General features: G+C 38.1%; 1 protein-coding gene across 1 annotated transcript; it reads left to right on the plus strand.

Moving 5' to 3' along the window:
• Positions 1-73,014: 73,014 nt before the first annotated feature.
• Positions 73,015-234,249, plus strand: MAN2A1 (mannosidase alpha class 2A member 1). Its single transcript, XM_019940811.3, has 22 exons — positions 73,015-73,191; positions 102,360-102,617; positions 104,918-105,062; positions 120,286-120,457; positions 136,140-136,267; positions 143,752-143,925; positions 146,650-146,836; positions 150,931-151,108; positions 156,545-156,747; positions 159,532-159,714; positions 164,236-164,350; positions 165,085-165,152; positions 186,999-187,164; positions 188,498-188,716; positions 189,447-189,569; positions 192,719-192,833; positions 206,726-206,859; positions 210,402-210,543; positions 212,977-213,110; positions 220,081-220,275; positions 229,760-229,870; positions 231,495-234,249. The coding sequence occupies exons 1-22, from the start codon at positions 73,057-73,059 to the stop codon at positions 231,645-231,647; spliced, it is 3,438 nt and encodes a 1,145-aa protein (XP_019796370.2). The 5' UTR covers positions 73,015-73,056; the 3' UTR covers positions 231,648-234,249.
• The last annotated feature ends 54,109 nt before the right edge of the window (positions 234,250-288,358 follow it).

Below are 288,358 nucleotides of genomic sequence, written 5' to 3' on the forward strand. Positions count from 1 at the left end.
TGTTCCTGTATTGCTCATTGATTGGCATGGGGCATCCAGCACTGGAGCTTGCTGGCTGTTGGGTGGAGCTGGGTCTGAGAGTTGAGATGGAGGTCTCTGGGAGAGCTCTCGCTGATTGATATTGCACGGGGCTGGGAGGTCTCTGGTGGTCCAATGTCCTGAACTCGGCTCTCCCCTCTCAGAGGCTCAGGTCTGACACCAGGCCTGAGCACCAAGACCCTGTCAGCCACATGGCAGGTAGGAGACAGGTAAATATGCAAGTATCTCAATGGCTTCTTACGTGATGGGGAAGATGTGATCCATGAAGGACACCAACTCAAGTCTCACAGCTTCTTTTTAGCCAAAATTAGTCTTCCAGTTTCTTCCTTTTACAGTTAATTGAAATTCTTTGCAGTGGGGTAGGCAAAATTTGCTTAAGTCTCTCTTGACTCTTCCTATATCTCACACTTAGTTCTGGGATATTGAATCAGGCAGTGAACTTCTCTGTGCCTCAGATTTCCTTTCGTGCAGCACCTCCTCACCTCAGGGGTCCAGTCAGGTGTGAGGGAAGGGCTGTTGCTCACAGGCTGTGCCCCTCCAGTGTTTTGTGAGCTCCATGTGAGCAGCAACTATACCCATCTGTTCACCCCATTAGTCCCAGTGCCACCAATGCATGGCACAAGTTCAATGCTCTGGTATCTGTTGGATGGATGGATGGATGAACATAGGCAAGGAGCAATACAGGACAGGAGAAGACAAGGAATAGGGCCTTACCAGCCAGTGCCTACTTGCAGGCATCTTGATGCCATGTAGATAGTGAGCACCCTGCTGTATTAAGGAGTGTTGTTGAGTGCCCTTCATACCTGTTTTTCTTCCCTTCTAAATCATAAGCTTATTGGGAGGCTCCAACCACAGTTTATATCCAAACCCCTTTAGAGAACATTTAATGTTTGCTGCCTAGTATTCATCTCCTTTTAACAGTTCCTTTTGGCAAGTACTCCTAGCACCTCATCCAGCTGCTGTCAATGCACTAACCACACTGCCAGCTCCAGGGTGGGTCCTAATTGCTTTAAGCCAATCAGCATATTCTGTTCCCAGCAGCCCACAGTGATTGGCTGGAGAAGAGGCACATAATCCAATTAGAGTCAATGAGCTGTCAGCAGCTTTTAGCTGGGGATTCTGGGAAGAAAGAGCTCAGCAGAGAAGTTATAAGTACAAAACTTAGCTCCAGACTGGGTCGGAGTCCTGCTCACATGGCTGTGTAGCTGAAAAATCTTAAAAGTTAATAGTACTTAATCTCTTTGTGTCTCAATTTCTTCATGTGTAAAATACATATAATGAGATTATATATAGTATATACTCTTCCCACTATATCAATCTCTATCCCTATTGCTTAGAAAGGCACCTGAGATGAATATTAATTATCTTGTTTGTAGTGAATATTTTACAATGTATACATATGTCAAATCATCATATTGTATACCTTAAATATATACAAAGAGGAAAAAAGAAAAGAAACGCACCTAACACACAGATCAATGGATAGTAGATGTCATTGTTTCCACTGTTGTCATTTTTGATATTACTCCACAGGTTATGGCACTGTGTAGATGTGAGGCTTTGGGCTGCAGACATCAAACCAAGTGATCTGCTACCCTGTTAGTCAGTTTTGCTTGTGCCATATCATTTAACCTTCATTATGACCTCTAAGATAGGCATCTATGATAAGTTTATCCCTTTTGTAAGGATGTGGAAACTGATGCTTAGAGGGATTAAGTGATTTGCCCAAGGCCTAGAGCTAATTAGGGGTAGATTTGAACCCTCCACCTTCTGACACAAAGACCTGTGTTCTTTCTACCACATCCTTTACTTCTCTCCAAGGGAGGAAGAATAGATTGAGCTTCAAAGGATTAGTGCTCCATATTTGGGTACTTGAAAAAAACATGGAGTGAAATTCAGCCCTTCCTGATTTTCAAGTCTCCTCAGTACCATGTAGTAAGACTCTATCCAAGGGGCAAGTGCTAGTTAGCAACCAAATGTTTAGAGAATCAATAATCTAATTTTGAAAAGGGAAGCAATTCTATACTTACATTTTAGGCTGTAGATCTCAATTTTTTAGAGCTACTTTAACCTGGCTGAACATTAAAAATAGAAAAGATCATGAAATTGGTGTGCAGATGTTTTTTTCCTTTCTTTTTCCCTTTCCTACTTTTTAACCTCAGGCTCTAGATGGGTGGCAATCCTAATTAGAAATGATTTCCTTTCAATTAATTGTAAGTGGTCACATTCATACTACAGCTATAATCCACAGCTCAATATATGTACCTTGGTGAATCGTGATTGTCCTGTTTTTAATAGCTATTTCCCTCCTGCTCTCTGTAGAATTAACCTTTTGTGAATCCACTTATAAATTGTTAGCAAGAAATTTTAATTGTGAAGAAAATTATATGGATTCTGGTCTACTTCCTGACACCCACTCTGCACATACAGTTCTCTACATGGTGATGTAGGGCCCTCACTTGAGCTGAAAGCTCTCACCCACACAGTGGGTTGAAGGCTGCTAGTGATAAGAAGGGAAGTTTGTGGTAATTCTAACCCTCCTGTGAAAGATCTCCAGGATTTCTGCCACTACTCTTTTGTAATTCATTATTCCTGATGTCACTGTAATGTTTCATTTTTGCAAAAGCAGAAGTTGCAAAACATTCATTCATTGCTAGTATAAATTATTTACCCCATGATATCCCTAGTAAAGATTAAAGTTGCTTTCTGAAATGCAAATATCATAAAAGAAAACATAAAGATAATTTTTACAGTAATAACTTATAAAATGGAGTATTGGGACTTCCCTGGTGGTGCAGGGGTTAAGAATCCGCCTGTCAATGCAGGGGACACAGGTTCGAGCCCTGGTCTGGGAAGATCCCACATGCCGCAGAGCAACTAAGCCCGTGCACCGTAACTACTGAGCCTGGGCTCTACAGCCCGCGAGCTACAACTACTGAAGCCCATGTGCCTAGAGCCCATGCTCTGCAACAAGAGAAGCCACTGCAATAAGAAGCCCACACACCACAACGAAGAGTAGCCCCCGCCTGCCACAACTAGAGAAAGTCTGCGCACAGCAACGAAGACCCAATGCAGCCCAAAAATAACTAAATAAAATAAATAAATTTATTTTAAAAAAATGGAGTACTGATAGGTGCAATTTTTCAAGCATGTCTATATAATTCTCTCAGTACACCCTTTCTAATTACATTTGATCTATGTAATAGATAATTAATTTTATCTATGCTTGCAGTTTGAAAGAATTAGTTTTGTATAAAAAGGCAACAGGAAAGGAAGAACCCTGTCACTGAAGTCACTTTGGTACATTTCTTTGGAGATAAATCGGATAATACTTTTAGCAACTAGTTAACATATACTTTTTTGCCATAATGAGAATTCTTAATTATTCTGCTGCAAGCCAGTGAAGGTTTACCAGGCAGGGTTTGTGGAAATAGAAGCTTCCTAGAGAGGGTTCATGGGATACTTTATACCATTTCCTCACACAGAGTTTAGGACAAAGAATGTCACTTCACGGTGAAGCCTGGGGAAGAGGGAGACCTGAGGAATTGTAGGCCTTCTCCCTTCTCTGACTCTTATGCTTGGGGGGTTTTATACTGGATGAACCATCATGTTTAAGATGAAATTCCAACACAAATAAAAAGTGGTATGGTTTTAGCATAATCTGCTATGTTTGTTCACTGAAAGCCAGCTTGTTGTGCAACCTGTACAGAAAGGTTTTGGGCCATACATCAGAAAAGGCAACCAAAGGTCAATTTGTTAAATCATGTTCCCTGTGCTCCATGAGCATCCCTGATCAGGCCAACTTCTCTCTCTGTCACACACCTTATACTTAACGTATGTCCACATCTCTGTAACCTGGGCCTTCTACCTCATCCAAGGAAGGGAGCAGGAAGGAGAGTCAGGTGGCCTTCTTTACTGGCCAGGGCAAGCCAGTGATCCTTCATGGCTTGCCCTGACTTTCTCCATCTCCCACTCTGGAAGAACTGAGTGTGTCTACAGACCAGGGGTGGGGTGTGGGAAGATAATAGAGTGGCATATCCCTAGGCAAATGTTACCAAGAATCCTTAAATTCAAGTAATATAGTCTTTACCTTAGATTCCAGTAATATAATCTACTGGACAGAATCCAAAGTGTGGTGAGTGTCTCTAGTCTGGCCAGCTTGTTCCCATGCCTCTTCTATAGGCATGGGGACACATTTCTAACCTTTTGGGGAGCTGCACTTGTCTACTCAATCAATAGTTGGCAGATTCTCCATGTAGCCCCTCCTCTACATTCTTTTAACCCCTTCTCCACCCCATCCCAAGCATCTGACTCCTCTCCTATTTCATTTTTTGGCATAGGGTCTAGTCAGTCTCAACACCAGATAGAGTGGCGGGAGATGCCTAGGATCCGATGCCTGGAGAGAGTGTGGTTCATCAAGTGGTCGACCCAAGGCTGAAATATCTTTCTAAAACTCTTACTTTTCACACTGTGAAGGTTATAAAGACTTTTTTCCATCCACTCCCAGGCTGTTTTAGCCCAAATGTATATATCTCTGTACATGTCCAATTAACAGTGACCATTCTTTGCATGTTTCCGCTGCTACCTGTAAGTGTTCCTATCTATTTTCATTTGTAACTGTCTCATTTTCTTGCCTATGTATTTTATTCCTTCCATTAAATTTCACACTCCTAAAAGGAAGGGGGCCATGCCTTCTATTTCATTTTAATTCCCTAAAGTCTCTACAAACAGAGCTTAATGGATGCTCTTGGCTGCCTGATACGTCTTAACAAATAGCTTTGATTCTGCTGGTGCCCTGGGCTTTTCACAGGAAGCTTGTCACATGAAGGTGCCCCTTCTGACCTTGAGCAAAGCTCTAAATCCTTGGCAGCTGCATGTTTTCCTTTCGTCATAAAAGTGCTGCCGAGGAGTTGTGGCCCAACACGGACTTGGGAATCAGACCTCGAGTTTGACCCCACTGTCGATACTGAGGACAAGGGTGAGTGCAAGTCACACACTGGACACTGGTTTTCTAGCTCTAGGGAAATCGTGTGGAATGAATAGTTCTGCTGACATAGATTCAACCACTCTCTTCCTCTGAAAAGAGAACAGTTTGCCTGACAGGCTCGTATTGAAATTCTTTTTGTCCCTTTCTTGTATTCTAAAAAATAAAAACAAGGCCATCCACAGAATAATGATATCAAAATAATACTAGGCTTGTGAATGAGCATAATGAATGCAGAGAAAATTACGGGCAATTAAGGCTGAAACATTGTCTCTGTCTTTCTAGGCACAGCAACGCCTTTCCCAAACTGTTTTCTTCCTCTTCCATCCTGCCCAGGTTTTTTGAGGACATTTAGACATTTGGTCATTTTAGCCTTTGTTATGATTTTTCCTTGTTGCTTGTTGAGGAATTTGTTGTTTGCTCTTTTGGTGTTAAGACTTCTTTCATGTACTGGGATTTTCAAGGAGGATGTGAATGATCCCATGGAGGACAACGTTTCAAAAGCTCCTAAACTGACAGATAATGATGACTTTGGGTGAGCCAGTAAACAAAGAGAACAAAAATTAAGCCCAGGATCTGAGGAAGACTGGCATTTAAAGCTCAGTACAGAAACCAGAGGTCATTCATTCAGGCACTCAGAAACCCAGCATGGGTTATGACCAGTGCCAAATGATGAGGACCTCAGGTCAAGATACAAATGGCGTCATGTTTGATGATGGGGATGTTGGATAGGATGCTTTTATTTTGACTGATTATACTTTGATACCAAAATGGTAAATGATGGACATTATTGGTTATCACATAAGTGCAGTCTAAGAAAGCTGGAGATAGTGTTCCTGTAACTCTGACTTTGTCTTCAGATTAGTCTCTTGAGCTTTATTAGCTGTTAATCTAGTGAAAAGTAATGGATACCCAAAGTTTTAATTTTATTTGTTTAGAAGAGCACTGCTTTCTCTCTACACCTCACTTCCAAATTCTTCTTTTCATTTCATTGTAATTAACTCTCTCTTGCTTATGTACGATCTAAAAAGGAAATTCCACATATATTTATGAGAATCAGCTCTCCCAGTAAGGAGGAAATTCAGTCTTACTCTATGTTATTCCAGGCCAGAGAGAAGGATTCGCTTTAAACACTAACTTTGAATCTACTTTAAACCTCATTGCTCTTTTTTTCAATGTATGCTGATACTCCTCAACCTATCTTGAATTATCTTTTTGTTTCCATGCCTTTACCTGCTTTGGCAATGAAGACCCATGCTTCTGATTTCTTTTGATGCCCCTAATGTTTGAAATCATGCTGAGAATCTTTACAGTTTAATAAACAGTACGATGTATTTACCTTGTACCTGTAGCTACTCAGGTCTGTCTCACAAAGAAAATTAATTCATCTCTAAAGTTCAGGGCTTCCCAACTGCTTCAAAGTCATGCACTCATATGCACTGATGTGAATATATATGTATACATACAGGGCTTAAGAAATGGAGTCCCCTCTGTGCTGCTGCAGCTGGGATCTGGGACTAGTGAAAAAGCAGCTGGGAATTCTTTTCAACTCATAATGGGCACTACTCCAAGTTTCAACCATTACACTGCTTGTTTTAAAACACTTATTCAACTTCCAGGGAACATACAAATTCCTATAGGGGGTAGTGAGGAAAGAAGAAGGCACAATCCTGCCAAGGTCTAGAGGGCATGAGCCACCTTCTCCTGACAGATGAGTAAAGGCAGAGGAAAGGGTCAGGCACTTTCTTCATTTGTCCTGCAATTACCCTCTGGTAGTGGCTGAATTCAGTACCAAAATTTGATTGAAAGTAAAGCAGGGGAAAAAGTACAGTGGCCCTCCATATCTTAAGGCTCCATATCTTTGGGGTCAACCAACCGAGGACTGAAAATACTAAAAAAAAAAGTTCCAGAAAGTTCCAAAAAGCAAAACTTGAATTTGCCGTATGCCAGCAACTATTTACATAGCAGTTACATTGCATTTACAACTATTTACATAGCATTTACATTTTTTTAGGTATTATAAATAATCTAAAGATGATTTAAAGTATACAGGAGGATGTGCATAGGTTATAAGTAAATATTATGTCATTTTATACAAGGGATATCAAAACCATAAGATTTATGTATCTAAGGGGGTCCTGGAACCAATCCCCTATGGATACCGAGGAACCACTGTAAAGATGGTTGAAAGAAAGTTAGTTTTGATTATTTGATATTAATAAAGACATCCTTTATCTTTTTTTTTTTTTTTTTTTTTTGCGGTACGCGGGCCTCTCACTGTCGTGGCCTCTCCCATTGCGGAGCACAGGCTCTGGACTCGCAGGCTCAGCGGCCATGGCTCACAGGCCCAGCCGCTCTGCGGCATGTGGGATCCTCCCGGACCAGGGCACGAACCTGCGTCCCTTGCATCGGCAGGTGGATTCTCAACCACTGCGCCACCAGGGAAGCCCGGCATCCCTTATCTTTTCCACTGCATTCCCATTGCAGAGATGAGTCATCCAAGAAAGGACAATTAAGTTAGTTTGAAAAGTTCCCTTATAAGGAAACAGAAATTTCAAAGACATGAGAGTAAGCAAATCCCATGTTTAAATTGAAGGACCAAATGTAAGGCTTTTGAACTAACTCCTATTCTTAGGAATGCAAGATATTTTCAGTATAGCAAAGGAATCATCCACAAAATATTCTTCCCCTCCCTAATATAGTTGGTTTAATTTTAAAGGTAGATGTCAGGAAGGGTTTATGAATGTTAATTTTTGCTCTGGGTACTACAGCTTTTACCTGCCGAGGTTTCTCTTCTTTTCTGGCCATGCCTAGAGTCACTGGTCAGGCACACACTCACCAGCTTTTTAAGGAAAAGCAGCCAAATTGGGCAGGGTGCATGTGTATATACACATAAAATTCAAGTATTATTGTCAGCACTAAAGTTTGAAAGCATGAGAAACTGGTTCTATGCCCTGTCATGACTTGCATTTGGTCTGCTGATGCATAAGCTTTGGTTGGAGGAAAATAGGTCCTCTGACAATAATTCTAAACATTAATTTTAAGTGCTCTCCCATAGATTTATTTAACTTCCAAAAATACCATGCTTCAAATTAATGGTACATTTGTTTGAAAAGAATGGATGCAAAAATGGTGCGAATGATATTCAAACTATCAGCTCAGAGACACGGCTCCTGATTACCTGTCTAGGTTATCCTGGGAAGGGGAGAAAAGTGTACACCAAAGTCACTGTCAACATTCTTCCCGCAGAAACAGAGAAATGCAAGTGCCTGAATCAAGACACATGATGAGATTTTTTAAAACATAAAGGAAAGATATGTTTAAAGTTACTTTTTTATAAACTTACATTGTAATGGCTTTGCAGGGTTTATATTATTTTTTGAGAAATTCACTGTCTTCCCACCTATTCTCTCTGCTCTCCAAAAATGAATGAGAGCTGAGAGAATGGTTTTCTTATCCTGATTTAGGAGTGAATGTCCCTCATTCTTTCATTGAATAAATATTTATTGAATGCAAATCATTGGGCAAGTTCTATCACAGATGTTAAGGATACAGCAGTGGGCGAGCAAGATCCAGTCCTTGCCCATTAAGGAATTTAGAGTCTTGGGGGAAAAGACAAGTTAACAGATTACTGTCATCCAGAAGGATACAGGTCACTATTATAGTTAATAAGGGGTACTGGGGAGCAAACAGGAAGGAAACCCAACCCAGTATGTTTGCGGAAGAGGTCAGGGAATACTCTCTGGAAGAAGAGATGTGTAGGTTAAGACCAGAAGAATCAGGAGTTAGGGGAAAAGAGTGGTAAGTTGGGGTATGTGGGAGAGCTTTTCAGGAAAGCAATATGTTCAACCCTGCTGGCAGTGATGGAGGGGTGAGTTTCCCATTAACCAGACCAGCCAAACTCCAATCGTTGTCTTTACTCGCATTCTCCAATGTAGGAGTGGTCAATAATGAATATTTCTATAGAGTTGGTAAATATGCAAAACAACCTGGTACTGCACTTGTACTCATGGAGGCAGCAGGCACACCAGTGGGCCATTTTGCCTTAGGATGGGATTTCATGCAGGAATACTACTGCCTATTCCTGTGATTGTTTTTGAAAGTGGAAACCATAGCCTTTTCACTTATTTTTGAATGTTATATACATTTGCATGGTTGAAAATTCAAAAAGAACCAAAGGGCATATGTCTTGCTTTATTTCCTTAACAATGTATTTTGAAAACCATCTTTAATCAGTAGGTTAAACGGCCCCCTATGCTTTTTAATGGGTTCATAGTGTTCTGTTTTATGGATGTACCATATAATGGTACTATTATATAGACATATATATTGATCCAAATTTTGATATTACAGATACTTCTGCAGTAGTGACATTGTACACTCCTGCAGGTTAAATTTCTAGAAGGCACACTGCTGGATTGAATGATATGTGGATTGTAATTTTGTTAGGTACTGACAAATTGTCTTCCAGGGGTATGTCAATTTGCAGTCCCATTGGTAACGTATAAGAGTACCTGTTTCCCCCAAGTCTGTATAATTTTTGGATCTTTACCAATCTGAGAGATTTCTTTTAAAGATATATCAGAATAATTTTAATTTGCATTTTTCTTATAAGTGAAGCTGATCATTTTCCATCTTTTCTAAAGAGCCATTTGTCTATCTTTTGTGAACTGTCTGTGCCTAGCCTTTGACCCCATTTCTAACACGTTTTGAATTTCTTTTATTGGTTTGAAGAAGCTCTTTATATAGACAGATAGTATATGTATGACAAACAGTTTTTTTATATTTTGCTTAGTGTGGACCTAAATACTTTTGGGGTCCAAACTTATTTTAGCTTACTCTCCAGGGTGGAAAATGGGGTCTCAAGCATTGTTTCAAGTGATATAGGGAATTCAGACCACCCTCCTAAGAAATATCTTGATTTGGATTTCAAATACCCCTGACCTGTCACATAGAGGAAATTTTGCTTTAATTTCATCATAAAATATCCTTATCCCCTACTCATCTGCATGGTTTCCAAAGCCAGTAACTTAGTAGTGAAATCCTTTATTTCAGGCCCTCTTTAGGGAGTAGAGTCTTGATGTGCCTAATACCAGCTGCTATGAAGAACTGTTGAAGGTAATGTCCTCAAGGTATGCAGTATGATGAGGTATAGGGATAATGTTACCTGTTTACTCCTCAGGTATCATAGTCTAAGCTCTGTCTATGCATCATTAGAAGACCTCAGGGCTACACATTAAAACCATAGTCCTATGATCTCTTAAACAACTGCCTTCATTGTGGTGATGGTTTTATGGGTGTATACTTAGCTCCAAACCCATCAAGTTGTATATATAAATATATCTCAATAAAGCCTCAACAAAATGGTTTTTATAAAAAAAGACCTTCCTTCACTTTGTCATCAAGCATGAGAATTTCTCTCAAAATTCGTGCCAGGAAAAACTGTTTCCTAAAGCACTAGTTTGTTTCCTCCCTTTATGGAATAAAAGTTTGAATTCTACCAACCCAACCCCTTCTATTTAAATTCCTTTAATTGTTGTTACTGCTATTTTGAGGAACTTACTTTTATGAGGGGAAAGGGTGATCCAGCTAATTAATAACCAACCAATTCAATCAGCATTTCTCAACCCAATCTGCACACTAAAATCACCTGGAGTGGTTGAAAACCTCCCTATGTCCCGGATGATTCAGTCAGAATCTCGGGGGTGGGTCTATTTAGAAGCTGCCCAAGTGATTCTGATGCTCTGTGAGGACTAAGGACTGGTGAGCTAACTAAACAGGTTAAATTGTAGCAGCAGGTAGAAACGGCCCAATGACATCATCATGTCCATTCTCTGTGTGATTAGTAAAAATAATAATAGCAAATAGTTATTGTATTAACAGTCATAAGTTTGAAATGACATTGGGGGTGAAGAGCTTGCCCCCCCCCCCCTCAGTGCTGGAAAAGAAGATTCATGCAGTTCTTTTCTACAAAACAAGAAAATTTCCTAGAAAATTTGACCAAAGAGCTAATATTGTCCTGGGCTTTTCTGAGGTGAAATTTTGTCATTTCCTCACCTTTCCACTCAGTAGAGTTCATTAAAGGCATGGATCATATCTTAGCAGCTTTATATGCTTAGTGTCCTCCATGTTGCCAGGAATGTAGTTGGTACTTAATAAATGTTTGTGAAAGGAAATAAGGATTAAGTTTGTTTCAGTTACCCAGGAATATATTGAACATTCCATTCCAACAGTTATTCCATAACTGTTTTGTCATTTTGCACTGCATTTAATCACCCACCTGGAAAGCCTCTTATGAAAATAAATTACTCTTTAAAAAAAAATCACCTAAATAAATGTCCTATGAAATAGGCATTAAAGTTTACACAGAGCAAAGACAGGACCAGTAACTGTGTTGCATATTCCATCCTGCCCGATACATATTTATCTATTTTATTTCTTTCTCATCTCATTGATGTTCATCTCTGTAGACAGAAAGTGAATCAGTGTGGAGGAAGGGTTTCAGAAAGAGAAAGAGATGGGGGGTGGAAAGAGAGATGGGAAAAGAAGGAACAAAAGGAGAGGGATAAAGAGAAAGGAACAAAAGTACGAAGAAAGGATTAGTTCTACACCATATGCATTTCTAGTTTAAAAGTTGAAAATAACATTCATGAAATTTTTCTATAGGAATTGATCCTACAGATAAGGATGAGGGAAGGGTGAAGGGGGCAAGAGGGTGTAGTAAGGGGTCTTGACCTGTAGAACGTGTGTCCAAACCCGCTATACAGATGGTATATCACATAAAGCAAGCACCCCTTCCATGAGAGCTCCACAGCTCACCCCATTTCCATTAATTCAAGAGAAGTTCACTGAGTACTTAACATTTGCAAGACATGGTGCCTATGAGAATATGAGGAACATATCAAGATGACTTCAATAGGAATCCTGCCTTCAGGAATTCTTGTGTCTGTACCTTCAACTATAATTTTAAATAGAAATTAATATTTGGCATAAAAGGTACAGATATCATGGAACTTTATAAAAGGGATATATCTCACACTGATTCTCATTATCAGCCCTTTTGATGTTTCCTTTCAAAATGGTATTGTATTATCTCTAAATGTCAACTTCCTAGAGTCAATCTATTGTGCCTAAAAAGAGATATTCATTATTCTGAAGTACTGACTCTGAGTTATGACCAAGGTACCTCCTAATTCTTGAATTCCACATCCTTATCAGTAAATAGTAAAGTTCCCAGATACATATGTCATAGCTCTAGACTTTTAAATACACATACATAGCCCTTGTCTTTAAGGAGTGGAAAACCTCAGCAGGACATCAAATATACGAACACAAATATGCATTGTAAGATGGACACCCTCCCCCGATTATTTATAGGAATGAAGTGAGAACGGACACAGACATCTTCAGAGGTTCTTCCATTATTGGGACCAATCAATTGGAGTACAATAAGGAGGAGTTAGAGCCAGGCTCGACACCAAAGAAAATCTTCTGAAAGAGTTGGGGTTTCAGTCAACTCAAAGGGTAGAAGAAAGCTAACTTTAAAGTCCCAGAGTACCCTTGCTAAATGAAACAAGATGTGAAGGCTCATGTTTGGAGGGGATAGAGAGAAGTACCACTTTTTAAATACCTAGATTCAAATAACATCTGATATATTTGTAGAATGTATAATTTTGCTGTCTTATGGTTAATGATGAATTTGGAAAGGGCTTCTCCTGGACACATCTTAGAACTGCACTAAGAGAAACTTGGGAGACAAGTGGAATTGATCGCTACTTTGATGTGTGGTAATCATCTTTTCTCCTAATCTGAGGAAACAGACCTCTGAGGCAAGTCCAATAGGAAACATGGATTCTGAAGTGCAAAAGGCCAGGACAAAGGTCTTAAACTTACCAGGTTCTGTGCATTGGTACTTGTTTGCGCTTCACTTTGTTTTCAAGTGAAAAATTCTTTTTGGAAAAGAAAAGAGGTAATTTGGTTCCAGTGACCCAGTGGCCTAGGCGTTGACTGCTCTCATTTCAGTGCATCAGGGAGCAAGATCGTGCTTGAGGTACATGCAGTGGTGGCAGCAGCAGCTGCCTCAGCTCAGCCCCTCTCCGAGAGCCTTTGGGGCTCCGGTAGAACTACAGGCAAACATGCTGGATGAATGGGAGAGGAGGCTAGGACACTGCCATCACTTCCCCTGGGTCTAGCCTTTGCCAGGTGGCCAACACTGTGCTGACCTGGGCTAAGAGAGTGGGGAAAGGCTTAAGAGATGTAAATAGAGGTGGTTAGAGAATCAGAGCACCATGTCCAGGACTTAATACTGACATGATCAGTGGGGGAAGGGGTCCCCGAGGAGCTGTTGTTAAGGAGAAAAGCAACATGGTCAAGGAGGGGAGAGAAATCCTCTTGGTAGCAGCATGCACCTTTATGAAGTAGACTTCTAAGACAGAGTGTGCAAATCCTATCAACTGCTGCTGTGAATCTGGCTGAGCTGACTCCCAGCACTTCATATTGTCCATGTCGTTGTCAATTTGGTGAACCAGGCAGCGACTGGAGCCACCATTTCAGGAGCCTCATAAAGTGAAACTGCATTATAATTTCAGGAGTGTTAAGAGAAACTGAAGGTTTCAACAAAATGAAACCCTGTAACTATAGATATGAAGCTCTGTCTTCCCTGAAAGTGGCTTTATAGCATATAAAACCAACCTTCCTTTCTGCAATTAAATCAGAACAAGATCAATGTGTCTCCTTCCTTGACGTAATGGCCTTGAAGCATCGTAATGGAAACACTAATAAAAGTTTATCTCAAATACTGACCAAACTTTAGCACTGGCTGCAGTGAGAATGGTGAGCAACAGCCCCAAGCATTTAGCCTGATGGAAAAAGAAACTTCTATGTCAAACCTTGGTGATGAAGAGATCAGGATGAATTGTGAGAATCGGGAGGTTGAGAAAAACACAATTACATCTGAACCGAGCCCCTCACCTCACAATCTCGGAGAAATAATTTCTGATCTCTCTGTCAAAAGGTCTTCTGAAGACCTCCTATACCTCCATCAACCCATCTACAATGGCTGGAAGATGAAAAGAATGTTCTCCAGTCTCTCTTTCCTACGAGAGCTGTGTGAAGGAACAGGGCATCACTGTACTTCTCACTCTGGAACTGAGCTCCTTAAAAATAAAATCCCTTTTTAATCTCTAGAAGAAAGGAAATAAACGTCTTTGAGCAGCCATAAAGAAAATCCTAAGAAGTGTTCAGAGGGAAAAGCACTTCTAAGAAATGCACCTCTCAGCACTAATACACCACCTTCAACATGGATGGAAACGTGAACGGCATTCCCTCACATCGTTTTCCATTTCCACTGGAATCATGACATTTCCAAGATTTGCCTCCCATAACCACTGTGTTCCACAAACTTCAGGCCCAATTCACACATATATTCCACTTCCCAACCCTGTCCCCTCCATGGGGCACTAGGGATTGATTGATCCTCATTTCAGTCGGTGCATTCAGGGGACAAGATGGTGCTTGAGATAAAGAAACAATAATCAAGCCACCTTAATCTTAAAGGAAGATTTAAGATTTTACAAAATTGAGATATACTGGGTAGTCATTTTCATGTCCACAAAGATTACTCAATCTCTTCAGCTTTATTTACAAAGAGGCACAGTTTACACTGAATTTTAGCAGCCAAAAATGGAATTTGATCACTCAATTTGTTTCCTGTTGTTCACCTTGCTTGGACCTACCACCTTGTACTAGTGCTGTGATCTGATCAGAGTGCTGGGAAAAGCCATGTCTATTTAAACGATAGCTGTTTAAACAATATCGTTGTGAAGTCCCAGAATGACAGTCTAGTTAAGTCCCTAGTAAGTCGGTTTGAGTCTATCTCACAAGCTGCTGGCTATGCGACACCTCTCAACAACGCAGTTGTTTCATCTGTAAAAAGGTAGCTACTTCATAAGTGTGTTGGGAGGAGAAATTCAGATAAGGGTTATAGGTGGTGGTGTCTGGCACCTGGTAAGTACTCCATAAATGGTAGGTGTTAGTAGTAGTGGTAGTATTGTTATTCAGTTCCTCTGGCTGAGAATATATAAACCAGGCAGAATAGGCCAGAGCTGAAATAGTCAATGTGTCTCCAGTTTTGTTTTGCTTGTTCCACTTTCTGGCAATGGAAGGGCATCAGTGAGGCTTTGGAGGAAGTGGATCCAATTTTTTTTTTTTTCTGTATTCAACTGGTGCCCTCTTTGTTTGGCCATGAACACACTGCCACAATGAATAATGAAAATTCTATAATGTTTCCACTCGACTTCTGCCTCTTGGCAGCCATGACCAAAACCACCCTGCAGCTGTCATTTACAACAGGGTTCCCCAGCCAGTCACTTGCAGCCACCCTGCTGTGAGGGGCAGCTGCTCAAGAGTATTTCAAGCGGGAAAAGTGACAGAGCCAGATGCTATCACGAATCCCTCCATGAGGTCAGGGCATTAGAAAACAGGAAGCCCTGTCCCCCCGACCCCCAAAAAAAGGATGGGGACTCCTGCTTCCAACCCATGCCAGGCCACTAAACATATGATCTTCCTGAGATCTTATTAATTACACCAAAGGCCCAGATAATTTACAGCGCTTGGAGACCTACATACTTAGGAGGAAACCAGTGAACCACCATGATAAAGTTGCAGGGAAAGGTGATCTGTTAGGACAATCCTTTAAACCTTTCTTGCAGGAGTTCAGTGTTTTTTAATGCAACTATATGGGATAATAATGCATAGTTGGAACTTACATACAACTCTTTCAAATATATAATATACATTATCTCCTTAAAAATTCTGAATTCAGTAATGTATCTGGGAAATCTGAGAATTCTTCCTCCACCAGAATGGGAAAGATGTTCAGAAAAGCATCTCCCGCTGGTTGTTTGAGAAATGCTAGTTTCTTGGACTGTCAATAGGTATAACACAAAAGGTATAACTAAATTTATCTGAATGAAATAAAATTAAATATGATTCTTTATCACCAAACACCCAGAACTTTTAATATGTTGATGCACCCTGTGCATGGCATTTCCCAAATGTGTTTGATCAGAGAGAGAGACCGGGGCAGGGGGGGGTGGTGGGGTGGGGGGGTGGGAAAGAGACTTACAGAGAAAGGGAAGTGAAGCAATTGCAGGAATGTATTCTCTGCAACACAGTTTGGGAAAAGCGCTCTAGATCATAAGCATCTTGAGAACAGGGACATTTTAGTTTTCTTTATTACTCCTAGACCTCTAGCATAATGACTGGAATGGAATAAGTATTCAATAAATCATTCACTGAATGAATTAATGAATGCTAAACCAATTCTTCAAATGTATTGATAAATTCTTATACAGCATGGAGGAGAAAACAATTTTTGGTCACACCAAAAGAATGGTTGCTAAGATGTGTCACTTGATGAAGGGCACAATCCGTTTTATAGTAAAATTTAGAATAATTCAGAAAATAAAACAGAAATTGATATGTCAGGGAACAAAAACGTATTGGGTCACATATCTAGTAAAACAGAAATTATTTTAATACAGGAAATTCAATAAATGATGCTTTTCCAAATAAGTTCTGCAGGATAGTGTCTCCTACCTGCTTATGTGCTGGTGATGGGAAAAAGTGACCTAAAGGCCCACCTCGCCCCAAGGCAGGGCATCTCCTTGTTTGCCTTCTCTTATTTTACCTGCAGCATGCAAAAAAGCTGAAGCGGTTCCGCAGGTGTGATTGCCCTACAATCCCTAGTGAATACATGCTGGCGGAAGCAGAGAAAACTGTAGGAGGGAGGAATATTTCTCCATCTGAACCTCCTTTCTCCAGCCCCGACAAACAACAGATCCCGCACCACACACAGGGCCACTGCTGCCCTGTCTCTAGCCCTTCCCTGATCCATACAGCACTGTGAAGACCACCTGGACCACTGCCTGAAGGCAGTGCGGATAACAAGTGCCCCGTCGAGTAGCTGCAGACATGATAAGGAACCCCACATCAGCTGCCAGGATGCCAGCTGCCAAGCCTAGCACCTGTCTCCTGTGGAGACTTACAGAGATGCCAGAGAGGAGAGCTGAGGACCTGCCCACACCTGGCAGGGTAGTTGATACAAGGAGATACAATATTTCACCTATCAGATAGGAAAAGATCAAACAGTTTGATAGCCACCTACGCTTACTCATTTTCTTAAAACCTTATATTATTTTTTCTGAGAAGACTAGGCTGGTCAAGAATTTTTGGTAGATTGGTAAATTATCAGCATTTTCTATTGAAGGCAAAGAAGGTGCTACTGTCTAAAGTAAGATAATTAAGTTGCAATTCTTCAGTGCACAAAAATACTTTTAAATCTCTAGCAGAATATCTACAATCAAGCATAGTCTCCTCTTCCTATGCCAGCAGCTGCTACATTTCAAGTGCTTTCCTAGGAATTCTATGTTGCCAAAAAATACAATTATTGCACTTTTCAGTTACTTCAGAAAACTTTTAAACAAACTGTTGCAAAATGTCAGAATCTGAAATAAGAATCTGCAAAGAAGCTTGTTTCAATCACATTCATTTTGGCTGTGAGGTGCAGGCTTGGTTATTCCATCTTGATAGATTGTGTTTCATTTGCCTTGTAAGCACCGTGTATTTTATGTCCACGGTTGAATTCTATCAGTGGAAATCTGAGCTCTGCGGGATTTGCTGTCGGGTTGCTTTCTGTGTGTAAGTAAGGCCTAGGATGTGCCTTCTGGTTGAACCTAGTGTTCTGTTAGATCAACTACACACAGGGCAGTGAGGACAGTCAAGTCTCCAAATTGATCTCATATAATTACAAAGTTACAGTTGGCACTGGGGACTTCTAGAAAACCTTTACCATTTCTGAAATGGCTTTAGGCTTCTATTTTCTACGACTATCTTAAAACTAGAAGACCACTGCTCCTAATGAGACAGAGGGCTGTGCTTAAATAACCAGACTCCACCAGGGCCTTAGCTGATGGCTGGAAAGGAGAGAAAAACTCTAATTGACTGCCTACCATATGCTATTAACACTACACTTCAAATGATAATATCTGTGATCTTATTTAATACTCACAAAGCCCTGCTATGTTGGAATTATTCTCCCCAGTTTCCAAGACAGGACACTTGGAAATTCATTCATGTGACTTAAGTCCTATAACCCTCGTATTATGTGGCAGAGTCAGAATTTGAACACTGATCTGTCTAAATCCAAAGTCCAGGCTCTTTCCACTAAATAACCAAGAAAGATTACATTAATTTGGTCAGTCCATTAAGACGGTATCTGAGATGATCTTGAGCTATTCTGTCCAACAGAAAGTTATCAGAACAGTTTAGCGACTTTCTTATTCTGCACACCTCTAATTGCGAACCAGGCAAGGGGAGAAAGTGTGCAGGACTGTTCTTGTGCCCATGACTCTAGTACACTCAGGCACCTTGTAATACAGTGGGCTGGAATTTAGGCAGCCTCCACAGGAGACCACCTTGAAGAAGAGAGTTTCATTGGCATTGGGAAAATGTGGCCCATTCGGGTGAAGGCCATCTTCATGTCCCATGCTATGGCACACTAAAATGGGATGGATTCCAGCCCTGCGGGTCCTCACCATGACCTGCCTCTCCTTTCAACTGTCCTGTTTAGCTACCAAGAGGGTGGACTGCTTAATCTCACTATCAGAGAAAGAAAGAAAACACGAGTTGCAAAGGAAGAAGGTGTCCTTCTTGTCCCTTTCGAGCCGTGAAGGTCAATGGCATGCACAGTCTTCAAAAACAAGTCCAAGGCCACACTGGCAGAACCCAAAGCTCATGTCAGGCCTGAGGCTGGGGCATCCTGCCTAAGGAGAGACTTGAAACATGTGAAAAGGATAGAGTGATTCATCAACTCACACTTTGTCTCACAAGTAACAGCTGCTACTCTGTTCCATCTGGAACCTAAGGGGATCCAATTTAGTATAAAGCATCACATATTCTCCTTTTCGAGAGCATCCAGGCACTTTGACATTTCTGCCATCCTTTATGAAAGTATTTATTTATGACACCTACTATATGCCAGGCACTGTTTTAGGTACTTATTGGATATTCAGTAATGAAAAAAACCCAGCAAATGACAATTAAAAGACTTCAATGAATATAATCAAAGTAATAAAAATTTGAGTATATGCTTTAATGACAACTATGTAAAATGCATATACCTTGGGCTGAAGAATGCAATAGCAAATGTACAACTGAAAGTAATTTTGTTGGCATCCAGGATAACAGCTGAGTTTTAATTTTTTCAAAATTTTCTTTAATATTGGTTTTATATTGATTTTATAATTTAAAGGAAGCAAAAAATAGGAAAATATTTGTTAGGCACTAGAGTTAACTTGTTTGAGCTGTATTTTTTTGTGGGTCTCTGATTCTTCAGGGTAGTTTTTTTATCCTAATTTTAATTAGGAGCTTAGATTCCTTGAGCATTGAAACTCAATGTCATTTGGGATAAGAGTTGGGAATGGTATGGTAATAAATCTATGAAGAAGAGAAAAATCTAGCTTCTAAAAGAAGCACCTACTAAATCTTGAGGTACATTTGTTTTATTGTCAAACTGTAATTCCCAGTGATAGGACGGGGAAAAAGGAAAGAAAATATGTCCTGTAATCAAGAATTAGAAAACAGACAGGGTTATGTATTGAAGTATGTTCGCATATACTTTAATCCAAGTGAATTTATTATTTGAGACATGATTTTAGAAGCCATCACAGTTTGCCCAAAATTTCCTACAATGTATTGTTTCAGCAGTGTCTGTGTATGTTAGTTGTACTATTTACCAGTTGAACATTATGTGGAGGCTATGCGCAAATAGATGTTGATAAACTATTATATGGAAATACTGAAACCATTAATGTCACAGTGAAACTGCACTTTCCTTTCTTTACCACCATCTTTTCAGCATCTGTTATACACATGGGATCATCCTCGAGGAGACCAGGCTGAAATCCAATCACACCCAGGTTGTTGGGGGTTTTTTTGGTTGTTATCTGTCAAGTAAAAATCTTAAAGTACTGAGTCTTGTTTACAGTCTGCATTAAAAAAGAATTAAAGGGCTTCCCTGGTGGCGCAGTGGTTGAGAGTCCGCCTGCTGATGCAGGGGACACGGGTTCAGGCCCCGGTCCGGGAAGATCCCACATGCCGTGGAGCGACTAGGCCCGTGAGCCATGGCCGCTGAGCCTGCGCATCCAGGGCCTGTGCTCCGCAATGGGAGAGGCCACAACAGTGAGAGGCCCGCATACCGCAAAAAAAAAAAAAAAAAAAAAAAGAATTAAATATATTGTCACCACCAACTCATTTGACCAATTTCTCATTACAAATTTGCAACATTTTCCGATTACCAAACACCTTCAAGCATTACATAAATAATTTCCAACTGAGCAGAACTTCAGGTATTTTGATGTAGTACCAAATGTCACTTGTAATGTTTTTTCTTCCTTAGGTGGGCAGAAAGTTTTGTACTGTCACTGAAAAGCAATCTGGAGGCTCACTTTACTGCATCTAGAAAGCATTCAGTTTCATACCATGGTTAAAAATATAATAAATAAATAAAATGCACAAAATGAGAAGCATTTCCATGAGTAATTTCACACATGCTGCTAAGTACTGCAGAGTATTGCCAAGACTAACCTGTAGTCTCTATGGGAGCCATAACAGCTGTAAACTCTTATTTGCTGTCAAATGTCTTTTGCAGGGTTATTAGAAAAGATAGGAGGTAAAAAATCCTTCCAAAATACCTTACTTTATTTTTTGACCTGATTTTATCATCATGGCCACTTTATATCTGCTGATAGCTCAAAATGTGCATATTTCACCAGCCCCAGGAAAAATTATGAAGCAGGATTTATGAGGCGTTGGTGTTTTCCCCACTCTGCTTTCTGAGTTCTCACCTAAATACATTCTCTCCAGCAAGTTTCTCACCCCTTGAACCTAGCTCTCTCCAAAGCACTTTTTAAGAATTTTGAGGATATATCCTCAGCAAAATGCAGACAAGTGTGATCTACTGACCCACCTTCATGGATACATCTCTCAGGTAAAGATCTTATATGAGAAAATGGGCCTGAAAGAGTAAAAGCTGTGGAGAAATCAGACTTGCTGAAGTGGTCCTTCTCTTGCAGTGGGGGTACACTTCTAGATCTTTAGCAGGTTCTGAATGTGCTCCAGCTTTTCTTTCTATAGAGTTCCATAGACATGCTTTGGCAGATTACTTGATTCCCCTGTCCATACTTCTGTCACTCTGGGCAAAAAACTAAACTACCCAATAGTTTCCCAACTTTGATGCTACCCTCCTAGTGCTGTGAACACACTCCTAGCTTTAAAACCCTTTAGAATTTGTAAGGAATAATAATTCCTGCTGTTAATTATGTAAGGGTAAGGTGGGTAAGATGGGAGGTAGTTTTAGTGCCGTGCCAAGCCTGGAGAACTGAACAAATTTTCTGAACAAATTTTCAGGAATTTTGTGAATTAACTGACATCACCTTGGCAACTTACTATCAGCCACAGGTGGGACTACTTACACCATGAATTGGACAAACTTACACCAAGTAGTTGTTCCCCTCACCACCAGCTGCTATGGGGAGAGCCAGGACTGGCATGTGGTTGTATTCCCCCCTACACCTGTGTCCAGCTCTCCTGTATCTATATTGTTCACTCTTGTATCCCCCTCCTTAAGTACTCACTAAGGGACTCACTAAATGTGTGTTGAATGAATGAATGAGTTGGACACACAAGATATTTTTTTATACAGTATGTAAAATTTCTTCTGGTCTTTACTGAAATGTCAGAAAAGTGTAGACCTATTTCCTCCTGGCCCCTCTTTGCCTGCCTATTTAGAAATTCCAATAGTATTTGCATCCTAGCCTACTGTGACTTTAATTCCTGGGACTGGAGTTCACCATCTGCTCTACCTCCTTCCTTACACCCATAACCTTACCCATTTATTTCTGTCACATAGGTTCATGACTATCCTACAGAATATATTCTTAAAAAGTTAGGAAGAAACAATGAAAGAACATTAAGTGTTTTAGTCTATTTGGGCTGCTATTACAAATTACCATAGACTGAGTGCTTACAAACAACAGAAATAGATGTCTCATAGTTCTGGAGACTAAGAAGTACACAATCAAGGCACTAGCAGATACAGTGTCTTAGGAGAGCCCACTTCCTCTTTCATAACCCCATCTTCTCTCTATGTCCTCACATGCTCACATGGCAAAAGAGGCAAGAGAACTCTCTGTGGTCTTTCTTATAAGGGCACTAATTCCATTCATAAGGGTCCCACCATCATGACATCAGCACCTCCCAAAGACTCCATCTTCTAAAACCATTACACTGGGGATTAGGTTTCAACAAAAGAATTTGGACCAAACCAAACATTCACTCCATAACATTAACTTTTCAGAAAACTCAGCTTCCAGGTCATTTCAGCCACATGATACCTGTATCACCTCAGGAGAACATGTAACCTTTAGGTTATTTGGTGTCTTCATATATAAGTGAAAATGTTATTAGTGCTATGCCTACTTCAGTGAGTTCATGAGGATCAAAGAAGGTGATACAAGCATTTTTTCCCAACCACAACAGTATGAAACTAGAAACCAATAATGGGAAGAAAAAAGTGGGAAAAACACAAACACGTGGAAACTAAACAACATTTCACTAAAAAAGTCAAAGGGTCAATGAAGAAATCAAAGAGGAAATCAGAAAATACCTTGAGACAAATGAAAATAAAAACAAAACTTTCCAAAATCTTTGAGACATAACAAAAGCAGTTCCAAGAGGGAAGTTTATAGTGATACAGGCCTTCAAGAAACAAGAAAAATCTCAAATAAACACTTAACCTACCACCTAAAGGAACTAGAAAAAGAAGAATAAACAAAGCCCAAAGTCAGCATCAGGAAGGAAATAATAAAGATCAGAGAGGAAATAAATAAAATAGAGACCAAAAAAATAATAGAAAAGATCAATGAAACCAAGAGCTGGCTTTTTAAAAAGATAAACAAAATTGATAAGCCTTTAGCCAGGCTCATCAAAAAAAAAAAAAAAGGAGAAAGAGGACCCAAATAAACAAAATAAGAAACAAAAGAGAAGAAGTAACAACTGATATCACAGAGATACAAAAACTATTGTAAGAGGATACTATGAACAGTTATATGCAAATAAACTGGACAACCTAGAAGAAATAGACAAATTTCTAGAAACACACAATCTTCCAAGACTGAATCAGGAGGAAATAGACAATCTGAATAAACTAATCACTAGTAGTGAAAATGAATCTGTAATAATAATTAAAAAACCCCTCCCAGCTAATAAGAGTCCAGGACCAGATGTCTTCACAGAGGAATTCTACCAAACATATAAAGAAGAACCAATACCTATACTTCTCAAATTATTCCAAAATACTGCTGAAGAGTAGGGAACACTTCCAAATTCATTCTATAAGGCAAATATTACCCTGATACCAAAACCAAAGACACAACAAAGAAAGAAAATCCAGGCCGATATCTCTGATGAATATAGAAGTGAAAATTCTCAACAAAATATTAGCAAACTGAATTCAACAATGTATAAAAAGGATCATACACCATGATCAGGTGGGATTTAGTTTAGGGATGCTAGGATGGTTCAATATTCACAAATCAAACAATGTGATACACCACATTAACAAAAGGAAGGGTACAAATCATATGATCATCTCAATAGATGCAGAAAAAGCATTAGACAAAATTCAACATGCATTCATGATAAAAACTCTCATTAAAGTGGGTATAGTGGAAACATATCTCAACATAATAAAGGCTGTTTAAGACAAACCCACAGCTAACATCATACTCCACCGTGAAAGCTTTTCCTCCAAAATCAGAAAAAAGACAAGGATGTCCACTCTTACAACTTCTACTTAACATACTATTGGGAATCCTATCCACAGCAATCAGACAAGAAAAAGAAATAAAAGGCATTCAATTGGAAGGGAAGAAGTAAAACTGTCACTATTTGCAGATGACATGAACTATATATAGAAAACCCTCACATCTCTGCCAAAAAACCCCACAAAAAACTATTAGAATAAATGATTTCAGCAAGATTGCAGAATACAACATTATTATACAGAAATCCATTGTGTTTCTATACACAAATAATGAACTATCAGAAAGAGAAAGCAAGAAAACAATACCCTTTATAATTGCATCAAAAAGAATAAAATACCTAGGAATAAACTTAACCAAGAAGATGAAAGACCCATACTATAAAACACTGATGAAGGAAAGTGAAGATGATATAAAGAAATGGAAAGATATGCCATGTTCATGGATTGGAAGAATTAATATTGTTTAAATGGCCATATACACAAAGCAATCTACAAATTTAATTCAATCCCTATCAAAACAACCATGACAGATTTCAAAGACCTAGAACAAATAATCCTAAAATTTATACAGAACCACAAAAGACCCTGAATAGCCAAAGCAATCTTGAGACAAAAGAACAAAGCTGGAGGTATCATATTCCTTGGCTTCAGACTATACTACAAAGCTACAGTAATTAAAACAACATGGTGCTGGCACAAAAACACACACAGATCAATGGAAAAGAATATAGAGCCTAGAAATAACCCCACACACTTATGGTCAATTAATCTACAAATAAGGAGGCAAGAATATATAATGGAGAAAAGACAGTCTCTTCGAAACATGGTGCTAGGGCTTCCCCGGTGGCACAGTGGTTGAGAGTCTGCCTGCCGATGCAGGGGACACGGGTTCGTGCCCCGGTCCGGGAAGATCCCACATGCCGTGGAGCGGCTGAGCCCGTGAGCCATGGCCACTGAGCCTGCACGTCCAGAGCCTGCGCATCCGGAGCCTGTGCTCTGCAACGGGAGAGGCCATGACAGTGAGAGGCCCGCGTATCGCCAAAAGAAAAAGCAAAAAAAAACCATGGTGCTAGAATTAAAAAGGTGATACACATGACAAAGCTTTACAACAGCTACATGTAAAAGAATGAAATTAGAACATTTTCTCACGTCATATACAAAAATAAATTCAAAATGGATTAATAACATAAATGTAAGACCGGGAACCATTAAACTCCTAGAAGAAAACATAGGCAGAACACTCTTTGACATAAATCATAGCAATATTCTTTTGATCTGTCTCCTAAGGCAAAGGAAACAAAAGCAAAAATAAACCAATGGGACGTAATTAAACCTAAAAGCTTTTGCACAGCAAAGAAAACCACTGACAAAATGAAAAGACAACCTACTGAATGGGAGAACATATTTACAAATGATAGACTGATAGGGGATTAATATCCAAATATATAAATAGCTCATACAACCCCAAATCCAAAAAACCCAAAAAACCTGATGAAAAAATGACAGAAGACCTGAATAGACATTTTTCCAAAGAAGATATACAGATGGCCAACAGATACATGAAAAGATGCTCAACATCACTAATCATCAGAGAAATGCAAATTAAAACCACAATGAGATATCACCTCATACCTATTAGAATGTCTATCATTAAAGAGTCTACAAATAACTAATGTTGGGGAGGATGTGGAGAAAAGAGGACCTTAGTACACTGTTGGTGGGAAGGTAAATTGGTGCAACCATTATGGAAGATGGTATGGAGGTTCCTCAAAATATCAAAAATAGAACTGTCACATGATCCAGCAATTCCACTCCTGGTTATACATCCAAAGAAAATGAAAACACAAATTCGAAAAGGTACATGCACCCCAATGTTCACAGCAGCATTATTTACAATAGCCAAGATATGGAAGCAACTAAGTGCCCATCAACAGATGAATGGTTAAAGAAGATGTAGTATATATGTAAGAATATTGTTAAATAGAAGTGGCGAGAGTGGGCATCCTTGTCTTGTTCCTGATTTTATAAGATGTGGTATTTATATATATATATATATCAATATGATATACATAATATATAGTATGATATATATTATATTTTATATATATATAATAAAGTGCTACTCAGCCATGGAAAAATGCAATTTTTTCATTTGCAAAAATGTGGGTGGACCTGGACCTGGAAGGTATTATGTTAGTGAAATAAGTTAGACAGAGAAAGACAAATACTGTATCTTGTCACTTATATGATATATAATAATCATATCATTCAACTTTGTAAATTCTAACATGAAATCTAAAAAATAAAACAAACATATTAATATAATAAGACAGATTCGTAGATTCACAGATACAGAGAATAAACTAGTGGTTACCAGTGGGGAGACGGAATAGGGGAGAGGCAAGACAGAATTAGGGCATTAAGAGGTACAGACTACTATGTATAAAATAAATAAGCTGCAAGGATATATTATACAGCACTGGAAATATAGCTAATATTTTATATTAACTTTAAATGGAGTATAATCTATAAAAATATTGAATCGTTATGTTGTACATCTGAAAATAATATAATATTGTAAATCAACTATACTTCGATAAAAAATTTAAAAGGTGATACCCGTGACGAAGCTTTGTAAACTGTAAAGTGCACATTTGTGTTAGAGCCAGTCAGATGTTATGAAGTAATCATTGACTTCAGAGACAGCAAGAATTAGATTTGAAATCCACTGCTGTGCTTCCTAGCCCTGTAGAGTTAAGCAAAGCTTTTAAGTTTCCTGAGCCTGTGTTTCTTCATTCATAAAATGGGAATAATGATACCTAACTAGGTTGTTGTGAGGGTTAAATGAAATCATTTAACTGAAGGGCCTGACTAGCACAGTGTCCCAATAATGTTTCTTCCCTTTTCCAATTTCCCAGCTCAAATATCTTTGGGATGATATTATTATCATTTTTATTTGTCCATCACTAAGGTTCCCCTGTTCTCAAGAGAGAGCAATTTATATCACTTTTTTTTTGGTGAAATGTTTGTTACAAATTCTTTTAAAGTATAATTGACTTACAATATTATATTAGTTTCATGTGTACAATATAGGGATTTGATATTTTTATACACTAGAAAATAATCACCACTATAAGTCTGATTTATCATCTGTCATCCTACAAAGTTATTACAATACTATTGATTATAGAGAGACCATTTATATCTTAGAAGTTAAGAGTGAGGGCTCTGGAGCCAGACCTCCTGGCTTCAAGTGCTGCCTCTGCCACTTGCTACGTCTTTGATCTTGAGGAAGTCCCTTAACCTCCCTGTGCCTCCCATTGTTTTTTATTTGTAGGACTACCTGCTTGGGTGACCAACCATCCCAGCTTGCCGGGGACTAAGGAGGTTCCTGGGATACAGGTCTTTCACTGCTCAAACTGAGGAACTTCCAAGTAAACGGGAACAAGCTGGTCACCTTGGGACCCACCTCACAGGATTGGAACAAGGATTAAAGGAGCTGTGTACATAAGGTACTTGGACACAGTGGCATGCAGTTAGTAAGAATTATGTACGACTTACTTATCACTATTATTTCTCTGGATACATTCTTTTGGTTCAAAGGTTGAATAGCAGAGTTAAAGGCACAGTGACAAAGATGCTCACGGATAGAGGGGGCTCCTCAGAACCACTTATCTAAGCTCGGACACAGCCGTCTACCTGGGGCCTGGTGCTGACGATGTTCTGAAATGTCCTCCACTTCATGCGGTGACCGGCAGAGGAGACCCCCTGTCTACTGTCCCTATCTGCTACTGTGACTGTTGTTCTTATCACTTTGAATCAGCTGCTTGAAGGGAGGAGAGAGGTCAGAGAAGAAAACTACCTGATTGTCTGATGCTTCTTGTGAGGACTCACCGAAGGGGAGAGGGTAGGTGAAGCAGGAATGGATTTCAGTTCCCCATCTTTCCTATCCTGCCTCTGAACAGGTTCCACTGGGGTCCCTGGACTATATTTTTGGTGCTGTGCACTGAACATAGGCACTTGACTATTAATACTGTGCATATCCCTGAGTCTGAAACAGCCTGCCTGGGTTCTAGTCCTGCCTCTGCCCCTGAGAGGTGGATAAGTTATTTAACTTCTTAATTCCTTCATCTGTGAAATGGGAATAATAATAATAACAGGACCCACACCATGAAAGTGTTGTGAGAATTAAATGAGATAAACCACATAATGAACTTTTCCCAGAGCCTGGCCTGGCATGTGGGAAACTCTTAAAAGTTATTCCCTTCAGTGCCCATTTATATACAGGGCACTGAGGGGAAATGATGACTCAATGATGTTTCATTGCTATGCTTACATTTCGAAATACTAAAATCTTTTTAGCTAACTAAACTTATACATGATTTTTATTCACTCATTTTAAACACATCTCTGAAATGAGAATGTTCAAATTTACTACTAAATATTTTCCTAGGCCTAATGCTAGTTGAAATGGAGATCATGTGTAGTTTCTCTGCCTTCTTACGAATTAGTTTGCGAAAAGATAAAATTGACAAAATTTTAGCTGGACTAACCAAGACAAAAAGATCTAGGACTCAAATAAATAAAGTTATAAATGAAAGCAAAGACTACAGAAATCCAGAGACTATATAAGTAATTATCTGCTAACAAATTGGATGACCCAAAAGAAATGGATAAATTCCTAGAAACATATAATCTACGAAGACTGAGTCTGGAAGAAATAGAAAATCTGAACAAATCAATAATGGGTAAAGATTTTGAATCAGTAATCAAAACCTCCTAACAAAGAAAAGCCCAGGATCAGATGGTTTCACCGATGAATTCTACCAAACACTTAAAGAATTAATGCCAATCTTTCTCAAACGCTTCCAAAAAATTGAAGAGTAGGGAACATTCCCAAACTCATCTTATGAGGTGAGCATTATCCTGATACCAAAGCCAGATAAGGATACAACAAGAAAAGAAAACTACAGGCCAATATCCCTGATGAATATAGATGCAAAAATTCTCAACAAGATACTAGCAAACCAAATTCAACAGCACATTAAAAGACTCATACACCATGATCAAGTGGGATTTATCCCTGGGGTGCAAAGACGGTTCAACACACACAAATCAATAAATGTAATACACTACATTAACAGAATGAAAGGTTAAAACTATGGTATTTTCAGCTCTATCTTGGGGGAACTCTATATCTTAAATATAATTGGGGATGTTGTCCACTCTATATATGCATATCAATTTCAAAATGCTAGTTTGTGTCAGGAGGTGTATCTGGCCAAATGCTTCAAATCTTGTATGACAGTTATAGAAAGCTTAATAAAGAACCAGAGGGAATTACAAAAAAAAGAGTTAGTTTGCTTATTTTCAATAACCAATAAGAATTTGAAATCTGAGCTGCCAAAAACTGGTTCCAGAAATTAGGTTTTAGTGTGTCGTTCTCCCAGAAAGAATGCCAGAAATGAACATCGAACAATAAAGTTACATCTTGCATGTTTAAGTGCTTACATGTTTACCAAATCACTATTTTTCATACTGAAAAAATTCCCGATCCTCCCTCTTATCAGTGTTTCAAAAGCAGTTTTAATCGTGATAAGGAAAATTGAACAATGCCTTAAATTTCTGGTTCTATTTGTCCTTCCTTCGTGCTCCTCTGCATTTGACTTTTTGGTATTCTCTAGTATTTTTCCATGCAGAGGATGTTTCTCTTGGAAGCATGACACCAGACAAGTCTTTTTCCTTTAGACAGGCTGGTGCTGGTAGAATTACCTGTGCTACTCCCTCTCCCACCTTCTCTCTATATAATAACAGGACCAAGTAAGGGTCTCTATTAAAGCTTTGGTGACAAGATCATACCGCCAAGAGCAGCCCCCTGCACTCATTCTTCTCATACAATCCTATTTCTCCATAACAGGACTTAAGGTCATATCAGTGGGGTAAATCACAAGGGAAAAATAACTTCTGGCTTCATGGTCTTCCCAGAATTCATTGATGTGCATCATTAATTTGGTGTTCTAGTGTATATACTCAAAAAAGAAAATTATATATTGTGACTCTGGTCAAACTGTACCTTCTGAGTAAATTTAGCCCAAAATATATTTTAAAGCTAATTTTAATAATCATCTCCATTTCTTCTAAGTCTCTGAATTTCTTCTAGCCTTATAGGTATTCAATGTGCTGCTTGAAGGTCAAAGACTGTGCATCTCTGAATTTTATGGCATCTCAATTTCAAAAACTGGATCCCTCATCAATGGTAGACCAAAAATCTGCATGTGTTATTCTCTGTAAATTAAACTCAATTTTTTTAAAAAAGGAAAAAAAATCTCAGCACGTAATTCAGGACCTCTTGGCAGTAGGGCCTGGATATGAGTATTTTTGTTTCAAAACTCTTGAGGTGATTCTAATGTGCAACCAGGGAGGATAAACATTACTCTCTAATGTAGGACAGTCAAGGTAGTTTAGGTGTAAGGTTTGGGCCCTCCTACAACATCTGGGCATATCTGTGTCTCCTAGTAGTGAACTCCTACCCTCAACCTCTAACCATATGCTACAGAAGCATCGATAATGCCATTCCCTTTTAAGCCCTCCACTCCTCTCCACCTAGACCTTTTAGAACTTTTATTAAGTATGCATTTTTGAAGGGTATTTATGAAGTTGCCATGACCTCAGAATCACTTCTTTCACTCTTCGTTCCTGCCAGAACGAACATTTGCCTTATTGTGAGATAAAAAAATGCGCAAAAAAAGTTGAGCTTAGGGACTTCCCTGGTGGTAAGACTCTGTGCTCCCAATGCAGGGAGCCCAGCTTCAACCCCTGGTTGGGCAACTAGATCCCACATGCATGCCGCAACTAAGAGTTCGAATGCCGCAACTAAGAAGCCTGCATGCTGCAACTAAAGATCCCACATGCCACAACTAAGCATGCTGCAGTGAAGATCCCATGTGCCGCAACCAAGACTTGGCGCAGCCAAAATAAATAAATAAATGTTAAAAAAAAAAAAGTTGAGCTTACTCTTGTCCTTTAATTGGAGAGTACAATCATTATTTTCACTGCACTGAGTAATAATAATGAGTTTAAATAATGAGTTTAAATCTCCCCTTTTTCTTGCCTTGCCCCTCTATTTTTTGTCAGCCACAGAAACACTTCTCCATGACACACTTAGAACTAAGAAGGAACTGTGCATCTCACACAGGAAGGAGTGAACATGTTCACCACAGACCACAAAAAGCATAGTTGGCAGCTTCCTGGGCCAACCCAGAAACCAGAAGTGTGGCTTGCAGTGGGAATGACAGAATAGCTTGCATCTATTCCCTCTGAACACTGCTGGCACATGTCCTTAATCAGAATTTTCCAGTGGTCTTTTGATTGCAGGAGAAAGTGCAGCCTCCACAGTCCACCACTAAATAGCCTTACTCCTCAGACCCACAGCTGCTAGTTCTAGCCTCCTATTCCAGCACTACTTACCAGCACTACTACTTGCAGTTCCCCAAGTGAATCCTTCCTTTTACCCCCTACTCCCTTCCCTGTGCTTTATTCTGGAACATCCTCTATCCCATTCAACCAAATTTTGAAGTGACCTTTTCCTTTCCTGAAAGTGTAAGATTGTGCTCCTACTAGAATAAATGTGGGCTTTGGACTCAGACAGATCCACTTTAAAATTCCATGACTTTCAGCAATTTCTTCATTTTTTTAGCAAAAAAAGCAATGATAATAATACTCCCGGGGGAGGATGGCTGTAAGAATTATATGAGATCATATGTGAGTGCATTTAGATGATCAATACATATTTCCCTTCCTTTACCACTCAAATAGCATTGCTCTGTATTATGGGTTTTTGAAAGCAGGTCTTACTGCCTCTGTAAGAGCATAGGGTCTTTGAAAGCAAGGGCCTTTTCTTAAACTCATTTGAATATTCTCTAACACTAAGAAGAGTGCCTTGCATGTAGAAAGTCCTCCATAAATATATCTGATGGCTGAATAAATAAACAAATTAATTTTCTGACCCTCTGTTGGATAAAAGATAATGGCATAAAGGGAAATGTGAAGCACAGTGCCAACCTACTTAAAACAGAGTGCCCTCACAAAATGTTATAATGATTAGCATTAATGATAATTATGGAAAATGAATTAAATAACTTGTCCAGTCATATCCTAGCCTATCTAGGCTTCCTGGGCATGGACATGAGGATTTAAACTTCACAAAGAATTGTTGAGCTTATGTTCCACAAAAAGGGACCCAGAATCACACAAAAATAAATTCACTGACATTTGATGTCCTTACACTTGCAATGTAAAGAATAAAATAGGCTCTTACAGTTTCCTATTTAAAACTTCTCTTTAATAAACTGCCCACTACTGTGTAGTCCAGATGGCTGTTTGGTATATCAACGTAAAAGAATGCCAAAAATTCCATGAAAATAGGGAGGATGCACACAAAAGGGATGTTTTATGGACAGTCCAGGCAGGGACAGTGTCTCTTTCACAATAGGGACCAAAAAACCCATATTTTTTTAAAGATTCTGTATATAGAAAGATTATTGCTTCATTAGGAGGAGAGCTGTTTGACAAAGAGGTGATGCCAGAGAGTTTCTATTCCTTAGGAGAAGACATCTCCGTCCTCTCTCAAGAGAGAAAGAAAAGAGAACTAGATGTGATGCTTTTGAGTGTTTACTGCTAACACTGCTAAAAAAGCACTCATAGTCTTATTAGATGACGAAAGAACAGACTCAGTTTTATATTGCAAGGTAGGAATGAGCCACTTATTGATGTTTAAGATCCATCAAGACTTGCAGGTAAATTGAGACTCTTGACAGACGACCTTGAAACAAAGCAGGGCAACGTGATTATTTCTCTACCACCAGAAAGAAAAGACTTTTTTTTTTTTTTTTTTTGCCGTACGCGGGCCTCTCACTGTTGTGGCCTCTCCCGCTGCGGAGCACAGGCTCTGGACGCGCAGGCTCAGCGGCCATGGCTCACGGGCCTAGCTGCTCCGCGGCATGTGAGATTTTCCCAGACCAGGGCACGAACCCGTGTCCCCTGCATCGGCAGGCAGACTCCCAACCACTGCGCCACCAGGGAAGCCCAGAAAAGACATTTTTGACAGCTGAGAAATGGTGACCAAATCTTGAGGTCATTGTTTTTCCTCTTAAAGGAATTTGAAATATAAAACTTAGGACAGAGGTCACATCTTTGCTAGGCTCCTCAAGAGCTTAAGGTAATATCAAGATCGCACAGATAAACAATGACTTCTAATCGTTACGTATTTAAGGAAAAATAAGTGATATGATTCAGTGAGAATTAAATTTAGAGCATAGTTTAACAGATGACTCACAATTTCACAAGGAGAGATATTTATTCAGTTGGACCTTCATTGCCATATGTAATATTGATGGAAAAAATATAGGTTAACATGAAAACTCATTGATGTAAATGCATGGTAATAGTAGCACGGTTATTTCTCCAGCTAATTCTCTTTCGGGTAATAAATATGACCAAAATTAAACAATGGTGCATTTTATTAGCACCTTCAAGACTTATTATTCTTTCAGGTCTTATAAAACCAATCACTTTTTATATTAAAGATTATATTATAGCTAGTGGATAATCAATGACACATGATTATTTTTCTAAAAGCCTAGATATAAAGAAGGAAGGAAAACTGAAGGGAAACGCATGAAATTCTAGGATCTATCACTCTCACCAAGATACAAAACATTGAACAAGAATCAAGTTACAAACAGTAATGTTACTGTTATTCTCATTTACCAAATATGACTGTTAATGCTAGAGACTTTTTTCAGTTTCTTTCTAACCTAAATCTGACTATGAAATGTAAGTGAAGAAAAATATCTTACAATTATTTACTGCCTTATTGGAGGCAAGCTTTTGCTGACACCATTTCTAAAATGGATACCCTTTTTGCAGCATAAGCTACGTTTCTAAATTTTACCTTATGATGTGTAAGCATAACAGACAGTGATAAGACAGAATACAAAATGGGAATTCATATTTTAATATATGCCCTTTTTTATAATTTTCTTCAATCACAGAGCTGCCCTAATCAATAAAAGTAGAGGTGGGGAGGGGGAAGGGTAAGCTGGGACAAAGTGAGAGAGTGGCATGGACATATATGCACTACCAAACATAAAATAGAGAGCTAGTGGGAAGCAGCCACATAGCACAGGGAGATCAGCTCAGTGCTTTGTGACCACCTAGAGGGGTGGGATAGGGAGTGTGGGAGGGAGACGCAAGAGGGAGAAGATATGGGGATATATGTATATGTATAGCTGATTTACTTTGTTATAGAGCAGAAACTGACGCACCATTGTAAAGCAATTATACTCCAATAAAGATGTAAAAAAAAAAAAAAAAAGTAGAGGTGGAAGGATTTTCAGAAAAATGTTCTCCCCAGAAGTGATCAAAATGTATTAGTCTTTTTTTAACATCTTTATTAGAGTATAATTGCTTTACAATGGTGTGTCAGTTTCTGCTCTATAACAAAGTGAATCATTTGTACATATACATATGTCCCCATATCTCTTCCCTCTTGCATCTCCCTCCCTCCCACCCTCCCTATCCCACCCCTCTAGGTGGTCACAAAGCACTGAGCTGATCTCCCTGTGCTATGTGGCTGCTTCCCACTAGCTATCTATTTTATATTTGGTAGTGCATATATGTCCATGCCACTCTCTCACTTTGTCCCAGCTTACCCTTCCCCCTCCCCGTATCCTCAAGTCCATTTTCTAGTAGGTCTGCATCTTTATTTCCATCTTGCCCCTAGGTTCTTCTGACCATTTTCTTTTTTTAGATTCCATATATATATGTTAGCATATGGTATTTGTTTTTCTCTTTCTGACTTACTTCACTCTGTATGACAGTCTCTAGGTCCATCCACCTCACTACAAATAACTCAGTTTCGTTCCTTTTTATGGCTCAGTAATATTCCATTGTATATATGCCTTGTCTTCTTTATCCACTCATCTGCTGATGGACACTTAGGTTGCTTCCATGCCCTGGCTATTGTAAATACAGCTGCAATGAACATTTTGGTACATGACTTTTTTGAATTCTGTTTTTTTCAGGGTATATGCCCAGTAGTGGGATTGCTGGGTCGTATGGTAGTTCTATTTTTCGTTTTTTAAGAAACCTCCATACTGTTCTCCATAGTGGCTGTATCAATTTACACTCCCACCAACAGTGCAAGAGGGTTTCCTTTTCTCCACAACCTCTCCAGCACAAAAAGTATTAGTCTTTATTTCACCCTGATTATCCGAAATAAACACCTTTGTCTAGAAGTTTCTTTTTTTTTTCCTTCTAATCTCCCAGGTACTCTCTAATTGCTTCCACATTGTAAAGAATGTGAATATTGTCATGACAACTAAGAGGAAACTATGCCACCAGAAGTTATTCAAAATACAGTGAAACACTGTTGGCCTTTCTAGTGTTGGCTGAAATTATAAGAATGTGCTTCGTACATCCCACCTCAATCTAGATCAAAGTATTTTGGACTAATTTGTCTGCTTACATCAGGAAAAAAGTGTTTGCTTTTAATTTTTGTGTGGGTTTAGTTGAATATGTTTTGGTTATAGTAATGGTACATTGAAGGAAAGAATGTTTAAAACCTAATTACTTTTCATGGATGGGGAAGGTAGAGAAAATTCAATGGAAAAAGCATGTAGCCTGTCTTAAAGGACATGTAGCTTCGAAAAGGTATACCAAATTAAACAAAAATGGGCAAGGTTAAAACTATAGGGTCCAGGTTTGTACTCTTGGGCGACAGAACTATAAAGCAAAGCATGCAGGGGATAATTATAAAGGTAGTGGTTGCTTTTGAGGGACAGACAGCTGATGTTGAGACAATTCATGTGGAGAGGCTTTTGAGGTAACCTTGTAATAGTTCATTAAGCTGTACGTTTATATAGCTTTCTGTATCTGTGTTTCATTTTACAATAAAGAGTTAAAAAAATTTTAAGACTATGTAGCTTTAGATTATGAGCATAACTCTGTAAACTATTTATAAGCTGGGGGTGGTTTCTTGTACTTTAAGCAATGCCTTTGCCTTTTTATGTCTCAATATTGTACAGAAAGGGTTAGAGGTCAAAGAGACAGATCAAGAAGAAATGATAAAAAAAGAAGGAAAAAACCAAATACTTGAAAATAAAGTTTTAATTTAAAATTGCCTTTAAATAATTATTATTCAGGGTAATAATGATAGTTTTTCCAAAGAGCTACATGCTGAAGTATTTATAAATGGAATAATATCTGAGAGTTGCCCCCAAAATAATCCAGTGGGGAATGAGATATGAAAAAAGTGGGGTAATAGGTGAAACCAGAGTGCGCATATGTTGATGACTGTTGAAGCTATGGGATTGGTGTATGGGAGATCATTATATAATGCTCTCTACTTTTGTGTATGTTTGAACATTTCCATAACAAAAAAGTTTTAAAAGTAAAATAAATTCTAAAGTATAGAGTGAGAGTATACATATTTTATAAAATGTCTTTTGGACACTGTAGTCTTTATGAGGTTTGTAGCATTACAATCAGTTTTATGTACCTGAATATGACTATTTGTAAAAATTCTAACAGAACTACCTTAGAGATTAGCCCTTCATTTGGGACTACTTCAATTACAAATTAATGGCTTAAAATAATTACAATCACATGGTCCTGAAACTGAAATAAGACAAATCTAGGTATATAAGCAGGTGGAGAGGTTTGCTGTTCCTGGCATTCAGAGAATCTCTGCATTATCTCTAACTCACAGTGAGGAGAGGAAGGTAGACATGAGCAAAGTAGACTGTGAACAGTCAAAATGAAGCAGAGAACTGAATTTATTCCTTACACAACTTAAAGGAGAAAGTACTAGAGGACAACGATGGTTTCTAAAGAAGCACTGTAAGTTTTCCTTTCGTTTTTTCTCAAAGATATCATACCTATTCTCTGGAAAGTAGTTTGTTTTCTCTCACATGTTGTCATTTATTTAAAGTAAAATGTTAAAGCTATAAGTAAATTTGCTATACTTGCAATTTTATATTCTTCCCATTAGAATTTTATTCATTCTTGAGCTAACAACTTCTCAGTATAAGAAAAAATATCTTTTCTTGGAGCAAAATAGTACTCCTAACCAGCTTCTTTAGCTGCATTCCTAATTACTGCCATCTTCTCTACAGGTCAGTGGTCCTCTAAAAGACAGAAAAACAGTTCACTATGAGAAGACGGATTCTTAAACAGGAAACTCTTCAGATGAAAAAGCCCTTTTCTTAAAAGTGTCTTTCCCAAACATACAAGAAACATAAACAAGTCCCAGCAAACAAACAAAAAAACCCCACCCTTTTAATTTGGAAATAATTTCAAACTTATACAAAGATACAAGAATATTACAGAAAATACCAACATTCGCTTTACCCAGATTCACCTACTGTTAATATTCTACTCCACTGCTTTGTTTTTGCTTGCTTGCTTTCTATTTATCTACCCATCCATCGTGTGTGTATATACATATATATGTATATTTACATATAAAATATTTTCCTGTCAACAATTTGACAGTAAAATGTATATATCATGTTCTTTATCCCTAAATACGTCAGTGTATATTTCATAATATTGGGGATATTCTTTTACATAAGTAACCACAATAAAGTCTTCAACTTCAGTAAACATACAATGAAACAACACTTAGACCTAGTCCACTATCCACATGTCAATTTTACCTATTAATAAAATAACATCTTTATAGCATTTTTTCCCTCCAATATGGGATCCAGCCTAGAATCAGATATTGCATTTACTTATCAGCCTTTCATTGGACTATTTCCACAGGCTTCCACAGTGTTTCATGTTATTGAGTTTTTTGGAAGTAAATAAAAATATACAATAATATCTCTCATTTAGGGTTGTCTGATATTTCCTCTGATTTGATTCAGCTTATACATTACTGGCCAGAATATCACAAAAGCAATGTTGTATCCTTTTCAATGTATCATATCTAGAAGTGAATGATGTATATTTGCCCTTCACTGGTGACGTTAATTTTGATTACATGGCAAAGGTGCTGTACTATTTGTTTACTACATAGTTATTATTTTTTCCCTCATAACTAATAAGCAACCTATGGGGATTTCTTGAAGACCATGCAAATATCCTGCTCCCCATAAAAATTATCCCTATATTCAGCATCTATTGGTGATTCTAACCTGGGCCAATCTTTGTGAATTAATATTTATCCAACTTCAGCTCTCCCTCCACATTTGCCACTCTACACTCAGCACTCTACGGTAAGCAAGAGCCCTCCTCATCCTCTATCGATTTATCTATTATCAGTATGAACACATGGATTCCTATCTTATAATTGGTTTATAATTCATTACTGTATTCAGTTATTTTGGCACTAAAATTGTCCCAGATTTGGCAGATGTCATCTCCTTCAAACTGGCCTCTATTATTTTTTTAATCACTTCCTTTATTTCTGGCACGACAAAATATTATAAGTTCATCTTGTACCTATTCTGCTCCAGTCTTGTAAACAGCCCTTTCTCTGAGAAGCCCTGGATCCTTTACATAAAGGAATGTTAGACAACAAAATAAGCATGCTAAGTATGCTCATTTTGACTGTGGTCTCTTTATTCCTATGTGGCCAGGGCTAGGAAATATATGCATATATGTAGATATAATCATATATACATATATATACATATATGCATATACACATGCACTTAGATATGCCTGTGCACATACATATACATATTTTAGAAATCATGAATTCATATTCATTTCTTCAAGTCTAATTCATCACCGTGGAAATATTTCCTGTCTTTCTCAGCTCTATATATGTGGGTCTCTTCTTTCATAGTGAGAACACTGGCTCTTAACATCATCAGTATATTTATTATCTTGCTTAACTCTGCAATGCATCTAAAATGGCTCCAAAATTGTTTTTTCCATAACATTACAAAACAAATAAATAAACCTACTAAGAAGACCTCAGAATTTACTTAAATTCTCACCCCATCCCATCCCCCAACCAAGACTGAGAGTATATAGTCAAATACTGTGTTTATAAATAACTTTGAGTAGAACTTTTCACCCCCACCCCGTTCAGTGTAGTTATGACATGCATTTGAAATACAATTGTGTTTGTTTATTGCAGGTGGTTTTCCATTGTAGTTTTTTCCCCTTTTCATCTTGGCGAATTAATTTTACTTTCAACTTGTAGAACACTAACATGCTTCCAAAAGTCAAAACTATGCAAAAAGGTATAATGAAAGAAGTGGAACTCCTTCTTGTATCCCTTTCACCCTATTTACTGTCCCCATTGTAAGTAACCAAGTTCATTGTTCTCTGGTTTATCCTTCTGTTTTAGTTTGGTAGAGTTGCCGTTAGCAAAATACCACAGGCTGGTTGGCTTAAATAATGGAAATTTGTTTTCTCACAGTTTTGGAGGCTGGATGTCCAAGATCAAGGTGCCAGCAGTGTTGTTTTCCTTTGAGGCCTCTCTGCTTGGCTGCCCTTTTGCTGCCTCTTCACACGGCCAACCCTCTGTGCATGAAAACTCCAGGTGTCTCTCTGTGTATCCTAATATCTTCCTCTTAAAGACACCAGTCAGATTGGGTTAGGGCCCACCCTAATGGTCTCATTTTAATTTAATTACCTCCTTAAAGGTCCTATCTCTAAATACAGTCACATTCTTAGATACTGGGGGTTAGGACTTCAGCATATGAATTTTAAGGGGACACAATTCAGTCTACAATACCTTCCTATGTTTATTTTTGTAAAGATAAGTAGATAGGTAAATGTTTTCTTATTTCCCTTCTTACACAAGTGGTAGCATAGTATTTATATTCCTTTGCACTTTTCTGGCTCACTTTCTATCAGAGGCATTTTGTTAAACATGGCTTTGAATTTTAGTATCCATTATGTAACATCTGTTGCATATATTCAATAGATTTCCAAGATTTAAGAATTTTTATGCATTTGTAACGACTATGGGTCTTAGCCTCATAGAAATTATGTGTGAATTAGACAGTAAGGAGTCATTTTGGATTTCTGGCCTACCAAGGGGTCCTGAAAAATAATAATTTCTAGGCACAGTGGCTTAATCCATTAAGGTGGATATGAAATAATTAAAAAGCAAAATTTCACATGACTGTAGCCAGGAGGCATTTGATGTGTGAGATAAGAAAAATAACTCTTGTTCAGAAGAAGAATTTTTTTCAAGTATGAATTAATATTTTCTCTCCAAAAGGCAGGGTGGTCTGAATAATCCTTCTCATTATCACAACAAGCAAAAAGAGAAAGCACAGACATATAAAAGAGATCTCTCAAATGCCTCTCTCCCAACCTCAATACCTAAAAGCAATTACACTGCAGATTAAGTTTGGATCCGTACAATAGCAAATTAGGAACTTTGGTGGCTAATGCAATAGACATACAGTTGCTCAAGACGCTATACCTAAAGCCTGAACATACATCATTGAAACAGAGACTAAATTTCTTTGCAGGGAAAGCAACCTGTAATTGTGAAAAGTGCACACAGCTTTTGGAGTCAGATATCTGCATGTTTGTCAAGTGTCTTTCGCTACTCTGCCAAACCACTTTTGCGTGTTTGGAGAATCTGTCACTGCATGTGTAAGTCTAGCGGAAGTCAGGACCTAGACTCCCATGATGGAAGAAAAATAAAGAAGCTGGTTCACTGTTATTGACTGAATTGTGTGTCCACAAAATTCATGTGTTGACATCCTAGCCCCAATGTAACTGTATTTGGAGATAGGGTCTTTAGGAGGTAATTAAGGTTAAATGAAGTCATAGGGTAGGACTCTAATCTAATAAGACTAGTGGCCTTATAAGAAGAGGAAGAGAGGAAGAAAGAGAGTGGGAGGGAGAAAGAGAAAAAGAGAAATCTCTGCTGGCACACAAAGAAGAGGTCATGTGAGGATGCTTTGAGACAGAGGCCATCTGTAAGCCAGGAAGAGAGGTTTCACAGACCTGGACTTGGCCAAACCTTGATCTTGGACTTATAGCCTCCAGAACTATGAGAAGAAAATTTCTGTTTAAGCCACCCAGCCTGTGGTAGTTTGTTATGCACCTGAGCTGACTAATACACTTGCCCAGACCAAGGCAGATGCTCTCCATCCTTAGATGCTCTCCTTCTGGAGCAAAGAATGCAGAGAAGGTACAGATGCAGAGAGCTCGTGTTGATGGTGGCAGCAGCAGTTAGAGAATCCTAACCAGACCCTCCTCTAGCATTTAAAAAATTATTTATTACATGTATTACATAAACACACCTTTACATAAATGTAGAAATATAATCATATACATATGGTGTATCTTCTTAGATTTTTTGCCTTGCCTTTTTTTGCTTGCTTCCATCAACCCTCACCCTGCAACCCCTCCCTCCCATTCCCACCTCAGCCAATCACTTCTGGTATAAGTACTTTTCTTAATCAGCAATTCCTTATGAAAATTTATCCAAGGTACCAGGGAGAGTGTTATTCATCTTAATTAGTGGCTGCATTACATTCAATTAATTCCATCATAATTTATTCAGCCATTCTCCTTCATAGCCTTTCACTGTCTATATTTCTTTTTCTATTATGAACAAGTGGCATAATTTGGGGTGAGCTTCTGACTGCCTAGGCTCTCCTTTGACCCTCTGCTTAGTTCTGAGCCTATTTCTCCAGTGTAATAGTATACTTTTTTTTAAAGGGGAAAAACACATGTATATATAATTTCTGGAAGGATACACATAGATGTTGTGATGTTTCTGATATCCTTTCAATGAATTACTCTTCTGCTTTATGTTAACCAGAATGAGAGCTACTGTTTGCAACCCAGAACCCTAAGCGGTACACTAGGGTTCCCATTTAGCTTTCACAATTATTACCTGTGTGTCCTCTCAGAGCCCTTACTTCCTTATGGAGTTATAAGAAATTGGAAAATACATGCAATGTGGTTGGCACAGTGCTTGACATATGCTAGGTTCACAATATATGGTAACAAGAATCATCATTAATAATAGTACTTACTGATAACAGTAAAAGGACTTGGATGAGGATCAGTGGAAGACATGGAAGAAGGTGAGAATCCAAATGGGACCAGGCTCAAGACTTCACCAATCCTTTAATGAGCATAATCTGGGATTACTGACAGACCATATAGTATTTGTGTGCCTAATTACCTATTTATGATCCCATATATTCATTCCCCAGTGTGGATTCAGGCATTCTTATTTTGCCCCTTCCACTGTCATCATAGAGTTCGGCATTACAAGAATCCCTTGTGATATTAACATGAATCCTGAAAGGAGTGAAGCAGTAGACACATCTGACAACAGGTATGATTTGGCCCAAAATGGGTAAAGCAAGGAGATACCTCCTACTACCCCAAAGCCTATCCTTTCCAAACGCCACATGTTAAGTCACCATTTGACACACTCCAAAATGTATATATTCCTTTGAATTTGTCTTTTCCATGTAAGGATATGGTCACAGCAGTTATTCCAATGAAAGGAATGTCTACATTTAGATGTCAATATTTTAAGTGGGTCATGAAATTAAATTTCCCTTCAGTAGTGAGCATCTGCTGACAGTGATGGCAGAGCTGTGAGTAAGTGTAGTTAGGAAGAAGGGAAGAAGCCTTCTGTCTTTTAGATGCATATTCATGGGGAGACTCAAGTTTCATTTATAAATTTGATTCTTGATAATTAAAGCAACTGACTGAAAGGGAACCATTAGCTTCACAGTTTTGTTGGTAATTTAGTGCTGTTAACACATGGCAACTAATGTGTTTACTGTATTGTTCAGCATTTATTTTCTGGTTGTTTTATTTTAGAACCAAGAGATAAATTTATTTCCACTGAAAATTATTTATCTCACTTTTTGACCAAATAATGATTTCCCTTTGTTAAACTTAGTTTTTTTCTTTGATGTATTTGATATTTGCCATTAACTGTCCTTACAGTTTTTTATTAATTTTTTCTCAGCTTTAAACTAGTTTACTATTATGGTAATTCATGCTCATGTCTAAAAATTTAAAGAATATGAATATATACACACTGAAAAGTATAAATACACCTCTCACCACAGTTTCACTCCTAGAGGTAGTCACCGTTCACAATCTCTTGTGTATCCTTCCAGAAATAATTATATTTATATATGTATTTTCCCTTTAAAAAGGTATATATATGATACCATTATATAACTAGAATTATTTTTTCACTTAATAGCTACCTTGAATATCTTGCTACATCTTGAGTATCTACATCTTATCTATCCATCCTAATTATGTGATTTCTGTAAAATATTTAAATACATTTGGGTGTACATGTTATTTTAATAGCTGATTAGTACTGCATTGCATTGGATGTATTATAATTTTTAGTCTTCAATTTATTAACATTCAAGATATTTTGAGGTATTGTTTGGTAGATTACTTTTTTATTGAAGTATAATTGACTTAAAATGTTGTGTTAGTTTCTGGTGTACCAAAAAGTGATTCAGTTTTATATATATATATATACACACACATACACATACACATATACATATATATGATTTTTTTCAGATTCTTCTCCATTATAGTTTATTACAAGATATTGAATATAGTTCCCTGTGCTATACAGAAGGATCTTGTTGCTTATTTATTTTATATACAGTAGTTTGTATCTGCTAATCCCAAATGCCTAATTTATCCCTCCCCAAACTTTCCCCTTTGGTAACAGTAAGTTTGTTTTCTATGTCTGTGAGTCTATTTCTGTTTTGTAAATAAGCTAATTTGCATCATTTTTTAGATTCCACAAATAAGTGATATCATATGATATTTGTCTTCCTCTGTCTGACTTACTTCACTTAGTAATAATCTCTAGGTCTATCCATGTTGCTGTAAATGGCATTATTTCATTCTCTTTTATTTCTGAGTAATGGTCCATTGTGTGTGTGTGTGTGTATGTATATATATATATATATGTATATCATATCTTCTTTACCCATTCATTTGTTGATGGACATTTAGGTTGCTTCTATATCTTGGCTATTGTCAATAGTGCTGCTATGAAAAATGGGGTGCATGTATCTTTTCGAATTAGAGTTTTCTGTAGATATATGCCCAGGAGTGGGATTGCTAGATCATATGGTATCTCTTTAGTTTTTTAAGGAACCTCCATACTACTTTCCATAGTGGCTACACCAATTTACATTCCCATCAACAGTGTAGGAGGGTTCCCTTTTCTCCACACCCTCTCCAGCATTTATTTATTTTTATTTTTTTCCAGCATTTATTATTTGACTTTTTGATGATGGCCATTTTGACCAGTGTGAGGTGGTACCTCATTACAGTTTTGATTTGCATTTCTCTAATAATTAGAGATGTTGAGTAGCTTTTCATGTGCCTGTTGGCCATCTGGATATCTTCTCTGGAGGAATGTCTCTTTAGGCCTTTTGCCAATTTTTTTGATTGGGTTGTTCGTTTTTTTGTTATTGAGTTGTATGAGATGTTTGTATATTTTGGAAGTTAAGCCCTTGTTGGTTGCATCATTTGCAAATATTTTCTCCTAGTCTGTAGATTTCCTTTACATTCTGTTTATGGTTTCCTTTGCTGTGCAAAAGTTTATAAGTTTGATTAGATTTTATCTGCTTTCTTTTTTCTATTGCCTTGGGAAATTAAGAAAATATTGCTATGATGTATGTCAGAGAATGTTTTGCCTATGTTCTTTTCTGGGAGTTTTATGGTATCACATCTTATAGTTAAGTCTTTAAGCCATTTGAGTTTATTTTTGTGTATGATATGACCGAGTGTTCTAACTTCATTGATTTATATGTGGCTGTCCAGCTTTCCAACAGCGCATGCTGAAGAGATTGTCTTTTCTCCATTGTATATTCTTGCCTTCTTTGTCAAAGATTGACTGACTGTAGCTATGTGGGTTTATTTCTGGGCTCTCCATTCTGTTCCATTGATCCATATGTCTGTTTTTGTTGCCAATACCATGCTGTTTTGATTGCTGTATCTTTGTAGTATTGTCTGAAGTCTGGGAGGATTATGCCTCCAGCTTTGTTCTTTATCCTCAGGATTGCTTTAGCAATTCTGGGTCTTTTGTGGTCCCATATAAATTTGAGGATTATGTGTTCTAGTTCTGTGAAAAATGTAATGGGTAGTTTGATAGGGATCACATAAAATGTCGATTGCTTTGGGTAGTATGTCCATTTTAACAATATTAATTCTTTCAATCCAAGAGTATGGGATATGCTAGATTACTTTTAATAAGATCATGGATTGTCCATCCTATTATTGAGTAACGAATATCAACTGACTAGAGGAAAGACTTGAAATTCACCAATATCCAACCCATGCCAGCCTCTGTCCCATTAATGATTCATACTCTACTTCTCTAGCAGTGTTCCGTAAACCAGTTAACTAAAGCAATAAGCTTCCTAGCATCAGGACTTTTGTCAGTAAAATACACTTATGCTTTCATTTCTGGGTGAGAATTTACTACAATTTAGGAAAATTTATTATTTTGATGGCCAATTATATAATTTTCTTTTTGATGACAATGAATGCTTACCAAAAAGGCCATGGATCAGTAAGATCTCAACTTAGCCTGTGTACATTGCATAATTGTCTGTGTGATTCCCACAAGAAACGGAATAATAGCAGCAAGATAATTCAAAGTGCAAAGGAGGATTCAAAAAATCTCCCATAAAATGTGCCAAATGCCTCCCACTTATTTATTTTTATAGAGATTGTTGTTGTTGTTGCTTTTGAGTGTTATACAATTTTTTAAGTGGAAATTGACTTCTTATCTTTCTATTAATGGATAGGGTTCTCTTTTTTGGTTGACATCCCCCCATTTTGTGGTACCTACCAACATAAAGCTAATAGTAAATACGAACAAGTTTATCTTTAAGTATGAGTTGAGTTTTCATCTCTTTCATTTCCTTAATGGCCTCAATTTCACAAATAGTCCCTTTTCATACTTTTAATTACTCTTTACTTATTTTTATTTATTTCTTAGGTCATGACTATTGCACCTATCCCATGATGCATGTGTCACATGAACTCCTTTCTTTCTTTATTTTTTTTTGTATCACTCCTATTTTTACCTTTTCTGTAACATAAATGATTCCTAATGCAGGATATTCCTATGCCTCTTAGAATGGGCTCAGCTATTATGCACGGATTGGTCAGGCATTCTCCAGTCACTTCTCTATTTTACTACCAGCTCTGAAATATGCATTATCTTCTGTTTCTTGACTCTTCCTCTATTCCTCTCTAGCAACATGTGAAAACCCTTATGCTGTGGAAAAAAAAATACACTACCAAAACAAAACCCAATATTTTATTTAGATTGACTGTCAGTTTTCAAGGTGTTTTCTTCTTTGTGTTCTCAGCACCTTAGAATAGTGCCTGGTACTTAGTAGGCAGTCAATAATTGCTCATTAGGGGATTTATTTGCTTTTTTGAATGAATCCAAACTGCTACACATGCAACTGCAAAATTATGTTTGACGACGGACAAACTTGAAAAAGAACATAAAAAAATAATAATTGATTTGTTAGGGTGAGGAGTAGTAGTAGATACTTTGCTGCTCTTTTTATCATATGGTATGATTTGACTGCTGACTGAACAGTAAAAGTTCTGCTAGAGTTCAACTGTTATGGGTCTGTGGCTAAATTCAGCATTCCCTCTTCTTTGACTAATGGCAGAGCACATTGTGGCCTTCCTCTGACTCACCCCCAGCATTTTTTGATACAGTAAATTGAACTGAAAGGACATTAAGATCAGTGTTAAGGATAATGATCAAAATAAAAGCCCAAATTGCTTATTCACAGTATTTAGCACCTTGTGTGTAGTACCACATTTAATCCTCCTGACATCATTAGGAGGTAGGATTATTATTGTTTCTGTTTTAGACATAAGGAAGCAAAGACTGTGAGAAGTTAAATAACTTATTTGGGAACCCCCACTAGCTTGCGTGTGTCTCCCAAGTCCTTGCTAGTAACTGTAACCGGATAAGCAGTTCAGAACCAACAGCTAGCAGGTACATCTACTTTGCTCCAACAGGATTAATGGGTTGATTGACTGCTGCCTCAGCTTTGTTTACCCAAGACTCAGATAAATCAGAATATAACTGAAGAACAAATAGAGTGGATCCATCAAGGGAGTTATTTGCATAAAAGATAAAGATGTAGGCTGTGGAGGTAAAAATATAAGGAAAACAACAGCAACCAAAACCACATCTCATTCTTCATAATAAGACAGTCGAGACTGCAGGTTTGATCTAAGGCTAATCACTTAGGATCAGAGGAAAGCATCTGTTCAGATCCATAACAGTCCCTGGGTCTGAGGCCAAAGGTATTTCAAGCAAGATTACCAAGGGGCTGTTTCATACCATTTCTCTGAGGCTTTGAGACCACCACTTTCTAAGCCACATAACAGACCACATACAGTACAAGGGGTAGAGTGTGGGGTGAGGGACCCTTTACATTGCAGCCTCAGAGTCCTTGCTGCAGGAAGCCAAAGCAAACAAGAAAGAAAAAAAAAAAAAGAGATGACTCCAGTCATGAGGTCATGTGAAACAGCCTTCCTGTTCATCCTGGGTTCATCAGAACCTTCTTATCCTCCCTGGCCTTCTGACCACTTCCACAAGTCATGCCCCACTGGATAAGGGTCATCTGTACCAGAATTCACTATACCCAAGGGAGAACAACATTTTATTGTTTTTTAAATTAAATATTGTTGCTCTAAGAAGACGGTGAACTCTTCAAGGGCAAAGACAATATTATTTTTTGCCTCACAGGTAGGGCTGAGGACAATGTTGGGCACAGTGCAGTTGATAATTCCTCACTAACCTGATATGACATTATTTGACAAGTTTGCTTCTTACTGTTAGTAACTCAAAACTGTACAAGATTGCTAAAAAGGTATAAATGAAAAGAAAAAAATCCCTCCTTCCTGGCTATCACCAAGGACAACATTGCTTGGAAAGGATTAAAACATTTTCTGTCTCTACCTACCATTTCCCTGGGAAGCAAAGCCAAGCCTGTAATGCTGATTAACAATGTTAATGTTCTTCTGTAGGCGGACAGGCAACTCAGAGGCTTGCTTCTCTCCTTTCCCCTCTTCCTTAGATAGAATGACTTAACTCTTCGAATTTTCAGAGAGAGAGAGAGAGAGAGAGTCGGGGGTGGCGGATGGGGGAGAGAGACTTATCAACAGTTTTGCAGACTCCACCTGGTATACGCACATCCTACAGGAAGTTAGAAAGCAGTGAACTTCAAATTATGACAACAACACAAATACTCTTCGCTTAACCCCGTCTACCGTATCAGAATAAATTAGGAACCAGGAACAGAGAAAAGACTTGACGCTGTAGGCCATTTAAAGGCCTTCTTAGAGAAGCCAGCAAGGTTTCATTATCAGAAATAGCTGCAGCCTTCAGATCTCAGTGACTATGGGAAAAATAAAATACCACAACACACCTGGCAGATTATAGTCTTTCAGCTCAGTTGTTTATTTATACTTCACCACACACTTACTTGACTAAGAGACCCTGTTTCTCTAAAAAATTTTATTGCCAGACTTTAACCCCTGCCAGATTTTTCTGGTGATTACTGGGTGTTTGTTAATTTGTTTGCCCTCTGACAGAAATTAAATGGTGGGATAACTTGTCAAACTTACCAAACTAAGTTTCATAAAGAATACTTACCCAGGAGTCAATAAATTTTAGCCTAATTCCTTCCTGAACTTCAGAGAGAACCTCATCTCTTTGGTCCCCATTTTCTTACTTGTAAATGAGCAGGTTGGATTAGATGATGTAAAGGATCCTTCCCAACTCTCATGTTCTGTGCTATCATCTATGAGAGAATGCCATATGACAGAGATGTCCAACTAAAAACCAGAAGACAGGGCTTACGGCCCCCACCTTGCCATTTAACAACTCATTAAACCTTTCTGAGCCTTAACTTCTTTCATCTATAAGATCCATTCCAGTTCTAAATTCTACGATTTTTTATGACATTGCTTATTGAGTCTGAAAATATCACAAACATAAGGTCTCAGACATTACTTTTAAGACTTTTGTACTACAGGGATTGTATCACATAAACAACTCAATTTGATAATCAACCAACCACCAGCATTTATTGTGCAAGCAAACAGTTTTTCTGAAAAACTGTGCAGGGGTGAGAGGATGCATGTTCTGCAAACATCACTCAGTAGTGATGGTTTTATTTGCCCTATTTTAACTGAATTTTAGATCACTTAATATTTAGCACTAATAACCACCATGATGTCTGGTTTTCATGAGATTAAACACTGTGTCAGGTTGCTAAGTTCTATATTTTTAACAGTCTGGGTTGCCTGCTTTCTACAGAATGGTACCACTGGCAAATAGCCAAACAAGCACAGATTGGTACCTTCATCCAATTGGCCATTGGAAAACTGCACTCTGAGGTGCTTTTGTAGCAAGCCTGCTTCCTGTAGTAGCTCCCACTTTATGGTTTGACCAAGGCATCTCCTTCCTTCCCTAGGTAATAGAGTGCCATTTTTGTACCAGCTTTAGTATGGCTGGGCTGTCGTCTAAGCTATGAGAGTGCACTGAGCAAAGAATGGCTGTTTCCAAAGAGACATCTGTCAGATGCAGAGGGAGCTTGCATTGCTCTAGGGTGCTGACTTTGTGCTCATCATTTTCCAGCCTGTCTGATTGGCTTTCCTCTAAAAGCAAGAAACAGAAGTGCTGGCTGCCAAAGATGGTTTGAATCCTTGTCTGGCAGCTGCCAAAGTCAAAGAGGGAGGAAAAGAGATGGCAAATAACATTTATTGAGCACCTCCTGTGTTACCAGACACTGCTTAACTCATTCAATACTCATGAAGTGACATCAAACATGAAGGAATCCAGGGGCCCAAACAATGTGGTCAGGACTCTGTCTCCATCTCCCAGTTCTGCTTTACCCTGCCTGACTGTTCTCACATAGGTTCTTCTCATTCGGTAGCAAGATGACACCAGCGGCTCCATTCTCACATCCTCCTGTCTTAGCAAGCCCATGGATGGAAGACTTCTCCTTCCCATGTATGCACAACAAGCCCAAGGAAGATTCAGGGTGGGGCATGCTCCATATGTCACATGTTCATGACTGAACCAATTTCCCACCCCCCTACCCAAGCATTGTGAGCATGTGCAGGAGTCAGGGTGGCACAGGGGTGGATAGTCCCAGTGTGAAGTGGGGGGAAGTTTCCTTAAAAAGCCAAAAGAAGAGGGTGGCAACCCTTGCTAGAGAGAGGAAAACTCTGTCTGTCCAAACGGCTACCCTAGTCCAATGCAATGAGCTACTGAAGAATACTGTTGGTTTGAGTTGTCAATTTGAATGTTTTCTCTAGAAGAATGGAATCAAGAACGCAATAGGGAAAGTTAAGGGCGGTTTATCAAACCTCAATGGACATATATATTAACATACATTTATCAGACAAGCTACATAAATCTGTCTTTTTTCATCTTTTGATGACTCTCATGCAGAAATGGCAATTAGCTTTCTCTTGGATACGTATACAGTCATCTAGATTTAAAGGCATATGGTCTATCTTGGATCGTTTACAGATTGCAAGATGGCTCTGAAGCCAAACTTGCTGCTTATTTCATGCCCTGCACATTTAATTACTGCTTGATGTGAATGAAGCGTTTTACCCGAAGATATGCGCTGCTGGAATTTTAGCTGGGTTGAGTCATAAAACAGTTTTCAACAGATTGAGGCAATCTTAGAGGGAAGTTTGTGAAGAAAGTTGGCTTGAACTATCTGACTGTAAGTCATAAATGTTTTGAGTCAGTCTGAATATTGCTGGATAAGATGACAAATACAAGTGTTTCTAGTTTAGTGCTTTTCTGGAAAATTCTAAAAAACAAAATTCTTCTATTGGGCTTAATCACTAGTGGTAAACGGTTAATCATTATAGGAATTAGTTCTGAAAGAGAGATAGGGCATTTTCCCTAGTCATTTGTTTCTTTTTTGGAAATTAATTCTCTGCAGCACAGGTTTTCTTAGTTCTACTCTCTGACTTAGCTTCCATGTCTTCATGTCAGTTAAACCATTCCTCTACCTGGTCATCTCAGGTGGTACTAGCCTGGGACAGGGAAGAAGCAATAACCGGGGAGCCTATACAGCTTGGTATTCAAGCAAATAAATAAGAGTTTGTGAGTTTGGGTTGTTCTATCTCATGGGTTGCTCTACCAATTTCTAATTATGTAAATGTAGGAAAATAGCTTTGCTTATGATGAGGACTGAGTAAAATAATGCTATTGAACTGCCCAGAAGGGTATCTGGTACATGCCCTTCAACTAAAATGGCTGCCATGTTGCTGTTATCATGCCAAGGCTGCTCTCCAAGCACATTCTTCATATTGGAGCACTTGGTGGGGGGCATAGCTACTAGCCACTTCTGGCTCCTGCATACCTGCTCTGAACTACCCTCTGCTTTTTCTTTCTCTACTGCCCTCCCTTTGTGCCAAGTAATTCAGACAATGCAAAAAAAAGTTTTCTTTCTTTTTAATTCAAGCTCTGATCCTAAGAAACAGAATAGAGAAAATAATTTTATTGACTTCTTTAAACTTCTCCAAAACATGGCATGCTCTCTTTCCCTTATGAGTCTTCACACAGGCTGTTCCTTCGATCAGAACACTTTTCCTCTTGTATTTGTTTCTTAAGCTTTCTCAAAGTCAAGGCCTTAGTTTAGACTCCTCTCTCCTCCAGAAAGTCTTAGCTGACCCCTAACCCCACATATTCTAGGTTTTCTATGTCTCCTAGCATGTTAGACCTTCCCTATCACTGCAGTGCTCATTCTGGTGATTGGCTCAGACAGAGACTGTGAGTTCCAGGAAGGGCAGAGATCATGTCTGCCTCATCAATCGGTAGGGATCATTGTACCCTTGGCACCTAGCACAGTGCCTGGCCAAGAGCAGGCACTCAATAAATGTTCTTGCTTGGAAACACACGTCAGTGCCTTTTCTAGAAGGGACTCAAGGATCATTTACTCTTTTGTATCTCCTCAGTTATGTGTCTCCTGGAGCACTGCTGCTATCATGGTGGAAATGTCCCATAGCTGTGCTGACTAGCAGAGTGGACACGAGCTACATGCCGCCATTGAGCATTTGAAATGTGGCTAGTGCAACTGGGGGCCTTACATTAATTTATTTTGAATTTAATTTTAATAGCCAATGTGCTATCATATCAGCCAGCACAGTCCAAGAGCCTGAGGTTTAAAAGTTTGTTTCCAGGAGCTATAACTCTAAGAACTGTCACTTTTTGAGGGGATAAAATTGTCATAAAATTCAGAAGTTTGGCAGTAACACTCAAGTTTAGTTAATGTTTGGAACCAACTTCCCAAAGAAAACACACATTGTGTCACTTTTTGGGCTATGCGGAGCATCTCAATTTTAGGCAAAGGAGTGTAGTGCTTGGGTTAGCGGTCCTGCTCTGATACCCTCTGCTGTGTTACCCTGAGCAAGTCACTTAACATCTCTGTGTCTCAGTTTCCTTACCTAGAAAATGGAGCTAACAGTTTCTACCTCAAATTGTGTTAAATGAGAATGAGTGTGTGTGTGTGTGTGTGTGTGTGTGTGTGTGTGAGAGAGAGAGAGAGAGCAAGCAAGCAAGCAAGAGAGAGAGAACAGTCCCTGGCACATTGTATGTTCTCAAAAATGTTAATTACCATGGTTAATTATTCCATTCTTCTATGTTTCTAAATCAACATGGCATTTGGATATATATGTGTGCATATATACACACACACCCCGCCAACAGATCCACTAAACCTGCTTCGTAAGTTTTGATCAGGCAGAACAAGAATGTGAGTGTAAAGTACTATGAGAAAGTTAGAGGATAGGTATAATAGAATGTTATATGGGATCATTATTAGGGAAGATAACTCATTTTAGAAAGGTAAAGTACCTTGAAATGTCATTTTAAAAGAGCAACAGTATTTGAAGTAGGGATTAGAATTTCTGCTTGCAGGAAGACTTTCAGCAAACATTTCTGTTTTCCTTCTCCATTTTTGTCACCTGTCCAGGTTGCCCTTTTGCCATCCTCTCAATAGGCAAAATGTTCAGGGGATGGCTGCCTTGTGCCATGCACCAAGGGGACTGAAATGAGCTGATGCAATGAGTCTAACATCCACCCTTTGAGTCTTACTATTCAAATTAACATGCTACAAAATGTTTGTGTATCCTCTGTGGCCCCTTAGCTCCATTAGAAAACTGTGTGAGCAAGGACAGGAGACAGGGAGATGCCTCTTGGAATCAGTAGCTGATTTGCAAGCCTGAGGAGTTTGCATGAAAGGCAGCAGTAAAAGTCAGTCATCAGCCTTGATATTTATAGTGAAGGGGGAAAGAAAGGAGAGAAAACCATGAAATGTTACTAGGAAGTCAGGGAAATAGAGCTACTCAGTATAACTCATACCTTACTACCTGTTCTTCATTTAAAAAAAAATTTTTTTTAATGTGTGATATATATGTGGAGTCTTTTCTAAGAAACAGAAAGAGGAAATCTCCTCCCTCTGATCAATGGTATATGATGAGTTACTATAGTATTCTGATACAAAAAATTGAAATGAACTAACCACAAATGCAGGAAGATGAGGTCTAAAAAGCAATACAAAGTTTCCTTTATTTCCCTTGCTTTTTTATGTTAGAAACTGGGGAATCATGCTGAATCTCAAATAATTTGCCTGGTCCCAATACCAAACCATTGCATGCTTTGCAAATTGAGATGCATTTAAAAAAAAATTTATAAAATACATGTCAAATAGTGAGAAAATAGATGAAAAAGTAATTCTCACATTATATTAGAAGACTATCTAGTGGCTTGAAAATAAGGAAGCATTCATTTTATTGTCAATACAAATAAATACATAACAATAATAGTCTCAGATGCTTTGAAAACAGTTGGAACTACTGAAATGGCACAGAATTAGGGAGTTTTAACATGCCCTGATGAACTGTCACTATTTTAAGTGCAGAATTATCTGGACTCATCGCTTGTGTTTGTATCTTTGATTTATTATTATCCTGGAGAGATTAGACCATGGTGTTTGGAATTCTAAATGAACCTCCACACTTGGAAATTATTCCCTTATACTACCTAGCAAATAGAAAGTAGCTAAGCATTTTTGGGGAAAATATGCTCAAATACACAGTAAAGTGAAAAACATATAGGTACCCTGTCTTTAAATGTCTTCTTGGGTCTTTGAAAAGCATTCATTTTAGCACAAAACTGCTCTTTGGATTAGAATTAGGACCCTTTGGGAAGGCTTATAAAAGCATTCACCTTTGGGAAGCTACTGGGTTTCCAGGGCGATGAGTAAACCAAACCAGAAGTAATCACAGAATGTTAGGGTCTGAAGTTAGAGAAGCTCTGTCCACCTCCTATTTTGCATGTGAGAAAACTGGAATCCCAGAGGTTGATGGCCTTGCCCAGGCCACACATGTCAGGGGTAAGGCTGTTTCTATTAGAATGGCACCTCCTGACCTCATCTAGTTGCTCCTTTGACCACAGCATGCTCCCTAGAATTCTACAGTACCCAACGCCTCCTCCAATGCCTGGCACGTAGTAGACTCACAATAAATGTGTATTGACTAACTGAATGGCCTGAGAACCTTAATAATTAAAAACATCATTTTAACTTACTTAAAAACACTGAACAAATGTGCTTCTCAGAGAGGCCTAGCCAATTGTAACAAGACCATTATGAGCAAGAAGGGGGCTGCTGAATAATATAAACAGGAGGAAAGAATTCAACTATAGCCTGTAGTAACAAGGTGAAACACCCCATGACGATGAGGGGCTAGAAAGGCTGGTGACCTGTGACTATATCAGAAGCACTAAAGCATCCTTGGCTACGATGGAGAAAAACATAGTATGAGATTCCTTTGCTTTCTGCTGCTATTCAAACAGCAGGCGTATGTTCAGAATGGTTCTTTTAGAGAAAATAGGGTGAAATTTTGACATCAAAAGGTCTTGAGATAACCACAGTAATGAGAATGACCACTGGAGGAAGAGCATCCCTCTTTTATACTGAGTTAGAATATAGCTATTTTGAGCATTTTTATTCAAAAAAATGGAAATTTTGCTTAATTTCCATTTATCCTGTTCTAAGTCTACCAACCCTGAAAAGCAGAGGCATGATTGATCTTAAAATGTCAATCTCTTACCTAAAGAGAGGAAGAAAAGATTTATTTAAAGAATAAAATGTCACAGGGATTCTTAGGAGAAAAGCTCCTGGGTTTGGATTTTCTTTGACAGCCAGGATTCCAAATGAGTAATTTTCCCCCTCCATGCATTTTATAGTAGCTCCCCAGATAGCTATCAGTGCAGATGTCCAGACTGGCAAATGCTTCCATGTTTTAGGGTCCTTTTTGTCAGTTAATCTACCTGGATGCTGACTTTCAGGAAAGACTTCTTGGTACTGAAAGAAAAACTCCTCAGGCCCTTGGGCGCCTGATAAAATTCTACTCCTGGATACACCCATCCCATTGAAAATGCATCCACTAGGCTGGGGTTGGGGATGAAGGAGCTGGGATTTAATACCTTTGGTTTAGTCCTAGGGGATCAGGGAGGCAAGTGAAACCCAGTTTAGAGAGCTCACCTGACTACAGTTTAAAGTATGAATGGGTACAGAAAATGTGAATGGATTCATCAGAGAGCCTGAAGAATTCTCAGCGTCTGTATGCAGTCTTCACATTGGAGATTTAATGTACACATTATGCTATATTTCCAGCATCTACAACAGTGCCTGCCTGGCACATAATAGGCATTTGATGATTATTTGTTAAAACATTTCAGTGTTAAAATTAGAGGAAATCTCCCACTAGATGCAGAGAGAAATTTATATTATTTATGAAAATTTATCCATTTTTTATGACCTTTTCAGGTAAAAAACAAAACAAACAAAAAATGAGTTTAAAGACACTTTGGGTTTTATCTAAATTGGCCTCTTGTTTCAGAAAGAATCTTCCTCAAATCACCCTAGGTTAATGAATTCTACTTCTAAAGACATTTAGATGGAGAATGGCTATATATAAAGTCCAGTGACTGGCACCTTGGTTTTCTTTGTGTGAGGATAAATAATTCCTGCTCTTCAGGTATTCCGTGTTTTCCAGATGGTGCGCAAGATTAATGGTGCCTGTTGCCATTGCTCTGAACTAGCTGGAAAGACCTCTAGTCATCCTGACAACCTGGAAAACTAGGTCTCTCTTCTCATCCTTGCAGTCACTACAGAGGATCAAAAGGCAGAGAGGAGAACCACTGTCATTGCAGAAAACCAGACTAAGGAAGAGTCAATCTAAAGATAGGAATGTATGGTCTGCTGTCACTCTTAGGGAGCCTGAGGAATGAGTCAGTCTCTCCAAGGACCACCAGGCTGCCAGAACCAAAAAACTTTCATTTGTCCTCTTAAGGATGGGGAGGGACAGAGGGCATAGGTGAGAACACAGCTGCAGCTGGCTATACTGAAACCTTTGGGAGAGCATGGCCCCAAGAAAGAGAAAAAAGGAAAGGGGGCCTGCAATGGCCTGACTATTTCATTTTCAACAAAATTTATATTTTGAAATCCTAACCCCCCAAAGTTGATGGTATAGGAGGTAGGGCCATTGGGAGGTGCTTGGGTCATGAGGGTAGAGCCCTCATGCATGGGATTAGTGCTCTTATGAAGAAAGAGAGTCCACAGAGCTCCCTAGCCCCTTCGGCCACTTAGAGACTCAATGAGAAGCCTGCATCCTGGAAAAGGGCCCTCGCCCGACCGTGCTGGCACCCTGATCTCAGATTTCCAACCTCCAAATTTGTGAGCAATAGATTTCTGCTGTTTGTAAGCTGCCTAGTCTATATTTTTACAGAAGCCTGAAATGCTTAGGACAGGGACAAACTAACAATGTTCCTAGTTAATTCTCTAAAAAATAAATCTACCAGGAAACCACCTATTCCTGGTTTCCAGATAATGCAAAGTTCATTTATGTATTTACTCATTCAATAAATAGAGCAGCTCAGACCAACGCTATGGATTGGCTTGGTAAATATGTCTGCTTCTTGACAGAGAATCAAGGAAGAAACTTACATATGATTTTGGACTATTCTAGTAATTTCTGTAGGTTACATAGTTACATGTGTATGGTCAAATATACCAAGGATAAAGGGAATATTCTCAAAATAAAATCACCCTTCAAAAATTATTTAAAAGGTCTGGAAGATCATAAATTGAAGAGATGGCTTGGCATGAAGTCAGGGTCCGAATGTACCAGAACTGCTATATCTTAGCAGATTTACTCCCTCAGGGGCAACATAATCTATATTAAACTTAAAATGCACAGGCCTTTGGCTCCCCAGCGGCTGTAGGGTAGTACTCTAATTTATTTGGAATCTGCCAAGGAAACAGTTTACCCTTTCATTTATGTCTCATTTTATGTTTTTGAATTTTTAGTAAGTCATTGATTTTTGTTGACCATTTTTCTATGGCACATGGAGAAAAGTAAATTGAGTGTTTGAGAATTTTCTCTCTAAACGCCTTCCATAAAATGTAATGATAGTGCTTTTCCTTTGTATAGTTTTTGGATGCTACTTTACCCTTTGTGTCAATGACTCATCACAGGAACAGAAAAGTTCCCACCAGTTCCTTACTTGGTATCTATATGGCTCTAAGTGAAGACATGGGCTTTATCCACAAACTGCTATAGTCAGATTGTTGCCAAAATATGAATTAATTACTGCAGGACCCAATGTACTGCTGTCACCAGGAACCAGAGAGTTAAATCCAGGACCCAAGGCGATACCTACAAGCAAAAGTGGTGGGGACTTGTATCTGAATCATGGTGGGGTGCTAAGGTTTAAGAGGGAAGGTGAGATGGAGAGACACAGAAAACCTCACCACAGCACGTGGTTGTTTCTCCTTAGGAGAGCCTGTGGCTTGTTGTGCCTGTCAAGTAGGCTAATGTGCCTGTAAATTTCCTCTGACAGAAAACACATCACAGCAGCAGCAGCACTACCAGAAAACGATACAACCAAACTGTGGAAGACCGAAAGCCCAGCGCTTTCAAGGGTGATCAGAATGCAACAGTGTAAAAAAAAATACAAGGCATTGAAAATAAACAAAGGCTAGGAAGAAATGAGATCACTTTCTAAGAAAAAAGCATTTATCATTTATAGGCCAAAAGAAATGCTTCTCCCACAGCCATTTTTTATATATTATTTGGCAGTCTCAGTTCAAGGTCAAAAATATTAGAGGGCAAAAGGAATATGACTCAATATTTAAGATTTGTCATGACTGGCTTTGTAACTACATAAATATTAAATATGTAGAAATAATTGTAAGCACATTATCTCCACATCTCCACACGTTGCTTTAATTTTTAATGTAATCTTTTTCCTGAGCTGGCTGTGGGTCTGTGATTTGCATAGCTAGAATGATCCGGTGCCATCAATTTAGTAATGAAGTTACTCATTGAACAGAAGAGGCTTCTAAAAGATTATACAAAGCTGCAGGAAAGGAGAGTGTAGAAAGAAATTTTATGTTTCAGGTAAATGGGAAGTTTATTTTAGAGCACATTTTCCCATTATAAATTTAATATGGCTACTTTACAATAAATTTGGAAAACAAAAAAGAGGGGTAAAAAGCACCTATATTTTCATCATCCTAACTTAGTGTTTTATATTTTGGTCTTTTTATACTTATGCATATATATACTTAACATAGATGTAATCATAGTTCTGTGTGTGTATAGTTTTGCAACCAGATTTTTTCTCTTATTAATATGGTTTTCATAACTATAACTTTTATAACTATGAAATAATGATAATAAAGGGGTCTATAACTAGACTCAACCACAAAATTTTTGTTGGCTAGCATTAGCAGAGTACTTAAGCACCTGACACTGGGGCCTGATGAATCAAATACCAGCTCTGCTACCTAACTGTGTGGATTTGGACAGATTAGTAAAGGCTATGCCTCAGTTTCCTCATCTATAAAATGGGCATACTAATAGTGCCTCTATTAGCGTGTTCTAGTGAGAGTTAAATGAAATAATCCATGGAAAGCACATAGCCTGGCTCTTTCATACAGTGAGTACTAAGACTAAGTGTTATTAAAGACAAAAAAATCAAATACATTATACTGGGTTAAAAAAATAAGCTTGAGTTTTACAAAACTGAGTTTCCTGAGACATTGCCATCATCCCCAAAATCCCCATGTGCATTTTTCCAGTAACAACTCCCCACTTCCACCACTAATCAGAATTTGATGGTTAACACTTCCTTGTTCTGCTTCATACTTTAACATCTGAGTATGCTTCCCTAAAAGTATAGCTTCATTTTGCATGTTATTGAACTTAATATAAATGGAATCTCTCTCTCTCTCTCTCTTTCTCTCTCTCTCTCTCTCTCACACACACACACACACACACACACACACACACACACACACAATATCACTGTATTTAGGAAGCATACAATCCAAGGCTTGGTTATGTTGTGATGAAAAAAAGCTTTGGACAGGGAGCCAGAGAACTTGGCTTCTAGTCTAGTCTCCATGAGATCTTGGGCAAATCTTTTTACTTCTCTGGGGCCTCCATGTAAGATGTTTGGATGTGCTGTGTCTTTGAAGCTTTAGAGTACTAAATTGTTAAGCCCTTCCTATGTGAGTATTGTGTTGGCATATGAGAAATCAGAGTAAAAAAGAATCCAGAGAAAGGCCTGGAGCCTGCTGGAAATAAGCCTCCTCTTCTGAAAATTCATGCCAATAATAGTGTCAGCAAACAAAAGGCTATGGAAAAATGAAAGTAATGATTCCACATCACAGATAATTTTCTCATTTCTGACATGTGTACATTTTGGCCTTAACATGCATAGGGAACATTTTTCCCAGGATAAGTCATAGCCATTAAGAGTTGCATGTTAGGAGTTTGGAGTTCAAATAAATAATCATATCATATAGGTTTTCCTGGACAGAGTCAGTTTTGAACATTTTAACCCATTCTCTCTGTAGAAGTATTTGTATTTCTCCAAATACTGCCTGGGCTAAGTACTGCAGGTTGGCTCACCCAATGTCCATTCTACCGTCCTCTTATGGCGGCGTTCATAATACAGAGACTGGAAGCTTAAAAAATGTCCTAGACTTCTTTGCACCTAGAGCTATGGATATGAATTTGGTCTGCCAGTTAGGTATACTTGTGCAAGATTTAGAAAACATAAGAGAAGTTGAGGCAACCTTCTGACCACTTCTGACTGTATTTCTCTTATAATTAAGGTCATGGAAACATTTTTCTAGAGCAATGTTCCATAGTTTATTACTCAGCCTCCTGGAAGCAATCAGCAGTTGCGGCAGCTATGAGAGTAGTAGCTTTTTGACTCCACCTTCTATCACAGGGTTATGTTTCTGAACCCAGTGTTCCAGTCATCCTCAGCAATAATAGCTCCACTGATAGGTCAACTCTGTATTATGCTGGAATCGTTCGTTCTTACAGGCCTAGTCTGTTAACGCACTTCTCCAATCCTGACGTGGATTTTTGAAAGTACCCTGTATTAAATACCTTCTTGCTTAAAATACTTAGAATTGTTTCTATTTTTTTTGCACTGAATCCTACTGATCCACATCCTAGATATTATTTTGGAAAATCTATTCACCATAACACAAGATGCAAAGTATTATAACTCTAGAGAATGCTATAGCAAATAGAGGAGGGGTTTTGAAACTAGAAAAAACAAGCTAGTTTAGTAGTTATGTATCCTTAAGCAAGTTATTTAACCTCTTTGTATCTAAGTTCATACACACACACACACACACACACACACACACACATATACATGAAATAGATATCAGTATACTAATCTTGTAGAGTTGTGAGAATTAAATGAGGCAACACAAGCCAAGTATCTATGTACTTAGTATCTAGCATTGAATGGTCACTCACTAAATAGAGTTCATTTCTTTCTGTCCCCATATGGGATGTCCTTTGGTGACTGAGGTGATTAGCAAAATAATTTTGGGGGAAATTCTCTTTAAAGGACTTTAAAAAGACCTTGTAGGAACACAGAGATTTGGCGCTGATTCACAAAGACAAGAGGAATATCTTTAAACTCAGCTCAAGAGCAAACAGACTTCTATTATGAGTACTACCAATTCATCCCAACTGGTGGCTCAGGGCCCAGATAATTTGTTAATTATCTCAACAAATATTTATTAAGCCTCAACATTTCTAGGCACTACTTTACTCATTAAGATACAGTGGTAAATAAAAAGGTCCCTGACTTCCAGGAGCTTGCATTCTACTGGGAGAGACTGACATAAAATAAGTCAGCATATAATTTCAAATAATGAGAAGGATTATGAAAAAAGGCATTCTTCCTTTAGCTCTCTTTCCCTTACCTTCTCAGAAGTTTATTATGTTACTTGACTCATCCCGTCTCTCAGCTTCCTTTCATGGGAGGAAGGGCATACGTTGGTGGAGATTATGCCAATAATGTCAAGATTCTCTTAGGTAGGCGAGTAGTTTCAGGATATGTGAAGAGTCTGGGGCCTGTTACTGTTTCATGGATGCCAGCAGAAAATAGATGATGCCTGGATTAGAGACAAAGGAGCATATGTCAAAGCAGCATTAGCATGATGTTGGCACTTGTTTCTTATGCCCCCAAAATCCCATGGGGTCTAAGGGGAGGGGTCCAGGTGGCTGCCACATACTCAGTGGTTTTCTGTCACAGCCAAGGAATATTGAACTCGGGGAATTTACTGCTTTTATAGTGTTTGGTAAGCAATCCTACTCTTTGGGAGGAAGCTATTACTTGGTTGCTCAAGGTTGCTTGCTACAAATCCAACCCTGAGAAATGACCCAAGTAAAGAGTAGTCTGGGCTCTGCATCCTTGGCATACCCAGAAATAATGTACAGAGATGCTCAGGACCCTTGGCAGATTGCTTTTCCCAACAGGTAGAGGGGAGAAAATAATTGAACCCTCCATCCTTTACAGTTTTGTGCAATCATAACTACAAAATTTTCTAAGGTCTTAGAAGTTAGAACTTTGTTTCTACTCCCTTCGAAACTTTCACCCTAGATGTGATATATTTAGGCAATTGAAGACCTCAGACAGATTACAGAAGAAGTTGATAGGGGAAGAGATAGATTTTCCAGTTATTACCAAATATAACCTGAGGCTTCTGTATGGATATACAGCCTCTCATCTCCAGAAGCATGGTGCTAGACCTCACACCTAGAAACCTCACCCTAGGCTCTTTTCCTATTCAAGCTATCATTGAGTGCTCATTTTAACAAACCTCCACTGCAAACATATATTTATGTGGGAGGGAAAAGGGCAGAATATGATATGTTCTCAGCCCTGAGCTCTCCTTGTATGGCCACTGCTCTTGAATCCTGGTAGAAAGCGCCATTCATGGGTCATCCTCAGAGTCCACTTTCCTTGCGCTTTCAAGCCAGGGAGAGAAAATTGTAGACTTGCTCCATAATAAATCAATGTTGTCCAATTTATCTATGTGGACTCCACTCTCCACTTCCAATGGTGGTAATTTCAAATGTTCTCTACCCTATTCACCCCTTCATGGAACCCATTTTTCCATTTCCCAGAGAAAATGGAAGGCAACTGGGGAATGCTCTCCCAACATGTCATTTGTTACCTCTTGATTCCTACAGCAAATGCTGAAAAATAGTTATTATTATCTCAATGGGATACATTAGAAAATAGTTTTGGAGATTTTATGTAACTCTCCCAAAATGACAAAGGCTGTGTGTCCTGGAGAAGGAATCAGAAGAAATCTTTATGACATGGGACGTCACTCATGTAGGCTTTAGAAATGGGAAAATAAAACTTCCCTGGGTTTTTTTTTTTTTTTTTTTTAGTGTTCCTGTAAGACGCTCTAGCCTCCTAAGCCACAGAAATGTATGCACTACAGAGAATGTTTTCTTTCACTTTTCCTAGATACATTTCTCATACTATAAATATTATATCTGTAGCTGCTTGTTTCCCTAATGACAGAGCTAACTGCTATGATCCAAAGGGTTAATAAAACCTCTCTTATCTTCCCCAAAGCAAAAAATTATATCCTGGGAAAGGCACCTAGGTTAGTTCTGAAGGTGCTGGGGAGACTGGAGTGTTATCTTTCTAGTTATTTAAATTTCAACTAGGAATAAAGACATTCCTAGGCCCTGGAGTTTGAAGACATCTGGAGTAAGGAGGAGACCCTTCCAGGAGAGGAGGGGCCCAGCTGCCTCCTTTATCTTTATAAGCAGAGAAAAATCATTTTCCCTTGTCCTTTGTCCACAGAGTATCTGGCCACTCATATAAGGAAATTTCCATTCTTTTTCATCACTTCGTTGTCCCAGGGGTAAGGCCTGGGGCAAACTGGGAGAGGGGAGCATGCAGTTCTTACTTACTGTGGGATAATAAGAAATTTGCCTCTGATCCAGAACACCTCATGTGCTCATTCAGGATAAAATGAATAAAGATGGATATTAAAAACCCACTACTAGACAATTCAGAGGAGGGATAAGAACCACAAATACTTCTAGACCATGAGATAAGTAGCTATAAAAACTACCTGGCAATATTTGAAGAGATAGAGAGATAGTGTTTGAGTTTCCTTATGTGGAATGAGTAGGAGTTTGCTGGTGGACAAGGCAGCTGAAGGACATTCTAAACATAAAAACTTATACCAAGGATTTGAGGTACATCTTTGTTCAAGTTTTTATAAAACGGACACTTTCTTCAAGGTAGTACTCTATTTCTGTTTGTCACAAATCTGTCATATTAATTTTATTAGAATAGGACAGTCTACTGCCATCTTCCAGAAAATAGTTCTAATAACTATACAAACTGACAATATCAGCAATATGTGTGGCACTTCTTGGAGATGTTCCATGTGCAGTCTGTACAACCATACACAGCAGCCCTGTCTGCCTAGCCCATTAGAGAGAGGTAAGTTGTTCAACATAACTGGAGTGAAGATTGTGTGTGAAAGTGCGATAGGAGATAAGCCTGGATAGAAAGGCAGACGTCAGACTCCCAGGTATATAACCAAAAAAACCCCAAAACACTCATTTGAAAAGATACATACACCCCAATATTCATAGCAGCATTATTTACAATAGTCAAGGTATGGAAGCAACCTAAGTGGTCATCAACAGATGAATGGATAAGGGAGATGTGGTATACATATACAATGGAAAACTACACAACCATGAAAAAGAACGAGATTTTGTCATTTGCAGAAACATGGATGGACTTGGAGGGCATTATGCTAAGTGAAGTAAGTCAGACAGAGAAATTACTGTATGATATCATTCATATGCGTAATCTAAAGAATACAACATACTAGTGAATAAAACATAAAAGAAGCAGACACAGATATAGAGAGCAAACTAATGGTTATCGGGGGAGGGGCAACATAGGGGTGGGAAAGTGGGAGGTACAAACTATTGGGTGTAAGACAGGCTCAAGGATGTATTGTACAACACAACAAATATAGCCAATATTTTGTAATAATTATAAATGGAAAGTAACCTTTAAAAATCATATTTTTTTTAAATTAAAAATAAAATGGCAGAGGTCAGAACTTGAAGGAACTTAGGGTACATACTAATGTGATTAGTATCAAATGTGAAGGTGCTGGGGAACTACTGAAGGATTTTTAGGCAATTGGGAAAGTTGTGACAGTAGGACAAGATAGTCAGGAGACCTGGTAAGAGATAGACCAGAAGAGAATGGGAGCGCCATGATAGAAAAGGATAGGAAGGAGGCTTCTTTGGTCTCAGGGAAGGGAGTGTCTTCCTTTCCAGAGTGGTTCTCTCTACCAAGCTATTGGTCCCCATCACTGTCACTGTATCTTCTTCTCTACTACCTTGATATATTACTAAACTCTTCTTTTTCGTGTGTCTTCAATCTCTCTCCACTTACTTCATCCCTACAGACTTTAGCTGCCCCAATATATCAAATACTTGCTTCTGCTCACTCCTACTTTTTCACATGAATTATACTGGCTTAATTCACTCTTCAGATTGGGAAAATCCTACCCTTCTAAGTAACAAGTGGCTGAGCAGCCCCTAAGCAACAGTGCAGTGGCTAACAGAGCCACAAGGATCACAACAAAAGCTTCTAGGCTGGTTTGCCACACTTAATAGCTGTGGCATCAGCCATTAAGGTGACCACAGGCTCAACTGAATTTAGACAATTTATTACTTGCACAGCAAAAACAATACCAGGATGGTGTCACCTCCCCACATCTCTAGTCCCACTGAAGGACACTGAACTGGAGGGACCCAGTGACAGAGACAGGAGTGATGGTTGATCTACTACTGAGAAGCCATCTCAACTATAGCCAGGCAGTTTCTAGACTTACACAGAAGCTTGCAGCTGTATTTGAAGGAAGATGGAGTTAGATGGAAAGTCCTAGGCTCAGCTGAAATGAGGGAGAGGGATGAGAAATGGTTTTATGGCAGCTCCGCACAAGAAGCTTATCTCCCGCTGGTCGAGAAGGAATTGCAGGGCATTCCAGGAGGACTCTGGTCAGATTTGCCTGACTGGCCTACATAAAGCCATGTAAAGCCATGTGGTAGCAGAGCTGTCTCTCAGTAACTCCATCCCTGACCCTTCATGTATCCAAGAAAGAATTATTTTCAGGAATTCAGGCCACCCATTAGATTACCTAATTAACTCTACTGATTAACTGCAGGGGCTTGAACCAAATAGTTTCTATGTTTCTTAGGCTACCTCAGATGAGAGTGACCATGACTCTGACTCCTAGCAGGATGATCAGACCCATTTGAAGGCTAAATTGCAAACAAGCTCCCAACCAGAGCCAAGCCAGCTAAGTATATCTCAGGTACCACTGATATAGACCTTAGAGAGCCACACAGCTTTCTCTCTAAGGTAGGAGATATATCGCTTCACCTGCTCTGATTTATTAATATCAGTGCAGCAACAGGTGCTGGCATTTGAATATATTTTACCTTCATTGGCCAGCAGGAGGTCCAGAGAAATGTGATTGTCTATAACCACCTCCATTAGAGAGTTCAGACTGGTTTTTGTTAGGCAAGTATAGGCCTGATGTCCACATTAGAGGTAGTACCCTATTGGGGGCATAAACTGTATTAGGAGTGTTTAGTATCATTTATTGCAGCCAGTCAATTTTGTGTCCCTTGTGATGGACAAACCCCGTGGTTAAACCTAAATTATTCCTGCAAAGCAGCCTGCAGTGCTTTTGAGGAGAACAATCTGGCTGTCACAGCCAATCAGCCTAGCCTTTACAGCAAGAACTGCTCCAGGTAAACTAGATTCTGCTAATAGGTTTATAGTGACTTCAGCAACAGCATTTTGCTGACATGGGGGTCAAGGTTTGACTTTTCAGTGACCAAAGGAACATCTGTTAAGTATTTGGCAGTAGGGTCAGGAGGGAGTGATAGATACAGCAATCAGTCAAATTCAGAGCATGAGCAATGGTCTGGGGAAAGCATAGAAGAGATTTTTTTTTTTTTTTTTAAGCTGGTAAATAGAGAACACATGGGACTGAATAATCTCAGGCTAGGTGGAGCCATATTAACGTCCAGAAAATTAATCTTGTTCTGTCATCGTGGGTGGAAGTCATCCATCTGAAAGGTCAACAGTCCTGAGTTTAAGATCTAAGGACTAAGGATCTATGTCCTAAGATCTAAGGATCTAGGATCTAAGTTAAGAATCGGTATTCAGATACCAAAGCATCCTGAGATACCAGGCCAGGTGTCCTACAGGTAAGAGCCAAGAGAGGTTAATGAGTCTTCCCCCGACTCTTAACTTCCTGGGGTTTAGGGTGTTCCTTTTCCACCAGTTGTACTGTTGATTTCCTTCCATAGCCACATGATTGGTATGACTGGTGTCTGCAGCACTCACGTCACTATTTTTCCAATCCTGTAATTTCTAACCAGCACCATTTGCTTGGATTTCTCTCTTAGTGGCTTTTTCCTTGTATAGCTTGTACCATCCTAGAACTTATCCCACCCCTGAGGTGTGGGCCTTGCCAGGACCACTTCAGAGTTGTCATCTCACACTCCTGATTACTATCTGATGCCCTCTAGTTCAAACAAATCTTATTAAGGTGTATAAAATACTTGCTGCTTCCTGCTTATCGTATTCAATCAGCATACTGTTGTCATTATAAACAACCAAGATGAACCTGTGTGGTGTTTTGTGGAATGTCAAGATGATCAATATTTCTGTAGGCTATATTGAGGAGAACTGATGTGTCCCTGAGGCAATACTGTGGAGGTATACTTGTAATAGGGAAGAACAAATATGACTCCACATTTAATCTGTTTCTTTTACTTTAACCTTTGTATTCTATTGCTTTTGCTACAAGTTAAGAATGTTGCCTATAGCCTGAAATATACAGGATAGCCCATTCTCAAGGCTCTGATCTTTAAGGGTATAACACTTTTCCATTCACATAGAGATAAAAAGTTGCAGAACAGAGAATAACATTTCTTGTTGGGGGTTTACAGGAACATGGCCACCTGACCTACCTGGACAGTTGTAAGAACAAAGGATTCTGACACCAAGAAGTTTGCAACAACTAACCACACCCCCTCCCCTTTTGGTATAAAAGAAGCCTGAATTCTAACGAGAAAGATGGTTCTTTGGGACACTAGTCCACCATCTTCTCAGTCTGCTGGCTTTCCAAATAAAGTTCCTATTCCTTGCTCCAATAACTTGTCTCTTGAGTTATTGGCCTGTTGAGCGGTAAGCAGTTCGAGCCAGGATGCAGTAACATACTGTTGGCCCTGTTAGGTAAAAGCCAGCTGCTTCTGGTGGTTTTTATGAGTAAGTATAGAGAAGACAGCATTATCCATGTCAGTAGCTTTATACCAAGTGCCAGGTGCTGTGTTGATTTGTTTCAGTAAAAACACTGCACCTGGGGACAGTGGCCACAATTAGAATTACTGCCTGGTTAAGTTTATAATAGTCCACAGTCATTTTTCAAGATCTACTTTTGCACTGGCCAAACTGGTGAGTTAAATGAGAATGTGATAGGTATCAGCACTCCTGCTTTTTTTCAAGTCTTTTATGATGACATTGTAACAGGGAAGAACAAATGTGACTCCACATTTGATCAGTTTCTTTTACTTTAACATTTGTATTCTATTGCTTTTGCTACAAGTTAATCACTTAAGAGATTTTGCCTATAGCTTAAAGTATGCATAAGGGCCCATCTCTGGGAACCCAGCCTCCCATGCCAGAACTTAAGCTTAAATACTTTCGTTTAGCTCACAGGAAACATCCTGACCAGGCCCACCTGTAAATGGCTGCAGGAAAGAAGAAATTAACACATCCCCTCCAGAGTCTGCTGAAACCCAGAAATATTTGCAAAAACTTATCAGCTTTTTTTACTTTACCTCCTCACCTCTTCCTCTTTGCTCTATAAAAGAAACTAGCATCCAAACGCAGGCAAGATAGTTCATTGGGACACCAGTCCACCATCTTCTTGGTCTGCTGGCTTTCTAAGTAAAGTCACTATTCCTTGTCCCAACATACCGTCTCTTGATTCACTGGCCTGTCATGCGGCGAGCAGCATGAGCTTGTACCCAGTAACAACATTAATTGCTTTACTATCTTGGAAGAGAGTGAGATTTCTAGGCACATCCACTTAGCTCTTCCTATTATAATGGATTTCATCCTATGGATAAGAAAGCCAAAATGGGGATATGCTCAGTTCTAGAACTGAGAAAATAATCACACAGTTGGTGTGTGGATCAAGTGACCTACCAACCAACTGTGAGCTGGATATGAGCTAAGACTTCATCTATCTACTGACCAAGATAAACTCCAGCTTTGGTTGAAGAGTCACAGTGGTGTTTTGAGTCCCTAGGAATTAGCATCAGTTCAGATCTGATGTCTAGAAAACCTCAAAAGATCTCCATATATCCTTTTCTCCAACGTACTGCCACTCTAGTATATAGCCACACATTTTGGGGGGACAAGGTTGAGGGAACATTTACAACGTGTACTGTGGCAGTGGTGCAAGGTAATTCCTAAAGAGTACACAGACTCTCCTTCAATCAAGGGGTTCTGGGTCTGTGAATTGATATAGGTCTAAAAACTGAGTGAGAGTCCACTGTGGTGACTCAGGTCAGATACTGGCTACCTGATTTAGAGCTTTTCTTGTTAATAAATATTAAGTAGTACTCTATTAGGTTGCCTATCTATTTTTTTCCTAGGGCATCTCTGTGGGCCAAGGCACTCTGATTGCCTGTACACAGCTGTTGCCCTTTCATAAGGCAGATGTACCCACATTACCTTTGGTGGTCTGTGCTATTTTGGGATCCTGTCATCCCCATTGTTATCAGTGAGTGCACCTCAATAGTGGCATCCTCTATAGTCATACATGGCCTACAGAGGGAAACATCCACAGAGATTTTCAAAGATGCATGTCTTCCCCTCACTAATGTTATTTCTCAATTCTTCATTGAAGGAGCATCTTCTGGGCCTTTGCATGGAACACAGCTGGGGGATGTGCATGCAGATTACATATGATAAGCCCAGTGTAACATTTCCGTAAACTTTTGTATTCCCTGTTCCACATCATGTCAGGGAAGCTCCGGCATTTCAACCTCACAAACTCTAGGCAGCTGATGAGTCCACGTTTCCACCAGCCAACCAAGTAAGCTCTAGCTGCATGAGCTAACACATATAATAAACACCATAACAATAAATCTGGCTCAGTACAGTATTACATTCCATCCTCCATGGTCTAACACTCTCAGAATCCACTCCCACACGTTCTCCAGGTTTCTGCCTATATATTATCAAAGTCTTGTAGTTACTTTGGTGTGTAAGTTACTACTTCCTCCATCAGAGTGTGCATCTATACCCCAGGAGCATGCTGAAATTTGATCCTAGTTGTGAGTACACTGTAGTAGAGGGTGATTACTGTGGGTTTTGAGGAGAATGTGAATTTCCTCTCAAGGCATCTGCCCCAGGTGAGTTTTCAAGCAGAGGAAGCCTACCTCTTCAGAAACTGGAGGGCAACCTACTTCCACTAGTAAGAGAGGCTCAGAGTGACTTGGGGGTTCAAGACTGTCAGTTTCATTTGGGTCTAACCCACTCCAAGTTTTGGGATCCTATTATTTTACAGCACCCTAACTTTTACATGAGAAACTTGCACATCCATGAATTCAACAGAAGTTGTAATTCAGTAACATGAAAATTTAAATTTTGTGTTTTGATTTTCAGTAATATCATTTTGTTGCTACAATCAATAAGCGCTTCCTTTAGAATTGTATGGAGTCTGTCTCTCTGGTTCTCATACCGTAACTTGGAACTGTGCTTGTCATTTCTCTTTTTAAGCATTCAAGGTGTGGGTGGTGGTGGTGGTGGCGGTGGGATGAATTGGGAGATAGGGATTGACATATATACACTAATACATATAAAACAGATAACTAATAAGAACCTGCTGTATAAAAAAATAAACTACAATTTAAAAAAATACTAGGGATGTGATGTACAACATGATGATGATAGTTTATATTGCTGTATAATATATAGGAAAATTGTTAAGAGGGCAGGTCCTAAAAGTGCTCATTGTAAGAAAAAACTTTTTTTCTTCTTATTGTATCTATATGAGATGATGGATGAGAACTAAACTTATTGTGGTAATCATTTTATAATATATGTAAAGCAAACCATCATGCTGTATACCTTAAACTTATTCAGTGGTGTATGTCAATTATTTCTCAATAAAACTGTAAAAACTTTAAAAAAAAAAGCATTCAAAGGAACTCAAAAGAATACATCTCACACCATAGTCCTTATAGTTACCTTACAGCTGTAACTGTCCAGTGTAGCTGCCACTTGGGGCTCCAAGGAACTTGGTAGTTCACCACAGTCAGCCACAGATGACTGGTTAATTGGGATGCCCCATGTACTATGAATTATTAGCGTCTTAATTCACTTTGGCAAGGATCTCAGCACTGAGCTCAAGCCCAAAGGCCCAATCAAACCAAACTCCTAATCCTATCTTTGCAGGTCTATCTCTTGGGACTACAAATAAAGTTTAATAAAAAGAATTATTAACTATAACAGGGTTTTGGAATAACGAGAGATTCACTAGTAAGAGAACCCTAGAGAATATAGAAAGAGCAGCTTTAAGGAGCTAACCTTATAAGTAACCCTTGGACTAGGAGATAGAGTTCGCAAAGAAGAGCTCCCCCAGCCCTTCCCAGGGCTAAGATCCAAAAATTACTGGAGAGGGCACAGCCTGGCTCACTGAATGGCAGAGAAATCACTGTGGTGCCACACCTTGTGAAAAATCGGCCCTCTGGAACTGGCTACAGATCTTGCCTCCAGGGTGCCCAGAAAGCTATTCTCGAGGTAGTGTCTATCTTTAGCCCCCCTACTACAAAATCACTAGACTTGGGGACGTGGGAAGAAACCGCTGGCCCCTGAGCAGCATAGGAGCTCGGCCCTGGAGCAAGCCAGGTATGCTGCAAGAACCTGCCTACTAATGCACCAAAACCAGGTAGCAAAATACTTTTCTTCCTGTAATGTCTCTTCAACGTCCTCTACGGACAAAGCTTCAGCCCCTGCTGGCAAAGGAAAACTTACTTTAAAAGGCCCAGATCCATTTTCACAGTGCAGTCAAAAAGGGTGAATTTGGAGTTGAGAGGCAATAAATCAATAACCGGCACAAGCAGGCTCCCCTCACAGATTTTTGTAGCCAGACGTCTACACCTGTCTGGAGAGTCCTTCGGCAGGCTCCTTTCCCTCAGGTTTCCCCAGACGTCATCAAAAGCCGCAGAGGAAAAGATGAGTCTGAACAGAATTCGCAGCCCCCTTCTCCTCACCGAGTTTCCGTCCAAGGCACCCCAGGCCTGGGACCTCAAGGACAGGAAACCTGGTCAGTGAAAAGGAAGTGGGGAGAAAGCGCAGCAGAACTGGGCTGCTGGTGCCCCAGGGTCTCTCGGGGCCTCAACTTGAGCAATGCCGCCTCCCAGGTCACGAAAGCAGTCTGAAGTCTTCCCATCGCTGGGGGCTCCGGCAGGCCGACGCGGGGCGGGCCCTGCGAGCGGCGCGTTGTGATTGGGCGCCGGGGAGCCCGCCCCCTCATCCCGGAGCGTCGGGAGGAGGCGGGGCCCGCCGCCTGCTCAGCTCCGTGGCTGCCGGCGCCTATTGACCCAGCGGCCACTGCACCGCTGCTGTCTCCTCCTGCTCGTGGCGGGCGGTGCAGGAGCGCCGAGTGGCGCTGGAGAACCGGCGTTTCTCCGCCGTTGCTGCCGCCATCTCCGCATTTGCGGGGCGGGAGGGAGGGAGGGGACTCGCGGCTGCAGCTGGAGCGGGCTTCTCTCCGGGGAAGGTCCTCTCCTTGCTCTCCTTTTCCTCCTCCGCGCGCCGCCGCCGCCCGCCCCCTGCGCCCTCCGAGCGCAGCCCGGGTCCGAGAGCTGAGCGAAAAGGGCGGTGGGGGGCGGGAGGCGCCGGCGGGCGGACGCGCGCTCGGAGGAAACTCCTGCCGGACCCGTGCGTCCCCGCGCCCAGGGTGCACCCCGGCCCGCCCTCAGCGGCGGCGGCGGCAGCAGGAAGGGGCTCAGTCGGGGGAGGCGGGGGCGGTGCCACGGGGGCGGGCCCGGCTGTCCCGGCGCTAAGTTGTGGGGCCCGGCTCCTCCCAACCTGATTTCTTTCCCCACGGCTCCTCGGACCCAGTTGCGCGCCGCCGACCCTAGAGCCGCCGAGCCGGCACCTCCTGGGTGAAGAGGACACGCCTGCCCTGGTCGAGAAAACTTTTCCTGCCGACTTGGTCGGGCGACGGTGGCAGGAAGTCCAGACAGCGACCTTTCCTCCGCCTGCTCCGCGCGCCCTGCCGGGTGCCGGCGCTGAACTCGAGATCTAGTTTGAGCGGGCCCCTTCCGGGCTGCAGGCGAATCCCGCCTCAGGAGGGACGCCCGGCCCCAGAGAGGGCATTGGGCCGGGGCGAAGGCCAAGGGCGCGTGGTGGCGCCGGAGATAAGGTGCGGAGCGCCGCCCGGACCCGCATCCGCAGCGGAGAGCGCGGAGAGCACAAGCCCGGGAGCAGGGAGCCTCCGGCGGCCGCTTCCAGGAGTCCACAGTCCGCCTCTTCCTCCGGGTGAGGACAGTGCCCTGGCCCCGAGTCTATCGAGGAAAAATGAAGTTAAGCCGCCAGTTCACCGTGTTTGGCAGCGCTATCTTTTGTGTGGTGATCTTTTCGCTCTACCTGATGCTGGACCGGGGTCACTTAGACTACCCCAAGAGCCCGCGCCGCGAGGGCTCCTTTCCCCAGGTAAGGAACGAGGAAGTGGGGACACGGGGCTCCGAGAGTGTAGGGGTGGGGACCCGTAGTTACCCGCTGCTCCACGACCTCTCCCTCCCGCCGAGGCTCCGCGCTCCGGCAGGGCGAGGCCAAACTGGAGGAGGCTTGGATCCTCCTCCAGCCTGGGCTCCGCAGCCACCTCATCCCGGGCGCGCGGAGTTAACAAAGTACCAGGCGACGTGCGGTGGCCGGATCGCGCTCAGGGGGAAGTGGCCGTGTTTCCGCACTTCGCACCCGGGCTTGTTGGGGTGGTCACCTGCTGGCCAGTGAACCGGCGCGGCGTGAGGCGCTCCCTCGCCGGCGCAGCGCCCACTGACAGCTGTTGGTGAGCCCCTAGGCCCACACAGGGTTAAGCTGCACTTACCCCCTGCGCGCACCCAGTCGCGGGAATGGATCAAATAAACCCCATCTGGGTGTTACATTTATTTATTTATTTAAACTGCACTGTCGCTTGAGGAAAAAAAGTTTATTCCGTGTTGCAAACCTCTAAGGTATGAATCTGTGGGGTTGATTTTAGTGTCGTCATTCTTCAGCTATTACATGGGGTTTGTTTGGAGCGGATGAGGGAGCCTAGTGGGGAAGCGCTTGTTATACTGCAGCCTGTAGCTATGGGGCGCTCAGTCCCGAGGCAGCGGTCAAATTGTCAAACGAGTTGGGAAAACGACCCGTCTTAAGTCTTTTATCTCAAGTTACTAAAAATAAGCAAATGGAGACAATCGGTTCTGTTTGGGAGGATATACCGCGTGTGCGATTTGTTTCAAGTTATTTGCCAATGACCTGTACGATCCAGAAATTTTAGTAAAACTGGATATTGGGTAGTATCCCCTGTAATGAATGAACCGAAGAACTCAAAACCCTGACAAGCTGATTTATCAACTACTTCATTCAAGGGTAGAGAAACGTAGGACGTGAACAAGTTGGTGTTTTTTTGTTTGTTTGTTTTTCTTTTGTGTGACAGTGTAAATGACCAAGGAATATTCTTGCCTTTTGTTCTTGTGAAACGCTAGGACAAAAGGCTTGAGTTTAATGAAATTAGACTACTAATTTTACCTGAATTATTGTGAAAGTGAAAAAAAGACCCCTTTGTGGATGGTGTCATCAATACAGAGCATTCACAATGCTTTGCAGATGAGAGATATTAAAAATCTGGTTGTAAACAGATGTATCAAAAAATTTAAAAGCTTCTGCTTTTAGGTAGTATTATAGAGAAAATAGTTTAGAGGTTGTCCAGTGCTTGTTGATGAGATTGAATAAAACAGTTAAAAAAAGGGGCGGAAGGGAGGAAGGGTAAACTCTCTGAAGCCAGAGCAAAAGGAGGAGTTCTAAGCCTTTTTAAAATATGTTGTACAATTTTGGGGCTTAACGTACCGTGATTTTCCCTCCAGCAATCCTATTTTTTCGAATTTTCTCCATTACAGGAAAAACCATAAAAACTGATAGATTTTACTTAAAGTGTTATCTTGAGTAATGTCCTTTGGCTTTGGCTTAATGAACACTTCTCAATGATTTATGCACACATCTGGGGCTGGGGTTCTCTGGCAACCTTGACATTTTACTGTTTCTAAAGAAGTGAGTGAGTCATTTGGTTACTGGGACGTCTTAGGCGAAGTTAATTCCAATATTTTAATATCCAGCCCTAGTCCTTGTCAAGGGGCTGAAGTTCTGCTTACAACATAAAGCATTTAATGGAAAGTGACAGTGGCTGCTGGGAGAGAAGGCCCTGCGTATATTCTGTTTTGTGTGCAAGGGGAGAGGGTTTGGAAGGTGGAACGTTTTATACTTAAGTTTGCCTTTCTCAGATTTTCAGTACTGGCTTTTCGGTGCAAAAGGCACCTTTGCTGATTTAGTTTTGGAGAGCCACTGAATCCCCACGCAGGTGGACTGGATAAATGCTGTATAAGCCTAACTCTTGTATGTCTGATATCAGCCTATGTGTCTTAGTCTTACATGGTAAACTGCATTCACACAATCACCACCCAGTAGGTGAGGAAACTTAGGCACAGAGAGAGTAACTTGCCCAGAATCACACAGCTAAGAGCTGAGATTTCAACAGGCAGCCTTTGGAGTCTGAGCTCTCAGCCACTATGCTGTACTGCCCCCTTTAGTAATGCTTTGCCTACTGTTTAGTCCCCCAACTTGCTTGTGGAAAATAGAGCATAATGCTCTGCAGCTCCTTAGCTTATGACTTTTTTTTTTTAAAGGAGTTTTTATTATGAAGCCCTAATGAATGTGCTGCTTTTTTTTTAAGCCTTTTAAAAAAAAATAAGTGTTTGATTTTGAGATAATTGTAGATTCACATGCACATATAAGTAATAATACAGAGATCACATGTATCCTTTACCAGTTTCCCCCAGTGGTACCATCTTGCAAAACTATAATATAGTATCACACCTTGGATATTTATATCTTGATACAGTCAATATACAGAATATTTCCATCACCACAAGGACCCCTTACATTGCCCTTTTATAGCCACAACCATTTTCCTCCTGTCCCTGTTCCCTTCTAGCCCCTGGCAATTACTCACCTGTTCTCAATTTCTGTAATTTTGTCATTTCAAGAATGACAAGTGAAATCATGTAGTGTGCAACCTTTGGGGATTGGCTTTTTTCACTCAGTCTAAATCTCTGCAGAGGCATCCAGGTTGTTACATGTTTGTTCCTTATTATTTTTTGCTGATGTTATTATCTTTTCATTTTTCTTTTGTTCCTTATTATTGCTGAGTAGTATTCCATAGATAGAGCACAGTTTGTTTAACCATTCACCCATTGAAGGACATCTGGGTAGTTTCCAACTTGGGGCAGTTTATTTCAAATAAAACTGCTATGAACGTTATAAACATTCACATAAGCCCTCATTTCTCTGAAAAATGCCCAGGAGTACAATTGCTGGGTCATAGGGTACAGGCATACCTCAGAGATATTGCAGGTTCAGTTCCAGACCACCGAATGTGCTCCTTTTTATGAAACGTTTAATGGTTGAGATTTATCTCTCTCCCAGAATGTCTTCTAGCTCACTTGAGAGGTAAACATTATAATGAAAACCATTATGCAGCATAGCATCCTAGCATTTGAGTTGATTTTTATTTTTTCACTACGCCTAACTCCTATGTAAATCTTAATCTGATGAGAACACCAAGCATAGCAAAGCTAGGTTGCACTAAATTATATTTCTTTGATGAGTTTGGGTATTGAATTCCTTAGTTTTAATAGAGCCAAGCTAGTCAGTCACTATAAATCATTTTGGGTGTCTAGCAGAATGATTTCTCTAGAAAGGGATTGATTTCCTCCGAATTGTCCATTTTAGTTCCTTCCAGTTAACATGGAACCTTACATGGTCCATCATGTAAACAAGATATGTTTTAAAACCGTCTTCAGTTGAGAGCAGTCTATTTGCTGTAATTCTGGCTTTCTTTCTTTTTGCCTCCTCCCCAAGTGTGTTTTCCCACCACTTGACCAGACTCTGGGGTGGAAGTGGGCCCAACTCTGGGTTCTCTAGGTTCTCCCACCCTGGAGCAGCTGCCTGCCTCTGAGATAGTCCTTGGAAGACTTTCCCCTGTGCTTCTGGGAGGAATTCCTTTGAGGCCTTGAGGCAACAGGTGGCTTTGTCTGTTTTAGCTTGTGTGTATTTTAGGGTTAATAAATCTCAGCTAGAAAAATTAATAAAAATTCCACTGTGAATGAGAGGCTGGCCAGGGCCTAATGCCCTGAAGGTGCTTTGAGGTAATGTAAGAATTCGAGCAGATGGAAAGGAGAAACATTGTTAAGGTCTTCCTGAAATTCTTCATCACTTCCTACAAGCGATTTCACAAGTTGCTTACTATCTACTTTGTGTATAAGAGGATGGCTTATTAATGTCTTATGTTTGAATCTGCAGAATTAATGACTCAGGTTTTGTATAACAAATGATCGATCTTTAAATAAGTAGTATAGCATATGGTAATAGCGATTCATATTAACCCTTGAAAGTTCAGAGATCGGGACTGATGGAAAATGTGAAAGTGAAGTTCAGATTTTATCTTGGTGCCCAGAAAACATTTATCAAGTGAGAAAGTGTGAATGTCTTTAAGTATTTGATTGAAAGACGTTGGTAGGTGGGGACTTTTATGTCTTTTTTTTTTTAACTTTTACTGTAAAAATATAATACACATATAAAAACATGCTTAAACACTTTACATCTCTAGTACTTTCTTAAGCGTTCAACACAGTATATGTTTAATTAAAGTTGACCTCAGTCCCCCAGTTGTTTTTTCTTGCTTTTAGAAATCTGTGAATCTTAAGAATAATAAATAGAAAAATACGATTTTTCCTGCTTCTCCACACTCCAGTGCACTCTATTTATAAACAATAGCTCTTCTTAGGGTTTGTGCAGGTGTGTAGAAGGAAGTTTGTTTCATTCCTTGGGGTACACTGTTTGAGAGCTGTGACTTTTGGGAAGTGATGGAACTTTGACCTTGACCGTGGTGACAACCAGGGATTTAGGAGAAATGAGTGCAAGAACATGAAAGCCCCTGAAAAGGGCTGGTTTCCTCCACCCCCTCCAGAGTGGAGTCCAGCAGTCCTTCAGGACTCCTCCTGCCAGCATGTTTCACTAAGACTCAAGAGTCTTCCTATACACGAACTAGGACAGACAGTCATGACTGCATCTGGTCTGAAGGCTTAAGTTTATTATTTTTTAAATTGAATTGAATGTGTTATTCCCAGAGCAGCACTGCTGTCAGGACCTAAACAAATGCTTTTGCTTGGGAGATGTTGCAGTCCTGTTTATCTGAAGGGGATTTTCTCTGTGACTCATTAATTAGCATTAAAGGATATCTGGGCTGTGGGCAAAACATTGACTAAAATTACCACTTTTATTTGTTGTTTTTTATTTTGAGTCAGCTATTTATTTTGGTGATAGCTGTTAAAACTTTGACTTTTTTTGACAGACTGGACTAAGTGTTGAGATTGTCCTAGAAAGAGTAGTTCAGTAGCTGCTTCTGATTCCCTGTTTTTACTCTTAGTTTTTTGAGTCCAGCAGTCTTAGTTTTCCCTTGTTGTTCCCTCACTTCCATGGAGATCTGTAAGAAAATGGGAGGATATTCAACAGCTGGAATATAATCTCTGGTTGCTGGATTATAAAGGCCTCATTGCGTTTTTGGCCCCTTCCGTCCTGGTGGTCATATTCCTGGTAGATCAGCTTTTATAGTACCTGTGGAAGAGAGGAGGAGGAACTCTAAAGAGCAAATTTTGCTTCTTTTCACAGTTGTGATTAGTAAGTTGATCAGGAGAGGAAGTGTAGACCATTTTAGCTAAAAGGGGTTTCTGTTTCAGTTACAGGTGTTACACCAAAGCTGCTAATTTTAAGGTTGAAACTGTGTTTAGGTTCAAACACGTTTGAGGGACGATTGTTCTGAAATGGAGTTGAGACCTAGTGCTTGAGTATTGCTGAATTTGCCTTGTGATAGGGAGGAAGTAAATGATTTGATTTGAGTACACTCAGTCTCTTGAGGTTACAATGTAGCTTTTCTGTGAGACAGTGTATTTAAGGTAATGCTATTTGTATTGCAATACTTCTGTGCAGACCAGTGCATAGTAGGTATCTAGTAAATATTTCATGTTAAATTTGTAAATTTAACATGTTATATCTAAAGAAAAGATCAACCTTGAAGAAAGCTAGTTTAAACGTGTACATCTCTACCTTTGGCTGCCTCACAAACTCTTTGCTACTGACATTTGGGGCTGGATTCTTTGATGTAGGGGGCTGTCCTGTGCATCACAGGATGTTTAGCAGCATCCCCGGTCTCTACCCAGTATATGCCAGGAACACCTTTCCCCAACTTGTAGCAACCAAAAGTGTCTCCGCACATTGCTGTATGTCCCCCGGGGGAAAAAAATCAACCCTGTTGAAAACCACTTTGGCTGCAGTCTAGCCAAAGGCCTATTCTTTATACCCATAGCACTTTGTTAGCACTTTGCATTTTAGGAAGGAGTGATCAAAAGGCTTAATTCTTTTTTTTTTTAATTGAAGTATAGTAGAGTTACAATGTTGTGTTAGTTTCTGGTGTACAGCAGAGTGATTCAGTTATATATGTGTATGTGTGTGTGTGTATATATATCTTCTTTTACATATGCTTTTCCATTATGGCTTATTATGGGATATTGAATATACTTCCCTGTGCTATATAATAGGACCATGTTGTTTATCCATTCTATATAAAATAGTTTGCATCTGCTCGTCCCAAACTCCCAGTCCAACCCTTCCCCCCTCCCCCTTGGCAACCACAAGTCTGTTCTCTATGTTTGTGAGTCTGTTTCTGTTTTGTAGATAAGTTCATTTGTGTCATATTTTAGATTCCACATATATCGTATGGTATTTGTTTTTCTCTTTGTGACTCACCTTATTTAGTAGGATAATCTCTAGGTCTATCCATGTAGCTGCAAATGGCATTATTTCATTCTTTTTTTTATTTCTGGGTAATAGTCGTGTGTGTGTGTGTGTGTGTGTGTGTGTGTGTGTGTGTGTATGCCATATCCTCTTTGTCCATTTATCTTTAGATGGACATCTAGTTTGTTTCCCTGTGTTGGCTATTGTAAATAGTGCTGCTGTGAGCATAGGGGTGCATGTATCTTTTTGAATTATATTATAGTTTTGTCTGGATAAATGCCCAGGAGTGGGATTGCAGGATCATATGGCAACTCTATTTTTAGTTTTTTGAGGAACGTCCATACTGTTCTCCATAGTGGCTGCACCAATTTGCATTCTCACTAACAGCGTAGGAGGAGGGTTCCCTTTTCTCCACACCCTCTCCAGCATTTGTTATTTGTAGACTTTTTAATGATGGCCATTTTGACTCGTGTGAGGTGGTATCTCATTGTAGTTTTGATTTGCATTTCTCTAAGAATTAGAGATGTCGAGCATCTTTTCATGTGCCTATTGACCATCTGTATGTCTTCTTTGGAGAAATGTCTGTTTATGGCTTCTGCCCATTTTTTGACTGGGTTGTTTGTTTTTTGAGTTGTTTGAGCTGTTTTTATATTTTGGAAGTTAAGCCCTTGTCAGTCACATTGTTTGCAAATAATTTCTCTCAGTCCATAGGTTGTCTTTTTGTTTTGTTTATGGTTTCCTTTGCTGTGCAAAAATTTATAAATTTGATTAGGTCCCATTTGTTTATTTTTGCTTTTATTTCTATTGCTTTGGGAGACTGACCTAAGAAAACGCTGGTACGATTTATGTCAGAGACTGTTTTGCCTATGTTCTCTTCGAGGAGTTTTATGGTGTCATGTCTTGTATTTAAGTCAAAAGGCTTAATTCTAATACTCAAGGATAACTAGCATTTTTTTGATGACTGAAAGTATCCTTTCACTAGATGCCCCAAATTCACTTATATTTTTAGGATTCTGCATTGCAGTATGTTATAGAAAATACAGGGGTAGATTATGTTCATATGGAAATTAAAAATGGAAGATTATTGTAATGAAACTTAATTAAAAAAAAATTGGACCATGCTTATTATTCTGAGAAAAGCATTTGGTCAAGTGATAGTAAATAGACCACGTTTTACTTTCCGCAAGCTTAGTTAGAGTTTAGCAGTAGTCTAGATTTATTCCCCTTGCCTTTTAGGACAGGAAAATAAGATATATTGATTAGTAATAAGGTAGTATGGAAGGCATATGCAAAAATAATTTGAGTTGTCTAAAGCTTTCTCAGGCAAGATATTTACTTTCTTCAGTGTATTACTTGTTTTATTTCTGCTAATTCTGATGATTCTGGTTACTGCATTTTGTATTCCTTTTTGAGATTAGAAAAAGCAGGGAAAGAAACTGGAAAATAAAGTGGATGGAGACTTCCTTCCTGTTCATTTCATTTGGTTCTAAACAGCCTTTTTAAAGAAAGGGGGTGGAGGTAGGGGTAGGAAAAGAATGAAATTCGGGGCAAATATTCTCCTTCCTTCCCTTTTGTCCGAAGGCCTGCGGTCTTGAACTTTGCTGAAGTCAGCTAACTGTGGGCCCAGTCTGGCCTGACACCTGTTTATGTAGGGCCACAAGCTAAGAATGATTCTTACATTTTAAAATGGTTAAATATGTCATGACATGGTTACACTCATTCCCCTGTGAATCGAATCATCTCTGGCTGCTTTTGTGTTACAAGGGCAGAGTTGAGAGGTTGCGACAGAAAGTGTAGCCCACAAAGCCTAAAATATTTACTGTTTGACCCTTTGCAGAAAAAGTTTGCCAACCCTTGGTTTAAACCGTATTTCTCTGTTATTAACATTGGAAGCAAATAGTGTGGTTACATCTGTTGAAGCAGAGGTGGGTTAATTAAAAACAAACAAAGTTCTCGTAAACTGGTTATTAGGTAAGCATTACTCAAACTTAGTTTGTGTTTTGAGAGTGTGGTTTAAAACTTGTGTTGTCTATGTGTTTCATAGATTTCCAAGGGTCCTTGGGGAACTTCTGTGCTAGAGCACGGGCATGCTTGACATGTTTAATTTGTTTCCCTTCTATCACCTGAAGATTTCTCACTCTGGGACCGATCTGGGACAGAGGGTTCTAGGGCATGAACTAAGCAAAATTGATCCATAGTCTTGAGATTGCAAACCATGACTTTATTGTGTCTTGGATTTGCTGTAATTCACAGATGGGCTGAATTCTGAGCCTAATCTGACTGCTTGGGTTGGTTAGTACCGTGGAAGGAGAGCCCAGGTCCTTCTGCAAAAGGTATCTTCTGCAAAAACCATAGATCTAGGCCGGAACTTGGCAGTCATCTCTGGGACCCCGACGACTGCTCAGCTTGAAGGCAAAGAACTGACTACCAGGGTGTCTGCAGGGGCACTGTGCTACTCTGGTTATCCAAGAGTAATTAATTCCTGCTAATTTTGATCCTTCTTTATGCTTCTTAATGATTATGTGTGACTTTCATCATTCCTGTGGCACAGGCCACCATCCGGTTTGTGTGCTCAAAGACTTTACTGTCACCATTAAAATGTAGTGCACTTCCTCTGAACAAAATGAGTGTAATGCGTCTCATTGAGTGCAACTTTTAAGTGTTTTTTTTTTTCTTTCATTTTCAAATATATGCATGTGTGCATTTTTCACATGTAAGTGGATTTCTGCACTGGCTTCCTTTGCAGGTAGTTGCCTTCAGAAGTCCAGCAAAATCAACTGCTTTTTGCAAAGGCAGAGCAGGTCCCAAATGAGACCTGATCCTACCACTGAACATTATTGTCCTGAATCAGGAGTCTGGAGAGCCAGGAAACTTGCCAATTTTTTTTTTTTCTTCTAAATACATGTTTCTTCCAGGTCTGATGGTGTTTAGTTTTGTAATGGGAAGCTCTTCCTCTTCAGGATGAAGCTGTACGTTGGGCCTGAAGGTGTACTTGGCAGCTTTACCCTCTTTTCCCTCCTGCGGGTGTGGAGGAATCTGGAATTTATTGGTCCTGGCCTTTGTGGCAACATTTTTACCTGCGGAGCATTAGAGGATGGAAGCCTGACAGTCTGAATCATTCTCAGAATTATTTTCTACATAAAAGAAGTCCTGAATTTCTGTTTTTAGAATCAGTGAGGTAGTCATTCTCTTAGCAGTCATCAGTTCCCCAGAAAAGTCATAATAGGAAAGAGTCATAGAATTTTTGGAGGGCCCTTCCAAGGTTAGATAATTTAGTCTTTGATTTTTCAGATAAGGACACAGACGTGTAAACTGGACCTCAGCAGTTTTGTTTTGGTTTTTTGGCTTAGGTCCCATAACTAGTCATAGCATACCTGGGACATGCTTGCTGTCCTGTAATTCAATGATCTTTCGTTGTACTACAGCCAGCATATATTTGATGACTCACTATGCGTTAGGTACTATGGAAATTGTGATAGACATGCCAGATATATTATTTGCTTTTTGATAGAGCTTCTTAGTTATTTGAGGAGACACAACTGCCATTTCTGAAACAATTAGAGACAGTTGAGTGTTATTTAGTTATTCTTTAGAAGAGTTAATTTAAAAAAGAACAGTGCCTGGCATGTAGCAAATGCTCAATAAATGCTAACTATTACCAATGAACAGAGGTTTATATAGTATCTATTATGTACAAGGCATTGTTGTAGGTTCTGGGTATAAAGGAACTAAGAATAAAATAAGAGTCCATGATCTTAATTTATATTCTTAATATAAGGGCAAAGGCCTTAAAGAGAATTCAGAACTAAGTTCGTGTAATGGCCTAGCTCCAACTGACCAAAGGACATGGGACAGAAGCTAGGCTTTTCTGATTGGGTAGGACTTTGAAAGGAGAAAAGACATTCCTAGTGTGAAGTACAATGCTTCCGAAGGCTCGGAGCCTGGCCCAATGAGAAGAGGTTAGGAGGTTGGTTTGATTTATAATATTTGGAGCTTATAAAGAGTAATTGGGAAAACACAGCAGGTAGTTTGGGATCAGATTGTGAATTTTCCTGAGAGCCAGTGCGAGGAGTTATGAGTTGGATGGTGGTGAACCATTCGAAGTTATTGAGTATGTCAGGAAGCTGCTTGAGAAAACCAGTGTTGGAGAATTAATTTCATAGAAAATTTTAGACCTGGAAGGGAGCTAAGAGAATATTAAATCTAAATTATTCTGGTAGCAGGTGTGTAGGAAGACTCAGAAGCAGGAAGGCAGCTGAGAATCTGTTTGAGGTAATACAGACATAAGGCAGTAAATCCCTGTACCAGCATTGAATTGGCTGGAATCAAGAGGAAGAGGGAAAATGTGGAGACATTTTGTAAGAAGTGTCGGGCTTTCTAACAGATTTGATAAAGGGTAATGATGGGTGGCTTGAATAAAAAAGGTTCTCCCACCTTTTTCCTTTGGGGCATTTGGAGACTGCTTGTACTGCTTGCAGAAGGGGATAGTTGGAAGGATAAGCTAGTTTGGGAAGCCAAGTTCAGTTTCGTGTATGATGAGGTGGATGTGAGTGGAAATAGCCAAGTGGGCTGGAGTGCCAGAGTGAGAGATCGGGGAAGGGAGATGCTGATCTGGTATCATCAGCACAGTCGAGAATGAATGAGCTCACATGGGGCCTTGTGAGAAGACAGCAGAGAGCCAAGTAACATTTCTTATAGCCAAAAGCTATGCTTCTTAGATTAAGATTACTGTGTAGCAGATGTTAATAAAATGCAGCAGCTTGTATTCAAATTGTCAGAGACCAGTTCATTGGTCAGCATACCTCAGAAAAGGTAAGGCTATCATAAGGAAGGATTACAAAGAAGGATTTCAGTAGGAAATGAAAAAAGGCCCATTTCACCTTTGGCCCAAATTATGGGACTAAATTATTTTTTCTAGGTTATAAGAACAAAAAATAGATTACTCTATGTGTGTGTGCATGTGGGGTGTGTGTATGTTGGGGGGTGGGGGTGGGAGAGGGAGGAAAAGAGAGATTTATTAAAGACCAAAAGGCAGCACTCTAAGCAGGGGCCTCATAGCTCAAGGTTGTTCTGAAGATCAAACAGATTTCTGAGGATACCCCCAAACTGCCTGTTGTTTATAGCAAAGAAGAGCCTGTCCCATTTGAATGGTGGCTAGCCTCATGTCCCTCACCCCAGAACTGAAGAAGAACTCTTTTTGTCCCCAGACCAATTAGTGAAAATTTGTGGGGCCAAATGACAGCACTCAAGATGCAAGATATTGGGCTGGCCAAAAATTTCTTTTGGGTTTTTCCATAAGATGTTACGGAAAAACTCGGACGAACTTTTTGGCCAACCCTGATACTTCTTGTGACTTTCAGGGGAGATCTAACCAATAACTGTTTAAAAGAAAAAAAAATTGAAGAACCCAAGAAATTAATATCTTTAACTCATCTCTGATAGCTGATAGTATGATATTTAGAAGTTTGCTATTTTACATTCTTTTATGTTGCATTGTGCCTTACTATTGCTTTTGTTGTGTCTGTGGTATTTATCATGCTCCTCCTTGCCCTTGTAGATCAATTGGTTCAGACCGATTTTTTTTTAAATTTATTTTATTGAAGTATAGTTAATTTACAGTGTTGTGTTAATTTCTGCTGTACAGCAAAGTGATTTAGTTATACATATATATACACATTCTTTTTCATATTCTTTTCCTTTTCGGCGTATCACAGGACGTTGAATATAGTTCCCTGTGCTATACAGTAGGACCTTGTTGTTTATCCATTCTGTATATAATAGTTTGCATCTGCTAATCCCAAACTCCCAACCCATTCCCCCCTCCTCCCCTTCGGCAACCACAAGCCTGTTCTCCATCAGACTGATTTTTACAAAGTCACTAGGAAAGGATTTGTAAAACTTTAGAATATTTGATGCTTGGAAAGAAAAGTAAGGAAATTCAGAATTTACAATGATTCAGGTGGGACTTGCCTAAACACCTGTCTCTTGTCTGTAAGGAATAGAGGGGCTTATTCAGGAAATGAATAGTATAAGCAAGACTGAAGGTAGGCTGATTATCTACTTAATACAATCCTGCCTTCAGAGATTCCCCAGAACTATTTCTGTATGAAAAACCGTCTTAGACATGCCAATTGCATTTATTTTAATAGGCTAACACTGTTTAGGATATTTGTTTTTTCCATTTTTGACAGTTACTTTCTTTTTACATTAAAATTGTGTTCCTCAAAATTACTTGTGTAAAATTATAATATGTCGATAGAACTTTTATTAGCAGATCCTGAAGTATAATATATGTCATTCCTTCATGGAGAATGAGTTAGGTAGTATAAATGGATTGTGCATAGTAACCCTTGTGTACAAAGACAGGCATATGTCAAAAAATATAAGATAGATTAACAACATAGACCAGAAGTCTTTGATCAGATGAATGCATGACAGTATGATCCTGGTTCCTTGGGAATTGTTGCAGTCTGAAAGTGTGTCCCATGAACTTTTATGCATGTTCTTGGGTGGGATACATTGTTGACATATTATCTCAGAGTACTATGTGTAAGGATAGAAATTCCATTAAAATATAAAATATGTTTTAGAAGAAAAATTAGTATGATTTTTTAAAAAGTTACAAAACTATAAAGAAAAGTAATGTCCCATGGAAGAGTTTGCAAAGTGCTGAATTAAAGAATTCTATTAGTCAACACCTAATTTGCTTAGTGCCACTTAATTGCAGTTATTAACTATATTTGAAAGTAATAAAACTGTACTGTATGAAGATATTTTATAACGTAAACATTTTGTGCTGCCTGCAAGGCCTTGTTCTCATAATCATTTTTAAAAAGATACCTGTTTTGCAGAATTTCACTTTATACAGTGGCTCGGTGCCTAAAATGTGGCCTCAACAGGAGGTGGTTCCTGTGCAGCTGCACTGGGCTGCTGTGGATGGGGATGATAGGGTTCCAATTCCCGTAAACATCTGGAAACCCATAGGGTGGAAGGAGAGCTATGTCCTGGAGCCCACAGAAAGCTGCCGGCAATTGGAATCCTGACCGTACTTTGGAGGTGGTGAGAGAATGGGATTACAAAGATGGGGAGAACCACTGTGGTCTGTTGTTTTTCTGGGTCAGGGCTGGGATCCTCTGTAGTGATTCCAGCAGCTACAGAGTGGTTACCCACATGCAGCCAGGAGGAGTCTTTTGGGTTCCCTGAAGGAAGCAAGGGATGGTGAACTTGGAGTCCCAGCTCTTCCCTTCACAGTCACTTGGCACTCTATTCATATACCTGCATCCAAGTAGCCTTTGTCACTGTCACACCTAGGCAGGTGTGAGATTTATGAATGATGATTTCCAGGGCAAAGAGTGCCTTGGCTCTTGTGTTTTGACAGGGTATTATGTAATTAAGTATTCTTTGTGCTCCCACGGTGAGGGCATTTATTTCTTTGAATGGACAAGTAGAAGCACAAAGACAATACCTTGGAAGAGATTCAGGCATGATCAGCTCCAGGTCTGGGTAAATCACTGAAAGGTCATTTGTAATTGTGGTTTGTGGCTTGTTGATAGAGTAGTAGAGTTACATACATAACTGTGGCCACAGCCTTAGTTCACACTCTTTCTGGCCTCAGCACTGCACATCTTAAGGGGTGGAGTGGTCACTTGGGTGACTTGTCATTTTATCAAACCAAAATGCTTTCCTGTCACGTGCCTGAGATCTGACTAAATAGCAGGATTTTTCTGTGTAGTTGCATAGCAGCTGACTGACGTGGAACTAAGGCAATAACGGTGACACCCCTGCTGGAAATACAGACTCTCTTTTACCAAATCACTGTTCCTATATTTAGCTTTAATGCAGTGGTTCTTAACTGGATATGTGTGAGAATTGCCTGGTGAGCCTTTTACAATGATAAAAGGCAGATCTGTGCACTCTCTCTCTGGGTAATCCCATTCATTCCCACGGCCTTAAATTCATATTTATACTGACCACTCAAGTTTATATATTCTCCTGACTTTCAGACTTGCATGTCAGTGTGACACCACCGTTGAGCTATCTAATAGTTCCAGAATGGAACCTTTGCCCCTCACTCTGTACCTTCCCCAACATTCCTTGTTTTCTTAAAATGCCACCCACTATCCTCCCAGTTCCCCAGCAAAAACCATCATCCTCCCAGTTGTCTCAGCAAAAATAAGGGGCCATTTTTCTTGCTTTCCTGCCCCCCAGACCCCCACCCACACCCCGCCCAGTTCATCTGTCCTGTCAAATCCTTTCACATTCCTCCACCTCTGCTGCCTTGGCTCGGCCCTGGCTACCTTGATGTTTACCTGGCAAACTGCAGTAACCTCTTCCTCCACTGCTTCACTACAGCACCAGGATAGCTTTAAAACACTTTTTGTTCATTGATCCCAAAACTGTCCAGGATGAAGATACGGATGTTTCTTTCCCTGAAAAATATTTTTAACCATAACGTCTTTTTCTGCCTCCTTTATTCAAAGATAGTATATAGTCTTGTTAGATCAAAATATGCCCCTGGGAAACAGCTTATAAAGTCACATGGTCTCACCTTCCTTGCTTCATTGTATGGGCTCTCAGCTCCTTAGGCTCCCAGCTCTCCGCCTCTTCTGATGGACATTTGGGCAGACTTCCACTCACAGGGACTTCAAGTGTAAGGATACTTGCTGAGCTTTATATAGGACAGCTCTCTGCCAGGTGTATTACTTTCCTAATAAATCACAACAAACTTAGTGGCTTAAAACAAGAAAAATGTATTATCTTACAGTTCTACAGGTCAGAAGTTTGGAAAGGGTCTTATTTGACTAAAATCAAGACGTTGGCAGGGCTGATTTCCTCATGGAGACTTTAAGGGAGAATCCATTTCCTCACCTTTTCCAGCCTCTAGAGGCTGCCTGCATTTGCTGCTCAAAGGTCCCCTTCTAGCCTGGCATCACTTTCACCTGCTCTTCTGTCTTCATATCTCCTCTGAGATATGACTGTGACTCTGACTGTGACTGTGACTCTTCCATCACCTTGTTTTCCATTATAAGGCCCCATGTGATTATGTTGGGACTACCTGAATATTCTAGGACAGCCTCCCCATCTCAAAAATCTTAAGTTAATCACATCAGCAAAGTTCCTTTTGCCATGTAAAGTAACAGATTCACAGTTTTCAGGGATTAGGACATGGACATCATTGGGAGGCCATTATTCTGCCTGCCACACCAGGCACTATTTAAACTGATTTGTGTATGCAAACTAATTTAACACTCATAACCATCCTATGAGTTAGGTATTATTAGTGATCCCCATTTTACAGATGAGGAAACTGAGGCACAGAGAAATTATGTAACTTGCCCAAGGTTATACAGCCATTAATAGTGGAACCATAATTCAAATTTGGCTAGGCTTTATTTTTTATCTTATTTTCCAGATTTATTGAGAAATAATTGACGTATAATATTATATAAGTTTAAGGTGTACAAATGATGCTTTGATACATGTATATATTACGAAATGATTACTCTAATAATATTAGTTGACAAATCCATCACCTCACATAATTACCATTTCTTTTTTGTGGTGGGAACACATATTTATATACAGTATCGTTAACTGTAATCATCGTGCTATACATTAGATCCCTAGAATTTATTCATCTTCTAACTGGTAGTTTGTACCCTTTGATTAACATCTCCCCGTTTTCCCCTCCTCCCAGCCCCGAGTAACTATTAATACCATTCTATTCTGTGTTTCTATGATTTTTTAGATTCCACATGTAAATGGTACCATATAGTATATGTATTTTTTTTGACTTATTTCACTTAGCATAATGTCCTCAAGGCTCATCTGTATTATCACAAATAGAGGATTTCCTTTTTTTATGGCTAAGGTGTGTGTGTGTGTACACATGTACCACATTTTCTTTATTCATTTGTTGATGGACACTTAGATTGTTTTGGTATCTTGGCTGTTGTGAGTAATGCTGCAGTGAACATTTCTTTGAGATCCTGTTTTCATTTCCTTTTGATACATACCCAGAAGTGGCATTGCTGGATCCTATAGTAGTTCTATTTTTATTTGTTGAGGAACCTCCATACTGTTTTCCATAATGGATGCACCAGATTACATTCCCACTGACAGTGCTCAAGGGTTCTATTTTCTCTATACCCTCACCAACACTTGTTACCTCCTGTCTTTTTGATGACAGCCATTTTATCCATTGTGAGGTGATAGGTGATATCTCATTGTGGTTTTGATTTGCATTTCCCTGATGATTAGTGCTGTTGAGCACCTTTTCATGTACCTGTTGGCCATCTGTATATCAGCTTTGGAAAAATATCTATTCCTCTGCTCAATTTTTAATCATTTTTTTTTAAACTACTGAGTTGTATGCATTCTTTATATATTGGGTATTAACCCCTTATTAGATACATGTTTGCAAATATTTTCGCTTATTCCATAGGTTCCCTTTTTTTGTTGTTGATTATTTCTTTTGCTGTGCAGAGCTTTTTAGTTTGATGTAGCCCCACGTACTAATTTTTGCTTTTGTTGCTTGTGCTTTTGGGGTCACATCCAAAAAATTGTTGCCCAGACCTATGTCAAACATTTTCCTTATGTTTTTTTCTAGGGGTTTTACAGTTTCAGTTCTTATGTTTAAGTCCTGAATCCATTTCAGTGGTATAAGATTGGGATCTAATTCCATTCTTCTGCTTGTGGTTTTCTAGTATTCTCAACATTGTTTATGGAATAGAATATCCATTCCTCTTTGAGTATTTTTGGCTCCCTTGTCAAATATTAGTTGACCATATATGTGAGGATTTATTTCTGAGCTCCTGATTCTGTTTCATTGGCCTATGTGTCAGTTTTTATGCCAGTACCATACTGTTTTGATTACTATAGCTTTGTAGTACAGTTTAAAATCAGGAAGTGTGATGCCTCCAGCTTTACTCTTCTTTCTCAGTATTGCTTTGGCTTTTTGAGGTCTTTCATCATTTTATACAAATTACACGATTGTTTTTTCCATTTCTGAAAAAATGCCATTGGAATTTTGATAGGGATTGCATTGAATTTTGATAGGGACGGTGTTGGGTAATATGAACATTTTAACAATATTTGTTCTTTTGACTCATGAACAAGGGATATCTTTCCATTTGTTTCTGCTCTAATATTTGTTCATTCCTTCCTCTGCTAACTTTGGGCTTAGTTCGTTCTTCTTTCTCTAGTTCCTTGAGTTGTAAAGTTACGTTGTTTATTTGAGATCTTTTTTCTTTTTTCTTTTTTTTTTTTTTTTTGCGGTACGCGGGCCTCTCACTGCTGTGGCCTCTCCCATTGAGGAGCACAGGCTCCGGACGCACAGGCTCAGCGGCCATGGCTCACGGGCCCAGCCGCTCCGCGGCATGTGGGATCCTCCCGGACCGGGGTACGAACCCGAGTCCCCTGCATCGGCAGGCAGACTCTCAACCACTGCGCCACCAGGGAAGCCCTCTTTTTTCTTAATGTAGGCATTTATCACTATAAACTTCCCTTTTAGAACTGCTTTTGCAGCATTTACTGGGTTTTGGTATGCTGTGTTTCCCTTTTCATTTGTGTAAAGGTATTTTTTGATTTCCCTTTTGGTTTCTTCTTTGACCCATTAGTTATTCAGGAGTGTGTTATGTAATTTCCACATATTCGTGAATTTTCCAGCATTCCTTCTGTTAGTTCATTCCTAGTTAGATTCCATTCTGGTGGGAAAAGATGCTTGATGTGCTTTCAGTCTTCTTAAATTTGCTAAACTTGCTTTGTGATCTATCGTATCATCTGTTCTGGAGAATGTTCCATGTGTGCTTGAAAAGAATATGTATTCTGCTATTGTTGGTTGAAATGTTCTATATATGTCCATTAGGTTCATTCGTTCCAAAGTGTGGCTCAAGTCCAATGTTTCCTTGTTGATTTTCTGTCTGGATGATCTGTCTATTGTCGAATGTGGGGTACTGAAGTCCCCTACTATTATTATATTGCCTATTTTTCCTTCAGGTCTGTTAATAATTACTTAATATATTTAGGTACTCCAATGTTGGGCACATATACATTTAGGAGTGTTATGCCTTGTTGACTAATTGATTGCTTTATCAATATATAATGACCTTTTTGTTTCTTTTTACCATTTTTGTCTTAAAGTCTATTTTGTCTGATAAAATTATATTTACTTCTGTTCAGTTTTGGTTTCCATTTGTACAGAATATCTTTTTTTTTTTAAATTGCTAGTTTGTTTATTTATTTTTTTGGCCGGGTCACACGGCTTGAGGGATCTTAGTTCCCCAACCAGGGATCAGACCTGGGCCCCGGCAGTGAAAGCACTACGTCCTAACCACTAGACCAGGGAACCAGGGAATTCCCCAGAGTATCTTTTTCCACCCCTTCACTTTGAATTTGTGTGTGTCCTTAAAGCTGAAGTGAGTGTTGTGTAGCCAGTATATAGTTAGGTCTTGCTTTTTGTCCATCCAGCCACTCTGTCTTTTTTTTGTTTGTTTGTTTTTTGTTTTTTGTGGTACGCGGGCCTCTCACTGTTGTGGCCTCTCCCGTTGTGGAGCACAGGCTCCGGACGCGCAGGCTCAGCGGCCATGGCTCACGGGCCTAGCCGCTCCGCGGCATGTGGGATCTTCCCGGACCGGGGAACGAACCCGTGTCCCCTGCATCGGCAGGCGGACTCTCAACCACTGCACCACCAGGGAAGCCCCCACTCTGTCTTTTGATTGCAGAATTTAATGCATTTACATTTAGAGTAATTACTGATTGGTAAGAACTTACTAATATCATCTTGTTGTCTGGCTGTTTTGTAGTTCCCTTGTTCTTTATTCCTGTCTTGCTGCCTTCCTTTGTGACTTGATTTTCTGTAGCAGTATGCTTTGATTCTCTTCTCTCTGTCTTTTGTGAATCTGCTGTAGCATTTTGCTTTGTGGCTACCATGAGGCTTACATAAAACATTTCATAGTTTTAACAATGTATTTTACGATGATAACTTAGATCACACACAAAAACTTTACCCTTTTACTCTCCCCTTTGAAGTCACAATTTACTTCTTTTTATATTGTGTATCCATTAACAAATTACTGTAGCTAGTTATTTTAATGCTTTTTCCTTAACTTTTGTTTTTGAATTTTATTTTATTTTTTTATACAGCAGGTTCTTATTAGTCATCAGTTTTATACACATCAGTGTATATATGTCAATGCCAATCTCCCAGTTCATCACACCCCCACCCCCACCCGCCGCTGCTTTCCCCCCTTGGTGTCCATACGTTTGTTCTCTACATCTGTGTCTCAGTTTCTGCCCTGCAAACCGGTTCATCTATACCATTTTTCTAGGTTCCACATATATGCGTTAATATGCGATATGTGTTTTTCTCTGACTTACTTCACTCTGAATGACAGTCTCTAGATTCATCCACGTCTCTACAGATGAACCAATTTCATTCCTTTTTATGGCTGAGTAATATTCCATTGTATATATGTATATATATGTATAACTTTATTTTATTAGAGTTAAATGGTTAGCACTCCACTGTACTTTATTACAGTATTAGAGTATTCTGAATTTGACTATATACTTACCTTTACCAGTGTGTTTTGTATTTTCTGTGTTTTCATGTTACTAATTAGTGTGTTTTCATTTCAGCTGGAAGACTTTTTCCAGCATTTCTTGTAAGGCAGGTGTTGTGATGAGTTCCCTTAGCTTTTGTTTGTCTGGGAGAATCTTTATCCCTTCTTCATTTCTGAATGACAGCGTTGCCAGGTAAAGAAAGTATCCTTGGTTGGCAGTTTTCTTCTTTCAGCCCTTTGAATATATCATCCTGCTCTCTCCTGCCCCGTAAGATTTCTGCTTAGAAATCCACCAATAGCCTATTGGGGGTTCCCTTGAGCGTTACAAGCTTTTTTTCTCTTCCAGCTTTTAAGATTTTTCTTTGTCTTTGATTTCTGTCAATTTTGTTAAACTCTTGGAGAGGATCACTTTAAATTGATTCGGTTTGGTGACCTATTAGCTTCATGAACCTGATATCCAAATCTCTCCTCAGTTTGGGAAAGTTCTCAGCCATTATTTCATTAAATAAGCTTTCTGCACTCTTCTCCTTCCCAAACTCCAATAATTTGCAAACCGGTTCTTTTGTTGGTATCCCACAGAACATGTAGGCTTTTAAAATTCTTTTTCATTCCTTTTTCTTTTTTCTCTTGATTGAATGATTTCAGTTGATCTATCTTTGAGCTCACTTGCTTGGTCAAGTCTGATGTTAGAGCTCTCTACTGATCACTGTATTCCTCAGCTTGAAAATTTCTTGTTTGGTTCTTATATATGTTTTCCATCTCTTCATTGAACTTCTAATATTGTTCTTATATTGTTTTTATGATATTGTTATGTTGCTTATCTGTTTTCTCTTGTAACTCTGAGCATCTTTTGAACAATTGTGAATTATTTGTTGGGCAATTCCAGCCAATGTATCTTCATTTGTTTGAGACCAATTACTAGAGGTTTACTGTATTCCTTTGGTGGAGCCATGCTTCCCTGATTCTTTGTGATCCCTGTAGCCTAGTAAAGGTGTCTGCATTTGAAGAAGCAGTGACCTTCTCCAAACTATGGACTGACTGGTAAGAGAAGCCTTTCACCTGTGGGTGGGGGCATGCTGGAGCATGTTGTGACCCCAGGTCTAGTGGTGCAGAGCTTCAAGTGCAGGGGTGTGTGGCTGCATCAGTTTTGAGGGTCAGTGTGATGTCTCTTTGGCTCAGGCCACTGGATTTCACGACATTGATGTGTGTGGTCTCTGGTGAGTGATGCAGGGTGTTTTCAGTGGCTGCAAGGGCTGTCTGAGTCCTCAGTGGCATCGCTAGGTTCCATGGCTAGGTATCAGAGCAGACAGCAGTGATGGCCAGAGCTGGTGGTGTGCACACATTTGCCCATGGGAGCCAGCTACAGGGGCCAGTGTAGTGGCAGGCAGGGCCGGTTGCAGACGTACATGTATTTGTGGCACTACAAGTCAGGCAGCAAAGCTGGAGCCAACTATGGGTACACTGGTAGTTGCAGGGCCCCGGTGGTTGATGTGTACTACTGTGACTGCTCCGTCTCACCATGAGCACGCCGCAGTGGAGGCTGGTGACAGGAGCAGTCTGGGGGTGTGCAGGTGCACAGCTGGCAGGTCTAGCTGCCGGTGGGCACAGTGTTGCCTGCCGGTGACAGAAGACAGGACCACATCCTGACCCACAAGCAGCTGTGGGGGCCCTTGCGGTAGGCATGCTTTCCCATGGCTGCACAGTCTCTTCCTGGGTGTGTGCAGGTGATGGAGGCTGGTGATAGGCATCAGGTTGGCAGCAGCTTGCAAGTGCACAGCTGGAGGGGCTCCCATGGTAGTGGGGGTCTAGGCTGGAATCTTGCACTTGAGCAGCCACAGAGGCCTGGTTTGGCTGCTGATGTGGTTCCTGGGCTCCAGAGGGGATGGGTGTGGAGGAAGCAGGAAGGGACACGGGGCTGGAGTCAATGAATGTGAACACATGTGAGGTGAAAACTGGTGAAATCTGCAGGGGTTCTGTGACTACTGTGCTGGCTATTGGTTCCTTCTTCAGTGATGGAAGCTGCTGGGTTTCTCTGCAGAGCTGGTCACTGTGACCTCCTGCTGTGTGACTGCTATTGGTAGCCCCTGCTTTTCTTCCTTGTTCCTAGGTGTCTCTATGTGTCTCTTTGTACAGTGCTCCAAAGGGCTGAGGAGGTTGATCACTTACCCACTTTTCTTTCCCAGCAAGGGGAACTCTTTCTAGCTGTGGAGTTCGCTCTTGGCAGTGAACAATGTTGGCTTGGGGGACAGCATGATGCAGGCAAAATGAAGCTGCTTTCCTTCTTTTTTTGTGTGATATTCTCAGTTTGTTGTTCCACTGTGTTGCTGAAATTCTGTAAGTAGACTCCAGAGCTCTCCCAGAACTATTTTGTTTGTGGATAGCTGTTTAATTGTTGATCTTTGTGGGAAGATGGAGGCTGGGGTCTCCTATGCTGCTGTTTTGGTTATGCTACTCTCTTGACTTGGCTTTAGAGTCTGTTCTTAATCACAGTTGTTGTTCCCCTTCAAAGTAATTTTAGAAAGCCAAACTTTTATTATAGCAGTAGCAGCAGTAATATCTTCTTGAGTGCTTACTTGGTGGCAGGTTCTGTGCTAAGTTCATTTACAGCCATTCCAAGCAATGGGTATTAGCACTGCATTTAGCCATAATGAAACTGAGGCTCCCCAAAGTTAAGCTTTGTACTTCCTCAAGGTCACAGTGCTTGTAAGTGCCACATCTAGGATTGGAACCCAAACAGTCTGACCCAGAGCCCGTGTGCTTAACTATTTAGCTAAACTGCCTTAACCTTTATCTGGTAAAAGGAGTCATTAAAAGTAATCATTATTTGCTGTTATTTAAAAATAAAAATGTGGTAAGGTATAATATCCTAGAGCATGAGATGGAGGAGAGTTAATATCTATTTAAACAGATTATCAAAGGGTGCAGGTCTGTGAATTCATGTCACCCTGTGGGGAGTTGAGGGATGACTTGCCAAATGGTTTATTGTCTGCTGCATTCTCTTAGGTATTTCACTAAAATGCATGATGTCAGAGCCATAGGTCCCAAACTTGGCTAATCACCTGAGTCACCTGTGGAACATTAACATTGCAGTTTCTGGGGCCCTACCTGAGATTCCAGGATGAATCCCAGGGATCTGTAATTTTGAGCAACCTTTACAATGAGTCTAATGGTCACTGTTAGAGCCTCGTTCACCCAACCACATTCACTTCATGAAGGACACTTCAGTGACAGAATCCAAGTGCCGAAAAATCTTGATGTGATGGAGTGACATGCTGAATCTAACAAAATTAAATTTAAAGGGGGGAAAAAGCATAAATGAAAGGGGGTATAGATCTAGAGTTGCAGGTATATACACACACACACATATTGGGGTGAAGTTTTGTTTCTTTGGGTGAAGTTTCTTTTGCATTTTGCCATTGGTGGTTATATAATATACATGTAATATTATTTCCTCTAGAGTTCTCTTAATTATGAATTTGATTTGGTTGAATGAAGATTTCATATCACTACCACGGTAAGAAGGATTCTAGAATCATCTCAGAGTTCTTTATCCAAACTCCCTCCACCCTGCCCCCCACACGTCAGTTGAAAATCATAGCCCATTGAGCCATGGTTACTGAAGGTTGTGAAATCTGAAAACATTTGATTGGACTGTACAGAATCCATAATCTTTGCCCTAGAAAAGGAGCCACGTATTTTACTCTACTCACGAGGTCGTGATTGTCACTATGTGACCGAATATGGGTCATTTTTTATTTCATTTCCCAAACAGTCCATGAAGATCACCCTATTATTTAGGACTCCTGATTCTTTTCTTACCTACTTTTTGGGTTACAGTGAAGAGTTTTTCTGGATTTTCTTTCTTTAAAAATTATTAGTTTCATTTTTATTTGTATTATTTTTGGTGTAGGTATATGTGCCAAAAAATGACATTTACTACTTCCTTGTCTTATGAAAAATGTTACACACTGTTTTTCTGTCTTTTTTTTTTTTTAAGTAAATATTTGCATTTCTATTGTGTGCCAGGTGTTGTGCTAGGGATCAGGGTACAATGATGAGTAAAACAACTGTGGTGCTTGTTCTGAATATAGTGATTCATTTAGTGATGAAGATGGGGAAATAGTACATGAATAAAATAGGTAAAAATGCTGTGGAAGAAACAAAAAATAAGCTGACATAGAGTATAACATGAGGAGGCCTATTTTCGAGAGGATGGCTAGAGAAGACTATGCAGAGGGGACATTTGGAGCAGAAGGGAGCTGGAGCATTCTGTAAAGAGAACATGAGCCAAGGTCTTGATGGGGTGGAGAGGAGCAGGTTTAGAACTGGGATAAGATCAGGGTGAAGCTAAGTTGGAGGAGAGAAAGAGAGCAGCGTGGGGAGATGGATATGCAGGTCCTTATTGAGTCTAGTGTGAGGTGTTTTAATTTTTTTTTTAAGTGTGATAAGAAACTAGCACTGGATTGTAATAAAGGTATTACAGCTGAGTAGGGCATGGTTGAAGGATGTGGATATAGGAAATCCGTTAAGAGGCTGCTATACTAGGCTAGGAGAGATTGTTGGTGGCTTGGACCAGTGTGGTAGCAGTTGAGAGGGAGAGAGGTAGATGGATTCGGTAAATATTTTGGAGATAGGATGAATGAACTTGCAGGTGGGTTGGATGTGTGAGCAGGGTGAGGAGGATTTCAGGAGTGGCCAACGAGGTAGACATTGAAGCTACTTAGTAAAGACTGGAGGCCTATAAGATGGCTTTTTGGGGAAAGTAATCTTTCAGACTTAAGTTTGAAACCGAAGTGGAGAAGTCAGGTAATCATTTGGATACATGGGTCTATTTTTCAGAGAAGAGGTTTCATTTGGAGATATAAATATGGGATACATCAGTACAGAAAATGGAATTTAAACCAAGAAGTGGATGAGATCATTTAAGACAGTATAGAGAAGGCAGATTTCTCAGGAGCTAACCTTGAGGGCCTCCATTGTTTAGATACTGGGGAGAGAAAGAGACTGATAAACAGTTGGCAGGAGGAAAACCAAGAGCATGCGGTGCTGCAAGCAAGTGAAGAAAATATTTCAGGGAGGAGGGAGTGGTCCACTGGGCCAAATGCTCCTCGAGATGATGAGTAAGGGAATGGTGGGGCTAAGGGAAGCACCAGAGTTTATTTTATTAGATAGGATATAGTATTAAGTTGAACCATAAGAAATTGGTGACATTGGACTATTTTTGGCTTATGAGAATGGCAATTTCATATAATTTGACCTAATATAATATATTATACTATTGAGGATGAGTTGCTTTTAGAAGGCGAGTTTGATGAAGCAGTGTTGAGGGAGTTTAACCAAAAGAATACAGCCTTTGAGCAATTGGGAGAGATGGGTTTGGAGCTCACCAGTGGAGTGTTGGTCTTTGAAGCGGGGCAGGGAGGCACATATTTTTTCAGTTGTAACAGGAAGGAAGAATGATATGCACATTCAGCCATGCTTGAGTGATTACAGTGATGCCAATGCCAGCAGCTAGTGTCTTATGGGACAAATAATTATATAAGTTTTTGGATTTAGCAGTTAGGTGTATATAGATTGATTTTGTTCATAGGGCGGTGTGGGTACTGATCTTGGTTTGCTTGTAGTAGGCTCTAAATTTTCTCTCGAAAGTCTTTGCTATCAGTGATTTTTTTTTTTTTCTCAGTTTTTCTTTTTCACCAGAAGCAGAGTAAATCAAATATCATGACCTCCTTCCCCACTCCTTGGCAGTGCTACACTGTGGCCTCCCTGTAGAACTGATTAGCAAATCAAAGAATAAAGTGGTTTTCTCACAAGTGATTTTCTTGCCCTACAGAAAATTGTCTTTTTCAATATTACCATCAGCATTCTTTGACTTGTCAGCATAACTGAAACATTATCTATGATTTCTGTTACTTTAATGCAGACTACAAGTGTATCTTTTTAAGGTCATATCATGCTTCTCTGTCCTGTGTACAGAATTTGCTTATGGAAGTATGTATATTTCAAGAATTTTAGCTGTTTGTAGCGAGACTTTATTCCACTGCATAATATAGTTTAAAAAATGATTTTCATTAGACCATTATGCTAGCATATCTCTAGGCCACAATTTTCTCCATGGACTTATTAATTCTGTACAGAATCCCAGGTACTGATCATTAATTGTATCTTTAAAGCTACAATGAGATTGAAAGTCCTCTTTAATGCCTGCAGGATCTTTTTTCATGGAACATCCATCGCCTGTAATGTTTATTTTGTATAATACTCTCATCCATGGGTTTTGGGACTGTGGCCATAGTGAGAATATTCGCAAAAGGAGGCTCTTTTTTCTCAGTGTGTTCTTTTAAGCTATAGGTGGCTTTGCTATGTGCATGCCTCCAAAATTATCTTTTCCCGAAAGTACAGAAAGATCTGGAGAAACATGGGCACCCATGAATTAATTTATACATTATAAGCGTCTGATAAAACACGTAGCATCTTTAAAAGCTCTGCGATGGTGGTATTTTAGACTAAGCTAAGGTTTTATTTTATGGAGGTGTGTAGCTTTACCGCAGGCAAGACAAGGCAACATGTTCTAATTCTGCTTGGATTCAGAGGAACTTAATTTACTGTTGTTACCTGCTGCGGTAGAAATTGCAAGCATCACATGAAGTAGGCTTGTATCTTCAGTATTGGAAATAGTCAACGAAACTCATCAGTGGTAATTTCAAAAAGCCTCAGTCCGGGGTGTTGTGATAATGAGTGAAGAAAAGTTTTTCCCTTATTTCAGACAGCCTTTGATAGTATGTCTGTTTAGGAAATTAAATACGGATTAGTCAGCTGTGTACCTAACTCTCAAATATTTTTAGCTTCTTTGGGTGAACTTTGGGTTAGGCCAAGGGGCCCCCTTTGGTCTTTCCACGAGAGCCAATCGACCAATACGGATGTGTGCCTATAGAGAAAGATTTGTAGTGTAATATTGCTCAGTTGCTGACCGGCAACCTCCATCATTCAGCTAGCTTCTTTGGACCCTGAACTAGTGTGTCAGTGATCCATCAGGTTTCATTTGTTTTGCCATTTCTAGTCAAGGACTGATCCATATTCTCTGTCTTGCTTTTCATGGGGGGAAGTGAGGCTTGTCTTGCAGGATGAGTTCTTTGCTAAGACCTTGCACTTTCTGCTTCTCTATACATAGATGAACAGGCTTGAATTCTTCCTTGTAGGACATGGCACCCCACCCTAGAGGTGACAGTTGCCTTAAAGGACTACAGTTCTGACCTGTAGGGGGCTCTTTCTATCATATGTGTCTAAGTAGAGAGGCCTGTGAGAGTATCTTTCAGGTCTGAGGAGGTCCATGGCCATCTTGTGCTCTTTGTTTCTTCAACGTCTAGGCTTTGGGTATTCATCTCCAGTGTTGTCTCTCCCGCTCACCCTCAAGGTACCTTCCTGCTGGTTTGCTTCTCATCTTGGCTATAGTAAGTCCCCTACATACGAACCTTCAAGCTGCGAACTTTCAAAGATGCGAATGTATTATAAACTTACTACAGTACAGTGCTATCAATATATAGCCGATTGTGTCAGCTGGGTACCTAGGCTAACTTTGTTGGACTCGCAAACAAATTGGACTTACAGACGCGCTCTTGGAATGGAACTCATTCGTATGTAGGGGACTTGCTGTACTTTTTTTCTTATTCCAAAGTATCTCCCTTAGTCCCTTCAGACTTCTGTCACCTCTCTCACAGTTTGCTGAAGTGGTCTTCTCTTGGTAGATAGCACTCTTTTGATTTCTCCCCACCCCTTGCTGAACTGGCCAATACTTGGAACTTGAATCTTTCTTATTCTTGGCCTCCCCATTACAAAATCCACAACCACTCAAAACGGACTAAAGAAGAGTATAAATACCCTTAACCAGTTTTTTCCATCTTGATTATGGCCTTCCTTATGTATTTTTTTATCAAAAGAGGATCAATCATGTCATACATGCTACGTTTTTCATACATACTATTTTAAAACTGGGTTTTCTTCACTGTATCTCCTGAAAGTAACTTCCCAATATTTCTTTGTTTAAAAAATTTGTATTTCTAACTTTTTAGCGACTGAAAACTGTTTCATGATATTAGATGTATCACTTGACCAGTCCTTCACTTTGGGACATGTAGGTGTTTTTTCTACTTCTTTTCCTTCCCCCTTTCTGTCTTCCTGTTATTTACTGGTGAGAGAATTTTTGTTTCTGGGTGTACGGATTTGTTTATTTTCTATGCATATATTTTATTAAACCTTAATGTGGACATTTTTGGGGTCATAGCGCAGGCTATTGCTATTGCTGTGGCACAAATGCAATGTCACCTTGTGTATTCAGACAGGGGCCCATATCTAATGCACATCTGTCTTTCCAGCATGTAGCCTGATGCCTGTACAGTGGGTGTTCACTAAAGAATTATTGTTGAGTTGAAGAAATGTGAGGGCCATGTGATAAACATATAAGTACTATGTATTTGGGACCCAAGATATAGGAGTGAACAAGACAAAGATTGTCATTGCTCTCATAAGTTGAAGGTTTATTCTATATAGCATGGTTTATGTTTAGAGGTGGCAAGCCTCTACATGTGAGGATCAATTAAAAAAACTGAAAGATACACAGTAGTATAGTAGAAGCAATCTAAATGACTTACAGTGCAGTTGCTTGGGGAAGGTTCATGCCAATCTTTTTCATAATATCGCTAATTAAGAATTGACTAGTTGATTTTTCTATTGATGATAGTTCTTCTTTAGGATTGTTCACTAGTGTTACTGATTGAAATGGAATGATCTTTTTTAGGTTCATACATTTTTGCTCTTATAAGTAACTGGAATCAATTATAGTTAAATTTAAAATTTCATAGCTGAGTATAATATGGTGTTATACTTAGTGATTTTAGAGACCTGAAGATCTTTTAGGGCTGGGTTTGGGGTAATAGAAAATATAGCCCCCAATATTTTTGGTCTTTCTGTTGCACATTTTAAAATATGACTAAACAAAGATTGCAGCCATGGAGAAGATTTTCTGCTGTAAATTGGTGTTTTAACAGCCAGCTGTTACGCATTCATGCATTATGTGATCCAACTTATAAAAGTGGATAGTGAAGGGAGAGTAGCTGCCCTCTTGGTCAGGCACATAGTTTAAAGAAAATGTTGTGTGTCTCTGCAGAGCTATATTAGAGTTTCATATACCTGCCTTTTTCTTTTTTATTGCAGGGCCAGCTCTCAATGTTGCAAGAAAAAATAGACCATTTGGAACGTTTGCTAGCTGAGAATAATGAGATCATCTCAAATATTAGAGACTCGGTCATCAATTTGAGTGAGTCTGTGGAAGATGGTTCGAAAAGCTCAAAAGGCAATTTCAGCCAAGGTGCCGGCTCACCTCTTCTGCCATCGAAACAGTTGTCTCTCACAGTTGATCCTGGAGACTGTCTGTTTGCTTCACAAAGTGGAAGTCAGGGTTCAGATGTGCAGGTAATATATGCATTCGTTAATAATCACTGGGCTTTGATTTGTTTTTGTTTTTTTAGATTTGATCTGGTATCTGTTCTTAGTTGCTGAATTCTCTGGATTATCGTTTCTATTTTTGTAAAATCATTTGATTAGTCAAATGATCATTAATGTTCTTTTTAGTGATAAATTACTGTAATTCTGTGTTTCTCCTAATTTTTCTTATTTTATACTTCCTGACTATGGCCTTTTCTGTATGCTTCTTAGGTCTTATTTTCTGTAATAGTTGAAGACCTCCAGAGGTTTAAATCTGGCCAAAGAGATTTTTTTTACCTTCCTTTGGAGAGTACCAGAAAAGCCCTACTCTTAGTATATATCTGTTCTACATTATAGGTTTCACACAGTGTAAGGTTAGATTCTTTTTACTGAATATGTCTTTGTGAGAGGGAAGGGAAATGTTCTAAAGCTGTGCTGTCCAGGATGGAGGCTGCTGTCCACCTGCGGTTAATGAGCACTTCAAGTGTGGCTAATTTGAGTTAAGATGTGCACTAATATCCACACAAAGTGTTGAAGAGTTAATGTGAAAAAAGAATGTAAAATATCTTGCTCATTCATTACATCTTGCGATGGTAAAATTTCGAATATATCAGGTTAAAAAATATATCATCAAAATTAATTTTACCTATTTCATTTTACTAGAAAATTTTAAATTATGTATTTGGCTTGCATAGTATTTCCCTCGGGTAGCACTGTTCTAGAGGGTAGGGGAGTTGAAAACTAAGGTAAGAAAGGACTTCTGCCTTTCTTAAACTTTTGGTGTGTCACTCATGTTTGCTCTGTTCTACAGATTGGCAAAGAGCTATTTTACCGTTGTACCTTAGACTGGAAACTGGAACGTGGTGACAGGACCCTGGGGTGTGAATATTTTAAAGTTGGACAAAAGGAGTTGGCTCTGGCCTTGCTTCAGAGTAGAAGTTTTCATTAACTCTTGGGGACAGAGAACATGATATGATCTCGAGGCCATGGCTCACAGGCCACACCGGAAGCTGGGGACAGTGGAGCTGCCCGGGCTGTGTGCCTACAGCCTCATCAGCCTAGTGTGTGGCCAGGTTAAGATAGGATCACGATCCTGTGCTTTGAAGGGGTATCTATTTCTGTGAGGCTTGGCTTTGTTTAGGTTTTAATTAAGTACCTTTTAAAGGGAAATGATAAAATCTTTTTTGGGGGGGAGGGGAAGGGTCTAAATCTGAGCTGGACAGAAAGGAGCTGCAGAGCAGCCATGGAAATGAGGCAGAGCAAGGCAGCAGGGTACTGGGAAAGCTGCAGGGCCCCAGAAAGACCTGGAAGGAATAGCAGAGAGTGCTCTCACATCCTCTTATCCAGCTGGTTACCAAAGATTTGTTCTCATCCTTGGGAGTATTTTATTTTAGTTATAAACTTCCAAGTGAAAGATATATTATTGTCTTAAAATACTTTGTATTCACTTTTATATGACTTGCTTATCTTAAAAAAATTTTTAACCCATTTATGTATTTATTAGGATGTAATTTTTTAGTTTGAATTTTACCAAAGGAGGTTTGTGTTCCTTGTTACACTTACTATTATAAAGAGTATGAAAAATAACTTTTTAGGTTTGTTTGGCTTTGTTTTTTGGTAATATTTTTTTTCCTTTTTGTCTAAAAAGATTATTATCTAGAAGGAACACTACATTGGAAACTTAGAAAATATTTGAACACTAAAAGCTAAATCTCAATGTAAAAAATGCTTCCATTTTTAAACCTAGTTGACCCTGTTATAGTTTTATTTTTAGAATAAAAAAGGTAAACATACATAGGCAAAATTAAAGAATAGCTACAGATCCATTTCCATTCAGATTCAGATACATAGGAGATTGATTATAATATAAAGATGAAGTATAAAATAATTTTCAGTACCGTGTTTGAAAATGCTAAAATACTTGATCATGATGAAATTTTTTTTTGTTTGCTCTTCAGTTCCCATTATTTTCTATTAAATTGTATTGGAAGTAAAGCAAGGGAAGAAGAATTGAATGAAGATATTTTATATTAGAAGCAGAAGAGGAAGGGGATTATTTATCAGGTTAATTATATAATACAAATAGCATTTTAACCCTTTGAATGGTGATGAAATATTTTCTGTCTTAAACTCTTTAGATAATGTCTACAGAAATAGTTTTATCTTTTAAAATATATATACAGTATAGCAAGGAGTAGTTTTGAGCAAATATTTCCAACATTAAGTTTAAATTAATAATGGTTATACATGATTAAATTTAACTTTTTTTCTTTGTCTCATATTTTTAGATGTTAGATGTTTACAGTCTAATTCCTTTTGACAATCCGGATGGTGGAGTTTGGAAGCAAGGATTTGACATTACCTATAAAGCTGATGAATGGGATACTAAGCCCCTTCAAGTCTTTGTGGTGCCTCATTCCCATAATGACCCAGGTAAAATTAGTACTTCAAAAATCTAGAGGTTAATAAGCCCTTGTAGGCCCAGAGTATTTTAATGAGAATCTGGTATAACCCACTTCTCATATATTTGAGACGTTTATTCTCTGACTTTTAACAATAACATATTTATTTTATATGTAGTTGTGTTCTCATTTTATCAATTTATGAGCCATTCAAGGATAATACTTGTATAGTATGAAATAGGAATAAACACAAGAAGGTCTTAGCGGGCTTCCCTGATGGCGCAGTGGTTGAGAGTCCGCCTGCTGATGCAGGGGACACGGGTTCGTGCCCCGGTCAGGGAAGATCCCACATGCCACGGAGTGGCTGGGCCCGTGAGCCATGGCCACTGAGCCTGCGCGTCCGGAGCCCGTGCTCCGCAATGGGAGAGGCCACAACAGTGAGAGGCCCGCGTACTGCAAAAAAAAAAAAAAAAAAAAAAAAAGAGGTCTTAGCTTTGGGAGATGAAAAGTTACATGTATTTAAGGCACTGATAGTTCATTTTAGTTACTTCTTACGTATTGTGTGGGAGAATTATTTCATGTCCATAAACTCCATGTTAGAAAATGCAGAGTGCTCATGGGAAAGTTTGTATCTTTAAAATGTAGAAACAGTATAAAGTGGTTAAGAGCCTTGATGTTAAGCAGACATGAGAGTGAGTCCCAATCCCAACAGTGTTAAACAACTTTAGGCCAGCTTCTTAACATGAGAGTAAGTTTTTTCCTAGGTGGAATCAGGCTAAAGTACTTACTTCATAGGGTAAAATGTTAAAGGTATGTTACACAGCCCTAGAGTAACTGCTATCATTATCATTAATGTTGTTATTCTTTCATATAACAACTTTTGTTATTTACTGGAGCCAGAGATTTTCCCCCCATGGTAAAGGGAAGTTGCTAAAATGATGATGGGAAATATGATTTGATGTTTATCTCTGTTAGTGTGAGGACACAGGCAATGAATAAATGCCCAGTGAATTAAGTTGCAGGATTTTTTTTTGGAATATACTTCCAAAGACCTCTTTTGAATGACTTACTTTTGCTTCTATTTGTTATTTTTCTCAATTTCATTATTACTATCAGAGGCACCATATTCATTTACTACTTTGAAGGTTTTATTCTTTATTTTCAATTTTGTCATACTTATATTCTTTTCAACAAGTTTATTGTTATGTATTTATTTCTGTTTCTAAGACAATAGAACTTGTTACTTTATGTCCAGACAAATGATTTGGTGAAGCTTTGTGTGTGTGTGTGTGTGTGTGTGTGTACGCATGCACCCTGCTTTTGGGTGTGAGAGATAGTCTGGGAGATAGAGCTTGGATGCTGAAATGTTTGAATTTCCAGTATACTTCAATATTTAGTATGCACAGAGGTATAATATATGTGAAGTCAATATTGTTCTGGAAATTTGTGATGAGCAGTTACTACACATCAGCTTCTGACTTGGTTTCCTTGTCTTTGGTCTTAATGTCTTTATCTTTTCCTAAAAATCCCTATTAGTCTTATTAACTTTTTCTCTTACATGTTTTATATCATCTTCCTCCTTAGTCTTAGCCTTTCCCTTCAAATCAAAACTCAGGGTTGCCTGGGCACTGAATAAAGGCTACAGAGATTTGGAGCCAGGCAGAATGAAGCAGACCTTCTGGTGTCCTTGGGCTTATTTATCTATAAAATGTAGAAAATTGTGTATCTATAAAATGGAGGTCATATAGTGGACAAGAATTAGTTATAAAATAAGTACAAAAGTGATGAAAATAACATCTAATAAAAATTCCTTTTGCTATTTATCCACTTGAGCACCAGATTAAATAGTACATTTGCATTTAGGGGACACATATGAAAACACAGTCTTTGTTTATATCTGGACTCAGTGAGGTGAGGTGCTCACACTTTACATGTGGGATCTGAGACTTGCCTGTAGGACTGCAGATTTTTTTTCTGTAAATCTCATTTACTCTGAAATAGTCCCTCATTGAGTGAGATAGTGGCAGAGCCACTTTTATTATTTAAATTGTTCTCTCCTCCTCTTTTCTCTGCCAATCATGTATCATTTAATTCTTGTCACTTAATTGGGTATGTGATATGATTCCATTGTATACTATTCCTTGTAGGCTTATAAATACACTTAGCGGTGTGTTTTACAAAGAGCTTCTAATGCAAACCCAACTCTCCTCCCTTTTTGATTTTTTACAGACCTTTATTATCCTTTCCTCTTTTCTGCCATCCTCAATTTCCATCAATCTCATTTCTTGTTATTCTATAACATGGGCTCTTAACTGAAAAAATAAAATTTGTAGTTTACCAGGCAATGTGCCAAACGTTTTATAAACATCTAATGTTCACAATAACTTTTGAAGGTTAGTGCCACTATTCATGATAAAGGTGTTACCAACTTGCCAAGGTTACACAGGCAGTAAGTGGCACCAGAATGCTTCCCTGTTAGTTTACCTGGATCTCCCACCCAGATAAACTTGAGTGTCAGAAAACATGTGTCTCTTGTTACACTCTGTCCTCATTGCCTAGCCTAGCACTTGGCATGTAGTAAACGCTAAATATATGTAAGGCCTTCACTGACCTGCCTCCGTGCCCTTTTCACATGGTGTGTATACACACGCATTCATGCTTGTGTATACACACACACACACACACACGCATTCATGCTTGCCTATAGGCACAAATATTAACTTCTCCTTGGTCTCCTTCCTGGAGTGTAAGCTCAATGAGGGCTTGAACTTTGTCTTATTAACCACTGGGGTTAATGCCTAGAACAGTAATCAGCACATAGTACAGAGTCATTCAGTTAAATAAGTTAGTGAACAAAGGAATGTGACTACAGACTCAGATGAAACAGTTGACTTATTCTTTGGCCTATACATTTAACTTCCCTCCTTCACTTCTTCCTGCTGTCTACTTATTTCCATTCCTTTAAAAAATAGCTTATTTAAAATGTACTTTTAAATACCAGTAACAGACAATATTAAGCTCTTAAAGGGCAGGGACTGCCTCTGCCCTTTAGACTTTGTTTGCATTAAGCTTCCTTCTTGTTGCAGTTAGTATGTTGTTTTGTGAGAAGACATTATGAATAACTGTTCCTGACTGTAATAAGTGAATCTGTCTGTTGGTATCCTAGCAACCACAGTTGAATCTTTTTGTCTTAGTGAAAGATGTTAATGACCCTTACCCTCAGGCCCTTCTCCACTTGAGACAAAAATAATGGTCAGAAACAGACCTTTTAAAACTAAAGTAATTTTTGCTATCAAGCAAAATGCTAGAGAAGAACCTGACTTTCCTTAATAATTTTCACTGCTCCTTAACAAGAATAGAATTCAGATAAACTAAATTATTCTTTGAAAAACTGAATCACTCAGATCATGAAAAACCACTCTTTCAGTAGAGAAGAGATAAGTATGTACACATACATTCCAAGTCAAAGTGTGACTCTGATGGGAAATCTTTGTATAATACTCCTAAATGAATGTGCAATTAAGGCAGTTTACTTTCTAAATGAAATTTATAGAGATTTGTTTCCATTTTCTGCCACAACAATTTAAAACAAACTTTAGCTCAGTAGTTTATCAGTGAAGTGTTGTCTGTTGGGGATAGAGTTTAGAAGATTCCTATATTTAGTCACCGTACTTAAAAAATTATGTTGCTGTATTTTTATATGTGGAGATATTTTTCTTTTGGGATCAAATTGGAAAGATAAATTTCAAATTATTTTTGTATATTAATAAAATTCCTAATTATGTCTTCTTCCAGTCCATAAGGACATGTAACAATTATCATATAATATTTTACATGGTTTATATGAGATAAAACAAAGTTGGAAAGGAATTGTGAAGTAAATACTGATAATTTCGTACCTTTATGCTTTTCAAAAGTTTTGAATCATAGACCATGAAATTAAATGTTAGTTGATTGATACATGTTCATGTTGTATTTAATAAGCTGATTAAAACACAGTTACAGCACCTTTGTATCTACAATCTTAATTCTTTGCTTCCCACTAGTTAAACTGCTGAAATATTTAGTTAATTTTCCTTCAAAGAAATCACAGTGTGTAGAGAGAAGATAAGGTATACTAAATGAAAAATTGGACAGCATATTGTTAGTTAAGCAATTTGTAAAATGAGTGTTAGAAAATAATCCCCCGTGTGGTATGACTCCAAAACAGAAGGAAGACCTAGGCCCAAGAGTCACAATGGAAAATAATTTTCTTTCATGCATTTGCAGTTCTTCTGCAGAATTTTTATTGACTTGATTTAGTGATTAGGATTTTCAGCCTTTTTTTTTGAAAATTAAGAGCAGATTTTTGCATTTAGTATTATATGATAATTTGAAATGAATTTATGTATCCTTATTCTTAAAAAGTTTGTGAAAAAGAACAAAAACATGTGAGGACATCACAGTGTAATGTTATTTCACAGCTTTTCTGTTCAAATACCGTTAAGCACAGTCAGAAGAAACCAGTTCTGGCCAGCCATGGTTGAGTACCGCGCATGTAGGTGAAAGGCAGTGGGGACAGAACTCAGGCTGCCAAAGGAACCTGCCTAGTGGAATGAGATGGTCAGGAGGAGGAGAGCATTGTACGCGGGCACAGTTTGGGGAGTATATTTTTCTGTTTAGTTATTGTGGGATAAAGCGAGTTCTTTGGTTTTGGCTACTGTGATGGGAAATTTGCGTTTCTGGAGCTAAGGTACTATGACATTCATTGCCCGTCCTGCCTCAGGGTGTGTTTGGTGTGTGTTACTTCATGGAATCTGTCCTGCAACCCTGAGAAGTGGTAAATTTAAATCCCATTTACCAGGTGAGGACAGTAAGGTTAGAGAAAGTGTAGTTATTTGTTCCAGGTCAGTCAGTCATAAATAAATGGGCAGAGGAGTGAACTGGATCTCAGATTTACCTGATTCTAAGATCCACGTTCTTTCCATTTTCTATACTGCCGCTTAAGATACTTTATTTAGTTCAGATGATGCTAGTATTTATTTTCTTCTTGCTTTATGGGCATTAGCTAATTTATTAGCACATTTATCTGAACTTTGGGTTGTTAATAGAGTTGCCAGATTTAGCTGGGGAAAAAAAGAAAAACAGGCTGCTCAGTTAAATTTAAATTTCCTATAAACAATGAATATTTTTTTTACATGTGTTGCAAATATTGTATGGGACGGCACACTTATACTAAACATTTATTATTTATCTGAAGTTCAAATTTAACTTGGCATCCTGTATTTTATTGGGCAATCTTAATTGCTAAGAAATAGTGGCATTTAAAAGTTAAATATTTACATGGCTCTTTAGGGTTGTCTTTTTAAGAGATCTCTAGAATTGGTGTATTGAGGTTCCTTTTTAGAGGGAAAAAGTCTGATTGTTTGGGCTGTGACTGGACTGTATTCCTTAGGAGCACAAATGTCAGGTGTAGCGCCTAAGAGATGTAGGTGATCATATAAACGTCTCCCAATTCCCCTATTTTGATTACTTTTGTCTGTCATCAATCCTGGGTGCATCAGAGCTCACCAGTATGCTGGTTACACAAATAATTGCTGGCACTATGGGAATTTACTATGTTCCAGGCGCTGTTCTAGGTATTTTACATGTATTGAATCCATCACTCCTCTCAGCAACTTTATGACAAAAAATCCTGTTTTTACCCTCATTTTGCAGATAAGAAAACTGAGGCAGAAGAGAGGATAAGTAATGTGTCAGTGGCAGGGCTGGGTTTGAACCCAAGCCATCTGGTTCTGGAATCAGAACTTGTAACCATTAAATATTGCCTCTTGCAGGTAATACTTCTGAACCCATAGGAGAGCTTTTAGGAAGAAAGTCTTCAAGTTTTTCCAAGCCAAATGCTATCTACTTTAGTATTATTAATCATGTAAAACATTTTAGTAACTCTCTTGCAAAAGTAGATTCCTCATTGCACTGTTTCCTATCCTTTTTTTCTTCTCTTCTATCCTTATTGAAACAGACGTCTTTGTCCTTAAATACTAAATTAGTACATGAAATGGTGAGTGGTTTTCCTCATTGCTACATATTTTACAATTAGAAAGTGATTGAGAAGCCATATTTTCCAGCTTTTAAATGGTTTCTTCTAGAAGCTTTGATTATTTGTCCAGTATTGGCTTACTCATACGGCTAAGTACATAGACTCCTCACATATCCTAAGAGTAATGCCTCAAAGGAATATACATGTCTCTCATATTATAGACAACCAAACTCTATTTGGAGAGGACTTATTAGACCTGAAGTGTCCTCATTTGGTGTGAGTAGATACTCATGGATGAAATTCTTAACAAGAGAGGGAGGTAACTTTAGCACCAACTTAGAAAGTATTTTAGAGGTTGATCTCACAATTGCAGGTGTCAGGTATCAAGGTATGCAGGTCTTTTAAAGGGCATTTAGAAAAGCAGTACAGTAAGAGGTCACATTTGGCCATTATACATATACAGCTGGGGTGAACAAAACCCCAGCTGTCCTAATAGTAATGCAAATAGGTTCTTGTGGTGTGGGATAGAATTTCCAGTGACCGCATCTTACATGGGTTCAAAAAAAATGCTGTATCTCAAACAAGTTAATGGAAGTGAAGCTGATATGCTTTAAAAACTATTAGATGACACTGAATCACCTGGCAAAAAGGTTGGGTTATTTTGAAAATCTGAGTTTAAAAGCATTTAGAGGAATCAGCAGGTTTGCAGGTTTCCAAAGACTCAGCTTCATCTTTGATTCTCCCTCGACTCGCTTCTGGAAACTTAAGTCAATTAGTAAAGGCACTTCATTTTGCCTCCTTGGCCTCTTATTTCCCTCTGTTTGTTTCCACTGCGATCCATTACCATATTTTAGCAGAATTATTGCAGTGACCTCATCTCCTGTTTTTCTTCTACTTTACCTTGTTAGTCTATCCTTTATACTCACAGTCCAGTTATTTTTGAAAACACAGCTCAGAATACCTTAACTGCCTCTCTCCTAAGTTCTTGGTGAGAAACAAGGATCGTTTAGAAGGTTTCTGTGATCTGACCCCCTACTTCTATTTATCTCACCATGCTCCCACCATGTAAGCTGCAGTGCAGCCATACCCAACTGCCTTCTGCTGCCTGAAACTGACACACAATTTCATGGCTTAGTGTCTTTTCCATATCCTCTTCCGTATTTGGAACTTCCACCTTTTCTGTCTAACCAGATGACATCTAATTTAAGAATCTCTCTTCTGTCCTTCTGGTAGGAATTTACCATTTCTTTATTCCCATGGCATTTGGTTCATACGTTCACTGTAGAATCTGTTTTCATTTAGCTTAGCTTTATCGTTTTGCCCTTATTAGATGCTTGGTTTGTGTTTGAACGAATAAACCAGAACAGAACGTTAATTAAAACTCTTCCACAGTTTATCGGGGGGGAAAATAAGCTTATTTTATAATAGAGATGTTGGAATTAAAATTAATCAGCATGTGAGTTATGGTAATACCAATTAAAGTTGTATGTGACCCTTTAAGTGTAAGATTGGATGTTGCAGTCGAATATTGAAGGGTTTGACAAGTGATGGAAGAAACCGTTGTCCATGTAGAATAACTTAATGACTAAAATAAAGGAGATTTTTTTAATGCACTCTACTTGTATTTTTAAATTTGAGAATATTATGTTAAAATGGAAATAAATTGAAGCATATTGTAGTTTTTCAATGTTTATTATCTGGATATAATTATTTTTGACTCAGAATCTTTTTATGTTTTCTTAACAGTTGGTACCTATTTAACTTTTGAGTGGAATTAATGTACTCATTAAAAAATCATTATTGTAGCAGTTAAAACCGTAACAAGTGTAACAGTGATTTGAGGGGCATGCCTTCTTCCGGATGTGTGTTTTTAAATCATCTTAGGGCTGACAGAGGCTTTTTAAATATAAAATAGGAACTTAGAGATATTGTTCAAAGATTATTAGGTTAGTATCAGAACAGAGAGTGAACATAGCAGAGCTAATAGTATGTGGTATCTTTGACCTTTGGTTCATTTCTAGTTGAAGTAGTAAGTTTGCATTTATACTCCACTTGCATTTTTTTCCAGTCCTTTCGGCACCACACTTCATTCATCTATCAAGCACTTACTGAACTCTTGCTGTTGTAGACTGTACCAGGTGCTAGATTCACGAGAACTGACTCATTTGAAGTTCAGGTTGTAGCATGTGTCTAGGCTTGCTTCTAAAATTTGCAGGACCTGGGGCAAAAGTACATGGAGGCTGTCAGACACTCTGTCTAAACATTTAAAAGTTATAAATCAAACTAATACATTGCTAAATAAAATAGGTCTCTTCCTACTCCCTTGAGAAATAGCTCAGAGATCTGGAAGTCCAGGTGTGGGTTTAGATTGCTTGGGCTCCACTTCCCCACTGGAATGTGCTGGTGTGGGGAGAGCCAGCCTCCAGGTGGCCCAGCCCCCTCTCCTCCCAGACCTGGCCTTGTCCTAACCCAGGAGGGGCTCTTCTTGCAGACACCCCAGCACTCTTCCCACGCCCCTACAAACTGCAGCCCCTTGGCTACTGCCCAGGCTAGTTCGACTGTTCGACCTGCAAGTTCGACTGTCCTGGCAGGTAAAGGCATTATAGAAGGCCTCGGGAGGCTCAGAAAGCTGGCTTGGGGATGTTTGGACACAAATTTCTGGGTCTCGGAGACTCAGAACGGCAGGGCTGGGTAGGACAGACTGGGCGGGCAAGTTCTTTGCGCTGTGGATTTATCATGTGGAAAGGGATGTGGTCAGAGGAAGAATAGGGAGAGCCCTCTCGAGTCCAGTGCTCAGGGTGGGACAGTCTTTGCCCAGGTCCTAAGGGTGGTACTGTGTATGCCCTTGAACCAAATAAAACGAAGTGTTCCTTAAGAGGATCAGGTCTCCACGAAGTCTGTAGACTTCAAAGCTAGATTGGGTCCAAAATTTAAAAAATAAATTGTATTTTGTTAGCGAACAATTACTAGGTGTCTATTTGTTTATGCACATTAAAAATAAGCAGTAGAGTTTTCAACTTTATTAGTTTTCTGTTTTAGAACTTAAAAACATTTTATGATAAAATAGTGATAGTGAATTTGGAATTATGCTGGCTGTATAGAACTTCTAGTTGTGTACTCTTTGTTTTTAATATTTCCCCACTTATTTAAAATAGTGATTAGGTGTTTTATGGGTGATAGTGTTGTTAGAATGAGAAAGAATAAATTGAAAAGTATTAATGCTGTTCTAGCCCTGGTTCAATTTCCAAGTGTATTCAAGGGAAAGAAAAAGGCTGTGAATTGACCACTTAAGTAAATCAGTTTGCAACCGAATGTCCCAAGATTACTCAATCTAGAGGTAGGAATATAATTTTATGTCACAAAAATTCATCCCATACAACTTTTTGTGAAATACTATCTTTGTGATTGGTCTCATGTTGATATACAATTGGAGTTTTACAGTAATTTAGAAAAAGAAAGAGCCAATTCAATGTAAAAAGGAATACTTGATTATGCTATTGTATAAGAGCAGTAAAAGCTAATTTACTGTTATATTACTCAATATTGAAAACTGCAAGAGGCTATCTTTCAGTTCATTCTTAATTAATTGTGCTGTATTATAGTGATAGTAGTATCTATTATAGATGAGTTTTATGCAAGGCCTTTAAGTTGACATCTCTGAGCTTGTATTTTGGCTCACGTAAATATCTTTGACATATTTTCTGCATGATTGTTGAAGGCAGAATGGATTAATCAGTCACTGTGATTCCTCTATGAAAACTCCCGTGAAAACTATTCTTTGAAATGGCCTGAGTTCATAACAACGTATAACTGATGAAAATAAGTAATTGTATTTAAGAAAATAACCCTTTCACTTATTAATCTTCATAAAGACTATTTTTTCTAAATTTGCCTCTTCTGCTAGGTTTCTAGTGTTTTATTATTGAATTAATTTTGGAGGCATTCCTCTGTTCATAGTTCCTTTCTTTAATTGAGTTATCAGTCAAATAATTAGGGATTAATTTTGACCTTTGTTAAAATTTAGGTAGAAGATAGATGTGATGTCTTAGGGACCATAATTCTAGTAGAGCCATTTAGTAATTTAGATGGTCCTTATTGAGTACATATAATAACATGGTACGCCAATTGATGTTACTTACATTTGATTTCAGCTCAGTCTTGCAATACAGAGGTAGATGTATATTAAGTATTATGATGGTATTTGGTAAAGTAGATTCTCTCTGCATTTTTTGAATAGTAATAACACTTATGTTTTCTAGTGTGATATTGGTTCGCCAGGGCTGCCCTAAAAAAGTACCACAGATCAGGTGGCTTAAACAACAGAAAATTATTTCCTCACAGTTCTGGAGGCTAAAAGCCCAAAATCAAGGTGTCTGCAGGGTTTGTTTCTTCTATGGGTCTCTTGTCCTGGCTTGTAGATGATCATTCTTCTCCCTTTGTCTTTACATGGGCTTCCCTCTGTGTGTGTCTATGCCCTAAATGCCTCTTCTTAGAAGGACATGCATGGTACCTTGCACGTATTGCAGGTTTGGTTCGAGACCACTGCAATAAAGTGAGTCACACGAATTTTTTCCCAGTGCGTATAAAAGTTTTGTTTACACTATACTGTATTCAAAGTGCAATAACATTGTCTAAAAAAACACAACATACAGATCTTAATTAATAGATACTTTATTGCTTAAAAGTGCTAGGCATCATCGGAGTCTTCAGCCGATAGAGGGTCTTGCCTCGATGTTGCTGGCTGCTGACCGATCAGGGTGGTGGCGGCTGAAGCCTGGGGTGACTGTGGCAGTTTCTTAAAATAAGACGACAGTAAAGTTTGCTGCGTCGACTCCTTCTTTCATGAATGATATCTCTGTAGCATGCAATGTTGCTTGATAGCGTTTTGCCTACAAGTAAGACTTCTTTAAAAATTGGAGTCAGTCCTTTCAAACCTTTCCGCTGCTGCTTTATCAACTACAGTTATATAATATTCTAAATCCTTAGTTGTTATTTCAACAGTCTTCACAGCATCTTCATCAGGAGTAGATTCCATCTTAAGAAACCACTTCTTTGCTCATCTATAAGGAGCAACTCCTCATCCCTTAAAGTTTTATCAGGAAATTGCAGCAATTCAGTCATTTTCAGCCTCCACATTTAATTCTGGTTCTCATGTTTTTTCCACCACATTTGCAGTGACTTCCTCTGCTGAAGTCTTGAATCCCTCAAAGTTATCCCTGAGAGTTGGAATCAACGTATTCCAAAATCCTGTTAATGTTGATATTTTGACCTCTTCCCATGAATCGCAGAGGTTCTTAATGGTATCTGGAATGGCAAATCCTTTCCAGAAGATTTTCAGTTGACTTTGCCTAGACCCAGCAGAGGAATCACCGTCTATGGCAGCTATAGTCTTATGAAAGGTATTTCTTAAAGAATAAGACTTGAAAGTCAAAATTACTACTTGATCCATGAGCTGCAGAGTGGATGTTGTGTGAGCAGGCATGAAACCAATGTGAATCTCGTTGTACATCTCCGTCAGAGTTCTTGGGTGACCAGGTGACCATTGCTAATGAGCAGTACTATTTTGAAAGGAATCTTTTTTTCTGAGTACACGGTTTCAGTAATGGGCTTAAAGTATTGAGTAAACCGTATTGTAAACAGATGTGCTGTTATCCAGGCTTTGCTCTTCCATTTATAGAGCACAGGTGGAGTAGATTTAGCATAATTCTTAAGGGCCCTAGAATTTTCAGAATGGTGAGTGAGCATTGGCTTTAACTTCACTAGTCACCAGCTGCATTAGCCCATAACAAGACAGTCAACCTGTCCTTTGAGGCTTTGAAGCCAGGCATTGACTTCTCCTCTCTAGCTAAGGAAGTCCGAGATGGCATCTTCTTCCAATAAAAGGCTGTTTCATCTACATTGAAAATCTCTTGTTTAGTGTAGCCACCTTCGTTCATTATCTGAGCTAGATTTTTCTGGATATCTTGCTTCAGCACTTGCTGCTTCACCTTGCACTTTTATGTTAGGAAGTTGGCTTATTTCTTTCAACCTCATGAACCAGCCTCTGCTAGCTTCAAACTTTTCTTCTTTATCTTCCTCAACTCTCTCAGCCTTCATAGAATTGAAGAGAGTTAGGGCCTTGCTCTGGATTATTACACTTTGACTTAAGGGAAGGTCGTGATTGGTTTGATCTTCTATCCAGACCACAAAAACTTTCTCTATATCAGCAATAAGGTTGTTTAGCATTCTCATCATTCATGTTTTGATTGGGTAGCAGTTTTCATTTCCTTCAAGAACTTTTCCTTTGCATTCATAACTTGGCTAACTGTTTGGTGCAGGAGGTCTAGCTTTTAGTCTCTCTCAGCTTTTGACACGCCTTCCTCACTAAGCTTAATCATTTCTAGCTTTCGATTAAAGGTGAGAGACATGTGATTCTTCCTTTCACTGAACACTTGGAGGTCATTGCAGGGTTATTCATTGGCCTAATTTCAATGTTGTTTTGTATCAGGGAATAAGCAGGCTGGAGGGGAGGGAGAGAGATGGGGAATGGCCTGTAGAGCAGTCAGAACATTGTTTAAGTTCACTGTCTTATGTGGGTGTGGTTCATGGCACCCCCAAAACAACTGCAGCAGCAACATCAAAGATCACTGCTTACAGTTCATGGTAACAAATATAATGATAATTAAAATTTTTGAAATATTATGAGAATTACCAAAATGTGACAGAGACACAAAGTGAGCAAATGCTGTTGGAAAAATGGCACTGATCGATTTGTTTGACAGATGGTTGCCACAAACCTTCAATTTGTAAAACATGCAACACCTGTGAAGCAAAATAAAGCAAAGTGCAATAAAACGAGTTATGCCTGTATTGGATTAAGGCCCATTCTCATGACTTCATTTTACCTTCATTATCTCTTTAAAGACCTTACATCCAAATACAGTCACATTCTGAAGTGGGTGTTACTGGGTGTTAGGACTTCAACATATGAGTTTCTAGGGGACACAATTCAGCCCATAATGGGGGCATAAAATGAATTCTATGCAAATTGAAGTGTTGGGTAACCAATATGTTTAAGATGTGGAGCAATTTATTTAATGTTTTAAATAAATTGTATACTCTTTCAAAATTAGATGTTAGGAATATCTTTTATTTGTCCTTTGACCCAGTTTGATTGTAGAGATGTGGAAGGGGCAATTAAAGACTGATGATGATTATGATAATAATAATAGTAGCAGCAGCTACTATTATTATTATTAAGTGCTATATTATATACTGGGCTCAGGTCTGAGCACTTGATATTTTTTGTCTCTCAGGGGTGCTGCATGGTCAGCAGGGAGTTAGGGCATCTCCATTTAAGGATAGGTTGAATTTTCTTTGCTTGTCCCTGGGAATCCAGATGTGGATCCTGGCCTCAGTGCTCTGGGACAGGGTCTAGGTTGTACCTTTGTGAAGCAAGATGGGATTCTTTGTAAACCACTATTTTATGAGACATCTTTGCGTTTTCTGTAGGTACAGGCTTTTTATTTAAACATGAAAAAGTTGAATTATTCAGGTAGTATTCTTTGGTGACAAACCAGCTTAAAAGTACTCCAGATCAAGAAAGTCCTATAAAGAATATTTTACACTATATTCCTATTTGGCTCATAGCTTCATACCCATCACTTTGTAGGTGCTCAGTAAATAACCGTAGAATGAATAGAGTTCACTTAAAGCAAAAGGGAGAAATATAGTCACACTGGCAGTGCCCTTTAGAGGCTCATATTTGCATTGTCAGAATAGTATATTGCCGGCTCAGCCCTCGTAGGTTTTTGTTATTTTCTGCCAGCAAATACAGTATGCATTGAATATTCACTTAATTGTAGACAGACAAAAGAAATAGCCAGTTGTATCCCTTGTATCTTAGACCTCCCATATGCTTGAGACTTGGTAACAATAGCACAGTGGTTAAGCCTGTCTCTATAGAAAGTCCCCTTCCTTTTAGATTTCATAGGTAAGAGATTATGCTCAGCAGGGTATATTTTGTGTCCCACCAGTAGGTGGAATTGGTGGCTGTGTATGTTTTGCTTCAGCCACTCATCACGTTGCTTTATTACTCTGCTGGATGGGGCTGTATTTGGAGCTATAGGTCTTGTTAAAAATATTTCTTTATAGTTGAATTGCAAATGTCTTTAGATAAAGTCTCCAGGATCTCTGAGATGCAGTAGGAAAAGTCAAAGAACTAAGTTGTCAACATCAATTCTTTTTTGAAAACAACTTTACATAGATGTGTACATATTTGTTGTTTGATTATTGCTCTGCTGCTGGCTTTTCAGTAGAGTTTGTACTTGTGATTTTCTTTTTCTTAGTTTAGGTTACTTAATGGATAGGAAATTTTAGATGTGGTATGAGAGAGGATAAAATTTTGATTCCATATTATGAGAATATTACTGTCAGCTTGTCAACACTGTTCAGATTTTTTTAATTTAAAAAATTCCTTAAATTGGGCTTCCCTGGTGGTGCAGTGGTTGAGAGTCCGCCTGCCGATGCAAGGCACGCGGGTTTGTGCCCCGGTCCGGGAAGATCCCACATGCTGCAGAGCGGCTGGGCCCCTGAGCCATGGCCGCTGAGCCTGCGCGTCCGGAGCCTGTGCTCCTCAACGGGAGAGGCCACAACAGTGAGAGGCCCGCGTACCGCAAAAAAAAAAAAAAAAATATATATATATATATATATATATATATAAAATTCCTTAAATTAGAGATAAATTATAAATAGTTGAATTAGATATTATAATTACATATGAAATGCTTTTTGGCTTTTTCATTTTTCTCATTGATATCTGAATTTGTACAGTTTTCAGAGTATTTTTATGATTTCAATATTAGTGGCTTTTTTTTTTTTTTTTTTTTTTGCGGTACGCGGGCCTCTCACTGTTGCGGCCTCTCCCATTGCGGAGCAGAGGCTCCGGACGCGCAGGCTCAGCGGCCATGGCTCACGGGCCCAGGCGCTCTGCGGCATGTGGGATCTTCCCGGACCGGGGCACGCACCCGTGTCCCCTGCATCAGCAGGCGGACTCTCAACCACTGCGCCACCAGGGAAGCCCTATTAGTGGCTTTTTGAGTCTCACATCCATTTAAGTGGAACTTCATTAACATAACGTTTGCTAAATTTTTAAATATGTCTTTATATGAATGAAACGTGAGGTTATGCAAGGGTAATGCAATGGAATGTGACAGTTTAAATCAGACCTTTGTGGTATATTTGTGTCTTAATTTAGGTTGGTTGAAGACTTTTGATGACTACTTTCGAGAGAAGACTCAGTATATTTTTAATAACATGGTCATCAAGTTGAAAGAAGACCCACGGAGGAAATTTATGTGGTCTGAGATCTCTTACCTTTCAAAGTGGTGGGAAACTATAGATATTCAGAAGAAGGATGCTGTTAAAAGGTTTGTTTTTTAAAACTGTTTTTTTTTTAATTTGGTAATATTAAACATTAATTATACAGTGAAACAGGTGTTGAATTTTTAGAACGTGAAAATTCTTAGCTTTATATCTGAAAGTTAAAATATTTCTTCGCATTCTGTTTTTCCTTGATTCTGGTGCATCTCTGAAAAAGTGACTTGAAACTTTTCCATTGAAATCCTTATGTTCCATCTTTGTCCTAGAAATGGAATTACTAGGTCAAAGGGGCTTAATATTTTAAACATTTTTTGAAGCATATAATCAAAGTGACCCCTAGAAGGGTGGGTTTCAGTGTATTCTTCAGTCTTCCATATAGAAAGGTACAAATTTCTCTGCATATTAGGCAACAATATAATTTTTTCTAAAAGTTTGACCAATTTAAGTGGTGAAAAATGTGAATTTTTGATTAGTGATAGTGTTCCATGCTTTCTCATATATACAGGCAGAGCTTTTTTTGAATTGCTTGATCATGTACTTTTTCTTACTGATTTGTAAGAATATTTATTATATACATACCAACCTTTATTTTTCCTGAAGCTTTATATTTCTTCTTAATTCTTAGTGTTTGATATAAAGACTTTTAAAATATTTATGTAGTCAAATGTATTAATCTGTTTTCTTGATTGACTTTGCTGTCATATTTAAAAAGTCTTCCCCAATCCAAGAGATGAGATAGTCTTTTTTCCCCCAATTTAGTTTTTTATTGTTCACTTTTATAAATCCTCCAGTTTATTTTTTTAATGTGGTGTGATGGGAGGTTTTGCTCCCCATGTCTCCCTCCTCCTTGCTCCCAGGACTTTAAGGATTGTCTTAGCGTCAATTGCTTTCTTTTACTTATTTAACATCACATATACAGTGCTTACTGTATTACTTCCTGTTTTAAGTACCTTGCAAATGATAACTGATAATCCTCGCAACAATCCTGTGAAGTAGATATAATGACTATCTTGATTTTACAGATAAGGACACTTGTCATCCAGGGTCACCCAGCTGCACATGCTGCACTAGTTACCATCCAGTCCAGCCTGTCCAGCCCCACAGGCTGTTTGTTCCCTTGCACATTGTGCTGTGCTGCTTCCCTAAGACTTACATAGTCCATTCTTTTCTACTGACTTGAAGTGCCATCTTTATTGTATTTCAATATGCATTGATTTCTGGGCTTTCTGACCTCTTTCATGGACTTTTCTGTTTAACTGTAATTGTTGCGGCCTTATGTGTTTCAATAACAGACAGTTTAAATCTCCTCTTGTTTCTCTTTATTGAAAAGTTCTTTTAATGAGTGACCACTTAATTTTCCCAGAGAGCTTTAGAATTAACTTGCTAAATTCTTCCTACCCTATCAAAAAAAAAAAAGGGGGGGGGGATTTTGATAGATATTGACATAAACGTTTAAAGGTAATTTAGAGAGAATTGGTGTTCCATTATTATCTATCAGACATTTCCCCCCCTCACCGAGAGCATGCTTAAAATGCTTATAAGAGTGGCCAGGAAGGTGCCATAACTGAAGGCTGTAGAGTCTGAGGATCCTGAATGTACCAGGAGTAACTGCCACACCCAAAAGGACTACCCCTTCTTCCACTCCTGCCATGTGTGGCCACGGGAACCAGAGTTGTCAGGATATTCTTCCAGTTATTCTTGACAAGCTGGAATTCCAAAATGTTACATAAAATGTCTTGACTTTTTAAGTTGAAATGTTAGCAGCCAATTTAGGTTAACATACACATACACACACACAAATCCTTCGTTTAAATCGAGTTACCTACTGGTTTGCAGTGTTTCAAAAATTAAGAACTGCCCTGTGAAACCCTGCAGAATTGGTGTTTGTCTATACATATTTTTTCTTTTACTAATTTTAGAGATTAAAACAGATTTTTTTGTCTGTCTAGGTCTTATATTGCTCCTTGAGTACAAATAATACTTCATAGTTTCTTATAATTTTATAGTGTTTTACTCAGATTGTTCAGATTTTAAGATTTTATTGCACCTGTAGTTATTTTGTTTGCTTGTTTTTGTTTTCTTATTATTTGGGGAATCTGATTTTTTTCTTCATCTTAATTAGATCAGCTAAAGCTTTTACTATTTCTGTTGGTTTTTGTACCCCAAAAAAACTATTATATTTATATTTTACTGGTATTTACTCTTGACTTTTCTGCTTTTATTTAATTCCTTCTACCTGTTTTTTACTAATGCTAAATGGGCCAGTTGATTTATTTTAACAAGGAGCATTTCTCCCTCTGTGTTTGCCTTTTTACTGCTCTTATTAGCTTTCACATTTTTATGTTATTTTTTTCCTAAATATTCTGTATGTATTGTTTTCTCTTTGACTTGAGTATGTTAGGAAAATTTTCAAAATCCTATTTTTTTCTCAGTTATACTTTAGGTGTTAAAAGGTGGTTTTAATGTCTTGTGGTCAGAGAATATGGACTGCACAATTTTTATTCTTTAGATTTTTGAGAAACAGTGCCATTGATCCCTAAAATTCCAAACTTTTGCCATATATCTGGGTATGTATAACTTATTAAATTGTCCATCTATCAATTCAGAATATTTTTCAGCTTATTTTTTTTGCTCTTACTAATTAATTACTGGTTTTATTTCATTTGTTTTAGAATTCAGTTATCTAATTGTTAAGTCTCTGGTCTCTCTTTGGCATATGCACTTTAATTTTTTGGTTATATTTACTGCATTATGTGAGGTTTTTCTCAAGGTTTTTTGTTTTCTTTCCCACCTCACATTCTTCTCGATGGTGTGGAGCCTGTTCTTTTCTGGCTTCAAATGCTTGGTTTTAACTGTGCTTTTTAATTACCCTTTAGTTCTGGGTTCTTTATATTGTTGTCTGTAAGTCCAAGCATTTTCCTTTTTTTTAATTCATCCATGAGCAGTAACATGTATCCACACCTGGAATTTGTTTCAAAACAGAGAGTGTAACTCGACTCAAAGCCCTTCCTTTTCTAACCAAACACTTTGTTTCCCATCCATTTCACCTGATTTCCTTTTAGGAAATGGTCTCCAAACACGGAAGTCAGATCCTTCATTGTCCTGCCCCAGGTCAGATAGGTCAGTGATGATGAGCTCAGCTAATCAATATATTATTTCCCAGGGTTTTGAGCCTTTAGAGTGAAGCGAGGGTAAAGAGATGCAAAGAAGGGAAGCAGAATGGAGGGAAGGTTGCAGGTCAGCCCTCACAGCACTGGTGCATCCGCAAGATTCTTCCTGTCCTGTGTCACGGACCCTGTCATGCCTGTAGCATGGCCTCTCATTTTTTTCCAGTCCTTTGTTAAGCCTGGACTTTTAGCCTGTTCTCAGTTCTGTGTACCCAGGACTGTCCCCCAATACATTTCCTGTTCAGTCAGTCAGTGTTGCTTGCGACCAAGAAAGCTAGCTGATATATTTCTCCTCAAATCCTTTGTTGGAGAGCTGGGTTCCAGAAAAAACAAAACAAACAAACAGAAAAACTTAATAGATACATAGGTTTGCTCCCGTTATTTAAAATTCTGAGCTTGTACTAAGTGGCATTAATGATAGAATTTTTTTGACTACTACTGTAATGCTTATGCAATGGCTTGTTTTTGAAGATGAGTCTGTGGATTAAATATCTGTACCTAAATTTGCAAGCTACCTGTTGAAGAGAAGAACCTGTTAATTCTAGCAGAGTTCTGTGTAAGGTTTTATTGTCCCTGAAGAATATCAGTTGATTGTGGGAACTTAACAGAAACATAACTCAAGTGATCCTCATAATCTATGCTAGCAATGACTTGTTTGATTCTTCCCCCCTGTGGCAGCAATATTCAGCTCTATCAGCTTTCAAAAATGAAAATCTGGTTAACTAAAGGGAGATCCATGCAAACAACATCTAGCTTTTTTATTTTGTGTGACTCAGAGTAATTTAATCAAGTATAGTCATGGTTCCTACTTGTAACACATATCCAGTGGATTTAAAAGAAACTACCTTGTTATAATCAGCACATTTTCCATCTACGCTTGTTTTATTTTGAAAATGACTGGTATGCTAACATCCTTTTTACTTTTTAGGCTTTCTATTTGAATACTTTTTGGCTAAATGCAGTTAAGTACTGCATGACGTTTATAATACATCAAAATGTGAACCCTATTCAGAGTCAAACAGCTGAAACATTAGCCTTAGCGTTTCCTTTGACTAGCACCCAGCATATTACATATTCATTTTTCCTCTCTGGGCTCTGAGACATTGAAAGAGTTTTTACATTGCATCTGCTTCTGCTGTTGAGACCAGTGTTCAATTGAGAAGCGCACTGGGCTGTTGGAACCTAGAACAGTTTATGTGTTTGCCAGAATCTTGACCAGCTTCTCTGTGTGGACCTTTTGGTATAACATAAGGCTCCAAATGTGTGAATGGGGAAGGGTACCATTAGATATTGTGTCTTCACTGCATTGCTGGATTTCATTGCTCTGCTGAGACCGCAAAGTCTTTATCTAATCTTACTTCTTTTTTCCTAGGTTTATAGTTAAGTGAACCTTCTACCCTGTCCTTATAACTATCTCTGCTTATTGAAATCAGAGAAAAGTTTGAGATTACTTTCTTAAGTAATACAAATAATACAAATCCAAACTTACATTTTGCAAACTTACATGCATTCTGCATTATGAGTTCACTAGAAAAAAAAAATACCTTTAAAGTTCTTATACTAGCTAATTTATTATACATTTTATACAGGTCAGATTTTGTGCTATTTAACCAAAGCCTGCTGTAAAATTTGCAGAGCAGTGAGAAGTTACAGTGTGTCTTGTGATGTTCAGAGTAAATTGCAGATTTGGATTTAGTTTAGAGCCTAAAGATACATAGCATTTCATCAAAGGAATCAAAGCAGTCTCTCAAAGGAATCAAACCAGTGTCTAAAATAACTTTGATTCTACTAGTTGAAGCAGTGGTGTACATTTATTTTAGAAAGTATGTATCCCATCCCCATTCACCTGGATTGAGGTGTCTTTGCTTTGCTTTCACCTCTCATTTACATCAGCTATAGGCAAAAGCCATGAGGACTTCTCAGCCGCTCTGTCTGTTGGATACTTCTTCAGTCCTCTGGGAGAATTTCTTTGCAGCATTGACACTGACCACTCACTCCATTCTCCTTAAAATTCTTTCCTTTTTTTTTTTTTTTTTTTTTTTGTCTTCTGTGAGCCAGAGCTCTTTCTCCTGGTTCTAGTCCTGCATTGCTGAACATCCCTTTGTCATCATCCCTCTGACTCCCTCCTCTGCTCTTTCCTAAATATCCCAGTTCTCTTCTGTGGGGTAGCACCGTTTTGGTTCTCCTCATTTTGCATGCCCTGCCACACTGTTGTTTTAATTTCCAGGTGTGTGGGCTGCTTCCAGATCTAAAGCTCCAACCTCAATTTCGTTCTTCTTCCCTAGTTAAGGGTAACAGTAACAGCTAACACTATTGAATGCTTACTCTGTACTCAACGTAGGAGGCTTGTTCTAAACACTTAGATGTATTCATTCAGCCCATGCTGTAACATCCCTGTGTTAAGATCCTTCATTATCCTCATTCTACTGCTGAGGAAACCAATGCAGAGGTGGTAAGGAATGCGCCTAAGGTCCCCCAGCAATTAAGTGTGGACTGAGGACCAGAACCAGGAAGGCTCTCCCCAGAACCAGTGCTCCTGCCCACTGTGTGCTCTGCCTTTCGGTCTGCTGTTCATGTCGTCCAGTCAGTCCCCACAAGCCTGTCAGCTCTGCCTTTTTAGTATCTCTGCACAGTCACCCCCCGCCCCCGCTCTGTCCCCCTTACTCTTGTTTCCTGCTTTAACGAAAACCTCCAACTGGTCTTCCTGTTTCCAGCTTTGCCACTTCCAGGTGTCCTCCATTTCACCCACAGAATTAGGTTTCTAATATATGAGTCTGCCCATGTCTCTTCTTGGCTTTCAAATGCTTCAGTGACAATTCATTGTCAAAAGGTACAGCCCAACCTCCTTTGCCTGGCACATCCTTGCTTTTGTCCTCTGATTCCTCCCTGCTTGTCCACCCTTACCTCAGATCACTTCCTGCCTCACACCCCCCTCTTAGCCATGCTGAGCCACGTGGGTGTCCTCAGTCACAGGTTATTTCCTGCTTCTTAGGAACTTGCCCATGAGTTTAGCTGAGAATATATTTTTCCTTTTGTACATTGGATAATCTCAATCCTATTTATTCTTCAATACTCAGCTGAAATATTACCTCATCTCCAAAGCCTTCCTGTATTTTCTCCGTCCTCTATTCAACAAATATTGACTGTGCTAGACTCCAGGGATACAGGAAGTGAGTGAGACTTACCTGATCCCCACTCTCAGGGCAGAGCAAGGAAGACAATATAATTAACACAGTATCAGAATAAAGCATTTTCTTCTGTGGAAGCAAGAAGTGGGTCTTGGAAAGCTTCCTGAAGCAGGTGGTATTCAAGCTGAAACTTGAAAGGCTGTTAGAACTAGCCAGGTATAAAGAGGGTGGCAGAGGGTGAGGAAGGAATTCCAGGTTATGAGAGGAGAATTGTGATTATGGGCCAGGGATTAGCAAGAACATGGCATGTTCAAACACCTGAAAGAAGTTTATTAGGCTGCAACAGTGCAGGGGAGGGTGTGCATGCAGGGGCTGAGTAATATGTGGTCGTCAGGGAGATGCAGATTAAAACTACTACAAGATACTATCCCAAACACCTTAGAATGGCTAAAATCAAAAAGACTGACAACACCAAGGCTTGAAAAGAATATGCCGCAACTGGAATTCTCTCCAAAGTTAAATATACATCATGTGACCTGGGAGCTCCTTCCTAGGAATTTATCCAAGAAAAGTAAAAACATGTTCACCAATGTTTTGGTGAACAGGAAACAGTTCAAATGTCCATCAGTAAGATATTGGATTAAAATTTTGTGCCATATTTAAACAATGGAGTACCACTCAGCAATGAAAAATAATGAGTTACTGAAATACACAGAAGTATGAATGAATCTAACAAACACATTAGCAAAAGAATCCTGACACCAAAGAGTATTGTATGACTCCATTTTATGAAGTCTGAGAGTAAGTAAACTAATCTATTGTGATATAAATCACTAAGTAAGAATGTCTTTTTTGTTGGCGGGGGAGTAAGGTAGGAATTGATTGGAAAGGGGCAGAAGGGAACTCTCTGAGTTGATGGGAATAGCCTATGTCTTGAGTGTACAAATATCAGTTGTTTTGGGTAGTAACAGGGGTATAAACAGTTGTCAAAATACATCAAACTGAACACATGTATATTATGTGTTGTTATATCTCAATTATAAATACTTTAGAAAATACAGTACATCCATGAACATAATGATATATGTCTGTTTATTAAGATGGAAAGATGGTCATGGTATATAGTACTAAGTGAAATAAATTGATTAAAAACTATGCCTACCATGACCCTTCATGCATTTATAGCAAGATATTGAGTGGATTTTTAAATTTTATTTTTCAACCTCATATATTTTCTGGTTTATTTGAATGAACAGTTTATTTTGTTTTAGAAAAGTGAGAAAATGAAGTAATATTTACTATACAGTGAAATATTTAAAGTATATCTAATTATTAAAACTTAACAGAAACTATTAATTCAATCATCTAATATAAGAAATATTCTTAAATAAAATTTCATGACTATTTTATGCTATAGTTTTGTTTGTTTTTAGTGCTTAGGAGAAATCAGGGTAGTATAACATTTATAGTTCAGAAAAAATTTTTATTTAATTCATATTTTAATATAAGCCTGAATATATAAAGGGTATACAATGAAAGGTAAGGTGTGACTACTCCTGTCTTCTTGGCATCTAACTCTTCTCACAGGAGGCAGCTACTTTGACCAGATGCTTATCTAATTTATAGATACACAGGAAAAATATGTGCATGTACATATGTGCAAAGACACATTCATATTATACAAATGATAGCATGCCATGCACATTGTGCTTTTTTTTTTGAGTGCATCTTTTTTTTTTATTGTGGTAAAATGTACATAACTTAAAATTTACCATTTTAATGATTTTATGTGTGACATTCAGCGGCATTACATATATTCACATTGTCTTGCAACCATAACCATCTCCAGAACTTTTTCATCATCCCAAACTGAAATGCTATACCTGTTAATAATTCCCCTTCCCCTCTGCCCTGGCAACTACCATTCTGCCTTCTGTCTCTATAAATTTGACTATGCTAGGTACCCCATATAAGTAGAATCATACAATATTTGTTTTTGTGTGTGTCTGGCTTATTTCACCTAACATAATGTCTTCAAGGTTCATCCATGTGGAAGCATGTGTCAATTTCCTTCCTTTCTAGGACTGAATAATATTCCATTGCATGAATATACCATGTTTTGTTTTTTCATTCATTCATCAATGGACGTTTGGATTGTTTTTACCTTTTGGCTATTGTAAAAATGCTGCTATGAATATGAGTGTACAAATATCAGTTTGAGTCCTTGATTTCAGTTCTCTTGTGTATATACCCAGAAGTGGAATTGCTGGATCATATAGCAGTTCTATGTTTAATATTTCACAGAAGTCCCATACTGTTTTCCACAACAGCTGCACCATTTCACATTGCCACCAGTAGTACCTGAGCTTTCCAGTTTCTCCACATTCCTTATCAACACCGGTTTCCTGTTTTTCTTTTCTTTTCTTACTTTTTTTTTTTTTGGATAATAGCCCCTAATGGGTTTTGTACCATGGTTTTTAAACTTAATATATCTTGGAGAACCTTTCAGGAACCTTTCTTTTTAAAAACTATATAAAAGTGTTTGTTATGAGTGGGCCTTAATTTTTTTTTTTAACATCTTTATTGGGGTATAATTGCTTTACAATGGTGTGTTAGTTTCTGCTTTATAACAAAGTGAATCAGTTATACATATACATATGTTCCCATATCTCTTCCCTCTTGCAAGTGGGCCTTAATTTATGTAACTTCTCCTGATTAATGACCCTGTAGTTTTGTTTCTGGTCTTTTGTGAATGCATAAAATGTATCTTTATCTTTAGTGTATATAGTCATCCGTTGATAATCCTCAGGGGGTTGCTTGCAGAACCTGCCCCAGATACCCAAATCCTTATACAAAATTGAGTAGTATTCGCATTTAACCTACGCACATTCTCCTGTGTACTTGAAATCATCTTGAGATTACTTATAATATTTAATACAATGTAAATGTTATGTAACTAGTTGTAAATACAATGTCAATGCTATGTACATAGTTGCTAGTGTGTGGTAAATTCAAGTTTTGCTTTTTGAAACTTTCTGGAAATATTTTTCTTTTTAAAATTTTCCTTCAGAAGTTGATTGAATTTGTGGATGCAGAACCTGTGGATATGTAGGGCTGACTGTACAGTGCTTTTATTTATTTTTATGTATTTTCTGACTTCATTTTAATGAGCATAGATAAAAGTATATATGCATTTTAAAATTTGATAGTTATTGCCAGCCTTAAGTAACAATACCTATTTGTAAATATCCTTGACATCACATGTTACACAACTTTTTGATCTCACTGAAGTTTTAATTTGCATTTCCTCATGAGTGATATTAAACTTCTTTTCATTTTCAGGAGCTAGTTATTTCTGAAATATCTGCTTCGTATCTTTTGTTTGCTTTTCTTTTGGGTTGTTGGTACCCTTTTCTAGTAGGAACGCCCATATTTAAATGGCGAGCAAAACAGATATGATTCCTGCCTTCATGAGCTTACAGTCTATTGAGGGACAAAGACAGTAAACATGCAGATGTGTTATTAAATTTTGTGATAAATGCTATGAAAGAAAAGTTTTGGATTTTATGAAAGATAACAACTTAGGTGGGGTTTGGGTGGAGTGTGGTGGCCAGAGAAGGCTCCTGATAGATCCGCTATGAGCCAGTGAGGTAAATACTGGGAGGAAAAACATTCCAGACAGAGAGCATGGACTGCAAACTCAAAGAAAGGGTATGGCTGGAATGAAGTGAGGAAGAAATGAGGAGATGACTCATTGGTCATCTGTCCCTCGTATACTCTCTAAAGATGGGTGTCTATAATACTCAGAGATATATGATCAGTTTCCCCAATTATTATGTGAGTGGTTTTTAAAACAAATCTTATTTTTATGCTCTTATTAGATATTCCCCACGAAAGTCATATGAGTCAGATAATCTGATGAGCAAATGCTTTTAGCCTATTAATTGATTCATTGAGAGCCTCCATCTTTTTTAATTTTCCATTTAACTAATTTTTTATTTAAGAATGAATCACCATACATCATCTTGTATTATTTCATATTTCCCCATACAAATTCAACTCGTTTTCTCATGTGAAATTAATTTGTGATTCTTTGAAGCTTGCTAAATAATGCATTGTTTGCTACTAAGTTATCTGTAACAATTTTCCCATTAGGGAACAAAGCTCTTTGAGACTGTCCTTCTGTGTGTGACTAAATTTCAAATGTGTGATGTGTCTACATAGGGGAAAAAGTGACACTCAGAGAAAATGATTCGCAACTTCTTGTGCTTGGCAAGTAAATTCATAAATGTAAATTCTGGATCTTGGGCAAAGTGAGCTGTGACAGATATACTCAGCTTAATTTTGATCAGTATTTTCTTAAGTCTTTTATATCAGATTCTCAAGCAGAGAAATTGTAGAAACAGAGAAGTACATAATGGCTTACAAATCAACCAATTAAAAAAGTAAGGGTGTTGTGAATTGTGAAAGTTAGTGCCTGTTTTCCTATTTTCTGGATTTGCTGCACGTATATACTTCTTTCTCTCCCTCTCTTTCCCAATCTTTTCATTTGTTTCTGGATCTCTTGTTTATTAGAAAATATTAGGAAGAGCATTCATGCAAAAAATTTGCCAGAAACCAGAGCGTCTCTTGGTAGAAATTAAGCAATAGACCCTATGAGGTGGTCACATCTTCTTTGATTTTGTATTTCCCTTTTTTTTTTTCAGAGTTAGAGCAGTGGTTGTTATTGGGGAATTAGATCTGGGTAACTTTTATTTACAATTTTCTGCATCCTTTCAACTTTTATCATTAAAACAATAGGCATTGCTCTCCTAAAAGTAGTATAAGTAGTATGCCCATTTTCTTTTTTTTCCGAACAACCTTCTATTGAAGTATAGTTGATTTACAATGTTGTGTTAGTTCCAGGTGTACACAGCAAAGTTATTCAGTTATGCATATATGTGTGTGTGTGTGTGTGTGTATATATATACTCTTTTTCAGAGTCTTTTCCATTATAGATTATTAAAAGATACTGACTATAGTTTCCTGTGCCATACAGTAGGTCCTTGTTGTACTCCCCTGACAATGGCAGAGAACTAGCTCAATTCATGCTTGTTGAGCACTAAGTGAGTGGAAATACTTGGAAGCACCTGTACTTATTCTAAGTAACTTTTTCTATAGGTGTTTCCCATTACCTGATTTTTAAAAAATTACGAAGGTGTGGAATATACAGCTTGCAGTCTGTCTTTATTTTGTGTTGCTAACAATGGCGATTTTAAATATGGTACCTTTTGTAGGCTAACATAGCTTTTCTGCTATTGCTTATAAATATTTTTCTCAGTATTTCCTGGAGTGTTGTTTCTGTAAGACTGTCAGGCCTATTTTTTGTACCTATCACTACCTGATGATGATGGTGGCTGTGCTTTTCAGTCATTAGGTCAGTGTTTTCCTCATGTATATTTGGACCATTTTGTTTTCCTGTCATTCTTCAGGTACTTCTTAAGTGCTTATCACATATGTTCTAGAAATCAGGGGTAAACATGGCAAATGTGTGCACTTCTGCAGTTTTTATGTGTGCATGTGTATTTTTTGTTTGTTTAACTGGTCAAGTGGCATGTGTTTTTGCCTAACACAGTGAATATTTTATATCAAGCCTGACCTTCCTGCCTGTAAGAATGTCTGGTTTATAATCTGGTTTTCACCATTCATATGTATAGACTAGGGAGAACAGGCAGTTGAGTGAAATAGGAGTACTCACTAACCTGATTATTTGGCCAGGTGTCCACTCATTGTCACATTGCTTCATATCTTAAATCATGTTGTCTATTTTCTTCCCTTTTGTTCTACCTGATTAGAGAAACTTTCTTAAGAAAAACTAAAACCTAAGTTCTTTCTGGCCTGCTATTATAACATCACTTATGCCTCTTGTGACCTCCTCATGTAGTTTTTATTAAAAACCTGTGTGAGCCATTTCAAATATCAGTCCTTTGGCTTCCACGACATAATATTTTGGCTTTCTTATGAGTTTGTTTTAAATCACTCAGACTGAAGATTAAAAAAAATAAACCGCAATCCATTCTTCCCCACTAATTTAATGGCTATTTTAATAATATAAAAATTTTTTAAATTTATTTCTCAACTTTATATTCTGACCTACTGATGTGTCCATTTCTGAGTAAGTCACAGTTATATGGTAGCTTTTTTTTTTTTTTTTTTTTTTTTTTTTTTTTTTGCGGTACGCGGGCCTCTCACTGTTGTGGCCTCTCCGGTCGCGGAACACAGGCTCCGGACGCGCAGGCCCAGCGGCCATGGCTCACGGGCCCAGCCGCTCCGCGGCATGCGGGATCCCTCCGGACCGGGTCACGAACCCGTGTCCCCCACATCGGCAGGCAGACTCTCAACCACTGCGCCACCAGGGAAGCCCATATGGTAGCTTTTTAAACTATGAAAACAACTTTTACCAAGGAGAAGTGCAGGTTGTGCCTCATTACTCTTTTCTAGAATGTCTCAGGTCATAGTCACAGATTTGACCTTTTTATCTTTAACATTTCTTTTCACCTCAATTTCCTCTTACACTGTCCTTCTGCTTGGTCCTTAACTCTCCTTTTGACTGTTTTCTCCAGACTTCCCATCATTCTCTATTTCATCTTTGTTTCATTCCTCCAAAACTTAATTTTATATTGGCCTTTTCCCCTAAACTTAGTTTTCTTTTTCAGTTAGGTCCTTTTGGCTGCCTCACTGTCACATCAAATAGCCTTATCCAAATTTATGTTTATTACTGCAAAATGATTCCCTTCTCAACTGAACTGCACTGTCTATGTGTATTAACACCACCACCCCATTAGACCCCTGGAATCAAAACCCTAAGTCATTCGTACTTTAATCCTTTCTTCTATGTCAAGATATTTCTCAATTCCCACTGATGCTTCGTGAAGCATCTCCTCTCTCTTCCTCCCCGTTCATTTCTCCTACATGAATCATATTCCAGGTCATGTCACTTTATACCTATATTTTTCACACTCCTTTTTAACTGACCTTCCCTGTTCAACTTATGTTGCATATGTCTGTGAACTTCATCTAATAACAAACTTTATGTTACTACTCATTTTACACTGAGAATCTCATTCACTCATTCCCTCTTCATCTAACAACAGAGAGTACCCATGAAATGCCAAGTAAGCTTCTCAGTGCTGGGCCTGGAAAAGTGAACAAAACATGTCCTGGTCCTTGTTCTCTTGGAGCTTATGTTATAATGGTGGGTGGGGTGAGGAGGGAGAGGAAGCAGTAAATGAACAAGGCCATTCTGGTTTGTGAAAAATACTATTGTGTGATAGAGTGTGGAGGTACAGTGGGAGTGTTGATTTAGGCTCTGTGGCCCAGAGACTTTCTGGGTGTCCCAGAGACTTTTATTTGAGCTGAGAAATGAGGGCAGCTGGGATCAGCCATGTTGGGAAAGATAGGAGAGAAGAAAATAGATAAGAAAATCCTGAAAAACATATTAATGAGTGAGAGGCTTTCATGTCTCCCCCATAGTAATAGATAGGATAGTCTTTAAAGTAATCATTGTGTACAGATAAGAACTCTGTACACAATCACAGTAGCATCTCAGGCATCATGCAGAGGGGGAAGGGATAAATTATTCACAGATAGAGCTGAGGAAATATAATATGTGTCATTCTTTGCTTGGTTGGCTGTTTCTTGGAGCCCATTTATGCCTATGGGACAGGGAATATGTAGCAAAATAAAACTGATATAGGTGAGAAATTCCATCAGTGGAGTGATTTTTTTCCATTTAATATTAAGATTACTTAATTTATAGTTTCTATTCTCTATTCAAGAGCAGCAAAGCATTTGTTTTGACCAATTTATTTCTGATATTTTCCAGAAGATCTGTTTATTGGAATACTGAGATAAGGAGGTCAAGTTTCTATATTTGATGACTAGAGATTAAGTCCCAAATCTGTCCTGACATCTCAGGCTTCCAAATACTGCTCATAGGCATAAGGGGTGTGACTGGTCCATGGCTTCCAGGGTGTGGCTAAATCAGGCAATCACCAGAAAGACAAGAAGAACTAACTGTAAGCAAAGTCCCATAGGCAGTAAGAGTGGGACAAAATAGCCTTGGATTTAGTTGTGTTCTTAAAGAAATACAATTTTCAGAAATTTCCAGCTTCTTTCTTACAAGTTCTTGATGTGGGCCTGTGAGAATCTGAGGTTTGACTGGAACATTGGAGTTTCTTTAGACACTATATAATGAGCCATCATATTCTCCATATGAAATTGTATTATTTGGTGATCCCCATGGTAATATAGATGTAATCTCTTTTTATTTTATACAAGGAAATCACTCATGTATTCATTCATTTTTAGAAATTGTGTCCATTATCCACTCTGTCATTGGTTCTATGATCATGCATATATTTGAAAAAATTGGATGTTCTGTTAATGCTGTGGCTTCTGTTACATGCTTTGTAGGAAAATGTTTATTCTTTATGCCTCTGGTCTGTTTCAACTAAATTTGGCTTGGTGCTTGGCTGTTAGCTATAGGCATTCCGTGATGTTTATCCTTATTAAAGCTGCTTTTGCTTCTGAAATTTTACATCGTTTTCAAAACCACCTTGTCGCAAACTCAGAAGTCTGTGGCACTTAAAAGGCTTGCTTAAGTTCTGACCATTTACACTTCCTCAGGTAGTTCTTCAAATTTTTGATAGTTGATGATTTTTTTCTGTCTCTGAGGAAGGTATCTTCTTGTAACAATTTAGTTCTCCAGGGCTGTGGTCTAGTTACTTTGTGAAGTATTATGGTAAAGAGCACTCAATGAACAGATAATGATAATGTTAGAGCTTTTGGCTCAATAATGAAAGATAAACTATATAGCCTACATTATAATCGACTGGAGCAGGGTGCTTTATAATGTTTTCTGTATTCCCAGAAGCATGTGATATTTACTAGCTTTACTTTTATTTTTATTACTTCTGTAGTTTGCATGATTAACTTATCAGTGTCAGAAGTACTAAAATAAGTCCTGATTTTTCAGCATAGGTGTAATGAAACAAATATTGTGCTTAAAATGACAGTCCTCCAATTAACATTCATCAAGCATATACTCAGGTATTTGCTAGGTGCTCGGTCAGATCCAGAAGTAAATCAGACGTGGCTGCTGACATCAGGAATCTTTGAAGTTGTATGGGAGATTATACCCTTATGAAATAGAACTGGCAGAGTGACCTGCATGGCTTTGCCTAGGGCAGGAGGAGCAGATACTTTACTAAGGACGCTTTATCACCAGGGTCCCAAAGTTGAAATTCATCCACTGGTTTAAAAAAAAAAATTAACAACTAGTGTGAATACTGGTTACATGTAAAGGCTGTCTCTAATGTTTATGATGTCTTACATTTTTATTTGAACTTTTCTTATATATGTTAATGTAAACTCTTATGTTATTTTCTCCCTAGTTTACTAGAAAACGGTCAGTTTGAAATTGTGACAGGTGGCTGGGTTATGCCTGATGAAGCTGCTCCACATTATTTTGCCTTAATTGACCAACTAATTGAAGGACATCAGTGGCTGGAAAAAAATCTAGGTATGTATTCTTATCTTTCTCTTTCATTTGGACTGCTTTGGAAAATTAATTTTGGGGAATGTGAGATGGGGCTTTTTATGTTTTTTAATAACTAATTTTTCTAGCACTGATTATTACTGAATAATTTATTTTTTTATTGATTTATGATGTTTCTTGGATCATAAACTCAGTTACATAGATATAATATGGTCACTCTTAGGGTCATCTACCTTGTTTCACCTATTTATCAATTTTACCTATTTATTAATTTTAGTATTTTTTTCTAAATCTATCCCCCTGGGATTTTAATTATATATTAGTTAAGACACTTGATCATAAAAGGCAAAAACCTAGTTTACTAGCTTAAGCAAAGAAAGAAAAAAGGAAAGAAAAATGTTAGTTTTGTCATTGAGAATTCCAGAGATAGGGTAGCTTCAGGTAAGGTTGGATCCAGAGGACTTAGATTATGTCATTGGGATACTGTCTCTTGACTCTGCCGTAGACAACCAGGACTCTGCTCTTCTTGGTCTAACAATTAGGAGGAGTTTTCCTTAATACCTTACCTAATTGACCCACTTTGGGTTAGGCGCTTATCTCTGAGCCAGTTTACTGAGGCCAGAGTTAAAGGAGCTGAAATCCCTGAGGCCTGGTTAATTTGATGGAAATGATCATGTGGGGAAAGTGGTTTGGGGCAGGGTCAGCCTTGCCTGAACCATGTGAATGGGTCCTCCATGGGGAAGAAGTATCCTGTTACAACAAGAAGTGGGGAAGGGTATTCTGAACTGATAAAATCAGATGTTCATACAACTCATAAGAACATAGGACTACTCGAAATCTTTGTGGTATCGAATATTTGCATTCTGCAACATGGTATGTAATTGTTTTCAAATATTTCATATCTCTCAGTACGATTTTGTAGTTTATGGTAAATATACATGTTTTTATTGAAGTTATTTCTAAATAGTTTATTATTTTAAAGAATTCTTCTGTTAGGGATAAAATCCCCCCACCCCCATTAATATTTTGTTTACTTTTTATTTTGGAATAATTTCAAACTTAAAAGTTGTAGGAATACTACAAAGAACTCCCATAAGGCCCCCAACCAGATTCACCAGTCATTATTTTGACACATTTGCCTATTTTTTCCTCTTTCCATATTGTTATTGTTGTGATTGTTATAGAGTAAGTTGCAAATATCATACCTGTGCTGAAAAGAGTTAACATAGCAGATCTGAAACTGCTATCCTTAGAAAGATCTTGCTTGCAAAGTTGGCTGTTGGCTGGTGTCTGAGGACTTGGATTTCTTAAATGATGAGTGACTCACTGTGTTTAAACTATACAAACAGGCAGTGTATGCTAAACATTTGTTTCCCTTCTGGGAGTCTAGAATCATATTATGTACTAGACAGAGGGTGCCTGCATGACCAGACCCCAGTAAAAACCTTGGACACTGAGTCTCTAGTGAGCTTTCTGGGTTGACAGCATTTCAGGTATTGTCACCATTCACTAGTGGAGTAATTAACTCATCCTGGGTGATCCACAGGGAGAGAACTCTTAGAAGCTTCTGCCTGGTTTCCTGTGGACTCTGCCCTGTGTGCCTTTTCTCTTTGCTGATTTTGCTTTGTATCTTTTCACTATAATAAATCATAGCTGTGAGTATGACTATATGTCTAGTGCTGTAAGTTTTCTTAAGTCGTGAAATCTGGGAGTGGACTTGGGGACCCCCTACTCAGTGCCACTTTTCTTAAATACTTAATTATATTCTAAGCCAAAATATTCACTTTATAAACCTCAGTTTTTGTGGATTTTTTTTTACGTTTAGCTTTTATGGATGTGTAATTTACATGCAGTGCAACACATAAATCTTAACTGTAGAGTTTGAGTTTTGACAAATGTAACTCTGCACCTTGTAAATTAGAGTAGTATTCTCAGTTTTGTTTAAACGGTTTAGAACAACATGTTGTTTTGGACACTGTTTTTACATTTGGTTTGGGATACTTTTTAAATTGTTTAGTCTTTGGTGGTTAATTTCTGCTTTTACTAACTTTATTATATAAATTTGACCATTAGAAACTAAGTTTGAGGTTTTAAGGTTATCTTTTGCCTAAAATATCCATTTTGTAACTGTTCTCTGACTCCTCTTAAGCTTTAATACTAGATATATTTGGAATAATCCAGTTTTATTAATTATATTATTCATGTTGCTCATGTTCTAATTTTTAAGTCTATTAGATTTGCCAAAAACTGAATGATGTATTTTACTCTTTTTAATGATTGTTTCCTGTAATTTTTCTTGTTTTTACTTTTTTATATTTTGACAGTCTTGTTCTTACATGAAAACACAAAATCTTTCCTGGTTTTATTGGCATATGTACCATCTTTATAAAATTTTGGATTTTTCATATACTGCATTTCCCCCCTAAGTCTTTCACTTGCCCCCTTTAAAAAAACAGATTCGCTTATACCAAGGAAAATCCTAGAAGGATACTGGGGTCCTTTTTATGTCTCTCCCTAGCTTCTACCTCATTTTGTATCAGTTTTTAAAAATGTCGTTTACGTTCTTTCTCTTCTACATCGTTAGTTCTCAGGGATTCTTTAATCTGTTGCAGCTAGGTTGCTATTCCTGTGTATCAGGTGATTTTGATGCAGAAAAGATCATCAGTGATGATGAAATCTCAGGCATCACTAATTTTTCATGTTGATTTTTATTCTTGTTTGTAAGCTTATTCTGTCCTAGTTATTTGGGACAACACATACTCCTTTTTTTTTATTTTATAGCTTCATTTCATTTCATTTCAAATTTATAGAGTCGCATGATAGTATTTGAGAGGGGCTCCTATATATCCTGTAGGCTTGGCCCTCTGTATTCACCAGTTTCACATCTGATGATTCAACCAACAGTGGACAGAAAATAATTGAAAAAAAAAATCTGGAAAGTTCCAAATAGCAAAACTTGAATTTGCCATGCCTGGCAGCTACTTACATAGTATTTACATTGTATTTATCACTATTTACATAGCATTTACATTGTATTAGGTATTATAAGTAATCTGGAGGTGATTTAAATTATAGGCATACCTCATTTTACTGTGCTTCACAGATACTACGTTTTTTACAGATTGAAGATTTGTCACAGCCCTGTGTTGAGTAAGTCTGTTGGTGTCATTTTTCCAACAGCATTTGTTCACTTTGTGTCTCTGTGTCACGTTTTGGTAATTCTAGCAATATTTCAGACTTTTTCATTGTTAATGTATTTGTTATGGTGATCTGAGATCAGTGATCTTTGTTTCTATTGCAAAAGGATTATGACTTGCTGAAGGCTAGCGATGCTTAGCTGATTTTTAGCAATAAAGTTTTATTTTGTTTTGGTTTTCTTCCAGTTTTATTGAGATATAATTGATATACAGCACTCTGTAGGTTTAAGATATACAGCATAGTGATTTGACTTACATACATCGTGAAAAGATTATCTCAGCAAGTTTAGTGAACATCTGTCACCTCATATAAATACAAAATTAAAGAAACAGAAAAAACAATTTTCTCTTGTCTGAGAACTCTTAGGATTTGACTCTCTTAACAGCTTTCATATATAACATGTAGCAGTGTTAATTATATTTATCGCGTTGTACATTACATTCCTAGTACTTATTTCTCTTTATAACTGGAAGTTCACCTTTTGCCTGTCTTCATTCAATTCCTTCTCCCACCCTCACCTCTAGTAACCATAGATCTGATCTCTTTTTTCTATAAGTTTGTTTGTTTGTTTTTGAAGTATATTTGACCTACAACATTATGTTAGTTCCTGTTATACAGCATAGTGATTCGATATTTCTATGCATTTCAAATTGATCATCACGATAAGTCTAGATATGGCACCATGCAAAGATATTACATAGTTATTGACTATATTCCCCACACTGTACATTGCATACCCATGACTCATTTATTTTGCAACTGGAAGTTTGTACCTCTTAATTTCCCTCACCTATTTCTTTCCTCCTCCCAGCCCCCTCCCTTCTGGTAACCACCTGTTTGTTCTCTGTATCTATGACTCTGTTTATGTTTTATTATGTTTATTCATTTTGTTTTTTAACTTCCACATATAAGTGAAATCATTACAGTATTTGTCTTTCTCTGTCTGACTTATTTCATCAGAAATATGTCCTCAAGTTCCGTCAGTGTTGTCACAAATGGCAAGATTTCATTCTTTCATATGCCTGAATAGGATTCCATTTTATATATATGTGTGTGTGTGTATATATATATACACACACACACATATATATACACACACACACACACACCATCACGTTTTCTTTATTCATTGATCCATCTGTGGATACTTAGGTTGCTTCCATATCTTGGCTATTGTAAATAATGCTGCAGTGAACATGGGGGTACATGTATCTTTTCAGATTCGTGTTTTTGTTTTCTTCAGATCAATACCCAGGAGTGGAATTGCTGGGTCATATGGTAGTTCTCTTTCTAATTTTTTGAGAATTCTCCATACTGTTTTCCATAGTGGCTGTACCAATTTACATTCCCACCAACAGTGCACAAGGGTTCTTTTTTCTCCACATATGAAGTATTTTTTAACTAAGGTGTGTACATTTTTTTTAGACATAATGCTATTGTACACTTAATAGACTACCGTAAACATAACTTTTATATGTACAGGGAAACCAAACTATTGTGATATTCACTTTATTGCAGTGGTCTGGAACCAAACCCACAGTATCTTGGAGGTATGCCTGTATACAAGAGGATGTGTGTAGGTTATATGCAACTACTACACCATTTTATATGACTTGACATCCAAAGATTCTGGTATCTTCAGGGGTCCTGAAACCAATCTTCCCTGGATACCAAGGGACTCTAGTTAGATTCCCATACGTGTTTTTCTGGACCATTTGAGAGTAAGCTGGAGGCATCTTGTCTCTTTGTCTCTCAATACTTTATTGTGTTATTTCATAAGAAATAAGGATGTTTTCTTAGATAAGCAGAAGATAGTTATCAAATCAGGAGCGTTAGCAATACTACAATCTAGTTCACAGGTTATATTCAAATTTTGTCAATTGTCTCAATAATGTTTTTTAATAAAGACTGCTTTTTCCCCTCCAAATCCAGAATCCAACCTAGGATCACGTATTGCTTGTACTTGTCATGTCCTTTTAGTCTCCTTAACCTGAAACAGACCTCAGCCTTTCTCTGGATTTCTTGACGTTGATATTTTTGAGGAGTGCAGACCTCTGTTGTAGAAAGTCTCTCAATTTGAGTTTGTCTGTTTCCTTTTGATTAGCTTTAGGTTATTTATCTAGCTGATCTATCTATGTCATCTAACCTAATTTATTTTGCTAGAATATCACTGTAGTTATTTTCTGTTTTCCTCAATGCATCCTGTCAGAAGGCACTTGTCATCTCTTTGTCCCCATATTGGTGATGCTATTCTTGATCACTTGTTTAAGTTGTGTCTTTTAATTTTCTTTACTGTACTGTTACATTTTCTGCCTTTCGAATTAATAACTAATTTGTAGGACATACATTGAGAATAGGTAAATATCCTGTTCCTCGTCAAACTTTAATGTTTTAGTTTTAGGATCCATTGGTGATTTTCTAATTCCATCATTGCTTCTATAATTATCAGTTAGTATTCTATTAATACTAAAAGGAAGAGCTTTCCTTTTTATTTTCAATTTATTTGTGAGCTCATGGGTTCTTATTTTATTCAATGGGCTATAGTCCAGTACTATTAGTATTTATTTTGATTCCCCAGTTGTCCTGCATTTGGCCAGTGGAAGCCCCTTCAACTATCTCCTGATTTATTTTTATATGTTCCCATGACCCTTTGACCATTTCTTTAATTTATGCCCCAAGAATATGTTCCAGGGTTATCTTGTACTTTCCTAGCCTCAGCTCTGGAATAAGTAATTTCTTTAAGGTTATTTTTAATAGAGCATGGCATTTAGAGGTCAAAGTCTGGGATTGAAGATAATGTTTTTGGTACTGAGGTGTTATTGCACTGAGCTAAGAAATGTGTGTGTGTGTGTGTGTGTGTGTGTGTGTGTGTGTATGTGCATGTGTGTGTGCATGTGTGTGTATATCTATATATAGAGAGAGTTTGTTTAAATATATATTTGTGTGTATATATGTATATTTATTCATGTTAGTACTACTATCTCCTATTTCAACTCAGTATCATAGGGTTCTGCTCTTTCATATTTACATACTCTATAGTTCCTTTCCTTAACAGTGTAAAACCTGGCTCCTTTATTCTAATTTACTCAGTCTTGAAACACATGAAAGTTTCAGAATTGCTAAACCTATACTACCACAAAAACCCAAAATTACTAAATAGAGTTCAAGATTTCTTTATAATTTTTTGGAGGTAAATTACATACGTGAAATGGACAAATTACATGGTCACTTTGAGTTTTGACACATACTCTTGGTCCTCTGACAGTTCTGACTTTTCCTTCTCAGTCTCCTTGGTGGCTTCTCACCTCTGTGTTAATCTTCAATATTGTTCTACAGAGTTCTCTCTGTTCTCTTTTCTGTTATCCTGTGTTACACGTATTTGCATCATAATCTCTGCAACTAGAATCAGGATCAAGATTGACTCATTTTTGTAATCCTAGGGCCTCTTTTAGGCTTCGGCATATGAAAGGTGCTAAACAAGTGTTTGAGTGAAAAAAATGTGCACAATTCTATTACTTATGTCGATTTATAGGCTGTTTGTAGAAGCCTTCTTTGAGAATCCTGAATAAATAAAAGATCAGATTTGTATAATGCCCAATGAATAATCTTATTCCATTAATTCTAATCTGTGCATTTATTATGTTTGTTATATTTTATCCTCTGTGAAATTGAGATATATCTTTAGGGCTTCACTCTTAGAATTGGTGTGAGTCAGGTGTGAAAAATTCTATTGACCCATTCTTGGTAGAAAGCACCAGCATCAAAATGTCTTAAGATTTAATGAAATATGGTACAGTTACTTTGGCCATTTCTGCTACTGTATATTATGATGATTTGGGACTATTGTAAGCTATACAAGATAGTTTAAAATCCCTTAATGTTGGGGTTGGGGAGTGCAAGTTGAAATGACTTAGGTTACTTTTCTATATTATGTAACAGGGAGTTGCTGGGTTATGCGTCTCCACAGAAGACAGGACTGTTAGATCCTAGAGGGCAGTGACTTGGTCCTGATTCTTTCTCTGCCTCCACTGAGTGCAGAAGCGTTCTAATATCTATCAGGTGGCAGAGTGCTTATTTCACCTCCAGCTGATTAACTTCCAGTGTTATTCACCCTGCCCGGGAGAACACAGCAGTGGCAGAATCCTCCTCTCAGGGAGTCCTGCTGGGAATGCTCGCTAAGGGTAATGCTGGGCAGCCCCTTTATTTTAGAATCCAGGAGACCAAAAGAACTCTGATGGGTCTAAATGTGTTGTGACTTCTTCTGTTTCATTTATCAATTTAAAACAATAACACATTTTCTTTATCAACAGGGGTGAAACCTCGGTCTGGCTGGTCTATCGATCCTTTTGGACATTCACCAACAATGGCTTATCTTCTAAAACGTGCTGGATTTTCTCACATGCTTATCCAGAGAGTTCATTATGCAGTTAAAAAACATTTTGCATTGCATAAAATGCTGGAGTTTTTTTGGAGACAGAATTGGGGTATGTAGGGTTTGATGAAAGTTGAAGATCTCACTTGACCTAGATGTTATTTCACAGGGGTTATGAACTCATGCTGTTATGGGTTTTATTCAGAGTGTCAGTCTTGAAAATATGGTTGCCTAAAGATACACATAATTGTTTTTTCAATGTATTTGTGTCAGGAGTCTTTTAAGCATTGGTGAAGATATTTACCTATAGAACATTGTAGATTCTTTTTTAAGCCTAATGGAAGTAAATAAATACAAGTAATTAGTCTTTTGCAAGTAATGCTTTCACTTGCTTCTCTTTTAAAAAGTACCTGTTTTATCACAAAGTTGTATGTGCATTAGAATTAATGTCCAGTCATATATCTCTCATTCAGCCAGTGTTTCTTCCTTCTGTCTCTCCTGTCTCTGCATCTAGTAAGAGTTGCCTTTTAAAACCTTAATCCTGTCCTACTAGAACAGCCCTCCTATTACCTGTGTCGCTTGTTTTCACACTGTTCTGTGGGCACGCAGGTGTTCTAAAGATGTACTTCTCCAGCTCTTTGCTGGGGCAGGGGTGACAAGATTTAGGCCTCCTGAGAGGCCTTAGCCTTTCCCAACCCCCATGTAATTCAGAACACCTTATTTTCTTACTTAATTTTATTTATTGAGTCCTTATTATGGGCCATGCATGGTGTTAGATGCTTTATATTCACTCTTTCATTGAATCTTTATAATTCTTTAAATTAGTTTCTATAATTATCCCTTTTAAATGGTGAAGAAATGGAGGCTTAGATATGTGAAGCCATTTGCCAAAAGTCATAGAGGTAGTGGGTACAGAGCTGAGATTTGAATCCAGTTCTGTGCTGTTCCAAAGCCCAGGTCCCTAACCCCTAGTATATACCACCATCAGTATTAAGTTCTTGGTAAAATTTCATCCAAAAAAAGGATTTCATTGCTAAGACAATGTTCAGAAATCACTACATTACATCATACTTGCTTCTCTGTGTAATCTAAGACCCTCCTGAAGTGTTTCGGAAAAGTCATTTGTAAATTTAGATGGTATCTTTATGTGTACTGTTGTTTTTTTCAATAAGGAAACATAATAGCTATATAATTTTTTACCCTGGAAAATTAAACCTAATCTGTAGGGAAAACAAGAGCTTGTAGGGGATTGCATCCTGTATACTTTGATCAAATGCAAAGGAGCATACTAATTGTTTTATAAAAAGGATTATTAATTTGAGGAAGCTCTACTTAAAATATTGCTTACATTCAAATTGCCCATAAAATATCTATCACCAGGAAATTACTGAGTACTTTTATGTTCTTAATACCATGTTAAGAAGAAATCTTGCTTACAAGAAAATTATAGTCTAATTTGATAAAAGACAAACACCACCAAATACAGCAGATAAACTGAAATGTGTAAATGAGCTGCTAAATAGTATGGCATGAAGAGAGGTAGTAGGATGTGGAGTATGTCCTTGATTCATAGCAGAAAGGAAAGGAAGTTGCCATAAGTCCTGGGACTATGACAGCCTCTGTGCAGATAGCAAGCATTAGCGACCAGCATCCATGATGTGACAATCATGAATGTGATTCAGTGAAACAACTTACAGCACACAAATGTACGGATTATAATAGCTTTAAAGTTTGGAAAAGACCTGGTAATTATTTTAACTAAATGGAGTGTGAGAGAAAACTGGAATATTTTAAGACTTACTTGATAGATTTGGACATGTTGCTTTAAAAATGATGTTTTGGAATCAAGTAGAGCTTCTTTGTGTGTTCTGGTTCTTAATGAAGCAGTTGTTTTCAGTTTTTTTAAATGTACACGTTGCTTGTTTGTTTTTTCTTGTTGTCTGTGTTTCTTATAAAAGCAATGCATTGCTGAGAATTGGAGATCCATACATAAAGGGGAAGAGGTATTTGCAGGTCAGAATCATAAAAAGATACCACTTTTAACTCTTATCGAAGTCCTTCAGCCTTACTTGGTGGGAGGCTTTTGACCTCTGGAAAGCAGTGATATCAACACATACTGGCATTGAGGTTTCTATTAAAAACAATTCTGTGTCAGGAACCAGTGCTCGTTTTCTGTATCTTTTTTGTTTGCTTTGTTTTGATTCTTCTTTTTGCTTTTGAAAATTACTTTTACTTTTCCTCTGCCTCCATGGAGAAAAGCGTCATTGGCTCTTTATTGGTGAACATCAGGGTGACTCCACAAAACTCTCCTGAGTACACTTCTTTCTCATCACTACAAAACCAGTATTTCCCCAGTATCTTCACAACCCCCTCCTTCTTCTTCCCTTATTCTTCCAGGTCCCCTTTTTACTCCCTTCCTCTCTTCTCACCTAGTCTCTGCTGCTAATGGTCTCTCTCAGAGTGTCCTGTTACCTGAGGTGGGAGCAGATGTGGCCGGAGCTGGCAGCCAGGGATAGACACGGCCATAATTTTGGATGAGCTGGTTATAAATTTTGCTTCTGCTCAGTTTATATCCTTCCAGGTCAGCAGATGCTGCTTTATGGCGGGGCTTTTCTCTCTCAGCTAAGTTTAGATAGAAGAGGTAGATAGAGACAGATGTGAGTATCCTCCTTCTGGCTGGTGGTCATTAAACGCTGCTTGGGTGTGTGTTCTAGTAGTTGAAGGGGTTGTTGATTTAGGGTAGAGCTTGCATTATGTATGTGTAAAGTACTGGAAATTTGAACAGTTTGGGGAAAACAAAATTTATAAATGCAGGTCTGTTGGCTCTTTATTTTAGATCTGGGATCTGTCACAGATATTTTTTGCCACATGATGCCCTTCTACAGCTATGACATCCCTCACACTTGCGGACCTGATCCTAAAATATGCTGCCAGTTTGATTTTAAACGACTTCCTGGAGGCAGATATGGTTGTCCCTGGGGAGTCCCCCCAGAAACAATATATCTTGGAAATCTCCAGAACAGGTACGAAAATATGCATTTTGTAAGACAATATCTTGAACAAGCAAGCATCAGTGGCTTGTTGCTGAAGGATTGAATAAATGGTTTTTAGTAGCCAGCTTATCCTTGTTCAAGGTATTCATTCAAACTAGATCTAAAGCAACTTAAAAATACCAGAGCCTTGACTATTTGTCTTGTATGTTATAACTTAATGGAAAGTGAACAATAGTAGATTAATATACAATGGATAACCTATAATACACTGTTATTACTGTCTCCTTTGCCCTCATTATAAAAGCCTTCTACTGTGTTTGATTGATTTCATATACTTTCGTTGATAAGAAAACTTACGGTCTCTATGGTATAAATTGGTAAGAAAAGCAGCCCAACTGCAAAAACACATTTATTGAAATGGAACACATAAAGAGTGTAATTATCTGTTCCCTTAACAACAATTTCAGTAATAGTGAATGCTGCCCAGCTCTGATGAATACACATCTGCATCTTTCTGATGTTTTTGACTTACAGAAAACTTTAATTAGGAATATTCATACTTAAAGATTTTTAAATAAAAATCAAAGGAATGAATTATTTTTTTTTCTTAGAAGAAAACTGTCCTAATGATGGAAGCATCTCATTAAACCAAGCTACCTATACTTCTAATTCTGGTGCTTTTAAAGTTTAATTTCTTCACTTTAAAATTAGTGGCATGTTAATGCATGAAAATAAAACATTGTGTTGTAATATAAACCACTCAACTCTGCTAGAAAAATAATATAGCCTTGTAAGATCGTTGCTCTGGGCTCAAATCTCTTTATTTTTGAGCATATGTATATGTATAACTGATTCACTTTGTTATAAAGCAGAAACTAACACACCATTGTAAAGCAATTATACTCCAATAAAGATGTTAAAAAAAAAAAAAGAATTAACTACTAAAAAAAAAAAAGGCTTTTAAAAAAGTGTGTGTGAGGATGAAGGTGGGATTGGGTCTCTTTGCATTGAGTGTCCTTGTGGCCATAAAGAAAACATTCCAGTGTGAGCCTCTCACCGGCAGACAAAAAAGTATTTTAGCATGGCAGCCTTCTTGAAGCCATGGATCCTTTGTATCAAAATCTGGCTTTCATAGTTGTTTTGAAAAACTGTCCAAGGTTTGGGATCAACCTGGTTTCATTTTCTTGATTCCTAGAGAAGTGAGGGTCAATGGGAGACCCTGAACAGCCTGCTTTCTAGGGTCAGGCTACTTAGGCTAAGAGAGTAATCCAGTATATTATGTAGCAAAAGGAGTAGTGGAAAGGAAGTGGTGGTGGATTGGGGCAGTGTGTGTGTGCATGTTTGGGGAGGGGGGATTCTTGCCTGTCTACTTGGGAAAACAGCTGTAACTGAATGGTATTTACACTCCTTTCAGCTCCAGTGGTCAGGGATAGGAAACTTTTTGAAGGGTAACCGGAATCCCAGTGCACTCATAGATATTTTGAGGCCCGTTTTTTTCTTTTTTGGGTGCTCCTTAGAGTACCTGAGAACTATTTTGTGTAATCCCGTCGCTGTATCATAGAACCCTTCAAAGATTACCCCCCTATCCCCCCAAGAACACATCTTGTGGTCAGTCAGTTCCAGTGATCCTGAAAGTGGTTTCCAGGCACCTGGGACATAGGGATGAAAGAATCTATATAATACCTACATAGTTTTTTTTTTTTAAACTTCTTGCAAGTCTTGAAGTCTTAGCTCTGCTGGTTATTCCTGTGCAGATATCACCTTCCTTTTGAAGTTGTGATGAACAAAGATCAAACGTCGGCATTCCAGCTTAATGGCATTTGATTTTTTAATTCCCTAAACAAAATGAAATTTAACTATAAGGTACAGGTGATACATTTAATAAGTTCAGTTTATCAGGTTCCTCTACTTTGCAGATAAAGAAATACCATTCTTCAACAAGTTCAGTTATTGCTCTAGTACCATATATTTTACATACGATTGATGATTCACATGTCAGGTGATTTGATGTTTCAGGGAATTCTTTTTTTCTTTGTTCTAGTTAAGTTGCTCCTTCTTACGTGGTAGAATAAATGAAGAGAATTGCAGCTGTGCATCTTTAAATGTGATGTTGGTCAGTACATTTGTCATAAGTTTACTGTGCATTAGTGAGTACCCACTACCTGCCAGGTGGGTTAGGTTGGTCCCTTGGCTTTCCCAGCATTGACACTTTGTGAGCAGGAGCTTGGGAGTTAGTTAGGATAGATGCTGAATAGAAAAGGCACTTCATTAGAGTCTGTGATTTCTTTCCTCTTATGTGTTTTACACATATACATGCAAAATATGGTATATCTTACAGTAGTAAACCTTGGGATGCATTTAAATGATCGCATACCCTTTTTTATGCTGGTTGCCTGGGGGATCTAGTTGGATGCTCACTCATACTAGTATCGGCGATTTATGTGTATATTTTTTCCTCGTGTTTCTTTGGTCTTATATATCTTTCTATGTGATTAATTTCATCGTATGTGTGTTTTTTAATTGTAGGTAATAATCTAAAATTGTTTTTGGAAAATGTGGAATATTAGTAAATTACTAGTAAAAATTAAGTACTATATTGAATGCTAATCTCAGAAAACTAAGTATTATATGTTATATAATCGGGTCATTTGTAGAGACGTGGATGGATCTAGAGACTGTCATACAGAGTGAAGTAAGTCAGAAAGAGAAAAACAAATATCGTATATTAACGCATATATGTGGAACCTAGAGAAATGGTACAGATGAACCTGTTTGCAGGGCAGAAATTGAGACACAGATGTAGAGAACAAACGTATGGACACCAAGGGGGAAAAGCGGCAGGGGGTGGTGGTGGTAGTGGGATGAATTGGGAGATTGGGATTGACATATATACACTAATATGTATAAAATAGGTAACTAATAAGAACTGCTGTATAAAAAAATAAATAAATTTAAATTTAAAAAAGAATATTACTGTTACATTTTACCCACCAAGTTATTAAATTTTTGCTAATTTAATATTTGCAAAATATTAAATTTTTTAATATAAATATAAATAGAGACTGTCAATATAAAAAGACTATCAATATAAAAAGATCATATGAGATTCTAAATTTAGTTAAATTTTTTTTCATAATTTCTACAAAATGCCTCTTTCCATCATTGATATTCTTTGAGATTTCTTCATAAATTTTAATATTGTGAATTAGAATCTAATTCTGGATAATCCTTGAAATGAAAATTGGAATAGTGTGTAAAAAAGTGTATTTGTCATTTGTCACTGTTTTTTTAAGCTTTGGCATTAGAAATATGGAGAACTACTCTGGGTTCATCTGCTTGTTTAATTTCACTTTCAGAAGCGCTTCCTCTTAGTTTGTGTTCCCAGACTTCCTCAAATGGTTCTCCGATTCAGCATCTCCCAAAGGGTTTTTTACAGAATACGAGAATATGAAATATATGAAGCACAGCAGCACGTTGTGTTTAGCTGACCTTTTGAGTCATGGGTTAGCGCCCAGAGAGATAGAAACCAAAATAGCTCATTCAACTCCTAAGCTTTATCTGTTGATCAGTATTAAGAAGGACACCGTGAGGAATACTCAGATTATTGACGGAAGGTGTTAAGTGAGTTGATTTTCTTCCTTTAGAAAAGGAAATATGGTTCTATAATTGGCTTCATTCTAAATACCTTTTTATGTTTAATTAGGCAATTTTAGATTAAATTAGAGAAAGGGAATTAAGTCAAAGCAAACTTCAAAGTTTATATAGATGAGAAATCCTGTCTTCTTGGACTAAATTGTTTTACGACAGGCTATCTGGGAGCCAATCTCTGTGGCTGACCTTTAGGAGGGCATTGATGCCCCCAGTAATTATATGCCAAAGTTGGTATGTGACTTTATTTCTCTAAGGATATTCCATTGGAAAACTATGGGTTTTTCCCTCTGATAAGAATTTATGAATATTTTAAATGGATAAAGAAAATCACTATGGTAGTTTAAAAAGTCTGCCTCATAAATTATGCTAAGATAGAATATAGGTAAAATACACAATATTTTAATATAATACACTTTTTAATGAGTTACCCCCTTGTTCTTTTCTTAGTAGTATTTTCCTTTTTTCTTTTGTAGGGCTGAGATGCTTCTAGATCAGTACCGAAAGAAGTCAAAGCTTTTCCATACCACAGTTGTCCTGGCCCCCCTAGGAGATGATTTCCGCTACTGTGAACGCACGGAATGGGATCATCAGTTCAAGAATTACCAACTGCTTTTTGACTATATGAATTCTCGTTCTCAATATAATGTTAAGGTAATGAGAAAATATTTTATTATGAGACTGTATTTGAAGTTGACCCTTCATTATTAAGAGAGGCTAAAACACAATAGCCTTAGTTTCTTTGTCCCACATCCCAGTATTTCGTAGAATATGTAGTTCTTCTATAAAAGTATAATTCATGAAGAGGAAAATTATCTTATATTACAGTTCCATTTCTAAAGTTGTCCCTTTCTTACCACTCATTGAGGATTAAAGAGGCATTACTTTATGTAGTTGAAAACATGCACCTACTAAGTTGTGATGTTCATTTTCCAGTGATGCCCTGTTTTCCTTTCCTACTGAAAGTGTGTTGTTTCTTACATTTGCGTCCTGTGATTTAGTAGTGTGACTGGCAGATGCACATGTCAAGAATTTTGCAAACAAACGTCTTGTATCCAGAGACTACAGTAGCGTTTTTCTTAGATGAGAAGGCTTCTAAAATTAATCATTTGTCTGTCGTTCTTGCTCTTTCTTCCCCCCTGTGGAAAATCTATTATGTCCCTAAAGTTGTGAGAATAGTGAAAATTCCTTCCTCCACCCCACTCCTGCTTCCCATATCCATGACTCAACTACAGCATTCATCAACTCAAGGTCACTCTTGTTTCAGCTGTGCCCCACTGTCATCTCACTCCTCTCTCTCGAATTATTTTGGAGCAAATCTCAGCGGTCATGTATTTTTGTCTATAACGATTTCAGTATGTATCTCTAAATGAAAAGGACTCGGTGTAAAAAGTATGATCGTAATACCATTATCACATCTAAAAAATTAAAAGTAATTTAATATCATATATCCAGATAGATTCAAATTTTCCTGATCTCACAAAAGCATTTTTTTTTTATTTTTAACAGATACATTGTGTAAGTCAGGATTCAAACAAGAGTCATATGTTGGACCCTATATGAGAAAATGAATTATCCAACAGTTTATTATATTCACATATGAACCTTTAAGACAGTAAAAAATATGTGAAAATACCATAGAGAGGAAGTGATATACCTGGTAGGAAATTAGAAAGCTGATGATATACCACCTTTTATGTAGTGAGAATTCAAATTTATTAAGTAAACTTAAATAATATTAAATAAATAAATATACTTAAATAAAATATTGAGGTTATTCAAGATACTTAAAACTGAATTTCTACCGTGTTATAAACTCTGAGCATCGGGCCTATATTTAAATCATCCCTGTAATCTCAAAGATAAAGTGCATACATGGACGTTTGATTAGAAGAGTCCGTATGTATGTGGGAATCTTATCTCATTATCTTCTTGGGGAATGGTTTTGAGGTCTGCAAAAGGATCCACTGCATGATTCTGAAGAATTTAATCCTGCTTTTAGTATTTTACCTATTTCCTCCTTTGTTTGCCCACTAGAACAATTTTAACGTAATTTAAAAAGTTGATGTATCATATACATAGAAGTGTGCAAACCACTAACTATGCAAAGAATATTTTCAAGTTTTAAAACCCCCATGTAATATAAAAAAAAAGAATGTCTATATGTGTATAACTGAGTCACTTTGCTGTACAGCAGAGATTGGCACAGCATTGTAAATCAACTGTACTTCAATAAAAAAAAATAAAAAAATAATTAACCCCCCCATGTAACCACCATCCAGATCAAGATGTAGAACATTTATAGCCCCTGGAAGGGTCCCACAGATGTCCTCTAAGTCATTACCAATTCCTTCAAAAGTAACCACTATTTTCATTTCTATCACTGCGATTAGTGTTGCCTGTTTTTGAATTTTATGAGAAGGGAATCTTAAATATGTGTTATTTTGTGTCTAGCTTTTTTTGCTCCACATTATGTTTTTGAAATTCATCCATCCACCATTACGTGTTGCTGTAACAGTAGTTCATTAACTTTTTATGCTGTATAGTTTTTCTTTTTTCCTTTTTAAGGAATATTTATTTATTTATTTGGCTGCATCGGGCCTTAGTTGCGGCATGCGGGATCTTCGTTTGCCAAATGCGGGATCTTTGTTGTGGCATGCGGGATCTTTAGTTGCGGCATGCAAACTCTTGGTTGCAGCATGTGGGATCTAGTTCCCTGACCAGGGATCGAACCCAGACCCCCTGCATTGGGAGTGTGGAGTCTTAGCCACTGGACCACCAGGGAAGTCCCAATGCCGTATAGTATTTCTAGTATCCATTTGATATATATATACCACCATTTATCCATTCTATTGTTGATGAACATTTGGGTTGTTTCCAGTTTTTGCCTATTACAAATAATGCTGCTTTGAACATTTTGTGCATGTTTTGGTATACATGTGTATGAATTTATGTGGGTATAAAATGGGATGGAGTTCTGGGGTTATTGGGAATTTACATGTTCAACATCACTAGATATTGCCAAACAAGATTCCAAAACAGAAGCACTGGATATTGCATTGTATGACGGTTTCAGTTGCTCCACTTCCTTACTCAGACTTTGTATTGTCAGGATTTTTTTTTAATCCTTTATGATAGATGTGATGGTTTTATTTTGTATTTCTGGTAGTTAATGAGGTTGAGTCTCTTTTCATAAGTTTATTGCCATTTGGATATCCTCTTTTGTGAAGTGCCTATTTAAGTCTTTTGATGATTTTTTTTTATTAAATTGGGTCATCTGTCTTTTTCCTAACCATTTATAGTTCTCTTATGTATTTTGGATTGAGTCTTTTTTTCAGATAAAAGTTATACACATGTTGTCTCCCACTGTATAGCTTGTGTTTTCTCTCTCTTAATGCTGTCTTTTGATGAACAAATTCTTAATTTTAATTGAATGTAATACAGCAGTATTTTCCTTTATGGTTAGTGCATGTTATGTTTCGCTTAAGAAAATTTTGTTTACCCCTATAGTCATGAAAATATATTTCTTCTGAAGCTATCCTCTAGAAGTTTTATTGTTTTACCTTCAACATTTAGGTCTGTAGTATGTTTGGAATAGATTGTTGTGTATTGTGTGAAGGGAGGGATCGAGATACTTTTTGCCTATGTGAATATCCAGCACCATTTATTGAAGACCACAGTTTGCCCACTGTACTGCAGTGTCGTCTTTATCATTAATCATGAGTGAGATGAATGTATGTGTGGGTCTGTGTCTAGACTTTCTATTCATTTTTGTCTATCTGACTGATCTCATACTGTCTTAATTACTACAGCTTTATAATAGATCTTACTGTCTGATAGTATAATTCTTCTAGTTTTGTTCTCCTCAATATTGCATTGGTTATTGAGCTCATCTGAACCTATTGGGTCTGAAGTTAACGCTGTATTTCCTTGTATTTGTGACCCTCATTTCTTGCATGTTCACACACACATATTCTGCTTCCTAGTAATTACATTCTGCTTCCTGGTAATGAGATTAGGGAGTAATACGTAATATTAACTAAAATGTATTGAGAGATTATGATTTGATAATTAAGTTTTTTAAGTGCTTTACTTTATTTAAAAATTTTTTTCTAGTTTTACTGAGATATAATTTGACATATATCACTGTTTATGTTTAAGGTGTTTAAGGTGTACAGCATAATGATTTGACCTACATATATTGTGGAATGATTACCTCAATAAGTTTAATTAGCATCCATCATCTCATACAGGTATAATAAAAAAAAGAAAAAGAAAAAATATTTTCCTTGTGATGAGAACTCTTAGGATTTACTCTCTTCACAATTTTCATACAAATACAGCAGTGTTAACTGTAGTCATCATATTGTATATTACATTCCTAGTACTTATTTCTCTTATAACTGGAAGTTTATACCTTTGGACTACCTTTCTCCAACTCCTCCTCCCTACCCACCACCTCTGATAACCACACATCTGCTCTCTTTTCCTGAGTTGTTTATTATTATTATTACATTTCACATGTAAGTGAGATCCACAGTATTTATCTTTCTCTTTATCTACTTAGCATAATGCCCTCAAGTAAAGTGCTTTACTTTAACAATTATTGAATTCTCCGAACATTTTCTGGTAGGTACTATAATTACTCATGAGGAAACTGAGGCACAAATAGATTAACTTGCCCCAGAAACACTATATTTGGTGAAGCCAAGATAAGAGTAGATAATATAGTTGAAAATTGATTTTCTTTAATGTAAGCATAAGGATTTGGAAATAGACATCCACTTTGCTGTTACAAAATTTATTATATCACAATTATATTAGATTATAATGACTTATATTATCTTACAAGTCATTATAATGACTTATATTTATATATAATGACATATTTATCTTACTAATATCATTGTTATGTTTCTGGTTAATATTTTGCCTTTGCAATGGAAGAATAATAGCTAAAACTTATACCGTTATTTGCCATCATGTTTCTAAGCATTTTACTTAGAACCCTATTAGCTGTAACACAGAGAGACCCAGAGACATTATATACTATGCTCAAAATCACATGTTTCATAAGTGGTAGAGATGGAATTCAAACCCACATCATCAGGATCCAGCTTCTGTGCTGCTCTTAATAACTGTTGGAGTGCCACTAACTCCTTTTGACTACTTTAATTATTTTTCTGCCACACTGAATCAAAATGGCTCTCAATATCTGTGTGTGTGTATGTATGTATGATGTATAAGGTCAGAAACAGCAAAATTAGCATCTTATTTAAAAGAACACATTCCCTACTTAATTGTCTAATTGTCTGTTTACTTCTAGCAACACTGCCTTTTAATATCTGTTTATGAGGTCTGGTATAATGTTTCTTTTTTCCTTTGATTTATAGAATCGTTTGGGCTCATAAAAATGGATTTATGTACTAGTAATTTGAGTCACTAGTCAGAAAAACCTTTTCATTTGAGCAGTCAGCCTTGCATTTCTTTTCCCTCTTTGTGTTTTACCTATATTCATTGTTACCTGCTGGTAGAGAAAGTCCATTTTTTTTAATGACCTGCTGTTCTCAAAAGTCTCTCTTCTCTCCATTATAAAGAACAGAAACTGGGGAGAAGGGGAGGCCAGGGGAGGGTATGTGCATATGATATATGAAAATACTTAATAGCTAACAAAACTGTTTTTCCAGACGTCTGGAACATTTTACTCAAAATACGTGTCTTTTATTTTTGCTGCTTCCCCCACTTTCCATTCATCTCTGGATTATTCCATATCCTGATCCTTGCACACTTGGAGATTCTAGGGATATGTAAGGAGTTTTCAGATCCACAAATTTGTAGCTCTAAATAACTCTTCTTACTGCATAGGTGTACAAGTTTTCTCTTAGTTTAATTTGGGACTTGATGCAAGTAAAAGAAAGTCACTGAGTGCTTCCCCCCCTGCATTTGAGTAAGTCTGAGCTATATATTTATCTTAACTTGGAAGCATGTCTTAAATATTTATTAGTAACTTTTCCTTTCAGTGCTAGAAGCAATTTTAAGGTAGAGATGAATGTGTGAATAAGTGAAATGTACCTTTTTTTTTTTTTCTAGATACAGTTTGGGACTTTATCAGATTATTTTGATGCACTGGATAAAGAAGATGCAGCCAATAGAAAGAATAGCCAATCAATGTTCCCGGTTCTAAGTGGAGATTTTTTCACTTATGCTGACAGAGATGATCATTACTGGAGTGGCTACTTTACATCCAGACCCTTTTACAAACGAATGGATAGGATATTGGAATCCCATTTAAGGTACAGTTACCTTTAGATAGCTACATTTATTTTTTCACTTCTTTTATGTTATCATAACCTATCTGTAGAGTTTTGCATAATATACAGCATTTATACAGTGTTAGGATGCATTTAATGTAATTGTGAAATTTTAATGCAATCAGAGATGTGTCTCCAAACCATAATCAGATTATTACAGAGGCTTTTATTCTGGAAGGAAAAGCAGTTTATGTAATTAGATTTTCTGGGAGTTGTATTCAATGTTTTATATTTTTCTAATTAAACTACTTATATTATTTGCACACCATGGTAGTATTCAGTGACATCATCGTGTGTCTGCAGGTCAGTAACCTGGCAAGCTGAATTGTTGGAAACAGGGGCGAGGGTCAAAAGGAGCAAATAGGGTCTCTCAGTAGCCAAAATGTAGGCCTCAAAGTACATACTCTAAAACCAATGTACTTTATATGTGGGAGAACTTTAGAGGCTCCATCTCAGTTCTTATTTATTTATTTGAAACACATTTCTATAGGTATGATTTTCTGCTTAGAAGAAAATTTGAAAGAGATGAGAACAGATGGAGGCAGAGTAATTGGTTGAAAAAGTAAACAGATATGGAGACGATAGGAAAGTCATTAGAAAAACATAAAAACACTCTAACCGTGCATTATCCAGTTCTTTTCAGTCACTATCCAATAGAACTTCCTGCAGTGATAGAAATACTCTATTTCTGCACTGTTTATGAAGTATCGTAGCCACTAGCCACATGTAACTATAGAGCACTTGAAATTTGACCAATGGGACTGAGGAACTGAACTCTTAATTTTATTTAATTTTAATGAATTTTAATATACATAGCCACATGTGGCTAGTGGCTGTCATAGTGGAGAGTACAATTCTATGTAACTGAGTCTCATTGTTTTTTGATAAAGAGAAACCACCCCAAGGGAATCCTGAGGCTTTTTCTATGTGTGTAGCTCAGGAGAGTAATTTATTTTCATGACAAATTCATTGTCAGTTAAGTTCAAAATATGAATTCATGATGAATCTCAGTATTAAAAATAAAAATTTATATCAAACCCACCCTCTTCTATGTACTAATGGATATTGAATATATTTTGGACAGACTTTTTATAAAAATCAATAATTTCTTTAAGAATTGTACTTTTTTATAGTAGTGTGTGTTTTTATTATTTTTACTGTTGTTGTGCTACTGTTCCCACAAACTAACAGTAACTGTTATTTAAAAAGCCTAACCTTTGACTATTTGGGGGAATATTCACAAACGTGCCAGATGAATATACATTATTTGTAACAAAATAGAATTATATATTACAGAGATTTCTGCATTCTTACCCAATAGAATCTTAGTTATCTTTATGTTAGTTATCTTTACAGTTAGTTATCTTTATGTTATTCATAATTTTTGGGTCAAGTATTTTTTAGTGGCAAAGAGTTATGAATATTGGTTCAATCTTAATTTATTAAACTTGTTTAAGGTGTTACTTAAATATATTACTACTGGTAATATATTTTGATAATTCTGCTGCTTTAAACTAAAACAATAAACCTATAGTAAGTTGAATTTCAAAATGTAATTAATTTATTTGAAAATAAGTTAATTGTGTGATAATGATATTTCATCCTCAGCTCATTTGTAAAAAATGTGTATAAAATAGAAATGTACAAAGAAGAAAATATTCTTGAAATCCACTTTTTTACATTTTGGAGTATTTATATGTATATATATTCTTTCCATAACCAGGAATACTTGCTCTGGATATATATGCATACATATACATACAGTTTCCTTAATTCCTATATAGTGATTCTCATGCCATGAATTTCAGAAGGCTTATAATTTTGTAAAGTGGAGAATATTTAGTTTCTTTAAATTATTTCAACAATTCAAACGAATTCTTTTTTTTTTTTTAAGCAGTTTGAATCTCTCCTTGTTTTTTGATACCTTGGTACATTTTCATGCTTCCTTGATTTTCCTCTCCATCATCTTAACATGTTTGTGGTAAAGAATCTTCTTATATTTTTCACTCCATCAAGGCATGTCTCTTTTTAAAGAACTTTTAAGAAACCCATCTTGAACCATGTCCTCAGATGAAAAACATTAAAGATGAAAATTATAAACCCCCATATTATTGCTCAAAACTGTCCTTAAGCTAAAGTATTTTTATTTTTTACTTTAAAATACTAAGAAAAGATGGCATAAGATTTATCATCTTTCAGTTTCTAATGTTAAATTCTCTATAGTTGTTGTATGTTATCATTCAGCACTTGGACTAACTCTTGTCTCTGAGCTGTCTGGCCATCATTTTCTTCTTCTCCTTTACTGTTAGTCTAACACTCACGTGGCCATGCATTTCCCCACCACCTCTCCTCTTAATGTACCTATGTGAGAGTAAATGGCTTTCTGGTGATGAAGTTCATGGTATATGTCTAAGCTGCTAAGAAGAAAGGACGGAAACATTTATCCAGTTCTTACTGCTTTGAGATATTTTTTCCCTATGTTATATGTAAATGGACATATCTTTCTGCCAACAGGTACTGACTTCTCTTCCTTATATCACTGAGACATGGTGTTCTTTGATGATTGAGAATTTAGATGTATTAGGTGGATACCTTTGTGGTTTTATAGAAATGTTTATTATCAGTATCTGTCTTATAAACTGATTGTACTGAAATCATGGATTTAAAAAAAAACACATTTGAAAATGTATCAGTGCCACCTATTTTAGGTAGTAAACTAAAATGTTTGTTTTGAAATAAAAATTAATGACTGTTTTATGCAATTAGGGCTGCTGAAATTCTTTACTATTTCGCCCTGAAACAAGCTCAGCAATACAAGATAAGTAAATTTCTTTCATCATCCCATTATATGATGCTGACAGAAGCAAGAAGGAATTTGGGACTATTTCAACATCATGATGCTATCACAGGAACTGCAAAAGATTGGGTGGTTGTGGATTATGGTACCAGGTAATATATTGAAAAGTGGACTTAAAACAAAATCTTTTAAAATTTCAGGTCATAAGCTTTTATTTTTGATGAAGTGTCTTTTTTAATTGTAATGCTGAATTTTTACTGAAGTAAAAGCACACTAAGTCAAACCAATTTCAAAGATACATGTGTCACACCAAGAAAACATTTTCAGTTATGCTGACAGCCCAAAATGCTTATGTTTTGATGAAGTTTTTAATAATTATATCCCTTATAAGGTTTGCTTTAGAAAACCCACCAATTTTCAGAGTCACCAGTTTTTCAAGAAATCTGTTGACAAAGTACTGGCTGTCTCAACTTTTTATTGTAGCGCATTTCTGTAAATGGAGTAGTAAAACATTATTATAAAACCGATCCCACTTTTCCCCAAGTACAGTGTGGTAATTGACCAAGGATTTGGTATCAAGTAAATCATAGTTATAATCCAGGGAGATAAAGAGCTCCACTTCATTATATAGCCATTTAATTTCATCCTATTTCATATCCATTTGTTCTTGGATACCTCATTTTTTGATAGGGGCATTGACAAAAAAGTTTAAGGCTGGAAGAATAGCCAGGAAGTAGAAGAGCCTAGAAACCTTGTCATATATGGCCGATATAAGGAATTGGGATGAAAAGCGATGGCCTGGGTATTGATATCAAAGCCATCTTTAGCTCTTGGATGGTCTGTCAAATGAATGATGGAGTAGAACTCAGTTATTTTCATACTGCAGATCAGAAACAATGAGTACAGCCTTTGGCTCAGAATAGCAGAGGGCTTTGTAAACAGTGCTTCCCAATAAGCTTACCTTTTGTGATAGTGAGATTTCCATCATCATACCAGAGTTGAGGCTGCCATTCGTTAGGATCAGTGCAGAGGAGATTCCCACACTGGGGGAGGAGTTTTGCCTATTGTTTCACTGTAGCTTAGGTTAGTATTTCTTCCAGATTATGCTTTGATATTATTTCTAAATCATTAAAAATATGTTCTGATTATAGATTTTAAAAGTTAATCTCTTTTATAGGTATTCTCATATGTGGAAAGTGTACATAGCACATAAAGTCATTATTAAAAACTTGATCCACAACTGATACTACTAATTGTAATGAGGGTTAATTAAAGTTTTAGTTACAGTATTTCGACTTCCTTTCCCTAAACTTGGGAAAAAAGTGTTCTTGAGGTTTCATTAGTTGACTTGAGTCTTTAAAAAATATATTCAAGGTAGTACCTTGAATATCTTCTCAGTTTTCTTATGGCAGATGTATTTAGCATCCGTCTATTGAGATTGAGCTGAGCTTAAAGTAAGAAAAACTCATTGTATGATAATGATGTTATTTCTTCCACAGAAAGCATTTTTGAAAGTAAGGTCAGATACTCCATTTTTCTTTTTCACCTGTTCCTGTCTTCTTGGTTTATTGAGAGTTTAAAAGTGAGGCTGCTGGGAATCAGACCAGAGCAGAGCTCCTAAGAGGAAATAGAGAAGTCATCCTCCTCCACTACCTACTTGCTATCTCTCTGGCTGTGATATTGAAAGAAATTTGGGTACAGGTCACTGGGTTTTTGCTACAGAACATTTTCTGTCTCATAACCTCTCCAGCGGCCTGTCATTAGTTCCTCCATATGTTTGGTGTTGCTTTTAGCTTATAAAAGCATCCCCATACAAAATTGCATCTCAGAGAAAAAAGACACAATAATTCTCAAGTTGTACTTGACATTTGTAAATTTGCTTTGTGAGTACTTCACACTTCATTGAAAAGTCGTAAACAATTATCAAGTCATTAGCACAGACATTTTAAGTAGGAAATTTCAAAACACAAGTTAGAGAATTATAAATAAAGAGGCAGCTAGTATTGGGGGGTCTCTTGTCCTTGGATTGTTGACTACTTTTTATTCAGATGTTGGCAGAAATGTCCCAGTGAACAAGTGTATGAGTTAGGGGCTGCCTTTGGCTGCTAGTAATAGCAACTCGGAACAGAATTAATCCTATCCTGCTTATTTTTAGGCCATGTGAAAGAAGTCTGCAGGTCACTGGTTCAGGTGTGACAGCTCCACAATGCCATCAGGGCTCCAGGCCCTTTTAGCTCTCTCTTCTGCCGTTTAAGGGTGACTCTTAGTGTCATGCTATCAACAGTAGATTGAATCTTTATGTAATTATAAACTGGAGAGCAAGCATACATCATGGCATATTTGGCTGTTAATTCTAATCATGGCATAAAAAATGAATTAGAATGGGCAGTGTCTATGTGGATGTTCAGCTTAAAAGTGGTTAATGGGGCTGTGTGAAGAAGGAATGGTAATGAGGTCAATTACAGAAAGATTAAGAATTCTGTCCATTGCTAAGTTGTAATAAAGATAGGTAGGAGAAGAAAATGAACAGAGGGTAAGAACAAACGAGACTCCTAACATGTAGATCAAACTGTTGAATAACAGACATGATAACGTCTCCTTTAGACTGCAGGAATGGTAGCAAACTAGAAAACTGTGATTCCAAAATGATGTTTCCTGAACTGTTTTATAATAGGATAAGGGCAGGTTAGGAAATTAGAGGCTCTGAGAAATACCACGTTGATGAAATGTTGAAACATGTAAAATTTTGTTCTACCCAGTTTTCCCCAGACTTATTTACTGTGTTTAGCTTTGTTTTGTTTTCAATAAAATAGCTTTATACATACTGAGAAAGTGTTTGGGAAATGCGCCTGTCCTTAGCGGTCATCTCATAAGAAGACTGCGTGTGTGCCTTTAGGACACGAAAATTGATTCGTGACATTCACTCAGTTTAATTAGGACTACTTTAATACACTGTAACACATATAAGGTTTTAGCTGATGGAGAACATGACTTATTCTTCATGTTCAGATGACCTCATAAAGATAGCCATGTAGATAATAAAAATAAACTTAGATTGAAGGAGTTGTTTTTCTAACTGAATTGTATTCATTCATGTATATGGTCTTTTAGTCTGGTGAGAACACTTACTACTATGTAGTAAAACATTTGAATAGACTGAGAAATTTAGGTGGATGATGGTCTGAACTTAAATCCATAAGATTTTAATACTATGGTTACAGAGTTACTATGTAAATGCATTTAATTCAAAACTTATTGATCATGATCGCTTACATCTTTGAAGTTAATCTTAATGCTCTGGAAAAAAGAAGTTATTTCTATCTAGTTCTTTTATAATTTTTTTGTTGTTGCATGCCAACAAAAATGTTTTTAACAGATAGATCCAAAATTGCTTCCTGTGTTGGGGAAAATAATATAGTCACTCTATAAACATAATAGATTTATTCTAATGGTTGATTGAAAACATGATTAGCAAAGTTTCTCTACAGATTTCTCCAATATGAGCTTGCTTAGAGGTGCCTGCTCTCTAAAGCTTTAAATAGTAAGATTAAATTTGGAAAAAAGGCGGTTTTTCCCCTATGTGTAGTGCTTCACCAATAGCTGGTAATGTACTGAGATTCTATTCCAGAATTGATCTTGAAACAGTTGATTCATAAGCATCCCTTTGGCTCCTCAGACATAATTATACAATTTGAATACAGTTAAGAATTTCAATGACAAAGAAATATGATAAGGACAAAGACAATTTCATTATCTGGATCTGTGAAATACTTTTTTTCTCTAGTTCTCTTGAACAAGAACATGAAACTAAATTCACAAAATATATATTTGAATTCTTCAGGAATTTAAATTCTTTGAAATGTGTATACTGATTGAATTTTTTTGTGAATGAGAGTTAATCTCATGTCTTCTTTTGTCATTATTTCAATGCTTGTTAAAGATTTTTCTAAAGTAAAGTATCAAATCATTGCTTTTTGGTAGAACGCCTTAGAGCTATTGGGGTGATCATGTTGGCTATTGTTATTATTTGGTATGATATTCATGTAGAATATAAGTAGTTTGAATAAGTTTATGTGTTTCGGGTGTGTCTAGAAAGTTTTCTTATTTCAAATGAATCCTTATCAGTGATACCTTCTGATTAACTTTTTTTTATCCCTAAGTACTTCATTCAGGGTAAAAAAAAAAAAGAGCCAATTCATCATAGGTTTATTATAGGTTTCACTTTGAATACAGGATGAAGGTGATAGTGGTTTGGCCATAATTAAAGAAACTGAAAATATTATATACAGATTTTTTTAAATGTTTTTATTAAAGTATAGTTGACGTACAATGTTGTGTTAATTTCTACTGTACAGCAGTGATTCAGTTATACACATACATATTTTCATATTCTTTTCCATTATGGTTTAATCACAGGATATTGTATATAGATCCGTGCACTATACAGTAGGACCTTGTTGTTTACCCATTCTGTGTATAATAGTTTGCATCTGACTAATCCCAAACTCCCAATCCAACCCTCCCCCACCGCCTTCCCCCTTGGCAACCACAAGTCTGTTCTCTAGGAAAATATTGTATAGAGATTTGGGGGGGGAATTTTATTTTATTTATTTTTTATACCGCATAGAGATTTTTGAATTACTTCTCAGACTAGTAAAATTTTTGGTTCACAGACTCTTTCATTCATTGATGAATTTAAAGAAGATAATTGGACATTCTGCACTGCTGCTTATTTTGAAGGACAAACGCTCATACGACTCTTACTCTTTTGATACCTTCCTAGAAATGGTTAGTTGATATCTTCTATTTTCATAATAAAAATGTGTGATTCTTTTGTTCTTGGGTTGGAAAAGGGAGTGAGAATCTTAATAAAAAGAGACATTGAAATATAATTATTTCTTTTTACATTATTTGAAAGAATTTTTATCACTTTATATAAATTACCTGTGTGTCCCTTCCCATAAGTGTGACTCTATTTGATTTATGGTGTGTATTTTATTCTCACTAAATCTAAGCATGAAAAATAAAATAATGAACTTATTTCAAGGTATGTAAAGCATACAGGCTTTTAGAACACTTAAGTGATATAGTAAGGTAACTGGACATTATAATTGTTATTTTCCTTAGCTTTAATTAGAAGCTCCTTGATCATATGTTTTCATATTAAAGTAAGAATGCAATAAACAGACTTACATTTTTTAAAGATATGAAACATATGACACAAAAGTAACATAGTAAAACTTTTTGCAGAATTGTCTCTAGAATTCTGATTTGATTCCTAGTTAGAACTGCTCGTTATGGACTCTAGTACCCGTAACATATGCTGTACTTGAAATCTAAATACACAATACATGCGCACAGACACAAGATTTATTTGTTTTGAACTATGATGGACTTCATGTAGCTGGAAAGGGGTTTTTTTTTCCTACTGTGCCCTTTTCATGTTTTTTTAAGGTACTATTACATAGCTAACTTTGAAACAAGTTTTAAAAGTAAAATAAAAACTTCTGTTCATTTTATAGGATTTGAAACAAAGAACACAAAGTTCTCTGCCACAAAAAAATGTAATAAGTCTGAGTGCGGAGCCAAGGTAAATAGCATAATTTCTCATAAACTTTGACCACTTCTATGACTTAACTTTTTGGAGTTTTCATGATTTTGTTCTGGACCCAGCATATATCATAAGGCAGTATTTCATTTAATCAACTTACAAATTTAAAACAATTGTTTTGAAGAAATGGATTTTCCCCCATGACTGTGTTGTATTCAATGCTAATAGCTAACACGGCGTTTGGTACCTTGATAGCTGAATAAACTATTATAACAATATTTCTTACAGAATACTTGATGTTGGATGGTAAATATATAGCTTTATTCTAAAAATTACCTTATATTTACAATATTGATTATTTTTAGAGTGTGTTCTTTCTTGATTACCTTTTTATTTACTTACCTTGTTTTCATTAATCTCTGATCCTGTATTTTTAAATGAAAGAAGAGACGTAATTACTATTAGAAGATAAGGATTCCTACTGTAAATTATTTACTAGGTAACTGTCATTGTGCTTGTAAAACTGCCTCATTTTCACATTGTTGATTTATGTTTAAGTAAATGGGAAAGGTGTTCAGTGGACTTAAAAATGGGGCATTTAATGGATGGCTGCCTCTGATTTACAAAGAAACCTTTTATGTTTTTATTGACAATTATTTAACCAAGTTATCCATTTTTAATGAGCAAATATCAATCAGTCAGTACCCAGTGTATGCAGATACACAGCGTAGTTTTGTAATATAACTTTTTACTACCTAAATTGAGAAATTGAGTATCACCTGTTATAAATTGTAGAATAAAAGAGTAATTGTAAAGTGTAATTCATGATTTTACACTTTATTAAAATTATTTTAAAATAAATGGAATCAAAGTTATCACAGAAATTTTATAATTGTTAATAAAGTTGAGATTTCAGTTAAACATAGACTAGAGCCTTAGCTGACTAAACTTCTTCAGTAAATAGAAACTTAAAGCATATAAAGGTCAACCTTAGAACAGGAAGGTAAGTATATTTTAGTAATACTAAAGTATCATTAAAGTAATACTAAAGTATCACTAAAGTAATACTAAAGAAGCCCTACATCTCATTTGGCTGGAAAAAAGAAGGGATTAATTTGAAAAGAAAGTTTAAGTCTTAAGTTTAGTCTTGCTGAAGTCTTAAAGCTTTCATATTGCCAGGCCATAGTTAGGATGAAAGGATAATGATATTGAAAGAAAAATCAGATGTAAAATTACAAAACATTTTCTTTGTCTTAAAATAAGTAATGTTTTGATGAATTTTGGGTTGTATGGGCATTCTTTATATATTGTGTCCCTAATAAACTGTGGTGTCAGTAAATCTATTTGGCTTTTGGCATAATCCTCTTATCTATTACCTTTTTTATCTTTTTCTATTTTGTTGGGGGAAGATCTTCTTTTTTGCTGACTCTAAGAATAACTTATGCTTGCTATACGTAATTCATGCTCCATCCCCAGCCCATTAGTCTTCCTGTGGGTACATGTTAAGGTGGGTGGGATGCAGTGGGGATGGGGCCATAATGAGTCAGAGGACTCATGCTCTGTGCTCTGTCCTTGCCTTAGCCAGACGTAAGTGATAATTCAGCCTTACTTATGCCAGAGGAAGAAAGTTAGGAGATAGAGGTCTATTAATTAAGGACAGAAAGTTAGGAGATAGAGGTCTATTAATTAATATATTTTTGAGCTTTTAATATTGAAGAGTTTTAATTAAAGATAAACATAAGTAGGCTTTTTGAATCTATTAGGAAAACAGTCACTTTTTGATATTTCCATTTAAACAGTTTGTATTTAAATAGTGTTCTTCATTTTAATATTATATCTTCAGAGTTCTTTTCTACCAAATGTCAATGCTCCTGTTTCCGTAGTTAGGTGAATTGGGAATACTTAGGATTGTCTGATTCCTATTTTTATCTTTATTGTCCTTTTTGAACTTTAGAACCTCATGAATAAAACCACTTATATTTTTGGTTTTAAAATCTATTTTTTACTTGTTAGCCACAAATTTTCTGAGTTATTGATCTTTCAGTAAAATCAGTGAAGAATGGAGGACTGACGATGGCCTTTAAAATGGAAGCCTTTGGTAGTTTTATTTTGCAGGTACCGAAAGTTAAATAATTGTCTGTACTTCTCAGTCTTTAAATTGGCAGTTTCAAAAGAGTGGCCATGGTCTTCCCTGGTGGTGCAGTGGTTGAGAGTCCGCCTGCCGATGCAGGGCACACGGGTTCGTGCCCCGGTCTGGGAGGATCCCACATGCCGCGGAGCGGCTGGGGCCGTGAGCCACGGCCGCTGAGCCTGCGCGTCCGGAGCCTCTGCTCCGCAACGGGAAAGGCTACAGCAGTGACAGGCCCGTGTACCGTAAAACAACAAAAGAACAAAAAAAAAAGAGTGGCCATAACTCAGTCTTCTATTCTTTGTGAGTCTTCTGTGATGCTCTAAGGCTTAGCTTTATTTTGCTTATAAGAATAATACTTATTTGAACGACATATTATTAATCTAAATAAAACATGCATTCTCAATAGGGAGATGTCTTCCCTAGGAGGCTAAGAATTGGTTCTTGGTGGCAGGGTGGGGGGCGGTGAAAAACACTTATTTTTTTTAATATGCAAAGCACAGATACAGATAATAGTACGTAACAGATAAACATTTTATGTGTAGTACTAAAATTGTGTAGAGGGATAATTAGGAAAAAAATGTCTAAAAAGAATCTTTAAGGAGGTTGTAATAAAAAAAGGTTGAGAAACACTGGTCTAAATCCATACAGTTTAAATAATACATGTGAATGAATTTGATCATGCTGTTGGCAACATTACAGTTATAACCTAACATGATTTAGTTTGTGAGTATTTAAAAAGTAGTCCATGATCTGCTGAAAGTGACATAGTACATGTCAGTGAGCCTAATTTAATTCACAAGGTTATGTGAACTGTATAATGAATACATTCTTAGCCTTTGTATAGAAAGCAGATGTGATTAAAAGTTAGGGCACCCTGGACAAGTCATAAATTGTCTAGCCTTAAATAATCCTTAAATGTACAAAGATGTTTCTGTTTCTCTACATTCACAATTGCCTAAGGAAAGCAACTGTAAGGACACTTAATACAAAGACTTACAGGATTAGGAACTTAGAGAACACTGAGGATGCAAGGTAAAATCTGAGACAGGCAAAGAGATTTCAGTCTTCTTTCAGCATTCCATCTGTTCAGGCAGGACAGGATTAAATGTTGCCACAGCACAGGTCTGTAAGTCACATGGTTTGACAAGGTATAAAGGAACTTTTTTTTTAATGGTAGATAATTTGAAATGCCACCAAGTATGTAATCAAAGTTACATCGAGATTGCGTCTGTAAATCTGAAAGTTTAACTTTTTAAGTAATAGATATGTTTTTAGTTTGAGAGTAATTTATTCAAACCACTATTACAAATTTACCTTTAAATGCTTTTAATTTTTAGCAAGGTATTTATTGGTAAGGAATCGTACATCTGTTTCTTTTGGCTAGAAAAAGAAGGGATTACTTTGAAAAGAAAACATTAACCATGTGGAGACACAAATGAAGTCAATGTTTTCTAGGCTTAGCCAGATTTAAAAAGGATAGAACTCCAAAAAGGCACTTGTTAACCCATTCACTTGGAGTATTGCCATTCGTTTGTTGGATGACCTCCCTGCCCCTCTAATTTAATTTCCTCTGTTTTTCTCCATATATACTTTTTTTGGATTCTAATCTTGATTGAGAGCATCATTTTCTTTTTAGCTGTCTAGGTTCTGTAACCCCAGAAAACACTTTGACTTCTGTCTTTTCTCATTCCTTAAGTATCATCAATTGTAGAGTGTTTTGGATTTTAGCTTTACTCATCGCTGACATCCATCCTCTCCTCTCTTTCTGTTACTTTGGTTTTAAGCCATCCTTTATGTTTTGCTTGAACTACTGCAGTGGCTTCTTGCCCCAAGGCCTTTCTCTGTGCCTAAATTATTAACTATAATTTATGTAGTTATCTGAGGAATCTACCCAAAGCAGAATTCTGAAAAAGTTACCTGGCTAGAAACAGCAAGGCTTCTTAGGACCTAGACTCAAAAGTCCTAGAATGTCATTTTCACTACATTCTACTCGTCAAGCAAGTCACTAAGGCCATCCAGGATATAAGAGAGGGGAATTATTCTCCATTACTTGATGTGAGGAGCATGTGCAGGAAGCAAAGGGAATGATGGCGGTCATCTCTGGGGACTATCTACCACAGTTTGCCACTGACCACCACAATTCACATACCTCCCATGTGCAAAATAAAATAAACTCACCCTCCTCCCAAGTTGCCCAAGATCTCATCCCATTATGATAGTGGCCCCAATTTTTCATCTAAATCAGGTCCAACACGGCTCAGCCATATGGCTGGGAATTGTGATTGGCTTATTTCTGCCAGTATAATTATTTGAAGTTAATCCCACTAGACTGTAAACTCCTCGAGGGTACGAATTATTTCTGTCATTTATGTCCACCACTATGCCTATGGTATGATATTCAACATAGTAAGAATTTAATAAAGATTTGTTGTAATATATTTTATTATTGCTTGAAGAGGATATTAAACTTCAGACACCAGATATGCATAGAATATGGTTCACATTCTATGTGAACCATATTCTATGTGAAATGTAGTATCCTGGTGTATATTCTCCCCAATTGATTCTTTCATCTAATATTTGTAGGTTGAGTGGCAGAAGACTTCCAATCCACTAAATACTAATACAAGTAAAAATCAGCAGTAATTCAATATAGCTTTGAATTTGATCAGCATTTAGACAACTGCTCATTTGAGATTTCAGAGTTTCATACTATGAGACTTGAAAAATTCAGGGTTGCATCTCAGCATCATTGCATTCTTGTAGAATGAACTTCGTTGAGGTTACATCCTTGGGGGCTCATCAGAATCAGTGTTCGAAAGATACTCCCAAATACCTGAATGAGTTGCCTTATCAGATCATAAGACTTTTTTTATTGTTGTTGACATAAGAGTATTTGCCTGATTCTACGTTTTGTGTTTTTAATATTGTTCCCAGAAACAGTTCTTCTGGTAGTAATTATCTACTAGTGTGATGGGATTCAAGGCTTTAGGGCATTTTCTGATTGGTCACTATGTCATCAACCTATTTTTATACCAAGTCAGAATGTAAGTAAGAAGGTATCTAACATCTCTACCAGTTATTTAAACATAGGTTTTAAGTGAAGAAACCAAGTTCACAACCTTATTTTTATTGTTTGGAATATTCACTGTTTTTCTTTGGGGGAGATGGAAAAGCATTAGCAGTGATAATTAGTGTAAGCACTGTGCTTGTTTTTCATGGATTGTAATGTTCAAGCTCAAGTCTTATCATGTACTAGAAAGCTAGTATAGAAGTGTCTTCACATTAGTTAGCAGAAAGATAAATGGATACAATCAAGAAGATTGAGCTTTTTTTTTTTTTCTTGAAAATGGTGGGTTGCATTTTAAAATTATACCAAGGGAATTCAAGGTGATAATAGAATACATGATTTGACTAGGATTTGACACTGTACTCTCCAGAGGTTCTGTTATTCTGAGAGCAGCCCAAATGTCCTTTCCTGAGAAAACTAGTTTAGAACTTCTCTTTTAATGGGGGAATTATTAACTGACAGTACCGGAGACTCAAAAAAGCTGAGCTATTCTAGTCTAGGTCTATCTGGGTGTTAATTGCATAGTCCATTTATGAGTTGAGTCATTACTGGACTTGAAGGATGAGTTCCTAAACTCTTCTCCGAGATACTTTTCTGTTTAAATATTAATTGCTTGTGAAGGATATTTGTGTATTTTCATCTACATTCCACCTGAGTTGTGTTTTGTTAATTATGACTGTTTTTAAGATGTATATTGACCAGTTCTCTGATTATCCAGAAGCACGTTTCAGCCTGGTTGTAATCTGGAATATTTTTAGAGGGCATGTTTTACCCAGAAGACTGAGTGGAATATAGTATATTATTTAAACAATCAGAAGTTTCTTAGGGAACTGGAGATACCTTCCCCATGGTACATTAGTTAACTTTATGTTAAAACTTCTTTGCCTAGTGGTTGGAACTAGTTTTGGAACGAACAGTCACGTCTGGCAAGGAAAATAAATAACCTTGCCTGGAGTTTGCCATTTTAAGTCAGTCATTCACTGGTTTGCTTTCTCCCTGATTTTTCAGGGAAATAGATCTTTGGGGAGCGAGTAGGAGGAAAGACTCCACCTTTCCCACACTATTCTCCCCACCCTTATTATTTCTATTTATTTTATTATATCAGGAATGATGAGTATTAATTCCTGAAATACTCTTTCAACCTCACATTGACTTAGATGAAATAACACCTATTACATGTTTCTTTTTTTAAAATGTTGACACTTCCATTTTATATGATGGCTGACTAGGAACCCTGAGACTGACTCTCAATTTTTTATTAAAACTCATGAAAACATGAAGATGACAGTCAGAGGAGCACCAAAACCTTGGTTTGACAGTCACCCTATTGCCACAATCTAAGATAACCTCAAACTGCAACGCTGATCGAACTGGACTGAGAAATGCAGTTAGTCACTGACCAATGATAAACAGTTAGAAATAAAGACACCATGCAGGTTTCTAAAAGCAGGTGTGGAGATTGATTCCTTTGCCTTTCCATAATGTCTGCCCCCAAGGCTTTGAAATTCTGGTACTTTACCAACAAGAAAAATGGACAAATGTTTTTCTGCAAGGAAGGTGCTACTTTTTATAGCTAGATAGGTAGCTGTTCTTTACTTTTCATCCTCTTTGCCTAAGATCTCTATTAAAAAACCTCTACTTAATTGACCAGCTGGATCAACTGATACTCTACATTTCTTTTCTGTGCCCATGGCACCCTGACCTTGTTGCTAATAGGCTACTAGCTAGCAGGCTGGCACACTTCTTTCTCTCCAGTATTTCAGTTGAGTTGTGTGATTACCACCAATCAATTACTTATTCCCAAATCAGTTTTTCTTGTTATTTTTCTCTGATAATTTGATTTTTATTAAACTGATGAATTAAGCAAAAAGATTTTGTTTTAATATAAAGTTGAGTGCTTTGAGTCACTGATAAATACTGACGAGATGACTACAAAAGATTTGGGAAGAAATTGTAAAGATGTAGAAGCAATCTGCACTCAGATTGCTTTATACTTTTAAGTGTTTAAGTTCTTGTTCTACTTTAGAAAAACTAAGCTAGAAACCACAGATAATTTATCATATGTATGGTTATGCAGAAAATATGACAGAGAATGCCAATTAGTGGTCCCATAATCAAAGCAGAAGCTTTGCTCTTACATCAGTAGACTGGGACATGATACACATTTGTATGTTTTATGGTAAAGTATATATATATATATATATATATATATATATATACACACACACACACACATACACACACACACACACACACACACACACACACACACACATACATACATGCACCTTAAAGATGTCCTACTTTAATTTTTACTTTCAAGTCAGCTTTAACTCTTTCAGTTAATGGATCTATTGCCAACCTTAATCACATTGATGGCTTTCACTGTGTCTCTATTTTACAACCAATTTGGAGACTGAATCTGCCAGAAATAAAATAGGCAGGAGCAAATGGGGAACTGATGACAGAGCATTGATCTAGGGCAGTATCCACTCAAGGAAATCGCTGTTGGTGGTGGCATGGGCCAGAAGAGTACCTGATATTGTTTGTTGAAGAAAGAAGCCCTCCATTTGTTCAGAACAGCAGAGCTGGTATAGAAGACTGAATGCTACAGACAATAGCCCCCTTGGATAGTAGCCTTTTGGGAACTTGCAGTCAGGCTGCATCTATGCATGTGAACCTATTTTTCACTCATTCTTTTCTCCATTACTGCATCTTCTTTACATCCTTCAGACATTATTAACAAACTGACTATTTCCTTTATTTCTGGTTGTGCATCTCCCTTGCTAAAGTATTAGCTCTTGTTCTTTCAAATCCCGTGGCAAATACCTGGTACATTGTAGGTGCTCAACAAATATTTGTCAAATAACTAATTCTAAATAAGAGATGAACTTCAAGCAATACCACAATAAAGACCAAGAGGTACCTTTCTCATACACAGGGGCTGGATGGATGTCTATTTCTTTTTTTTAACATCTTTATTGGAGTATAATTGCTTTACAATGGTGTGTTAGTTTCTGTTTTATAACAAAGTGAATCAGCTATACATATACATATATTCCCATATCTCCTCCCTCTTGTGTTGGATATCTATTTCTGTGAGGATAAGTAAATGGAAAGTTATCATAGGAAACACGTGAAAAAGCTCTGCAAAATGATGAAAATTAGGGTAACATGAAGACTGAGAAGAACAACTTATCTCTTAATTTATTACAGAGACCAGAAAATATTTTTTTTTAAAAACTCTTTTGAATTCTCAAAAAGTTAAAGAGTCACAATGTGGAATTTGTCTCCTTAGTGTTTTCAGGGTATGGTATCTTAAACCATTGTTTTCATCAATTTTACATAAACTTGAAAAGTACAACTTCTTCCCAGTCCCTTATAATTAGTCTGCTCTGATTTTTGTTCCTAGGTACAAAATTATTTTAGATTTATTGGATTTAGGTTTCATTTGTAGAAGTGATTGAACAGACTGCATTTTTTTTTTTTTTTTTTTTTTGCGGTACGCGGACCTCTCACTGTTGTGGCCTCTCCCGTTGCGGAACACAGGCTCCAGATGCGCAGGCTCTGCAGCCATGGCTCACAGGCCCAGCCGCTCCGCGGCATGTGGGATCTTCCCGGACCGGGGCACGAACCCACGTCCCCTGCATCGGCAGGCGGACTCTCAACCACTGTGCCACCAGGGAAGCCCCAGACTGCATTTTAAATGATTGTTTTAATGTTTATTTGTTTAAAAACAATGGCAAAGTAGTTACATGTTCAGTGAACACCTGCTAAATTTCCTGGTTAGTCTATGTTTTAATTGCCTTTTTATTGTTTATACTTTAAATCAAACTTTCTTAACTAGCTGTGTGGTTCTAATTTATTGTTGTCAGATTATTATACAGTGAATTAAGTTTACACAGGGTGTTTAAGTTGTGTGGTTTGTCTAATGAAATTAAAATGACTTTTGCACATTGCTTACAACATCTTACAATTACTCCATCAAGGACCACAATCAAGAAAGTGCAGAAGATGGGGAACAGTAATATGTGCCTCTATATGTAGGATTATGATGTTATTTTGATATCTTACAATATGAAGGCAGAGTTAGCATGGGGACTACCACCTACGATCTAGGAAGGACTATAATAATTTCCAATTGAGGTATTTGGAAATAAGTAACTTTGTAGAATCTAAGGAAAGTGCAAAGTTTGAATGATTCTGTTCTGTGTTATTGCTTGTAGCACCCAAGTTTTTCCCCCATTAGTTGGAGTTATGTCATGCACTGTGAAAGTGTTAAAGTAAATTAAATATCTGGCATATGAATGATTTCTTGAGTGATTTGTATTGGGTTGGGGAGAATTGACAAGTATGTGAGAGCGATTCCTTATTTTTTCTAGTTTTGTGCACACTTAGTTCTCTGTCCTCTCTCTTCTCTTCCTCCCAGTGTCCATCATGTCTTCTGAAATTGCTAACACAAAACTCATTAACTCAGAGCAGTTCAGAGCACAGACTGAAGTGATGCGGCATATTTCAAAGTCTTCCATTCTTCTGAACCAGATTTTTTTTCCTTCTGAATGCAGATTAATAAACCGTGCACTACAAGAGGAACAAGGAAAAGGATTTTAGTGAAGGTATCCTGATCCTGAGAAAGTCAGGGAGGGCTTCAAGCCCATCTTGGACTTCAGAACACTTCACAACTTTGTGGTAAAAGAAACATTTTAAATAGAGCCTTTGGACTTATTTATTTCATCCTTATTTGGAGAGTAGCTTTATTTTTTTTAGGCAAGAAAATTAACTGTGAAATTGGGGTACTTTTCAACCTAAAACATACTTGGGTTTTAGATTTTGATATTTTGTAGGTACTTAATGTATACTCAAAGTACTATAGGTGTTTGGATGGCTTGTGTGTTTTTCTTCGAAACGTGTTCTTTCTCTTGTGACATGGTGTTTGCCTTCACTGTGAGTGATGTTTTTTCTAGTGTTTTGTATCTTCTTCAGTCGGTTCACTGGATTGTAGGGTATCTTTCCCAGAACTGATATTGTGTAAAAGTGTTTTGAAAAGAGAGAGTGGTTTGTGTTTTTGTTGTTTTCATATTTTTACCTCTTACATGATGGCTCACTGGCATGAAGAGATGTTGCAACAGTAAAAAGTTGTTGTTTTCTCTTCACCTGAAAGCCTCACACAAGATAGGTTTTCAGTTGTCAAAATGAATACAAACGTATTTGCCATTTTTGTCTTTCACAACAAAATAACCTTATTTTACTGTATTAACTTTTAAGATCTTTTTATGTGTAAAAATCAGCCTGTTTATGTACTATGTATTCCTCCAAAGTTATGGCGTTACAGTCATTGGAGAAATGAAATTTTCTTCTAGTAGATGAAAATTACATTTTGATTGAACATCATTCCTTATGCATTCACCCATAAATATAATGTCTTTTGCTGTCTTTTCAGAAAATGGTTACAGATGTGATTTCTGAATTGACAAGAAAATAGAACATCTTAATGTTTTAGGTAAAACAGATGGTGTTTTTGTTTTAGGCAAAACTCTCTCAGAGTGAAAGCATCTTAACTGGTGACAAGACTCTTGGGGTCAGCCAAATTATGTACAGTTTTTGTGTCTGTTTCTTTTTATTGCTTTAGTATCAAAAATTTTAGAATAGTTGGAAAAGAATATTCATCCTTTTCATTGACTTGCTATGTTCTCTTATGCACTGGGAATAATTGCAAGAGTTTTCAACCTTATTTTGTTTAAAAAAGTTATAAAAGTACATGTTAATTCTAATTTGGTTGTGGTTTTATTTATGCTTTTAGAAATGCTTTTCTCAATGTAGGAAAGCCTGAAATATAGTTCTACTTTTGAGGGTTAAGATTTTAATTTATAGTATTGAGTTACATTTGCAGCTATAAATTCGAACATTTATGATACTCTTTTGCTTCTATACCATTGAGCTTTGGGCAGATCTTACTGTCAGATACCTGGAAAGAGCTCAGTGTTGTGAAGGGAGCCTTGGACTGAGAGTCAGAGGGCTCATTCTGGTCCCACCTCTGGCACTAACCAGCCTTCTTTTTTTGAAACGTTAGTTGCATTTGCAATATGTCTTAGGAGAGAGGGGCTAAAGTAGATAATCCCCAGGGTTACATCCAACTGACATTTAGTTTTTTTGTCTGTTACAACACAAATCATTTATAAAGCATTCGTTTGGATGAACACTGGGAAAGGAAGTTTGGGGGTAGAAAACTCAACTCTGGAAAATAACCAAGTTTGTTCAGTAACTGGGACATAGGATAAGGAAACTATTTTCCAAAATATCACCAGTATTGCAAAATGAAGACCTGTAATTTAACAATTCCTCTCCCACTGCCTCTTACATAAAGTAAGAACTACTGAAAGAACAGCTTGTGTTGTTATTAGAGGAGCTTTGATAAGTAGCTCAGTTTCATCACCTCAGAGAAAACCCCTTACCCCAGTCCTGCCATTACAGCTGGTTGGGGGCTTTCAGAGTGAGGGCTCTTTGCTAGGGTGGAGGTGGAGCCCTCTGATGAAGCAGAGTTCAGAGAGACTTGGGGAAATGGAACTCTGGTGGGACTCTGTGCTTCTAGCATATACACCCCGAGTCCCTTACCCACTGGAGAAGAGCAGGGCCACCTACCCCCCCTCCAAGATGCCTTAAAGCCTGACTGCTTGAATTTGAATCCTGGCTCTACCATTTAAATGGCTGTGAACCATGCGCTGGATACCAAGCCAGTCTACACATCTATAAAATGGGCATGATTTTAGAACTTGATAAGTTGGTTGTGAAGCTGAAAGGAGTTAATTCAAGTACAGCACATGCTGTATGCTAGGCACTGTTCTAAAGGCTCGTTAGTGCTAGCTGTTTGGTATTACTGTTATTGTTGTTGTTGTTACTATTAACATCTGGAAAACTCTCTGCCACTTACCAAGTCAAATTTACTTTGAGTTAAAAGTAGCAAAAAATATCCCTTTAATAATATAAAATTTTATTTTTGATTTACTGCTTTGCCTATTAGTATTATAAACATAATTCTCTACACAAGGTAATGTCTTCTAACATAGAGCTTTCTAGAATATTTTCTTAATAATTGCATACTTTTCATCTAAACTAAGAACTCTTCTCAGTAATATTTAATGGAGTTCTTGGATTTTGTAAGGTATTTTCAGAAATCAAAACCTTAGTTGACAACAGCAGTTTTAGGTACTACTATCATCTTACTGTTTCATAAAGGGCATCTTCACACTAGATTCGATCACCCTGCAGTACACTTGTTTACTTTCCTTTTGACTCTTGCCCTTGGGTGAATGACTTTCATGGGATGATAGATTTATAATAGTTTTGTCCATGAATTTTAATTTATTTCTCCTAAATGTAGAAAAAAATGTTGAAATAAACTTTCATGTGTTAGGAAATTCAGATAACATTTATGTACTACTATATTCAAGTGCAATCCTAATTTTGATTGCTGAAATGAAATTGTGTTCTGTTCTTCAGTGTTGAATTTTTCTTCTTCTTAAATGAGGCCAAATAATATATGTTACAAAATCAATTAGAAGCTTCCATAAAATGTCATGTTTTATTTTTCCTCTTGCAAATATAAAGTCCCATATCTGGTCATGGAAGATAAGTGAGATTGTTATTGTATAGTTTCTAGAGAGGTTTTTATGGGAAAACAGCTAAATGTTTGCCTATTTAAGAAGGCCTGTTTTATAGGAATAGAAACGTTTCTAAACTGGGAGGCCTTGGAAGTTACATGAAAAATCTTGTGCATGTGTGCATTTCTTCAGTGAATGGTGTCTGTATAAGGCATTCAAAGATTAGAAGATAAGTAGAATTTTAAAAGGTTAAAAATAACCACCTTGGTCAGTGTAAGGGACTGTCAATCATTTGCTTTTTATGAAGTGCAGGTCTGGGGGTTTTCTCCTCTGCTTTTTCCTTATTGTTATCTGTGGGCACTTGCACAAGGACAATGTGAATTTGGGCACGTCAGACCTTGTAGCCAGCGGATGAGAAAGTATGAGGAAGTCCTCCACAAGAGAGCAGGTCAGAGGGCTGGACACACTTACTTCAGTCTTTGCTTGGGCCCAGTTCCAAGGACCCCAAGCTCTTCTCATTGCCCTTCGCCCACCCCCACCCCTGCCCCCTTTTCCAGCATTCAAGAGTTTCTTTTCTGTGTATGGTGGTCTTTGTGATGTGAAACTGGAAGTTGGCCCTCATTTTCAAGAGGAATAGTATAACCTGGTGTATCAATTCCCTAGTGCTGCTGTACCAAATAACCACAAACTTAGTCTTTCAAAAAAAACACAAATTTATTATCTACAGTTTCAGAGGTCAGAAGTCCAAAGTCAGTTTCACTGGGCTGACAAAGTATTGGCAGGCCTTGTTCCTCCTGGAGGCTCTGAGGGAAAAATCTGATCCTTTGCCTGTTTCATCGTCTAATGGTCACCTGCATTGCTTGGCCTGTGGCCCCTTCCACACACATTCCAGCCTCTTGCTTCTGTTGTCACGTGGCCACCTTCTCTGTTAGACTTCTCAGTCTCTCTCTTATAAGGACCTTGTGATTATATTGGGCCCACTTGGATAATCCAGGAAATCTCCCTATCCCAAGACCCTTAATTTAATCACATCTGCAAAGTCTCTTTTGCTATGTAAGGTAACATATTCATAGGTTCTGGGGATTAGGATGTGGACATCCTGGGGTGGGCAGGGGGGCGGAATTATTCTGCCTACCATACCTGGAAACCAGTGTATTTCCAGTGGATAAGTGGGGTAATTAATTTAAGAACATCAGGATAAATCTATGTAGATATCCCTCAGGTACCTCAAGTTCGAGAGGTCTGATACTGGATTTATCACCTTTATCTTGATATGTCTTCCACCCATCCTTAGGGGTTCAATCTTGGTTAGTGGCGCTACCATATCTATGCCACCCTAACTGCAAAACAGGAATTACAGACTTTTCCTTGTGGCTTATGCATCCTTCTCCAAGGAATCCAAAAATTCCTATTAATAAGAATTCCTACCTGTTTCTCAGACTTGTTCCTCTTTTTGCATTTCTACCAGCTCCTGTAACTTAGGTTTTCACCTTTTCTACCTTGGCTGTTGTAGCTATTTACTTGGTCTTCCTCCTTTGAGTCTTGACTCCTTAAATCCTTCCTCTACCTGGCAACTAGAAGTACCTATTAAAAATGAATCTGACCATGTTAAACCTTCAAGTCACTCCCCATACCCCATATAATAAGGTTTTTAGCAATTTGTGATGACTTAAAGACACCTCACTCCTCACTGTGATTTGAGATTTATCTCTCTTTCTAGCTCCATATATTGGCATTTTAGACATGCGCTTTACTATGTAGATTCTAGTGATATTGAATGACCTGTATGTCCTGAAAATAATGTCCTTTTTTTCTTTATATATCTGTGCCATTATTCTTATGGTCACTGTACCTAGAGTGTATTTCCCTACTTTTACTTGGCTATCTCTCCCTGACCTTTTAAAAAGTTACATGTTTTTGTGGTTGTATTTTTCTGATTATTTAAAAAATACGTACTTTTTGTAGAATAGTGTTTTATATCTAGATGTCTAAAAAGTAGCTGCAGGATGTTCGCTAAAAATCCCAGAATCTAGAGGAAGTATCTCTGTTAACAGTTTAACTTCTCTTCTGCTTAATCTACTCTGTTGTTAAACATATCGGCTGAGTCCTTAATTTCAAATATTTATCCTTCTAGAATTTCATTCAGTTAATTTTTGACGTGTTCAGTTTCTGTGGTGGAATTCTTTATCTTTTCATCTACTGTATTCATGTTTTCCTCTTTCCTTGGACATAGTAATTATCATTTTAAAGGCTTATCAGTTAACGCCAATATCCAGATGTGTGGTTCTAATTCTTCTGTCTTTTTGTTGTTTAATCATGTGGCTCTGTCTTTGCAGATGTCTCAGCTTTTTATATTAAGTGCTAGACATTGTGTAGAAAAATTTTATAGGCTCTAGAAACTATCTTCTAGAGAGTGTTCACTCTTACTCCAGTCAAGGGCTGTGCTAAATTGAGGCTAATTCTCTCAATGTCTTCTTCATCTAGCTCATTAAGTTTTCAACTAATAGCCTGGTATATTCTGTAGGCCCTATTCCCTGGTGGGTTCTAAAACCTCATGATATGTCTCTGCTCTACTTTTTAGAAGCTTTCTGTTTAGATTTTAAGCCTCCTTTTCTGTGCAGCTCCCAGTGTTTGGCACATGGACTGATGAGAAAGCCAACTGTGCACTTGAAGCTTTCTACATCCTCACCAAGTGCCTTTTAGCCTCTTTGCCACCACAGTGAAACTTCTCTAGGCTTTGTTCTGGGTTTTGCAGGGAACTCAGCCTTTCCCGTGCTGAGAATTGGCACAGCCCAGGGTGAAAATGGCTAGAGAAGGCAGCTCTCTTCTCTGCAGTTTTTTCTCCTCAGCAGTTCTCTGTTGCCTTCAAGCAGATGATTACTGTATTTTATCTGGTTTTTCTAGTTGGCCCATAGAAGTGAGAGCTCTCGTCAACTACTTCATCTCTCCTGGAAGTGGAAGCATTGTTTATTTTTCAACTTCAGTTTGGTGAAAGAAAAATGCTCATTTTTTCCACTTGAGTGTTTATATTTCTATTGATTTGTAGGAGCACTTTACAAATATCCCAAATTTGATCTCCTTTTATTTTTTTATTCTTTAATCTTATTTTTTAATATAGAAAATGTTCTAAGCTTTTTGTTATCAAATCTGCCAGTCTTTTGCTTTGCTGTATTTTTCTGTTACGGTTAAAAAGAGAATTTGTACCACAAATTTTATATTTATTTTTCTTACTGATTTTGTATCGTTTTTTCTGTTTTTAATTTTTTTAATTCATCTAGAATCAGTGTTGGCATATTGTTTTAATGCATTTGTTTAACCATTTATCTTGCCCATCTATTACTGTAGATGTATCATAGGATTGTTTTGCTCCCTTTCTCCCAGTAAAAGGATTTCAGTGGGATTTTGGTTGGCAGTGCATAAGATTCATGAATTAATTTTAGGAGAGTTGTATATTTTGCAGTATTTTAGTTTTCTCACCTAGAAAAGTATGTCTCTTCATTCATTCACTTTTATGTCCCTCAGTAAAGTTCTGTCAACTTCTGTATATACATTTTGCTCATTTTGTATTAATTAATTTTCTGTTTTGAATGCTCTCCTGATTAATTCTTAATCATCCTGACTGCCATCTTCTTGTGTGTATCACAAGACACACTGTACATAGTTTTGTATTATTACCTACCCTATTATATTGAACTCAACAATTTCTCTTTCTCCCCTCTAGACTGTAGATATTCAGAACAGGGACTGTGTAGTCACATTCATAAGGTTATAACTACACATACCATGAGGAGTCCTTCTCTCTGTCCTTTTTTTTTTTTCTTGCCTTTTAATTTAGCCACATGCCATATGGTTACTTTGTACGTGTGTAGATTATGTGCATCTCTTTATTTATCTCCAGCCCCCCACCATATTATCTGAACTCTTGTTTTAAGGTATCTATGTTATAACATGGGTGGTTTTGTTAATTTCTTTTATTTAGATTTATATATGCCTTACATAAGAAAGCATATAAGGCAGCTCAGTGACCTGAGTTAATTAAAACATTCATTCTGCCATTCGTGTGATTCATGTAGCAGGGTATCTGGTCAGGACACCAGGAGGGTCTTATAAGGGAAAGGAGAGATTTAATTGCTGTTGAGATTCTACTTTGTGCCAGGTCTGAGCTCTGAGCTCTGTGATTTTCCAAACGTTTTATCATTTAACCCTAATTGCAATCTTGTCTCCTGATTTTGTAAATAAAGATATTAAGGCTTGAAGAAATGAAATCACGTGTCCAAAGCCTCTCAAATTCTAAGTGCTATAGTGGGTTTTTGAACTTGAATGTATCTGACTCCAGAGCTAAGGACTCACAGAACTAATCATGATTTTTGAAGATCTAACGTATCTCAGAAAGGCTCCCTTTGTTTTTATAGCTTAATTTTTTTTTCCTGTTGGCTAATATGGTAAGCATTATGTTTTAAACCTAGAAAACTAGGTAGACTATATGAAAAGTTCATATCTAGAAAGTGCAATTTTTGTAAACATATAAAACTATATATTTTCGTATTCAGAATACAGTACAAAGGTTACTACTCTTCTTTAGATGATGCTCCACTAATGAGGCTACTTAAAGAAGATGAATATATTGTTTGAATTTTTTAATATGCTGTCATTGATTAAGAATTGAACAGAGTGAGCTCTACTCTTTGCTTTGTTCTTAACTTTCTCTGTGATCTTGGATCTGTCATTTCCCCCATCTTTGCAAAGGGGTTAATTGCATAGCTTGTCGATGCTATTTTTTAAGGAATTAAAATAATCAAAATGAAAATGATAAAGCTCCACACTAGTAGGTATTATTCACAAATGATAAATTCTCCTACTGGGATTTTTGTGTGTTACTCATTCATCAACTATTTATTGAATGTTATTCCATGCCAGGTACTACACTAGGCACATGAAGTTACAATTACTTTTCATATAACCTGGTGTTCGCTTAATTGGTTTTAAACTGCACTTACAGGGGACTTGCAAATATTTTTCATTTCTGTCTTCTTTGCACAGCCATAAATGTATGTAGTATTTTTTAATGGTTTTTTGAATAATGTTTTTGCTTTTCTCATGCAGTGAGGTCATAAGATAAACTCTTTAGTATATGTTACAAGATATTTTCTATGCCAGCGTTCCAGTTTATAAATTTTCTTTCACAGATAAAATGTACTGAACTGTAAATAGCTCTTTGTTCATCCTGAGCTTCCTGAATATAGAAGGTCTGTGGGGATCTTTGGCATCAGTGAAGACAAAGTTCTTCTCAAGTGAATTAGGAACTAAGGGAATCTCCACAGGAAACCGCAGTTGTCAAAATGGTTGTTATAAGCTTGGCCTGTGAATAAAGTGGTTAGGATGGTTAAGAAGATGGTAATAGGGGTAGGACTGAGTTCTAAGTCTGTTGTGGCACTTGTAGCTGCTTGCGCCTCTGCAACATACCTAACCTCCCTGAACCTCAGCTCTCCTATCTGTCCAGTGAAGGATGAAAGGCTGTGCCTCATAGATTATAGGCCTGAGGACTGAACCCCGGCATACAGGAAGCACTCTGTAAGTGGTTAACTCCAGCTTCACTCTCACCAAGAGGCATCTTACTTTCATTCTGCCCTATGTCCAGTCCAAGAAGGAAGTCCACGTGGTCCTAGTCTTTTGTTCATAGTAGGCACTGATTAGATTTGCCTCAGAGAGAGGACCTGGAATGCCACAGTTGTCTTTCTTAACATGACATAAATGACATAAATCATTTCTACAAAAGGAGTGAGGAAATTCTAAATATACTCCTCCTCATTAGAATCTTCAAGGACAGAACCTCGTTTACAGTGGAATTATAGTTCTTCCTAAAATGACTCCCAGTTTGACATGAGCGTACAGATGTCTTTTCATTTCTCTCCATTCCTTTTTCCCTCAGCCACAGTAGATCATAGTTTGCCCTCTCATTTGATTGGCAGGTATCTTCATGAAGTGAAGGTTGTTCATTGTATATAGAAAATTGAGATAATTGCCTGTAGGCAAGTTGCAGGGGCTTAATGTCATAATGCGAGCTAGGAGGCTGGATGTGACTTGGTGACAGATGATAGATAAGAAGCTAATGCAAATATAGGGGAAATTGGGAAAAAATATTTCTCAGCTTCCTATATAGTTACTTCCAAGATAAAATAGAAATTAACTAGCCCCATTTTTCGGCGATATTTTACTCTTTTCATCTGTTAGTGTGGATGAAATAATATTAATTTTTAATAAGTGAGTATGATATTATGATATGAAACCTCCTGGTTCCGTTCACAATTGATTGACTTAAAAGGATTCATGTTTGGAGATATTGGCAGTGTAACAAATGTTTGACTACTAAACATGATAATGACAATGAAAATTTAGTTAATTTGTGATGCTGTACTTATTTCCCAAGGAAATATAATTCATGTATGATAATGCTTTCTCTGTACTCTACTTGAAATGTACGTAGAGGTTTGTGTATCAGATAAATGTGTGCTGTGATGCACTTGAACATGCTGGGAATCTCTAATTATGTTAAAAAATTGTTTTCTTAGTGCAGATTTATACTCATTATATACTCTACACATTTAGTTTTTGAATAGATTCATGGCATGATAATTACATAATCATTCAGTACAGTAGAAACATCATTATGGTCAAATACTAATTAGCTATGAAAATGAAACAAAACAGAACCTAGTTCACAGCTTATTATAAAAAGCTATTTAATATTGTACAAAACGAAATGTATGGTTGAAATTATTATTTGCTTTAAATTTGAGTCATTTTCTTCCTCGCTGGGAAGAATCAGTGTTTTGGGTGCTTGCTACCTAATTTATTGCTTGGACACATTATATTTTATTATCAGAGCCTTTATAGCCAGCTCTGGGTAGTAGAGCATCAGAGAACTTGAAGTGGGAATTCTGGGTTCTGAACCTAGGTCTGCCTCATGACTTCTGCAGAATTAAGGGACTGGCCTAAGTCTTCAGACTACATGTTCTAGAGTTCTTCACATACTGGCTCTAAGCCTCTGGGCACATGGGGTTCAGTAGTAAGTCACTCATTTCTGGGATGCTGGTTTGAACATCTTTGGTGCTGGACATGAGTGATCCTCAACTGCTTTTCTTCTCCCGTGTATCTGAGGAATATAATATAGTGTAGTTGATAACAATGAACCCTGGCATTTGTGATTCTCCAGGTGTGTTTGTGATAGGAGAACAATCAGGCAAAACGTGAGCTCTGGTGGAGGGCAGTGGGAGGGTGCAAATAGGTTGATTCCTTCAGGTAAGTCTGTTAAGCACACCTCTCAAGGGGGCAGTATTCTCACTCTCCTTGAGAATTGCTTCTGTGGATAAAAATGGGGTTTTGCCTAGCACTTTGAGGCTTCAGTGCCCTTTGTAGATATGTTTTTGCCTGCATGCTTCAGCTGCTCTTTTCTTGTATACATGTGGAATCTCAATGAACGTAAATGGTGTAAGTTAGATCTTGTGATCCTGATGTATATACTACAAGCCTAATAGGAGCCAGAGACGTTCTTATTGTCATATATTGTTACCTTTGGTATCTCACAGTACTGTCTCAATCAAAAGTGCTTCAGCTGATAAACAGCTTATAAGTCAAACATTTTATAGGTTTTACGCTACATCCTCTTTCTTTTCCTTCGTGCTTTCTGTTATCCTTCACTTTAGTTTTGGCCACTGTATTAGTTTTATTTCCTGACAAACCATTTGCAATGCATTTGAAATATACAGGAGACATATAGGATAAAACAGCGCTGCTAGGCTTTCTGATGCACTAAATAAACAATGCTAGCTTGTTTGGACCAAGTCTGATATCACTGTGGGTAAGAGGGAGAAGTGGTTGACTGACTATTCATTTCTGTGTTCCTGAAGTTACAAAATTATGTAGGAAAGCAAAATATTTCAGATCATGAAAATATTCACTATTGAATCAGTTATTAGTCAAATATCCTCTTTGATACTGCTTATTTTATTTGAAGATAATATGATGCAAATTGTTTATAAAGTAAAATCATAAATGTTACAAAGAGTGCATAATTCATGAAGTCTGTGACATGATGATCTAGAACGTTTTTACTCACAGGCAAAGCCATGAAGCAGTGAGGATCCAGCAGAGTTATGCTACTGAGAAAACCAAGGATGTTAGGGGATTCAACTGACAATTATTTAAATATCAAAGAATTGAGAGAGAACTTTTAGAAAAATGATTAAGTCCTTGAATATTTTTTATAAATATAGTTATGTTTAAAACCATCCTGTAAAAATGAAATGTTATGTGAAGGATGTCATAATGTACTAATATAAAATATTGTTGGAAAAATTTTGCCAAAAACCCTACTTCATTCTAAGAATTATACTTAGTTGCAAATATTGCCTAAACTTATTTTAATAGTCGTTATTTCCCTTTTCTAGCCAAGTTCCAATCAATTATTTTACCACCATTTATTATAAAATTTCATCCTCTATTTTAAGTGGATTCACTTCAAATGACCTTTCCTCTAGAACCAACTCTCTTGGATAATAAGGGCCCCTGTGTATAAAATATGTATGTGAATTATGTGATTCTGCATGTATAGCCGTACATTTCACTGTGTTTTAATGATCTAAAATGAATGAACTAAATGAATTTTAATTGAAATTAGTTGTGACTAAAATGCAAACAGACAATTTATGTATTTTCTTGTTCAGTGAGTTAGGCAGGGATCAGGATATTAGTGGTATAGGGCTGGTTATTTTAGAAAGACCAATAAAACCATATGTATATAAGTCATTTTCTGGGACATAGAAATAACTTAATTATAGTTGTATTAATGTCTTTCATTTGTATAACATTTATTCTTAGAAAGTCTGAGTCATTATTTCATTACTCTTTGTACTGTGTGGTATTTGTTGTGATGAAATTGCCTGTTCTCCAAAAGTTTTACCAGACTATTTCTTATAATTCTTCTCCTTGTGTTGGCTTTATGACTGTCTATGACCTGAAATCTCACAAATAAGGTGGAAAAGTTCAAATATCTTGAGACCCCAATAGTAAAGCGACTGTTTTTGCAGGTATCTTGTGGTCTACAATCCTTCAGAACAAGACCGAAACTCAGTAGTCTCAGTCTGTGTGAGCTCCCCGACAGCGCAAGTATCCTCTGCTTCAGGAAAGCCCGTGGAAATTCAAATGAGTGCAGTGTGGGATACAGCAAGTACTGTTTCACAGACAGCCTATGAGGTATGTGCTCTCTATAGAACTTAGAGAGGCAACATGAAAAAAGCATAGCCAGTATATAGTTTATATGTGTATTAATATATATCCCTGAGAGCTGTCAAGTTGGTGTATGTAAAGTGGTTAAAGTTGTAAATGCCAGAGGATTTAACTGGTGAGTTAAATGACACTAAAGGAAAATAGATCCTGTGCTTTCCAAAATATTAATATCTTTGTTAGTATGTGTGTTGTATGTTATTTTTAGAATGTTATTAGTATGTATATTGTATATCTTTGTATATCTATTGTAACTTGTTCCTGAAGTCATGAAGTAATCATTTCTCATAAAATTTTGAATTTTTTGTCTAACTTAATTTAATGACAGTTATAAATATTGAAATGGAGATAAATACCATCCTTCTAAATAACTTGGGATACTTTCAACTTTTCACTGCAAAGGTGACATTAATATACTGTGAAAGAAAGACTTCCTAAAATAAGTAAGATGCTTCTTTTCTGAGATAATTATGGAAAAAATCTGGATTCAAATAATAGACATTTTGGGGGGGAAATGTCTTAAAATAAGCAATATTAAACTGAACCCCCATATCACTGGAAAGATCTAAATTTTATAGTTTGGAGTACAATTTAAATTGTTCTCCAAACCCTAAAGACACAGACATAAGCTAGGAACTCTAAAAGAAAATTAAAAGCCATTGCTGGCTGCTCTTATAAATTCATAATCCTTTAGATAGAAAGGAAAGTATAACACCAGTTTTGGTCAGATTTTACAGGAAACACCCCATTTAGAGAATGGAACAGTAGCTCCTGGAAGGCAGGAGTCATGTCTCATGGTGGGTGCATCCTCCATGCCTTGTTCAGTGTCTGCTGGCCCCCAGGCATTTGATGGCTGGTGTTGATTGAACTAATGTGCTTAATTTTTATACTGTTACACTTACCATTTTTATTTTTAATGTACTGAAATATTATAGTATTATTAAAAGATTCCTAATAATTAGGAAAAATCATTGTTCACAATAAACCCTTACCTTCATGGAGAATTTCCCTGTCTGAGCATCCATTATGAGCACCGTAGGACAATTGAGGATGGTCACATAATTTCATATATTGGATGAAAGCAGTAATGTCTTTGATAGTCTTACCCACTTGAAGTTATTAGTTTCCCTGGATAAACAGAGATGTGGATACTCTACCCATAAGTTATCAAAATATATTTCTGGAATATTACTATATTCTCTTTTTTAAATATGGTAGTTTCTCCTTTTTACTAGAAGTATATATGGTTTCCTTTCAGTAGATACATTTCTCTTTAATAAATTCTCTCCTTTATCTTGTAAAGATCTCTTTTCTAGCACAGATGCCACCATTGGGACTGAAAGTATATAAGATTTTGGAAACAGCAAGTTCAAATCCACATTTAGCTGAATATGCCCTATATAATGGTCATATAGCAAATAAAGGAATTTTCAACATGAATAATATAAAAAGTGCTCAAGAAGATATAACTCTAGAGAACTCCTTTATTAAGCTGCGGTTTGGTCACTCTGGGCTTATGGAGGTATGTTCTGAATAGTTCTGAAATTTATAGAAGTCTTGTCACTTTTATTATAATATATGCAGATTACTTCTGCAAAGTGGGAAAAGTGGACACAGATTCTCTGGGAGAAAGGATAGATGAGCTATATGTACCTTCTCCTTGTGGTCCACAGTGACCACTTGCTCCTTCTAAGTGTGGTCTGTGGGGGGTGCTGCTCAGTGGACTGTTTGTTATTTGTCCACAAGATAAGTATGGAAGCTGTGGCTGTTTAGAAATGTTTATGGAAACTTTAAAGTAATTTGACTGAGTAAAATTATGCCTATTGAATCTAATAATAAAAAATTTGAGTGTATATTTGGCATATCACTTTAATTTTTCTAGTAATTCACTTTCATTGTATTTTACAAAAATATTGTTCCATGCATATTGGAAATAAAAATAAATCCACTCCTTTGCTACAGAAAGTTTGAGAAGTACTGGTCTAATCTCTTAATTTGTGTATCTCTTTCTTCCTTGGTGAAATGTGTTCTTTTTGTTCCTATGGCAAAGATTTTAAATCCTAAGGTTAAGTATAAAATTTTGAGTGTTTATCTAAGAATTGTGACTATTAGAGGGTGAATGTTATCATTTTTGAATCTATTGCCGGGTAATTTTTTTTTTTTTTTTTGAAATTGACATATACGTGTAACTAGATACAACTTGTTAATGTCTTAATTGTGAGTTACCTTAATTTTTTTTTTTTTATCCTTAGGAAATGATAAATAAAGGAGATGGTAAAAGTCATGAAGTAAAAGTGCAGTTTTCATGGTATGGAACCACGAGTAAAAAGGACAAAAGTGGTGCCTACCTCTTCTTACCAGATGGGGAAGCCAAGGTAAGTGCTGGTGAGCTGAGCAGTGAATAAGCACTTATTGAAAGAATAATGAGGAGCAAAATAAATGCATCTCAACATTTTGTTATCTATTAGGAATAAATGAGTTGGCTCCATTATATATATCATTATTGACACTTAGCAATTTCTAGTTGAATGTTAGATAAACAAATAATTTCTCAGAGTTGAAATTCAGTTAGGATGCTACAGTGGACAAATGCTTTCTGTGGAAAGAAGCTAGATTTGATTTAAGATTAGGGTGCTGCTGTGTTGTTGTGTACATATGTGGCATGGCATATATATAGACACAAAATTCCTAGCCATATGAGAAAAATAGATTGACCACTGAGCCATTTTTCTCCTTAAATTTTAGCACTTTAAAAAGCAAACAAAAAAATGTTTTCCTACCCTTGACTGTAAAGGTAGTATATGCAAATCTTAGCACATTTAATGCAGAAAACTAAGAAAACAATAAAATTTGCCAACTATTCCACAAGCCCATGAAAACCTCTGCCAACATTTTGATATATTTTTACTGTCTTTTATTCTGTGCATATCTTTTTTCCCCCATTTTTAAGTTTTTGTCTTCCTACATGAACATATTTTATTTTTCATTGAGACAGTGCTCACAATTTGATATGTTCTTTGAAAACACGGTTGTTTTTTTTGTTGTTTTTTTGTTTTTTGCGGTATGCGGGCCTCTCACTGCTGTGGCCTCTCCCGTTGCGGAGCACAGGCTCCGGACGTGCAGGCTCAGCGGCCATGGCTCACGGGCCCAGCCGCTCCGCGGCATGTGGGATCTTCCCGGACCGGGGCACGAACCCGTGTGCCCTGCATCGGCAGGTGGACTCTCAACCACTGCGCCACCAGGGAAGCCCTGAAAACACAGTTTTAATATACACTTTTGTGTTTTAAAACTTTTAGCTATAAGATGAATGAGGTCTGAGGGTCTGATATATAATATGGTAACTAGTTGATAGCACTGTATTATATAATTGAAATTTGCTAAGAGGGTAGAACTTAAGTGTTCTCACACAAAAAACGTGTGTGTGTGTGTATATATGTGGGGAAAAAAAAAGAATTTCCTATTGTTGCATATGTACATTTTCTCCCAATACTTTACTGCTGTAACATTGTGATAAGCTTTCTCTGTAGCATTCTTTTTGTACAGTGCTAATTATTTCCTGAGAATAACTTTCCAGAAGAGTCATTTTGTGTCAGTGGATGAAGCCTTTTAAGGCTTTTGACATATACGTACTACTTATCTTCCCTCTAGAAAGATGGCATACATATTCACTCCCACCAGTGTTTTTCTGAGAGTAGCTCTCTAGTATGCTATTCTAAGCTTTGAGAATTAGCCATATTAAATGCTTTACCTATAATAATGAGTGAAAAATATTTTACTGTTAAGATTTTTTTGATTATTAGTGAGGTTGAACTTTTTTATGTCTTTATCTTTCATATTTATTTTATGAGTTTCCTATTTAAGTTCTTTGACCATTTTTCTATCAATATGACTTGTGGATCTGTAAGTATTCTTTATATATGGTAAAATTAATCCTTTTTCCTATTTATTGCAATCCTATATCCTATTTATGCTCTCAATGTGTCATTTAGTTTGTTAATTCTTTTATTTTTCTGTTATGTGGTAGTTTTTAATTTTTGTGTAGTCAATTTTGTATTTTTTTTCTTTAGAGTTTCTTCCTTTGCTTTTACACTTACACAGGTTTTCTCCACTTTACGATAAATTAAATATTCTCCGTATTTTGTTGCCTAGGGTCCTGTCTCCTGAAAAAGTTACTTTTGTTCTAGAAAAGCTTGCTAACCAAAATCAAATATAGATTTTAAGAGATTGTGTAGGCCACACTCAGGATTCTAGTTATTTGTCATTGTTTCTGTTTTTTTAAATCATTGAGGAATTAAAGATAAGCTACAGCTCATAGTAGGCATTTCAGGATAGGCAGTGTGGATCCTAAGTATAAGCTACATCAGTGTTTTCTCACTTAACAGCTTTTGTGATTAGACAGGCATTTTGTTTTGACTGACATTTTCTTTTAAAAAAAAAGTAGCTATGCTATAGAATGTTATACATGGACAATTATAATTACTAACTTATTTTAAATGATTTTATCTTTAAATAGCTCTAATATTAGATAGAAGGATAAAGAGAATCATCATATGTTTACAAAGAAGAAATAAAAGAACATCAGGGAAAGAGACAGCTGAGTTTATCAGAAAAAGGCCCGGACATCACCGTCCTAGGTTTCATTCTCCTCCATTACTTTCTAGCTATATGGTAATTAGGTACAAGAACTTTGTTAACTATAAAGCATTATATTAATTTCAGAATATTTTTCTCTAGCCAAAGAGGTAAATTTGGAAGAAAATTACACAGTTCTGAAAATCTTGTGCTACATTGCAAGCCTAGCTTTTTAGGCTATTGTTGAGCTTTCTAAGGTGTGTAATACTTAAGAAAATAAAATTCTTCATAAATGCTTTAAATTTTGTTTCTGTGTCATATAAGCTATGTGTTTTATTCCCATAGTTTCTTTAATCTAGATTCTAAATAATGAAAACTAAACCAGTGGTTGCCATAGTTTTTCCGAGTTTGGAAGTTGGCTTTATATTCAGCTAGTTCTTGTGAGTAAAAGGGCAGTGTTAGAGTAGTAAACCTGACTGTGATTAAACTATGTTTCTGATTCCTGCTTCCTGTTTGCTTAAGATGATTCCCTGTGGTCATCCTAGCCACCTTCCCAACCCCTGAACTTTAGGGAGCCATGGTTATAATAAATGTTTACCTGAGAAAATGTCACTGCTATAGAACGATTGCTCATTCTAATAAACAACATATGGACAATATAGAAAGATTTTAATTAGAAATTTTTATATCTGGGAGAAATGTTTGTAGATCATCTAGGCCAATCAGGTTGTAAAATTTTTATTTTCTATTTTCAGCAGTTTTTGTCTAGTGCAAAACCTTATATTCAATTTTTGTAGCATGCACATATTCTGATACCTCGTAAGTTTTGCTTTTCACTTAAAATTACAAATATCAGGTGATATACATTTGCCAGTTTGGAAACTATAATAAACATTCCTTGGAAAAACTAAAAGCCAAAATACTTTTCTTAAAAATGTGATTTCCTCCTCAGCCTTATGTTTACACAACACCACCCTTTGTCATAGTGCAACATGGAAGGTTTTTTTCGGACGTGACTTGCTTTTTTGAACATGTTACCCACAGAGTTCGACTGTACAACATACATGGTAAGAAAACAGAAACGCAGATGTGAAACAAATGTATACTGATTCTTGAATTCTTGCTTTTCTTTTGTTGGTTTTAATAAATTAGCAGTTGGTTTTCGGAGATGACAATCATCTGTCTAACCTTGACATCAGACTTATCATATGATTTAAAATGTAGTATTTACCCTTTGATAATTAAAAATGGTAAAACATTTAACGCCTTACATATACTTGTTCTTTTCTTCTGTATATCTTCTCTTTACTATTACAGTATTTGTCTTAAGTCATGTGCTCATTTCTCAGATTTAAAAACAGTATAGTGGTTTTATTTTATAAAATGGAAATTATATTAAATGTGGCTTTCAATTAATGGATCACTGACTACCTCTGTCACACACACACACACAGACACACACACACACACACACACACACACACACACACACACGGCCTGCCTTAAATATAGAATGTATTGTCATAGTGTACTACTAGAATTTAACTTTAAAAGAAAAATGTTCTCTGCTTGTTCTGCTTGTTTATGACTCTTTAGCTTATAGAGCATAAAATCAGGCAGTTTTCATTGCTTTTAGGACAGTATTGAAGCAGCTTCTTTGTTAATCAAGTGATAAGAAGTAGGCCTTTGATCTCATTAGAAACTGAACTGTGGACCGTGGCACTGGTCCTTCCATAGGATTTGGGTGGAGCTGTGGTTCCCAAACAATCTCAGAATTGTACAGTTTTGTTGGTTGATTTTGAATTTGCTCTTTTTAGAATGGAGTACTCTTCCAACCACAAGTTTAATCCTGATAACCAGGCCATTTACCATTATATCAACTCTCTTAGAAAAGACCTCATAAAAATGCCACTTTAAATGTTTTGTTGCTGTTAGCTAAGATGAAAAATTAGAAAAGGAAAATATTCTTTCCCAGAATCTTTAGGCAGGTAGACAATAAAGCATTTCAAAACCAGTGATAAAATGAATGGGCAGGCCCTGTTTACTTTTTAGGTTTTGTGCGGAAGCAAAGGCTGCTATGTTCAGGGAATTTCTTGGACAACTAAGTTCAGTTTTCAAATTTCAGTGTCTAAATTTGATTTTGTTTTTAGTTAACTTTCTTAAACTTCAGATCTCAACGATGTTTGCCTTTTGGTAGAATTTCAGGTGTGGACAAACTTTCTCATGTGACTTCTTAGGTGGTAATGGGATATGTTTTCAGGATTACCCATGATTTGTATGTTGAATTAAGAAGTAAAAGGTCTTCTAGAAGATGGTAAAGTCATATTAGACACTAACTATGTGTGTTTTGCAATTATCTGAAATCACTTTGCTACCTACAAGAAAGTTTGTAGTTTTGAAATAATCTTTTATTTAGTTTCCCAAAACCTTTTAAGTCAGAAACACTATTTTTGGCTATCTCTTTGTACTCTTGCATAAGCCATTGTTTACTGTTTCTGAGAGCCCTAAAACTCCATCTTCACCTATGTTTCACCAAAGGTTTCATTTTATGGGTAGAAAATAGCATGATCACACAGGAGATGTGCTTATCTACTTTGTAAGTTTGCTAAAACTATTGTGTTTTAATGGAGAAGTTCTTCCTTGAATATAACATGGCACCGTTTGGCACAGATCTCCATCATGAGACTTGGTTTACTATTGCTTTTCATCAGTTATATTTAGGGATAGGCTGTGTCTCAGAGTTGCTGAAGCAACTCATCAGAAAAATTCCAACTTCTCAACAGGTGTATTTGCTTAATTGCTTTTGCTTCTGTTTAATTGCATCCGTCCATCAATGCAACTTCTGAGTTTTCTTCTGTTGGCCATGGGATCTGGGTCTCATATCAAAGGGTGGTTTCTGTAAATTAGAGGGCCCTCTTCTGCTTCTGTGGCTGTAGCCTAGCTTGCCGTCATGCTTCAATGGCCAATTTGGAAATTAATAGGCTCTGACTTGGCCCGTTTACTTATTCCAATAAACACACTCATCAGAACTAAATGCTTGTCTTTTCTCCTCTTCCCCTCCCCTCCTGTCCCCTACTGAGCAGTCAGAAATGCCCAGTGGCTGACAGCAGCCCTTTAGCAGGAGCAGGGGCCACGGAGAATTCACTGAGCCCCAGCTCTCCAAGGTGGCAATGCTGGCTCTGATTAGTCAGTTAAGGAGTAGAGGTTGTTTTGAACGGAGTACTTAGAGTATTAGCATAACAAAAATACTAATAAAAAATAAATATGCAGACCTCAGATTGCCTCTGGATGTCTCAATGAGTGGAATAAACTTGAGCTCAAGCCTTTTTTGCTGATGGTAGATTTTTGCAGCTTGGAAGCAGGAAGCTTCAGAAGTTTGTGGGAAATGACAGATAAATAAGTTGGATATAATGTGAAGTTAACTTAAAGTGCTGTTCAGGTGAGTTTTACTGTACTTGCTTGGACTGAACCTGAAACCAGCATATGTAACTATTCAAAGTGGCAGATCCATCTTTCTTTTTGCTGTCTCAAGCCCAGAGCATTTTTTTTCCCCAACAAGACTACAGTTTGTGAAAAATGGAGATATTAGATCACCTGAAAGGCTTTCTTCCAAACTATATAGCCTCCCATGTTTGTATCTGAGCTCCTGGGGAAAAAAAGAAAAAAAGCCCAGTTCTAGAGATAGAGCCTTTTCTTGGTAGCCTCTGTGACCCATTTCCATCTGTCCTTTTCTTTCATACACTATTGCGTGAGGGTGCAGGTTGTCTGGATCCTGTCTTAGTGGGTTTTAATTAAATCACTAACCCAGGCCTGTGACAGAGATGTGAAATCTTCAGGGTGTTTGACTCTCTAGGTGTTCATAGTACCTGAAAAGGGTTTGGTTATGCAGCGCTAAAGCGTCTGTACTAAGAAATACTTGACAGCTCTTTTGAACTTTGGCCTCTTTAAACTACGCTTCTGAGTGATTGATCAAAATGCATAGACAAACTGACTTTTGACCTTAGGTGCTACGAATACTTCAGCCAACTTCCAAGCTTTTATAGATTGGCTTTGTTTTTAAAGTTCTTAAGATAACAAAAATATCTATTCTTGAACTTAACTTATTAAACTATTTTCAGGCATAAACTAATTTTGCCCCCTTTAAACTGAGTGGATATGGTTATTTGGATGAGTATTAATGACTAGAGCCTGTTGTTAGTACCAACTTCTTGATCAATGGGGGTTGGGGGGAGGGAGACTATTAATATTTTAAGATTACATACTGAAATTGTATGTTTACTAAACCAGTTAATCACACAAAAGATTTTATTATCTCTAAGCAAGAAGGGTGAAGAAACAGAAAATGAGTTTTATTATAGATTGTCTTTACTGAGTATCCGTTCATATTAAACCTTTCAAATTCCATTTACTTGAAACATTCTTTTAAAACCTAAGGTAATGCAAACCTGACAAAATATATTTAAATTTCTCAATCTCCTTTTTTAGTTACTCTTTGATCCTTCTCTCCATAAAGTAACTTTTGCCCAATTTAATCTTCAGCAGAAAACAAAGTCAAGGACAAAAATCAACCAACACTTCCCAAATTACATAAACTGTGTGATCATTGTTGATTTTGAAACAAACTGAGTTGGGAGGCCCGGGTGCAGCCTGACTTCTGATTTTGTTCTTGGTTTGGTATTTAACTTCAGTTTCTCTATTTGTGTTCTCTCCAGATTCTGAAAATAATAAGCAGTACAGTTTAAAATCTCTCTCTTAACATCATTTAAGCTATTAAAAACACTGTGATTTTATTTTCATTATGGTTCAGACATTACATTCAAAAGGTTTTTAGAAATATTAAATTAGAGGAAATTTTGTGCTCACAAGCTTTAAAAGCTTCAAAAGATCAGAGATTTCTAATGAAACATCATGCTTTGCCTTATATCAAGTTAAATAAATCCTTTTTATGGTGACCATAACTTAATGAAATGCCCTTTTAGGACTATTTTATGATTTCTAAAAGATTATTTCATTTATAGAAAATAACATTTTTCTGGAGGAAAAGGTGGGAGAGGTGGGGATTAATTTTTCTTGTAGTGTAATCATCTTTCATTAAATTGAAGCTGTAAATGTTACCAGATATGCTGCTTTAGCTTTTATCATTAACCTTGGATTAGAAGATAGAATATAATACAAGCAGAAACCCCTGTACCACCTTGTGTTATAGGAATTTGTTATTTTACCATCACAAAAAATACGTATCTTGCTGTGATGTTATGATCAGTAAGTGACATTCACGAGCCGTAGTTTCATTTGTCTTCAGAGTTGTAATTATTAGACTGGTGCTATTTTCTGACATAAACTGCTACTTTGAAGAATTAGGTTGCTATGGGTTACCAATGTATCATGTTCATTTTCACTGGCACAAGGTTCAGGTTCCAGATCTGTTAATATATACCTTCAAGGTATTTTTCCCCCCTCAGGACTATGTTCTCCTAGGCAGGTGTTTGTGAGTGAGTGAGTGAGTGAATGTGTCTGTGTAAACCATGTTTCAGCCCTTAGGAGAAATACCTTAAACGCAGTAAATACTTTTGCCTGTTTTCCACCAACATATTATGAAAGTACTGCATGTAGTGGATCTTGCCAAAAGAAAGTACACAGTAGCCTGGGGGTAAAATGTAATGAACTGCCATCAAGAAGTATGGAAGAAAAGACTTTCCTTTGGCTGAAATGACTGATAATTTCCTTCCAAGGACATATTTAGCAATCAAAGAGAAGTTGCTTTGTTTTTCTTCTGTTTTGAATATATAATCTAAATGGATTCATAACATGACCCTTGACTTTTAGAGAGTCAAAATGAATTGTATCCAGTTAAACATATAAGAGAATCACTTTGGGAATTAGAGATCTGAATCCTTAGTTTCGCCTCTAAGCAAACTAGAGTGACCTTGAGTTTGTTCTTTAACTTCTTAGGAGAGAAAGACTAGATGGTCAATTAGGTATCACCATCAAAGAGTCTTAACAACACTTGTTTTCACATCAAGTTTCTTTGGTGCTTGACTCCTTGCTCCTAAATTCATCTTCTAAGGATGCTTGAATCTGCGGCCCTCATCCCTGGAGTCCTTCCACTTACAAACAAGGTCTCACAGCTTCGCTGAATTTGTTTTTATTTCCATAAAAAGATTCATGAGGATATTAAAATGGTTTATAATCAATCTCTCATTTTTCCCAGGACTACGTTCCATATTTAGTTTGATTTAAGAGTAAAAAGCATTAAGTTATGGCTAGGCAGACCTAGGTAATTAAAACATTTTTGGAATATCATAATATGCAATTGACTGCTAAGAATTTTTTTCCTGTTAATTGGAACTTTTAAAAAATGAAGTAAGTAGCTATGTGTCAAATCTGATTATTCCCTATAGGCGTGAAAAGGAAGGTTATTTTAAGGGACTATAAGCACATTCTGGTTACACAAATTCAGAACTCAGAGGTTATCTTGGGGGCTGTTTGACAGCAGCTGCTGCATTGAAGGCATGGCTTCTTAGTGGGAAATAGCATCATCTCCCACAAATATGTGTGGTACTAAACTCAGATGAAGGGAATAGGGATGGGAAACACAAGCAAGTGTGACGGTTAAGAGCTCCGACTCCAGAGTCAGCCCATGTACATTTCATTCCCAGCTTCCAAACCTGCTCTGCCGCTTACCAGGTGTTTGACCTTGTGCAGGTTATTACATACATGGTCTCGGCTTTATCATCCTAAAAATGATGACAATAATAGAGTCTTCCTCATAGGAGTGTTGGAGGATTAACTGAGTTAATGTACATAAAACCTGACACACACTAAGTGTTGTATCTCCTTAAGAAGGATGTGCAGGCCTGAGAGAGTGGTCATTGGAGGGTTGAGGCATTTGGAGAAGATTTGATAAAGGAAGTGAGTTTCTGAGATGCTAGGTCTTAGAGAAATGTCACTTGAATGGGCAGAAAAGAGGAAAAGAATAGCACAAAGTGTGAAGTGGTGTGGGTGAGATCAAATTCCCTTGTTCCTATAAGAATTTGAAGAATCTGTGTCCGTTACATATTTGTAATTTGACATCTAGTTTTCCTTTATACATTTAAATATTTGCAAAGGGTTTTATTTTTGGTATACTGTAAATATTGACATTTTAAGATAAGCATATCCAATGGGTAGCAATTTGATACTAAATCATGCATTTTTTTTAAGAGCTCCTGACTTATTTATTTATTTATTTATTTAAAATTTTTTTGGCTGTGTTGGGTCTTCGTTTCTATGTGAGGGCTTTCTCTAGTTGCGGCAAGTGGGGTCCACTCTTCATCACGGTGCGCGGGCCTTTCGCTGTCGCGGCCTCTCTTGTTTGCGGGGCACAGGCTCCAGACGTGCAGGCTCAGTAGTTGTGGCTCACGGGCCTAGTTGCTCCGTGGCATGTGGGATCTTCCCAGACCAGGGCTCAAACCCATGTCCCCTGCGCTGGCAGGCAGATTCTCAACCACTGCGCCACCAGGGAAGCCCAAATCATGCATTTTTTAAAAGCCTCAACAAACTCTTTTATTTTTTTTTTTTTCTTCGATACGTGGGCCTCTCACTGTCGTGGCCTCTCCCATTGCGGAGCACAGGCTCTAGACGCGCAGGCTCAGCGGCCATGGCTCACGGGCACAGCCGCTCCGCGGCATGTGGGATCTTCCCGGACTGGGGCACAAACCCGTGTCCCCTGCATCGGCAGGCGGACTCTCAACCATTGCGCCACCAGGGAAGCCCCTCAACAAACTCTTCTTAAACAGTCAAATTTCATAGCATTATTTTCTCCTTTAACTCATATTTCCATTCTACTTCCTCCACCAAATTTTAATACTTTATGCTTGAGAGTCTTATTATTGGTCAACTTTTCATTCTTCTTCTGAAAGAAATATATATATATGTGTTTTAAATATATATATATATATGTTTTAAAATTCTGTCATCCTAAAACTCGAAGTATTAAATTTCTTCTGGATTGAGTTATAAAAATTGTTATAGTATATGATTGATCAAAATGTATAATTGATCTATATATATTACCACTTTGATCATTTATAAACTTCAATAGAAATATTTTTCTTAATGACATGAATTGTACCGTTTGTATCCTAAATGTTTATGCATTCATTGGTAAATGTTACTTATTGCTAGAAGAGATAGGTTTCAGCATTGATTTTTTTCTTCTTGTTCTTATAAATGAAAGGCAAAGGAATGTTGCTAACATAAATAAGTAGGTGGAAATTGAAGGAGTTTAGTTATGAGAATGCCATTTAATTCCTTGAACTCCTTCTGAGTTATATTCCATAAATCACAGTGATCTATTGCCAAACATTAATCAATTATTTTTAATGATCTACTGTCTGACAACTTTACTAGGTAACCTTCAATTTTGTTGAAAGCCAACAATTGGAAAACCATGTGTTTTGCAAAAATATTTGTTCCCTGGTTGTTGAAGTTCAATCAGACACCAATACTTCAAATTGTTTTTGTTCAGCCCCACTTGAGTTAGGGTGGGTGAGAGGCATGCTGCTGCCTTTTTTTTCTTTCTTTTTTCTTTTTTTTGGTTAAGCTGGGAGAAGGAATAGTGAAAGTGTGGTTTAAAAAAAAGAAAAGGAAGAACCACATGCTTCCATGGCAGGTCTGTTTCAGTGGAATCTGAGCTTCCTATCTAAAAGCACCTTGGAAAAGAGTATGTTTGCAAGAACAGGAAGTAGGCAACTCCAGAGTGACTGTCAGTGTGGAGGCAGGCAGACCACTGAGATTACTCCAGCATCCTTCCTTCTCTGTACTAGAGCAGCCCAAGTCTGGACTGTGGGTCATGAGCTGTTTATTCGCCTCCCAGGTTAGTTAGACCACGTCTGTTTTGGATTTAAAAGAATGTTACTGATGTAGGTGTTATGTTCCTCCAAAACAGGGCTTCTAAAAAACCTGTTGTTTTTTAAAATCAGTGTTTATTAGAAAAAAAAATGACAGATTCCCAGTTTTGTTGTGTATGTTTCAGTTATTAGGCCTTTTTCACATATATCATACTTAATTGGTAGAATCTTTAACCAGAATTTGTAATCTGTGTGATCGAAATGCTATACCTTTCTTATTATGCATTTACTTTTGTGTTATTGTGAGAAATATTGAAATGAAGAGCATAAAGTATGTAGACTAGTGCCTAGCTCATACGTTGATCAGTCAGCAGTGGTAGTTATTTATCTAGTGCTTTATAAATGAAACACAGTGATGCATCATTATTTTCTTAAATTTGAGTCTTGGAATGAAATTTACTAAACTGTGTATTCCTGAAAGCAGACGTTAAAATTTTCACTTGTGGAGAAATAATCAACGTGAACATTTACAGGCCTGGAAATCAGCAGGTACCTCAGAGAATAAATTAGATCTTGTAATGGATGATAAGTTGAGTCAGTCAACATGGATAAAAAGGTCATCGGTTGTGGGAATTACTACCATTTCTATTCTTGGTACTTTCAGATGGGAGTACAGTTTGTTTGTTTTTTTTTAATATAGTCATGATAATATTTGCTCTTTAGAAACATTATCTACATGTTGACCTACTAAATTTATCATTGTTGTGTATTGTCATTTAAGTGTATGTGTCAAACTAAGCAGTGTGTGTTAATTAATAATCATGTGTCAACTCCCAGTTAAGTTGGATAAGTTTACAAAAACAGTGTCACAAAGTAAATACACACTAGGAGAGTTACTCTTATATTTTTGATCATTTAAATACAAAACAAAATACTCCAAAAATTGAAGGGGAGATATTCAAAATTAGGAGCCCTGGTTTTTCATGACAGTTCTTATTGCCTTACTTCTGCTATGACATGAGGGCTCAGGCCTTCTCTCCGTTCAGACACAGATTTGAGGAAAAGGGATGAGGACAGCAGGTTGATAGCAAGGTTCCATTTTTGCCCCAGAGCACACATTTTAAGGACAATCACTGAAAGACCTTGCTTTAAATCCTGGGTGGGTTTTTTGAGGATTTATTTTATATTTGATTTCCTATCTATGTCACATTTCAGTTAGACTTTTGTTTGAAGGCTTAAACACCTCTCTTAGGGCTCTCACCTTCACTTTTCATTTTCCCAGGTGGGTGTGGGCCAGTTGCTGTTTTTCCATCTTGATCTGATAACTTGTCCTAAGCACACATTGAGTGCCACTAATAAGATATTGGATTCTTGCTGGAGTGAGAGAGGGGCTCTCTTGCTCTTTTCCCCAAGCTGCTGCCTCTTATTCCTATAACTACTTCAGTGTCGTGAGAGAGGCGTCCGATTTATATTCCTTGGAAAAGTATGCCTTGCATTTCAGAATTGTTAGAATAAGGTGGTCTAGGCAGGTGGAGAGGGCTGAATTAGGCTGGTCCAGATAGATTTTAGAATGATCTGACATGAAGAGAGTAGATTGTGCAGAGGAGATACGCCTAGGATTCTCCAGAGGCCCTCAGTTGCTGCTCAGAGCCATGACCCCAGCCTTTCCATCTGCATGACTTAGTCATTAGACCATCCTGGATATTTGCTCCACCTCTTCTTTCAGGCACAGGGCGTGTGTTCAAGGCACCCTCCAGTTTTTCTCTCCATACTCAAAGGAGTATGTTTCTTGGTTTCCTTAAGACCAGTGCTGATCAACGGAGTCAAGAGGGTCTTGCCTTCCGACCCTGATCCCTTGCCTCCTTAGTTTCATTTTTCCCTGCCATCTTAGAAAATAATCTTTTTTAAAAATGCTTAAAATTATTTTTATGTATAAAATGCAAATTATATACATGTATGTGTGTGTGTCTATTTACACACATACTCTTTTGACAAAAATTACACACATTATGGACATAACATAAAGTCTCTCTGGAATCTGTGTCTGGCCCCTATCCACTGGTCAAGAGAGGTAATACAGATATTTGCACGCTCTCTCTCTTTCTGTCTCTCTCTCTCTCTCTCTCACACACACACACACCTACAGAAATGTATAGTATTATGTTTGTGTCTGTGTCAGCATAAAGTTTATTGTACTGTGCAAACGCTCTGTTTGCTTTTCCCATCAGATCTTTCTCTGCCAGGACAGAGTTGCCTCCTCCTTTTCATTTGCTACACAGCATTCCATAGCATGGGTGTACCTGATTTTATTATTCATTTGCCTGTTGATGGACATCTAGCATGTTTCCCCATTTTTTTTACTCTTGGCACCAGTGCACTCGCTGTAAACATGCTTGTGCTCGTGATTAGTGTTCATTTTAGGTAGATAAGAGAGGTAATTAGGGTATGTGTCTTTAATATTTAATATATATTACTTTATTGGCTTCTAGAGTGACTGTGACGTTTTGGAAGAGATTTTTGGATTGTTTTAAAGAAGTTTTGGGTTCTGGCAAGCCTTGTCCCTTAATTTTATTTCACTCAATTCAGTAACTCTCGCAGCTTATCAAATCCCAGATCAGTGCCCTCTCTCCTTGTTTGAAAATAGTCTGGAGCTCTCCTCTCTACTTAAGCATTCCTACAAAGCTTTTCCCAATCCTTGGTCCCAAAGTAATTTCAACATTTTCCAGTAGTTGGTCTGCTATTGAGACATGATGGTTGAGAGGTTTAGTCCTGGTTCTGCCAGGCCTTGTGATCTGGGGCAGATAATTTCCTCCTAGGCTTAGGGTCAGGAATGATTATATGTAAAGCCTATAATGTATGGTACATAGTAAGCACTTGGTACTTGTTGACTGTTGTCATTCCCCTATGCAGCTGAACCCTTCACTCACTTCTTGTGTACCTATTATGTGCTGGGAGCATAAGATAAATAAGACATGGTCCCTATACCTGAGGAACTGACCTTCTAACATGCATGTGTTTGCTCAAAATGAAAGTACTTACTCATCTTTTATCTATTTGAACCTTACCTATAGCCCATCTGCTTTCTCCCAACCAGTTAACTTCTGCATCATGAGGGACAGCCTCTCACATCTTTACTCATTCTGTTTAACAGTGGTTCAGCACCGACCACCTGCCCAAAACATTGTTAAAAACTGAAATATGAGATAGTGTATAAGACAGTCTGTGTTTGTGAGCAGCTCATAGGCTCTAGGGAGGAAAAATTAAAGAGCTCCAGGGTTCTGAAACACTCGTTTGGCTTCTCTGTTATAGCTTTTCACCTGTGAACTGGCTAAATTTTACTTTGCATTGCCTGTGTGTTAATAAGGATAAACAATCTCCATCCTCTCTTCTCCAAGGGCACAGAGTGTGAGGTGCTAGCAAAAGGGCACTTAGTTCTCTGTTGAAACCTGGGAATGGCCTCACACCCGCTCCCCCTCCCCCATGGACTACTCTTGTTAAGTAGGAGCTATTTTCTTTCCCAGGATTGAAGAAAAACTAGAAGGACTTAGAAAGCCCTGGCCATCTATGCTCAGGTAGAACCATTTTAGCAAAAGTATCTTTTGCTGCCACATCCTGCAAAGATCCAGCATATCACTGGGACCACTGGGTTTGTACCCCTGCTTCCTGGGGAGTTCTGCCCTCAGTCCCATGAACTTCTTTGGGACTGACACATCTTAGGAATTCTTGACACAGAATAGGAAAAGTCAGCAGTCTTCTTTCTCCCTCACACATGTTCTTCTTTTAAAAATAATTATTTTTCTTTGAGAACTCAGGGATACCTCCTTGCTTTTTTTTACCATTACAGGTTTCGTTTGGTTTGTTCACAATAAGTATATTAAGTTTGAACTTATTTTAAGTCTACCGTGGCACAGAATTTAAATCAATGTCTTGCTGAATTGTGAATGGACGTGAAGGCTCCTTTTAAAGGAGCTTTAAGCATTTGTTGCCCCAACAGGATCTGAGCATAATACTGAGCTTGAGAAAGATGATTTTCTCAATGGAAATAATTTATCATTGCTAGAGATAATGTGAAATTACTAATTTTTTCTCAAAGCATGTTTTTTGTAAATGTTTTCCAGAGATACATACCTTGAAATTAATGATGGTCTCTTTTGTGAAGACTTTATTTCATTTCATGTATTTTGTTGACCCCTGAGATAATAGTCCATCTAGAGAGGAGAAAACATAAAGCAGTACTAAAAACGCTATGAATGCTTTCAGTAAAGTAGAGTCACTTGCCATCTGCTGTTTTCCCTAATGCTGCATTAATACTAGCATCTCTAGTGCTACATGTTGGGTTTTGGGCATCTTTGGTTCATTTGTGGATGCTTGTCTTTTAAAATTTTATATACAATTCATTTGGTTTTAGAAAAATATTCTGGACAATGTAAGTATACTGGAAGGAAAGTTTGCATCTAAAGTAATGCATTTCCCAGTTCAAAGAACACACTATTGTTCTATCACCAGCATATGCACTTGCTTTTTTTTCCCCCCCCCAAACTTCCCAATAGTGGTGAAGAAGTTTGGATCAACTATGTTGGCAGGTTCTGGTAATTCTCAGAAGGAAATGTATGTATGCATTTAATTAGCAGAGGTTAGTGGTTCAGACTGTGGCTATAAAGCAGGAAAAAAAATGGCACTTCCTTCCCCCACCCATGGAGATCATGCTCATCGTAGTAAGAAACTGAAGTTGGCTCTGGTTGAGGTTGTTGAGTTGGAAAGACAACATCTACCAGAAGAGAATTTCTGTGAGCATGCTGAAAATTATATTGATGGAAACTGCAGCCCATTTAGTATTGTTACCATATTATTATCTATGGTGTACAATTTCCAGTTGTACTTTTCACATAAACCTATAATGCCTGGGCCAGCTGCATTTACATTTTTTCCACAAATCCCACAGATCCAAACTTCCTTTCTATTTGCTGTCTGAACTCTGGGGATTCTTCTTGGCTCCTGGAAAAAGCCTTCCTCACCCTCTTTCTCCCCTCCCTGCTTTTCTGTACACAGCCCTCTTTCTCCAAAGAGTATACTGGTTATCAGCAGAGTGACAGATTGTGTGTGAGAAGGGGGAGAGGTGGGTCATGAATAACAACGGTGGTTAAGTGTCCAGGGTTCTTGGAACCTCAAAAAACTTCAGCTCTATGAAATAGGATATGGCCAATCTTTCTTCTTTGACCACTTTCGTAATCATTCTCTTCCTTAGAAAATCCTACAGTATCTTCTATATCCACTCAAATCTGTATTAAGAGTGTTGGGTTTCTTCATAACTCCTCTCTCCAGCTCTGAAATAGACCCAAGGGTTCACTGAGGACCTGAAGATATAGTTAGGGTAGCATGACAGATAGAAATTAGTAAATACTTCAGGCTTATCCAAAAAAACAAAAATGTTCGATACATCTGGGACTTTTTCAAGCTCTCCTCTGCTTTATATAGCAAACGGCAAAATGAATCACTCCATAACAAGGGATCCTAAGAGACACCAAACTCAATTTAAATTGATTTAAGTTCTGGGGAGCTCTCCAGATTATACTTCACAAATACTAATATGGTAATACCAGTTTTAGCCATAAATCATTGCATTGGACCTCCTGTCTCTTTTCCTGGCTATAGATCATGGGCAGTAATACACTGTCTCTTGAACCACCAGGGTGTAAATTTCACCACTCATAATTTCCAGTGTGTGAGGAGAGCCTGGTGAAGAAGTAGGCTTGAATGGCTCTGTTGGGGAGTGGCAGTGCACATGAGTGGTGGATTGGCCTGTAGTGTGGCTGACCTTTTCTCATTTAATGTCCTCTTTCCCCTCTGGATCTCATTGCAGAATCATTTGCATGTTATATTTCACCTACATTTATCTCATTCTAGCCTCTTCATCCTTCTGTTGAGTTATATATGCCCCTGAATAAATGTTTTCTATTGTCTGATTTAAAAAAAGGTGAATTGTGACACCATTTGGCATATGAGAGATAGTAAAGATAGGAAGTAGGAAACAGGAAAATACCTGTAACGTTAGAAAGAGTTCTGTATAGTATATTTAAGAAAAGCGCGTCAATTATTTTTTATTAATGTATATATTCTTTTAACTTTAGGAATAGAAGGACAGTCTGTGGAAATTTCCAATATTGTGGACATCCGAAAAGAACATAACCGTGAGATTGCAATGAGAATTTCTTCTAGCATCAACAACCAAAATAGATTTTATACTGACCTAAATGGATACCAGGTAATTTCCCTTTAAAATGTTTAAGTAATGGTTATAATATGTAACTTTTATATGTGATGATGGGCCAGTTAATTTTGGAATCTTTGAAAAAATATGCTTAAGCTTGCAAATTATTTCTAAAATAAAACTGAATTTTAACACACTTTTAGGTTCTGTATTCAACCATATTTTCAAGGTTAGAACAAATATATTTGCAAGACTATTTTGTGAAATGTCTATTTGTAAGGATTTATTTTTTCAAAGGAAGATTTAGTGACCATTACGCATGTTAAATACCTTGATGCTAAAATGTATATGAATTTATCTAATAGAAAGGGAATATTAATTAGGGACTGATGGAGTATATCTTTTTTTTTCCTCACAAGGAATTGGTCTATGTATATTTAGTTTATTCCACATATGTTTTTAAATGTATGATTTAATACTGGGCTCTTTTAAATTTCAGGAAAACTCTTCTCTCTGATGTATATGTGTGTGTACATATATACACACACATATGTGTACATAGACATAGATATACAAATAAAAACATCCGTTTAGAAATGTGAGTAGGTGTGTATTTAGTCAAAATTTTCATGAAGTAGTTTAAAATAGTAATGGGAAAATTGATTCATAAAAATTTTTAAGATTGTCATTTCTCTAATTTACTAGAGCTCTTTTGAGTGTTACCTAAATCTCTGTATTCAGAGTGTATGTGTGTAACAACATATCTTTGAAATAATCCTATTAGAAACATGAGCATGTTTGTTTTTGTTTGTTTGTTTGTTTTGCGGTCCCCGGGCCTCTCACTGCTGTGGCCTCTCCCGTTGTGGAGCACAGGCTCCGGACGCGAAGACTCAGCGGCCATGGCTCACGGGCCGAGCCGCTCTGTGGCATGTGGGATCTTCCCGGACTGGGGCACGAACCCATGTCTCCTGCATCCGCAGGCGGACTCTCAACCACTGCGCCACCAGGGAAGCCCCATGAGCATGTTTTTGAGGCATTAGCATTTTAGAAATTTCTGGCTACGAATAGAAATAATTTCACAAATGCTGTTACTTTGATTTTCAACTGGGATGAGTGGAAGGGATTGTGATAATTTTCTCTTCTACAATTTCCTGCAAAAGTTAAATTTAAACCTTTTCAGAGCATAAAAATTGCAGCATACATTTTGAATTAACATGTTAATTCTTCTACAGCTGTTTGGTTTTCAAATGAAGCCCTGGCTTTATGGTGATTCATTTTCCTTGTGTACAAAAGAAAGGCTTTTCTTAAAGTCTTACAGAAGCAGTAATATGTATGTGTGGGTGTATACATGAATGAAAAAACTTAGTAAAAATGAATAAAAATGTGAATTTTCTTTACAAGTTTCGACCATTTTAATAAATAGGAAAATATTATTTTTAAGTCTATAGCCTAAGTGTTTCCTCTTTTTTAGCATAGGCCATTTCTTAAGCTTTGAAAAGAGTAGTTACTTGGGCCAAACTAGAAATCTAGACCCGCAGGTGGGGAGTGAGGGTAACAGCTACACAACTGTGACCGTTTTAAATGTCTTTTTTTTAAGTATACAACTAAATGGAGTAGGAAGATCAGGATTGGAGATTTCTTTCTAATTAGTTTCCCTTCCTTCCTTCCTTTTTTTTTTTTTTTTTTAACGTTTTACAGTTGTTTTTTCCACCAGTTTGTTAATGTCCTAGGGCTGTGATATAAACCGCCACAAACTGGGTGGCTTAAAACAACAAAAATTTATTCTCTCACAGTTTTGGACATTAGGAGTCCAGAATCAAGATGTAGGCAGGGCCCCACTCCTTCCATCGACTCTAGGGAAGTATAACCTTGCATTTTCTAGCTTCTGGTGGTTGCAGACAATCCTTGGTACACCTTGCCTTGTAGACATATCACTCCAATCTCTGCCTGTGCTGTCACATGGTCTCCTTGTGCCTCTGAATGTCTCTCTCTGTGTCCAGATTCCCCATTTCTTGTAAGGACACCATTCTTTTTTTTTTTTAATCTTTTTTTTTATTTATTTTTGGCTGTGTTGGGTCTTCATAGCTGTGCACGGGCTTTATCTAGTTGCGTTGAGCGGGGGCTACTCTTCGTTGCGGTGCGCGGGCTTCTCATTGCGGTGGCTTCTCTTGTTGCGGAGCAGAGGCTCTAGGCGTGCGGGCGCACGGGCTTCAGTAGTTGTGGCGCACGGACTTAGTTGCTCTGTGGCATGTGGGATCTTCCCTGACCAGGGACTGAACCCGTGTCTCCTGCATTGGCAGGCTGATTCTTAACCACTGCGCCGCCAGGGAAGTCCCAAACATCTAGTTTTTTTTTTTTTTTTTTTTTTTACATCTTTATTGGAGTATAATTGCTTTACAATGCTGTGTTAGTTTCTGCTTTATAACAAAGTGGATCAGTTATACATATACATATGTTCCCATATCTCTTCCCTCTTGCGTCTCCCTCCCTCCCACCCTCCCTGTCCCATCCCTCCAGGCGGTCACAAAGCACCGACACCGTTCTTTAGGTTATCGCTCACCCTAATCCAATATAACTTGATTTTATCTGCAGAGACCATATTTCAAAGTAAAATCACATTCACAGGTTCTGAGCGAACATGAATTTGGGGGGACACTATTCAGAACCAGTAAGTTGAATGACCTACTGCAGGGTTGTTGTGAAGATTAAAGATCTTATCTGTGAAATTCTCAATACTGTGCCTGGCATTAATGGTTACTCAGTACATGTTAACTATTATGTTTATGTTGAACTTCTCCTTTTCTGAGTTTCATGTCGAACTTTCATGAGTTTAAAAGAAGAGATGGCATTTTTATGTGGTATAAGATTTCTGATAACAAAGTCTCTGTTTGATGTCTCCTCCTGAGGTTTGAGTGAGTCTCCTTGACCCAGATCAGCTTAGTGCATTGTCAGTCTCTCAAAATATAAAATTAGAGTTGTATTTCATGCATTCAGATACTAGACCAAGAAAAATTGGAATTTGGAACTGTCTACATTGAAACTAAACAAGAAGAGTAAGCCTTGAATAGTTTTTAAATATAAATATGCATTTGATTATTATAACATAGTATGTTAGAGGATTTGGTGAGGAGATGTGTGGTATTTATTAAAACTGATACAAGAATCATAAGAGATATTTCTTGAAAGGGGATAGAGAGCTATTATGCTTAGCCTTCATTACAAAAGCAGTATGTTAGATGTAAATGAGAAGTGAATCCTTAATACCTTTATAATTTGTTTTATGCAAATATTGGAGAGCTAGAAAACTTGTTAAGAATTTTTATTCTGAATTTAAATGGTAATGCCTATTTTAAAAATCTGGACAAGTTCTACCTTTCTCACTTAAAAATTGTTTTCTAAGATGCTCATGATTTTTCTTCATATTGTTTTGAAGAATGTTTTCATTTCTAAGTTAGCTGTTCTATTGGACAAGAAAGGTGCTGTACCTTTTTTTGTTTGGAAGGAAAACCATCTGTAGTCGATAGTAATTTTTTTAAGTACATGTGTAAATATCACTTGATTTTTTTTTCCTTAACGAGAACTGTTTGGTCTTACAGATTCAACCTAGAATGACACTGAGTAAATTGCCTCTCCAGGCGAACGTTTATCCGATGACTACAATGGCATATGTCCAGGATGCTGAGTATCGCTTGACCCTGCTCTCTGCTCAATCTTTAGGTGTTTCAAGTTTGAAAAGTGGTGTGTTGTTTAGATTCTTTTTTGCTCTTATAAGTTTCACTCCCCAGTGTATAATCTTTCTGCTGGTAATATGTGTTAATTATCATCCCCAGTCACAGACTTTCTTCTTTTGAGAACCAGACTGTTAGTTAATTTTGAGCTTTATGAGACCAATGTAAAATAATAAATTTCCTTAATCTTCAGATGAAAAAAGAGGGACCTAAAAGTCCATGAAACTGATTATTTTTAAAGATAATTTACTTCACCTGATGGCTCATTGTTTGCAGAAGTCTGTCATTATTGTGACTGATTGGGAATGGAAATTCAGACTCAAATTAAACTAAGTTTAGATAGAGTTCAGATAACTTAACCAGGTTTACAAAGGTGGAAAGTTACAGTTCAAACTTAGGTCCTTCTCTGAATCCCATCCTTCTAGGACACTACCAGCTGAAAAGAAGAAAGGGAGTAGAGATGATACAGATATGGGGATAAAGAGGTGACAGACATGACTTTACAGATTCCAAAAGAGAGAATGTAATGGAGTGAAAGAGAAAATAGATAGTAGACGCTGACTGATTTTTTTTAGAACTTTCTATTGGGAGACTTTCTCCCTCATAATACATGTTTTTAATTATCATATACGTGTCAATTGCTCTTCTTTCCTTACATACTAAGAGTTGCTAAGACAAGCATGTTATGGAGCCAGGCAGATAATAAATGTGTACAGATGCCTGGCATATTCATTTTATATTGGGTATATGCATACAATCCCACTATTTATATTATGTATATACATGCATTCTGTACTTCCACACACAGAAAACCTTACTACTTATCATTTTTCTTTGTGGCCTTCACTAGACAAAATCATGAGATCATGTCATGAAGACATGAATACAGTTATAAAAATAATAATGGCCTCATGTTGGGGCTCCAGTGGGGAGTGCTTGGGATTTGAGTGAATTGCGGAGCACATCCCCCCTGTACACTGGGGTGGCCACTGCTTTGTGTCAGCTACTTGTCGCCATGGGGAAAGGGGCCCAGTGTTGCCAAATTTTTCAGTTTTTGAAGAAAAGCCCAGAAGTTTGGAATTTTATGAGAAGTTGCCCATTCTGTAACTTGTGACATAATGTTTTAAAAATCAGAACATAAAGCCTCTTTGTGTCAGAGATGACTCCTGAGCTACCCATTTTTAAACTCTGCCTTAAATTCTCAAAACTGGGCTCTACTTAAATAGGGGACTAGACCTTAGGATTCAAGCAGTCATGAACCAAACAGTATTATCTCACTTCCCTGATCAAGAGAGCTATGGACATAAAAACAATTTGAGTACAGGCCAGGAAGTTACTCAGTGTCACATAGTATATGAGCTAACATTTGGAGGCAGAGAGAAGAGTTAGAAATGACCAAGAGATTGATATACTAATTTGTGTGTGAAGAGATCAAATTCTACATAGGCATGGGGACAGTTAGCCCCAGTGCCTGAAGAGCATGTTCTGGACAATTGTCTTATGAAATATGGGGAAAACAACAATGAAAATTCTAACCAGCACTGTTAATTTTATGTACTGGATACCTAAACTGAGAAGATAGAAACTAAACAGACTTGGTTTGACTATGTAAGCATAATAGTTATTAAAATCCTTTATGTAGTTCCCTTTTATGCCAAATGATTGCTCAATACAGTAGTAAATATGAATGAATGGATAGATGAATATATATATTTAAACACATATAACTTGAGTGGGTTTGGGGGGAGTATAATCTTAAGCATATAAATATGTCTCTGGGTGATTTCTTTTCAGTTTTTTTTTTAGTCTGTAATTTTATAACCTAACCATTAGCTTACAATTTAAACTAAAGGAGTTGTAGAATTATTGCATAGCAAATAAAGGAGCCAAATATGACAACTTTTGGGGCCATAGGAGAAAAGACAAACTAACACAGTATCAGAGAGGGAAGGGGGTACATGGTGGGTGTCTCCAAATTCTAGGGCGTCAGAGAATCACAGCATATCAAGTAACCTAAAATTTTACTTCAAATCCTTTTTAGATTCTGTCCTTCTGTGTTTGTCTTATTACTCCATGCGTGATGTACATTTTTTAATGAACCTCATAAACATTTTTAAATTCCAAATGAAGCCACTAAATTTTTGGAGGATTTAATTTACTGGTTCTATTCATTTTTTGTAAGTTTCACTTTAATTTTGATCTCTTCTGTCCCATTTTTAAATTTCTTATTAGATTTTACTAGAAGCTGATAAAGAAAAGAAGAAATACAATCTTGCTTTATGAGTTTATACTAGCTGCTTTGCGCTATTATCGAGAGGAAGCCCATGGTACTGTGGGTTGTATAGGTCTGTCTCCCTGACTGGAGGAAAAACTTCAATCGAGACCCTGCCTTGTATTATGAGGTTCTCAATGAATAACCCTGGCCTGTTTGTTTGTTTGGTAGGTCAGATTGAAGTTATCATGGATCGAAGACTCATGCAAGATGATAATCGTGGCCTTGAGCAAGGTGTCCATGATAACAAGATTACAGCTAATTTATTTCGAATACTACTAGAAAAAAGAAGTGTCATGAATATGGTAGGAAAAAAGCTCTCATGTTCGGACGTTGTTTGTTCTTTGCCATCCAAAATTATGACTTTATACTTTTTTATTTTTTGCATTTTCCAATATTGAGATATTTTTGTAATAGACTTAGCCTGTATTCACAAAAAAGAGAACTTCATTTATATATACCGTGTAAGATTTACATTCAGGCCATTTTAATTTTTAGTTTTGCTTATTGTGTAGATATAAAATAATGTTAAGGAATCAGCTTGGGTGAAATTTCCTGAAATTACTTTGAAAGAAATGAGCGTTGAGTTTAAAGGATAGAGCTTAGTCATGTACTTAGGAGATTAAGTTTGATTAATAAAATTTATTTGAAACCTTAGTATACTCATTCTAGTCTTAGGCTCATCTGTTGAAAGTAGATTTACTTGAACGCTTTCTTGTTCAGTTTTCATTACTCAAAGCAAAAATCTAGCATTCCATGTAAAAGAGTCTGGCAAAAGCTTGATCGGACATGAACCAACCTGACAGTATACTCCTTCAGGTGGCAGAAAAGTTACCTCAGAGCCCCCCATAGACTGCTGACTACCCACCTCAGATGGCCCTGGACATGGCCCGTTTTCACTTACTCTGCTTTTCATCTTTCCACACTGACCATTTCAGATCTTTTCTACTCTTTTCAGCCAGTGGCCTCACCATCCACTGTGTAGAGAGAACAGCCATTCATAGGGCTCTCTGTTCTAGATACCAAGCATCTACTCCCACCTTGTCCTTCTTCCCTTGTGTTACCTTCCTTTCCTTGTAGCCCAGTCCCTCCAGTGTCCTTGGAACTGACCCCAGTCTCCCTCCTGAGGATCCTTTTGTTAATCATCCTCCCTCCTTCCCTGTCCCTGCTCCTCATAGCCTTTCAGTTGGCTTTTAAATGCTCTTCGTTTTCTATCATGAAAAACAAAAACAAAAAACAGCCCTCACTCAGACTCTCATTTCTGTTTCCCCTACACTATCTCCTCTACCCCACTGAGCCAGAGCTGATGAGGTGAGTTTGTGTCCTCACCTCCCTCTCACACTCAGTTCATTTCAGTCTGTTTTGAGCCCCCATCATATGCTCTTGCCAGTGTCACTAGATCCAGTGGATGTTTTCAGTTATCATCTTACTTCACCTTTCAACAGCATGTGACGCTGACCATTGTCATATCCTAAAACACTGCCTAGCGAGCTTCCATGGTGCCCTACTTACTTGGTTTTACTTGGTTTTCCTCCTGACTCTGGGGTAGTTCTTTCTCTGTCTCTCTCATAGCTCTTTATTCAGCCATTAAATATTAGAGCCCTCAAGGCTCGGCCCCAGGCCTTTTCCTTTTCTCATTTTGTACGGCCTTCCTCTGCGTCAATTGGAACCCACAAATACAAGCCCCCAGCTTCGGTTTCACCTCTCACCTCCAGACCCATCTATCTGGTTGCTTCCTGGCATTTCTTTCTACATTTTTAAGGGCATCTCAAGCTCGACATATCCAATATCATTCTTGTGATCTCCCTCCCCCCCACACCTGGCCCTTTTCCAGTGTTCCCTCTCTTGATAACTAGCACCACCTTCCATCCAGTCCAGCCGCCTATGAGTCATCTCTGATGGACACTTCTCCTTTGCTTGCTCTCTTCTCACAGCAGAGTCATCACCAGTGCTTGGCTATCTCATTGCCTGAATATTTCAAATCTATGAACTTGATTACTTCAGCGACTCTAATCTAAACTAGCATCATGTGTTTCCTGGAGGTAGCCTATACACATCCACTCTTGTCTCTTCTTTCTGCTATATCTGTTTTTAACCCAGTAAGCAGTATTTTTTGTTTTTTCAAAACCAAATCTGTCCTCCCTGTGCCCTGCTTAACCCCACTATGTCTTCTCATTGCTCTCAATATAAAAGCCAAATCCTTACCATAGCCCACAGATCTCCTCGTGGTATGGGCCCTGCCTGTCCCCCATCCTCATCTACATGGCTTTCCCTGTTTCTGCTCTGGGCCAGCTGGTTTTTCTTTCAGTCATAGGGACTTCCCATGCACCCAGCCCTCAAAGCACCTTTGCACACGCCTTTCAATCTCTCTGCCCAGCGACTCTTAGTAATAGTTCAGATCAGGGCCTACTTCATCAACTGCTTCGGCTTGACCAGGTCAGATCCCCTTCTGCGCTCCCTCAGAACCATGCACCTCTCCTTTGTGTTTGTGTGATTATGTGATCATTGTTTTTCTCCTCTTTGGGACCGTAAACCCACTGGGAGTAGGGCTTATGTCTCTATCTGCTTCTAGGATTATTCCTAGCAGAGCAAGCACCCAGTGTATGTTCTGTGAATGAATACACAAATGCACAAATGAATGAACTGTGATAGCACATTGCACCACTGTATTTATCGCAATTACTGCTTACTGCCTTGTCACCGTATGCATGTTCTATTCCCCCTACTAGATTCTAGGGATTTGTCTACTTCATTTGCATGTGCCCCACATGGCCTCCTTGCCTGTGGTAGGCATTCTATAAATAAAATACTGGTTGATTGAATGAAATGGCAACAGCTAATTATGGCAAAGAATTCTCCCAGTAGTTAGAACCTTTTAGGAAAAGATTTTAATATCCATTTTAGATGTCAAGATTTATACCAGTTCTTGAGACTCGTGGTTTAAATCAATTACTGATAAGAGCTTAGTTTTAGGATTAAAACTTTATATAAAAATCATTGTCTGAGTGCTGGCAGCTACTATCTTCTGCTCCTCCTGAAATGTTTCTGGCTTTGACGATTTTTCTCTCTATAGACACTAATTTACAAAACTTCTGTTAACTATGGCAATAAAAATGTTCATGTCAGATCTATAAAGCTTTCACTTAGAAGTTAAATAATTTGTTTACTGTCATTCAGAACTCTTTGGGTAGTAATTGATTTAAATTTGATTCAAAGATTTTATAATCCTGTGTTGGTTAAATTTTTCTTTTGCTAAACTATAAATTCTTGGGCTTAAATCAATAGTTTCTTTTAAATAAGAAATGAACTAGAGAAGAGAAAATACATTTTAATTTCTAGCAAAATTGATTAAAAAGACATTTGATTAAGAAATGTTAATATGTCATCATGTAACTTAAATTTTCTAGAAAGTGTCTTTATTTTCAACTCAGACTTATGACTAAAATATCAATGGTAGAAACTGAGGTGGGGAGACACTCCCTGGAAGGGAACGCATTTTAGTGGGAAGCTTTGAGCCTCATGGGAATAATCCTGGATGACTAAATGAAAGCGTCCTGTTCTTGAGCGTTCTGCAGAGAGGCAGTGAGAACAAGACTGGAATGATAAATAATTGCTGGGAGAGGTATAAATGCCCAGTGAAGCACTGTGGCTGTGTGAGGTTGACTGTCATCCGTGGGAATAATGCTCAAGGCTCAGCAGAAGTGGAAAATAGGAACTGTCTTATCAGCATTACTCTTCAGGGTTTGTTTCTTTGACCCTTACTTCCTACCCCCTTTCTTCTGGCGACTAGTATAATAGTAAAGGGGGCGTTGAACTAGGAAGTGTTCGTGTGTTACAACTGGGTCATTTTACCTCTGGATACCAGTTCTTCACATATAAGGAGAGGAAGTTGGAGAGATCAGGTAAAAACTCAAATGCTGACAGGGCTCAGGGAAGTGATGGCATGAGGGAGGTTGTTCAGGTTTGAGGGCAAATGCTTACGTGAGGTGACCAGAGGGTCTGTGGTGAACATGAGGATGGACACATCCCACTTAGGAGCCACAGCTCAGCCCTAGATGATGTTTCCACATGAGAATGTGGGGACCCAGTGTGACTTCATTTTCCAGTGTTTGGGGTAAAAAAACAGTTATCTGTTAAGGGGAGTTTTTGTTATTATTGTTGTGTTGATGATTTTAATGTGAAATCTCTTGGATTTTTTTCTTTTTTTGAGAGGTGGCTGAAAAACAAATAACTTTTTAATACCATACAGAGCTACCAAAACATGTCTAATAGGCCAGCTTGGCCCATATACTACTAGACTTCAGCTCTGCGCTAAATGATATTTATCTCTAAATCTTACAGGTCTACATATTTTCATTCATTCTCTCTCCTCCCTCTTTGTCTTTTTACCCCATCCTTCCCCCTACAGTAATTTTCTCTTTCATTTATACTGCATTGCTTGTTAATGTAGTAATTAATAAATTAATTAATCATCAACAAACATTTATCAAGTTCTCACCGTGTGTCAGGTCATTCTGAATAAACAAAGGTGACTAAAAAAACGATCTTTTTCTTAATAATTTAGCAGGTTTTGATGTAGACAGAATGGAAACCTGTGATGTTTAGGAATCAGAGAACTCATCTGGGCTTAATGAAGGGCACGAAGGAGCCTGGCAAGAAGTTCTGACTTATGAAATAAGGGCTGAAACCCAATAGAGAAGATCGCAACTTGGTGTGGTTTGGATCAGAATGTGCTAGAAACTCTTTTTAATGTTGAACAGGATGCAGGGAGAAAACCAGACCTGTACAGTCTGAAACCTTCCAACCTACAAGAAACCAAATAATGTTTAGAGTAGTATATTAGTTACTATAAGGCTGGGAAATTCATTTATAGCTTAAACGAACATGTAAAATTTCCTATAGTAAATGTATTTTATAAGCTTTGGGTTTATCATCAGGGTTATGGTTAAAAGATTGGTGATAGCTCCACAGTTAAATATCTTGCTAGCCCCTTACTGCTATAAATATGTTCAGAAAGTGTGGGAATGATGGCGCTCTGCCTGAGACTTTGCCACACCCGACTTGGTCAGCGTCCAGCAGTGTTACTTGTTCAAGGAGCTCTTCTGACACCAAACCACAACTCTTATATAAACTTTTCTTCTTTATCTTGCTTAGGAGACAATAAATAGCACAGTTCTTGAATGCTAAAAGTGCTTACATTCACGGCATTGTATCATTTGACAAGACTTTTCATTAACATGTTTTCGAGTCTGCATATTGGTTTTTTTAATCCCAAACAAGTTAAAGGATGAGGCTTATACTTTTGATTCCAAAGGGAGCTTTGTTTCTTCTAAAAGGTTGGGAGGATGTCTGGGGTGGCAGTTCCTAGCACAGGTCAGCAGAGCGGTGTGGGACTGACTATGTGACAGTCATCTGGGGGGCTTTTAACTTTACCTTCCGAGGGCCCCACCCCAGGAGGTTCTGATTCAGTAGATTTGGGTTCGGGTCCAGGGATCTGTGTTTTCTAAAAGTTCCCCAAGCGATTCTGATGTATGGTCAATGTGGGGGAAGCACTGAAGGTCAGAACTGATTTGGGTTTGGAGAAATAGTAAATATGCACATCACTGCTACTAAGGTATAGATAATCTATCAAGAAGTACCCTACGTACTCACTGAAGCGTCCAAGGATTCCTCCAAGAGCATAAGACAAAGCCAGAAAGCTTTTTCTGAATGTTTCTTGACCTAGAATGGACTTAATGCCTCCGGAATCTGATAAGGCAGGTGTTTTCCTGCCTTAAAAAGCTTTTATCTTTTATTACTCATAAGTGATTTTGTCAGCAATCCTGACCTAGATTATGAAGTCCTTTGATATTTGAGTATACTTAAAGCTTCTTGTTGAAACTGTTCCCTCTCTCTTCATGCTATTCTACAAGCTGCATTAAATTTCAATATTGCTGAAGAATATTATTTTATATGCTTTATTTAATCTTTCCTTAAAAAAAGGAATGTGGAATGGATAAAATTTTTTAACAACGCTTTTTATACCTAATATTTTTTGTCAGTATCTTAATATTGTAGTGTCCCTCTGTTGCCTTGAAAAATTTTTCTTTTCTCTCTTCATAGTCTGAATTGTAATGGTATCTACAGTTTGCTGCTGGCAAGATGCTCCTCACTCTTTGCTACCACCCTCTGTTCAATGCTAATCTGACATTCTGAATTTTAAGCTCTGTATTTTCTGTAAATCTTATCTTTTCACACAGATAAGTAGCCAAACCTTTTATTTGAGCCCTCTATTAAAAATATGCAAAATCAGAAGATATCAGTGAAATAGTCATTACGAAAAATAAGATATAAAATTAAATTTTCTGTAAATGTTGCTGGTGATCAAAAGACCTTTCTACATAAATTATGTTTTCTTCTTAGTGCTTTTCTGTGTCTGCTTTTACACCTTAGGCATTATTGGTTAAGGTTCTACTTAGTCATTGATTTAATTAATTGTGTATGTCATCTACCATATGTATATCCCTAGTTCTGGTAGATTTACTTAATGTTTGAACATGCTGAAATACTTGGCTCTAAGCATACACCATAGCAAAGACTAAAGTATTTAAAAATTATACTGAATAAATTGTGTACCATGTAAATGTGTGATAACTATTCTATAACACATATAGTAGTTCCTATTTTTGGAATAAAGTGAAGCAACTGACAATGATTTTACCAAATTTAAAAAAAACAGATGATCTAGTTATGCTACCTGTGTTATTTTAAATATTTATTTCTGAGTTTTTTTAAAAAAATCCTATCATTGGGTAACATTTATAAAACATAACTTTGGATCAATACATAACTTTACAGTCTAGTTAAGTGTATAAATGAAACCATAAGAATATGATGGGTAAAACCTGAGGGAGAAGAGATAGCACTTGACAATGTATAAGATACATGAACATCCCAACCCATCTACTTTAAGAGTTTTGTGGTAGGTTGAGAAAGAATTTTCATAAAAAGTTATACCTTGTCCTAGAATGTTGAGAATGTTGTCAGGATTTTTAGTTTTAAAGCAATGGAAAAGAGATATTTCTCAACATGGGAGTTAGGTGGACACTGTTTTCTTAGAACTGAACTTGGTAATCTGCTGTGCATTGTCTAAGACTTATTTATAAAATATAATGCAATCAAAGTATTAATATATTTGTATATTTTTTTCCTGTTTAAACCCTGTCTGATAATTCAATTAATACTGTAAGAACTGCAAATATATAACTCTTAAGCATTTTTCTTTTTTCTTGATAGGAAGAAGAAAAGAAGTCGGTCAGTTATCCTTCCCTCCTTAGCCACATAACTTCTTCTTTCCTGAATCATCCTATCTTTCCAATGACAGAAAAGGTCCCTGTGCCCACCCTTCAGCTGCTCGGTGAATTCTCTCCATTAATGTCATCTTTCCCTTGTGACATTCATCTGGTTAATCTGAGGACGATACAATCAAAGGTATATCCCAAAACATATCTATAAAAAATTACTTTTTGTAGTATACTTGGTGTAAGGGAGTGGAAGGAATAAAACTGTAAATTTTACTCTGCTTCAAAGAATGATTAAGAGGACTTCACCTTTAGGCAACATCATTGTACCTTTCACTTGACTGTTGCTCTGTAGTTTAGAGTGTTTCCTTAGACTGATTTATTTTATTCTCAGAAAAGTTCTGTGTGGTGAGCAGGTCAGGGAATATCAGCTTCTTTTTACAGATAAGGAAGCTGAGACTGGCCTGAGGTCACATAATTAGTAGGTGGGAGAACCAGGCCTTAAGATCAGCCCTACTGGCATTTTCCATTTGTTTCTCCTTATTAGTCAGTGTTTCTCAGGAGTTAGAGAAACAGAAGGTATAGTGTGTAATTATTTCTGTACCAGAGACTTTGTACATTCATATCTTTTCTCCTAAAAATACAAAAAAAATCCTAAAAACCCCAAATCTTTGCATTGAGAATCCAGCTATGTAGATGAGATATAAAAACACATCAGAGGAAGAAACAAGGGAAGATTTTATTAGGGATGGAATTTTAACACAGATTGATTGCTTGAGTTTACCTACATGCCTACTTTTAAAGTCAGAGACTGCATTTGAAAAGAAGAAAAGATGAGAGGTTTGACATCATTTTTATGTTTTGTAAAGCTGTTTCATCTTGTGGATTGACATCCACTTAGCCGGAAATAGTGAGTGGTTATAGATTCTGTAGGAAATGTCTTATAATAAATGGCCTGAGTGCGAAAAGAAGAGTGTTCATGTTGGAAGAGAGTGTAAGAGGAAAAAATGTTTAGCTCAAGAACAAAGAACTGAAGAGAACCAAACAAAGGAAGGATCAATGCCTACAAATTTGGACATTTAGGGCTTTAAAACTATATGTCCAAGATAGGGAACTTACGCCTGACTATGTAGGAAAATACATGTGTCTAATAATAATGAATGCAAGTGAACGTTAGAGGCCTGTGTGTGTACCTCTGTGTCAAAAGGGCTTGTTTGATCACGTGAGTGAACTTCAGGATTTATTTCATGCCTGCTACATGCCAGTTATTGCTAAAGGCACTGGGGTGTAGTCATGGACTAAACAGACAAGAGCCCTTGCCTTTCTGAAGCTTAGATTCTAGTGAGAGGAGAAAAATAATTGAAGATGAAAAAATAAGAGAAACATATGTTAGATGATGATAAGTGTTATAATGAAGGGGAAGAAGGAAGGAAGGGCAGTTTTAGAAGGTGATTTGAATAGCGTGGTTGGAGAAGGCCTTGCAGAAAAGGTGATAATGGAGTAAAAATCCAAAGGAGGTCAGGGAATAAGAAATGCAGATTTCTGAGGGTAGAGCGGTTGGGAAGAGTTAGGAGCAAGTGGAAGGCCTGAAGGCAGGAGATGCTGGTCAGAATGGAAGAGCCATGAAACCTGGGCTGTTCTTTGATGCCTTGCTGTATCCCCCTGCCGAGAACAGCGCCTGCACCTAGTAGGGGCTCGGTGACAATTTGTTGGACAAGTGGACCTTGTGAGCGTTCTCTCTAGGATTCTACTATGGTCTTTTGTGGGTCTACTTTTTGACTCAGGGAAAGAACGCACTAGAGATGGGCAGCCTCCCTGAGGTAACCTGTCATTAATTCATGGGCTAAAGAGAATGGATAGGGTGGAGACACCAGACTCTGAGCCTGAGGCTGCCACCTCGGGGCATGGATGGTAGAGGACATTAGCGAGCTGAGGGATCCAGGGGCTTCTGGGGTCCATGGCGGCCATGGAGAAGTTTTAGCCTCACTTTTAGATGACTCTTTCCCATGATTATTTTCTGGAAGCAGCACCAGCTGACTCCAGAATCGGTGAGTGTAGGGTTTTACCCTCCAAGGTTTTTGCTTGTTTTCCAGATCACCTCTCTTTTATGATTACCTGTTCCTTTCATTCTTCCTGCTGTTGGCTAGCTTCCTGTAATACAAATCTAATCACTTTCGGGATTAAAAATCCCATTGCCTACAAAGTTGATTTAGACCCTTGGGCATTCAGTCCCTCTGCAGTCTGGCCTCGCTGGCTGTAGCCACCTGGCTTCCCATTGCCCTTCTCACCTTTGGAAGGTGAACCACCTTCATTCCCTGCTGGCTGCGTGACTGCTGACTCAGCTACCATTTATAAAATGGGCCTGATATCAGATATGCCTGTTTCAGGTCTAGTATGAAAAACAGATGAAATAGTGCTGTGAGAGCCCTTTGAAACAGAAGTGCTTTGTAGACATACATTGTTATCCTGATGATGCTTACAGTACATGCCAACGCAGGTGCAAACTGGAGTTTTAGCAGAGGGAATAAAAGCAATTTAACAATTTGACCAGGAAGAATAAAGACTGAAATGCCTAACCATAGGCATAGGTTAATGCCTAACACGTGATCAGAACTAAATATTTGGGGCTTTTTTGCATTATCATATAAATTGGTGCCAGTTCTATGTTAGTCTTTGACTCTTAGCACGTATTTCTAACAGTTGTTCAAAAACTTACCAGTACAATTATACTCCAGTGAAGATGTAAAAAATAAATAAATAATAAAATTGCAGGGGGAAAAGAAAAAACTTACCAGTAGTCCGAAGGGATACTTTAAAGAATTGCTCTCTGTCCCCTAACCTCTGATAATAGGAAAGTAATCATTGAAGGAAGCTAATGTAGGTATTCATTCAAAGAAAGCTTGATACTTAAAAGGTGTCAAGTGTAATTTCATGATTATACTAAAAGAAAGACAAAAATAACTCAATCCAGAAGCCAGAGCTAATCATTTTGGATTGTGTTCTTGTTTTTTTTTGTGTGCTGGCAGCTTCCAGCATACAATAATGAGTTGTTCAGAGACTGCAGTGCATTTTTCCCATTGAAATTATGTAAACAGAGGTGTTGGCTGCTTCCAAGCAAGACTAGAGGTCTACATTGGCCTATATCTAAGTAAGCATTTTCCTAACCATCACCTCACAGTATTTCCATGAGAAAAGTGTCTGAGGACCCCCTTGACATGATAAGGGCACATCTGTCTTCCCTTCTGACTTCCCCCATCAGCTGTGTAACAGAGGACACGTCCTCTGCTTGCCCATGCCCAGGCTGCTGTCTGAAGGTTGCTCAGTTCTAAGCCTCAGTCTCCCTCACTCCTTGAGGAGAAAGGAGTTATGGGCTCAAGCAATAGTGAGGGAAGGAAGGTGGGGGCTGGAGGTTTGCTAACCACTGAGCTGGTTCAGCATTTCAAGCTATCATTCTCCGACTCACTGTGTCCAGATCACACTGAGGAGATTTTTACAAGAAGAGACTTTTACAGACTCCCCCATCTCTGAGATTCTGATTCTGTAGGTCTGGTGTGGAGAGCTTAGGAATCAGTAATTTTCAATAACTCTCATGATTCTAGAAATTGCTGAGTTATCACCATTGGCTAAATTAGGAAAGTAAGGGTTAGAGAAATTAAATGATTAAAATTAAACTACCCAGCAGTAAATGGCAGAATCAGGAGCCACATCCAGGTCTTCTGAACCTGGGTGCTGAACGTAGCCTCAGAGGGTGGTATTTGACCTTTTAAGACTTACTAAATCTGTTCTTAAAGTCCAGTTTCTCAAGGAGAAAAAGTCCAGTTTTTCAGAAATTGTTCTATATTGGTAGATGAGTTTATTTTTACATAGGCATCTCTTGCTTTTCTAGTTTATAATTTTTTTTGGAAAAAACTTAATTATATGTCATATATTTGTAGTCAGATGAAGAGGGAAACAAACATCTCTTAAAACCCTGCCTCATAGCTGTATGGCCCAGCATGCTCCAGCCCCTGTCTAGGAATTTAAATGTTAGCCTTCTCATCCTATATGCCTGGCCTCCAGCTCTCTTTATCACCCTCTGTTCTTACACTATCAACAGTTTGAGATACAAAACGAAGCTTCTATAAAGATTTGAAAACTGGGGAATAAGAGGACCACTCAAGTGCACTAAACGGGAAAACCATGTCATTAGGAAAGGGTAATGATTTAGGGAGAAGAGAGGCTTGGTAGAGAGGATGCTGGGAGAATCTCATGGGAGGACGGATCATGGGTCAGGCTACAGTGAAAGGTTCATCCTGGAATGCTGACATTCCAGAGATGAGGAGGAACTTGATTAAGCTGTTCATCTAGGCTTCATGGAGCCATTCTGCCTTGATGTTTTGAACAATGATATCTGTTTCAACTTTTTTTTGCAGATTGTTTCCACTGCTTTTATGTTTACATATATTTTTATTTAATTTAATTTTAGATATATATCTTTATATCTATACTCTCTATCTATAGCTATGTATTACATTTAACTCTTCACTCTGTATGGAATTTATTTTGATTTGTGCTTAACTGTTTCTTACAAATAGTTAACCAGTCATTTCAACATCAGCACCACTTACTGAATAAGATTTTCTCTCTCAACTTGTTTATACCACCCCCTCCTTTTCTTGTAAGAGGCAGTTTAAGGTTTTACTTTATTTTACCCTTCTTATAAGAATTGATTGGTGCTTTATTGATCTCCCTAGCTTCTCGAAAGGTGAAAATTGTGGGAAAAAATGTCCTTTGTTGTACATATCTGAGAACAGCTATTCACCTTCCCCTTTCTTTCTGTCATGCTATCTTGTTGATTAAAACAGGATAACCGTTATTGACATTTTAACGAGTGCCCTGGAAAATGAATTTCTACTGGTTATTTCCTGTCTCAGGACTTATAACACAGTGTGAGATTTTCTAACCTTCCCAGCTGCCAGAATGCACTGAAATATGAGTGTTGTTTGGCATTTTCAAAGAATCTGGGCGAGTTGGAGAAATTTTCCCACCAGGTGTTTAGCTGTGCCTTTATCTGTGTACAACTTACACATCCTCTGAGAAGGGTGGGGTCACATTCTTCTTGGAGAATCTGGTCAAAGTTACAACCCCTCTCTTCCTCAGAAACAACGTGTGTACGTATGCTGTTTAGCACAGCTTCCAGGCGTTACAGATTTGTGACCCTCACTTTTGTAAGGAGCAAATCCAGCTTCTTTTGGTGTGAGATGCGAGTAGCTCAGCTCTCACGTTTTGCAGAGTTCTCATCCACCTCAGGAGAGGAACATTTGGCTCTTCCTTTTCTTAGAAGAGACTGTCAGATGTGTGTGTAATTTTCAGAGTGACTTTAAATCCTGTTTCAAAATGGGATGAGTGGATAGGTGGGAGGGTTGTAGATGGAAAGAAATGATAGTTTCTAAACCTTTCTTTCTGAATATGTTTTGGTAAATCATGGTTTTAGCTCTATTGGAACCATTAATGAATACTCCCTTTTTCCAGCCTCGGATCAGAGGGGGGATCTCCTTTAGTTGATAGCCTTTCATTATATTAAGTCAAAAGCAATCCTCCTCTTTGCCCTCCAAGCTAAGTATCTCTGAGCACGGATCCACAGCTAGAGCAAAGGCAGGAGAATGTAGTTGTGAAAGTACAGACTTGGGAGTCAGACCACCTAGGTTTGAGTGCATTCCCCGTACTTGCTGGCTGGGTGTCTTAGAGCAAATCTCTTAATTCTCTGAGTCCCAGTTTCCTCACGAGTAACAAGGCAATGGTAATAGTACCCACCTTAGAGATGTTCTGAGAGGATTAAATGAGTTGATGTTTGTAAAGCATTTAGAGCAACAGCTGGCATGTAGTAAGCACTAAGTGCTTGACAAATAAAGGTTCTCAGCTGTGATCATTCAGTCATAAGCAGTTGTGATTGTTACTAATAATGAAGCGAAAATCTTGGCACTGTTTTTTTTATAAATTGGAGAAGGCTGAAGTGTATTGCCAAAGTAAATCTTGATATCATTGTGATGTGTATTCCTTATATAGTTTATTACTGATTCCTCAGATTTTCCAAAACAATGTACCTAGAAGTGTCTCCATGCCCGGTATTACCCTGAGTGCTTTACGTGAGCCTTATTTAACTCTCACGACAACACTGTGGAAGTAGGCACTATTTGGGCCCCATCGTGTGGAAGAGAAAACTGACTGACCTAGGGCTGGGGTAACTTTCCAGGTCACACAGCCAGTAAGCGGCGGTGCTGGGAGCCACACCGCAAAGAGCCTGACTCCAGATCTCCCTACTCAGAACCTTATACTGCCTGGGAAGACGAGGGGAGCACTAGTGCTAAAAATGTTAGGGAACACACTGCCTGTTTTCTTTTTGTCTACTCAATAATGATGGGACACCGTAGAAGTGTTCACCAGCCATTGATGGGGAACGGTCATGAAGGGCCGTTGTAGAGTCATTATGTATGAGAGGGAATGTTTTGTGATAGGGGTGTTCCTTTACCTTTAAAGAGAGCAATACACCTTGTATATCACCTCAGCTACTTCAAAGGTTGTTGCAAGATGAAATGAGTTAATCCATGAAAAGCATTCTGTACATGACTGGCACACAGCAGGTGCTCAATAAGTGTTAGCTGCAGTTACTGTTATTGTCCTCCCTGTGGTGGATCCTCAAAGGGGTTTGTCACAAGTCTAACCTAGTTCCCTGAATTTTCAGAGGATAGACTCAGTCACTTAACTGATTCGTGGTGGAACCAAACCTTGCCTCCAGTCTAGCTTTCTCTGAGCCTGATGGCTTCATTTGGTAAGCCAGATCACCTTCCCCCCTAGTTCCCCCAGTTGCTGGAGACATTTCATAGGCCCCCCCTTAGTCTGGGAGCTAGATGTTGGTTTATCCCCTGAAATAAGTTCTACAGTGGATTTTCCTGGTGCAACTTGGGAACATCCAAGCAGGGGTTCAGTCTCAATGGTGATCTGAACTGTTTTACAAAGACACTTCATTTGAAGCTCACCTAGCACAGTGCTTGGTGCAATTTCAAAATTTGTAAGTTTTCTTCCCCACACCCTCCCCTTCTTTTCTGAGGTCTGGATGCTACTAATGTGTTAATGAATATAAAAACAGGTCTTTCAAAATTTGTTTACTCTCCTAGAGTATATAGTGTGACTACTTGAAGGTATCTGTTTTCCTGTACACATATTCAAGTTAAATTCACAGTTTCCCTACTTTGAAAAACAGTTTTCTTGGAAATAAAATGTCTAGACAGACTTTGAAACTGAAAAACTGCTGCTTTGCCTCAGGTATTTTTGCTTGAAAACTGATACTTTCATGAATACTTGATTTTTAAAACTTACACAAGATGAATGCCATTTCATTTGGTGTTTTAGTCCTTATGAATAGTGATACAGTTTTGGTTTTCAGAGAAAGTAAAACTTTTTCCCATTGGTGAAAATTAATTTTTATGACTTTAATCTCTACTTTTGTATTGTTTGTTTAAATCTCTTACCAAATTCAGTGGCAGAATTCCAAAAGTGTTTCCCTTCCCAATTTTTTGTCACCTTCAGTCTGCTAAAGGCCTTACATATTCATTATTCAAGAACAAATGTGCTGCAGGAATTTTAGGAATGCCTGCTTATCAGTGTTTCTTTAAGGATGGTCTAGTGAGTTAAGATGGCCAGATGCTTTAGGTTAATAGTGATAAGTGCTTTTGGAGTCTAATTAAGAGGGCATCTAATTTGTGAATTTGAATCAGGGTTCTGTTTTGATTTTGATGTATAATTGTGGACATATAATTTGGAGCTTCCCTGATCCTTAGCTACAAAGTTATGATGTCAATAAAAGAAATTTGTGAATGAGAAGTTAGATAAGAATATTGTTTAATTTGTAACTACTATGAAAATAATCACTATTTATTTGATGGATGATGTTGATAGAAACAATAACAATATACTGAGGGCTTCCTCTGCTCCAAACCCTAGGCTAAGTCCTTGTTACGCTATTTCATTTCATTTCATCTCTCTCTCTCTTTTTTTTTTTTTATGGTAAAGGAAAAACTGTTTTGCTGAAATCAGCAGCTAGTAAATTGCAGAACTAAGATACAGATCTTAGGCTGTCTGACTCCCAGCTCAGATTCTGAACCATTCATTTCTACAGCTTCTTAACTAGCACATTCTGTCCTATAAGCTGGGCTACCTTACATAGTATTTTCAATGGGTTAACCTGCACCATGACTCCATGAAGGAGGTAGACATGCATTAGCTCCATTTTACAGACAAGGAAACTGACAATTAGGAAGAATAAAGGACTATTCCAAGGTTTCACAATTGGCACAACTATTATCCTTCTGTATATAATAAATAAAGCGTTTTCTTATGTGCTCTTTCAGTGCCATTTTGGGACTGTGAAATTGTTTGAAATTTCATTAGAAATCTCTGTCATGTGATTTCAACCTACTGTGTGTATCATGTGGTCCTGTGATGACTCACAGAATCCCTTAAATGACTTTTTTCTCTCCCTTCAAACAAAATTTCAGCAGTACCACTGCAAAATACCAGTGTTAAATGTCATAAAACAGGTTATTCCAGCCAAGAATCTGAGGTAAGGACAGCTTTAAGTTGTTCAGTCACATTAAAATCAAATCAGTGATGGGAATGCTGGCAGCTGTTCAGAAAAGATGTCTCTGTAGCACATTAAAAATTTTATGCCCTAGTAAGGATGATCAAGAACATGGGCATATTCATATCTGTGGCCACAAAAAAGAAAAAGGGACCAATTTCGTCACAGTGTCAGTGCCAAGCAGCACATGACTCTCCTTGGAATAAATATGCACTTCTTAACTTTTCCAAGGATTTTTAATTCAGTTTATTTATCATAAACATTTTCCCAGTTTAGAAACATAAAATTTATTAAATAGTTGTAATTTTAAATATTCAAGGACTTGAAACATTTGTGACATTGCTACTTAAATGGGTACAAGAAATTTCATTGCAAGAAACTGTATACTGATCCCTGTAGCTGACTTGCCATGTTTAGTATTTTCCTTTTTGCCTGCACAAGAAGAATAGCTTCTGTAATGTGAATTTAAATGATATATCAATCTAATAAATGTGGTTGGCTTAGCAAGTGATAAGCATAACTAATTCAATTTAAATGCCTCTTATATAAAAATAATGAACCAGTACATTAAAGATTAAAAATGTTAATGCAATTAGCAAAAATTAGTATTCAACGAAGAAGCATGTTTCAGTTTTAAGATGGATAATATATCATTCAATGACAAGATAAGGACTAAATTCAGGTATACTTTATTCAGTTGATGGATTTATTAAAAATAAAATAAAATGCTTTATTTGAAGAAACTTTGATAAAACGATATATAATATGTGGACGAAAGATAACCCACGTCCTCAGGAACTATGGAGGAAACCAAGGCTTGAGTGACTTAACAGGGATTCTTAGAACATAATATCACCTGCCTCCTTGTGGGAGGGAGTGTAGCAGGGGGTGGGTGGGCACAGTGAGCATGGAACCTGAATGGAAATGGATTTGCCTGGATTCACTTTTCAATAAAATGAGCATTTGTGGTTTGGGGACACTGACGTCAAGGGTATGCAATAGTGTCAGTATTTGCCTTAATGTCACCGTGGCGTGTTGGCGCTCTGCTCATTTGCAGGTGGATGGCAAGCATTCCAATGAGGCAGCCTTGATCCTCCACAGGAAGGGGTTTGATTGCTGCTTCTCTAGCAGAGACACGGGGCTGCTTTGTTCCACTACCCAGGGAAAGGTGAGCTGAAAGCTTATTTTTGCTTGTTGAGTTAGTGTGCTTTGAAATCCTTACTTTCTGCAGATAATCTTGACAATGAGATGTTTCATTGCCTCTTCGCTGACTCATTCCCCTCAACTTCAAATTAGTTCAAGTTTCCCCATCTTAAGAAAGCCCTTTCTTAACGTTCAGTCTCTTCTTGTCACCATTAAAATGCATAGGCAAACATGTACACGTTTGAAGGCAGTGTCCTCATCGATTCTTAGGTCTTCCATTTCCAACCTGCATAGCACCTTCTTCCTGCCCACCCCCTCATTTCCACCTCTCTCGGACATGGTCATGTATGATCCAGTTCAGGAGTGTCAAACCCAAGTCCTACAGGGGCCAAGACAAGTTTTACAGTAACTAAAGTGGGGTGCTGGCTTGCAGTATGGGAAGAGAGGGAGCAATGAGACTGTGGCCAGTGGGATAACTCAACCGAAGACCCCAGGGCAGCTGTACTTAGCTCCAGTCAGTTGTTTCCCCAGGGGAAAGATGCAGGGCTAGATCTTCTGATTAAGCAAGATTTGCATATGAGTCCACACTCTGCAGACCAAACAGATCCTCAGGCTGACCACTGCTTGGTGGCTGCGCATTTCTGACTTCAAGGCGGTCTTGCTGACAGTTCTCATCAGAGAACTCTCCTTGGAAGCAAATCAGCCTCCAATCTTATGCCTGTGGCTCTGAGCTAGCTGTAACTACAAGAAGATGCTTGGGCTGATTCTAGCACACTGGCGGGTCTCCTCCACCAAGTCAGCTCAGGGGACCCAGCTCTTCTCCAAAACCTAATAGACATAGTGTAGACCAGACTCAAGTAATTCAGTTCCAGCCTTACAAAATTAGTATGTGCATAGGACCCAAAAAGAAAAGAAAATATAGTAGGGGGGCCTAAATCTGCTTAGATAGATAAGCTTCTGCATTTCTGTTCCTCACCCTGTATGTGGTTGGTGCTAAGAAAGCACTGATATCTTTGTTTCATTACATTTGCACTCTCCCTTATTAGTGATGATCTGAGAATACTTGCTTGTGAACATTTGTACTCAAACATTAAGGCATTGAGTCTTTAGGGGGTTATACGATCCAGAGAGACATATTAGAATAACCTGCTAGAAGTGAGGACAGTATTTTCTAAACAACCTCCCCACCCTATAAATGGGACTCACTGACATGATGGGCCTTCCTTGTGGCAGCCTGTGTCCTATCTCCCGGCTCTTTGGGCACAGGGAATATGGTGGATGAGCACCACTGTTAGGGGTAAGTATTGACTGAAAGAGGATATAGATGTGTTTAAAGCTTCTTGGCCTATAGATGTGCTTTCTTTTATTGAAAAAATGGCCCCTGCACCTGATGTGTTCTCAAGCAACAGAAAAGGAATCCAGAGCCCATCATCCTCCCGTTACAGTTTCCTGTGTCTCCCTCCAGGGTTAGTCTCCACGTTCAAGTATGTAGAGGTGGATTTAATCTCCCTCCCCTTCCCCTTATTTTTCATTAAAAGGTAACTTCAAACATACTTTTCACTTTTTCTCCCACTGAATATATAGATGCGCTAGTAATCTTTCTTCAAAGTTGTTCTAAACGTGCAATTTTTTTATCATTTACTTTTTAGATATTGGTACAGAAACTTTTTAACAAGTTTACTGTTGTAAGTCTCATACCTTCGTCATTATCCTTGATGCATTCACCTCCAGACGCCCGAAATATAAGTGAGATCAACTTGAGTCCCATGGAAATCAGCACATTCCGAATCCAGTTGAGGTGAACCTGGCTTTCAGATTTGGATTGGGAAGCATTGGCTTTTATACACTTCTTGGTTTGACGTGCAATAAAGAAGCACATTATTTTAGCTTCTGGCTACTGTGAGGACATGAAATCTGTGATTTTTTTTTTTTAAACCAGTACAGTAAGAGAGGAAAAAAAAAAAAGCCATGCTATAAACTTTTTTTTTTTTAAGTTCCTTCCATGAACTACCATCGTCAGTATGAATTGATGCAACAAACAAAGAAATGTCTAAAGACAACCTCTCAACAGATTGTATCTCAGGTTAAATGTTAACTAATTATATCTGTGTTGGGGGTTGTGAAGAGATTGTTGTAAGTATTCATGTTGCTGACCCTTTGTTAGTCTTACAAAAATACCCATTTTTACCAAAATGGAATAAAAAGCTGGTGGGTAATAGCTAATGGCCAAAATGGTTGCAATCATTCATACATGTTAGAAAAATTTTATGTGTTGAAATATGTGGAAAAGTGCAATCCGTCAACCCTTATACATAGTTGACTATGTGTTTTTCTACCACTTGTACCACTTGACCCCTCCCCTACTACCCTTTGTAAGTATTTCCAGAAATATCAGATTTTGACTCATTCAGTAGTAGACAAAGAGGCATATTTTCATTACTTGACAGTGTGGGATAGGTGCAATTTATTCCATTGTCACTAAAATAGAAGAAGCAATTCCATAGGTACCATGACCTCTTTTAGGTACCACAAGGTGTCTTTTTACACAGCTCATTTGAATACAGATGTTCTGAGAAGGGGTTTTCTATTTTAAAATTATCGTATCAGAATAAATGTGCCTTATTTTTTTATAAGTCTTGTTAAATCTTTTGGTGTCCATATTATGGTTGGGGGAAGGGAAGAGGCTGGGGGGAGGTGGAGGGGTGGGTACTTTCTATGACACATAAATTGTATAATTTTTGCCTGACAATGCTGGCCATGTTCTGATCTGTTTCATTAAATTTGTGGTGATGTTACTTTAAACATTTTGACTATTTGAATGTACTGAGATGTCAGAAAACAAAAGAAGGAAGAAAAATATTGTTAAGTAAAATATGCTGCTGCCAAGGAGACTGCAACGTGAAGCAAGGATTTTGTAACATGCAGAATCCACATGCTGTTTCCATTTCACAGGAGTTCACCATTTTGAAGAGAGAATGCTTTAAAATAGACCCTGTTTTAAACCCACTTACACGTAGCTCATCATAATTTATCTTATTAAAGAGTATGTTTGTTCAGTGAATTCCAGACTTTTGTACATGCTAACCTCAAAGTGAAGCTCTAAACCTATGTGCCATTACAGTACTCTTGATAAAATTTATTTGGGATCATCGTGAACTTGACATTAAAATAAAAGCAACATTAGCAACATTTAGAAGATTCAGTTTTAGCATAGAAAGGATTCTTGACTATATGCACTTCTGAAAATTCTCTTTGTGTTAACTAATAGATTTAGTATTACCTGACTTTAAACTTCCATTATACCTCCTGCCATTCCAACATCTTCATACAGAAATAAAACACAATTTCTATGTTATCATGTAGTCTGATTATCATCTGGATTTTCAGTCAGGATGCAGCTCCTAAGATTATTGTTATGTTAAATTCATAAACTTCTTTCTCCTTTAATTATTAAGGAAACAATACTAGTGTTGATCGAGATATTACAAGGGAGTAATTTCATGCAATAAACATGTACTGTAAGTTTTCTTCCTCATTTTGGGGGGATAAACAACTTTAAAAAAAAAAGCTTCCTTTTTGTGGACATCTACAGGTGTTAGGATTACCAGAAGCAAATCCCAGGAATGAGATCAGTATTTTCGTTGTGTCTTAAATGTAGAACCTTCCTATAGGAGTTCACTGTGTTCTGTGGTTTAAGTGGGTGTGCTTAATTGTTCTGGAATTTCTGATCAATTGAAATAAAAAAATCTTGATGCAATAATAGTGGTTTTGCCACTCCCGGTTGTTTGAGATGGATCTGTCCCGTGTTTGGTTGGGGTCTTATTCAGTGTGTGTTGCCACGAGCTGCTCACAGATAAAGCAGAAATTCTCTTTTACCAGCAAGTTTCTGCTTTTTATTTTTAGAATAAATCATCAGGGAAATGAAGAGAGGATGCTTTTGCTTTGGGTTGTGGTCAAGAACTGATTAAATGGTTTAGTGACCCTGGCACACACTAAAAATCATACACTTCAGTTGTGATCTCAGTGGCATATTTGTTTGCTTATGTTTTATTACATTTATTATTGCAGATGTTCAGTAGTTCATTACTTTCTCTTATTTTTTTTCTGAAAATTTAATTTGTGCTTATAACTACAGTGTTTGAGAACTCAGCATCCTTGTTTTCTACAAATACTGATTAAAACAAAATGCTGTAAAATGTAAAACATTGTAATTACCTTCCCATGTCTTTGTTGTATTTGTGCTGAAATGTTTTCACATTCCTTTTTCTGGAAGAAATTCTTTGCTTTCATTTTGTTTATGTTGCTTACCTTGAAATCAATAGGTTTTGATATTTTCTCTTGGAAGATTTTATATCTTTTTGGGAATATGTAATATATCTAATAAAAGATAAATATTATCATGTACATGATCCTCTAGAGTAGTTCTTAAGTCCTATTTTGTAAACAAGATATATTAAAACATTTTGAGGGGTAGGGTGGAGGTGTGAGGGCTTGTTCTTTCTTCCATTATGAATGAATCACTCCTTCTTCAGTCCATTCTAGTTAGAAAAGATAGTTTTAGCAAGCAAGTAGCAGGTGGGGGTGATAGTGAGTTTCACATCTGGGTTTGGGGTCAGCTTTGAGGTTGGAGTCCAGGAACCTTCCCAGGAACGCCGTGCCTGTAGGACCTTCTGAACCAATGAGCAGGGCGAGAATTGTGGTCACATTCCATGTATTCCAGGATAAGATGAGAGTAAACCAAGATGTGAAATGAAGAAGGTCCGTGTGAGCTGATCCGGAAGGTAAGGTGTGTTGGAAGAGTGGAATCTGGAGGCACTCTGCCAGCCTGCTGGCCCAGACCAGCACACAACTTAGTGGTTTGGGGGGAATTCCTTCAAAGCCAGGAGGTGGGGGAGGGGGAGGGATAAATATCCCAGAGGTACATATGGGTTACCCAGGCAAATGATACATGCTGACTAGGAAGTTTGGACTTGTTTTGAGTGACTTAAAAAGTAAAGAGATTAATCAATTTGTAATATGTATGTACTGAGCTATAAAACCCTAGAGAAATATTAATAAAAATACTAATTTCATCATCAGATAGTGAAAATTATTTTTGGCTGCATATTTGATGGTCAGCATGTCAAAATCATTTGAATGTTAAAACTGGTAAAGAAAAATTTTGTGTAGGTGGGCATATGTTCACATTCCTCCTACAGAGCTGCGATGTGAAACCAACTAAGGGTGATTGTGGCTGTGAATGGTTGAAGTAGTGGCCCAAAGGGGAGTGGGAGGAGGACCCTATGACATATGCTGCCGTATAGCCTATATAGAGAATGCCTGAAGAGAGGTAATGGACGAGCCTCCTTCAACGTACACTGGCTTAAGCAAAAACAGGTGATTTATTGTCCCTAGTACCTAAGGTTCAAGGGTAGACAGCACTCCAAATACAGCTGTAGCCGACTCTAAGGTGATGTCATCCAGGATATGTCTTTTTCCTCATGTTTTGCTTTCCTCTGAGTTATTCTTCTCAGGCAAGGACTGCACATTTGATGGCAAGATGGCTACCAGCAGACTCAGACTTGCATCCCAGCCGGCTTAGTGACCCCATTGGTAAGAGCACCTTCATCCACATTTTCAGCAAATGTCCTGGGATTGACAGTACTGGCCGTCATCTTGCTCATATCCTAATGATGGTGGCTAAGGGTAGAGTTAGGTTCAACTGAACCCCATGGGCAAAAAGCATGAGAAATAGTCCTCTCATCATCCCCCCATCTCATAGAAAATGGGATTCTACAACCAGAGGAAAGGGAGTTGGATACTGGGATACTATGGATTCTAGGCAGGCAAAATACAGTACGAAATATTGCTGAGAAAAAACAAATGTGCAAATTTAAAGGAAGTAGAAAGCACACTTAGCTTCCATTTCAGGAAAGGTTTCATAGAAGAGGTAGGCTTGAAATATCAATAGTTCGAAAAGATGCATTTGACTTTAGGAGGTAGAACAATATGCGTGTACTCCGTAAAAGACCAGAATGAGGAAGGACATGGTAACAGCAAGCCTGAAGAACTAGAAATAGTTCCTTCTGTCTGGAGCAGCACCGTCCAATAAAACTTTTCTGTGGTAATGGCGAGGTTCTTTCTACATGTGCTGTCCAGTATGGTAGCCACTGGCCACATGTGGCTCTTGAACATTTGAAATGTGGAGAGTGCAACTAAGGAACTGAACAGCTTATTCTAGTTGAATAGCAACATGTGTCTACAGTATTAACCCTGGTCTGGAGCACATGGTAGCTATAAGATACTAATAGGAAATACAACTTAAAATGCAAGTTGAGGACACATTCTGCTACAATCCTGCTACTCAGTGTGGTCCTCAGACCAGAAGCATTGGCATTACCTGGAAACTTGTTAGTTCCCCGCCCCCAGACCTGCTGAATCATAATCTACGTTTTAGCAGGACCCCCAGAGGATTAACGTGCATACTAAAGCTCCAGCCTAGAACATTTTTCAAGAAACAAAGTCTCTCATGCCTGTTAGAATGGCTGTTATCAAAAAGTCAGTTATCAAAAAGGCAAGAAATAAGAAGCGTTGGCAAGCATGTGGAGAAAAGGGAACCTTCATACACTGTTATGATTCCTTTTCTTTAGGGCTTTGCACTGGTTCCCTCTGCTTCAGTGATTCTACTTTCATACCTTCCTGGGACAGGCTCCTTGTTATTCTGCTTTGGTTCATAGTCACCTTCTCAAGAATCTCCCTGGACCAGCCAATTTATACAAGTCCTACCTCCACTTCTTCACTAAGTATTTTATTACCCTGCTTCCTTTCTTCCTAACAGAGCCAAGTGTGAAATCATGTCAGTTTGCCTTCCTCACTGATATAAGTGCTACTGAAGGCAGGAACCCCAGCTGTTCGTTCAGCCTTGTTATCCCCACACTTGCAACAGCAGACATTCAGAAAATAGGTGTTCAATAAATTGATGAAAATGTTTATCACCATTAAGTGTTGAGAAACAAAAATCGCAATTTTCAGAATGAGAAGGCTGTGAAGTCCCTTACATCTTAATTGTATTTGTTCATGTTATTTTCCTGCTGAAAAGTCCCATTACCAGAAATTAAAGTATAAACGTTTCAAGCTGCATTCCTAATTTGCCTAAAGGATGTGACCTCTTTATGGAAGATATTGTTGCTTAACAACCAGGTACTGGCCCTCTGGCTTCTTTGCTAATAAAATCCTGATTTGATTCACATATCAGACAGTCATAAGCCTCAGGAGGTGAATTGTGATTGGTCTAAATTAGTCACGATGATTTCCTTCTCTAGGCTTGATGACTGATTTAGGAATTGACTTGTGACACAATTTTGGCCAATGAACTATGATGGGAAGTCTGTTGAGGGCTTCTGGGAGAGGACTCCTCCTCAAAAGGGCAGAGCATCTTATCCTCATGCAACAAAGTTCAAAGGCAGTTTTGTGTAAGTGTTGATGCTGAAGCTGCTGCAGCCATTTTGCAACCCTGCAGAGACAAGCCTGACGACAAAAGTCAACTGGATGACCAAATAACAAATGAGTAGAGCTGATGATCCTGAGCTGCTGAATGAACCAACTCCCACCTTCTTGTTATATGAAGTAATGTCACTTTAGTATTTAAGACAATTCGAGTTTAGTGTTATGTTACAAAGAGCTGAAAACATTTAAACTGATGCCCCTCACTGCTGCCTCAGCACCGTGCTCTCTTGTTTTGAATGGGTACATGTGTACTTGCCTGACTAAAGCTTAGTTGTAAAGTCAGTTTCTCAGAACACAGCCTCTTACTTTGTCCCTATTGCTCCCACCACCTTGCACATTTGCTCAAAATATTAAATAAAACTGTTCTTAATGATATTGTGTAGACATTTTTTCAAATATGAGAAGCAGGATTTTTAAAAATGCAAAATGAATCCAGGATGTGTGTACTAGCAAAATGCCTGAAGACTGCAGAGCTCCTTTGGCATATGCCCTCAGAGAGTGTCAACTCAAATGTGGAATTGGGGCTGGCTTCTCTAGTATGGTGAACCTTATGTTAACCAAATGATAAGCAAAATCTGGAGGCAGAGGGGAAGAAAACCAAGGGGCTGGGGTGGGAGCAATGAGTCGGTGGAGGCTAGCCTCTTTGAAGTATGTCAGCTAATTCTTTAACTATTTTAAGATTTTTCCAAATAGATTTAAATCTTTGAAGGACTGTAAGTGAATTTCTGAATCTCCAAACCAGGCAAAGGAAGGAAATTGTAACAGTGCTATTTTAAAGGGCATATTTTAAGGGCCTTACATGGAACCCAGTGTTCTTGGCTCCCGTGCTCTATGTAGCTTTCCAATTTTTTATTCATAAGCTTAGCCTTGGGGCTCATTTTCTGGTCCCAAATCTAAGTGTCAATGTTAGCAAGCAAGATGTGTCTCTAGGGTCTGGATGTGTGAAAACTCTTTTACTAAACCAAATGGAGCCCTCATTGGTTGACTTTCAGAGCATGATCTGAAGTTGTGAGGAGGCCTTTGTTTTGATCCAAAACTCCCCCCCAACTGGAGCAGATCAGAGCACTCACCTTTCTTGGGATGGATGTCCTTGTCACATGCAGGATTGAAAACATTTTGGGCTGGCTCTATGGAAGTGAGTTTTCAAAAAAAGTGATTTGACTCATTTGTTTATTTTATCTTCCTACATGGATTTTTAAAGTGCAGTTAATAAGATTACTTTGAAGTTTAAATCTATTTTCTTAAGAAAAATCTACAAATTCATCTTCATTGAATGTGTGGGCTCCCATTAATAGAGTCTGAAGGCAGTTGGTTTTAGATTTTGCATTGAGCTTTCAATAAACATTCGTGGGAGTTGTCATTTGCTCAGGGTACCTGTGCTGGGCTCTGGGGGAGTGGGATTTTAATAATCTTGCCCTCCTGTCTAGTAAGGGAGAGAAATCGTGCATGGAGTTAAGGTACTAGAAGACCAGAGGGCAAGAGGGCCATGTTAGCGCTGGCGGCACAAATGATAAGGTACTTAAAGCACATAGGAAGGAGACTTTGCTTCCATATGGAGTGATGAGGGGAGAAGAGGAGGTGGGAGGATTTGAGCTGAGCCTGGAAGGATATAAGTATATCACCAACTAGATGTGGGAGAGGAGGGTGGCATGGCACCAACAGCATGAAAACAAGAAATCTCATGTCTGGTGGAAATTTTGTGAAGGGAAATCATTGGAAGTTATACTGGAAATGTTTTTGTATAATTTAAAGGCCCCCCATAATCTGTATCTAGACTTTGGACTCTACAGAAGAAAATGGAGATGCGGTAGTATGCACATAGATATTGATTGATCAACACATTTAAGAAGGTGAAAGGAAAGAAGCATGTGTGTAGTTTTCAGGAACCCTTAATAATTGCCAGTAATTGTGAAGAAAGGGAAGCATATATGTCTGAATTGATTTTTTTCATTGTAGCCACGTGATGCCTGATTAAGGCAATTAGTTTCTTGTGTATGAGACTGTTGACTTCAGAACTCTATAGTGATTTTATTAGTGAAATAGTAATCTAAGCTTGGACGGAACCATTTTACAGGGTATCGAAGTAACTAGCTCCTTTCATTAGTCCATAGTGCATCTACTTCAGGACTGTCTCTACAATTTAATTTGTCAGCTATAAACTCTAGAGTATTTGTCACCCAGATAAGAGGTCAAAGAATTAATGAGACACGTTATTAAAATACTTTTAAAAGGGTCTACTATTTTAAAGTTTAGTAAAACTTTGTCATATGCAGTCTCTTGGGCCTGTGTCATTGAAACGTAATGATGAGGTTTTGTAAGTCAGTAAAAACTACATAAGGTGAAAGACCAGCCCACCTGATCCTGAATCCCACCCTGTTTGCATGATGAGAGATGATTGAGATTTCAACAAAGTTGTAGCCCCAGTTCTTACAGCTTTAACAGGTATGGGGGACATGGAGCCCTTTGAAGGCCAACACTTCAAATTAGAAGGGAACACAAGGGGCAAGATGGCACCAGCAAAAATGACTGGTTTTTGAAAATATGCACCTGGTTTCATTAAAATCTCTAGAAATAAACAATGAAAATGAAAGCTTTTCAACATTTAAAAAGAAAGCTACCTACTTGAACACCTGGTACCATGGAGCCAGGAGGCTGTAGGAGTTCCAAACTTGCCAGGGTTCCCAATAGAAGGCAAACTGTCTGTCTCGGGCCTGTAGGGTCTGGTGTTGCCATCTGTGTGGTTATGACAATCAGCTACCTGATAATGTTGGTAGAGCAGCGGGGGCTCGTGAGAGCGGGCAAATATTGTCAGAGGACGAGGGAGAAGAAAGGATCACTAAATGCTGATTCCCTTTTCTCTTCCTTTTTCAGAAGTCATGGCCAGAAGTAAAATATGATCATAATAATCATTGCCAACACTTACTAAGTGTTATGTACCAGGCACTGTAAATACATGGCATACTTAGGTATGCCTTACAGCCACCCTGTAAAGGCTGTACTATTATTATACCCATTTTACAGAAAAGGAAAGTGAAGGCTAAAGAAATACAATTCCAGTCTTCGTCTACTGGGGGTCTGAGAACTACGGTCCACAGGTCAAAGTTAGCCTACTGCCTGTTTGTGTAAATAACATCTTATTGGAACACAGTGATACCATTTGTTACATACTTTTTATGGGTACTGTATGGCCACAAAGGCAGAATTGAGTAGTTGTGACAGAGACCATATGGCCCACAAAGCTGAAAATATTTGCTGATGGTCCTTTAGAGAAAAAAGTAGACCTTTTATCTGACTATAGAGTCCACTTGATGTGGAATCCCCAGACTTGTCACTTCAGTGAATATTGAGAACATTTTAACTATAAAAGAATGGAAAATGTGGCAGCAGTAGTGGAAAGAGCATGAGACTGGGAGCCTGACAATCTAGATTCTTGTCTCAATTCTGCAAAAAGGAACTGGGACCTTGGAAAAGTCACTCCACCTCCTAAGAAATCTTTCTTCCTGATCTGCTCATTAAAGCCACACTGCCAAGCTTCCAAATTAAAAGATTTCCTAAACAGTTTTTCTGGTTTGCAAAAAGCTATTTTAACTGATCAAATAAAATGCATTTTTACCAGTTCTCCATGGCAACGCTCACAGCTCTTGCCAAATAACCTTTTGAAGTCCTATTTCTGCATGTTTGGGGTATGGCACCTTTGGGTAGAAAGATGTTTCAGAATGGGAATATTCTGTTTAATGCAAAAACTGTTTTGTTTTGTTTTGTTTTTGTGAATGCCAGGGTTTCCTTCCACTGAAACCACCTAAGCCTGAAGCTTTTTCTAGGGAGATTGAAGGCTGAATGTGAAGAGTAATATAAAAAATCCCAAAAGGATTATGTAAAAACCATTGAGTTTCAAGCTGTGAGTCAGCACCAACAGCACCTACATGTTGTGGGCTTCAGATCAGTGCAGGGACCTGTGGAACAGGAGATTCTTCCATTGAAGGACTAAGTTAAGAAATCACTTTAAATCTCAAGGAATCTTAGTCTTTTGCCATCTGTGGTGAAAAATCAGTCCTGGTGTAGCTTTACCCTGAAAGATTAAGGGAAAGGACTGCTTAGGGGAAAAAATACAAGCTGCCTTGTGATAAGTGCCTGAGCTACTGCCTGATGAGAAGGCTGGTGATGGGACCTGTATCTTGTTCCAATACTGCGTCGTGTTTGTTTGAAGCAAGAAATGTGTTAGTTTGGTGATCCTGTCTTGACTCTTTTCTTTTTAAAGCATAAAGATTTGGAGTGGGAGCAGGAAGGAAATAATTAGATGTATATCTTTGAATTCAACCTGAGTCAAGTTTGAGTGTGAGAGAAGCTATAAGTATATTTTAGAAAGAGAAAGACGTCAGAACTTCATGTCCACCATTTAGGAATGAACTTCCATTTGGCAAATGTCAGTTGTGTCCTGTCAGGTCTCAAGTTGGTAAAGCACTGCACATCCTGAGCCTGATCTCTTATGACATAGGCATGTGTCGTGGGTTGAAGCAGGGGATGGGGAGGGGTCCCAAGAGATTTGTCCATATCCTAATCCCTGGAACCTGCTATGTTACCTTATGTGGTACAAGGGTCTTTGCATATGTGATTGAATTAAAGACCTTGAGATGAGATGGATTATCTGGGTGGGCCCTAAATCTAATGCAAATATCCTTATAAGAGACAGCATGGAAAACACAGCAAGGAGGAAGCAATGTGACCACGGAGGCAGAGACTAGAGAGATGCGACCCCAAGTCAAGGAACGCTGACAGCTACCTAAGGCTGGAAGAGTCACGGGAGGATTCTCCCCTAGATCCTCCCGAGGGAGTGTGACCCTGCCGACACGTTGATTTCAGACTTCTGGCCTCCAGAACTGTGAGAGGATAAATTTCTGTTGTTTTAAGCCACCCAGTTGAAGTAATTTGTTACAGAAGCCTCAGGAAACTAATATAGTACTCAGAATACATCTAACCATCCCACTGCCTGTCTGGAGAAGCACACGGGGCTTTCCCCAGTCTCCCCTGGGATCCTGTCAGAGAATGAAAGGCTGCAGGATTATGTTGATTTGTGGCAGACACAGCACTTTGCCAAAAACAGAGAAGCACAGAACTGGACAGGAACCCCTTTGGTATTTGATTCATTTTGTGGGATTACTTATCCGCTGGCAGTTTAGAGTACGACTTGCAATAAAAACAGGAAAATGTTTTTAGTGATTTGCCACCACTTACCACAGAAAGTTATTCATCTAGTTCCAATAAATTTGAGTAAAGTCTTCTCAAGATGAAATGGTTGGATACTTGTCAATAATGGAGAATATGAATAATTTTCACTTCTTAGGAACTTCTAATTTTTAGAGCACTATTAATATGAAGATTAATTTGCACTCTTTTCTCTCATAATAACTCTGTGAAGCAGGTCAGATAGGTATGATTATGGATCTTTCAGAGCTGTGCGACTTAAAACTGGAAAACTAATGAAGGCAGCCTGATTGACAGATAATTTTTCCTGATCCAATGCCCTGCTCATTGGCTTACCTTTTAGGGATTGACTTGACTCAACAGAGACTTGATAAATTGACAACACAGTTACCTGGCTGTGTCCTTGAAGGAGACTAGGAAAGAAAGTTTTAAAGAAGAAAAATAGAGATTTGCCTTATCACATAACAAAACATACAGATATAACATCTTGTAAAGAATATAAGGATTGCAATTCACATTGGTGGTAAAGAGGTGGATCATTCAATAAATAGCATGGTCTTTATTTAGAGAAAAATGAAATTGTATGTCTACCGCAAACACACAATGCAAATAATTGGCAGATTAAAGAGTTAATTGCAAAAATTAAGACTATACATATAATAGAAAAAATACAGGAGACTATTTTAATCACTTAGGATTGAAGAAGGCATTTCTATGCAAGGTAAGAACTTGAGAGCTGTAAAAACAATTAGACAAAATTTTTTTAAACATCTTTATTGGAGTATAATTGCTTTATAGTGGTGTGTTAATTTCTGCTTTATAACAAAGTGAATCAGCTATACATATACATATATCCCCTCCCTTTTGCACCTCACTCCCACCCTCCCTATCCCATCCTGACAAATTTGATTATAAAAATTAAAAGTGGTGTGACCAAGATGTCAGAAATAGAGTTAAAAGAAAAACAAAACAATATACCGTGGTAAATATTTGCAATATATGTTTTATTCATTAATATATTCAACAGCTTTGGAGCACCAGCTATGGGCCAGACACTGTAGTTGGTGCTGGAAACAAAACACTGAATAAGATAAGTACAGATCTTATTCAGTGTAAAACTTGTGATTTAGTAAGTAAGGAATCACATTGAACAATTTAAAGTATAATGAGTATTAGAAAGGTCAAGCCTGGATGCCATGGGAAAAGTATGGTGTGGATAAGTATTGACAGACAGGAGTTAATATCTTGTGTATAAATAACTCATGGAAATCAATGAGAAAAATATTAACATAGAAAAATCAACAATAGATATATACTGGAAATTCCCAAATGGAGAAATATGGTTCACCAATAAATATATGAAAAAATGTTTATCCTCATGCATAGTCAAATATATGCACACCAAAGTTAGATATAGTGCTTTATCAGATTATCAAATAATAAAATGAGTTATAAAAACTGTTAATGATAAGATGTAGAGAGATGGGAACTCTCACATATTTTGATAGGAGTGTAAATTGTAGAAACTCTGCTGATGCATATCAACACTTACAATTTAAAAATTTGTCCCTCTGTTAATGTGTCATGAACTGAATGTTTGTATCTCCCCAAAATTTATATGTTGAAGCCCTAACCCCCAAAATGATGGTATTTGGGCCTTTAAGAGGTAATTAGTGTTAGGTGAGGTCATGAGGGTGGGGCCTCCAATATGGGATTAGTGCCCTTGTAAACAGACATGAGAAAGCTCGCTCTCTCTCCCTCCACAGACACACACTGAGGAAAGGCCATGTGAGGGCACATTGTCTTATAAAGTATTATGCAGCATTTGATAGGGTGACTTCTTACATACAGACATGGATGGATATATGTCTTAAGATATTTTGTTAAGTGAGAATTATAGTTCAATATGTATAGCATGATCCATTTCTGTAAAATGTATAAAGAGATACATGTATTCACCCATTTATAAAGTGCTACAATGTGCCAAGTACTGTGCTATACAGTTAACATAATTTATCTCATCTCGTTTATTCCATACAACATTCACATGTGTTTAGGTAGTATTATTATCCCTATTTTACACATAAATAATTGAGGTCTAAGGTTAATTTGCCTAGTCACACAGCTAATAAGTGGTAAAGCTGGAGTGTGAATTTACACTCTGAATCACTACACTGTGCATAAATGTTCGAAATGGACAAGTGCCAACAGTTATTATTTTAGATTAGGGATGGGAATGGGAATAGAACTATTAGGGCCTTTAATATCTTGATATTGTTTATTATGTTTACTGGTAATAAGTGATTGTTGTTAAAAATTCAAAGCTTCCCCTATTTTGGAAGAAAAAGAACAAATGAGATAATTCAATGACCTTTGCCTATCTATAAGATGATGTTTGCAGTCAGTAAATCATAGATACTGTCACATTAATGCAAAATACATTGAAAGCTGTCATTTTGAATCATTTCTTAATCAATTAATTTGTTATCAGAAAACTAATTCTATTTTAAATGAAGGAAAGAAAGCTTTAACATCAATTATTTTTCTGAGAAACTTGCAAGAGAAGGAAAACTAAAATGTCAAAGCTTGGAATAACCATGGATTTCCTAAGTTTGCATTATTCAAATGGACACAATTTTCCTGCCTTGTCATTTGATAGGCATAGTTATGGCTTGGTGGAAATAGGTTTATGTTGAAAGTAAATTTGATTAAATTAAGTTAAAGACTTGGATTTAAATCTTAGCCCTGCCTTTTTACTAGCTAGGTCATTAAATAACAAGTTATTTACCCTCTTGAAACTTTACTTTCTTCATATTTAAAATAGGGGTGTTAGTCCCTAACTTTGGGGATTTACATACATTAAATCCTCTAAAATACCCAGCACATTGCCAACCACTTAGTTGGTGCTTAATAAACATTGGCCATATCTGCAGAGACACAATTTAAGCTCTCAAGTAGAGAGTTAAATTGGTCAACTCAGATTTTTCTGTCCTCAGCTCCACTAGTCCAGAAGGAAGGTGGTTTTTCTCCCACTCACTAGCGCAAGCCGGCAACAACACCATCCGGACTGTATGTTCATCACTATGGTAACAACCATGGCCTCCCCGCTTTCTGCTCAGTGTTTATGCTCCCATTTTTTCCCTCTCCTCAGAGCCAGACTCAGCTTTATGGCTCCCACTCAGATGTCCTTTTGAAAGGAATAGACAAACTATAGCAAATGGAAATTGGACATATCTCTTTTTCCCTCAAAGTATGATACCACAATTGTCCAATTTTTTTTAGGAAATCTAACTAAATATTGTACTTCCATTCTTATAGCAACACAAGATTCCCTCGTTTGATGGAAATATAAGGAGGCAAGACTTGTGATACTCAATCCTCATGGATTTGCTCTTTAAAGCTCTAACTTAGGGGCATTCGGACTGAAGTGACTGTAATAAGACCAAAGACACAAATATAGGAATGCAATCAGTGGATGTGAAGGCCCATGGGTTGGCAGGCTTTGTTGAAAGAGAAGGTTGACACAGGTGAGGAATGGGAAATATGGCTGGAGTACTAGATTAGGGTCAAGTTGTGAAAGAATAGATACTACTAATCTCGTTAGTTTCCTAGGAGAAGTCATCTCTCGTTGTACCAAATTTCTCTGTAATAATCTCTACAGAGTCTTATTCCCTATGTTTCTATGATTCTAGCATCTGCAAGAGATCCAAATTTGTAGAAACTCAGCCATATTTGGTCTTAAGCTGTTTATCATCTATGGCCCTAGATGCAATGGTTATACTTGCATAAATTATTTTCTTAGCTCACAATTCCCCAAAGGCAGATATATCTAGATTATTATTTTTACAGGAATAATATTTTTGCAAACATTAAACTGACATTTTTTCATTCCCAGAAGTCATGTGGCTCTGTACTTAATAAATCAATGGACTTCATCACGTCATGGGAGTTTGGAACAGAGAAGTCATTTCTTGATGGTGAGTGGAAAACTGTATTTTAAAAAAATTCACAGTGAGACTACAGTGTTGAAATCCAGGCTTTGTTGAGAGGGGGAAAAAAGTTGTTTAAATTTGCCAAAATTCCTTTCACAAATCAAATCCTAAGCCTAGGGAATCTGGATCACTGCATTTTATCTTAAGCCATAGTGTAGAGAGGACTGACATTTGTTACATGCAGGCTCAGCAGCCATGGCTCACGGGCCCAGCCGCTCCGTGGCATGTGGGATCTTCCCGGACCGGGGCACGAACCCGTGTCCCCTGCATCAGCAGGCGGACTCTCAACCACTGCGCCACCAGGGAAGCCCAAGGCCCTTCCATTTTTGAGAGGAGGTGTTTGAGTGTAGAAAGGAGAAGAAATACGAATCATCAGACATGAATATCCCAGCTGTCTGGCCCCCTTGGGGTTGTACTTTCTTGGAATACGTGGCAAAAACATGTTCCAGAACAGTGGCTTATCCTAGCATATATTTCAGAGCATCCCCACAGTTGGCATGACACTACTTCTAGCATGGTGCCAGACAGCATTTTAGAAATGGCTTAGGAAGGTGTCTAGAGGGCTGAGCTTTAGATATCACCCCATTTATTCATATCCTACCATGTGCTATATCCCTGGCAGGGATGAGAAATGAAAGAAGTGGTGGACCAGAAGAGGCCTAGGGTGAGAAAGAAGTCACAAGTATGACCTTACAACTAGAGCTGAAACTTCAGCAGAGGGTGCCAGCATGGCATTTGAAGGAACCAGGGGAAAGCACACTTCTAGTTGTGAGGTTCTGGGAGAACTGACTTGTTACCCAAACTCACACATGACTACTTTATATTAGGAAGTTGATTTCCTGCATTACACGGAGGTACACGTGGCCCCCAAACATAGACCAGTTGTCCCACCAGAAATACCACTCCCTTCTTATTTAAGGATTAAGTGAGAAATGCTTTTCCACATCAGTAGATTGTTCTTATTTTGTTTTCCTCAAGAGAAGGAAGTTAGTCTTTCAGCCCAGAGACAATTTTTTTTTTAAAGATAGTTACTATGAAACAGTTACTGTTATCAGAGCCTCTTTAGTTCCATTTCTATATTTTCCTAAATGCAGTGCAGATTTTTCTTTGTACCTCCAACAGATTTTCAGTCTTTCCTAATTCTGCATCTCTTCTGTGGAATGTTTTCTCATTTTTTAGTGTTATTCTTCAGCCTGCTATTCTTTCACCTACCTGTTTAACTGTTTATATGCATTTCTATGTTACCATTACAATGAACAAACGGGACTTATAAGGAACAAACATAAAGTAATTAAATTTTTTTTTTCTCTTACAACTGCTGCAGCAAACCCACTCCACAAGCTGGTTCTTTTCTCTCCCCAGATAAAATTGGAGGTAGATACCACTGACTTTTCTGGTCACAGTTAGAAAATTAAAATATTTAATCTGCAGAGTAGTCTCAATTCAATCACCTGGATTTCCAGTCATAACTCCAAATTTTATTCAAATTTATAATTTCTCCCTTCCTCCAGCTTTGGCCTATCAGAGCCCAACGTGAGAAGGTGAAGAGGATGTGACTGGCTTCATTGTTCTGCCAGCTCTTCTCTGCCTGACTCTCCAACTCCTTAACAAGGTAAGAGGGAGGCAGGAGAGGCAAGAGAATGGGGGAAGGTCTTCACTGACTGGCCTCAATCAATGGTAGACATTTAAAGTTGACTTTGTCATGGGACATTTTCCTGGGTTCTTTGGGAACCCTCTCCATTGCTGGTATTCTCTCACTGACCTTTCCCTTGATGTGGACACAAGCTTTTAGCAATCACTGGCTTCCTCTCACAGTCCCTGGATATCTTGTGGTACATCTCCATCTTTGAATACAATATCTTCCCCAAACACAGCCCATTTTTTCCTTTAGCAACCTGGTAGGCATTCATTTCAACCATTTCCTACCCTTCTTTTGAAAAAGGCAAGACTGGCTTTGGACCATGTGTGATACAAGCCTTGCAGAGGTGCATCATTTTGGAATCTGGGAGCAGTTTCTGCCTATAGTCTTAGAGCTTCAGTCTAAACCAAGCCCCAGATCCATTTTAGTTTCCTGTTGTGTTCAGTTGGAGACAGATCTGTACAGCCGGGTGGCGACGTGGTGTGTATGTAACTCTTGAGCACTCATGCGACTCTGTTTCCTTATGTCTGGGACTTTCTCTTCTTCTCTTCCACCTGATAAGTGCCTCCTCCTTCTGTGAAGTCCACCCTAGAGCACCTGTTTTATACCATTTTTGATATAAAAGTCTTTGATTCTGCAACTCTTCTCAATTTCTTATTTCCTTGGTTGATATCTCCCCACCCCCAAACCTAAGGATTTTTAGTTTTTGTTCCCACTTTCTATTCAATTCAAGGCTCCTTTAAAAAGGTAAGGGCTGTACTTCTTAGAAAGAAAAGTTTAGGAAGTTTTTCCAATATGCTGGGCTCTTTGCCCACAGATTCTTACTCGCTTCAAGGGAACTCTGTTTGCTTGTAGGGACAGGAGAGACACTGTTGTTTGTTGGCTACTTAAGTGTGGCATCAAGCATTGAAAGGAATCATTTTGTGAACTCTATTTGCTTGTAGTATTTCAGCTTGTGTATATTTATTTTGTTCCACTTCTTTACTTGCAGTAGAATGACAAACAAAAACAAACTTAAAAAAAATGACTTTGGTAAAACAACACAAAGAAAGTATGGCTTTTTTTTTTCCACACTAAATTTTTTTGAAGTATTTTATTTACTGTTGAAAAGAAAATAATAGAAATAGATAAAACGATGTTAGTACAGAGCTAGGAAGATGTTAAGATCAACACACTGTATTATATTGTCATCATTGATTTATCTGGTCACATGATAAAGGTTATAAATGCTTTCAACTTTCCTCTGGATCCGAAAAAGAATGCTCCTTTTTCACATTAGACTAATATACTTTGGAAAATAATTTGAATTTAAGAAGCTAAATATTTAGAAAATTTTTAATTAGATTGCATATTAAAGAGGGCTTATATATTCACCATTAGTAATTCCCAATCTAATAGTGCCAATGAGAAAACTCTGAACAGCTGCCATCTAGAATTCTAAAATATCACTCGTTGTTAAATGTGCAACATAAGCACCATAGCTCAACAAAATGAAGTGCAATTTTCTCTTCAGTCAAAGAAAAGAGCAAGTTCAAGATTAGTTATGCATTAAACAGTCCATTTGGGGAGGCTAATTAGAGAGAGAAGACCTTGAAATAGAAGTCATCAGAAAAAGCTAGCAGATGAGTCTTTTTGGAGACTTAATTTGTTCTTTGTGACAAACAAGAACACCTGTGAAAAGTGCAGGTTGCCTTCCTCCAAAGTTTGGTCATGAGGTTCACAAGATAAAAGAACCTTTTACCTGGAGGAAAAGAACAGTAATAGTTCATGAAATTGTCTTTAGGGGCACTGGAGCCTTTTGAGTGTCAGGTTTCCAAATTGGTAGAGCAGGTGTGCAAAATTAAGTGCCAAAAGAATAGACATGGGCACAAGAATTTGGATTGTTCTCTTTTCCCCAGGACTTAATAACAACTGAGAATGAGTAGAACATATAGTGTTAAGAAAGGCACATTTTTTAACAGGAAACCTAGCACGTGAAAGAAAAGTATCTGAATTCTATCCCATTTAAGTACACTCAGATTAATATAATTCTCACTCCAACTGAATAACAATGTCTCTGGAAGCTGGGCCAGTTAAATATCACATGTTATGTTTTTGTAGCATTTACATCAAGAACAAGAAAGAAGTAATTCTATGTAAGTTGTACTCACTTTGGTATCATTAATGTGCGTATGTCTAGAAAATGTAGACAATATTTTTTCTTAACAAATTTGTGTTAGATCATCAGTATCCAGAAGGTTTCTCAATATTATCTCATGAAAGGGCAAAAAAATGCTTTGGAAAAGAGTAAGGGTGTGGATTGTCCATTATGAGGGGTGTCTACCAGAATTAGTGATCACTCTCATGAAATATCTCTGAGCAGACTCTTCTAGGTCCATCTTTGTAAGGAATGGACAAAATACGCTGGAGAAAAGACCAGAATCATAAACTAAGGGTTTTTTTTCTTAGCACCTCTGTTTTCTGAAGAGTTGGCAGCCCAGCTCTGAAAACAGATAGACCATAAGTTCAACACTTAAACTTTATCAGTGTCAGAAACTCTCAGATGATCTATTAAATTCTGAGGCCATATACTTTCTCTTCAGAGAAACTATTTTTATTGTGAAAAAAACTAGTTATCTTCTTCATATGCAAAGTGACAAGGCTAAGGAAGGTCACTTCTGGTGATTACATAATAAGGCTTAATGAATGGTTGAACTTGCCCAATCCTCTGAACTTGGAATAGGCAGTGATTAAAGGCCAAGAGAGTTGCGTTTGGGTCATACTCTTCACTTCTCTTTCACCCACTCCTCAAGTCTTCCTTACCTTTTTAGGGGAGGTATCTTGGTCCCAAGGAGCAAAAATATCCTCTTGACCTGGGTCGGTTACTGCAAGTATATGCGTCTTGAAAAAAATCTCCAAATCTCTGCAGTCTATAATCTCACGGATGTGAATCACCTCATTCATATTTAATTCCCACAACAAGGGATGATATTCAAAACATTTAACAACTAATAAGATAACTTCATGGATGATTCAAATGGCACCCTCAAACAGGGCCTGGAGCAGGGACCTGAATTCCCCTCTGTGTCTTTAGTTGGAAGATTATAGAGAAGTGTGAGTAGGGGCCATGGGGAGGCTGTAGAGGCTTGGGCAGTGATTATTTACCAACCTGTACTGAAAATTTTTAATATTTTAGCAATCAATACAGCTGAACCATTGAGGGCTGCCTGGTTGGAAGCCCTGCTTACAACACCATGAGGCAGAGATTATCATTTCTATTTTATAGTTGAGGAAACTGAGACTCAAGAAGGTTAAGTAGTTGTGCTATTGTCGCTCAACTTGGAGGAGACAGAGAGGAAGGGGAACCTGGAGGGCACCCAGGCTTGGAAGATGCCAAAGCACAGGCTCTTTTGTGTAGACTCTACACAAAAGAGAGGCCTCCCTGTCAGCCAGGCCTGCATTTATCCAGCTCCTTAGCACCTAGTCTGATGTTAAACCAAGTTTAGATATAACCTCTGACCCTCCCTCATTCTGTGAGGCTGGCCCTGCTGGAAAAGGCTGCAAGAAGACCAGGGAACTGAGCATCTGCAAAGGAAAGGTGTTGCTGCCCTGCCCCCTACCACAAGCAGCTGCAGGAGGCCATGACTGTATTCAGGCCATGTAAGACCATGTTCAATGCCTGTGTTTCTGAATAAGACACGGAAGCTTGAGGGACTATATTTTCTGAGGTTGCTTTGGGAACAGGAGGCTTAAATACACTCCTCTTAAATGTATTTCTCGTCTTCTTTCTCTCTGAAAATCTTTTCAAAATTCCTCAATATTTAAGAAACTTTGCTGTTGTCTGTAAAGTTAACATATACTCATTGTTGAAGATTGAGAAAAAAAAGTTGCTTTGAAAATTGATTATATTCCTGCTACCTGTTATTTTATTATATTTATTTACATATCTAGCCTTGGAATCATAGTTTTTAGCACTTTAAGGTTATTTTTAAAATTATTAGTTTTATAAAGTTATTTTTGAAAGTTTTATGAGTTTTTTTCCCATTTTATTACATTATCTTTGAAATTTATGTGATGATTCCTTTATTGCTGGACATTTGGGATATTTCCAGTTTTTCACTATTCTACATAATGCTTCATCCAAATCCTAATAACATTTATCTGATTTACCACAGGTTGTTTTCTTAGGTAAAATCCTAAAAACTGAGATTACAGAGACAAATGTGTTAAAATATTGTTCTTTTTTTTTTTTTTTTTTTGCGGTACGCGGGCCTCTCACTGTTGTGGCCTCTCCCGTTGCGGAGCACAGGCTCCGGACGCGCAGGCTCAGTGGCCATGGCTCACGGGCCCAGCCACTCCTCAGCATGTAGGATCCTCCCGGACCGGGGCACGAACCCGTGTCCCCTGCATCGGCAGGCGGACGCTCAACCACTGCGCCACCAGGGAAGCCCTAAAATATTGTTCTTAATAGCCTTTTGTGTCTTTCCCTTTTCTGAATTCTTTGTTATAGCCCTTGGCTCACTTTTATAACCATGTTAGGGCTCTTTTCTTCTTGTTTCTTTACATGTTTAAGATATTATGTATTGAGCTAGCATATTCCATGTCAAGTAACAGCTCCCAGTATATTGTTTGCCATTTAAAATTGTTTATGGTATTTTTTATATAGAAAGTTTTATATTTTATGACCAATTCTACTGCCCTTTTCTGTTTTGATTTTTATATTTATTAATTCCTTAAAAGGCATTCCAAACATTAAGATCTGATAAATACTAAATACATTTTCTTCTCATTTGTTTGAGGCTAATTTTTAGCATTTCACTCTTTAAACCATCAAAAGTTTTATCTGATTAAGGTAAACTTTTATTTTTTTTCAAAGATGAGCTAATTATCCCAACACTTGAATATTCATTGAATATTCATTTTCCCCCACAAAGGTGTGATACTACATTTGTCTTACATTAAATTATTATATATACTAATATTGGCAAGTTCTTGGCTGTTTATTTTATCCTATTGATTTACCTATCGTTTCTTTAAGCAGTACATATTACTTTATTTATTTAAATAAGAATCATAGGGTTACTGTAAAAGAATTACTATCTGCTCAAATTATCATTTAAGAATATTATTTATTTTAAATAGCTAAAATTACTCACTAAGGCATATATGGACATAATTTCTTTATGCATGCTTCATTACCAAAGGCTTTGGAATATTTTACACAAATGTACAAAACACAACAGAATGAAAATAAGTGAGAACATTACAAAAATAAGATATATCCAGTGATCAGGTTAAGATATGAAATGATTGTCATAATGAACTAGAGTTACTTTAGAATATAGACCATGTATTGGTTCTGAGCATCCTAGTGGTCAAAGCAGAGAAGAAAATGTGACCAATTACAAGGTTCCAAGGTTAAGCAATAGAAATTATTTTTTCAGAATTACTTTTCCCCTGATACTGAGACCCAAAGCATTGGAAAACATTCCTGATTACACCCTACAAATGGTGAATGAGTCATTCCTTCCCTGTGCTTTCAAGGCAATTTGTGTCACTATTACAACACTGTTCTTACTGTAGTGTAATAGTGATGCATGTTTTATCCTCTCCCCACCACCATGACCTTCCTAATCCCAGCTTGTGAATGTCTTTAGTGCTTGTTTTCATAAACTTTGTGATTGGCATAGTTCTTGGAACAGTTGAGAGCTCAAAAATTGTGGGGAAAAAAATAAAGAAAGAAAAGAGAGAGGAGGGGAGAGAGGAAAAGAAGAAAACAACATAGTAATCAACATGGATTTGTTTGAAGTTAACAGTGACGTGCAAGTGGCTCCAGCTTCCCATCCTATGTTGTTGCTGCCATTTTTTGTTTTTTGGAGTTGAAATTCCTATTTTATCTTGTTTTATTGTGGCAAGAACACTTAACATGAGATCTACCCTCTTAACATATTTTAAAGTGTAGAATACTATAGTATTGTTAACTATAGGTACAACATTGCACAGCAGATCTATAGAACTTATTCATCTTGCGTAAATGAAATTTTACACCCACTGATTAGCAACTGCCCATTTCCTCTCCCCCAACCCTAGCCACTGGCAACCACCATTCTATTCTTTGCTGCTATACATTTGACTTTTTTAGCTACTTCATATAAGTGGAATCATGCAAGGTTTGTCTTTTTGTGACTGGTTTATTTCACTTAGCATAATGTCCTCACTTAGCATAATGTCCTCAAGATTCATCTATGCTGTTGCATACTGTAAGACTTCCTTCTTTTTAGTTAAGGCTGAATAATATTCCACTGCATGTATATACCACATTTTAAAATTCATTTATCCATCTTTGGATATTTAGATTGTTTCTGTATTTTGGCTAATATGAACAGTGCTACAACAAATCTGAAAGTGATAATATCTCTTCTGTACCCTAATTTCAATTCTTTTGGATAAATACCCAGAAGTGGAATTGCTGGGTCATATGGTAGTTCTATATTTAATTTTTTTGTGGAACCTCCGTACTGTTTTCCATTGTAGCTGCACCATTTTGCATTCCCACCAACTCTTTATGAGGGTTCTGCTTTCTCCTCATCCTCACCAAAATATATTGTCTTTTGTTTTTTTGATAATAACCATCCTAATGGGTGTGAAGTGATATCTTGTGGTTTTGATTTGCATTTTCCTGATGATTAATTTATGTTGAGTACATTTATATATACCTTTATATATCCTATGTATCCACACCTTATACCATATATATATATATATATATATATATATATATACGCATATACACACACACACCTATTGGCCATTTGTATGTCTTCTTTGGAGAAATGTCTGTTGAAGTCATTTGCCCTTTTTTTTTGCGGTATGTGGGCCTCTCACTATTGTGGCCTCTCCTGTTGTGGAGCACAGGCTCCAGACGTGCAGGCTCAACGGCCATGGCTCATGGGCCCAGCCGCTCTGCGGCATGTGGGATCTTCCCGGACCGGGGCACGAACCCGTGTCCCTTGCATCGGCAGGCGGACTCTCAACCACTGCGCCACCAGGGAAGCCCCATTTGCCCATTTTTAAATCAAGTTATTAGTTTGTTTTCGTTTCTGATTTTTGTGTTTTTGGTTTTGTTTTGCTTTTTTTGCTCTTGAGTTGTTTGAATTTCTTACATATTTTGGAAATTAACCCCTATCAGATACACAGTTTGCAAATATTTTCTCCCATTCCATAGGTTGCCTTTTTACTCCATTGTTTCCTTTGCTGTGCAGAAGCTGTTTAGTTTAATGTAGTCCTACTTGTCTATTTTTGCTTTTGTTACCTATGCTTTTAGTGGTATATCCATGAAATAATTGCCAAGACCAATGTCATGAAGTGTTGCCCCTGTATTGTCTCCTCGGAGTTTTATAGTTTCAATTCTTATGTTTAAGTCTTTAATCCATTTTGAGTTGATTTTTGTGTATGGTATGAGATAGGGTACAATTTTATTATTTTGCATGTGGAAATCCAGTTTTCCCAACACCATTTGTTGAAGAGACTATCCTTTCCCCATTATGTATTCTTGGCACTCTTGTTGAAGATCTGTTAACCATATATGTGTGGATTTATTTCTGGGATCTCTATTTTGTTCTATTGGTCTATATGTTTGTCTTTATGCCAGTACCATACTGTTTTAATTGTTGTAGCTTTGTAATATATTTTGAAGTTAGGAAGTGTGATACCTCCAGCTTTGTTCTCCTTTATCAAGATTGTTTTGGCTATTCATGGTCTTTTACAGTTTCATATGAATTTTATAATTTTTTTTTTCTATTTCTGTAAAAAATTCCATTGGACAGGTAAATCATATATCTTCATTTCATTATGGTTGGTTTCTGAAGGTTTATCTTGTTCTTTTTGGGGGGAGGTCATGGGAGGACACATTTTCTTGTTTCTTTATTTTCCTTGAGTCTCTATGTTTGTGCCTGTGCATTACATAAAACAGCCACTTTTCCCAACCTTCATGGACTGACCTTGTAGAGGAGAAGACCCTCCAATAAGTCCAGATAGAGATTATGGAGGCCTCTCAAACTTTTGTGCTAGTTCAACCTGTTTTCTTTATTCTTAGCAGCCCCCAGGAACCTAGAGTATGCCAGGTCCTGTCAGTACAGGTGAGACAAGTGAGAAGCCAGTTCCTTGGGCAGCACTATGAAAACTTGGGACATTAGATGTGTGATTCACCTCTTTTACTCCTCAGGGAGAAGCTAGAAGCTGGGGTTTATTGCCTGTCACTATGTGCTGAACTGGAGGGAAGAGCCGTGGTGAGTGCCTGTACACCAGTTCAAATCATTTTGTTCTCTGTAACTCCAGGGACTAGCAAATGCCAGATCCTGTTAACTCTCTGAGACAGGCAAGATTCAAACCAGGCTCTTGGGTAGCACTGAGAGAAGTTGGGACACTAGGTGTGTGGTCTAACTCCTTTGCTTCTTAAGGAGAATCCTTGAGCTGGGGGTTCCCTCCTGATCATATGACCCTTTACTAGGGGTGGGAATGATGGTGGGAGGGTATTCTCTGTTTGTCCTATTTGTTTTAGTGTGGCTGGATTTGTACTTGCCTAGGATGTAGGAACCTGTCACCTTGTTTCTGATTTCCCACAAAGGGTATTGATCCATGTGTTGTTGTTGAATCAGTGTGTCTGAGGAGAGGAGAGTTTAGGGCCTCCTATCCCACCATCTTGCTGACATCAAGTAACCCTGACCTGTACCTCTAACTCATCCCTGGAATCATCCGGGGTCCCAAATTCTGTTCCTATCACTCAAAGCAATAGTATTTGGATTTTGAGCTCTATGCTCACTCTCCCCATTCCAGCCCTGACAGTACACTATATATGCTCATATTAAATGACACCAGATGATTTTCATGGTCAAAGTGATAGAATTTCAGGAACAAAATGATTTCCAGTTAATAGTGTGACATTAGTAGTTCATAGATTTAACTTCAGCCTCAGGAGCTAAGTCCAGCTCACTCATCTGCCTTCAGTGACACTGTAACTTAGTTTAAAAGGACCATTTGGAAAGCAGAGCTGCCAGCTGCTTGCTCTCTGCTCCTTAGATAAGGGAGGCCCATTCCCTTGGCTTATTCTCTGAGCATAATGTGCTCACAGCATCTGTCAGGACTGGTTGCTTATAAAAGAAAAGGACTTACCTTAAATCAACTTAAACATGAAATGAAACTCAAGCAACTAACTCACATAACTCATGCCACTAAAAAGTCCAAGCAAAGTTGAATCAGGGGGTCAAACCAAACCATGTCACCAGGACTCATTTTCTCTCTCTTTCTCTCTCCTCATCTCTCAGCTCTGTTTTTCAGGTAGGTCCTTTTCACATAGTGGTCCCCAACTGTTCCTGCCCTGTATCTTCCTGGGTCTTGAGCCTGCTGGTCTTTGGATTAGAACTTACATCATTGGTTCTCCTGGTTCTTCAGTTTGCCAACTCACCCTGCTGAGATCTTGAAACTTGTCAGCTTTCATAATAACTTGAACCATTTCTCTCTCTCTCTCTCTCTCTCTCTCTCTCTCTCTCTCTCTCTCTCTCTCTCTCTCTCTCTCCCCCCTCTCTCTCTCTCTCCATGTGTACAGACTGGTTCTGTTTCTTTGGAAAATGCTAACTAATATAACAGGAAAAACAGTAGACTAACTCCCCATTTCTTCTCTCTAAGACTTCGTATTCCTTTTCAGGCTGTGTGTTCTATCTACCTGCATCCTCTCCTTTCTGTCCCTGAAATATGTCTATTTCAGGGCAGTCTGTTCTAGAGCTCATTAATATCCTTTCCTTGAAGCACTCCCTGTTTTTACTCTTGGAGAACTAGGCATCGCCCACTTTATAGTTTCACAGGGCACTGGAGTTTCCTTACAATTTGCTCATTCTATTTCCACATAGACTTCTTCAGCTTCCCTACCTTTAAGGGAGAAAGAGCACTTTCTTTTTTGGGCACATGCTCTTTACAAAATATTGTGTTATGTGTCTGTGGAATATGGATAGGAAATATTTGTTCTTTCTCACAAACAGGGGAAGAGTCAAATAATCATGGTCTTCTCCTCCACTCCTCTAACCTGGCTTTCTTATTCATCTGTAGCCAGGCAGTTCACAGTATTTCTATAAGCCATACTTTATTCCTACACTGCTGTTAGGGTAGTAATTAGGTTCTGTGACCAGTTTCAATAAACCAGAGTGATGACTGGAGAGAGCAGTGGAATTGGCTTGAGTAGCAAATGAGAAGTAAGCTGTGCCAGAGTTGGTCCTTTAGGGTGGTAGGGAGCCTGCTGAAGTGCCTGGCTGAGGAGTGACATGAATTACAGAGGTAGCAACAAGATCCATCTCCCATAGTATCTGGTTCACCCTGTAGAGGACAATCTGGCGTACTGTAAATGATCACAAGGCCCAGGGGGCAGATCTTGTGCCACCACTGACCTAACAAGAGATCATGGGGAGGCCACTTCACTTTTCTGGGTCGTTCTCTCCTCTGTAACCTGAAGACGATGGACCTTCAAGGCTGGCTTCATGGTTGTACTAGATCTGTGCGGTCCCTCAGAACCCCATGCTTAAATGGCCCTACCCTTGGATTGGTACTCTGCTGTCACTGACTTGAAGTGCTTAATGATTTTTGAATAAGGGGCCCAGCATTTTCATTTTTCCCTGAGCCGTGCAAATTATGTAGCTGGTCCTGTGGGCCAGGTCAGTGATCTACAGGATCCCTAGGGTTGTTCTATGGAATAAGGGACCCAAAGTCCTATCAGTTTGGGAAAAAAATGGGTTAACTGTTAACAAAAGTAAATAGATTGTTGTGTTAAAAAAAAAAAATCTCGGAGTCTTTAGTATGCCAATGTGCATTGTAGTTTTCTAGGAAGGGGATGTGAAAGTCATTTTCTAAACTTATTTGACCACAAACCCCCTTTCTTTTTTTCAAGAAGCATGTAGTATACCAAGTATTTCACAGACTATATGTTGGGGAATGTTGGCCTCAATGTTTGTTTAGGTGTCTGTGAACTCCAGCAACCTTTACTTTTTTTATTATGATGAGTCATATGTGGAGAGTGGAGGTGCGGGGGTGGGGAGTAAAGCTGCAATTAAGGAGTGAGGATAATGCTGTTCCTTGACCCAGGGCTCTATTACAAAGAAGAGTTATGCTGTTTTAGTCTCAATGAAACCCACGTAGAGCCACCATTTTTCCCCTCTGAATCTTTGCTTATGTGGTTTTATCTACTTAAATGCCGTGTTCTACCTAAATCCAGTAGTTCTTGTTGTTTGTTTTTCCAAAATATGTCTCAAATTTATCTACCTTTGTATCTCCGGGCCTCACCCTTGTATAAAACACATTGTCTCAAATGGACAAATGCTACAGTCTCCTTATTCCCCTCCCAGCTCCAGCCCATTCTCCACATGGTGCTCCAACTTGACCTTTCTTTTCCTTTCTTTTTTATAGGAATATTTTTGCAAAAGCTTCAGAGTACACCCAGAACTGTCTGTACATGACAAAAAACTTAAAAATGACCACAGTTAAAGATTTGATGAAAGTTCGTAATAATGCAATTGACAAGGAAATTTAGTTATTTCTCAGATATACATTTTAAACTAATAACTAGAACTATGACTTATAACATTATACCAGAACATATAAGATTTTTAGAAATTTCATGTAATATCTGAAACATTTATATTAACATATTTCCATACAAATAACCCAAAGAAAGTTTAGTATTAGTTGTTTTTCTTGATTGTTTTTTTATACTGCAGGTTCTTATCAATCACCAAGTTTTTACACATCAGTGTATACATGTCAATCCCAATCGCCCAATTCAGCACACCACCATCACCACCCCAACACGGTTTTCTCCCCTTGGTGTCCATACATTTGTGCTCTACACCTGTGTCTCAACTTCTGCCCTGCAAACCAGTTCATCTGTACCATTTTTCTAGGTTCCACATACATGCATCAATACATGATATTTGTTTTTCTCTTTCTGACTTACTTCACTCTGTATGACAGTCTCTAGGTCCATCCACGTCTCAACAAATGACTCAATTTCATTCTTTTTTATGGCTGAGTAATATTCCATTGTATATATGTACCACATCTTCTTTATACATTAATCTGTAGATGGACACTTAGGTTGCTTCCATTACCTGGCTATTGTAAATAGTGCTGCAATGAATATTGGGGTGCATGTGTATTTTTGAATTATGGTTTTCTCTGGGTATATGCCCAGTAGTGGGATTGCTGGATCATATGGTAATTCTATTTTTAGTTTTTTAAGGAACCTCCTTACTGTTCTCCATAGTGGCTGTACCAATTTACATTTGCACCAACAGTGCAAGAGGGTTCCCTTTTCTCCACACCCTCTCCAGCATTTGTTTTTTCTAGATTTTCTGATGATGCCCATTGTAACCAGTGTGAGGTGATACCTCATTGTAGTTTTGCTTTGCATTTCACTAATAATTAGTGATGTTGAGCAGCTTTTCATGTGCTTCTTGGCCATCTGTATGTCTTCTTTGGAGAAATGTCTATTTAGGTCTTCTGAGCATTTTTGGATTGTGTTCTTTGTTTCTTTAATATTGAGCTACATGAGCTGTTTATATATTTTGGAGATTAATCCTTTGTCCATTGATTCATTTCCGAATATTTTCTCCCATTCTGAGGGTTTTCTTTTCGTCTTGTTTATGGTTTCCTTTGCTATGAAAAAGATTTTAAGTTTCATTAGGTCCCATTTGTTTATTTTTGTTTTATTTCCATTACTCTAGGGGGAGGATCAAAAAAGATCTTGCTGTGATTTATGTCAAAGAGTGTTCTTCCTCTGTTTTCCTCTAAGAGTTCTATAGTGTCCAGTCTTACATTTAGGTCTCTAATCCATTTTGAGTTTATTTTTGTGTATGGTGTTATGGAGTGTTCTAATTTCATTCTTTTACATGTACCTGTCCAGTTTCCCCAGCACCACTTATTGAAGAGACTGTCTTTTCTCCATTGTATATCCCTGCCTCCTTTGTCATAGATTAGTGGACCATAGGTGTGTGGGTTTATTTCTGGGCTTTCTATCTTGTTCCATTGATCTGTGTTTCTGTTTCTGTGCCAGTACCATACTGTCTTCATTACTGTAGCTTTGTAGTATAGTCTGAAGTCAGGGAGTCTGATTCCTCCAGCTCTGTTTTTTTCCCTGAGGACTACTTTGGCTATTCGGGGTCTTTTCTGTCTCCATACAAATTTTAAGATTTTTTGTTCTAGTTCTGTAAAAATTGCCATTGGTAATTTGATAGGGATTGCACTGAATCCGTAGATTGCTTTGGGTAGTAGAGTCATTTTCACAATGTTGATTATTCCAGTCCAAGAACATGGTATATCTCTCTTTCTGTTGGTATCATCTTTAATTTCTTTCATCAGTGTCTTATAGTTTTCTACATACAGGTCTTTTGTTTCCCTAGGTAGGTTTATTCCTAGATATTTTATTCTTTTTGTTGCAATGGTAAATGGGAGTGTTTCCATAATTTCTCTTTCAGATCTTTCATCATTAGTGTATAGGAATGCAAGAGATTTCTGTGCATTAATTTTGTATCCTGCAACTTTACCAAATTCATTGATTAGCTCTAGTAGTTTTCTGGTCACATCTTTAGGATTCTCTATGTATAGTATAATGTCATCTGCAAACAGTGACAGTTTTACTTCTTCTTTTCCAATTTATATTCCTTTTATTTCTTTTTCTTCTCTAACTGCCATGGCTAGGACTTCCAAAACTATGTGGAATAATACCGGTGAGAGTGGACATCCTTGTCTCGTGCCTGATCTTAGAGGGAATGCTTTCAGTTTTTCTCCATTGAGAATGATGTTTGCTGTGGGTTTGTCATATATGGCCTTTATTATGTTGAGGTAGGTTCCCTCTATGCCCACTTTATGGAGAGTTTTTATCATAAATGGGTGTTAAATTTTGTCAAAAGATTTTTCTGCATCTATTGAGATGAACATATGGTTTTTCTCCTTCAATTTGTTAATCTGGTGTATCACGTTGATTGATTTGTATATATTGAAGAATCCTTGCATCCCTCGGATAAATTCCACTTGATCATGGTGTATGATCCTTTTAATGTGTTGTTGGATTCTGTTTGCTGGTATTTTGCTGAGGATTTTTGCATCTATATTCATCAGTGATATTGGTCTGTAATTTTCTTTTTTTGTAGTATCTTTGTCTGGTTTTGGTATCAGGGCGATGGTGTCCTCATAGAATGAGTTTGGGAGTGTTCCTTCCCCTGAAAATTTTTGAAAGAGTTTGAGAAGGATGGGTGTTAGCTCTTCTCTAAATGTTTGATAGAATTCACCTGTGAAGCCCTCTGGTCCTGGAGTTTTCTTTGTTGTAAGATTTTTAATCACAGTTTCAATATCATTACTTGTGATTCGTCTGTTCATATTTTCTGTTTCTCCTGGTTCAGTCTTTGAGGGTTATACGTTTCTAAGAATTTGTCCATTTCTTCCAGATTGTTCATTTTATTGGCATAGAGTTGCTTGTAGTAGTCTCAGGATGCTTTGTATTTCTGTGGTGTCTGTCGTAAGTTCTCCTTTTTCATTTCTAATTTTATTTATTTGAGTCCTCTCCCTCTTTTTCTTGATGAGTCTGGCTAATGGTTTATCAATTTTGTTTATCTTCTCAAAGAACCAGCTTTTAGTTTTATTGATCTTTGCTATTGTTTTCTTTGTTTCTATTTCATTTATTTCTGCTCTGATCTTTATGATTTCTTTCCTTCTGCTAACTTTGGGTTTTCATTGTTCTTCTTTCTCTAGTTCCTTTAGGTGTAAGGTTACATTCTTAATTTGCAATTTTTCTTGTTTCTTGAGGTAGGCTTTCATAGATATAAACTTCCCTCTTAGAACTGCTTTTGCTGCATCCCTTAGGTTTTTTTTTTTTAACATCTTTATTGGAGTATAATTGCTTTACAATGGTGTGTTAGTTTCCGCTTTATAATAAAGTGAATCAGTTATACATATGCATATGTTCCCATATCTCCTCCCTCTTGCTTCTCTCTCCCTCCCACCCTCCCTATCCCACCCCTCTAAGTGGTCACAAAGCACTGAGCTGATCTCCCTGTGCTATGCGGCTGCTTCCCATTAGCTATCTATTTTACATTTGGTAGTGTATATATGTCCATGCCACTCTCTCACTTTGTCACAGCTTACCTTTCCCCCTCCCCATATCCTCAAGTCCATTCTCTAGTAGGTCTGTGTCTTGATTCCCATCTTACCCCTAGGTTCTTCATGACATTTTTTTTTCTTAGATTCCATATATATGTGTAAGCATACAGTATTTGTTTTTCTCTTTCTGACTTACTTCACTCTGTATGACAGACTCTAGGTCCATCCACCTCACTACAAATAACTCAATTTCGGTTCTTTTTATGGCTGAGTAATATTCCATTGTATATATGTGCCACATCTTCTTTATCCATTCATCCGATGATGGACACTTAGGTTGCTTCCATCTCCTGGCTACTGCAAATATAGAGCTTCAATGAACATTTTGGTACATGACTTTTTGAATTATGGTTTTCTCAGGGTATATGACCAGTAGTGGGATTGCTGGGTCATACGGTAGTTCTATTTGTAGTTTTTTAAGGAACCTCCATACTGTTCTCCATAGTGGCAGTATCAATTTATATTCCCACCAGAAGTGCAAGAATGTTCCCTTTTCTCCACACCCTCTCCAGCATTTATTGTTTCTAGATTTTTTGATGATGGCCACTCTGACCAGTGTGAGATGATATCTCATTGTAGTTTTGATTTGCATTTCTCTAATGATTAATGATGTTGACCATTCTTTCATGTGTTTGTTGGCAGTCTGTATATCTTCTTTGGAGAAATGTCTATTTAGGTCTTCTGCCCATTTTTGGATTGGGTTGTTTGTTTTTTTGTTATTCAGCTGCATGAGCTGCTTGTAAATCTTGGAGATTAATCCTTTGTGAGTTGCTTCATTTGCAAATATTTTCTCTCATTCTGAGGGTTGTCTTTTGGTCTTGTTTATGGTTTCCTTTGCTGTGCAAAAGCTTTGAAGTTTCATTAGGTCCCATTTGTTTGTTTTTGTTTTTATTTCCATTTCTCTAGGAGGTAGGTCAAAATGGATCTTGCTGTGATTTATGTCATAGATTGTTCTGCCTATGTTTTCCTCTAAAAGTTTGATAGTTTCTGGCCTTACATTTAGGTCTTTAATCCATTTTGAGCTTATTTTTTTGTATGGTGTTAGGGAGTGTTCTAATCTCATACTTTTATATGTACCTGTCCAGTTTTCCCAGCACCACTAATTGAAGAGGCTGTCTTTTCTCCACTGTATGTTCTTGCCTCCTTTATCAAAGTTAAGGTGACTATATGTACAATGGTTTATCTCTGGGCTTTCTATCCTGTTCCATTGATCTATCTTTCTGTTTTTGTGCCAGTACCATATTGTCTTGATTACTGTAGCTTTGTAGTATAGTCTGAAGTCAGGGAGCCTGATTCCTCCAGCTCCATTTTTCGTTCTCAAGATTGCTTTGGCTATTCGGGGTCTTTTGTGTTTCCATACAAATTGTGAAATTTTTTGTTCTAGTTCTCTGAAAAATGCCAGTGTTAGTTTGATAGGAATTGAATTGAATCTGTGGATTGCTTTGGGTAGTATAGTCATTTTCACAATGTTGATTCTTCCAATCCAAGAACATGGTATATCTCTCCATCTATTTGTATCATCTTTAATTTCTTTCATCAGTGTCTTATAATTTTCTGCATACAGGTCTCTTGTCTCCTTAGGTAGGTTTATTCCTAGATATTTTATTCTTTTTGTTGCAGTGGTAAATGGGAGTGTTTTCTTGATTTCACTTTCAGATTTTTCATCATTAGTGTATAGGAATGCCAGAGATTTCTGTGCATTAATTTTGTGTCCTGCTACTTTACCAAATTCATTAATTAGCTCTAGTAGTTTTCTGGTAGCATCTTTGGGATTCTCTGTGTATACTATCATGTCATCTGCAAACAGTGACAGCTTTATTTCTTCTTTTCCAATTTGGATTCTTTTTATTTCTTTTTCTTCTTTGATTGCTGTGGCTAAAAATTCCAAAACTACGCTGAATAATAGTAGTGAGACTGGGCAACCTTGTCTTGTTCCTGATCTTAGTGGAAATGCTTTCAGTTTTTCACCATTGAGGATGATGTTGGCTGTGGGTTTGTCATATATGGCCTTTATTATGTTGAGGAAAGTTCCCTCTATGCCTACTTTCTGCAGGGTTTTTATCATAAATGGGTGTTGAATTTTGTCGAAAGCTTTCTCTGCATCTACTGAGATGATCATATGTTTTTTCTCCTTCAATTTGTTAATATGGTGTATCACATTGATTGATTTGCGTATATTGAAGAATCCTTGCATTCCTGGAATAAACCCCACTTGATCATGGTGTATGATCCTTTTAATGTGCTGTTGGATTCTGTTTGCTAGTATTTTGTTGAGGATTTTTGCATCTATGTTCATCAGTAATATTGGCCTTTAGTTTTCTTTCTTTGTATCATCTTTGTCTGGTTTTGGTATCAGGGTGATGGTTGCCTCATAGAATAAGTTTGGGAGTGTTCCTCCCTCTGCTATATTTTGGAAGTGTTTGAGAAGGATAGGTGTTAGCTCTTCTCTAAATGTTTGATAGAATTCGCATGTGAAGCCATCTGGTCCTGGGCTTTTGTTTGTTGGAAGATTTTTACTCACAGTCTCAATTTCAGTGCTTGTGATGGTTTGTTCATATTTTCTATTTCTTCCTGGTTCAGTTTGGCAGGTTGTGCATTTCTAAGAGTTTGTCCATTTCTTCCAGGTCGTCCATTTTATTGGCATAGAGTTGCTTGTAAAGATCATGAGTAATCTCTCATGATCTTTTGTATTTCTGCAGTGTCAGTTGTTACTTCTCCTTTTTCATTTCTAATTCTATTGATTTGAGTCTTGTCTCTTTTTTTCTTGATGAGTCTGACTAGTGGTTTATCAATTTTATTTATCTTCTCAAAGAACCAGCTTTTAGTTTTATTGATCTTTGGTATCATTTCCTTCATTTCTTTTTCATTTATTTCTGATCTTATCTTTATGATTTCTTTCCTTCTGCTAACTTTGGAGACTTTTTGTTCTTCTTTCTCTAATTGCTTTAGGTGCAAGGTTAGGTTGTTTATTTGAGATGTTTCCTGTTTCTTAAGGTAGGATTGTATTGCTATAAACCTCCCTCTTAGAACAGTTTTTGCTGCATCCCATAGGTTTTGGGTTGTCATGTTTCCATTGTCATTTGTTTCTAGGTATTTTTTTATTTCCTCTTTGATTTCTTCAGTGATCAGTTCATTATTAAGTAGTGTATTGTTTAGCCTCCATGTGTTTGTATTTTTTATAGATCTTTTCCTCTAATTGATATCTAATCTCATACCATTGTGGTTGGAAAAGATACTTGATACAATTTCAATTTTCTTAAATTTACCAAGGCTTGATTTGTGACCCAAGATATGATCTATCCTGGAGAATGTTCCATGAGCACTTGAGAAAAATGTGTATTCTGTTGTTTTTGGACAGAATGTCCTATAAATATCAATTAAGTCCATCTTGTTTAATGTATCATTTAAAGCTTGTGTTTCCTTATTTATTTCCATTTTGGATGATCTGTCCATTGGAGAAAATGGGGTGTTAAAGTGCCCCACTATTATTGTGTTACTGTCGATTTCCTCTTTTATAGCTGTTAGCAGTTGTCTTACGTATTGAGGTGCTCCTATGTTGGGTGCATATATATTTATAATTGTTATATCTTCTTCTTGGATTGATCCCTTGATCATTATGTAGTGTCCTTCCTGTCTCTTGTAACATTCTTTATTTTAAAGTCTATTTTATCTGATATGTGTATAGCTACTCCAGCTTTCTTTTGATTTCCATTTGCATGGAATATCTTTTTCCATCCCCTCACTTTCAGTCTGTATGTGTCCCTATGTCAGAAGTGGGTCTCTCGTAGACAGCATATAGATGAGTCTTGCTTTTGTATCCATTCAGCAAGCCTGTGTCTTTTGGTTGCAGCATTTAATCCATTCACGTTTAAGGTAGTTATCGATATGTATGTTCCTATGACCATTTTCTTAATTGTTTTGAGTTTGTCTTTGTAGATCCTTTTCTTCTCTTGTGTTTCCCACTTAGAGAAGTTCCTTTAGCATTTGTTGTAGAGCTGGTTTGGTGGTGCTGAATTCTCTTAGCTTTTGCTTGTCTGTAAAGCTTTTGATTTCTCCATCGAATCTGAATGAGATCCTTGCTGGTAGAGTAATCTTGGTTGTAGGTTCTTCCCTTTCATCACTTTAAGTATATCATGCCACTGCCTTCTGGCTTGTAGAATTTCTGCTGAGAAATCAGCTATTAACCTTTTGGGAGTTCCCTTGTATGTTATTTGTCATTTTTCCCTTGCTGCTTTCAATAATTTGTCTTTAATTTTTGCCAATTTGATTACTATGTATCTTGGTGTGTTTCTCCTTGGGTTTATCCTGTATTGGACTCGCTGCACTTCCTGGACTTGGGTTGCTATTTCCTTTCCCATGTTAGGCAAGTTTTCGACTATAATCTCTTTAAATATATTCTCTGGTCTTTCTCTCTCTCTTCTTCTGGGACCCCTATAATGTGAATGTTGTTGAGTTTAATGTTGTCCCAGAGGTTTCTTAGGCTGTCCTTCATTTATTTTCATTCTTTTTTCTTTAGTCTGTTGTGCAGCAGTGAATTCCACCATTCTGTCTTCCAGGTCACTTATCTGTTCTTCTGCCTCAGTTATTCTGCTATTGATTCCTTCTAGTGTATTTTTCATTTCAGTTATTGTGTTGCTCATCTCTGTTTGTTTGTTTTTTAATTCTTCTAGGTCTTTGTTAAACATTTCTTGCATCTTCTTGCTCTTTGCCTCCATTGTTTTTCCGAGCTCCTGGATCATCTTCTCTATCATTATTCTGAATTCTTTTTCTGGAAGGTTGCCTATCTCCACTTCATTTAGTTGTTTTTCTGGGGTTTCATCTTGTTCCTTCATCTAGTACATAGCCCTCTGCCTTTTCATCTTGTCTATCTTTCTGTGAATGTGGTTGTTGTTCCACAGGCTGCAGGATTGTAGTTCTTCTTGTTTCTGCTCTCTGCCCTCTGGTGGATGAGGACCTTTCTTTTCAAAATGCAAATTGGCTTCATGCCACTGCCCAGCTTAAAACCCGTCAACGGTCCTTCTACAATTGGGAGAAAATCCAGATTCCTTCCTATGACCAATGCCTTGCAAGACTGAACCCCACCTATTTCTCCAGCCCTTCTCAAGCTGGCTGTCCCATTGCTTCCATTTTCTGGCCACAGTGACCTTTTGACTCTTTCTTGACAATCCCAAATTCTTTTTCTTTTTAAGAACTTTTCACTTAATGCTCACAGAATCTTGATCATTCCAATCCCTGCTTTTCAAATAGCTGGTTCTTCCTCATGCCTCAGATTTCCACTAAAACTCACTTCTGAGTAAGGCCTTCCCTGCCCACTTTGCCAAAGTAGGTACCCTACCCTGCCACCAGCACCACCTACCCTATCAGTGCCTTCTGCTCATTCAGTTCTCATATCCATAACAAGCTGTAATTAATTAATTAGTTTACTTGCCCCTTGTATAATTATTCACTAGAATGCAGATCCCTTGAGGGCAAGGACTGTGTCCCTCTTGTGTCTCCAGTTCTTAGCACATGCCTGGCACATGAGAGATGTTCATTAAATCTTTTATGACTAAATGACTGAATGACTGAATTCCTAAAGGTCTGTATCGAATGCTAGCTCCTTATGCATGTTGTCTTTTTTCCAACCAGAAGTGATGCCTCCTTTGCCTGAGTTCCTATAGCTCTTTATCTGTAACCCTTCATTGCTCTCGTCTTTGCCTCTTCCTCATTCCTCAAGTTCCTGGAGCAGTATCTTAGTGATCTTTTTATACCCCAGCCCTGTCTGGCACAGAATAGGTGCTCAATAAATTCTGATTGAATTGATCTGAATAAGTGAAAGAGCTTTCAATAGAACAGGAAACTAAAAAAAATGTCAGAGAGGTTTATTTAAAAATAAAACCACAATAAGCACTGGACTCCTTGCCAAAAACAGGCATGTTTCCCAGCCATTCTAGAGGTCTTGGAGAACGGCCTAAACACCAATCTCCACTGATCCCAATCCACTCCATTAAACACTCCCTGGTCCTGTGAGATGGATGGCATGTGAGCCAAGTCTTGACAGGTGGGGAGAAGAGAGCTCCTGCCTCCAGGTGCTGTTGGCCCCAATTAATGGTCTTACCATGGAAACTTTCAAGGAGGAAACTCTGCTGTGGTCATGAGGACTGAACAGTGCTTCTTTTTCTGGACATGTCAGATGTTTTCTCTGATTGAGGAGGAAGCCTGGATATACATGCATGGGTGGTATTGCAGTGAAGACTTGGGGGAAAAGAAAGGTATCTATCCTGGCCAGGACACTTAAATGTGAGTGACCGTTACCACCCTGGGTTCATTTGTTTTATCTGTAAAAGTAATAGTACATACCTCGCAGCATTGTTTTGAGTATTAATTAGGATAGTATATGTCTTAACTTTATATACATATAGTAGGTGGTATAGATGTGTTACGTTCCTTCCTTTCTTCCCTCCCATTCCAGGTGAGAGCTCTACCTGTGACCTCCAGGATGGGCCAATTCTGGGTACATAGCAAGAGTTTGTAGACAGGGGGAAAGTAGATTGATAAATGTGTGTGTATGTGTGTGCATATGGCTCATGGATGTACATGTGTCACACAAAGGGAAGGTTATATTTGCTATGCATTTTGAGGTAGTAAGTGAACAATAAAATGATGTGTAATTAGCATCTGTTACTTTTACACCCAGAAGAGAATGGAATTGGAATCTTGGTCTCAGTGTAGAGAGCGATTACTTGCTGCGCTAATGTTAGTTAGGGAAGAAAAGTTCTGCACCTTAATGGGACAAACAGAAGTGAAATTTTCTTGCTCAAGCCAGGAATAAGAATGAATTTAATCTGTGGCAGACTGATGAGCAGCACCAAAAAATTAGAATTTCTTGTTATAAAGATTGCTCAATAGCCAGACTGAGGGATTCCCACCAGTAGATGTGGAAGCCTTTTCAGGTCAGTCTTGATTATTTATTAAATGAGCACAGGAAGTAGATGATTAAATGATTATCTGTATTGGTTTTCAAGGGCTTCCATAACCAAGTGCTACAACCAAGGTGGCTTAAATAACAGAAATTTATTTTCTCACAGTTCTGGAAGCTATAAGTTCAAGATGTTGGCATCTTGAAGACAGGTTCCTCCTGAGGGCTGTGAAGGAAGGAAGGATCTGTTCCAGGCTTTTCTGTTTGACTTGTCGATGGCTGTCTTCTCCCTGTGTCTTCACATCATCCTCCCTCTATATGTTTCTGTCTCCAAGTTTCCCCTTTTATAAGGACACCAGTCATATTGGATTAGGACCCACACTGTGCCCTCATTTTAACTTGATTACCTGTGTAAAGATCTTGCCTCCAAATATGGTCACATTCTGAGGTACTGGGGATTTCAACATATGAATTTGGGGTAGGGCTGGGGGATATAATTCAACTGAACTGCACAACAGTTCTGAAACTTGAAAGTGCCCACTAGATACTATGCTCCTAGCTCAGCAAAAGAAGAGACAAATTGTATTAAGATGGCAACTTTTGCATCTCTGACAATCAGTTCTGGACACAGGTATGGAAAACAGATTACTTGGATAGAGAATGTTTTTAGTAGGAGCTCCCTTAAGGTTCAGGGTGTACTGGAAACAGGTTTATTGCTCCTTGTAAATGTGATATGACAGGTTCACCTATGGACCAAATGAAGTAAACGCATGGAAGGCCATCAAGTCAAGCATTTGCTAGAGAATTATCCCCACGACAACCTGACTTTAGTTTTCAGGGAATGTAGCTGCTGGGACATAATCCGTGTGCCTTTTGTATCCTACTCTCCACCCCAGAGTATTTCCTCTGTTCTTTCATTATAAATGAGCAGGAGAGCTGAACAGAAAACCAGAACTACAGTGAACAAACAGACAAACACAAGACCCTCAGAAGGTTGTAGATGTACAGGAATAATAGAATTTGAGGCAAATTTGTCACAGTGATAGCTGTCATTTAAAATAGTGTCTCTAAGGTTTTGTTAACTGACTTTAAAATGGCATGTGAATTCTAGAAGCATGGTGTCTTTTTGCATGTCTTTTCTAGATGTAGAAAATAATACATATATGGTTTTGTTGTTAACAAAAGCTTATTTTAAAAAGACAATATTGAAGAAGGAGATTCATAGGGAGAAACAGCCATCTGCCCTGACATTCAATACTATAAAACAAACACAGCAAAATGCTAGGGAATTAATGCAACAAGTTCCAGAATGTTAATATTTCGGAGAATCCTCCCCAGCTATTTGTTTCTTTGCTCCTCTATCCCACTAAGAGCTGCTTTAGTGGCACAGTAGCACTAAAGCCATTTATTAGATGAGGCCATTTATCAGATGAAACAATAGAGTTTCATCGGAATGGAGACACACTCATTCCTCGAGTGAAGACACAAACTGGTAATGGGAAAAGCACATTTTCTACTGGCTGGGTGTTGATTCAGCCTAATGTCAGAATGTCTTTGGTGAAGGATTTTAGTCCTCTTTCAGAAATAAGTAGATCACTTCATGTAAAGACAGGACAGAGTCCTTCAAAATCTTCCCTGGAGCTTAACGAATGGATTTGAACGTGCTTATAAAAATGGCTGCATAAATATTTTTCTTTGCCCATTTCAGAGCATGCTAATCAGAAAGGCTCTTTGAAAACAATATTTTTATCTGTACCTCAAATTCATCCATACCCATTAGCTGCTCAATTAGGTGAAACAAACTTTTAGTTGCATGCCAGGGGCTTAATTTAATTTGCCTGGGATAAGCAGTTGGCCATAACTTTGAAATCCTGTGTTTTTTTAGAAATTAAACCAGAGTAGTGAAGCAAAAACTCTTAAAGTGCAGTGTGGAAACTGAAGTAGACCGGTAGATCATATTGTGTGGAAATTCAAAGCAATTTAGTAAGCAGTATGCAGGTTATGTTAGTCACATCCTCCTGATCCTGTTAGCTTTCCAGTTACTGCTGGTTTTGTTTTGGTTTTGTTTCTTTTTTTTTCACTCTAGTCCTGTGAATTCTAAAGCAGAACAGAGCAACTCACGTGACATCAGTTTAGGAAGACAAAAGCTTTTTGTTTGATTGTGGCAAGTTGGGTGTTTAGTTCAAGCAAGAACTGAGCAAAATAAAATTGTCTTTATAAATCCTTAGCCTAATGGGATTTTCTTGGATTCAAAATGTAAATTCTATTAAATTACTTTTCAGTCATCATATAAGGTACTGAAGCATTTCTAGATAGTAAAACACATTTAGCCTAAGTGCAAAAAGAAAAAGAAATAACTTTGGAAGAAACTGCTCCTTTGTTTTTAACCATTTAAAACCAGATCCAGAATACCCAATTCTGGGCATTTCCTTTTCCCAAAAGGAAAGTTAGAAGGTTGATTCTTTATGGCATTAAAATAAGTATATTTAGATATGAAGTACCTCCTAGGAAAACAGGGTAGTAGATAGCAAAGACTGCTTCCATTGTGTCTCATGAACACACAATGGAACGTGCTGTGGGGAAAAGCAGGGAGAGCCATGGATGGGGCTGCAGAGGCTCAGGGTAGGAGTCCTTCTCTTATACTGATAATAGCTGCTTGACTTCAGACAAGTCACTTGACCATGATATCTCAGTTTCCCAGTATGTGAAAAGTTGAAAGAAATACTGTCTGTCTTATATAGCCCACAGGGTTGTCTATCACCTGAGAGAAAGATGAAAGTGATTAATGTATTTCAGAGATAAGAGTTGTAAGGTGGAAGAAGAAAGAGAAATGGGTTCAGAGAAATGGGAAAATTTGGAAAGATGGCCAGATGTAGTGACTAGACTGAGGAGGATGAGTGGAAGGAAAAGCATCAGTGAATTTGAGTCCAGAGGACCTGTCATGAGAATGGACAAGGACACTGTGGCAGTGGGAAACAGGGAGCCACTTGAGGGAGGTGGGAGAAGTCTTCTACCTTGACCACCTTTGCAGTGGGTACCTTCTGCTGACTGTCCCCACCCTGCAATCACTGTCAGTAGAATTTGTTAAGAATCCTTGTGGGGTCAGGGCCAGGGAGGGAATCAGTGTGAATAAACGGCGTTGTGTTAATGACTGAATCCCCTGCCAAGCCTGGTAGATGGGTACATTCCATGCAGTGGCTAAGAGTGATGAGGTGATAATTGAAGAGACAGAGTAAAAGCCACAGAACACCACTGGGTGTTCAGTGCCCAAAGCTTCTCAGCATGCTGGGTGTATCCAACAGGAAAAAGGAGTAGTGGGAAGTGATTGGCTGATGATCTCTCCGTTGTAGATTTACTCGCTTAATTGCCATCGAGGGAGAGAGGCTACTCACAGGTGAGTTGCCAATGTGAGTTATGTTAAGAAATTAACAAAAAATGAATTTCAGGCAACTTTCTGGAAAACACAGTCTGGTGATAAGATCCACTGGACTGTGAAATAGCCTTTCAGTGGAAAGGGGAAGGAGTGCCATCATTTAAGATATTTAAAACAAGACTAGGGCTTCCCTGGTGGCGCAGTGGTTGAGAGTCTGCCTGCCGATGCAGGGGACACGGGTTCGTGCCCCGGTCCGGGAGGATCCCACACGCCGCGGAGCGGCTGGGCCCGTGAGCCATGGCTGCTGAGCCTGTGCGTCTGGAGCCTGTGCTCCGCGATGGGAGAGGCCACAACAGTGAGAGGCCCGCGTACTGCAAAAAATAATAATAATAATTAAAAAATAAATAAAACGAGACTAGCTAAAGCATCTGCTAGAATCTCATCCAGAAGGGAAAAATCCAGACCTGGCAAGAGGTGAGCTAGCTGATGTCTGAGAGCTCTCACACCTCTCATTCTTGATGCTGAAAAGTTGTGGTCAAATCCCTAAACATTTTCACAAGCACATTTAAGACTGGGAACTGTGTGACTCATTAGTCATCCAGTAATCTCTAGGATTCAGTGCCAGCTGTGGAATTTCAAGCAGATGTAGCAAAACAGCAAAGACTACCTTTCAGATTCATATCCTCTTTATCTCTCACTCTGGTTTTATCCTTGGAAGAAACTGAGCATATTTTTAAAGGGCAAGTTAGGTAGTGGTAGAGATGGAAAAAAAAAAAAGGGAAAAGAAAAAGCTGTTTAAGATAGAAAGCTTCCAACTTCCTAATTAAGGGGAGAAGAATCGCAAATGCCCTGGTTTAAGTGCTATAGATGATGCCTTGATCTGACCATTTCAGGACTGTGCCCAACCCAGAACTATTGTCAGCTGTTACTTATGCATTTGAGCAGTAGACCCAGCAAACTGATAATTCCAGACCATCTTTGCTCTGCTGTCTAATATGTTTCTGGTCCATCACTTGGCTACTTGCTAGCAGAATACACTATATCCTTGATAAGTCTGCCATTTGGGAAGAAATGCATCTGGAAGGACTGGCAGAAGAGAAGGAATAGTAGTGCTCCGTTGGTAAGTCGTAATGACCATCTGTCAGTACTGAGTCTCTGGGCTAGGCTGACTGGGGAAGACAGGTACAGCTCAAAGTTGAAAACATTCGTTTTGAATGAATTTGTCAAAAGTTTGCCTTACTTAATTTCCACAAGTTACTAAACTGGTGGCTTTGACTCATTCCCCTGAGAGTGGCATTTCCATTGTATGTCACCTACACATGTGCTGTGTGGAGAAGTAGGGAGACCCCCCCCAGGAATGGGGCCTCAGAAGCTCAGAGTATGAGTCCTGCTCTGATACTGATATTAGGTGTTTGACTTCAGACAAAGTTGCTTAACTATATTGTCTCATTTTCCTGGTGAAATGGGAAATAAATAATACCTATGTTTCATATGTAGCCCATATGAAAGGAGGAAAAAATGGAAGCAATTAGTATATTTATTCTGGAAAAAAAAACACTTAGATTAGAAAGCATTTGTCCTATCAAAGCCAATGACTCTATTCATTTAGGAACTGGAGCTTATCCTCTTTTAATTAAACCCCAGCAATTCTTCATTTTCCGTCCTGTATTGTCTTAGTTTGGGTTGTTATAAGAAAAGTACCGTAGACTGGGTGGCTTAAACAACAGAAATTTGTTTCTCACAGTCTGGAAGCTGGAAGTCCAAGATCAAGATGATGGCAGCCTCATTTCTTGGTGAGAGCACTTCTGGTTTGCAGATAGATGCCTTCTTGCTGTATCTCACATGGTGGAGAGACATTATTTCTCTTGTGTCTCTTATTATAAGGGCACTAATCTCATTCATGAGGGCTCTGCCCTTATAATTTAATCACCTCTCAAAGGGTCCACCTCCAATATTCAATACCATCACATTGGGGAATAGGACTTCAACACATGACTTTTGGGGAGACACAGTCAGTCCATAGCACATATAATCAATTTTCTCCTCTCTACTGGATTGTTCCCATAGGTATACAAATACTCTTAATACTTTCTATCTTAAAATAAACAACAAGGAGAGAAAAACTTGACCCCAAGTCCCATGTCTTCCTTCACCTACATCCTATTTTCACTGCTCAAACTGTTTTCACTGTTTCTTGATGACAGAAACTCCAATACAGTTGTCTATACTCTGCTTCTACTTGCTCGTCTTTGAATCTCTTCTTAATTCATTCCCTTGTGTTTTGTCCTCACCACTCCTGGTCAAGTCCCCAGTCCCTTCCCTATTGCCAACTCTAGTAACCACCTTACAGTTCTCATCTTTGGGGAACTCTCAGCATCATTTGACACAAATTTTCACTTCTTATTTTTGAAACACTCTTCTCTTGGCTTCTAAGCCATCCCAGTTTTCTGATATTCATTCTGTATCCTCAACTACTTGTCAGCCTTCTCTGCTGGCTCCACCTCTTCTTTCTGACCACTATTTGGGGTACACTGGGGCTCATGTCTCAGATCTCTGTCTTCTTATATTCCTAGATGATTCCATCTAAGAAACTAGGCATCTAGTTTCATGTCTTTAAGTATTATGTGTATCCTCTGCCTTCAGCCTCATCCCCTCATCTGAACTCCAAATTCACAGCATGGTGCCTTGTTGGAATCTCCAATGTCCAATAAATTTATCAAACTTAGCATGTACAATAAATCTACTCAGTTGTTCAGGTCAAAACTATAGGAGCCACCTTTTAGTCTTTTGTTGACTTCATATTCTAGATCTTATCTATCAGAAAATCCTGTCTATTCTTCAAATTACACCTCAAATCTAACTATTCCTCAATTTCAAAACTACTATCCTATTGCATCACCATAAACAGTCATTTGGACTAGTGCAAAAGCCTCCTTATGAATCTTTTTGCTTCTGGTTGAGACTGACCCAAATCCAATCTCCACACAGCAGCCTCAATTGTATTTTTAAAACCTAAGTCAGACTCTGCCACTTCTCATTCAAAATCCTCCAGTATGTTCCTATCATACCTATGATAAAATCAAAATTTTTATCATGGCCAACAAGGCCCATATACTTTGGCTTCTTCCTATTTCTCTAATCTAATTTTCAATTTCTGTCCCTATTACATATTCTGTTCTGGTCATGTGAGCTTTCTTAGGTCCCATGAACACACCAGGCTTATTTCCTCCTCAGGATTATTGCAATTACTCTTTCCTCTGTCTGAAGAGTCTTTTCCAGATCTTTATTATTAAAATAAATTTATTTATTTATTTTTGGCCGCATTAGGTCTTCATTGCCGCGTGCAAGCTTTCTGTAGTTGTGGCGAGCGGGGGTTACTCTTTGTTGCCGTGCGCGGGCTTCTCATTACAGTGGCTTCTCTTGTTGCGGAGCATGGGCTCCAGGCGCGCAGGCTTCAGTAGTTGTGGCTCACGGGCTCAGTAGTTGTGGCTCGTGGGCTCTAGAGCACAGGCTCAGTAGTTGTGGCGCACGGGCTTAGTTGCTCCGAGGCATGTGGGATCCTCCTGGACCAGGGCTCGAACCCATGTCCCCTGCATTAGCAGGCGGATTCTCAACCACTGCGTGACCAGGGAAGCCCTCTTCCAGATCTTTGAAAGAGTTTGCACAAAGACTCTTTCCCCACCCATCCAACCTAAAACAGTCCTTGCCCCCACTGCTGTTTTACTACAATCCCTCAACCTGATTATATTTTCTTCAGAGCATTTATTAGTATTTAAAGGTACATCTTTCAGTTACTGTCTTTACTTGCTTTTCTCTGTCTTCCCAAATAAATGTAAATTCTCAATAGGCAGGGACTTTTAAAGTTTACTATTGGATCTTCAGTATCTAGGATAAGCCTAGCCTATATGGGTGCTGTACTATGGTCTGAATGTTTGTGTTCCCCTCAAATTCAGATGTTAATATTCCAAACCCCAAAGGTGATGGTATTAGTAGGTGGGGACTTTGGGAGGTGCTTAGGTCATGAGGGTGGAGTCCTCATAAATGGGATTAGTGTTCTTTTTAAAACATTTTTTTATATCGGAGTATAGTTGATTTACAACATTGTATTAGTTTCAGGTGTACAGCAAAGTGATTCAGTTATTCATATATATATATCCATTCTTTTTCAGATTCTTTTTCCATATAGGTTATTACAGAATATTGAGTAGAGTTCCCTGTGCTATACAGTAGGTCCTTGTTGATTATCTATTTTATATATAGTAGTGTGTATATGTTAATCCCAAACTCCTAATTTATCTCTCCCCCTACCTTTCCCCTTTGGTAACCATAAGTTTGTTTTCAAAGTCTGTGAGTCTGTTTCTGTTTTGTAAATGTTCATCTTATCATTTTTCTTTAGATTCCATATATAAGTGATATCATATGATATTTGTCTTTCTCTTTCTGATTTACTTCACTTAGTATGATAATCTCTAGGTCCATCCATATTGCTGCAAATGGCATTATTTCATTCTTTTTTAAGGCTGAGTAATATTCCATTGTATATATGTGCCACATCTTCTTTATCCATTCCTCTGTCGATGGACATTTAGTTTGCTTCTATGTCTTTGCTGTTGTAAATAGTGCTGCAGTGAACACTAGGGTGCATGTATGGTTTTCTCCGGATATATGCCCAGGAGTGGGATTGCTGGATCCTATGGTAGCTCTGTTTTTAGTTTTTTAAGGAACCTCCATACTGTTCTCCATAATAATTGTACTGATTTATATTGGGGGATTAGTGTTCTTACAAAAGAGATCCCATGGAACTCCCTCACCCCTTCTGCCATATGAGGACATAACTAGAAGGTGCTGGGTATGTACCAGGAAGAGGGCTTTCACCAGAATGTGACCATGCCAGCACCTCAGTCTTGGTCTTCCCAGCCTCCAGAACTGTGAGAAATAAATTTCTGTTGTTTATAAACTACCCTGTCTGGGATATTTTGTTATAACAGCTTGAATAGATTAAGACATGCTACATAGTGATTTTTTTACCTCTGATTAATTCACCACACCTTTTAAATTTTTCAAAATTGCTTTGTTATGTTGAATTTTTGATCCATAAGTAGACCAGGTCTTCTTTGTGGAATCAGAAGGTGCCTGCTGTATTGGATAGCTCCAATATGCTATCCTTTATTATCATAGTGAATTTGAGTAGCAGTGTTTGTTTCGTGACTGATTCTTTATAACTTCTGTGTTTTTTTTTTCTCCCTAAGGAGTCCTAGATATGTCAGTGTATCATAGATCATAAGGGAAATTGACCACTTGGATGTGCTTTGGAATTGGCTTTTTGGTGAAACTATAAAAAACCCGGTTCTTCTTTTTTGGCCACCTTCCTGAAACACAGATGTGTCAGTATGAGGACTGTGGTTTGAACCAATTAAACTTGAGAATGGAGGAGAGTGAACTGGAAAAAGAGTAATCCAGGACAGGGATGGTTCCAGCACATTGAAGAAAGCAGAACTGATAGCCTTGTGCACAGACCAATATGATACCTAAAGACAGAGCAAAGAGGCCCAGTAGCTGGAAGGTGGAAGGCTATTGATGGCCAATGGCAAGGTGAGGGGTTGAGTACAGGGCTGAGCCATAGGAGTAGATAGTTATCTGCAGGAGAGAGGGCAGAGTGGTAAGGCAGAGACAAACTTCCACTCAGGAAGTCCCTCAGATGATGCCTTCTGGAGCACTAACCAACTCTTCATTCAACCTAATTGATTATTTAGGAATTTATTAAGCGCCCACATCTGGCAGTCTTTCTGACAGGAAGCTAAAAGATCCATTCTATTTATATCCTCAAATTGATCACAGTCTGTGTTATTTGTGCTCAATAAACCTACAAAGAAAGAAGTCTTTGTTAAACCAAATAAATTTGGTTTCATTTTGGAAAGAAAAAGATGATGAAAAGTGGTTGAGATTAGGGGACTAAAGGAAGGTTGAACAGAAAAGAGAAGACTTGGGGAGGTAAGGTCCCTCCCTGAAAATAAAGAATTGTCATAATGTTTTTCATTATTATTTCAGTATTTATTAGAGGCTTCCTCAGTGTAACTAGTGCTTCACTGTCAGAAGATATATTTTCCTTTCCTCTTTGGTTCACATAAGCATAAGAGCATGCATGATGAAATAGGAAATCTGAAGTCAGATAGGCACATTATTTCCCAGAATGTCTGAAAATTTTTATACAGGGGATTCAAATGTAGGCAAATGTTTATAAATGCTCTTCTTTCTTTTCGCTAGGACTCCTTGAGAAGTTTGCGTGACATTCTGTTTGACGTAAAATCAGCATGTGTCCCAAGTAAATCAACAACAGCTGTTTTAAACAGCAGATTGTATCCCAAAATATCATTATGAACCAGGGTAAGAACTGCCTGGATGCTTGTGTTTTCACATTACACTGACGGAGCCCAGCATCTGGACACTTTGGCCATGGGTGGACAGAGTTCAAGCTAGCTGAGAGATGATGGCCTATTTAAGAGCAGTGACATTTGGAGGAAATTTTAGTGTCATCTCAGGGGTAGAGGTGCCAGCAAAAAAGGGGCCCATCTACATTCAAAGGATTCACATTTCTGTGGTTGAAGCTTTGACTCAGAATCCTGGGGATTTCTCTAAATGGGCCAGAAAAGCAGTTCAAATCCAGTTCTTCCCCTTCAAAAACATTCACGCCCGTGTTCTAAAAAAAATATTCAGTACCCTCCTCCCTCCAAGAGTTCATAGTATAATATGGTGGGCTAATTATATTATCTGGTATCACTAAAAAAATTGCAGTTCTAGGACCTATAGATTGTTTTAAGCTCAGGATAGAACCAGCTACACCTTCAGCCTCTCACACTGCCCCCCATTGGTTGGGATTCCTTTGGCAATGCCTGTGGCAATGCCCTGTGCTTGTACATCAAGCCTCGGAGGAGGGGTTGGGCATTTCGCCTTCAGCTCCTAACACTGCTTCTTTGAGCAATATGTTCCCCTTTCACAATGCTGCCAAACGCAGGCCTTTCCTGTTGAAACTGTTCCATTGAGTTACAGGACAATAGCTTCAGATGGCGGACGGCTCATGCATATCTCAGGAGTTTCAAAGTGGGCCTGATCAGGCAGGCTGGCAGGCAACCCTTCCCTGGCAGCCTCTCTTTTGCCTTATTTTGCAGGCTTGCTGAGGGGCATCGCTATTTTAAGACTGAAGCTGCACCAGTTCTCCTGTCTAATGGCTCCCTCCCTGCAGAGGCAGGTTCATCCGCTGGGCACAATATTATAAGTCTCTGTGCCACCTTATACCCATCAGGATGGTTACTTTCAAAAAACCAGAAAATAGCAAGAGTTGGCAAGATGTAGAGAAATTGGAACGCTTGTACACTGTTGGTGGCAATGTCAAATGGTACAGTTCTGCGGGAAACAGTATGGTCGTTCCTCAAAAAATTAAAAGTAGAATCACTTTGTGATCCAATAATTTCCCTTCTGGATATATGTACCCCAAAGAATATATATATATATATATATATTCTTCTGGAATATATATATATATATATATATATATATATATATATATTCTTCTGGAATATATATATATATCCCTTCTGGATATATGTACCCCAAAGAACTGAAAGCAGGGTCTTGAAGAGATACCTATGTGCCCACATTCATTGCAGCCAAAAAGTGGGAGCAACCCAAGTGCCTATCGACGAATGAAAGGATAAACAAAATGTGGTAGGTACATACAATGGAATATTACTCAGCCTTAAAGAGGAAGGAAATTCTGACATATGCCACAGCATGGATGAAACTTGAGGGTATTAACTAAGTGAAAAAAGCCAGTCACATAAAGGGCAAATACTGTTTGATTCCACTTATATGAGGTACTTAGAGTAGTCAAATTTAGAGAGAGAAAATAGAATGGTGGTTGCCAGGCGCTGCGGGGAGGGGGAAATGCAGAGTTGTTTAATGGGTGTAAAGTTTCAGTTTCACAAGGTGAATGAAGTTGTGGAGATTGGTTGTACAACAATGTGAATGAGCTTAACCCATTTAGCTGATTCACTTTGCTGTACAGCAGAAATAAACACAACACTGTAAAGCAACTATACTCCAATAAATTTTTTTTTAAATGGTTAAGATGGCGAATTTTATGTTATGTATATTTTATCACAACTAGAAGTAAAAAAAAAAAAAAGATTTTTACAAAAAGGCATAGTCTTAGTATCTCAAGGAACTGCTAGAATTGACCTTGTGCCCCACATTTTCTGTGACATCGCACCTGCTGACTTTGGATTGACCATAGCTAGCCCACCTTTCCTACATATACTTCCAGACTGAGGGCAGTCCTTCCCCAAGCCCCCATACCCAGCCATTGACAGGGCTTTGGTCCCCCTGCTACTATGGGATCATATATCCCCCAAAGGAGTTACTGGAAAATATCAGTTTCTATCACTTATATCAAAGTTTTGCCTGGTACAGGTAAAAATGTGAATCTAGGAAGTTCACCAGTCCAGCTGTTTTGGTGCCCTTTCCTTTGAAGTGATTGGTGTGGTGCTTGATGAAACACTTGCTGATCCCAGACTTCTCTTGCCACAGAGAAAATTTATCTGAAAGACAAAATCACTTATTTATTTTAGGATATTCACTGTTAAAAAGACAGGAAAAAAGCTCACAAATTTCAGCGCCTCTAGAATGCCTTACAGTTAGGTGCAAACCATACCCACCCTTTAAGGCACAGCTCAAATGTCAAATGATCCTCTGAGTCAAAAGTGATCAATAACTTCCTCTTTTGAGTTCCCAAAAGCATTTTACCCGAAACTCTCTTAAGACACTTATACTTTTCATCCTAGACATGGTTATTGATACTTATCCATCTTCCATGTGGACTCTGTATAGTGTAGGCTGTCGTACTGCAGAGTCTCTCGTAATGCCTGTGCATGCTTGAAGGATGCTTAACGTATGTTTGCCAAATGGAAAATACAGAACTCTTTGAAAAGGTTATGCTACCTCTGCAAAAAACAAGTTGAAAATGTCAACATTTCTAGCCCTGTAGCTCCTGGTTGGTGCAGATATCTTTGGGCAAGGGTTGTGGGATTTTTCTGGTTCTTCCCAGATCAGCCTCTCTGGGCAGCTGTGACTTGCAGGAAGGCTGACTCCAAGTGTGAAGTTATTAGTGAGACAAATGCAAGGTGATTTTGACCACTCGCCCAAGCCACCGTGGAATCTAATTAACAAGCTCCGTCTTGACCAACACGTGAGAATAAGAGTTCACATGCATGCTAACATTGCCAGGGAGACCTTCTGAAGGAAAAAGGAGTCTCATTGAGTGGCAAATATGGTTATTTCACGGGAAGAAGCAGCCTGGTTGTTTTATCGAGCACAGGCAGGAAGATGTGTTAGGCCTGGGAGAATCAGACTTAACTCTTTCAAGTGAACAACGAAGGACTCTCCAGCTTTCAAAATGCATTTCTTCTGTCCGTTGCTCTCTCCTTCTAATACATGCTGAAGGTCAGAGAAAGGACAGACTATAAATGAAGTTAAAAAAAAATTGGTTACCGAATGCTGCTACTTTTCCCTTGGAAGTTAATTTCTATTTAGAATCCTCTCCACAGAAGAACTTAGAGAGAACACAAAATCAAAGGAAACAGCATCGAAGTCACTCTTTCTCTGGGAAAGTGATCTTGACAAACCCTTCATGGGACACTCCACTGAGCAAAGCATTGTTGGTCTCCTCTCCTCATAATTAACAGGGTTCTGCTCCCTTGAATTCTTAGAACCAGCCACCTTACCCTGCCCTTTTACCCAGATCCTAAAGTTACTTTTCAGTCAGTGCCTACCAAAACCAATGAATATGGAAAACACATCGTTTATGCCTTCTGGTTTACTGTATTTACTGTGTAATCTTGAATAGCCAAGGAGTAAGTGGGTGAATCCCCAAAACTGGCAGCTCATAAGACCTCTTCTCTGTGGCATGTGTAGCTAAACGGATGGTACTTATATAGGTACAATTTTCATTATTATTCAATATTTATTTGGGTGCCAACAATAAGCAAAGTACAGAACATCTATTTAGGTAGTATTTCTGCCCATAGGGACGTGCATGACGAATGCAGAGCAAAATGGTTAATGAAGAAACGCAGTGCTTAGTGGATGAGGACAAGCGCCTGGGTCCCTTCTGGTTTTCTTTCCCCAGAGGAACCCGGAAGACACTGTCTTCCTCCCTCGGGGATCTCCTCTATTCCCTGCCCCACCAGCCCAGCCCTTCTTTTGCTCCCACTTCAGATGTGCTTGCACACTAGAGGACTGGCTCTGGCTCATCTGAATTCCTGAACCATACATGTAAATCCTTTGTTTTGAAAGGTGCTTGGGTTTGTTTTGTTTTGTTTTGTTTGCTGTACGCGGGCCTCTCACTGTTGTGGCCTCTCCCGTTGCGGAGCACAGGCTCCGGACGCGCAGGCTCAGCGGCCATGGCTCACGGGCCCAGCCGCTCCACGGCATGTGGGATCTTCCCAGACCGGGGCATGAACCCGTGTCCTCTGCATCGGCGGGCGGACTCTCAACCACTGCGTCACCAGGGAAGCCCCTGGTTTGTTTTGTTTTGTTTTGTTTTTTTACCAAAGGTACTGACTTACCCTACAGTAAGTGCTCCCCATTTTGGGGGTGGAAATGCTGATGTTCAGAGAGCAATGTCACCTGAGTATAAACTGATTGTATGATAGTCCATAGCTTGAAAAGTATGCTCAGGTATGTCCTAGGATCTAACATGTGAGGTCTTGGCTTTCCCTGGGGAAAATACAGAGGTTTAGGACCAGATTTCTGTGGCAACTTCCATTTTCCCCCTTTTAATCCTCCCCCCCTCGAAATCTGATCCAATTCCTGAAAGTGAGACAGTAATCCTGGGATGATCTATTCATTAATTTGTGTTTCGAGTAACATTTATTGAGCATCTGCTATGTGCAGGTAATCTTCTCTAGAGAAACAGAACTAATAGGTGCAATAGATAGATATCAAAATAGATATAGATACATATATGATTATGGAGGCTGAGAAGTCGCATGATCTGCTGTCTGCAAGCTGGATGCCCAGGAAAGCCAATGGTATAAATTCTAGTCTGAGTCTAAAGGTCTGAGATCGCCTGATGGTGTAAGTCCCAGTCTGCAAAGACTGATGTCTCAGCTCATGCATTTAGGCAGAGAGAGTGAATGCAATGTTCTTCTGCCTTTATGTTCTACTTGGGCTCTCAGTGGGTTGGTTGATGCCTCCCCACTTTGGGGAAGCTTTACTCAGTCCACGAATTAAAATGCTAATCTATTCTGGAGATACCCTCACAGACACACTCAGAAATAATACCTAACCAGATATCTGGGCATGTTGTGGCCCTTTCAAGTTGATACATAAAATTAACCACCACAGCATGTCTCTGTGCTGGGTACAAATGAATAAGAGCTGGGCCTTGTCCTCAATGTGCAAAACTGCTTAAGTAATTTCTTCCTTACTGAGAGTCTACAGTGGTCCTTTATCATCCAGCTCTTGTTTGCTCCGTTACCTTTGCTTTCACCTCTCCTCACCAGGCATGATGGACCAGCTTAGAGTTACCTGGGTGAGCTGTGCTCTCTCAAGCCCATGAGACTCAGCACAAGCTATTACCTCTGAAGTGAATGGCCTCCCTGCATTTGTGTCCTTACTACATGCTTACCCTTCAAATGTGAGTTTAAGAGCAACCTCTTCTATAAAGCTTTCCTTGATTTCCTCAGTCAAATTTGAAAGCTCCTTCTCCAATATGCTCATAACACTGTGTATACAGTCTCATAAGCTTGATGAGAAGTATGTCTCACCTCAAAATTATAAGCTCTTTGAGGCCACATATTTTTATTTTTCTATCCCTACTATCTTCCCCAGTGGGTTAGTAGGTACTCAACATACATTTGATGATTGAATAAATAAATAATTGAATGTAGAAAATGATTAATATCCTAAGAGGGGTACTGAAAGTGGCAGCTGTCATTTATTGAGTGCTTCTTCTATATCAGGCATTGTGCTATGCCTTTTATAATCATCATCTCATTGTTATTTCCTATGTTGTAGATGAGGAAACTGAACATGGAGAGGTTAATTAACTTGCCTGATTTGACATGGCTAAAAGTAATGGCATGAGATTTGGATTCAGGTCTGTCTGGTTGCTCTTAACTGCCACATGGTATTATCCTCATTGAGACTGAGCTGACCCAGGAAAGTTAGCCTGTAATTTAGAATGTTATGGCTCTTCTTAAAAGCAGCAATCAAACCCATGTGTATTACTGTAAATGTATTGCCCATTATTTCCAAGTCTGCCCTATAACCTCAGACTAGAGTTTTAGGAGGAAATAAAACCTTAGAGCTGAACAAGCCCAGAGCAGGTAGTGTGTCTTCTTCAGAAGTTAGGTCACTGTGTAATGCACAGTGTTTAATTGATGCCTGATCAAATTCAAATCTCATTTGAATGTGGAAATTAAAGTTCTCTACAGTGAACTCTGAGGGACTTTGTCAACATGGGATAATTGTCTTCCAAGATAATGACTAAATTTAATCTCACATAAGCCTGATAACAGGCAATTCTCCTGACAGCCATTGGAGCTGCTGGGCTGGTGTGTGAGTGGTGAGGGGCTGGGTGGTCTACAGAAGTCCCGGAGTGTGGAATGGGAGGGCCGTGGTGGGCAGAGAACAGGACATTTCCAGGAAAAAGAAGTCTAGCCCTCCTAGAGCAAATGCAGCTCTGTCAAATGTATATGCTAGGATGATATCTGAAGCCTTAGAGGCTTTTTTGGATGTATTCATTTTGATTTTTTTCACCTCTTTTTTTTTTTTTTGCGGTATGAGGGCCTCTCACTGCTGTGGCCTCTCCCGTTGCGGAGCACAGGCTCCGGATGCGCAGGCTCAGCGGCCATGGCTCACGGCCCCAGCCGCTCTGCGGCATGTGGGATCTTCCCGGACCGGGGCACGAACCCGCGTCCCCTGCATCGGCAGGCGGACTCTCAACCACCGCGCCACCAGGGAAACCCTCACCTCATTTTTTTTAATGTTTATCTTCCTCTTCCTCAGCAGTATTACCCCTGAAAATTGGTTTCCCCTCCTCAGGACAAAATAAAATGTATAATGTTTCCCTTACTTCATACCTCAATTTAGAAGCACTGGAGCCAAAACATTGATTGTCCATGATGGATTGGGTGCAGAGAAATGAGCCAGTGACTGAGCTCCTAGATCCTTCTAAACTGACTTAAAAATTTTTGTTTTAATCTTATATGGACTCTGCTAGGAGCTGACTTTGAGTGGATTTTCTTTCTTGTTCCTCCTTCTCCACTACTGAGAGTGATCAGGGATTCCAAGGCCAGTGAGGGCCCTGCCCCTTGCTCCCTGGGAAGGTAAGACTCTTGGTAAGCCACAGTCAGGGGCACGTCTCTGTGGGTCCTTGAGAGTGTGGTGTTGATGCGGATTGCTATCTTCCTACTGTTCAGGACTCTTTACCTCTGGGGGTCCACAGGGCTAGCTTTCCTCAGCGTTACACTGCAAAGCCTCCTTTCTGATTTCCCCAACTCTTCTCTCAGCCAGGCCTGGCCCTCCAAGGACACCCAAGGTGAAGCAAACAGGCAGAGTCCTTTTGGTCATTTCTGGTGGTTACGGTCACCTGTGGTCCCTTCCTGCAGCTGTAGGAGCCTTATGGTCCTGTCACTACTTCTTGCAGTTGATAAGAGCTGGATAAGCCCTGTGGCTGCCAAGGCAGGGACCCAGAAATGATCCACACTTGGGGCTAAAGGAAAGATGATGTAATTGTGGATTGGAAGCCACCACCATTTGCAGTGCAGACTCCCTCAATGAGGGGAGGATTACACAGAAATAGACAGCAGGGACATACAGATGGTCATGGCTCGCCAGACCTTTGGTGGCCAACCACAGTCACCTTGCTCTGACCTTTGGAAATTACACAGCGCTTCATTCTCGTGATGCAGAGTACGAATACTAAGGAGGGTGGCTGGGAAACCATGCCCTGAGATGCGCACTGTCACTGTTTTTATGATTTTCTTTCCTTCTAATCAATCATGCAATCTAAGAGTGCACTAAAATGATTTGGGCTGGAGGAGCTCATGACATTGAGGGACACAATATTAACACAGACATAATGACTGAGAACAATAGAAAAGAATCTAAAATGACTGCAGAATTGTGTGCAACCTCCTGAAAGGGTTGTAGGAGGAGCCTTGAGGGCTGTGGTAGGCAGCCAAGAAAGCCTTAGAGAAAAAGTAACTAAAGCTGGGTCTTAGAGAATGTGCCAGATTTGAGTTGCGGGAGGGAGGGACATTCCAGGAGCCAAGAACAAAGGGGAGGCTGCAGGAAGCTTTGATTCAACGTTAGAGAGAAGTGGTACAAATCCAAGCCTTGGAAAGACAGGCTGTGAGTGGCTTTAATTATAGACTGAGTTCCTGAGGGCACCTTTGTTTCAAGGCAAACCAGCTATGACTCTCTCATGTTGAGGGTCCATTAGGTGACCCCTCAAGGTCACCACGCATCCTTGGTGCCAGAACCCTGGGGTGCATCTGCAGCAGTCGTAGACTCAAAGCGCTTCTCTCTTAACCATGTGGCATTCACTCCCCACTTGTGACCCCTTTGAAGCTGCCAAAACACAGGTGTGCTTTTTTTTTTAACATCTTTATTGGAGTATAATTGCTTTACAGTGGTGTGTTAGCTTCCGCCCCGTAACAAAGTGAATCAGTTATACATATATATATGTT

Source organism: Tursiops truncatus, chromosome 3 (assembly GCF_011762595.2).
Source record: "Tursiops truncatus isolate mTurTru1 chromosome 3, mTurTru1.mat.Y, whole genome shotgun sequence".
In the NCBI taxonomy this organism is placed as follows: domain Eukaryota; kingdom Metazoa; phylum Chordata; class Mammalia; order Artiodactyla; family Delphinidae; genus Tursiops; species Tursiops truncatus.

What these genes read in the sequence shown, in the direction of transcription:
- MAN2A1 (XM_019940811.3), top strand. Translation starts at nt 73,057, where the DNA reads ATGAAGTTAAGCCGCCAGTTCACCGTGTTTGGCAGCGCTATCTTTTGT. An exon ending in ATATTGGAATCCCATTTAAG is followed by an intron (nt 156,748 to 159,531) that starts GTACAGTTACCT and finishes TTATGCAATTAG; the next exon opens with GGCTGCTGAAATTCTTTACT. An exon ending in TTTCACAGACAGCCTATGAG is followed by an intron (nt 187,165 to 188,497) that starts GTATGTGCTCTC and finishes TATCTTGTAAAG; the next exon opens with ATCTCTTTTCTAGCACAGAT.